This window comes from Amia ocellicauda, chromosome 9 (assembly GCF_036373705.1).
Source record: "Amia ocellicauda isolate fAmiCal2 chromosome 9, fAmiCal2.hap1, whole genome shotgun sequence".
Lineage (NCBI taxonomy): Eukaryota > Metazoa > Chordata > Actinopteri > Amiiformes > Amiidae > Amia > Amia ocellicauda.
Genome location: NC_089858.1, coordinates 14,733,480 through 14,958,330, shown reverse-complemented (window position 1 = coordinate 14,958,330; position 224,851 = coordinate 14,733,480). Strand labels below are relative to the sequence as shown.

Here is a 224,851-nt window from a genome sequence, read left to right as displayed (position 1 = left end):
CCCTACTGCAAAGTTTTCCATCCAGAGTACCACATTAACCACTCAAATATACAAAGGAAAATCTTTTCCTGGCCTCTCTTGATATGCTAGGGTACTAGCTTTCCATAAAGAGAGAAGTAAAATATTTTCAACAACTGGAAAATAAACTAAAGCCCTGCTTTCTAGGAACTCTGGTGTGTGTGTGTGTGTGTGTGTGTGAAAGGAAACAAGAGAAAGACAGTGGAAAGCAGTGTAATTTGGCTCAATTGAGAGCAATGGTTCAGATCATATGGCATTAAAATGAAACACAACCGTCAGACATTTATCCACATAAAGAAAAACATTAGGTCTTAAGCACATTGTTATGGAAGAGTTCCTATAAAAGCTACATGGGCCTGGCCACCGAGGCCTGAAGATGACCCTCCCTCTGATTTACAGCTCAGATGAGACATTTATAGCTTCATTACTGCCTGAGCAACCAAGGGCCACAGTGAAAAAATACATTTTACAAACAAACAGAAGAGTTGTTTCCTGCCCCGGACAAAACCTTTTGGGGTTCATAACTCTAATTATAACAGGGGGAACTTTACTGCTACACAAACATGGCTTCAGTTACAGCTCTCAACAATAACACTGTCCAAGGGGATGCTTCTGGCACTGAGGCACAGAGGTGGTGGTTTAATGGCATGGGACAGAGTGGCAGAGACAAGCCCGGACACAGAGGGGCTGTGGGGGTGGGAGCTGCCTGCCAGCCACCCAACAGGGATGTGTCAGTCTGTGTCGCTCCCTGCTTTCTCAGTCCTGACACTTTCATAAACACAACACATACTTTGACAGCTAACCAGTGCATGTTCTCATAACTGGGCACACCACAGATATTCAGCAACAGTTAATTTGTCGCTCTCTGGAAAAAGCAATGCTGTAATGTCCCACAGCATTCACATTCTGTGAAGATGTTTTTCATTGGCTTGATTTTGTTTTGTTTATGTTCTTTTTCATCAGTATAATTATTTTTGTTGTTGTTATTGATTACATCTTTCAGAACTGCTTAATTTCTTCCCCGGCTCATGCAGACATGGTCTCATATGTCAACAAGATAATCATGAATTCACCTATTTAATTCACAATCTGGATGTGTTTTCTATGCCACACTGTTGCTGAACACTCCAAGCACAAGAGCTTCCTTCCTTCCCAAACCCCCAGCCTCTCCTCTAGTTCTCCGGCCGGCTGCCGAGCTGCTCCAGGATTGAGAGCAGCAGCCGTCTGCTTTCTGTGCCACTAGGGCTTCGAGGCAATTTGGTGTGACACAGGAAATGTGATGGTGAAATTATATTCTAATTAGAATCTGGCTGATCTAACGGGATCTCTCGTAAACAGGAAGTGTGCTTGCGTATTTGTTAATCGTCTATCTTCAAGGGGGAAGAAAAAATGTCATTGAATAAATAAAAACATATAAAATGGATCTGACAATGTAAGAAAATTGCAGGATTGTTTTTCCAAACCAACCAAAATCCCATCATAGTTTTTTGCTTTTATACCAATCCATGGTTTCTTACATATTAAGACTGACTTTTTAAATCAGCCAACATTCCTTTTTAGGCAGTTTATGGTTGAGTATTTTCTGAATGCACCTCAGTCCTGGTGTCCAGCTCATCATTTTGTTCTTGCCTTGGTTACTCATTTCTGTGTTTGCAGCACTCTCCCCTCCCTCACTGTATTGGGATTCCAGAGCCAGGTTTAAAACCCAAACAAAGAAAAACCAATACATCTGCTTTGATTTCTGTCTGAGAATATTAGCTATCAAACATTGATAATTATACACAATGGCAACACCAGCCAAATCTGCTGGAAAGAGCTGATCTCTCCTCCAGTGACATTAGAATAGGGGGATCTTGATAATCTCCCTTGATACAGAAGGGAGTCACATGGCATCTTCTGATCGTTTTGTAAGATGACAAACGGCTTTTAAAACTGTGGAATGTAAAGACATGTATGTAGATAATCATTGATATACAACCTTAAATCACCCTGAGAAGGTGTTCAAGCTAAACTATACTAAAAGCAACACTTGGTGTCTGTCTTCGTTGAAGATGCAATGGGAACCCAAACCCCATTGAGTCTGTTTGACACTCTATTGACCTTAACAACATCAGCACACTTCTCTTTCCACATTAATGGAGCTGAGCCATTATACGCTACAACATGATGCCAATGAAAACCAAACATTTGGTGAAGCACAGCAGGAAAGCACTGGTCTCTAGTGACTATGATTATTAGAAATAATAATTAATAGTGAGAAACTTCAGGGACTCACGCTGTCCAAATCAAACTGAGTATGTTAAATAATAGAACTCTGGGTTTATTTGTGAAGTAGGATAATTAATTAACGATTGTATTAAGAAGGCCACACCACAACACGCTGAGTTCCAGTTAAGACATAAACAAGAAGAAGAGCCTGGCCATTGATCTTCTCACCCTGTGGTGGCCTTCATTAGTCTGACAGGTCAAAGTGATTGACATAATTTAGCTGATGCCTACAGAGCATTCAGAGTGACTGGTACAGTCGCAGGGCTCCAGGTAACAGAACCTTTTGCTTTTACTGAAGGAGGGGGGGAAAAGATGTTGGATACAGACATTCACCTGGCCCAAGGAACAGTTATGGGAGCATCCTGCATTTCACAGTGCTCTGTAAACCCCCTGAGGCCTGGGGCAAGCTGCCTGGGCTGTGAATGGGCTGGGGTCCCTGATGTACTGTGCTGTGTCTCTCCAGGACCAGGGCTGGGGACCCTGCTGTACTGTTGTGTAGCTCTCCAGAACCAGGTCATCTTCACATGGTGAGGCTAGGTTTTTAGAAAAAAGGAACTGAATATCCTCCTGTTTCTTATGCAGGTTTCTTCTCTTGTTGCCATGCTATAACAATCTCATATGTGTAGTAATGGCTCTGGCAGCAATTGGATCTGGAGTAGCTGTAGCAGTAGTAATAGCAGTGTAATATCAGTAGGAGTTGTGAGTAATAACATGGTATAAACCAGTTATTACTTGCTCTTGCATTACTATTACACTTCATGTGACTACGTGTGTCTGAAGGAGTTAACCCTGTATGTATTATATGTTTCTTAAAGTAATAATGCAGTTTTCAAATTATTTTATAATCCAGATGTTAAAAGTACAATTTGATGGATGAAACAAAATATGTTTGATTGGTAAAGAATTGTTCTCAAAATATGTTGTTTTTACGTGGGATTTAAAGTCACAATGAACTGATATTATCTTCTAAGAAACCAAATGGAAAAGTGTGCTCTAATAGAATCATTATTTTTAGTTTGTTGTTGTTTGCTCTGATTAAGCTGCTGGCTGTGCTGATTTTAATCGGGCATGTTGTTAATCATTTCATATTTTATTTAATTAAATGTCATACAGGAGCACAAATACAAAACAATGCATAAATAAATAAATATTTCTAAATAAGCATTTCTCCCGCTGTTCTAAATGTTTCCCACATTTAGAACTATATTAGTATCCAAGATAAAGTAATAATCATAAAAAAATTAATGGTCTGGAAATCCACTTGGGTTGTTTTTGATGTATTGAACACGATACCAATCTTGTCTTCCCTTTACTAACCAGAAGGAAAACAAACAGGGCTCCGTCTCAGCCTTGCCCCTCCTGCAGGACTGCGTATCTTCTTCTTTCGCCCCGTTTAGCCTGATTCATAGTCTCCTGTGCTGTGTCAGATGGTGGAGTGTAATTGATGTTATCCCTTCCATCTGCAGTGTATTTCCTGAGAGGGCAGTTATTTTGTGACTCTTTTCTCCTCACTAGCTTCCCCTCACTTACCTGTCACTTCCAGCCATTGGCAATGACAAACACCATCTCCATGCATCCAGCCAGAGTCTCAACAACAATGTCAATAATAATAATAATAAATGATTATGTTTCTTGGACTGGACCAAAAAAAAAAAATCTATCTATGTTACTTCACCTTCACCTGCCCCTAGCACTGTAATAATCAGGAATAATCACAGAGATGTTAGATCAATTCAACCTGTAACAACAGTTTGTGTTTTTCTGTTTATGTCCAGCTACACAGAAGTGATTTCTGTGCCTGATCATTTGTGCTTTTCTGTATCCTCATGTGCTCCTGTTCCAGCAAAGTCTTGTTTGTTGAAATTCCCGATAGATATACTTTTTTTATTTTTTCAATATCTCTGCATTTATCTTTATTGGGTACAAAAATGTAAACTCCTTCCCGGACTGTTTGGATGTTGAACAGAATAAGCTTTTCTCTTGATTGTTCCAAAAGATAACTGCGTATCAGTGCTTGGTATGCAGATTCCTTCTGATCATGTCATCCGTCTGTGTAACTCCAAACAACGAGAGCTTTCATTTTGTCAGATTTAGGCACATTATGAAGAGTTGAATGAAACAGATACCTTCAATTTAAAATATCCGCATCGTCATTTTCGTTCATGGTACATTGAATGAGCGTGTGCCGTACTTCCTGGAAAAAACAAACAAACAATCTGTTAAAAAATAACATATAATACCAATATAATACAACTCATTTACAACTGTTTTAAACATTGCAGTTTTGGGCATGAAAAAACATACAAGAAAATAAAAATAACATTTTCACACTGGTTTGTTTTGTTTTGTTTTTTACTACAAACCACGAGCACTGTGAGACCTTGATTTCATTAGGGATCCAGGAATAGAAAGATAACCTCTGAGTGGCCCCTCATTGATTGAGTAAGGCCTTGTTTTCAGGGGCTGCGTTGGACTGCATCACTCTTCTGAAATTGTGTTCTTCTGAGAATTTGTAAATGTGATTAAATACGCTGATACACTGAAACTCCACTCATTCAATTAAAGATGATACTTGAGTAGCAATAAATAAAATACTATGAATTAAAATAGATTGACAAACAAGCCAGTAATCTGCCCTAACATCAAGGCATTTGTATACCTGCCCTTTTTGCCTTTTTCAGATTAAATACAATTCTCTCTTCTTTAAAAAGATTCAGTATCTCCTAAACTCAGTTACATGACAAGAGAGGTTATTATAATATGACAGAAAAACAAATTACCTAATAAGCAGAGTTCCAAGGTCCTGTATCTGAGAGATTTACTGGTGGCGGTGGGCCATCTGGTCACTTGGCACGGTTGGTAGGAACCATGTATGTAGTTTATACACACTGCAGGAGTTCAACTAAAGCAACTGATTAGAAAAAAACAGCCATTAACTTTGCATGCATAATGTTAGCAACCTTAATTGGGACTCTGGCAGCTTTTTTCAATATTGTCAAGGGTTTCAACCTAACTTTTATTTTCAGTAAGGTCTTCCCAGCTCATTCAATCACCGCACAGATGAGACTGCGTGTCAGTTTTACACTTGTTTTGTTTTTTTCTTTCTCTGTGTGAACAAAGACATATTGAAGTGAGTTGGCCAGGCTGTAGGTATTGAGTGCTTCATTTCCCCCTGTCTCTGCAGTCCCTTCTTCTTCATTTCATAGATATTCTCGTTCAGTAGTGGGTGTGATACACTTGGTTGTTGCAATTACGTGTCGGAAAAAGTCATGATTTGTTTGCGTTTCTCATTCATGTGAGAGACCGCTCTGATGCTCTTCACTGTGTTCGTACAGGTAGGTGTACATTACTCACACAGATAATGACTCAACGGTTGCCATTTCACACAGCAGAACTCAAGTGTGTGCATGTAAAGCGGAAGACACCTTTTTTCATGATGATAGTGGTTAATGGCTATAACTGATACTGAGGTTGAACAAACTTTCATTGTATTTAAACTTAAGAAAAACCCTCACATTTGGAGGGGGGGGTGATATGTCTAGATTTGCACGTAAAACAGTCCGTGGCTTAATTAGACACACTTATTCTGTGCATAATTGTTCTCCTGATATAGAGGAAGAGAAAAGGGCATTGGTAGTGAATGGACAGATCAATGAAATCGATGCTGACGTGCAGCAGGTGTGCATTGCCAGGCCTGTGCCATGGTGGATGTGTGTGTGTGTGTGTGTGTGTGTGTGTGTGTGTGTGTGTGTGTGTGTAGGGTGGGGGGGTGAAACAGTGCAGCACACACAGCGTGAAAGACTGGGCGTGCAGGGTGAGGGTTCCCAGGCTGCATGTCAGGGCGCTGAGACCAAGCATCCCCTCAGGAGCCGGGGGGTCCCTCCCAGGCTGAGCTGGAGCTCATGGCAATCAATGCATAGAATTTTAATACCACTTTAACAGGGGGATTAGCAGCCTGTGTCCATTCTCATTAGAAGATCGGGAGCTGCATGTCAAATATCTTCATGGCTTAGCGCAGTCTTTTCTCAAGGCAGTGAAAAGAAACACAATCAAAAAGCTCAGTACTGTCCATCTAATAATGGCAACAATTTATTTTTTTTGTAAAGCTAAAAAACACAGCTTTTGTTAAGCATTTTCCTAGCTTCAGTTCCCAAATGTGTAATCAATTCAGTTATTAAACTGGAGACCTATTCATTCCCTTTGAATGGATGCTTAGTTTTCTAGAATCTAATCTGCTAATAAGGGGTCTCTTTGAACTCTGGTACATTTTTCCTCATTAAATTGAACGAACAAATCCTTTATATAACTCCAGCAAGGTGGGCAAAGCAATGAACCGGGCTGTACCACTTCTGAAGCCACCACAACTGCAGAGAGAGAGAGGGAGGGAGGGGGGAGATTACTTTACTCATTCTGCACAAACCCCCAAATTATTCCATCACCTAGAGCATCACTGTGAAGCCTTTATAACTAAATCACAACACAACATCAAAAACACCACAGACTTATATTCTGTAATTTTCTGTGAAGGTTTCTTTTCTTTTTTATAATTAATATTAAAGCCGTCATTAAACATGAACTTTTTTTTCTTTTTTGTATTATTTTGTATGTCCCTGAAAATAAAGCTAAGCTTGGTTGTCTACTGGCCTCTTGTGGTGTACTGCTTAGTTGCAGATATTGCTTATTTCACACTGATCAAAGAACAGAAACAGTGTCTCTTCGGGGAAATTCTCTCGTCCAGAGGAGTCACACTTATCAGCAACTGCCTGGGACCAAAGAGCCTTCCTAACTGAGTCACTGGCCCTGAAAACAACCCGAGTACCTTACTGTGCAACACTTGTGAAATACAAGACATGCAGCTTGAGCCCTGTGTGCCTTTCTATCAGTTTAACAAGTAGCTGTTGATACGACTCATTGCCAGGCTAAACTGGACACTGAACAGTCATTTATTGTAAGCTAGTAGAAAGGCTTAAGGAGTTTTAACGTGTTCCCAAGTGCCACCTAGTGCTAATACGGTATAATGAAATACATGCCTGGTTCGCAGTGCAAAACGTACTGAGCGCTACTCTGTAGATTGACTTTTTTCCATACTAGCACCAAACCATATGGATATATGCATATAGAAAAACTATTGCAACAGAGAGCTCTGGTGGAATGGAATACAGTATCAGTACATGTTATTTTCAAGAACCGATTCTACCAAGCAAATTAATGTTCTCTTGTAAGCTCTGTATTGTATTAAAACACAGTAGTACATAAGAACATAAGAACATAAGAAAGTTTACAAACAAGAGGAGGCCATTCGACCCATCGTGCTCGTTTGGTGTCCATTAATATCTAAGTGATCCAAGGATCCTATCCAGTCTATTGTTAAATGTTCCCAAACTTTCAGCTTCTACCACATCGCTGGGGAGTTTATTCCAGATTGTGACGACTCTCTGTGTAAAGAAGTGTCTCCGGTTTTCTGTTTTAAATGCCTTGAAGCCCAATTTCCTTTTGTGTCCCCGGGTGCGTGTGTCCCTGCTGATCTGGAAAAGCTCCTCTGGTTTGCTGTGGTCGATGCCTTTCATGATTTTGAAGACTTGGATCAAGTCCCCACGTAGTCTCCTCTGTTCCAGGGTGAAAAGGTTCAGTTCCTCAGTCTCTCTGTATGACATTCCCTTCAGACCTGGAATAAGTCTGGTTGCTCTCCTCTGAACTGCCTCTAGAGCAGCGATATCTTTCTTGAAGTGTGGAGCCCAGAACTGTCCACAGTATCCAGATGAGCTCTAACTAGCGCATTGTACAGTCTGAACATCACTGCCCTTGTTCTCAATTCTACACTTTTGACAATATACCCGAACATCCTGTTTGCCTTTTTATTGCTTCCCCACATTGTTTGGATGGAGAAAGTGAGGAGTCCACGTAGACTCCTAGATCTTTCTCATTCATTACTTCATCTAGTTCTATTCCTCCCATAGTGTAATTATAGTGGACATTTTTGTTACCTGCATGTAATACCTTGCACGTGTCCACATTGAATTTCATTTGCCAGGTGTCGGCCCACAACTGAATATTATCCAAGTCCCTTTGAATAACCTGTGCTGCCGAGATTGTATCTGCTGAGGCACCTATTTTAGTATCATCTGCAAATTTGACAAGTTTGCTAACTATCCCAGAGTACCCAGAGCAAAGGCCCTAGTACTGATCCCTGTGGATCTCCACTAACAACCTCACTCCAGTTAGAAGCGACTCCTCTAATCGACACCCTCTGTTTCCTGTACATCAACCAGTTCATAATCCATCTACTTACATTACCCTGAATGCCTACAGCTTCCAATTTGAGGATCAGTCTTTGGTGTGGAACCTTATCAAAAGCTTTTTGGAAATCTAAGTATATCATATCATATGCTTTCATGTGATCTACAGCTGCAGTTGCATGTTCAAATTTTTTTAATAAATTAGTAAGACATGATCTGCCTTGTCTAAACCCATGTTGATTATCTCCAAGAATATGGTTTTCATTGAGATGCTCCTCTATTTTCTGTCTAATCATTTTTTCCAACATTTTACAGGTGATGCAGGTGAGACTGGTCTGTAATTTCCTGGCTCAATTTTGTCCCCTTTGTTGTGGATTGGTATGACATTTGCTGTCTTCCAGTCAGTTGGCACATCCAAACAGGCAAACAGGATGTTTGGGTATATTGTCAAAAGTGTAGAATTGAGAACAAGGGCAGTGATGTTCAGACTGTACAATGCGCTAGTTAGAGCTCATCTGGATACTGTGGACAGTTCTGGGCTCCACACTTCAAGAAAGATATCGCTGCTCTAGAGGCAGTTCAGAGGAGAGCAACCAGACTTATTCCAGGTCTGAAGGGAATGTCCTACTGAGAGATTGAGGGAACTGAACCTTTTCACCCTGGAACAGAGGAGACTACGTGGGGACTTGATCCAAGTCTTCAAAATCATGAAAGGCATCGACCACAGCAAACCAGAGGAGCTTTTCCAGATCAGCAGGGACACACGCACCCGGGGACACAAATGGAAATTGGGCTTCAAGGCATTTAAAACAGAAAACAGGAGACACTTCTTCACACAGAGAGGCGTCACAATCTGAACAAACTCCCCAGCGATGTGGTTGAAGCTGAAAATTTGGGAACATTCAAGAATAGACTGGATAGGATCCTTGGATCACTCAGTTATTAATGGACACCAAACGAGCACGATGGGTCGAATGGCCTCCTCTCGTTTGTAAACTTTCTTATGTTCTGATGTTCTAAACTTATAAGGATGGGGAGTCGATCACACAATAAACACATTTCAAAGAGTTTCAAATTTAAGAATCGATTATATTTTTGTAATCATATGGAGTCGACTCTAGCACTAGGTGAGATTTAATTCAACTCTTGGACTCGATCTTGATTAATTTTTAACTTTGGCAAAGAAAACACCACACACTTTCTCTCTCTCTGCAATCAACTGCAAGGTAGAGGAAACAGGAAGCTGAACTGAACTCTGGGAGTTGTAGTTTCTCAACTCCCACCTACACACCTCCTCCGGTTGGTGGGTAATTTGAATACAACTGCAGAGGTCAATTAGGGTTAAAAGTGTTTAGTTCGTATATATCTAAATTAATACAAGTTTAAATTTAAAAATCCCTACCAGGTCTCCCGAGTTAGATAGACAAACATTATCTATTATTTGTCATTTTATTTGATCTGATTTTGTTTTAGCTGTAGCTATATGAGATCCTAACGAAATTAATCTGCTTATTGTTATTTATTCTATGTGTAATGAACTACGCTTTATTCAATGAATTTTCCATTTGTTTGCAGTCAATCATTCAATCAGATAGTCTAACAATGTTGCGCCTTTGGAATATAGCCCCAGAAAAGTTATTTTGATATTACCCTGATTTATATATATATATATATATATATATATATATTTAAATTTTCTTAACATTGTTGAAATTAACACCAGCTGAAGTCGCAACAGTGCGCCAGGTGTTCACCCACTCAATACTGCAGCTGCCCAGAGCGCCGGAGAGCTCATTGTCAACACAGCTCATTACAACATGTGCTCGTAGTTTTCATGCAACATTGTGGCAGAGATGCAGGTCGTTTGATGGTTTAAAGCAGTTTTTGTTTTTGTGTGGATCGGCCAACCGAGATGCCTGCTAGTCCAGGGCAACAACTCTACCCAGATCGGGTAAGATCACGCTGTCGACTGTCCTTTACGCTTTTGTTGTTCTTGGTTATGTATCCTGACGGATGGTGTGTCATTCTTCCACACTGAGGGGCCCTTGCGTGCAAAGCTCATGTTGTCTTATCTTCGGCCTTAGAGCTCTCAAACATCTAAAGCACGACTTAGTGCAGACGTGCAGGTTAATAGCATTATGGAAATGCATTATAATGTTCCAGATTATATAGCCTGCATTGCAAAACCCCAGTTCTAAAAAAACTGTACAAAGCTGAATGCATGTTAAGTAAGAAAAGTGTTTGCATGTGGTTCTGAGAGAGAATACGATGCCTCTGTCGATGTGAACAGCGCTCCTTGTCGTTTGCTAAAGCAGGCAGCCTGTAGGTTTGTGGTGCTGAGGACGACTGGCCAACATGAGGCAGTAGAGCCCCCACCTCCAGCAGGTGAGCAGAGCAGCTGCAGACAGACGACTGCCGCACAGAGATAAGTGTGCCTCCTCAACACACTGACCTGTCCCACACTGCAAAAGTAATGTAGACCCTGTGAAGTCAGTCATTCATTCATTCATTCATGCAGGCATACATTAATTCACAAAATGTGGTGTCCCTCCTCTGCCTCTGGTGTCTATATTTGGATACACAAGCTGCTTACTAAACACAGTGAAATGCCCTGCAGCGCAGTGCTGTATGACTTTCCACTGAGCTTCATCTCTTAAGCTTCCTTATTTATAAATATATATTTATTTATTTATTCATTTTAATCATCCACCATAGCTGACTTCATGAATAGCTCAGTTCTGATTACAGGTCTTTTGTAACCTGTGGCTACAAAGCGTTTGATCTTTCGCTGGTCTGGAAGCCATAATTACTGTTATTCACTGGCAGTGAAATCTTCCGTTCTGTAGAGTAAGCTATTGCTACGGTGACAAACAGACGGTAATTCTATGTGCAGCTCTGGATGCGCTAAACAGCCGCTTGTTATTGTGTCAGGTCGGAAAGTGCTGCCTGTTTATATGAGGTCTAAAGGGAGGGCCACAGTCATCAGTGGGCAGGCTTTTTGTGCCCAAAGGCAGCCATATTTAGCTGCAAGGGCCAATTGGTGGGCTGGGCTCCAGTGGTTACAGTACTCGGAGGGAGAGAGAGGGACAGCACATGATTGGTCCTTGAGTTTATACTGGAATCAGATGCCCAGACTGGGGCTGAGCCACAGATACAGTTGGTGGAGTTAGCGGTTTCAAACTGCACCTACAGATTTTATTTCAAGTGATGGCTTAAGGAAATTAAAGCAACTAGCACAGAAGTGTTTCTAGGGAATTGGAAAAACAACAACACTTAAACACAGACCACACCAGGTGTGGGTGTGTGGTTTTATTGTAGATGCTGCTTGTGCACCGTTTGAACACATTGTACACTGCATTAGGGCACAGTGTAAAGGTAATGAAAAGTCAATAATCTAACATCAAGGCTGTGCACAAAGTTCAAATAGATTATGGCTGTACACAGGGAGAACAAGAGAATATGCAGGCAGCCCAGTGTTATATCTACTTTTAAATATGATGCTTACCACATCTCGCAGGAAATGGTGGGCAAGTGTTTGGATTTCTGATTAACTAATTTGTTCCATGTCGTGTGTTGAGCTTTAGGTTTGACCTTACCTTACCCGCCATTTCAGTTTACACCGAGACTGAGTGATTTTCACAGCTGTCAAGTGTTAGTTTAGAATAGTTTATTTGCTTGGTCTTTTTAATGTAGTTTAGTTTAGTAATTTAATTTGGAGATTTAAGAAAGAGAAAAAGACAAATAGGGAAGAAGCTCTCCTGCAGAAAAAACAAAACAAACCTTTTTAAAAGCCGTGGGTCTGGGTACGGTGTGTTCCACTTGCTTCACTAACTCTGGAAACGCAGGGACTTAAGCAGCTCTGGCTTCCTTATTGTCTGCTCTCCTTTGTGGAGAGGAGAGTGGCAGCTGGGGCTCTGGGGAGGAGACTGTAACCAGTGTGGTGTTAATGCAGCCCTGTTTAGCACTGGCTATGGGTGGAGCTGTGGACTATGGTAATTTCCTCTGGAGGAAGTGAGCAAACTGTACTGGAATGCAGGGAGTTCAGCTGCTGTGGCAGGGATTGTGAGCCGAGCTGAAGCAAGGGATAGCGGAGACGGACTCCCGTTAGCTGAGTGAAAATGCCCCATTTTACAGTGGTCCCGGTGGAGGACAGTGCGCAGTCCAACTACGACAGCTTGGAAGGGATCAACTGGGTTGACTACAGAGACACTGGGCAAGGCTATCCAGGCCACACTGACACTGTGAGTTCTGATGGTAAGTTTTCAGAAGTTTTCATTAACTCTGTCTAAAAGTAGAACTACACCCCCCCCCCCCCTTGTCATTCTCACAATCCAAGGGAGAGAAGTACAGGAGTTTGATGAATAGGATTTCTCAGACTGTTTTAAAAATTTCTACTTTCCTTTTACTTTCCTTTTGTTTTCGGTCACAATGATTAGAAGGGCATCCGACACATTCTTTGTCTTTCTTTCTTATCGTTACCTTGGCGACTGCGAACTGATCATATTGTGGCGTATTGAAGTTCTTGTGTCTCAGGGTGTGTATCCTAGGGGCAGTTTGGCATTTTGTTCTCTGGAGTGGGATCTTGATCGCTGTGTGGGCTGGACTGGCTTCAGGGGAGCTGGAGCAGACAATGACGGCACGATTCCTTTCTAATGCAAACAGATGGCAAAGTGCTCTGTTGTTACAAAGCGAAGTCTTTTTTGGGGGGGGGGGCTGGGGTGAGGAGGGAGGTGGGGGTGGCAGACTGTCAGTGCTGCTCTTCCACAAGACTCCTATGAAGGGGAGAGAATTTCTGGAGCAAGGCAGAGACTTCCCACAAGTGTTCTCTTAAACCGCTCTCATCTTGACACCAAAACCGCTTATTTCAAGTTACATTTTTTTCCACAAATAACGTTGTTATGGGTGGCTTTTGTTGTAAGGCAACTGTCCTCTTGTTAAAGTGTCTGAAGGAATCAAGCCAAATCTGAAGCCACTCCTTTACTGAATGGAGGGAAAAAAGGGAAAGGAGGAGTGATAGAGAGAGAGTTTTTAGCTACAGGGCAGGATTACGTGGTACCAGCAGAGCGTCATAACTGCGGGATGCCGTCTCGGCCTGAGGGGATCCTGCTGGGGGCAAAATGGAGACACCAGTTCAGAGGACAAATAAAGCGGCTACATCAGTGCACTCGCCCATATCCCCCCCCCCCCCCCCCCACTGCCTCTGTGCGGCTGAAGAATGAATCACTGCTGCTTGTTCCACTAAGGATGGACGTGAGAATTATGTAAGCAAAGTGGATGTGGAAAGTTCCAGTCTGAGAAAGAAGCTGGTTGGGCCCTGACCCCATTTGCTACCATGAGGCGTCTGGGCCCAGTGCCTGCTTGCATGTGTTACTGCCTTCCTCTGAGCTGCTGCTCTCTGATGTTAGATGCTCGAGGGGCTAAAACTAAGAGAATGTGAAGCCCCTTGTTGTAGGAACATGTCCTTATAGAAGCCATTAAACCAGGAGCAGATGTGGCACTGAATTATAAACGTTTACCATACTGGCAAAGCAAAGCAAACCAGGTAAAGGAAGATGCAGGGCCTTCCTTGCACAGAAAATCAAATCACAACAGAACAACAACTTTATTCTCTTCATCAGTGCACAGTTGTTGTCATTCCAGAAGTTTGCATTGCTAACTAACAGTATACCTTTTTATTCTTCTTTTCCTGGTGCAGATGCATCCTGTGCATTTGTGGTGTTCTGGGTGTTTCTGAAACTTTCACATGTCACATTTAATTTTTATTTTATTTTATTGGCAATAGAACTTCATGGACGTAAGCAGAACCCTTAGAACCCTGCCCCCCCCCTTTGCACGTCCCTGCTAATATCCTTGGGGGATTCCCAGCTGGGACACTGTTCCCGACTCCAGGTGTTGTAATGGAATATGAGGCACAGCTGACAAACATACGCTCGGTTCCTGTTCTCTGACATGCTGTTTCAAGGCCCCATAGGCCATGGCAGTGCCATAACCAAGTGGGAGCTCTCCTTCCTTCCCTCGAGCTCTGCTGCCAATGCCTCCGGTGGGCCTTTTTCCAAGCAAAGGTGGTGTTTTCTGTGGAAGTCTCTGCTCCGTGGGTGGGTGTTAGTGAAGGGAAGGGGGCTAGGGGAGGACAGACTGAAGCCCTGTTTGTGATCCAAGTTCTGCGTGCAGTGAGAGGTATAAGCCTTGGTCTGGGGGTGGCATGGTGGGGGTGGGGGCGTTGGGCTGGTATGGTCACAGTGCTAACTTTGTTTTAGTCTTGGAAATCGTTTCTCTGTGTAACACACTGGTGATTGTGTGCCTTCAGCAGTGCAGCACAACATTTGCTGGAGCAATCGCCCAGTCCGGAAACACTCCCATATAGACTGCACTAAACTGTATGAAGGATACTATCTGTTTGTGTGTTTGTGTGGTTGTATGTGCATATATACACTCACCTAAAGGATTATTAGGAACACCATACTAATACTGTGTTTGACCCCCTTTCGCCTTCAGAACTGCCTTAATTCATTGATTAATTCACCCTCAGGACCACACCCCTAAATGCATTGAAGTAACTGCCATGTGATTGGTTGGTTAGATAATTGCATTAATGAGAAATTGAACAGGTGTTCCTAATAATCCTTTAGGTGAGTGTATATGCACAGTTTCAACCAAAACCACAGTTGCAGCCCCTGAAAATGTGTGTGGCATAACATTTTGAGTGTCCTTTTCTGAGTAGAAGCACAAACGTCATGTACTCGGGCGTGGTGGACATGTCTAATTCAAGTTAAAATGCAGTTGCTATGGGGACTCCTACTGAGAGATTAATTTAATTCAGGACAGCCCACTGACTTTTTGTTCCTGTGTTATATAATATGGTGGCGTTTTGCTTCTAAGTTTAAAAGAAAAAACAACAACCCTCCAATTTCACAGCAGTTTGAGACATTTCAGGTTTTACAAACTGTAGGTCTTTGATTACAAGCCAACAACAGGTGCTCAAAGTTGCACACGAGTGTATATACTGAGGCACACATTTCAACGGACAGATACACACATAGTTCGGAGTGATGTGCTTTCATCAAGTCAGACAGGAGGGTGCTGCGCCAGCACTGCCGGTCTCTGCTCGACTCATGTGACATCCCGCTCCAGGCATAGCGGTTTGTTATCCCTAGCTGAGTCACTGGTGTCTGCACAATAAACGGGGATATGAAGGGGGGGTCAAATGCCAATGTTATTGGTGTAATTTATGTGTAGTAGACAGCTGCTATGTTGGACTGTAAAACACCACGAGTAGCTGACAAGTAAAACTAGCCTAGAGACGATTAACAGAGAGCAGCTGTGGTGCTGCGTACTGGTTAGGTTGTCATGCTTAATGAGGCAGGCCGTGACAGGCTGGCAAACTTAAGTTATCTTCTCTCTGTGCAAACTATGTATAGCTGGCATACTTGTGGTTTTCTAGCTCAATTACTGTACATAGAAAGGGTCTAAGTTCTGCGTTCGCTTATGTTAGACAGGCTTCAAGAGAATGACTGATTATTTCGTATCCTTTGCCTTGAAATTAAGACATCTTATGCGGGGAGGGTTAAGAGTAACATCCCTCTAAATATCAATCAAGATTTAACCACATTGAAGTCAAAATACATTAATGACACAAATGGTGTGCCTCTTGCATTCGTTGCATTACGTTACAACTCCTGAACATCGTTATAATCAAACTGTCTGTGTTTTAAGTGGGGTGGTGAGGTTTTCCTGTTCTGTTCGTAAACAAGCAATGTCATGCGTCCACCAAATCCATCTCAAGGGAGGGTAAAACACCGGCCATAGCAATACCTCCATAATTAAGAGCAGCATCCAGTAACGAGGATGTGTAACAGTCTGCTCATGTCAGACCTACATCTGTTTACTGGAGGCATGAATTTCAAGTTTAACAGCTGTGCAGAAATAGAGCCAGTCTCCCCTACCCTTTGAACCCAAATCAAGTCATCCACAACAGCCCAGAATCAGTGGGATTCACAGAGCACCAAATAAAAATATAAAAACAGCCTGCAGCTCTGAACAGCTCAGGCTGAAGTGGGGATTCCTTTTGAGCCTTCATCCCTGGAACATAATAATATAAGCATAATATAAGAGAGGGTAAATGTTATAGCATATTGACAAGTTAGAAAGTAAAAGGGTGAGATCTGCAGTGCCAGTCTACAGAGACGCTCCTATTATGTGGCCTGTAAGGGTTCTCCAGTGGTAAGACCCTTATCTGTCTCAGATAGTGTGGGCAGCAGCTAGTCTGTCTGACCTCAGCAGGTAAAGAACCAGTCTGACTAGTTTGTTTATGGTGGTCTTGATTTTGTGGAAGCATTAAGAGCAGGTATGGGTCAGGCACCAGTAAAAGATAGGATCACACTGATGAGTGTATCTTATTTTTAAATGCATTTATTTATTACGTATTTTCAATATAGAATGATCGATTCCGAGTTTACTTTGCTGAGATTGTTGAATGTCATTCTGTGACATTTGTGCTGTTGTTCTTTTAATGTTTGCAGCTCATTAACAAGAGTATCTAGACCAAGCAGCTCTCCTGACCTGGGCTCTGAAGAAAGCCACTGTGAGAGCAGTGAACCCTGTGCCCAGCTAATTGCACTGTGTTCATCACCTCTGAGACATTTAATTACATGATCAAATGTAATAAAATGAAAACAGTTGCAGGGGAGACACGATGAGAATTGCTCCATAAACATGCTGGGTTAAGTGCAGAGGCCTACAATTTAAAAATCAAATTACACCTCATAAGCCTCTAGTTTAAACACTGGGTGACAACCTGATATGATGGCCACCATTGCTTCTCAAGAAAAAAATTACAAAATGAGACCTAAAACACATTCATTCATTCAGTCCCTACAGTTATACAGCTACAGTTATAATTTAAAAAGAGAATTTTACCTGAGTGGTCTGAACGTGTGCTTCTCTGTACTCACTGTAGTTGTTGGTGCTTGAATGAAATGAAAGGTTCGCTGCCCAAGGCCTCTTTATGCGATCTTTAAGATGAATGGCTTTTCTTAATATAACGTTTAAATCAAAGGCTTAAGAATGAAGCCCCCTCCTCTCACCCTGCAAAAAAGCATAATCCAAATAATAATAATAATATCTTGTTTCTAAGTGGGTCCCCTGCAAGCTTCTTTAACAGAGATTAGAAGGTGGGAGATTGCTGCATGCCAAGAGGCAGCAAGATGTGAAACAGGCTTAGCAAGAATTATTTCTACTTAGTCTTAATTAATTCCATCTTAAATGTTCATTAAAACAAAAATGAAAGACCTAACATTTAGGACTTAATAGGCTTTGTACTTAAGGAGCCAATAGAGTGGTAAATTGTCACCGCTAATCAGCTTTTCTAAATTAAGATGTGCTCAGCTTTCTCAGGCATAATCATAAATGGATGCCTGCTTTCTTGCAATGTTTAAATAAAATAGTTAAATACTCAGAAATCACCTCTTCAGTCCCGTTGACCCTTCGATCCACCTCTCTATCCTTTAAACTGTTATCAGCAGCACAACACTGCCCCACATGCCACAGCTCACCGGAGAGGATCATGGTACAATCCGCACCTGTTAGTTCCTGTTTCTTCTATGTTTGTTTGTTCTCACCTCTCGTTCCTGTCAGATGCTCCCTAATCAATCAAGTGTGTTGCATTGTAAACGATCACGGGCAGTTTCTTTAAAACAGGGGTGTCAGACTCCAGTGCTGGGGGGCCGCAGTCTCTGCTGTTTTTGTTCCAACAGGAGGTGCCAATGACTTAATTAATGTCATTATTTACTCAGGTAGGCTCATCTAAAACATTTTATTTTCATGGCCGATACGTTACAATTTGTTGATAATGAAACATTTCAGAGTCTGAAGAGGAGTGTTAAATTTATCCATTGAATTGTTTAATTACACCAATTAAGTAGCCGGGAGCTGAACTGGAATGAAACCCAGCAGACACTGTGGCTCAACAGGACTGGAGTATGACACCCCTTCTTTAAATGGTTATTCTTTGCATTCGTGAAATTTTGCACAGAGAAGCATTTTAAGCAGTTAATTTGTAAAATGAGTCACCTGTTATTAAGACATTTAGCCAAATTTAAATGACAAGAATAATAATCAGTATATCTACCACCCTCACCCATGCAAAGATGTTGTGTATAAAAAGTTTGTTGAATATCGGGAGAGCAGTTTACCTGATATTTCACTCAGGACTTCTGCTCAGTGAGTAGCTTGGTGTCTCTAAACCTGGTGGTGCTGATCTGTTGTTTGAAATAATACTGTGACATCATCGGTGGAATGAATGTCATACTGGCAGTTGTGGCACTTTACCTCTTTAGTGTCTGTGTCATACACAGGAAGGGAGTCGCCTGGGGGTGCCCAGCGAGAGTGCTGTTGCAGAGCACCTCTGGGTCAGTGCAGAAAATCTGTATGTGGAGACCAGCGTCTGTCCACCTGCAGAGTGTACCCAGCCTGCTTCTATATGTGTGATTGTGTGTGTGTGTGTGTGTGTATATATATATATACAGTGAGGGGAAAAAAGTATTTGATCCCCTGCTGATTTTGTACATTTGCCCACTGACAAAGAAATGATCAGTCTATAATTTTAATGGTAGGTGTATTTTAACAGTGAGAGACAGAGTAACAACAAAAAAATCCAGAAAAACGCATTTCAAAAAAGTTATACATTGATTTGCATGTTAATGAGGGAAATAAGTATTTGATCCCCTATCAATCAGCACGATTTCTGGCTCCCAGGTGTCTTTTATACAGGTAACGAGCTGCGATTAGGAGAACTCTCTTAAAGGGAGTGCTCCTAATCTCAGCTCGTTACCTGTATAAAAGACAACTGTCCACAGAAGCAATCAATCAATCAGATTCCAAACTCTCCACCATGGCCAAGACCAAAGAGCTGCCCAAGGATGTCAGGGACAAGATTGTAGACCTACACAAGACTGAAATGGGCTACAAGACCATCGCCAAGCAGCTTGGTGAGAAGGTGACAACAGTTGGTGCGATTATTCGCAAATGGAAGAAACACAAAATAACTGTCAGTCTCCCTCGGTCTGGGGCTCCATGCAAGATCTCACCTCGTGGAGTTTCAATGATCATGAGAACGGTGAGGAATCAGCCCAGAACTACACAGGAGGATCTTGTTAATGATCTCAAGGCAGCTGGGACCATAGTCACCAAGAAAACAATTGGTAACACACTACGCCGTGAAGGACTGAAATCCTGCAGCGCCCGCAAGGTCCCCCTGCTCAAGAAAGCACATGTACAGGCCTGTCTGAAGTTTGCCAATGAACATCTGAATGATTCAGAGGAGAACTGGGTGAAAGTGTTGTGGTCAGATGAGACCAAAATCGAGCTCTTTGGCATCAACTCAACTCGCTGTGTTTGGAGGAGGAGGAATGACCCCAAGAACACCATCCCCACCGTCAAACATGGAGGTGGAAACATTATGCTTTGGGGGTGTTTTTCTACTAACGGGACAGGACAACTGCACCGCATCAAAGGGACGATGGACAGGGCCATGTAGTGTCAAATCTTGGGTGAGAACCTCCTTCCCTCAGCCAGGGCATTGAAAATGGGTCGTGGATGAGTATTCCAGCATGACAATGACCCAAAACACACAGCCAAGGCAACAAAGGAGTGGCTCAAGAAGAAGCACATTAAGGTCCTGGAGTGGCCTAGCCAGTCTCCAGACCTTTATCCCATAGAAAATCTGTGGAGGGAGCTGAAGGTTCGAGTTGCCAAACGTCAGCCTCGAAACCTTAATGACTTGGAAAGGATCTGCAAAGAGGAGTGGGACAAAATCCCTCCTGAGATGTGTGCAAACCTGGTGGCCAACTACAAGAAACGTCTGACCTCTTTGATTGCCAGCAAGGGTTTTGCCACCAAGTACTAAGTCGAAGGGGTCAAATTCTTATTTCCCTCATTAACATGCAAATCAATGTATAACTTTTTTGAAATGCGTTTTTCTGGATTTTTTTGTTGTTATTCTGTCTCTCACTGTTAAAATACACCTACCATTAAAATTATAGACTGATCATTTCTTTGTCAGTGGGCAAACGTACAAAATCAGCAGGGGATCAAATACTTTTTTCCCTCGCTGTGTGTGTGTATGTATATGTGTGTGTGTGTGTGTGTGTGTGTGTATATAATATATATATATATATATATATGTGTGTATGTGTATATATATATATGTGTATATGTATATGTCTATGTATATAGAAGCAGGCTGGATACCGAGGACCACTGCAGGAAACCGGCTCCTGTTACAAACGCAGGAATACAAATTTATTCCTGTCTATGCTTGTGCCAACTCATCTGAGACCTGTAGCCTTCCCTCCATAATAAAACTAAAGCAAAACATGAACTTAAGACTTGTAAGGAATTTTTGCTGAAAGATGTATAGTGCTTAGATGCGTGTTAGTGGTAAATCACTAGAGTAGAGAAGAAGAATTAAAATATAAATATAAAAGTGTAAGTGGACAAAACATAAAAAAGAAGAGAGATGAATTAATGCCTTTAATGACAGTATGGCCATTAAATCCCAGAGAGGTTTCCAGGAATCTAAAACTCGTCCTACTCTTCATGTTGGACTGCAGAGGCTTGGGCTAGTCTCTTCCTCAGTCAACCATTAACCCAGTAAGGGTTGTTGTGTTTAAATGCAAAAGTGCCTGGGATTATTTATGCATAACTGTTTGAAATGATTTGGCATTCGGCACTTAAATACACCCCCCTGATTTCTTTCTGCCAGGTAGCATGATTTGATAGATCTGGCAGCATAATTCTGCTGACTTTCTTTGATCTGGGAACTGAAAGGCATTCTTTTTGACTTGTTCAGACTTGTCATTTAAACCCTTGTCCCCTTCCTGCACACAGCTGAGCAGCGGGCCTCCAGCAGGTTGTTTTTAATATCCCTCTAATATGCACCCCGCTGTTTAATTAGAAACCCGAATTCGGTCACAGTGAGGCCTGGGTGCAGGGGGCTCTGGGTCAATGAAAGTGACGTGCTCCGACAGACTGACTCCACACACCTGAGCCCAGATACTGCAGGGAAGGAATGAAATGCTCACCTGAAGAAATTCACCATGAACACTAAATTCAATGAGGGGGAAAAAGACCCTTGAACATTGCATTCCAGGAGTTATGGAGGTTTGCAGTTATTCCCTGAGTGCATCCATCCTAGGCAGTGAGGATGCAACTGTGTTCCCGTTGCTGTCTGTTAGCAGGAGCCTTTGTGTGCACCTCTGTTTTTGATAGGACTGCTCTGAGCTCCAGTCAGTGCTGTTTTGTTTATACTGCCAAGTTTGGTGGTGTAGTTCTGGATAGAAAACAGCAGAGGGCAGCATTAACTAGTCATATTTCTTTTAACTTTATATTTAATTATTTATTAATCTTCATGTTATTTTCCCCCCATGAATCACATCCTCATTCTTCAGACAGCTGGAGCAGGGCAGTGGGTTGCACTGGCCAGCTGTCTGTCTGTCTTATTTCAGTTCGTTGAACCCCAGATCTGTGTCGTTAATAACTATATCAAAAATAAATTCAGAAAGACGCATCAAGAGTAGACCCTGCAACCCATAATGTTAAAGGCACGGGCTTGTGCACAGACATCTCCCACGGTGTCTATCTTGCAAGTGCCCTGGGCTGTTTTGTCGTTACCAAACATGAATACACTCCTCACGGGAGTTGAGGTTATTAATAATAATAATAATAATATTATTATTATTTTTTTTTTCTTGGCAGAATTTAGTTCATTTGAGTTATGTACTTACATAGATAGTTACACTGCTGTTTCCTGCTATATAAAAAAAGTCTGCTTCATAACTATATTTTCACATTTTCATATCAGCATAGCATGTGTGCAGGGAGCAGAATTCACACAGTCTTCACAAAAGCTCCCTTTGATGGATGCCCCCTGTAACAATGAAAAACATCAGCCAGTTTAATGAGTTTTCTGTTGAGATTGTCCCTTGTATCTGTAGGTTGCTGCTATAGCATGTACTTACGTGCCGGGATGCTTTAGAAAATAGATGTCCGACTATGTACATGCTGTGAAAGTGTGCCCTACTTTCATGTGTGCTGCGCATCCCATCAGTTCGCAGTGCGGAGTCGGAGCACAGAGACCGGGTCGGTGCCAAACTGCTCTGACAGGAATTCCACTGCCACCCACTCTGTCCTCCCTAGAGAAGCCCTATTGGTCTCCACAGCAGTTAATCCCTCTGGGAACGGAGGGCTGCAGTGTGAGCACAGTGCCGCGGCAGCAGGGCAGTTGAGTAGCAGGGCAGGTTCGACCCGCCAGACTATGAACTGAACCTCTTCTGGGAGTGGGACGGAAAGGATGGTCAGCCACAACAGCAGTGCTAACGGGAAAGTGGTGCTGGAGACAGGTGAGCCCCCCACTTCGGTTCCTCCTGGTCTCTGTGTGCATCTATGATTTTTTTCCCTTGGTCTCTGTCTGTGTCTCGCTCTCTGGGCCGGTCACCCTGCAGGCAGACCAGCACCACGGCAGCCTCTCTGGACTGGAATCCCGTCCCGGGCTGCTCTGGGCCAGTGGCAGAGATTCTTGCCTTGTTGCATCCCTTTTCGTGATGCCAAGATAAGAGATGTCAAAATCTTTGGGGTTATTTATATTTCCATATCAAGTTAATTACTATTGGAGGGGTGTAGGAATGGTTAGTCTAGTGTTATTGGTACTTTTACATGTTTACATTATTTTAAGAACACATTTTTTAAGACGCCTCTATGGAGGTTCAGTGTCCAGAACCAGAGGTCAGCACAGGCAGCCATCAATCTGCCAGAGGCATGAATAATTGGTGGCTGGTATCTTTAATTAGTCAGCTCTTAATTGTGGAGGAGGGGAAAAAGGCAGGTTATTGACATAAATTATGACAAAAAATTAGTACAACACAGGAGGTGGTGAACTCACAAATGAGTATATGCGCTCTGAGCAGCAGGAGAGAGGGGCGACTCTCTAAAGTTTGACATGAAGCTGCCTCCTCTGCTTTGCAACTGTGAAGATAGAGGCGAGGTTTGCTGGGTGCTTTGGAATAGTCCTGTGTCTTGCAGTAAATCCATTTGTTTAACTCGGGTTTATTTAGAAATGATCAATAGTGCTGGTCTGCTGGAGAGGCGTGTATCATGTCCTGTAGCAGGAAAGGTCATTATGTCTAAGTCTGCAAAAGCAGAGAGAAGGAAATGGTTACAATATATTATGTTTACACTTCTTTCTACAGAGAGCATTTATTCTGACAAGCTTGTGGTGATTAACTGCTATACAAACACATTTTGAAAATAGATATTTTGAATAATATTAAATTATTACTTTATTACATATAAATCTGTTTTTTGTATTGTTATTGTTTATTAACTGCTGGTTTTGGCTTGATGTGTTTCTTAAGAATTTAAGAAGACGGACACTAGATTGTATAATTTTGCAATTCAGTAAATACAAATAATTGGATTAGTTTGGAGTTTGAAATGGTTTGTGGTACTAAATTATTTAAATGAATTACACTGTGGTAAGAATCTGAATTTGATAACCTTAACTAAGCAGTTTACTATGTATGACTGTGGACAAATTACAGATGTAAAAATGCTTTCTATTGTAGCCCCTTTAGAGATATTTTACCCAGTTATTTGCTTTAACTAAATATGTACACAATGTCAGGTGATTTGAACTCATCTCAAAGGGTGCACTGTTTCTCTTCTTCAGCAAGTCATGAAAACATAATTAAGAAATTCCTTGAACAGACCCTTCCAGCTTGAAGAGTAGAGACCTTTCATTAGATCCACCTTGGCCCTGAGCTCTGGGCGTGAGGTAGGGATACACTGAGCAGCCGAACGCAGCTCCCAAACACAGGAGGACCCAGAGCCCTGGCTCCGCTCGTTTCAATAAAGGGATTATTCTGTGGTCTGAGCTGCTAACAGACTGACATGTGAGCTAATTAGCTGTGCCAGCCACACAGAGAGCACTGGGTTTGATTTGAATTTGGGGAAGCGAAATCATTTCTAAAAATAAAAAAAAAATGAGTTTTAAAACTGATGATTGATTGCCTACTTTTGGCAGTACGTATATCCAGTCCAGGCGCAATAGCAAAGAGTATTGATCCCATATTGTCTCTCGCGGATGCAGTCCGAAACCATTTGCTGAAGCTGTCTGTTCTGGGGAGGCCCAGCTTCTCTGGCTGCCAGTGCAGGAGAGATCAGGGGACCTGTGAAGACCCAACAGCCATGCAAACGACTGTACCTTTCCATTAGAATATCAATTCACGTCCTCCATAGTTTTCGAGTACTGTGTGTTCATGTTTTCCAGCTGGGAGCCTGATTTGACATTGGTCGCTTTTTAACCCAGATCCGGACATGCACACTTATCACGGTTTGTGTTTGAAAGAGAGGTTAGATCTTTTCAGCGATGGGCATTCCCTGAGAACGTGCTGTTAAAGCCTTAGTTAGGCTAAGCTCAGAATTATATCATTTCCTGCGAAAGGTAAATGTATTAATGTAAAGAAATAGTCAAACGTCTGGGAGGATTTCACTTACTTCTTCCCATAACTGAAACAGAATCCAGCCACAAACAGAGAGAAAAGTTACATCAGTGCTTGTCCTTTCCCCCTGTCCTGAAGTCAGCATTTTAACAATATTACATTTTTAATAAAAAAAATCCAGTTGCTGCCTTGCTTTGTATTTTGAAGGCAATCTTGTATTTCCAGTTCCCAGTGAGCAGAGTTCATAATAATTCAATACTTTTGCCAGAGCCATTTAAGTGAGATTAGCAGAGACTAATCTCACAGTGTTAGGATTACTTCTTCCTAAATGGAAAATTAAGTTAATGCCCCAGAAATAATCACAGTAATCAAATTAGTTTGGGTGCTTCCCTTTTCTTGATATTTTACTGTAAATTCACTCAAGGCTGCAACCACTTAGGAGAGTATGAACTGAACATCGAGAGAGAGATGCCAAAATGCTTTTGTCACTTTAATAGCGGCCATCTACGGGCTAGGAAGTCATTGTGCAAAACACAATTATGTGCATATATCTTAAACTGCTGATCTAATAATTTATGGTGGATAAATAAATAATTGCACGAGTACCATTCTCCTCAACCTCTGTCCTTCATTCAGAATGTTTTCCCTCCCTTGGTGTACTTTTCTATTACTTTTGTTTCCCCCCATCTGCTAGTAAACCCTGTTTTACCATTTTGAAGCCTATGTGGAGCATGCGTGTTTATACATTCAAATGACCTGTGTGAGAAGCTGTTTCCTGGTCTGTCTGCTGAAGCTCTGGTCCCCAGCATGTGTGTGAGATACATCAGCCTTTCTTCAGACGCAGCTGTGATCCTATGTGTGCTTTTCTCTCTCTCCGTTTCCCAGGTCACGGAAACCACAAAGAAAACAGTCCTTTCCTGAATAACACAGACACTGCCAAAAGAAATGACTACTATGACAGGAACCTGGCCCTATTCGAGGTACAGACCCTCACTGCCCACCCTCCCCATGTGTGACTCCATTGTGGTCTCGAATGCCATTGCTCCTTGGGTTTGCTTTAACAAACCAATTGGAATGTTTGTCTTATCCTGATACTCAGAAATATGGTTGTAACCCAAAACAACAAATGAGTCAACCCTGATGCTGATGATGGCATGTCTTTATTGTTTTTTTTTTTATTATTCTCCATGATTTGCTCAGGAAGAGCTGGACATCCGGCCCAAAGTGTCGTCTCTCCTCAGCCGGCTGGTCAGCTACACCAACATCACACAGGGAGCCAAGGAGCATGAGGAGGCGGAGAGCGCAGAGGCCTCCAGGAAGAAGATGCCAAAGGTTTGCCCTTGTTTGTCCCCTCTCCCGATGCCTGCTCTGAAGTGCAGCCTGTATTCCCTTCCAAACCATGATCATACTCCTGTATTGTCTTCCCTGCAGGTGTCGTGCTGTTCCTATTAATGACTCCAAAAGCAAAGAAAGCATGTGCTGTTTAGCGGAGGGGGGTTAGCAATGTGCGTGTCATGTGACATAGCCCATGAATAAAGCTAGAAATAAGAGTCTATTCAGCATGCTTGCACAGCAATTGCCTTTTCATAGTGCAACCGAAATGTCCCCTTTTAAAAGCATCATCTGAAGCCTGTCTGGGGTAACTTCAGGACTATGGACGGCCAGTTCTGTCAATAAAAACGCCATTCAAGTGTCCACTCGGCTATATAAACACATTATCTAAACGGAGCACAACCAGTTTGTCTGCATGCGACAGGACTTCTTGTATAATATGATATTAAATCTGTATTTTGTTTTGTAGTGTCCAGGTTAGTGTAAATGGTAGTGTAGGATAGTCTAAGCAATAGTATTATTTAGGTTAGGAGTAGTAGAGAAGTGCATACATGATAGTATGTGATAGCTACACAATTAAAAGCTGGTGCTTTTCACAACACATCTATAAAAGAGCTGGGATTGCAGAATTAAACTTAATCATAATCAGGATCGTTTGTAGGGTGGTAGAGGTAGCAGTGTATGTAAATTACACTCTGGTTGGAAGTCGCCCTGCGTTGATGCCTGTGTCTGCTGTTCCCTCACTGTGGGAGTGTGAGCGGCCTGCAGTCCACAGCCCCCTACCCAGAGCAGGGTGTAAAACAGGGTCCGGCCTCCAGGGCTTCCCCATGATGCCAGCAGTCCCCTGAATAGCGGCCCGAAAGCGCTAACAGCCCCAGTTCCTCCCCCGGCGGGGCTGCGTCTCCTGCACTTCGAGAGCAGGGGTGACCTTCACATTCCCGCTCAATAGCTGTGATCGATAGGCTGTTCCTGCGCCCCACGCCATCTGCACAGCCACTTCCATGTGCAAAGACAGTGCATAACAGCAGCAAGCTGAGAGTACAGCAGTGTCATCATAAGTCTCCTGGTTTTTGTTTGTTTATTTGACTTTGGTTCAGTGAAATAACAGGAAAGAAGGAGGACAGGCCCTGACATCAGAGCTGCCCCTCAATGACGTGGGTATCTTTTACCATAACCTAAAATGGAAAAAGTGAGAGTCATATATATTTCAATCTGTGTAAGAGTAATAAGCAGTACACTACCGGAAGATAGCATGGCAGACACGGCTAACAGATGCATGAGGGACCTGGAGCAGTCTGACCAGCTGCTGCCAACAACCCCTTTGAGTCGGTCAGAATGAGCTTCATGTGTGAATCAAACTCAACAGGGCAGGGGTTGATTTTGGCCACAGATGTGTATATTGTGAGCTGGCATCCAGGAGGCAGAAACATAATTAATGAAAATGAAGGACTTTTATAAAAATCACATTGACCTGAAAAAGCAAAACTCCAATGAACTGAAATGGCTCCCCCAGTGACGGTCAGACCTCTCCCAGGGTCTCTCTCAGTGGGGTGCAAAGGGCATATATAGGAGCAGAAGAAAACCAGGACTACTTGAAAGCAAAACTGCAGGCAGAGAATATCGAGAGAGCTCACTTGAACCATTGTGCTTCCTTCCACAGCAGTTTGCAATCAGATGGTTGGTGTTAATTGCACTTTGTGAAATAATTAAAGATACCCCCAGGGGCTGGCTCAGAGGGCAGTCTGTACCCACGACCGAATAATAATCCACAGCACATGGCAAATAAAGAGAACCTGCTGCAGGTTTCACAAAGTGTTGTCACTAAAAGAGTGTGCAGTTTGTTTTGTTGTTTTTTGTTGTTGTTGTTCTTGATATCTTAGTTGGTTTTTTTTTTTTTCTGCTTCTTATGATTTATGGAATGTAGTTGTTTACTTGTCTATGATATAATTCCAGCTTTTTTCCTTCCACATTTAATTTTGTGTTCTGTCCTAAAATGAAAAACGAATAAAAAGATATTCAAGATATAAAAGTTAATAACCTCACGTTAATGAAATACAATTTAAACAATTAATTAATGGACAGATGGATAGATTAAAATAATTTAGGTTTAAACTGTGAGAAATTCAGAATGAAGTCTTGGTGACCCGCCTCTCTTCTCCTGTGCCCACAGTCTCCCAGCATGGGCACGCTGATGGGCGTGTACCTGCCCTGTCTGCAGAACATCTTCGGGGTCATTCTGTTCTTGCGTCTCACATGGATGGTGGGCACAGCAGGCATTCTGCAGTCCTTTTTCATCGTACTTATGTGCTGCTCCTGTGTAAGTGACCACAGACACCCCACCAACAGCACCTAACATGCCCCACAGGCTCATCCCAGCACCTCCTCTCATTCTACCTCAGGCATTAATTACTAAGTTGATTCATTATCAGGGGATACAATCTCTATGGTACCTAAAGGAATGACTGTTGAATGATTGTGTACTGTGTAATGAAAATGTGCTGGGAACATTACACTGAAGGACCACAAGTGGGTGCTGTAAACTGTCCGCCTGTCCTCAACCTCTCGGTCTCTTTACAATTTTTTTCTGGTATTTTGAGGCTTCCCTGTTTGATTTGTTAATAATAATAATAATAATAATAATAGTAATAATAATAATTATTATTATTATTATTATTTATTAGCAGCTGCCCTTGTCCAGGGCGACTTACAAAATATAATATGATTTGACCGCTCCTGGGCCTGATCAGGCTAGGGTGATGTAAGCTGGCACTATTCATGTGAAAATGTCATCAGATGACAAAGTGCAGATTACAGTTGCAATCTCTTACCCTTGATATTCAGATCAGACCAAGACGAAGCTGGTTGCTAATTGATTAACTATTTTCAGTTTCTGAACACTGTAACCTCCAGTCTATGTGAAGCACTTTGGATAAAAGCATCTGCTAATTGAACAATGAGTCAGACTCCCTCAGTTGGATATTAAAGACACTGTCTCACTCTCCTCTCATTTTCTCTTTTTACAGACGTTGCTTACAGCCATATCTATGAGTGCTATTGCCACTAATGGTGTTGTTCCAGGTAATACCTCTAAATTGTTAATGAATGCAAAAAAACAGTGTATGCACGTGCACACACACACATAGACACACACATGTACACATTGCACACACTCACACAGGATGATGTCTATAGCAAATTATTATATTAAAAGCCTACTAAAGTGCTTTAACTTTTGTTTTTCAATCTTTGATTTGCCCCAGATGTGACTGGTCCAGCTCCTACCCCCAGGACACATAATGGTATTAATTAAGATGGTGTTAAAGTTATTTTCAGTTGGTTTAAAGCACAAAACACAATTTAGTCAATTTAAAAGCTATAAACCAAATGTCCTGCTGGAAAGTGTTTTCAGTGTTTTCAATGTTCTCCAGTTGTTTCAGAGCGGCCCCAGACACGGGTCAGTGTGTTGTGTTTGAGTGTTGGTCCCCAGTGATGGTCAGGCTGTAATGATTTCCTGCTTGCCTTTACAGCGGGCGGCTCATACTTCATGATCTCACGCTCTCTGGGGCCGGAGTTTGGGGGGGCCGTGGGGCTGTGCTTCTACCTGGGTACCACCTTCGCAGCGGCCATGTACATACTGGGAGCCATTGAGATCCTCCTGGTGAGTCCCGCTGCTCAGGAAAGAGCCTGGTAGATAGTGTCCACATGCCTGGGGAGGATGGGGGGAATTTGGGGGGGGATCTTCTGCAGTGGTTCTGGTATCCATATGGAATATGGTGGGGGGTCACTTTCACAGTCATTCTTTTGTTGTGCTTAAAACCCTTATCAGGAATCCCTCAGTGCTGCAGAGGCAGGGAGTGGCTGTGTCAGAGTCCAGATGCACTGAGAAAAGTCCTATGTCTGATTTTTTTTCATTCTTTCTTTTTTTGGACAGAAATACATTGTCCCGCAGGCGGCCGTTTTCCATGGGGGGGAAAGCGCCCTGTTGAACAACATGAGGGTGTATGGCACCATCTTCCTCAGCCTCATGGCACTGGTGGTTTTCGTTGGGGTCAAATATGTCAACAAGTTCGCCTCTCTCTTCCTGGCCTGCGTCATCATCTCCATCGTGTCCATCTACGCTGGAGCAGTCAAGTCCATTTTTGACCCTCCTGAATTCCCGTGCGTGTTGAGCCGCATTTTTGTGTTTTTATGTCTTAAGGGTGAAACTGAAGGGGTTTGGTTGTTTTATACAGCAGACCACTGACCCACTGCGGGGGCAGGCGCCAGAGTTACTTTTTGTTTTTAGACAAACTGTTAATTACTCTGTAGATTCAAGTGCTGAGCTACTGTGTGTTCAACATATTTAATGTTTAGTTGAGTTAGAGGGACCTGTAAAAAATACTGGATCATAACTGTCCGGGAAGGGGGCCATCACTACAGCCAACTCGCCTGATCCCTCACCTCAGAGTTCCCCTCATTTCAGAATTCCTCTGAAGTTTGACTTGTGATTTCTTCCTCAGTTGTTCTTACTATACTGGGACCGAGGAGCATGCAGTTCTTTTGAAATGTGCTAACACTGTAGCTCCTGTCCCTTCTTTAGGATCTGCATGCTGGGCAACAGGACTCTGGTCAGGGACCTGTTCGACATCTGTGGGAAGACGGTGACAGTGGGCAATGAGACTATGGCCAGCCAGCTGTGGGAGAACTTCTGCAGCTCTGGGAACATGACAACCCACCAGTGTGACGCGTTCTTTGCACACAACAATGTGACAGAGATCCGGGGAATCCCCGGGTTGGCCAGCGGTATCATCAGAGGTATGGCGCATTCTTGAGCTCATCCTCGCATTCAGGTTTTCATGCCAACTGCACAGTTTGTCTCTCTATTCAAGGATACTTACTTGCTGCTTTTATTTAAGTCCAGGTCTTAATGGAAGTTGGTCTCTGAGTATGGTGGGGTTGGGTGCAGTGTCCATGTGTTAACACTAATGATTCCTCTGCTGTGTTTTAACCCCCTGTCCTCCGTGGTCATTGGTGTGATGGTGGGGCCGCGCTGCTCTGCAGAGAACATGTGGAGTTTCTACTTGCAGAAGGGTCAGATCCTGGAGAAGGCCAGCCTGCCTTCCACGGATGTCCACGGCTCGGCAGAGAATTCCCACCTGTACGTCTCGGCCGACATCGCCACCTCGTTCACCGTGCTCGTGGGCATCTTCTTCCCATCAGTCACAGGTGAGCCCTGCCAGCAACTGAGCTCCTTAACTGATCCGAATGTACTTAACTACAACCTGCAGCTGAAGTTCACTCAAATAATTAAGGATTATCAGCACAAACGAAGGCTTACACTGCAGTGCAGTGGAACAGAGGAGTCCTGCCCCTCACAGGGAAGAGAAGCTGTGGCAATGGGATGAGATTTTGTAGGTTCAGGCTGCTGCCATGTCTAAAGCTGATGGATTTCTTTGCTGTCCCCTAGGTATCATGGCTGGGTCCAACAGGTCTGGAGATCTGAAGGATGCACAGAAGTCCATCCCTGTGGGAACAATCCTGGCCATCATCACAACATCTCTAGTTTGTATCCTTTCCTGGTCCTGAAGGAAGTGCAGGATTGTTTCCTTAGCCCTGTCAGCATGGTTACTGCCTCTAGGACAGGGCACTCCTATGTTGTTTTGGATAGTCTCCATTTTAATGTTTTTATCAGTTTGTGAACAATTTCAATGTTTCATTTATGTTTACGTACTGCTATTGAATAAGTTAAGTCCTTATTTTAACCTGGTAGGAAGGGATTTGCATTTTAATGTGGACTATAGCAATGAGGTCAGCACGTGGCAGACCATGTGATGCATAAAACTGTCACAATCCATTTCCTGGGTGTATACATTACTGTAAATGGTTTCTCTTTTAATCTGCTCAGAACTGCTCCTACTTGAACATTACTTTTGAATATATAATACATCCAGATCAGGGTGAGGGCAGATCCATCACTCACCTGGACTCTAGGTGTGACTAACATGCAAATTTGCAAATGTGTACTTGGCCTGCTTTAGTAGTCTGTTGACAATGCCATGTGTCAGAAGAGCAGTGTGCCACAGAATAGAGTAAATAAGTTACATAAACTTTTAGATTAAATCTATATTTGCCTTTGGGTATTCATAGACTGTAATAGAGCGTGGCCAGTGGACAGGTGTTATGAGACAGCGAGAGGCAGTGCTAAGCACTGTTCTAGTCCTTGACTCTGCGCCTCAGACCTGAGCTCTGTGGTGCTGTTTGGGGCATGCGTCGAAGGAGCAGTGCTGAGAGACAAGTAAGTATTTCAGTAGGCTGTGGGTGGCACTCCCATTAGATTCTGCCTGGACCAACCGATCTGCCCTGGGGCCGGAGCACACCACACCACACTGGCAGCTTGGTGACTTCACTTGCATGTTGTGAGAAATCGCACATGGGCAGATGTGCTATATTTTTTATATTTTTTAATGATTTGTTTCCTGCTGCACTGTTGTCTTCATGGTGGGAGGGTTTCCACTTCCACTTGCAGTTTCTCAGAACTTTTCACCATTTTCCACTGAGACAAATAGTGCAGGTTTTCTTTATGAATTACCACATATGAGTGATTATGTTGTGTATAAGTGCTAAGTCCTTTAGTGTTTTGTTGTGATGGAGAAATCTGTCTCTGTGGCCACTAGTCATCCAGCAGGGCGCAATCCAAGAGGTTTTATAGATCACACTGAAAGTGGTACATTTTCTCACAGCGTTTCATCCTGCACAATTAAGCAATGAGTGTTTCAGTAAATACCTCAATTTAGAGATCATTCAGAAGATCAGCCCTTTTTTTTTTTTTTTTTTTACTGCCATTTCCAAAATATTGTAGCAAATATTCCTAATGAGATCGTTACCCGCTTCTCGTTGACATTTTGATCCTATAAGTTGTTTGTATGTATTTATTTTACCGTAATTATCTCCTCACACAATCTGCTGTGTATTTTGGTCTGTAACTACCAAGAAACCGCTCACAGATGCTGCTACCCAACAACCCTCTATTCTGATTGGCCATCACTTGGAATTATCCAATCATAAGCGAGAACTGATTATCAAAGGAGATTATCAAGTTTCCAAAACAGTCTGTCACAGTCTCACAGGTAATTTATGAGATTGTGTGCTTCATTGTGCATAAAATTGTTACGTTAATCGCATTACTTATTCGCATATTATTTCAACCAAAAAACAATCAAGGAAATAGTTAAAATACATGAATAAACATAATTTTAATTATTTAGAATTGAGAAACATGGGATTGAAAAATTGGTGCTCTGCCAAGATCCGGCTCCACTACACCCATGCATGCATGCATGCATGCATAAATAAATGGTCATCTAGGGCTGATCTATGAGATCTCTTTGCATGAGGGTAGGAAACTCACTGGCCTGAAGTGTTTTGACCGCTCCGCCTGCGCTCAGTAGCACATGAGTTGACACTCCTGAGGTGCTTCTGCCGCTTCCTCATTGTGCTCTGTCTGTGCTCTGCCCACACTGTGCCGTGTTCCTGCAGGTTCGGGGACGCAGTGAGTAAGAACCTGGTAGTGGGCATACTGTCCTGGCCATCGCCCTGGGTCATTGTGATTGGCTCCTTCTTCTCCACGGTGGGCGCTGGACTGCAGAGCCTGACGGGAGCCCCTCGCCTGCTGCAGGCCATCGCCAAGGACAACATCATCCCCTTCCTCAGGGTGCGACCCCCTACACCCACCAGCACACACACTCATTCATACCCTCCAATGAGGGTTAATGGAGAGGGCTCCTCTCCCTCTGTCTGGGGCTGAATCTCGGCAGGAGGGCTGTGACACTCACAGGCAGGGTTGCTGTAGTGTGAATCAGAGTTCACCCTGGAGATGCACTTCAGTTTCAACTCCCTGTGAGACATTGAGGCCATACTGCTATTGCACAACCATGGACCTCTGTTTAATGGCTGAGCCATAACAGGCATTTTGGTTCTTCTGGATAAGAAGGATAAGTGTTTGTTGCTTTTCCTGTTTTGTTTGTTTGCATTCTTTTTCACTTTGAGTTTAAGGACCTTTCTTTCAATGTTTGAGTAGAAAGGAATCTTGCTGAAAGCATCCCTGTGACAGAGCAACTGTTGAGAGTCAGTCAAGCTGTAAATAAAGCCATGAGGTGTGGAATTCACAGCACATTGTGGTTTAGCTCCACGTCTAACTGTCGAGTAAGCGATGACAGATTGAATTTTATTGACTGTGCTCTCACGTCCAAAACAGGCAATTCATATAAGATGATATAAAAAGCTATTTAGAAAGCTGTTTTGGATTAAGAATGGGACTTGGTGTGGGCTGGTTTGCATTGTTTTGCTTTTTGCAGATACACTTCTTGTCCTTAAAGCAAAGTGTTCATATGTGTGTGATGTATGTTTTTTCCACTGCAATATACTGTCTGATATTCAGGTGGTGTGTTATACAAATTATATTGTTGTTGATGAGCAGCATGTGTGACGTGTGTGTTTGATTGGCAGGTGTTTGGGCATGGCAAGGCCAACGGGGAACCCACCTGGGCACTGCTGCTGACCGGCCTGATCGCGGAGCTGGGCATCCTCATCGCCTCGCTGGACATGGTAGCTCCCATCCTCTCCATGTAAGCCCTCCTCCGACAAGGACTTGCCCGCATGGGAGTAGGAGCAACTGTAGTCATGGCAGCGGTGGTGGTAGTGGTTCATTTTGTAGCACCAGCTTACAGCTGTGTTTGAAAGCTTGCCTGTTTGTATGTAAAACGTTAATAGCATTACTTATTCTCATCATATTATTTCAACAAAACAAACAAACAAATATTTAAAATACATGTGTTCATAATGTTAAATATTTAGAATTGAGAAACATGGATTGAAAAAGTGTCGCCCAAGATCCAGCTCCACTACACCCCTGCGTGGGTCTTGGAACTTTTGAGAATCTCCAAAAGGAAAGTCTGTTGGTGCAAATCCATCTTAGAGACACCAATCTAATATGGCCATCAGATGCATTGGAGCAGTTTTGGGGTCAGTGTGTAGAGGGGGTATGGTCCAAGTGAGCTGGGCTGGGGAGCTGTGGCAGTGCTTCACTGTGCTGTACTCTGTGGTCTGGGATCCAGAAAATGGAATTCAGCCAAGATTGTAATTCATTTTCCTTTGGTTTTCCCCTGGGTGTCATTGCTCTTTACCAATAAAGCCATTGAGAATATTCCTGGAATGCATTGTTGTACTAACTGGTTACATATTCCAATTTAAATCAAATGTGATCCTACAGTCTCTGAGGGTCGCAAAGTATAGGTCACGACCCAGTCTGTGTCGCAGAAGATAAGGCACTGGGTCGTTTGCAAATTAAAAATATAAAATGTTTTTTGGTAGTTTTAAAATAACATTGCACACTTATTTTAAAGTCAGGCCAGTTACTTGTATCAAGCAAGACTTATTTGTTTGGAGTGAGTTCCCTTACGCACAAGGCACTACATGTGATCAAAACGTAGCAGCTTCAAATGTAACTAATTGCACCTAACATAATGTCAACTGTATTCTGAATCTGAACAGTCTATTTATTGTTGCTGGTTAAGACTAACATTTTAAAAGTTTACAATGGATTGTTTTGTTATACGAAAAATAAGTTCCGAATCAAATCCATCTATGTCCCATGCCAATGTAAGTACGCCACCCGCATCAGTTAGTTCTACTGCCAAATCGGCCACCTTAAAAGAAAAATAAATCATGGATGCGGCAGTATAATGACTCCTTTTTTAAATTTTGGTTTTATAAATTGTGGTACGGTAAATGAGGAACCTAAGCCCTAGTGTGTTGTTTGCAGTGAGGTGCTTGCAAACGAAAGTTTGAAACCTTCAAAACGTAAGAGACATTTAGAAACCAAACACTGTAAATCGTGGATAAGCCTATGGAGTTTTTTTCAACGAAAGCAACTCAGTTGAATTTATCGGCTGAAGTTCTGAATCGCTACCTTGAATGACAAGGCACAACTGGCTTCTATTTGGTTGCCGCGTGGCAAAAGAAGAAATTCTGCGTGCAATTTTTGGATCAGTATTGTCAAAGAATATCCACTGTTAAGTAAGATTAGTGTTCTGTTGTTGCTGCCTTTCACAACAAACTACATGTGCGAACTGGGATTTTCGACTTTGACAAGGTTAAAAACAAAAGAAAGAAACCGACTCAATAGTGCACTTGACATGCGAGTAGCGCTTTCATCCTGTGACCTGGATAGGAGTGAGGATCATGAACAGAAAAGTTAGAAAATCACTGCTCTAAGGCACACCCTCTGTTGTGCTGGTTTAGCTGGTCCATTAACCACAGGGCTCAGCTGTAGCACCAGGGGAGCTCAATGAAAACTCACAGCCACTTCCTGTCTGTAAGAGTGGCTTTTATGTGTAACTGTATGAGTTTAGAGTATTCTTTTCTATAATCTAGAGTCACAGTTCATATTGGTGTGTGTGTGTATGTGTATGTATTTATATATATATATATATATATAATATATGTGTGTAAATCTGTTGAAGGTAGAGCTGTTTGCTTTGTGCCATATCATTTTTTTTAAAACAATAATTCTGTTGTGTTTTTAAGGGGAAAAGATTTGAATTTCCAGCTACAAGGTAGTGTTAAGTTTTTTCTCTATCAATAGTAGCTTACTTGTGCCAAGAGTTAAACAGTGTCATTTCAACACTTCACACCAGTAATATGTTGCGTCATGAAGATTTCTTGGCAGGGGTTCTAGACCTTTTCAAACTCAATCATGCAGTTATAAAAACACCACAATATTTGTTTTGCTTGGCTGGGAGGCAGTTTTCTATGAATCCTCTAGGTGATCCTCTAAATTAGGGGTTCCCAACACTGCTAATGGACGACCCCTACCCTGCTGGTTTTTGTTCCAACCGTGCTCTTAATTACTTAATTGAACTAATGACAGGCGCATGTTAAAGCCCTGTTTGTGTCTGTGCCTTGCTACAGGTTCTTCCTGATGTGCTACCTGTTTGTGAACCTGGCCTGTGCCGTGCAGACCCTCCTCAGGACCCCTAACTGGAGGCCGCGGTTCAAGTACTATCACTGGTAAGGCAGCCAGTGGCCCACTGAGCGCACTGCAGCATGCAGTTTACTGGGCCTTGTTCTGCAAGGCAGTTTTCAGGCAGTGATTCAGTGGCATACAGTGGGGGGAAAAAGTATTTGATCCCCTGCTGATTTTGTACGTTTGCCCACTGACAAAGAAATGATCAGTCTATAATTTTAATGGTAGGTGTATTTTAACAGTGAGAGACAGAATAACAACAAAAAAATCCAGAAAAACGCATTTCAAAAAAGTTATACACATCTCAGGAGGGATTTTGTCCCACTCCTCTTTGCAAATCCTCTCCAAGTCATTAAGGTTTCGAGGCTGACGTTTGGCAACTCGAACCTTCAGCTCCCTCCACAGATTTTCTATGGGATTAAGGTCTGGAGACTGGCTAGACCACTCCAGGACCTTAATGTGCTTCTTCTTGAGCCACTCCTTTGTTGCCTTGGCTGTGTGTCTTGGGTCATTGTCATGCTGGAATACCCATCCACAACCCATTTTCAATGCCCTGGCTGAGGGCTGGCTCACCCACTATTTGATGGTACATGGCCCCGTCCATCGTCCCTTTGATGCGGTGCAGTTGTCCTGTCCCCTTAGCAGAAAAACACCCCCAAAGCATAATGTTTCCACCTCCATGTTTGACGGTGGGGATGGTGTTCTTGGGGTCATTCCTCCTCCTCCAAACCCAGCGAGTTGAGATGATGCCAAAGAGCTTGATTTTGATCTGACCACAAAACTTTCACCCAGTTCTACTCTGAATCATTCAGATGTTCATTGGCAAACTTCAGACGGGCCTGTACATGTGCTTTCTTGAGCAGGGGGACCTTGCGGGTGCTGCAGGATTTCAGTCCTTCACGGCGTAGTGTGTTACTATGGTCCCAGCTGCCTTGAGATCATTAACAAGATCCTCCCGTGTAGTTCTGTGCCGATTCCTCACCGTTCTCATGATCATTGAAACTCCACGAGGTGAGATCTTGCATGGAGCCCCAGACCGAGGGAGACTGACAGTTATTTTGTGTTTCTTCCATTTGCGAATAATCGCACCAACTGTTGTCACCTTCTCACCAAGCTGCTTGGCGATGGTCTTGTAGCCCATTCCAGCCTTGTGTAGGTCTACAATCTTGTCCCTGACATCCTTGAACAGCTCTTTGGTCTTGGCCATGGTGGAGAGTTTGGAATCTGATTGATTGATTGCTTCTGTGGACAGGTGTCTTTTATACAGGTAACGAGCTGAGATTAGGAGCACTCCCTTTAAGAGAGTGCTCCTAATCTCAGCTCGTTACCTGTATAAAAGACACCTGGGAGCCAGAAATCTTGCTGATTGATAGGGGATCAATTTTTGTTGTTATTCTGTCTCTCACTGTTAAAATACACCTACCATTAAAATTATAGAATGATCATTTCTTTGTCAGTGGGCAAACGTACAAAATCAGCAGGGGATCAAATAATTTTTTCCCTCACTGTATATTGCAGGGTGGTTTTTGTGGCAGCTTTTAAACTGTCCTCTCTTTTTCATGAATGGCAATGTTGCTATTAGTGTTTTGAATAAACTGAAAAGTGTTGTACGATTATTATTTTTGCAACGGTTTGCTACTTATGTAAATAAGTAGGTTTTACTTTTATGTAGTCATGCACTCCACAATTACTCCTTTTCATAATCTGTGCACTGGCAAGTAAAAACCTATTTCCTATCACTTAATCTAAAATGTATATGTTTTCCAGTTACTGAAGCATGCTCTCCCAGGCAGTGCCTGTGTGGACTTGCTGCTCATAATAAACCCTGTGCGGAGCCCCTGCCGTAGGCGGCCTGTTAGCCGTCTGCGCTGTTCACAGCTGTGTGTCTTCCTGACAGGGCTCTGTCCTTCCTGGGTATGAGTATGTGCCTGGCTCTGATGTTCATCTCCTCCTGGTATTACGCAATCGTGGCTATGGTTATTGCAGGCATGATCTACAAGTACATCGAGTATCAGGGGTATGTGCCTGTTTCACCATAGAAAAAAGATAAATGAGTGAATGACTGAAGATGCTGATGCCATAAACCATTGTTTCCATAGAGACATGGTCAGTTAGAAGATGTTGTTGGGGTATCTTGTTTCTTTTTAAGAGCCGGTGAGGGTGAGGGTGCCAGTGTGGCATACCTGTGTGTGGTGTGTGAGTGAGGGGGAGAGCACCACGGTGACGTACATGTTTGTGCATTTATTCTGGCAGCGCAGAGAAGGAGTGGGGAGATGGGATCCGGGGCCTGTCTTTGAGTGCCGCCCGCTACGCCCTGCTGAGGCTAGAGGCAGGGCCACCCCATACCAAGAACTGGAGGTGAGCAGCTGAGCAACCTGTACACACTTGACACACAGACAGACTTGGTCACCCGGGCTGCTGGTGCAGAGCAGTTGTGTGAGAACCAGAGCACACAAGGAAAACAGGATTCATTGCCCTGTACAGCACTCAGACCTGGCAAAACACACTGTGCTAGGCACACCAGACAGAGAGAGCACAGACTAATTGTGTGTGTGTGTGTGTGTGTGTGTGTGCACGTGTATGCTGGGTGAGTAACCTTCCCTGTGTGTGCGTTGCCTTGCAGGCCGCAGCTGCTGGTCCTGCTGAAGCTGGATGAAGATCTGCATGTGAAGTACCCGCGGCTGCTCACCTTTGCCTCGCAGCTCAAGGCTGGCAAGGGGCTGACCATCGTGGGCTCCGTCATTCAGGGCAACTTCCTGGACAACTATGGGGAGGCCCAGGCCGCTGAACAGGTATACTGCCCCTTAGGTGAACTACACTGCAATCTATAGAGTTGCTATTCAGTACTGCTTTGTATTGATCTAAACTGAACAAAAATGTGCTGAACCCTGTCTGTGAGAGTGCTGACACCCCGCACCTGTGATCAACCATATGGTCTGTCTGACTGTTTATCTGTGAGTTGGCAAAGATGCAATCACTTTGTGCGTGTGTGTGTGTGTGTGTGTGCGTGCGCAAGAGAATACTGTTCCCTCTTTACCTCACCTTACAGGCAGTTTCGCTGTATTTGTTAGTTTTGGTTTCATCCCACCAGGCCATTAAGAACATGATGGAGATTGAGAAGGTGAAGGGGTTCTGCCAGGTGGTGATTGGTGCCAAGGTGCGAGAGGGCATTGCTCACCTGATCCAGTCATGTGGCCTGGGGGGCATGAAGCACAACACGGTGGTGATGGGCTGGCCCTACGGCTGGAGGCAGAGCGAGGACCCCCGCGCTTGGAAAACCTTCATCAGTAAGAGCCTGGAGTCCCCTTTAACATCAGCCTATATATATACACCGATCAGCCATAACATTATGACCACCTGCCTAATATTGTGTAGGTCCCCCTTTTGCCACCAAAACAGCCCTGACCCGTCGAGGCATGGACTCCACTAGACCTCTGAAGGTGTGCTGTGGTATCTGGCACCAAGACGTTAGCAGCAGATCCTTTAAGTCCTGTAAGTTGTGAGGTGGTGCCTCTATGGATCGGAATTGTTTGTCCAGCACATCCCACAGATGCTCGATTGGATTGAGATCTGGGGAATTTGGAGGCCAAGTCAACACCTTGAACTTGTGATTCATCAGACCAGGCCACCTTCTTCCATTGCTCCGTGGTCCAGTTCTGATGCTCACGTGCCCATTGTAGGCACTTTCGGCAGTGGACAGAGGTCTGCATGGCCACCCTGACTGGTCTGCGGCTACGCAGCCCCATACACAACAAACTGCGATGCACTGTGTGTTCTGACACCTTTCTATCAGAACCAGCATGAACTTTTTCAGCAATTTGAGCTACAGTAGCTCGTCCGTTGGATCGGACCACACGGGCCAGCCTTCGTTCCCCACGTGCATCAATGAGTCTTGGCCGCCCATGACCCTGTCGCCGGTTCACCGCTTTTCCTTCCTTGGACCACTTTTGATAGGTACTGACCACTGCAGACCGGGAACACCCCACAAGAGCTGCAGTTTTGAAGATGCTCTGACCCAGTCATCTAGCCATCACAATTTGGCCCTTGTCAAAGTCGCTCTAATCCTTACGCTTGCCCATTTTTCCTGCTTCAAACACATCAACTTTGAAGACAAAATGTTCACTTGCTGCCTAATATATCCCATCCGCTGACAGGTGCGAGATTATCAGTGTTATTCACTTCACCTGTCAGTGGTCATAATGTTATGGCTGATCGGTGTATAATTTAATCATCATCAATATCAGTCCATATCGATCCACTGCTGAGTGAAGGCCTCCCCAAGATGTTTCCATTTGCTTCAATCTATAGCTTCTCTTTTACATGCAAAGTTTATTATTTAATCTTCCCATCTTTTATGTGGTCTTCTAAGAAAGAAAGAAAAAACATTTAGATGCACACAACACCACAAAATGTGAAAACATCAAAAAGAGAGATGATTTCCTCCTAAAGGCACTGTGTGCACATGTGTACTACCACACCCATGAAACTACTTCTGTGTGAAATACTTGAGGCCACTATGATTTGACATCAGTGTTCCTCAGAACAATTTTTTTGTCTGTAGATAAGCTTCCTGTGGGGGGTAATGTTTTAATTCTCTGTAAATGGTCTTATCTTTAGCACTCCAGTTACTCTGTGGATCTCCTTGCTAAGGACACGCCCTCTGTGCTGTGGGGCCCTGTACATCCATATGAAGCATTATGCTCTGCCAGAGTCACACTAGTCACTTGCTTGTAGCAATCCATACAGTAAACACACAGACATAGAGGTCAGAACAAACAAGCAGGCTCTCATTTACAACAAGACAAGATTAGCATGAAGTCCCCTGTTTACTGGGATGTTATAAATATTTAAGCAAGGAGGGTGCAGTTAGACTTTACCTAACTTGTCATTGACCTCTCTCTCCGAGTCACTTTTTCTTGGGTGACCAACTTGGCAGTGTGTGTTTTTGTGGGGCGTTGGTGTTTGGCCGGTTCCAGGAGTCTCGGTGATGTCACAGCAGTCTCTGTCCCTCTCTATCCCCAGACACAGTGCGCTGCACAACCGCTGGGCACCTGGCACTCATGGTGCCCAAGAATGTTTCCTTCTACCCTGGCAACCACGAGCGATTCAGTGACGGGCACATCGATGTGTGGTGGATCGTCCACGACGGGGGCATGCTGATGCTGCTGCCCTTCCTGCTAAAACAGCACAAGGTGACGGGCACTCAGGCACTTGGGGTGTAGCATTTTTTTGCTTAGGAAATAACATGACTGGTCCATTAGATTATATGGAACTTTTCCTCAGTCTGTCTGCTATGCAGTTGGTGTCTGCACTATGAATTTACAGCCCATAGCATTGCAGTGTGTTAGTTTCCTAGAACGTAGTGATGTTTGCAAGGTTTTTATTTTTTCCTGAACTTGTTTCGTTGTGAATTTGAAGGTGTGGAGGAAATGCAAGATGCGCATCTTCACTGTGGCCCAGATGGACGACAACAGTATTCAGATGAAGAAGGACCTGGCTACCTTCCTGTACCAACTCCGCATTGAGGCAGAGGTGGAGGTGGTGGAAATGGTAAATACAGGGCACTTACAATTAAACTGCCATCACTGTACAGACTTTCATACTGTGAGGAACAATTCACAAATGCATGCCAGTGGAAGGCATCATCCCGCAATATTTCACTTCCTTGTCCACCATACAATTAAAAAGAGCCCCCTTCTAAGGGTGTCTAGGGTGTTGTGCTGCCTGTTGGCATTGTGTTTCTGTGGTAACTAGTAACACCTATGTCTGTGTTTCAGCACAACAGCGATATCTCGGCCTACACCTACGAGCGCACTCTGATGATGGAGCAGAGATCTCAGATGCTGAGACAGATGCGACTGTCCAGCACCGAGAGGGACAGGGAGGTGAGTGTGCACGGCTGAGTACAGTCAGGCCGGGACAGGGGCCATTTTGCCGTTTGTTTTTGTGACAGTTTTTTCATTTGTGTTGAAAATGCACAACCAATGATGTCCCCACCTCAAAGCAGTGGAGCAGCAGAGTGCAGCAGCAATGGGAAGCACTTGGCAACAGCTGACAGGCTGACGGACTGACCGTTTGCACGTGTGCTTGCCCCTGCAGGCTCAGCTGGTGAAAGACAGGAACTCGGTGATCCGCATGGGCAGCCTGTACTCTGATGAGGAGGAGGAGGTGGTGGAGCCGGTGTCTGAGAAGATCCAGATGACCTGGACCAAGGAGAAGTACGACGCTGAAAGGAGGAACCGTAACAACGCGCCCGAGAACTTCCGGGAGCTGATCGCCATCAAGCCGTGAGTCACCCACAGCTCGCACCTGGGCCCAAGGACTGGTGGGTGGTGGGGAAGGCAGACATGCTTTCTCATTTGGCTCGTGTTCACGCAGGGCTGAAGGAGGTGAGGGGTGGGTGACCTGTATAAGCAGAGTGGAAAACAACACTGATCCACACGACCAATCAGCACTGTTATTCCTACAATATTAATGCTATAGAACAGGGGTTTTCAAACCGGTCCTGGAGTACCCCCTGCCCTGCTGGTTTTTGTTCCAACCTAAGTCTCAATTACTTAATTGAATTCTATATTTGCTTTGTTAGGTTAATTAAGGATTCAATTAAGCAATTAAGACCTCAGTTGGAACAAAAAACAGCAGGGCAGGGGGTACTCCAGGACCGGTTTGAAAATCACTGCTATAGAAGTCAAGATACAACAAATGACACAGCTGGTGTTAAAGGGATACTTCAGTATTTTGGCATTTTAGATTGCTTACTCACCCAGAGTCGTATGAATCCATGGAAACCTTTTTTTAATTCTTTACATTCAGTTTGAAGGAATTTAAATTGATCAATTTGTTAGCTTAGCACAATTTTTAGATGTGAAATTGTTAAATCACCTTCAGATTGTGCAGAATAAAGGCTGACGACCATTGAACTCTCATTAATAATGGAGTCCTGTAGAGATCATAGATAACAAATTATAGTGCTGCACACTTACCATTTGTTTTCCATTGCCTTGCCACAGTGTGTTACATTTGCATTACAGCTTTTTGGATGCACTTATTAGTGTTCAATGTGCTGTTACTTGATACATATTTTCCACTGTTCAAAACTAATGTATGCATCAGCGGAAGCATTTTGTTTGTAACAAACTAATGCAATTTCCTCAAGCCGATTGCTAGTGCGGTTCCGACTAAATCACACAACAGGGTTCAAGGTCTCAATTAAATGGTTTTTGTTTCTGTAAACGCCCAGGAGTCTCAGACTCTCTGACTCTGCTCTCTCTCTACATGCTCATGCTGGCAGGGAATGGGAGTGCCTGTAAGTTTCCTCTTCTGTGTGTGCGCACAGTTTGTTTCAGTATTCTGCTGTACAGGCATAGTTTATTTGAGGAACCTGGCAAGAGGGGTGGCCCCCCACCCCAGTAACTCACCAGGGGGTGGGGGTCAAATGGCTTGTGTGCCCACCCATGAGTCTGAGCCTTTCGTCAAGACTGGACCCCCTGGCTGGATGGCATGTCTGCTCTGCCCTCCCCTAGTGCCCCTGCAGTGCTGTGCTGGGCTTGCCTGGGGGCTGTGCATCTTGCTGACTGCAGGCTACCCGTGTGTTTGCAGGGACCAGTCGAACGTGCGCAGGATGCACACCGCAGTGAAGCTGAATGAGGTCATCGTGAACCGTTCCCATGATGCCAGGCTGGTGCTGCTCAACATGCCCGGCCCCCCCCGGAACTCCGACGGAGACGAGAACTGTATCCTTCAGAGCTCGGAATAGTGCATATAGAAAAGAGGCTAAACTTAGGGGTTTGTTAAACTGTGTTTGTTTAAAAAAAAAAAAAAAAAAATTTAGAGAAATTGAAATTTGGGCTTTACCAAGTTGTATTGCATTGTGTTGTATTCCCTAACTCCTGCACAGACATGGAGTTCCTGGAGGTGCTGACAGAAGGCCTGGAGCGCGTGCTGCTAGTACGGGGGGGCGGGAGGGAGGTTATCACCATCTACTCCTGAGAGCAGCCGAGGCGCAGCGCGACAGAGCGCACGGGACCCTTCACCTGTCTGCTCCACCGGACACCCATTCCAGTGAGAACTGTATCCCATTGAGGGGCATACATATACATAGACTATTTTTTCTATATTTGAAATCAAGGAGTTAGAATATGCAGTATCAGAGTTTAAATGGTATTCTGAAAACAACATGGGATTTGCATTTGAATTTGCATTGGATTTCAACAGACTTCATTGCCTTCCTCTAGGATACATATCTGTACAAGACAAAAACCCTTTGTGGTTCTGCAGTCACTGTAAAAGAATCAATCCATCAATCTTGGAAATGTTATGATGTCACTTCCTCTCCACGCGGCCGATGACCAGACCCTGCTCATGCTCTCGATCCCACTTTAACAGCAGAAGCCGAATTGTTTATTGAAACGTAAATAGGAAGTTTTAAACTGAGGGGCTTGTAAAGACATCTCATGTATTTGTTTGCAACTTGAAGAGATGCTTGACATCAAAGGCCGAAAGAAGTTCAGATTAATCATTCTGGCATTCTGTGGAAGTCCACCGTAGTAAAGGGTCAACAGCAGCTTGTGACAACCTTTGCTGGTTTCTATTTTTTAATTTGATTTTTTTATTCTACACAATCTAGATGAGTTTGCTCAGCACAGGTGAAATTGTTTGGCTGGGTCTCCTGGTATTTGTATTACACAAGATGATCCTATTTATTTTCTTATTTATTCGCCAAATCTTCCCAAATAGTATAAAAGACTGTGTGTGGGTAAAACACAGAGGAGCTCTGTGGAAAATCTGTATGTGTGTATAAGAGTGCGGATGTGTGTTTGTATATAGGAGTATGGATGTGTGTGTTGGAAGTAATGCACCTTGAAGTGAACAACCCTGGCTCCAGGGCGGTGAAATGTATTGTCCTGCTTTCCACAACCGAGCTCAAGAGAACTTTTATATCTGTAAATTCTAAACAGCAAATTGTTGACTTGTATGAGGCTTCTGCTTACACTGTACCAAATATGAAAAACAGACCCAATAAAGTAAAATATACATTCTTGAGTTTCCTCCCAGGGAGAATGTCCAAGAAAAGACAGTGAAGGGAGAGCGGAGCATCATTCCTCCCTTGTAATGAAGTGAGTTTTATTAAAGTGCATTCAGGCATTACAGCACTCTCACACTGGTCTGACAGGTTTAACACATTTCGGCTGGACTCAGGCTGCCGTTTGTTTTCCTTCCTTTCTGATACACAGACACTGGCCTGAGAAGAGGGGGGGTGTCTTTAAGCAGAAGCACCATTGCACATTGTAGAGGAAGGAGGAATAGGAAGTTACCAAGGCTACAATTTAATTTACATATTAGGGTAACTATTGACTCTATACGGCTGAAAAGACAAACATGGTCACAGATATGCAAAATACATTGTAGAGGGGGGTGGGGACTCTCAACATGGACTCCGAGCGGGCTGGAATCTGTGACTTAAAAAGGCCACAAATGCAAGGCAGCTCTCAGATTTCAATAATATGAGACTATTAGAAGCAGAAGCAAACTTCTATTACTGATTAATAACATTATTTTTAGTTTAATGCATTGTTTCCATACAAATCCACAGGCACTGCACCAGAATGTGAGAGTAAAGGCCTTCGATTTATGTAGCGACTCTTATAACTGGACTATATTCACATTTGTAAGGATTTGTAATGCTGTCAGGTAAAGTGCTACAGTAGGCTACATGCAAAACTAATTTCAGACGTGCAATAATGTTACATTGTGCTATTGCTGTACAGATATGTATAACATTTCAAGCACACTAGCCATACACAGGTCAGGAGCCAAGCCCAGGAGAGGTTATATAGTACTGCCACCAGAGAGGAAGGAGTGAAGGGTGGCGCACACAGCAGAGACGGTGAAGAGCCAGGGCACAGCGGGGTGGGCAGCGTGATTCCGGGGGTTGATGGGTGGTGGGCGCAGGACCAGCCGACACGGGTTCGCAGCCTCTGACTGCGGGATCTGTGATTCGCTGGGAAGCTGCCGTTTACTTTTATCGCGTACCTGAAAACGGAGAGACGTTTAGAATGGCCTGCTAGAAAGCCAAGTGAGTCTTGCTCAAATATGATGATGATTGGATTTGTGGAATATTTTGTACAGGAAGATAACATACATATACAGTGAGGGGAAAAAAGTATTTGATCCCCTGCTGATTTTGTACATTTGCCCACTGACAAAGAAATTATCAGTCTATAATTTTAATGGTAGGTGTATTTTAACAGTGAGAGACAGAATAACAACAAAACTCTCTTATAGGGAGTGCTCCTAATCTCAGCTCGTTACCTGTATAAAAGACAACTGTCCACAGATGCAATCAATCAATCAGATTCCAAACTCTCCACCATGGCCAAGACCAAAGAGCTGCCCAAGGATGTCAGGGACAAGATTGTAGACCTACACAAGGCTGGAATGGGCTACAAGACCATCGCCAAGCAGCTTGGTGAGAAGGTGACAACAGTTGGTGCGATTATTCGCAAATGGAAGAAACGCAAAATAACTGTCAGTCTCCCTCGGTCTGGGGCTCCATGCAAGATCTCACCTCGTGGAGTTTCAATGATCATGAGAACGGTGAGGAATCAGCCCAGAACTACACGGGAGGATCTTGTTAATGATCTCAGGGCAGCTGGGACCATAGTCACAAAGAAAACAATTGGTACCACACGACGCCGTGAAGGACTGAAATCCTGCAGCGCCCGCAAGGTCCCCCTGCTCAAGAAAGCACATGTACAGGCCCGTCTGAAGTTTGCCAATGAACATCTGAATGATTCAGAGGAGAACTGGGTGAAAGTGTTGTGGTCAGATGAGACCAAAATCAAGCTCTTTGGCATCAACTCAACTCGCCGTGTTTGGAGGAGGAGGAATGACCCCAAGAACACCATCCCCACCGTCAAACATGGAGGTGGAAACATTATGCTTTGGGGGTGTTTTTCTGCTAAGGGGACAGGACAACTGCACCGCATCAAAGGGACGATGGACAGGGCCATGTACCGTCAAATCTTGGGTGAGAACCTCCTTCCCTCAGCCAGGGCATTGAAAATGGGTCGTGGATGGTATTCCAGCATGACAATGACCCAAAACACACAGCCAAGGCAACAAAGGAGTGGCTCAAGAAGAAACACATTAAGGTCCTGGAGTGGCCTAGCCAGTCTCCAGACCTTAATCCCATAGAAAATCTGTGGAGGGAGCTGAAGGTTCGAGTTGCCAAACGTCAGCCTCGAAACCTTAATGACTTGGAGAGGATTTGCAAAGAGGAGTGGGACAAAATCCCTCCTGAGATGTGTGCAAACCTGGTGGCCAACTACAAGAAACGTCTGACCTCTGTGATTGCCAACAAGGGTTTTGCCACCAAGTACTAAGTCGAAGGGGTCAAATACTTATTTATCATCATTAACATGCAAATCAATTTATAACTTTTTTGAAATGCGTTTGTCTGGATTTTTTTGTTGTTATTCTGTCTCTCACTGTTAAAATACACCTACCATTAAAATTATAGACTGATCATTTCTTTGTCAGTGGGCAAACGTACAAAATCAGCAGGGGATCAAATACTTTTTCCCCTCACTGTATGAGTCCATGGATCTATTTCAGTCAGCACATTGTGATGGGCAGCTGACATTGTGGTGTTCAGTGTGTGTTAGTCTGGCTCTGCCCAGCGCTGCGGCCACCGCTACTCACCTGCTCCACCTCCTCGAACACCCGCAGGAAGTTGTTGCGCAGGACCCCTGCCAGCTCGTTCTCGCTCCAGCCTCGGCTCAGCAACTCCTGGATAAGGGCCGGGTACTTGGACACGTCCTCCAGGCCGTCGGGGAACCTGGCCACACACGCGACACACGTTCTGACTTAATGCCTCCTGTACGATGTGTGATATCCTCTCTAACAGGGCAGCCCACAATACAACTTATTTAATCATCTACATTTTACGATTAGGAGATATTCTGACCCTAGCATCATTCATGGTACGATAAGGGATCACTGTGGCACAGCTGAGAAAGAAGCCAGTTCGTACCCAGAGGCTCCGTCGTAGTCTCCCCCGATCCCGATGGACTCTGCACCGGCCACCTTCTTGATGTGATCGAAATGGTCTGTGAAAGACAAGCAGGGGTAACAAGGGCTTCAGGTGAGCACTGTTATTACTTGAAGTTGAAAGGGGATGCTATTCATTGTTCCAAAATATCTTCTTAACCTGATGACTTTCTACATACATTAACAATCAACCTTATGATTATGATTTTTTTTGTATTATTATTATGGAAATGATACACATTTCTATAACCTATTGTAGAAAAACTAATTCCAGTAGGAAAATATTAAAAAAGAGCACAGTCCCATTGGTTAGACCTCTAAGGAGATGGAGTTCATAACAGGTTCTAACAAATGATATAACTCTGACGGTGTTTCTCACCTGCTACAATGGAGATGTTGCCCTTCTGTCCGCAGGCCACAAAGTCACTGTACAGGTTCACCATGATCAGGCCACGTGTTTCTTTCTGGCAGGAAAGTGCAACAGAAACATAAAGTGCAGGTGTGTGTGTTGGAGTGTGAATTGTGGCTGTGTGGGAGGGTGTGATTTAGGCGAGTTAGTGTCTCTCTCACTCGCGGGTGGCTGTGTTCACGCCTCACCATTCTGAGCAGCAGGTCATCGGGCACGTTGCGGATGTGGGGACAGACCGCATCGGCAGAGGAGTGGCTGAAGATGACGGGGGCGCGGGACACATTCAGCACCGCCCAGGCCGTCCCCTTTGAGCTGTGCGACAGGTCAATCAGCATGCCCAGTCGGTTCATCTCCAGCACCACCTCCTACAGAGTGACACACACATAAAAACCAACACACAAATTATACACACAGCGGGCAAGTCAGCTTAATTAGGTCTGTATCTCCCATTACTTACTGCTTGTTTATTGCTCAATTATTATTATTCAATTTCTTAGCAGACACCCTTATCAATTACAATTGTTACGATACATCACATTATTTTTACATTTTACCCATTTATACAGCTGGGCATTGTACTGGAGCAATCTAGGTACAGTGTCTTGCTCATGGGTACAACAGCAGTGTCCCCCATCTGGGACTGACCCCACAACCCTCCGCACCAGAGTCCAGAGCCCTGACTGCTACTCAACACTGCTGCATTTGTGTTGTGTTTATTGTGTTCTACATCTATGTGCTTCGTTCGGGTAAACCTGGCGCAGCTCAACATGGTAACTGAGAGTGTGAGCTCTGAGGTGGTCGGCTGAATGCAGGCCTGACTGGCTGACTCAGCAGTGAGGGATGTAATGCAATGTGGAGGAGCTGCACTGAAGCGGCTAACTAAACCATAAGTCCTATGGAGTAATGTGTGGGGCTGGCGCTTTATTACAGCGCCCCCTCGATTCATGAAAATAAACAAATTACAAATTGAAGCACGATCACCTCACCTTCCCAAAATCAGTCAGGCTGTTGTTTCCTCTTTTGTAAAATGGGTAGATCTTGGAGGATGATTCTGCCCTACACCAAGCAGAAATAAAAAGATTGAGAACGCAGCGGCTTTGAAAACTATAAATGTAAGGCGTGCCACAGCTCTGCCGCTCTCTCTGCATTTTTTCTCTGTCCTGCCGTGTTCCTCACTAGCTCAGACCATCAGACTGTGGCTGCAGCTTTGAGGGGAGGAGGGAGGGCTTACCAGGGTGTGTTACAAGTGTGCGTGAGTGCCAGGGAGCGCACACCCAGCTGGTAGAACATCCGCAAGGTGGGCAGGCTGCTGTCGATGGAGTGCCCTCCCTCAATGCTGATCAAGCAGGCGATCTTCTTCGTGTTCCTCATGCCTGCAACAGCACCATTGGAGAGGCAGTGATGAGCAAGTAAACACGGCAAAACAAATACTGCTCTGTGGTGTGTGCTGGGAAAGGAACCAGACCCGTATTAGAACAGTCTGAGCCTTTCCAGCTCCTGCAGTCTGCAGGCTCCTGCGTGTCGTGTAATGCCAGGCACTGGACACTCTCTGCTGGTTGGCCTATTCTGAGATGTATCACACAGGCATACAACTTGAGATCCAATTAGATGACTTTACAATGTGTTTCTGTTTCACCTGTGTGATTCTCAAAGGAGCTTCAGCAGGTCCTAAAGCCAGGAAGGCATCGAACTGCTCTACACGGGGAAATCAGGCTCATCTCCCTCCCTTTGTGTTTTTTTCTGGAACTCTAATGGGGGGGTTTCATTCTGAGGAAGCATTCTGATGATGGGGGAGTTGCCAGGGGAGGGTTGAGGGAGATGTCAGTGGGTGGGGAGGGGTCAGGGGATGGGCAGCAGTCTCATGTGCGTGTGTGTGTGTGTGGTGCCCCGCCCACCCTGCTGCCCTGTACCTGCAGCGGTGGTGACCAGCTCCAGCTCCTCGTACTCATTGCACATGCGGAGGATCAAGTCCACCTGCTCCAGGGTGAGCCGCACCGCGTCCTTCTCCTGCGCCGTGCACATCACATAGGCCGAAAACACCTGCCAACCGCAACGCACAGTTACCCCAGCGCAGCACACGTAACAGCCAGGAGACCAGTACCTTTACCCACCTCACCACACTGCATAGCCTGAAGAAAGGACATTACTCACTACAGGACTTTAGCGGGTGGGTCAGTTTCCCTCTGCAGAGTATAGCAAACTGATAGGAGACTTGTCTACTGCAGGGTGTTGCAAAGAGACGGGAGAGAGATAGAGATGCAGCTGAAGGCTGCAAAGATGCTTATCTGCAGATAAAGCACATTCAGTTGTTTCCCAGTGAAGTGTTCGAGCACCCAGCAGCCATGGAGCACAGGGGACGTGTTCACCTGCTTTACTGGACAGCTATGGTGAACAGACAGCCCCAGCAGGGAGGCCGTTCTCTTCATTACAGAGCAAGTCTCTGCCTCGTTCACTGCAAACTAAGTGCATGAATCCACCAGCCCTGTTTGTGTATGGGAGAACAAAGAATGCTCCACAGGCAGTGCATACTGTGATGTAAAGGGAAATGGGATCACCAAGGGTTGTGAAATGATGGTTGTGGTGTTATTTTCCACCCACTATATTCCTGATGTTGTCAACTGATATAAGGATTTAATAGCGCCTGCCTGTGGGTCTCCATGTTGAATGACTTTCTGCTGTAGATCTGTATCTCACACTATCTGCTATTATATCTGCTGTTGGATTGCTGATGCCAGTAGGTCTCGGTGCAGAACACAAGCAGTCAGCCACATGCGGTTACTGTATGCTATCTACCCTGTGCATCACCTCAGTTTCCTTCTTACTTTACATTGCATGTCAAAAACTGGAAGGGAATAAGAACATTTTGCACCCATTGAAAATCTGCCAGTGACCCCCCTCTACAAATAAACAAAACAGATGGAGGCAGCTGGGAACAATTTATTGTTTTGGAAAGTCTTCAAAAACATAAAGCAAGCATAGAGATTATCATTGTTACATTGCAGATTGTGTTCTGCAAGAACTGGCATAAACTGGCACCATGATTGATGTAAATACTTATAACGATCAAAACTGCAAGAATGACTGCCATTGTCAATCAGCTCCACACAGAGACTCTCCTGCCAAGGGAGAGGCAATCTTCACCGATGAAGAATTGCCATGTCAGCACTCATTCGTACAGTCCCAATCAGCCGTGAACTACTGCTATTGGTTAAAATTGTAATTTATCCTAGATTGCAATGCTGGAATACCTTGACAGCATATGGCACATGAACTCACCAGCTCAATCTGAACAGTGCCTCTGTCTGTCTGTGCTCTGTATGTTTTTACCTGCGCTCCAATGTGTCCAGCCTGCATGCGAGAGATGTCCGTGGCAGTTTGGGGGATTTTCCGCAGGTCCACCTTGCTCAGCTGGTTATCGTATATGATTCTCATCTTCAGCGCCAGATCGTTGTGCCTTGTGTGAATGGAGGAGAGAAATATCATCCCGATTCTGAAGGGAACGCAGCAAAGCCACTCCCTCCCGCGCTAAAATATCAAACCCACCTGAGAGGTCACACCCACACACAGCTGGTACACATGCTCTGTGCCAAAGTTAAGTAGCGTGTAAAGCACGCCAAATCTTAAAGTAAACTAGCTGCATCTCAGGCAAGGACCATTCAGAAAGCACCTGTCTGTCTGCCATGAGAGACAGGTGATCGTTTACAAAGAGGCAGTTTTCCAGAGATAATCCTTGAGAAGCAGATGTATAGGAGCCTGCACCTCCAGCCACCTTCCTCCCGCCCAGCCCACCCTGCTCAAACAAACACTCTCACTCTCATACTCAAAAGCAAACTCAAGACCAAAATCAAAATGGTCAAATAGATCCTCAGCACAAGTTTTCAAAAACCCTCTCACTTTATTGACAATTAGCAGAGCACCCATTGAGGGCGAAACCCGGGGCAGAAAACACTGTGTATTTGAACCCTGCCCATACCCGTCGATCAGGCGTTCTCGTGACAGAAGGTTCAAAGTCCTCTCCTCCAGACTGGTGGCCACGGACCCTGTGCACAGCAGACTGAGAAATAGCAGCTCCACAGGCCGGAACCAGAAACCTGAGCACTGGGATGGGGGGCAGCTCCACACAGCCATGTCCTGCAGTGAACACACACAGAGCCAGCAGTTAGACTGGGGACATGGGTTAACCTAATAGTAGTAGTGGAAACAGCAGTTGATTCGCTTCTGTGAGATAAAATATGATAAGAAAGCAAAGTCTGTACATGCTTGGGGTCACAACTGGGGCTAAAAACAACTCCTCGTTCGGCTGAGAGAGAAGAAAAAGAAGAAGAATCCCTGCTAACACACAACGTTGCCACTACATAATATAATATAATTACGTTGTATTACATTGCTACAATGTTGTTGGAACAGTGTGTGTTAGCAGGGATAACAATATTTAACATAACGAGATTGTTACTCTAACGTGATGAACCTGCTTGGGGTGACTGTCAGTGTCACGCCACTGTGCAGTGGATGGTTTGGACTGAGGGGCTGGTCGGGAGTCGGTGTGAATCGCAGGTCGCGTCCTTGTAGCGCAGATGTCCGCAGTTCTGCACATGTCTGCGCTGCTCCACCAATGGGGTCGGTGTGATTCTGCAGCTCTGTGCGCAACCGCGGAAATCTGCGCTACAATAGCTCTCTCCCACTCGCCGTCCACACAAAAGATGATAAATATAGCTTACATTGCGTCATCCTTATTGAATACAAACCGCAAAACATGTAAAACCCCTGCATTCTGCACACTGTTTTGTGTGTTGTTGTTATTCTAATTGTATTTTGTAGGGTGTGGAGCAGTTTACAAAATTCTTGAAGTGTAAAAAGGACTTTAATATTCACATCTTATGTTGTATTAGTACCTCCACACTAAAAACATGTGATGGCAATGTGTTAAGTTGGGCGCAGTGTCAATGTTTAATCGGGTGAGCCTGAGACCCGTGGTGTGCGCTATGTAGTTTAATTCTGTAGTTTAATAAATCAGCTATTTTAACTGATTAACTATTTTCAGTTGTGGTTCTCACCCGTGGACGACGACTGTCTTCCAGGTGGGCAAATTATGCAAGTGCAGGTTGATCCACAAAATAATGAAAATATCTTTGTTTCGGACATGAAGATTTTACTTATGCCATTTCATTTTAACTAGGCTACTCTGATGCATTGCAGCACGCAAATGGGGTAATGTGGTGCAAAGCAGACCCGTGATCATCTACAGAAGTGAAGACCAATTCCACTTTCCATCATTCCAGCTATACAAATATACTGCTTAGCTTTAAGCATAGATAAATAGATCTCAATTTTCATTTACCACAAGTAATTATCAGGATTTCCACTGAATACCAATTCAATGTACTCTTACTGAAATATTTGTTGAAGTTCATAGTTACCAACTCCTGCCCCCTGGTCGATCCCCTGTTCATTTCTTCTGCACGGTTCGGGTTACCAATGTATTTTTAATTGTTTGCATCATGAACATACATTTAAAAGTTTCAACTTTAAAAAAAGCCAGAGAATGTCTTGCCACCAACACGCAGATGCGGTTTATAGCATTGAAGTCGTTATAATGGAAAGATTGAACTTACAGTCCCGTTGGATCCAGTCAATACGTTGTGTGTACTGGTATGGCAGAAAACACAGCCGCCACAGAGAGCAGATGCATTGTCCCCACCCAGAATATGATCCCTCTCTTATACCGATCCACTCTGCGCTGTGCAGGATATGTAACAGTTATGAACCGCAGCACTAGACCTAAACTTTTCTGTAGAGACTGCCCCCTTGAGAACTAGGGTAAAACCTTCACATCCCTGGACTTGCATGACGCAGACGCCGTGTTAGGGGCGCAGTTTAAACTAGTACCTCCTTGGCGTTGAACGCTATTAAACATGTTTATTTCTATTTCTATGTAAAAAGTATGCAGACACGTCTGAAGCCCCTGCATGTCTCGCTGCATCAGCCTCTGGTTCAGCTCTAGTCCAGCAGCTGTTTGCATCCACTCGGGATATGTCCTTATAAGCCTAGAGAAAACGCACATTTCCAAGAATGAAATAAGCCTTGGTTAAAAAAAAAATCAAACAAATCCGCCAATTGTCGTAAGGGACAGCTTTAAAATAACGCTATGCATATAAAAGCATCAAAACCCAACTGCTTAGTAATAGTGATACTAATGATGTGCAGTTTTGTATTATTATTATCATTATACTGTGACGTTGCTGTGGTGTGTCAGTGTCTCAGTTGTCTGTGGTCTCCAGTGAGCTGCTACTCTCTTTGACCATCACCGGAGTCACCAGTAGAAGTAAATAAGCTGTACCTAATTCAATTACCGGAGTTCACAGTGTTTTATAAATCAATTGGAGAAAGTGATGTTTGAAAGGGCAGACCTGCCACATCGGCTGCCCAAGTTCACGTCAGGTTCATGAAGGACAGCGTGTGCTCAGCTGTGTCCCACCGCCCCCTGACGCACGACACGCACGGCGGCCGGACTGCACTGAGGCGCAATGGCAGAAGTGCAGCCATAGAGGGAAGTGCGTGCCCTGGTCGAGGACAGCATAGCGAAAGGATTTTTAGTGGGGGGGATATATTCTACTAAGGTATGGACTATACATCACGATGCATGCATTCATTTAAATAAAATTACCATTAGTGGACTCGCTCACGACAATATCAGGACACTAAAAAATATTTCACAAAATACTTCAATATAATGATTACATTTAAGGACCAAGGTATCCCAACTTCCACAAGCCTTAGTAACATCTGGCCCACCTTTGCACGTTTTTAACGAAAAATTACTCTCAGTAAGAAACAAATGTGTATTATTATTGTAAGTGATGACACACTGGTTGTAAACCGTGAAAAAAAGAAATCCACACAAGTCAGAGTTGGTTAATAGCTTATATAGTAGCACTGAACATTTATTTCGTTTGTTTGCTGGGTGGGTTAAACATTTATACATTTTTCCTCATTACAAAATTATTTACAAAATCTATGTTTCGTCAGCCCACTGTTAAATTGAGGCACAAATGCTTTCATGTATAAAAAGCAATGCACTAATTTGGTTAGTGGTTGAGTTCTGTTTAATTGGGGTCTTTGCTGTGGAGAGGACAGTGCATCGATCAATAAACAGACACCCCTGCAGATGAAGACCATGGGGCAATGGGGTGTGATGACAGTCTTGATAGAAGCACACATTTTCACAATGCCAGATATATATACTGTACTGTCCTTTGAAGGTGCAAATATACATGTAACCAAACAGGTTGGAGGTCCTTAATACAGTTTTGTTTGCAAAACCAGTCTGATAATTTTTTTGTTTAATTTTTATTTTTATCATCACTATGTTAAACATGGGTATGCAGAGCTGCTCAGGACAAGCTATGCTGTAGGAGAGATTGAGAAAACGGAAGGATTTTCCAACTTGACCAGCCAGGAAGGGGATGCAGGAGATGGGAGCCCATCCAGAGCAGAGTCTGGAGCTGCCCCACAAGAGGAGTCATGGGTAAGGCAAAGCCTCGACTTCACCAAACTGACCAGAAAGGAAAAGGGGGCTTCCTAAAGTCCACTGTGCGCTTTTCTCAAAGGGGGGATTAACAGTGATCGCGCATCAGTAAAAACAGGCACGCCTTTCAGGAAAATATTTATTATTTTACAGTCAGCTTATATTGAAAATGAGGAAAAGCTCTTTGGGTGAAACCCTTTTCAGATGGTGTTCCGTGTTCCCTGTGGCTCTTCCAGCAGCAGCGAGCACTGCCTCTGAATGTGGAAAGTCCGTCAGTACAGCAGGCCAGCAACTCATCCCTGACTGTGTTTGGACTGGTTGTGCTGAACACAAGCACAGGGGAGACTGGGGGGAGCACGGGGCTTGAGATTCAGTGAAGGCAATTAATATTGAAACAGGGCCATGCACAAAGCTAGTGCACAGAGCCCTCCTACACGTTTGCAAGACAAATGCTTAAATAGACAAATAACGATTCCACCTGCAATAATTTCCTTATGAAGACGATTTTGTCCAATACAAAGGGGACTTGTTACCGACAGAACTTGCAACTCTCGCTAGGCAAATCAAATGGGTACCATCACACATTTGCAAAGCAGCGTGGGTAATGTTTTCCAGAGAAACGCGGGACTACAGGCCTCGAGTGGTGGCAAGAATACACCTTTCGCTAGCGTCGTGCATTCGCCACCGCAAGGAAATGGATACTTGACACTTTTCTGTAACAGAATTGTGTGTGGAATGGTGTCAATAGATTTCATTTGCTAATCAATAAAGTGCCATTTTGTACAAGACAGGTTTAAATGTACAAAGGAGCCAGAAGAAACTAAAGATGAGGTGCACTTTTCTTCCATTTCCATAGTACCTTCCTCTAACACACAGGAAGACATTTATATGTTCAATTTATAGACCAGGGAAAATAAACTTTACACTTATGTGATAATGACTCAATACACAAAGAAAAAAAAAAAATATGAGAAAACTTAAAAAGCTATAAATTTACTTCCAGCTTCCCCAGGAATTGCAGCCAAAATCCTGTCTCATATATACGTTTCGGGGTTCCCTCCAAGACATGAATCATTACTCCTCATATTACGTACAAAAACAAACTAAAAAACAGCTACTTATCAAATCCTGTTAAAGTAAACACCAAGCTGGCCAATGCTGTGGCCAAACAAATCTCCACTGCGCTGAACGTGAAACCAGTCGTCAGCCGTGCACTGAAACCTCCCTCTATTCTTCTCTCTACACTCGAAGGAGACTAGTGTGTGTCCACTGAATGACGGTTTGTCTCTGAAAGTGGTACAGCTGTGTGCACAACGTCCAAACCCCACTCATATTATTACTGCGTCAGTCTGTTGCAGTTCAGGACTCTCTGTGCGTCACTGGCTGACACTAAGCCCTGGATGCAGAATGTTTCTGGGGTGAAATTTAAAGCTTTAATATGCGCGAGTCTGAGATGAGCATCTCAGAGGTCTATATGTTTCTCCTTCTTCTCTAAGGCAACCTAAAACAGCAAGGCAATTTCAAAGACAGTTCAGCCAAATGCCATGCATTGGGGAAAAAAAAAAAAAAAAAAGTGTTTAAAACAATTCATATTCATTTGTAAAACTGTGGGGAAATTAAATGAATGAATCTGCTCCCCCCGCTTTTAAATCTTCAATAATTCAAAAAAAATATATATAGATTAATAATAATAATAATAATAATAATAATAATAATTAGGCCTTTTAGAGATCATTTGACTGTGCCGACAACGACGTTCATAGACGCTGCTGGCGTGACGGAGTCCGTGTGACGTTTCAGGCGTTCTTCACTGCGGCCGGTCCTGCTGCCTCTGGATCCTGCGCTCCGCCGCGGCCGCCAGCATCCTGCGCCGCAGCGTGAGGGAGTCCGAGCCGGGCACGTCGCTCTCCGAGGATGTCAGGCTCTCGTCCTCGTCCTCGTCTTCCGGGCTCTTGCTGAGGTACCGTCTGCAAGGTGGCGAGAGAGGAAACGCACTCAGCACCTGGCTGTCCATGACAACAAACACACAAACCACCTCACAAAAATTGATAGCATAGGCACTCCAAAGCCTTACACAGAGGTGCCAAGTATGTGGCTCGCACTTACTATCGGACTGGATTTGGTGAATGAATATATTTGTGCAGTATATGCAGTATGTCAGTATATCTGTGTGCATTTGTCTGCATCACCCCGCAAATACAGAGGAACTGAAAACTCGTCTTTGTGAACTGGCTGCAGCGAGACCCGAGACCGAACAGCTCACTCCTGACTGAGAAGTGAGAGTGACACTGTTGACACACAGCAGATTTATTTCCTGTTTGTAGCTCCAAGAGAACAGACCAAAGCCTTTTCTGTAGGATGCGACAGAAATAAATCCATAGGACCTTTGTCATGGTCAGGTGGCATACAGCCTCCCAGTTAGCACCCTGAGAGCCAAAACACACACAAGCAGAGCACACGAGTGGAGATCAGCACCAGCTAGTCTGAAACCCAGACAAGAGGGTCTCTCAGTGCACAGACATGAAGGCAGAGAGGGGTGTACCTGCGCGCCTGCTGCAACAGCTCATCCTTCCTCTGCAGCAGCATCCTTTGTCTCTCCTCTGCCGATTTAGAGAAGCGGCTGCCCCGGGCCTCGAAGTCCTCTACCTCGCTGGGCACCGCCTCGTTGCCTCCGCTGGCCCCCGCCTCCTCGGACACAGGGCCGGCTTGCAGGGCACTACGCTCACTGGGCTGAAACACACAGGCAGGGGGTAGAATCAGGGCAGGGCTGTCAAGAGCTCTACAGTCACATATACCAATACATTTTACAGTGCTGGGAAAAGCTTGCAGGCCGGCACCGAGGCTTACCTGTGTGGGGAAGGGCACCTGTATGCGCCCCTCCAGGATGTTGTCAGTGGTAATCTCCACAGAGCGCGTCAGCTGCAGGTCCTGCAGTACTAGGTGGTACGGCACCTGAGGGAACATCTCCTGAATCTGATGGGCCTGCAGGGGGAGGAGGGGACAGCGTCACCTGCCATTCCACACTGAGTTATTACAGGGCCCTCCGTTCCCGGGGGCATTTTTTTCCTAGCACACTTTTTTTATAATATAAAGATCTTTATATATGGCATTTCATATTTCTTTGTCCCTCAAAGATGTACAACCAGCTGTGTGTGTGACGGGAGGGACTGTGCACCGTGCTGTTCGTCGCCGTGACTCACCATGGCGTTGAGCTGGGAGTTGTTGGCCTGTGTTATTCCCAGGATGTTGGTGGTGTGCATCACCTCCACTGAGAAACTGGGCAGCCAGCTGGCGATGCGGGAACCTGCGCACAGCAGAACAGCGCCATCGTGATCACACAGGTAATTCATAAGCATTCGTTAATGTAAGGAGCTCAACAAGACAGAGAAACTGGCCATACATCCTTCACTTTTCAATAATTAATTAACAGGGTTACGGTCATCTGGGCCACTCAATGAATTCCAAAGCAAAATAAATAAATAAACTTGTGGGAGGGGCTCACCATCAAAGTGAAAGAAGTGGTTGTGCTGGTTGAGGTGTGGACGAGCGTCAGGCCCCGGCACCGCGCCGATGCCGTCCTCCAGCGGCTCTCTCTGCCGCTCGTCGCGTGCGCGGTTCACCTCACTGATGTTCAGGGACATGCGGCAGGTGGGGCACGAGGTGTCCTGCTCCAGCCAGGAGCGCAGGCAGGAGCTGAGGGACGCCGAGCAGCAATGAGATGGGCCAGTTCCCACCCATACAACATATTTATTTAATTTAAGATTTACTACTTTATTTCTCCGTGCAGGAAACTCACACAAACAAACAGATGAGTCCATCCATATTGTTCCATTTTTGGTTTGTGGTTTTGATTTTTGTTTCCGCACAGGTTAAGAACTGTTGGGTAGCCTCCTCGACAATGGGGAATCACTAAGCGTCTTCACAGGCAGATAAAGAACCATCTCCTGTGGGCACTCACCCCCTAAAGTGAAGATATCACTGATCAGCTACTTACTTGTGGAAGAGATGTCCGCAGGGCAGTTTGCGCGCAGCCTGCATGGAGTCCCAGCAGATGGCACAGTCATCGTTGTTCGCTGCCAGCTCTTCCGGAGTGGCCACTGCAAACCTGAGAACCCAAGACACGCAACACATAACACGCCAGGATCCACTGCTAGCACAATGCATGTGTACGCAATGTATGTGTAAGCAATCTACATCAAGAATAAAAGGACATCACGATGCAGAGAAAGGAGAAGCAGAGAAAACTGACTAAATTCAGGAAATAAAGAAATAAAGACACACAAGCCTCCCCCAACCTGTGTTCAGCACTGAGTGAGGTCCTGGCCTCGGAAGCACACAAGACCCACCCCCGCTGCTGCCCACCTGGCTTCCATGTTGCCAATGACACGGAGGTAGTTCTTGTGGCGCCGGATCCTACGTTGCACCTCGTGGAACAGGTAGCGCAGCTGCATGAAAATCACCAGGCTGGCCATCGACAGCCAGATGTTGCCGAAGAGCTGGAGAGAGTGAGAGATCAGGGTCAGGGCCACGCAATAGAGGTTTTACAATGATGACGACAAGAGCAGTGAACCTGAGAACTATTTAAAAGCAACTTTCAAAATTCCTGGAGGAGACAGTGAGATTACAGTGATTTGAAATGCACGGGTCATCTGTCTGAACAAGTATCAGATTCACCACAGCTTTACTGTGCTTCAGTTTTCAATTAAAAACAGTTACATGAACAGAATTGGCTCAGCTTGGACAGCTAGAGCAGATAACCGTGCTGTCGGTGAACTCCAGTCCAGCTGCCTGACACTGACCAGCATGTGAATGTGATGCATGAGGTCCAGGGACAGCAGGGCCAGCTCCATGGTGAAGTCAGTGTAGTACACATAGGTGCCCTTGTTCTCCCAGGTCCCTTCATGGTTGAGGTCCCACAGATGGATGGTGTATCTGGAGCAGAATCAAAATCTGCCGTCAGCAGTCACAGTGGGCAAAACATGTCTGTGGTCTGATCAAACTTTCACCCGACTCAAAGAACCAAGAACTGAGCAAGTTTTTCCTCAAGTCGCTGGTGGTTTTGGTTTGTGATACTCAGTCTGTACTTACCCATCCTTACTATTAGTGTACCCCCCCCACCCCTCCCTGTTTCTATATAATTACTTCTCCTCAATCGTGTTGTGTTACTGAAGATCTGGAGAAAGAACCTACAAGGACCTGAAGTCCGCGGTGCTAACCCAAGATGTTTCTAGTTGCACAGCCTAGTACAGGCAACCAGCTGCACAGGACACTTACCTCAAGATGACATGGCCTGTACGAACAGTGACCAGCAGACACTGGAGGGGGGGGGGAAAACAGGAGAAGAAATTAAGTGAGGTGACCAAATTCAAGTGGCTTAAATGTTTTGTACTGTATTTCATGCTTGTAATTTGTTTTTCATGCTACAATACTAACACTTCTCACTCCAGTGTATATTTTAAGCATGTGCTCAGTAGGTAATTGAGAATATCTTCCTACCTCAGCAGCCATGAAGGCTACAGTGTGCATGCTGTGTGAATATCCCACCAGGCCGCACACCACGGCCAGGCCGCAGCAGGACAGAAGCATGGACACCAGCAGGGACAGCACACGCACATGGCTGCTCATCGGAGTGGTTGGAGAGAATGACAACTGGGAGGGAGAAGCACCAGTCAAGGTTCTCGCCTCCTCTTCCTTAGGCTCAAATACACCCTTTACAGTGTTAACTGTATGATAATAAGACCACCCTGTGGACAAAATCATGAACTTCTCCCAGGTCTGAAGGGCAAAGCAAATTCTAAATGTTAAGGACCAAGTGATAGGCTACATGAAGAGCCACCTAGTCACTGACATTATAATGCTGTATGAACCGTTTACTCATTATTGAGATACTAGGACAGTCTGAAATAAACTCTGTTTTGAAGATGATTTCCACAGTGTAAAACACGGCTCTACTGCCATCACACAGGGACACAGAGCCCCGCTGGCATGCATCTCGCTCTGTGTGTCTGCGCCACTCACATATTCGAACCGATCCTTGCAGAGCTGGACCATGAGGTGCAGGAAGACCAGCACTGCAAACCACAGGCACCACATAACCACCTCCTCCACGGTCTGCACGTTCAGCACCCCAAAGATGAAGATGAACTTGTAGAAGATGAAGTTCCAGAACTTGTCCTTCAAGTGCTGCAGAAGGAATGCGTTAGACAGCATTAGTTAGGCTTGCAATGTGTCACGCTCAAGATGCACATTTAGCTGCCACTTTTCTATTTTTGCTGCTGAAGCCAAAATTGCTCAGAGCTGGTGAGATCTCAGGAGGTTTTAGATAAAGTAATATAGCCAAAGCAAAGAATTTAAACCCATGTTTAAACAATCTTTCAATCCATAAATGCAATTTTTTTAATTACGACATTCCGACTGTGTAGAGGAGCACCCCGGGAGACCACAACAGACACACCAATTCCCAAGAGACCACCACACACATGCACACAAACACGCACACCCCAATGCCCAGGAGACAAGATGTCAATGACAAATAATTTGGATTTTTTGTTTAGTGTTAAAGACTGAAAGTGGGAAAAACCTGACTTGGATGAATGTTACAACAATATTTAATCACATTTATAAAACCTGATGATTCCCCCCCTCTCATTTAAAACTGATGCAACAATGCAGCACTCTGCTGTAACTGTGTACACACAGTTGTTTTGTTTGTTCTTTTACCAAGAGAATTGGAAAACCCACAATATTTGCAATTTGCACGGCACAAAATTGTTCATGCTAAATTCGTGTATGTACTGTTAAAGCATTAATAGCTCTGTTAATTGAGGTTTTGTAAAGTGACTATTCTTCTTAAATCTGCGTCACCTTTCGAGGTGGTACCAGGGTGAGGAAAAAAGTTTCTCACCTGCCTCTCGCTGACTCTCAGGGGGCCGAAGACCATGCACTGAATCGTTTTTGCAATGAGCATCAGGAAACAGCAAGCGGTGTTCACAAGCACCTGCATGGGGGGCAGAAACAGAAAAAACAAAGATGAACACAGGACTGGAATCTGACTTGTCAATATTGAATAAATAACTCATCCATGCAGGGATCATGTTTGAAATCAAAGCCAATGCTTATTTGCAGATTACCAAAGATGAATGGAGGTGCTGGGCAGATAAACTGCAGATAGTCTTAAAGCAGTAGAACGATCTCAATACTTCATAAATTCTCATTTTAATACTGTGTGGCCATTTGTGGCCTTCATGCAGTGGTTTAGTTGGCAGGTAAGACTAACTCTCCTGCAGGGATTTTAATGCGTGTATTTAACTTCCACAACAAGCAAGCTGTAGCAACCACCTAATAAATACATAAAAACAGCGTTTATCACAAACATACCCAAACGAATAAACTGTCCGAAACCAGATGTCGCATCACTTTAGAGGCGACTCCATCCTCTGGGTTGAACACTTCAGGGTCCTGATCGGAAACGGTTCTGAAAGGGGTGTCTTCGGCCTCCGCGGTGTCGTAGGCCGGGTCGGTCACTGTGCTGTAGGCGCTGAGGAAGCTGCCCGCCAGCAGCAGCGCACTGAGGGCCGTGTAGGTCTTCAGACTGGGCCAGGGAAAGCGCTCCAGGAAGAGCAGAGGCATCCTTGCGGCAACCTAGTGTACAACTCGTAATGCGGGTTTAAATAACTATACTATTCTTGTTTTTTTAAACTTTGCAAATGTCCCAGTAAGAGACCGACAGTCTCGTCTTCTTTACTCGGCTGAAATGTCAATGGGAGATTATAGGAGCATTTAATGTACAGATTAGGGTGCAGGAGCTGCCTCACACACGGCCTCCATGGGAAACCGGATCAGATCACGGTGTAAAGCTGTCCTGCGCCATGCGTGTGCTGTGGACTATGTATCAAGTTGTGGTAAATAGGGTTTTAAAGATTCCTAGGTAAAGGGAGGGACAAACTCCGTCTCCTTCTCCAGTCCAGCTCCTCACAGGACAGCGCTCAGACGCGTTTCTTTACGGTTTACTCGGCGAGCACCGCCAGCCCTTTGCCCCGCACTAATCAGTCCGCTTGTACAGGAGCTGTGGACCACAACAGTACACACGGCTCCGCCCGCGGCTGCTGACAGGCCGGGCCTAACTTACTCTCGCAGGCTTGTCGCCGTCGCCTCTAGTATCGTGAGCACTGTTAAAAAGCACACACACATAACACACCCCGTTTCGCCCACGTATCTAGAATATTACAGAATCCTACGCGGCAGTGTTTATTTTTATTCTTCACTAGGTAGGTCTCCGATTTCTATTTCTCGGAGTTTCTATCCGCATCCATCTCTTCCGGTTAGTTTTGACGTCTCGCGAGTCCCACTTCCGCTCCGTTTAGGTACCATAGAGTTCGAGTGGCTTTTGTGTTTATTGTCTTATGATTTTTGTTCAGTTGTTGTAAACGCGTCAGAGACAGAATTGTACCAGGGCATATAACGTAATCAAAGTGGTTCATTAGCTGATACTTTTAAATGGTTAAATGCTATTCCATTGTCCAGTAAGTCTCCAGCCACTTTAGTATTATGAGACCTTGCAGGGTAAAATTTTAGATTCTAATGTCATAGATTAATTTAATCTATAAGTATTCTTTTTATTGCTTTTTTACATTGTTTTTCCCCAGTGAATGTACGCTAAATGTTGGGCTAAAACAGATTGAGTAGCAGATAGCTTAAATTTTTGATATTGACTAAGTTAAAGGTTCTGGCTACTGGCTGACTTAAAATGTCAAAATCGTGAAGGACTATGTTTTATCAGAAAAAATAGAAATCTTTGAGACACATTTTTTTTTTTTAAATGCAGACAAAAACAGAAAATGTGCTTTACAACATTGCAATCTCATTTGAAGCTTTCAGCATGAATTTTCTTTTTTTACGTTTCAATAGTTTTCTTGCTACAGCTCCGGGCAAAAACATGCTGTTCCACTGCTCCAAAGCCCTGTATTTAAGAACATTATCATCACACAAATACTAATACTAGAACTAAGGTATTAAAATGTTATTGTGAAAGAAGATAAAACACATATTTCATATTTGAACTGTTCCACTTCCATACATGTAATCTTGAAAGGGAAATTGTTTGTTTTGAAATTACACTTTTGTTCTATTATGATATGATATATATTTTTTTGTTTGTTTGTTTGAGTGAGGAAGTGTTATTATTATTAAAGAAACAAAAACAGTTAAGGAGTTTTGAACTTAAAACTCCCCAAAAAGGACAACCAAAAAACTGAATGCATATATAACTAGATGATCTCAGTTTTCTGGAAAATGCCTTTTTTGTTCTTCCTTTAAATGGTACTGTATCTGTGGCTTCATCTCTTGTTATGATTTGTCTGTCTGTTACTCATCAAGTTTCAAGATTTAAGTTTAGGGAAGCAAAACTGACTTAATTTTGCTTACACAGAAGAAATAGTCATGATCTGAGAATTGTGTTTTGTTTTCCTCTCAGTCACACGGGGCATGAAGATGAACGGCTCGTTTAGCTCTGATGGCAACGTTACTGAGCCCGGGGAGTGGGCTGCAGGCCGAACAGTGGCCTCTGTGATCCTGGGCCTGTCTTTCTTGGTTGGCACTCCAGGGAACCTGCTGGTGATCTGGACCATCCTGCGACATGTCCAGCCACGCTCCCACACCGTGCTGCTCATCCTCAACCTGGCAGTCGCTGACCTTCTGGTCCTCATCACACTGCCCCTGTGGATCTATTCCCTGGCGGATGCCTGGGTGTTCGGGGAAGCCGCCTGCAAAGCCATGGTCTATGTCATCTACGCCTGCATGTACAGCAGCGTGTTCCTCATCTCCACCATGAGCGTGGAGCGCTGTGTGGCCATCCTGTACCCCTTCGCCCTGCACGGCTGGAGGAAGGAGGGGGTGATGGCCAAGGTGCTGGTTGTCATTTTGGTCCTGGCCTTCATCTTCAGCATCCCTGTCATCCTCACACAAAGGGTGGATGTGACAGCAGGGAAAGAAGAATGCACGTACCGGAACTACACTTCGGACAGCCAGGAGATTTCTTGCCTGGTGCTCGAGACCTCGGTGGGCTTTATCTTTCCCTTCAGCATCCTGTTGGTGTGTTATAGCCAGGTGGGGAGGCGGCTGAAGCAGATGACCCTCAGGAACAAGCACAGATCCATAGCTCTAATCACCAGTGTGGTGGTGGCCTTCGCCGTGCTCTGGTTTCCTCATCACGTGCTCAATGTGCTCAGTGTGGTCTCGCTGCTGCTAGAGGATTCGGAGGCCCTGGATGATTTCCTGGGTAGTGCATTCTTCTTATCTGGGGCACTGGCCTTCATCAGTAGCTGCATCAACCCCCTGCTGTACTCCTTTGCTGCCCGCCGGTTTCAGAGCAGCTTGAAGGAGACCAAGCTGTCCCGGCTTTTCCAGGACATTGCCACCAACACCTCCCAGTTCAAGGGGACGGCCAGCAGCCTGACTTCAGAAAGGCAGAATGCTGCTGAACTCGCTCTTGACACTGTAGTGTAGTACAGCAGCCAAACCCTGTTCTCCAGGAGAGCAAGCTCTGGTTCTACAAGGAAGCACCAGAAAAGACAATGAAGTGCTGGAGCTGTGGAGGTCATGGAGAAAAGAAGTCCAGGTCTTCTTTGTATTGCTGGCACAAGCCTTGCATAGAGATCTGCTTCATTTTATGTCATGCAATGTGGAGATTACTGTGTTGCAATGTTATATGACCTGATCACTTTTTTCATTCACCATCTGAAAAGAAAAATAAAGACATTTCTTAATTGGTAATTGTGGCTGAATGTTCATTAGTTTAAGTATGTTGTTCTAGTGGAAGCAATAGCACTAGCTGGTGAAATATCAAATAAGTCGGGATCTTTCATCTTGTGGATTCAAGGCAAACAAAGCTGTGTGTGTTGGGGGTATATATGCATACCTTTCGATTAGGGAACACAAATTGAATTCAATCATTCTGTATAAGATGGGTGATATTAAAAGCGTATTTGTTAAGTCAACAAATGGGTAATAACTGGGGAACTGTTTTAAAAAAAACATTCCATTGTTCTCATACACAATTTAAAATTACATTCTATAAATACTTGATTTACAAATCTATTAAAACACAATTATACATTTATTTAGGGTTGACAAATGGGAACAATGTGTGCTTTTGCAATAACCTGGAAATAAACACTATTGGATGCTAATCAGTGGCAGGATAATCAAAATCCATGAATGCTTTATTAGGACATTCCAGAAGACAAGGCATGTACACACCACCTGCATGCCTCAAGCATTGCCATCTGAATTGCTACCTCATTCCTCAGGCATCTCTCGCCATACATCTCTTATTGCAGTGTGAGACAGACCCCTGTTTGTTGCATTCCAGAGCAAAAGGGGATGGTGACGGGTGACTCTCTGCACAGTTTATCTTTCCATCATCTTGGAACAAAAAGTGCAGACCTGTGACACGCACCGTTCATTTGAATAAGTAACCAAATATGAATGTACTTCAAAATACGATCGAGAATGTAGGCAGATCGTGAGTCTCTGAACACAATGAGACATTGAAAAGGGCTGTCTGGACAGTGGGCAGCTTTGTTTTCATGTACTACCTATGGACACAGGTCGTTCTGGAAAGATCAGAGCTTAACAATGCAGCAAGGCCAGAGTGAGATGTTTTAAATTGAATTTGTACTTTAACGTTTAGAGATTTATTAATCCATAAATGCTTGTACGATTGTGGGATTTACAGAGATGATACTTTTGTGTCATAAATCCTTTATGACGTTTAGCAGGTGTTGGAACAGAAATAGCAAATTAAAAATAAATGTGTTTGTTTCCAAAGCATCTTAGTGAAGCTATATATTTCCCACAGCTTTCCCTGAAATGGCAGTTCCTCACTCTTCGTTGGCATTGGTTACCTGTCACTGTCTGTTTCTGTCTGACTTAGACCTGTTTACGTCCTTAAAGCCTGAATCATCATCATCATCATCATCATCATCACCTCTCTCTCTCACATACACACAGTCCGTTCTCTCTCTCTCTCTCTTTGTGGCTACGTGTTAAAATCAGACCTTTTCCTCTGTGGTGCTCAGTCCGGCTAAAGGGAAGTGAGTAAGAGCTGTGTGTGCTGAGCTCTCCCCGATTAGAGCCGCACGACTACCAGCAGACGGCTTCGGCACTCTCTCAGGGGCCAGAAATCACAACAAAAAGACAACCAAACTAAGGCACTGACAATGGATTCAGAAGATTCTCCCTGGCAGACATGGGTGGCTTGTGTAATTCTGGGACTGTCTTTCCTGGTGGGCACTCCAGGGAACCTGCTGGTGATCTGGACCATCTTGCGGCACATCCGGCCGCGCTCCCACACTGTGCTGCTCATCCTCAACCTGGCTGCCGCTGACCTGCTAGTCCTCATAACGCTGCCCCTGTGGATCTACTCCCTGGCGGATGCCTGGGTATTCGGCCAGGCCGCCTGCAAAGCCATGGTGTACGTCATCTATGCTTGCATGTACAGCAGCGTGTTCCTCATCTCCACTATGAGCGTGGAGCGCTGCGTGGCTGTCCTGCACCCCTTCGCCCTGCACGGCTGGAGGAAGGAGGGGGTGATGGCAAAGGTGCTGGCTGTCATTTGGGTCCTGGCCTTCGTCTTCAGCATCCCCGTCATCCTCACACACACCGTGGATGAAGAAGACGGGAGGATGCAGTGCACGTTCAGGCAGTATGCTTCCAATGCCCAGGAGATTGTTTGCCTGGTGCTCGAGACCTTGCTGGGATTTATCTTGCCCTTCTTCATACTGTCAGTGTGCTACAGCTGTGTGTGGAAGAGGATAAAGCAGATGACTTTCAAGTCCAAGCAGAAATCCACAGCCTTGATTGTCAGTGTGGTGATCGCTTTTGCCTTGTGCTGGTTGCCGCACCATGTGTGTAACGTCCTGTCTTTAGTGTCTCTGCTACTCCATGGAAATAACAAGAAAGTTGCTGATAATCTAGAAGACACCAGACTAATGCTGCACTATATCTCCGCAGCTTTAACATTCGTGAGCAGCTCTGTTAACCCCGTGTTGTACGCCTTCGCCGCTCGCAAGTTACGAAGCAGCTTCCGAGACTCTGGGATCAGAAAGCTTCTTCGCCACATCTCTAGCTCCAGCATGAACGAGGGGACCAACGAGCTAACGTTCGTGTCGAGAAGACTGAGCTCTCAGACTGACCAAGTCAACTGCAACACTGCTTCATCAATCCACCTGGCTGTTTGATCACTGTGTGCTTCTGGTGGTATGTCAAAGATTCTCACTTAACATTCATGTGAAGCAAGACTGAAATGCAAATATCAAAGGCTTGTTTATACACATTTTTCTTTGTCTTACAGAACTTTATATTTCTGTGCCTTTCCTACGGTTGCCTACACGACCACTTGATGTTTAGTGTATTACCTTTCATGTAATATTTTAATTTTAATGTAAATAGCTTTTTATGATGTTTTTATTTTTGCAATTAGTTTTAACTGTTCAAAAATGTCCAGTCAGCTTGGTGTGGTGAGTCGATGAGTCAGTGCCAGTATGCAAGATTGTATGCCTGTCAGTAACTGTACAAATATCAGTTTCATGTAAGGATAATTTAATGATTTGTTAACAAATGTTTTTAAAAAGGAATGTGTTATTTTGAATGTTTTCTTTTTTCTTTTTCTTTATAGTTTTCTTTAACATATAGTCTGTTCTAGAACCATAAATATGATTATGCCTGTAAGCTGTAAAGTATAAATCACAGTAAGGAAACCAAGTCTCAAGTTCAGTGTTATTATGAAAGTAGTCTGTTGCTCAACTCCTTGGGTTTATTTTTGATCCTGCTTACATGGTAAGATAGAGTTTCACATTGTGCTCTGTGCTGAAATGATGCTGACAAAGAGCTTTATGTTGTCTGTAAGCTTTAGCACAATTAGCATTGGAGTCTTTCACACCTGTTTCATAGTGGTTAATCTGAGAGAAGCCCTGGTCCCATTTCTCAGTACAATATAAGACCAGCAACTGCCAGTGTGTCATTTCTGGGGTTTTTACTCTATTTGTGTTCTGCTTGTCATATTCAACATGTTCCTTTTGTTACGTTTCTATCCGCACAGACTCCAAGGGACATGTTTAAGTTCAATGAGGTTTAGTTTGTTATTTAGTCTCTGTGCAGTTCCTGACAGAACACAGCAGGGAGTATGGGCACATCCTTTCATCTATGGCAGGGGATTATGCTGTTAATGTATCTTGGGCAAGGTCCCATTAAAAGTGATTAAACTATCATTAAAGATGTGTATCACCATATTGCAACACTAATAAGAGTTACTTTATGGTGAGGTATTTTGTGTTGTTATTTTTCTGATATAAAATATATATAATGCAAACATCAACCTTGTTGTTGTCCAGCTTGTTTATTTTTTCCATCTCTCTTCTTATCTGTATTCCTGGCTAAATTGGTGCCAGAATCAAGTCAACTCTGTGTTATATCTATTAAGAACTTCACTCGGCTATAGATTGGTCACCGATAAAGTAATAGACAACTCACTGGTACAATATGAAATAGAAAGAGCTTTTCTTCTCCAGTGGTGCTCAGGGTTAATGCCACTTTCAATATTGAGGAAGTTTACAGACAGAAACAAATTTGTACTAGAAAGTCAGCCGGGAGAGCTGCAAATCCAGGGAACTTCTCCTTTCCAATTCCTGTTTGTGTACTGTGGCAAACTCTTCTGACAGATGTTTTCAGTTATAAAGGTTAATGATATTATGAGTGAATATCTGAAAATGTGATTCCCTCTCTGTTGATTACTAAGAAACACATTTTAAAAACAATAAAAAAGAAAACAACAAACACTTTTTACATTTAAAAAAAATTGTGTATGAACATACTGATTTGCAATGGAAATATTATGAACCTGATTAAAATATGGAAGATAACACCCCTATAATTCTGAAAGTACAATCATGCACACAGCAACAGTTGCATCACAGTGATTTCTGTGAGTGGCTGTTACTGTACATTCCACCTGACAGTGACATGCCAAGCCATGGCCAGCGGGGGGCACCAGCTCATTTCTATTACACTGCAGTACACCTCAGAGCTCATGCAGGTACATAATGCTTTGTGTTGCACTGAGGTCATTTCAGCTGGGGAAGTGTGGTAAGAGGAAGGCTGTGAACGGTGTGTTATTTGTCACTCTGCATGCGATGGGAACTGCAGTGTGTTGCGCCAGGAGGTGCGGTATAAGGCCTGGATTACACAGTACTCAGCTGTCATTTAGAGAGGGATGAGATTTTCCTGTATGAGGACCAAGAGAGGGACCAGTGCAAGAGCACCAATTGAGCCCACCCACAACGGCTCTGCCCTTCTCCCTTACAGACAAACCATTTTATCTATAAACTGAGTTGTTGGAAGTTGATGTTTCATCTCATATGCCTGTCCCCAAACCAATTTACAGCTGTCACAAAACATATGTCTCACTTGAAATAAGTGCAAGAAGCCCTCACTGTGCATATACACAGCTCCTCCACCCGTAGTGACAATGAGGGAGCGCTTCGGCATCGGGAACCGGACTTTCCAGTTTAGCTTGAACTGCAACAACAGATTCTCCTGGAATTGGAGGGCAGACAGTACAGTTCCACACCTCTGGTTCACTGCTGTGGTTTGAGCTGGGCTCCAAGGGCCCCGCATGAGCTTCACTGCCTCCTCTAGCACAGTGCCCTGCCATTCCTCTCCTCTCGCTGCTGAGCGTTTGGTGAATACAGACACTGACTTTAGGAGACGCATGGCAGAGCCTCAGGCAGTCTCTGTGTTTGTTTTTGTTTGTTGTATTATTTGAAATGCGTGAGAATATACCTGGATGGCTTAATATTTCCCTTAGAAGTGTAAGGTAACAGGTGTGTGTGTGTACCTTTTTGTGTTTTACTAGGTTTAGTAGGCAGGAGTGTGCATTTGCATACATTCGATGTTTATATACTTCTGTGTGGGTGTTTGCGTTAATGTGTGTGTTTGTGTATGTGTGTGTGTTGTTGTACGTGTGTGTATATAAATGTGTGTGTTAATGCATGTGTGTTTTGTGTATGTGTGTATGTGCTTGTGTGCGTGTGCGTGTATGTGAATGTGTGTGTGTGTGTGTGTGTGTATGTTTGCGAGTGTCTACATGTTTGTTCCTTCAGGGAAGCTCTGCATCTGTGGAGAAACTGTGTTGGCAGTTATTCTCTGCGCTTCACTAGAAGAGCTGAGCGGCTGCAGCCAGGCTGAGAGAGATGGGCAGGGTCTGGCACCGAGCCAAGCTCCGCACACAGGAGAGGCCCCTGGTTCCCACAGTCCCCCTGACTGCAGAGCAGGGACCGCGTAAGAGGAAGGTGTACTTCAGTTTCCTCTTAGCTTTCCCTTGAATGTAAAACTGAGTTGCTCATTAGCTTACTTCACTAGAACCAAGTTCGCTGCTGCAATAAAGAAGAAGCTCCTGTTTTAATATTCAGGTTGTTGGACATTACTTACGTGTGTGTTAGCAGCTGGGGCACGGGTGTGAAATATGCAACATCAGAATACATTGTAATGCACTGCACCAGGCTTTAAAAAAAATTATTAAGTAAAACATCACTGCATTATATTGACAGGTTTAATGGCAAATATTGGCAGAAATATTCTTTATTTGATTTTTTAAAGCTGATCTATCATCCCTCGCTCAGCTGGTGAAATCTGCACAGCTCCAGACAGCTGTTCCCAGATCAGAAAGTAAGGAGACCCCTCTGAAGGTTTCTGACTTTTTTACACCATTTCAAAGTGAGCATTTGCTTTGTCTGTACAATCGTTTCCCACAGGCTTTACCGCACCGCTTTACCACTCTGTTTTACTACACTTCACTGTGGCCTCCTGCGGCTCCAGCTCTTTTTACCGCACCTTATTTGTAAAGAGTGCTTGCTCATTAAGTCTGATCTGACCAAAATATCAAAAAGTGTTTATCGAAGAGGATTTTACCCATGACTCATGTGGGGCTGGGTTCCCTGTGCAGCTGGGTGTACCTGGGAACTCTCTGGCTCATGGTGGCTCCACCTCCATCGCGGCCCACACACCGCCTGTCTGCATGCACCGGCATGCCTGGCTCAGCCGAGGGGGGGCGACTGCGTTGTGGGAGTGGCTGCAGTGATATAAGGCACAGAACAGGTTAAACCCGAACGAGTACAGAGCCGTTGACATTGACATTCACAATTCCTCAGAAGACCAGCTTCTCCGCCTCTGAGCTGTGGGAGATAGAATGGAGTCTGTCAGTAAGTCCTGGTTCCTTTCACACTCCGGAAAACAGAAAGACAGGGAGCCTCCAGGAACAAAAGCCCTTTGGAGGCCCATAACTGTGTTTCCCCTTGTGTTGCTTTTCTGCATTCATACCAAGGGTTCTGTGATTCCAAGTAATATGTCTTTACATTTGTGTTTGACCTCGGGCCAAACTCCTAACTCTGATTTGTAACATGGCTTTTGAATGCTTTTGTGATTATTTATTTATGGTTGTGGCTTCAAGCACGTCAATGGTTTGAAATGTTGAATAAAGAGCAAAAAAAATAATAATGTGTCCCTAATCTTTCTATCAGTTGGCACAACCTCAAACACTGCTGCCCCAAGCATCTCCTTAATGCAACCTTCAGATATGCTGATATCAATGAATACTGGCCTAACTTTAGTTCTGCAGAAAGAGTGGCTTTCAAAAAACTGGACAGCTCAGACAGAAATGTTGCAAGACTGGCCTTTACCGAATTTAAGGAATGACTATAAAGAAATATTGCTGTGAATTGCAATATTGATTTACACCAGCAATAAACCCCACATCGAGCTGTTTGGAGCCCCCCACCTGCTCTCTGTGTCATTAATATTTCAAGATGTGGAAACCTCTTACAGGTAGTGTGAAACAGTTTTAAATTACACGATCAGGTGGTGATTGGATCAAAAGTACGGAGCTGGTGAATAATGAGTGAGGAGGAGGTGGGCTGGATGCAGAGGAGGCACAGAGGTTATCACACTCTGAATTAGAGAACCTGCTTATTTACTCAGTTCTCTCCCCAGTTAAGGACTCCAGGGTTCGAGAAGTGTGGAGTTTAAAAACGACCTGTGAGCAGAGAGAGAGGGAGGGAGGGATAGTTGAGTGAGTGGGGAGGTAAGTTATCAATTTCATATCTGAGTGACAGCCTCAGCCCAGGGCTCCCTGCTGCCTGCCTGCCCCTGCCTGACAGACAGTAGGTGAGCTGCTTGAACAGGAAAAGGAGATTTTGTGAGAGTATAAATCCTGGCTGCTTGCCTGTCACTGGGAGCAGAGAAGCACAAAGATACACAGAGTGGGCTCCTCTGTGTAGCCTGAACGCTGGTTCCTGAGCATAGCACTGTTCCTGCTTACTGTAACAGTCCAGACCATCCTTCCACATCTTCCTCAATGTAGTTCTGTGAAAGGATTGATCCTAAACACTTAGATCACTTTAATGTTAAAAAAATATATCTGAGCGAAGTCAAGTACAAATTGACAGCACTCCAAAAACATGGCAGATCCCAGGAAAAAAAAAATGAAGCCATGGGTCAATACATGAACTTCCTGATTTGACCGACGCGCAGAAACATAGTGCGTGCCAGTAACTGTGGCATATCTCCCTGTAGCAATCAGGTTCGAAGCTGCCGAGCAGGTCGGCCTATGCAAATGCCGAGTGAAAGACTGCCCTTGTTGTTTTAGTATGACCCTGCGTTCCATCTGTGATCTGTCCTTCCCTGCTGTGTAGAGTGAAAAGAAAAGGCTGAGAATGTAAAGCAACTGAAACGCTGTTTCCAGAGTGTGCTGCTGCTGCCCAGGGCTGTCTCTCTCAGGCCTTGCGTGCCTCTAGTCTGTTGGGAGCCTTCGTGTCTCGACTCGACCAGCTTTCGCTTTTCCTTCTCTTTGTCTCCTGCTGTGTTCCTCTCCCATGCTGCTGAGAGCACACCCTGCATACCAGTGCTGTGGCCTTGGGGCCATGTGGAGCTGCGGGGGGAGCTCTCAGGCCTGGCTGGCAGTGCAGGAGTCCAGCTCTCTTGTCCCGGCACTCTGTACCAGCTTTCTGCACGATCCCTCGCTCTCCTGAGTCTTACAGTCTAGAGGCTCCAGATATCTTGACACACAAGGCCCAAGACCTAAACTGCCCCCCCTCCTAAGCCCATACTGAAAACTTATCTAAATCCTAACCCTAACCTTATAAAGTAGTATTTTGAAGCCTGTAGGAACTGACAATATCCTGATTATCTTGCACAGTATGGGAGGGGGATGCACTGCCATAGTGCTCACCGAGGAAAGGCACTATATAACACAGAGGAAGTACTGAAGCCCCACTCCTGCAGAATTGCTAACATTTGGGTGCAGTTCTACAGCAAAAACTGTAGAAGCACAAGTGAGGGCCAGCAGAATCATATTTGTGCTTTTGTTGCATGTGATTTGATATCAAGGGGTGTGGGTTAAAGGAGAGCAGTTCAGTAGTGTGAGAGGATCACAGACAGCCGGCCCTCCCCATAACACCCTGTGAAGTTCCAGGACGCCCTCCGCCTGCCGGCCTGACTGTCCTGAGGCAGGGTGGGGCTGATGTCTCTGCTTTTCATCTGCCCTTAATGGCCTTGAAGACCACAGCCCTAGTTTTTCTGTGTTGCCTGAGCTCAGAGCACCTGAGGAATTCGCAGGGATGTTTTGATTATTTTTTTTCAGGGCTCAACAACAAAGGTGGTTGTGGGGGGGGGGCAGCAGACAGAGACAATAGCCCTGTCTCTGGCGTGGTCCCCCTGGGGGCAAGGCCACTCCCACCTGCAGCCAGTGGTTGGGGAGTGGGGGTGCTCAGAGGGGGGCAACAGGGCAGGCTGTGCATGTGTATGACACTGAAACTCAGACACGGGGGGAATCCTCACAGTCAGGGTGTCACACAGTGGAGCCTTGGGATGGGTACGTTATTGTGGGGTATGTTAGGATGGTCAGCCACCCTCACTGCATGGGAGAACTGAGAAGGAGGATTTCACTGTGGTATTCCTTTTTCAACAGCTCTCGGGCTGCTGACATCCTTTCTCTCTTTCTATCCCTCTCACAGTGCAGTGCTCAGAGGTGTCATTGTGTCCTGGCTCTCTTAGCTCATCATTAATGCACAGGGTGTGAGTCCACAGTAACAGCAGCTCATTTGTTAACATTGTCGTCTGCTGTGTAATTGTGTTCGGTCTGTTCACTAATGCATGTCTCTTGTTAAAGGCACATTGCATTATTGATAGAGGACAGCCCACGCCCCCCCACGCCCCGCCACACAGCACTTTCACACACTGCTTTTCCTCTCCAGTTATTTAAAGATCAAGTTTCTTCAAAATATTTTTTCATGCCTTTATTTCTGCATGAATAATAATAACAACAAATAAAAAATTATATATAGCAACTTGACACTTGAATGTGCAGAACAAGGACAACATCTGATGGGTTGTCTGTGCTTGAGGGAATTCATGCAAATTAACTGAAGTAGAAAGATACAATAAAACACAAGTAACTGTATTCTACCTTTGGTTTTATGGAAACAACACAAAGCTTAAGAAAAGAATAGTAGCCCAGCCAGAACACTCCTGTATAAAAGAGTACTGCCCCAAACAATGGGAAAAGCACGGTAAAGTGCAGGAAAGCAAAGTGAAACCTGGGAAGACTGGGAAGAGCTATAGTATAGTAAACCAGGATACTCGTTTATTTCTTAGCCCTTACCCAGGGCAACTTACTAATTTCACAAGGCGAAGCATGGCAGAAGACATGTCCACATGCTGTAAAGCTTTGAGGAACTTATACTGTGTGTAAACCTCCAGAAGGGACTATCTCACCTGTGGAGCGAACACCTGCAGCAGGCAAGGTCAGTGTGTCTGTGTTCTCACTGTTGAGCATATGCGCTCCTGGGCAGGACTCTTATCAGCGCAGTGGCGCCCAGGGGAAACTTTGCCCAGCCGTGCGGGGTGGTGGTGGGGTCTGTTTGATCTGGCTGTGAACACACAGGCCTTTGGTTACACGTTAACCCCAGAGGAGGTGGCTGCCTGCGGGAAATGGCATCAGAATGTGGCGTCACTTCCTAGAAAGCTCTGTCCGAGACAGAAGTGTTTTTGGCACTCTCTCTCTCGCCCATGCACTCCCCATTCTGGCGCCCACATATTGCATGCTGTTTACATCACAGCCATGAACCCATCCCCCTGGCAAATAATATGATAGACCCCGCATTGTCCAGCTCAAGAGCACAGGCCTGGAGACAGACAGAAGCCATATGCACAAACTATATCAGCTTTCCCTTCAAGGTCCTGGGGAAGTGAGGCAGGCATGCGGTGCTCAGACGCAGCAGAACACTCTCAGGTTATTATACTTGAGTTCATCTTTCCTTTAAGCATGATTGCCCCCAGACTGTCACAGACTCAGGCTGGCACGGGGGTGACATGAACTCTGTTTGCCACAAGTATAAATCTGACCCAGTGCGTCCCTCTGCACATGCTCTGTGAGTTTTACATCAGGTGTGCAGGTGACATCATCGTTTGAAACGCAGGGCAGTGGCTGCAGCAAACTCAGAAAATACAAAACAGAGCAGGTATTTCTGTAAGATTGTGATCACTGGTCTTCATTATACTTAGGCAACCGTGACCACTTGCAGTCATTTAGGCCTGCGAGATGCCACTTTACATGTATTTTCATGCGACTGAGTCACAATAATCCCAGGCTGCTGGATCATGTATTAGACTGTCCACAGGCAGAGCAGGTCAGGATCTGCGGCAAGAGTTACTGTGATGTAGGTGTCTCAGTCTGGCTCATCTTACCACTTAACCCTCATGCCTAGTAATGACAACCAACGCCAAACCAGTTCTGTGTGTTTCATTCTCCGAAGCTGAAAACTTGGTATGTTGATGGGAAGCTTTCGTTCCTTTCTTGTTGTTGTTTTGACAAGAGTTATTCAATCATTTGAGGCTTCGTGTCTGTAAAGCCAATCCAGATTGATGCCGTGGCAGCACCCATAAGCCTGTAAGCCTCTCCCACCCAGTAATGAAGCAACTTCGCTCCCTGCAACTGCTGAATGCACCCCAAAGGTGACACAATTCTGCGGTGTGAAGACCTGACTTAAATTACATGTGAATGTCACTATGGTCACATACATTGTTGTCACATTCCACTGACACATCAAAGGATTTTAGAGGTGTACTGTAACCACTGAGAGAATGTTTTCAACCCCGTGACTCCAGACCCCGCTTTACAAAGCCTGCTTTTCAACACTTGTGAACGCTTTGGGGCCAAACTATAAGTTAAACAAAAGTCATCCTCCATAATATTATTATTATAAGACAGGCAAGTACATAGGAAATAAAAAAAAAGTATGGGAATTGTTCAATAATAATATATAAGGTTCCAATAATGTCTGCATGGAAAGTAAGTAGATCTTTAAGATTGGCATCCACGAAAAAAGTTAACCTTCCAAAGTTTGTTTTCTAAACGACGCAAAAGAAATCAGTGTTGACAAAGCAAACAACGGCCAGGCTGCAGTGCAGTAGGCTTCAGAGTGGGGGTGGCGGTTTGAAAGGTCGGTAAGGGAATGGCAGTGTAACAAAAACAAAACCATGGGGGGGGCAGGAGAGAGGGGGGAAAGAACAGAGCGCCGTGTTTTCCGGAGAGACACACCTCACTGGTAAAGGTGAGTCCGAAAAGAAAGGAAGAAAGACACATTGAAACCACCTCCAACCACTTCCTGGGCCCGAAAACCAACAGGTGGCCAATCACGTTGGGCTGCATAGACGTTCCAATGGCCAGGTCCCGCCCTCACCTTTCCGAATCAGCCAATGGCCTCTTCCGTACGGAGATTGACTTGTACCTCAGGGCTGAGCCAGGCGCAGGTAACTCTGGAGGAAGGGGGGAAGAAGTCGAGAAAACTCCTCCGGCTCTTGTTATGGTGTAAGCGTGTAAGAAACCCGGATTTTTTTCCTCCTTGCCGACCAGTTAGACCAGTAACTCTGGAAAGAGCGCACACTCATTTTGGATCAGGTACAGTCCGCGGTCGAGCGCTCTTTAAAACAACACCTATCTGCTTCCTATTCTGTTGTATTTTTTTTTCTTCAGTTTAATTTCTAGGTCCTTTTTGGTTTGTTTCTCTTTATCACTTGGAAAAAGGTGGACCCTCGTGTTATTTGTGTTTGATCTGTGCTTTAATTGTAGTTTTTCCCTTGTGGTCCCTGATGGCTTCGCACAGTGATACTCTGGTGGTGTTCTTTGGGGCAACAGCTGGTGCGAATGGGGGTAAACTGGGGTCGGATGAAAGGGAATTAATTCTCTTGGTGTGGCAAATTGTGGATCTGCAGGACAAAAAGGTACGGACCATCTGACTCGATTCACCTTTCTCCCGATATATATACTTATATATATATGTATATATATATATGTATTTATTCAGGTGTTATCCGTATGTGCTCCCAGAGGAGTCATCTGTAATCTCCATTTTTTTTAAAGGCTTGACAGCAAACGTCTTTATCAAAAAGGTGCCCTTTGGGGGAAAAAAAAAAAACCCCAAACTTCTCAATAGGACAGTTTTCACAAATAAGTGAACTACTTAAAGATAGTGTTAGTGAACTAAAACATAAATGTGAATTTTATCTATTCGTTATTTATTTTTGCAATCTATAAAAACAAGAGTATTGTAAAGTACGAAACGAAGACCCTTTAGTGTCGTGTCGTTTCCTTCGTGTATATAATAATAGTAATATTTAAATAAATAATAATTCTATAAATACTAATAAGGCACCTTTTTGGTTGTATGACTCAATCGGTATGGACGCCGCGGAAGGTTAGCAACCTGGCGGATACAATTAACTGCTTTGCTAGCAACTGTCTTACCTAGTATTTATTGTATTCCCTGTGACTGACGGGCATCTTTCTGTTGTGGTGCTTTATTTGTCTCTCTGTGTGTGTTAAATATATATATGATTAGTGATTGGAGGGGTATTGAGGAAGGCGATGTCTGTCTTGCCCTGGCGGTATTACATTTGTTCAGCAACGGCTAAGTAGTGCAACGCGTGTTTGTGCTCCGCAGGTGGGGAAGGTTCACCGGTGTCTGGTAAAGCCCGACAGCCTGGAGCTGACCGAGCAGTGTAAAGAGGAGACCGGGCTGACGGCGGAGGAGATCTGCAAGGCCGAGCCCCTGGACCGAGCTCTGATACAGGTGAGTGCGTGTGGTCGGGAAGGGCCTCTCTCTCTTCTCTCTCCTCTCTCTCCTCTCTCTCACACGCACACACCTTCTGTGATGCCATTGTGTTCACTGTGAAAATAACAAGTAGCGAGGGGAGAGCTGTGGCTGTCAGACACCTGGATCCTGGGCGTAGGAGATGTGTGCTGCTGTGACTGGCATACAGGCTGTGTGTTTGACATTGACAGCTTCGAGTTAAGTCTGATGCCTCATGTCGAGTTTGGGTGTGATGTGTAGATGTGTTCCATATGGAATGATGTTTTTTTTGGTAAACTGAATGAGGAACCTGAGCTGAACATGACGGCACTCTTTCTTTAGAGAGGGAGAAATAAGCTTCCACCTTTTGTGGTCTGCCCTGCTCCACCGGTGTGTCAGACTGGTTTGACAGACCAAGCCCAGGGATCACTGCTGACACACCTGCAGGTGAAGCGTCGGCACCTCCGGTGTTCTGGTCAGAACGAGACAACCGTACCACATTCCAGAATCCTACCCGAGGGGGGGGGTGCGGTTCTGTTTTCAGAGTGCTCTGTTCTGTGAAATGCACTGCGTGACCGCAAGGTAGAGTGGGACTGACTTGAAGCCGTGTGTGGTGGGGTGGGGGATCTAGGAGGCCAGCAGTAATGTAGACTTTATTTCTTAAGAGATGGTAGCAGAGAGTACAGCATATTGGGACATTCAATGACATATTTAATACAATACACTTACAATTTCTATTAAATATTTTAAACGGTTTTGATATAATCAATTATTATGGGTGTGTAGTCTGTAGTGTCATAGCTTGGTATTTGAAGAGACAAGAATGTGAAGCATATTTTGGGAAGCAGAACAATCTCAGACACAATCTCTCTTAAAGAAGGGGCAGAGAGGTGGCCAGGGAAGAGAGTGAGGTCTTTGTGAGAGGAGAGTCTGGGGGCGGAGGTGGAGGTGAGGGGCTGACTTCTGCCCTGCCCTTGCCCTGCCCTGCCACTAACAATGCCAGGCCTGGCCACGGGAGCAACAGCCCTGCCTGAAAAGAGACTTTACCTTCCCTTCCTTAATTAGCACTTGTATGTAACAAGCTTGTTTGTCAATTAACAGGTAATTATGGAGTTAGTACTGGTTGAGCAGTATGTTTGCACAGAAGCTGAGGAGTTCAGCCCCCACCCCTCCTCTCCATCTCCCCCTGCCCCCCTGGCAGTTGTGATTTAGTGGGTTTGAACTGGGGCCGTGCGGTTAGGCAGAGTGGATGATGGCAGCAGATAAGTGTGTTGCAGGCCTGGTCTTGTCACAGGTTCTTGTGCTGTGCAGACATCTGGAAGCCGGAATGTTTACTCGGTAACACGCCCTACTGTTAATTACAGCCCAGGCCGTGGGGAGCGGGGGCCGGTTCTGTTGCTATACAGTTTTTAAGCAGTTTACTTGCGTTGCTTAATAACCAGGATGTGAGGTGGTGTTCCTGCTGCAGGACTGTTCCTCATCTGTCAGGCAGCCTTGGGATGGAGGCGAGGTTACCTGCTGCGTCTGCCTGCTGCTGGCATAGTAAAAGTGTTTACTGTTTACTTATGCTTGGTTTATGTGCCCAACAAATAAGTGTGTTTTGGTAAGGAGGGAAAGAAGCAGTATACTGAGGGGCAGGTGCAGTCTCCAAAACAACAAAACGAAACAAAAACACAGCCTCTTCTCAGAAAACCTTCCTCTGAGTTCGGACAGGCTCGATGGCGTCGCAAGCTCTCCCTCATCAAGAAGAGAACAAATATCTCCTTCTTGGAGCATTTCAGATGCTTTTTACACCCTATGAAACATAGCAAAGCATCCACATGAGTACAGTGCCTGTCCTCAGGAAGCAGAACCACTTTCAGGTGTGGGAGTCTCTCTACTCAGTGAACTGTATTGTTGAGAATGCAGCATGGTGAGCCCCCCCCAACAGATCGGATATTACACTCCTGCAGAAGACCACTGTTTCTATGGCTACGTCATTAAAATGGAAGTACAGAATTGTGACACTTTTAGGAAATGATTAGTCATTGGTTAATTCATAAAAGTTTTTGCGAATTGTCTCCACAAATTCATTCCAATGAAGCAGTTCGAAGGAGTGCCCCGTAGCTGTGGTGACAGATGTCGAACTGCCCCACAGAGCAGGGAGCCGTGACTGTGCTACAGTCACGTATTGTCCACTGTGACACCAGGAGGACACTGCCTGGGACGAGCTCCAGCAGGACGCATGGTTTTGGAAGCAGACTTCGCTGCTGTGGTTGATGCTCTCCTTCCCTCACTCTGGAGCTTGGCGCTGTCTTGTAGACATTTGCAATGAGCGTTCACAGTCATTTATGAAGCAGACATAATTTGACTGTTCGAACGGGAAGTGCAATGATGGTATTTGTGTTTCCATTTAGATGGTACTGGTAGCAAATGCTGGTTTTCCTGTGAGAATATCAGCAGAGACTGATTCACTGGGAACTTTTCTCTCAGCAGAGTGACTGACAGGAACTTGTTCTCTGGTCACTGCTGGATTCTAAGAACTGAACCTTCTTTCAATTCATTCCACATCTGTTTATGAAGTCCCTGTTCTAGACTGAGAAATTATTTTCGGTTTCTCTCTCTCCCTGTGGTCCTACTATATATTCCAGATGTCTGGTCAAATTCCCCAAGTCATTGTTTCCAGGCTAATTCTTTGAAAGCCTCTGAACATTGATACACAGAATACATTTAGCAAAAATACTAACCTGGTTTTAGTTGTTAATGCTTTCTTCTTCTTGATTAGATTAGTTTGCCATTACCTTCGATTTACTTAAATGCATTCACTCATTTAATAAACTGTCAGTAGCGAAGGTCTTTTAATGGTTTACTATGCATAGTAATGAACCAATGGTGTCAGAAGATGAGTAACAGGACTGAGTTTTTTGACTGCCTGCAGGAGTCATTTGTGTTTGTGAGGCCTGTGCCTGTTATTTTCAGTAAAAGATGATTGTTGCTGTGAGAAATGAATCGGTCCCATAGATGTGTTCGTTGCTGTGTTTACTTTGTGACATTACTGGAAGACTTTGGAACACAGTAGTGTTTCCCGGTCTGCATGGGATCTACTCATTCCTGCGCTGCCATGCAGACCTGTTTCTGCCAAGATGGGTTCAAGTTTGGGAATTCAAGGGATGCCATGCCTTCACAAATATGCTTAGCTCTTAAAATGGTTCTCCCCAACTATCTCCTAATAAAGCTCCAGCCTGTTTTAACAGATGGGTTCGTAATTTGGCATTTTTTTTCCACTGTGCAATTACCCACTGGCTGCAGTGAATTTCCACAGTGCCGTTGCACAGGGAGTGGGTCTCTATACTGTTCGCAAGAGGTTCACACTTTAAGCAAATCATCTCTGTCAGGTGTTGCACAAGACTCGCACAAGCAAGTTGAGGCCTGCAGCACAACCAGAACAACCTGAACACAAAACAGCTGCTGTTAGTGAGCAGGGAGCAGCCTATACGAAAGCTGCATCAGTACACATTTCTGACAAACACTGGATCTCACTGCCTCTGAATGCAACTCCAGGTTTCTGTTAAATTTATTATGGTTATTAATAAAAATGTGCCTGACCTTTGTCCATGAAGGAAATGTATTGTTCCACTGTGTTGAGGGCAAAACCCTAACTCTTACTTGCTCTTCAAGCAGTAAAAAGACAAATTACACAAGTTTTGCCAACTTATCAACTGGTCAATTTATATGTAACTATAGATAATGCCAGAAACCCACAGCAAACACCAAGGGATTCTGATGAACACCAGTTGGTCTTCTGCACACTCTGGGCCACAGTGAACACATGTGTGAAGAAATATTGATTTATACCTCAGTCTGTCACCAAAGATGGTTGTAATGCAACAGGAAGGTACTGTGCGGTGCTGTGCGGTGCATAGTGTTATCTCCCACAGACATTGCCCCTCCCTTGCCTGACGTTGCAGGCTCACAGAGCAAACAGCGCAGCACTACTGGGTAAACAGTCATGGTCCTGTTGGCCCAGGAGCCAATCAGTAGCTCGCACTCTGCCCCCGAGTGCTCGTCCTTGCTGGGTGCGTAGCACAGAGCACCACTTCTCACAGACCTGCACATCCCCAGCATGCCAGCCAGGCCAGGCCACACTGTGCCACAGCACATCATTGGCACTGTCACTCTTGCAGTTGCTCTGTGTTGTATTGTATGTGCTCCATCTCTGCTCTCAAGTCCATTTGAAGTTGTCCATTTCAGACACAGTAGGATGTGAAAAGCCAAGGCTGGATTTAGGGTTGCTTTTGTGTTTTCCCAAAGTTTTCCCAGTCTGTGGTGTTTATGTGCTCGTCAGTCATTCTGGCGGTTGTGATGAATGACTCCCGGACACTGCCACCAAGCAAGAAGTAGGTTCCTCGGCAGGATGATGGGACTTCTGTTCTAGTAGATGCCACTTCTCGGTGCAGGGAACAATGTTTGTTTTCTTATTGACTCTTCTGCGCCCTTGCAGGGGCAGCCTAATCTCTGAGGTGTTTGTACAGGGCTGGTCGCTGGGTGTGTGTTAGCATAGGGTGTGACCCATGTGCAAACAAGGAGGCCAGGCATTACTCAGCTGTGCGCAGGATGACGCACAGGTGTGTGTGTGTGTGTGTTTGGGGGGGGGGGGGGTCGTGTCTTACCCATGTTCCAATTAATAGTATTATTTTTAATTATTTAAAAAATGCATCCTTATTGTGATTTACTGGAGATCTAGCCTAATCTGTAAGGAGCAACCAGGTTGCGGACTAGCAGACCTGAATCGAGCCTTAACTGGTAGTTATGCAAGAAACAAACCACAGGCTGTTGTTTTACTCAGTGTTTGACTTTGACTGTAGTGTTTTCCAAATCCTTTGAATGTCATTCTTCACTAATCATTCATCTGCAGCAGGACAGCCAGCAGGCTTTCACTTGAGTTATTTTGTCAAGAGGCGGTTTAATATTTAGTATGTTTGTACCACTTACCATGGACAGACAGTGACAGAGCAGGCAGGGCATGCTATTCTCTCCCCAGCAGACTGAGAACAGAGTTGTGTGTGGCACGCCATATGCAGTATTTTGAGCGCCATCTACACATCTCTGTAAGAGCCCCTGAGGTGTTTGGATAGAGTATCAAAGAAAGACTCTTACTCCGTTTAGCATTGCCTGTGACTGGTCAATTAGTAACTACACCTCCAGATACCCGGGGTCTGAACTCTGCTGAACCTCCCTTCTCATTCCCTCAATACCAGCTCTGTCCAGCTGCAATGTGGCACAGCAGAGGTTTTCTAGGTCACCCTAAAAATATCAAGCAAGCAAGATTTAGTTAATTGTCTATCAGAACTCTCTATATTCATCATAACTCATGTTTTTGTTTGTTTTAATAGCCAATAAGTCTAGGTACATTGCAACAAAGCAAAGTGTAAAACATTAGGAGGTGAGTAGCTTTACTCAGGATCAACTCAGAGATGTGTTTTATACATATATGTATTTTCTATAATACATATACACACAAACGCATAGAGAGGATTTGACCGCCTTGTCTCAGACATTGTCTACCAAACTGCAAATGAAACGTAGCGTTATGGAAGGGAACAGTTCTGGCTAAATTAATTCGCTTTAATGCATCAGATAACCCCGTCACCCCGAGCCAAAGAGCGCAGGGTGTGGTGTTGTCAGGTGGATGTTTACTGGGAGTGGAGCAGCTAAGGCCCTGCAGTCCTTGGTGTCTTTGCTGTGAGGTGTGGGTGTAAACTGAGCTGGCCTGCATATCTTGCATGCCTCCCGAGGGCCATCCCTGATCTCAGACTCGTCCGCCTGCATCGCTGATCCCTGGCAAACAGGAACCAGTCCGACCGGTTCGGCCCTGCTCTTACTGCGCACACACACACACAGTCAGAGCCAGGAAGCTGGTTGTTTTCCTTGCTCTTCATGGCGGTTGTTGGGTTGGGTTATGTAAATTATGCAAATGCATCAAAAATAAATGTCTGCTTTTGAGAGCTGGCTCTGGTGGAATGCTGTGGTGCCACACAGGTGTGAGACTTAAGGTCGTGGGCTCTAGTATGGGCTCTGACGGCTGTGCACTGCCCAGCCTGCAGACAGTCTGCTCATCAAAGCACTAATCCACAAGCACAAAATAGATTTAAAATGTAAATGCTGGACACCAGATCCAAACTGAAGGGATGTGCAGCCTTTCCTATGAGAAAATGAAAGTGAGCATCGGTAGGCTCGAGTGCAGGCCATTCTCTTACTGCGTAGGAGGCGGCCGAAGGGTGCCATTGACTGACTCCCTCTCTCCCCACAGTTCCAGCAGTTGGTGTCCAGTGAGCTGAAGGCTCTGGGCCGGAGCTCTTACACACTCTGCACCAACGGGCCGCTGCTCGTGCGACAGGTCTTCCACCCAGAGGCCTCCAAGAAGGTAAGAGCAGCCTGGCTGGGCTCCCTACCATTCCCCCACCCACTCGACTGGCCTCACAGAGCCACACTTCCCACAGTCCCTAGTCTGGCCCAAATCCTGGCCAATTCAATGTAAGGACTCCAGTCTCCTGGTTTCTGATGTTTAGACTGTGGTCACTGGGCTGGGCTGGGCTGGCCTCTGCATTGACTGTCATGTTTCACTGGTTTGAACCCCAGTGCCCCACATTTATGGGTGTCCTTACCATCTTTAAATTGTTTGGTTTAGTAAATCACTTTCATTTTGTGAAACCACAGCTTGTGGGGCCTTACTTAACCATGTTCCTTTTCTCATGTCCCCTCTCTCCTGGCAGAACTTGGTCCTCTCGGACTGTTTTTATTCCTTCGTTGATCTGAGGAAAGAGTTCCACGAATGCTGTCCAAACGCCGGACCTGTCAAGGACTTGACAGTGTCCTCCATGTCCGACTGTATCCTGCCATAATTCAGGCTACCCTGCGGACTGCTAGAGTGGGTATTAAATGAATCGCAAAGTGCTGCCAAATCCATTCATGTGGGCTGTGAGTGTGCAGCGTGTAGAAGCAGGGGCATAGATGGGCAGATATGGAGACCCCTCCTGGACTGCAGCAGAGGCTGTTTTTTTGTTGTGTGGTGTGGGACAGGCAAATGCTGGGCTGGGGTTTAATTCAGCTGTTGTTGGGAAGATTGTTTTTTTTGTTTTGTTGCGTTTGTCTGTGGGTTTGTTTTGTCCTTGACACGCCGCTCAGATCTGTGCATCCCAGAGCCCGCGGAGGAGGCAGCTGGTCTGCGGGAGGTGAAATCCATGGTGCTGGTGGTTTTGAGCCTCCTCTCTGAGCCCTACAGTGAGTACCCTCTCACACGAACACTACAGCTAGGCATTGGCAACTGTGCTTCTCTCTGACACTCCCTGACACACAGACTGACTGTTGGGCCACTGTGCCCGTCCCTGTTCTGCATGTAATAACTGTATTTGGCATGCCTCCAGATTCCACAACATTAAGTTTTGAGTCTTCGATATTTTTATGTATTTATTTATTCCAAAAATCTGTCAGTGTAGCCCATTTTGAGTGTTTCCTCTGTAGATGAGCTCTTGGTGCGCACTGACAGGTGAGGACTGTGGCTTGATTTCTACAGTTGTCCTGTTGATCACACAAGCCCAAAAACAACATTCACGCTGGTCTTCCTGGAGTGTAATCTCTGTGTAGCCATCGTGCCGGTGTTTAATCACAGGTGGTGGGTGTCCCTGGCTTTCTCGCTGTGTTTTATTGGTTTATGGCCCTGTTACTGCTGTTGTAGGGGGTTTGATGCTGTGGTTAACCAGCCTAACTGAAGACAGGAGCTGCGATAAGCCAGGAGGGGGACGTCTGCATATTTGTTTTTGAATCTAGTATATATGTAAATTTAAACCCTAAAAAAATATTGTAAATGCTCTCGGTACTATAATATAATAATGCTTACATTTTATTTATTTCACAGATCACAAGTTCAGCAGCTGTGAAACTGTCAAGTACAAATTTGAAACAGGTGCCTGGTAAGTGTCCAAAAGCAGTGAGGCGTTGAAGGGTTTAAGGGGTCTGTAAAATGCCCGCTCATGATGCCCTCACAACCTTTCCCCTAGCGATCCCTCTCTTGCTCTGTACCAAGAAATGTCATGCAAATAGTACACAATTCTTACACACGAACTGTAATACTTTAACCTCTCCAAACCACTTGAATTGTGATATTGCTCAACACAAATTACAGCCCAGTGTGTGTTGCCGGGGGGTTGAGGCTTTCTGGCGAGTGCTCGGGGTTCACTGTGTGCGTCTCCTCCTGCAGCAGCAAGTCTGAAGCAGTGGACAGTGAGACCATCATCCGCGCCCGTGGCCTGCCATGGCAATCATCTGACCAGGACATCGCCCGATTCTTTAAAGGCCTCAACATCGCCAAGTAAGGATGGATTTGAATCGGGCAGAGCAGCAGATCTGAAGTGACCTTGCCCTAGTTTGTTTTGTCTGTCGTCACTCTGCTCCTACTTCCTGTGCAATATTCAGTAATCTCCATCTCCTGCCTTCACTTGTGCCACTTGAGGCTTGAAATCTATTATTTGGGATGCCTCTTGCAACTTCTAACTGTTGTCCTGTGGAGTCTGAGTGTCATGCAATGTGCTCTTTGTGTGTGTGGGAGTGACTCGCTGTGTGTGCTGGCAGGGGCGGTGTAGCGCTGTGTCTGAACGCTCAGGGCCGACGGAACGGGGAGGCGCTGGTCCGGTTCGTGAGCCCGGAGCACCGGGATCTGGCGCTGGATAGACACAAACACCACATGGGCAGCCGCTACATCGAGGTGAGCCGAGACACTGGCACACACTACATACCCACTGACAGGGCACCACGCCTATGCAGGTGCACGGTACCCTACACCAACACTGACCCCCGCCCAGTGCTCTAACGCTGCAGGGCTTACTGAGCGCTCCTCTGCTCTCTGCTGGAGGAGGATCATTCTGTTCAAGGGTGAAGACAGACAGAATCCCACCGCATGAATTAACTTGTCTCTACTCAGGGTCTCTTCAGGTTTCAGGAGAAACACTGAAGCCACTGCCTCAGGAGAGGCAGGCAGTGAGGGGGGGTTGGGGGCAGGCAGGGTCTCTGTATTAGTGCAGCCAAGATTTTAGACAGATTTCACTTGACAGGAGACACCTTTGGGAGAGGTTGGGAATAGTGTGGTTTTAAGCTGTTCTGAAATCCACTTTGCAGGTCTACAAAGCCACTGGGGAGGAGTTCCTAAAGATAGCTGGTGGTGAGTTTTTTTGTTTTTATTTTTAATTTGTATTTCTACAATTGTGGTCTTTGAGCCTCAGCACTGTGGCAGGGGTGTGACAAACGGCCTGTTTGCTGGTGCATGTGCCCTGTGTGCCCAGTGTGACCCTGCAGAAGGGCAATAGTGTGGGGCACTAGGGGAATGGGGTGGGGCATAGGAGGGGCGGCCTCACGCTGTGTGGTTCAGCCCTGACAGTGAACAAGAGCCAGATGTTTGTACTGTTGCAAACTGCTAGTCACATTCACCCCAGTGGATCTAGTGGTTTTGGTAAAGGGGTCAAAAGTAAAAGTAAACATGCAGAAAACAACCAGCTAAACTAGCGAGTGGGAGTGCTTTCCATAAGTGTCCTAACTTGCCCCCCACCTCCCTCATTGTGTCAGGTACGTCGAATGAGGTGGCACAGTTCCTGTCAAAGGAGAACCAGGTGATCATCCGGATGCGTGGGCTGCCCTTCACGGCTACAGTGGAGGATGTGCTGGGGTTCCTGGGGCCCGACTGCCCTGTGACAGACGGGCGGGAGGGCCTTCTCTTCGTCAAGTACCCCGACGGCCGGCCGACCGGGGACGCCTTCGTTCTGTTTGCCTGTGAGGAGTACGCACAGAACGCCGTCAGGAAGCACAAGGAGATCCTGGGCAAGAGATACATCGAGCTGTTTCGCAGCACGGCCGCGGAGGTGCAGCAGGTAGGCACCCAGCGAGAGCCTTGCGTGTGTTGCTGTGCTCTGTAGTTGATGTTGCTGATCTATAATTACTGTTGTTGCCCATGTACCTGAGCTCTTCATGCTGTTAAATAATGGTGGTTGTTGTTATATGATTATTGTTCTTGAATTGTTGATGTGTTGGCCCAGTTCCTGCTGGAATGCTGTGCCATACACCATGTCCCTTACAGTTCAATATTCAACACAGAAACTTACATTTGCAGATGAAAGTATTTGCACCCTTCATTTGACCCAGTGATTCGCTTGTTGATTTAGGTTAATAAGTGTTCTTTATCCTGGCTAGCAGCAGCAGTAATAAATGTTCCAGTAGATTGAACTGCTTTAAGACAGGGGGTGCTAGTACTTATGCCTGCCCTTTCAGTGGAGCATTGCAAAGCCACAGGTCCCTGCACAGGAGGTCATATTGTGCTGTAGCGAGTAGGGCAGTCACACACGCATTTCCTCTATCAATACATCGGTCACCAATTTTATCTTTGCTTCTCCTCCACCTCTCTGGGTCTGTCAGGACGTGGCTTGCTGCTTAATCTCTCCCAGCCCTTTGCTTCCTGTTCCTGCACTCTTTATATGTACATCTCCCTTGTCTGAAGCCCTGCTGTAATTCACTCCTGTTTCTCTTTGCACTGTGTTCCCGTTTAGTGCAGTGCTAAGCAGGGAATAGCAGAGGACAAGTAAAAGATTAAGTGAAATTAAAACTGGGGATATATTTATTTATAATTGATGTCTTGGCTCGTATGTTTAATGATTTCATACAAGTATAGAGTGGTGGTGAGCGTGGTAACAATCTCTGCCCTTCTCTCCCTCCTGTGCTTGTCCCTCTGTCCTCCTGTGTCTCCATTCCTGTCCCCCTGCCTTTCACCCCGTCCATGTATCCAGGTTCTGAACCGCTACATGTCGGCGCCGCTGATCTCCACACTGCCTCCACCGCCCATCCTGCCTGTGATCCCACAGCCCTTCATCGCCACAGGCAATGCGCGGGACTGCGTGCGCCTCCGCGGGCTGCCCTATACTGCCGCCATCGAGGACATCCTAGAGTTCATGGGCGAGTTCACTGTTGACATCAAGCCTCACGGAGTCCATATGGTGCTCAACCAGCAGGTGAGTGTGCGGAGAAGCGGTGTGGGATAGCACATGAGAAACTGCAGGCACTGCAGTTTAGCACATTTCTGGATTTAATTAAAATAATCATAATACAAACTTAACAAAACACCATAAATGTATTAAAACATAAATTAATAAATACTGAAAAGAGAGGGAAGCCAGTTGTCAATATCCTGCAGCCTGTTGTAAAGTAATGCCTCGCCTCCCCTGGCTCCCTACTGACCCCTCTCTGTGCTGGGTGTGCAGGGCCGGCCCTCTGGGGATGCGTTTATCCAGATGAAGTCTGCGGAGCGGGCATTCCTGGTGGCGCAGAAGTGCCACAAGAAGATGATGAAGGACCGCTATGTGGAGGTGTTCCAGTGCTCGGGGGAGGAGATGAGTTTTGTGTTGATGGGGGGCACTTTGAACCGGAGTGGTCTGTCCCCGCCGCCATGTAAGTTACCATGTAAGTGTGACAGTATGCTGCTCTCTGGCTCACCTGCATGGGATTGTGGTAGGTGTGGGACCTCTGAACTTTGACCTTTGGAACTTTCTTCACTTTTTATTTTAAGAAAAATGTATACGTCAATCACTTTCTCTTGAGGAGTTGGAGATAATTTTTATTAGATTTAATTCTCGTTTTAAAGTAATTTTTAAATGTATGAATTTAGTCTGTGATTTGTGTGGGTGTAGGAGGCTTTCCCGGTGTCAGTGATGCGCACATTGGGGGGAATCGGGGCTTTCTGTCTTCCTGTAGTTCTGCAGCTGAGTAGCGGTGCTCTGTGCGCTTAGCGGGTACAGGGGGAGGAATGTGCCAATTATTAGTATACCAATCCTCCACCACCCCCCCCCACACACACACACACACACTGCTCTTGTGTTCAGGGTTTCCTGTCTCAGGGCAGGGTGGCCGCACAGTGCCAGCGGGACCCGGCCACTCTTGCGGCTGAGTGTTCGGTGCAGTAGGGGCTGTAGTCCGCTGGGCAGTGCACTGCACTGGTGGTGTGACCTCGGGATGCCTGCTTGGTAATTTCTACATGTGACTCGTATTGCAGTCTGCTGCCCTTGTGACTCTTATTGATTAGTCACTGTTTTCCGCTGAGCTTTTAAAATAAATAGGAACTCTCCTTTTTTGTGTTTTTGGAACACAAATTGCATTCAATATTTTTGTACTTTTCATGTGTTTGTATGTATATTGTTTTTTCTTTGGCTCATTGTGGTGCAGTGTTTTTTCCAGTGGTGGGGAAGTAGACTTGTCAGACCTGATAATTACAACCATAAAAAGCATGGATGGTAAAGATGAACTCAAAATGAGTTGTGCTGGACTTTATGGATAAGGTGTGTGTGGGAGGGGAGCTGACGTTGACTCCCCTCTCGCTCTCTCCTGGCTCTGTGCTCGGTCATTGGATCATGCGAGCGCAGCCTGGCTCATCAAATTGGTCAGAACCCAGCATTCCCCACTGGAACACCCTGGTAACCCTTGTTCCACGATTCTGACCCATTCATTTAGTTGCTGGCAGCTGAGCTCATGAAGGTTGCACTCTGCTATCCCACCATGCACTGCTCCAGAGTGTCCAAGGTTGAGGGTCATAGGAAGAGCTTCCTGATCTCTGCTTTTATTCTGCAGGACTGTGAATGAAAAGTTAAATCTTCTTTTTAACACTAGGTAGTGCATGGAGTCATTTTATTAGCAAACATTTAGAATTTATTTGTCCTTAAAATGATAAATGTAATATGACATGACATGTTATTGGGGGGTTTAGGGCTTTTTACAGGAGCGAACTCTTAGTTTAAGTATGTCGCTGTGTGACACTGACGCGGTGGGCGGTGCGGGTCAGTGTGCTGATTGGCTGCTCCCAGCCTGGCTCCAGGGAGCTCTGTTCTCACCATTTCTGTCGCCCCCGTAGGTCTGTCTCCTCCGGCCTACACCGCCTTCTCCGCGCCTGGTGCTATGATCCCTGCTGAGGCTGCGCTGTACCAGACCCCCGCGTTGCTGGCCACACCCCGCACCCCCCAGCCCCCCACCCACACTGCGCCCACCGCCCTCGCCTACTACCCCCCCCAGCCCCACGCACAGCTCTACATGAACATGAACATGAACTATACTGCCTATTATCCCAGGTGAGCTCCCCGCGACATGCAATCCTGCTTTTCACACTATACCACCAGCCCCAGTAACTGTCCACTCAGCCTGACTGCAGATGTTAAAGGTAGATGTGTGTGGGTCTGAAGCAAAATTAGTTATTTTCTGTAGACCAATATTGATATGTGTCTACAGGTGACAGGCAGTCATTACATATTCAAAAGAAATGTATTGAAAGTCCTAATCTAATTAAACGCAATTCTTATAAATGTAGGAAACCACAAAACCAGAATATTGTGTCACACACGAATGTGATTGAAACACTAATATAGGCCTATATCCACTCGGTTGTATTCCAGATCCCACAGTTGTAGTGTGTTGTTCTGCATTGTGCCGGTGGCTTCGCAATAAGAGCATAAGAACATCAGAAAGTTAACAATCGAGAGGAGGCCATTCGACCCATCGGCACTGTGGAGTAGTGATTAGGGCTCTGGACTCATGACTGGAAGGTTGTGGGTTCAAATGCCGGGTGGGACAGTGCTGTTGTACCCTTGAGCAAGGTGCTTCACTTAGATTGCTCCAGTAAAATACCCAGCTGTACAAATGTAAGTCACCCTGGATAAGAGCGTCCGCTAAATGACAAAAATAAGAATGATAATAATCGTGCTCGTTTGGTGTCCATTAATAACCAAGTGATCCAAGGAGCCTATCCAGCTTATTTTTAAATGTTCCCAAATTTTTTGCATCTACCACATCGTTGGGGAGTTTGTTCCAGATTGTGATGACTCTCTGTGTGAAGAAGTGTCTCCTGTTTTCCATTTTGAATGCCCAATTTCCATTTGTGTCCCTGCTGATCTGGAAAAGCTCCTCTGGTTTGATGTGGTCGATGCCCTTCATGATTTTTAAGACTTGGTTCCCACGTAGTCTCTAAAGCCTGTATCTGTTCCTCCCCAGCCCCCCCGTCTCCCCCACCACAGTTGGCTACTTCGCGGCCCCCCCTGGGACCCTGGCTGCTGCCGTAAGCCAACCACCCCCCGCCTCCATGCTGTCCCAGCCTGGTGCCCTGGTCAGGATGCAGGGACTGCCCTACAACACTGGAGTCAAAGACATCCTTGGCTTCTTCCAGGGGTACCAGGTCAGTACTTTTCGCCATGCCTGTCCTGCACAGTGAGTCGAAGCCTGGGGTCAGCCAGTCCCTTGCTGCCAAGGACTCGGATGCCTCGAAAATGAGCGTGCGTTTCATTACAATTTGATGAGCCTCTTCCACCTCAGGGAATGCAAAGCCGTTAAGCCAAGGAGAGAGAGAGAGAGAGAGAGAGAGAGAGAGAGAGAGAGAGAGAGAGAGAGAGAGAGAGAGAGAGAGAGAGAGAGAGAGAGAGAGAGAGAGAGAGAGAGAGAGAGAGAGAGAGAGAGAGAGAGAGAGAGAGAGAGAGAGAGAGAGAGAGAGAGAGAGAGAGAGAGAGAGAGAGACCATGTTGAAATAGTGCTCACACTATAGTTAGGATGCTGAAAAATCACGGTTTAAGGTATATTAAATAACTGACGTCAGAGCGCAGCCCCTGATTTCTGCTGCCTCTGTCGCCCATCCTGCATATTCAACTGAGTTGCTCATACCCAATGAATAACTCGGTATATACTCCAATTATGATCCGGGTACGACTGGTTAGGGCTCTGGAATCTGGAGCAGACAGTTGTGGGTTCAGTCCCAGGTGTGGGTCACTGCTGCTGTACCCTTGAGCAAGGTACTGTACCTAGATTGCTCCAGTAAATATAAAAAATAATTTCATATTGTGACAATTGTCAGTTGTCTGGATAAGGTCATCTCCTAAGAAATATAACCATATTAATGAAGGTGGTGAAGAGCAGTGGGGGTGGACTGTGCCTTAAGGCCGGGCCAGCTGTACAAGGGCTAAAGACTGACCTCCGACTGAAGGTCACAGAGCTCTAGCTCAACTATAGGAACTGTAGGCCTGCGCTGGGTCCCTCCACACAACAGGGCAATCCTGCTGGAGTGGTGAGCACTGCTGCCCCCTGCTGTCTGCCCTGTGGTCACACAAGGAGGCAGGAGTACTGTAATCTCTCACAGACCGCAGACTGTCCCCCTGTTGACGTGTGTGCTGGACAGGGCTCCTGTCTAAAGCAGTCCCCAGCTCTGGTGGTGGTGTGGGGGTGCTGGGGGAAGCACACTTCTGTTTTCTGATTAGAACTGGCTTTCTCATGTTTCTTTCTGGGTGTTTTTTGTGTTTGTTTTTGTTTTGTTGCGCCTTGTTTTGCGAACAGATGTCAGACCTGCACATTTTCTCTATGCACTCATATTTGAGTTGCTCACAAAATGTAGCATTTCATTTATTTGTATTTATTTAGATTCAATTAATGGTCTGCCTGCAAAACCATTGTTTTTAAGTTATTATAATGTAATGATGAATTTGTTAGTTCCATTCCCTTTTGGGTGTTTACACAGTGCACTGTGTCAAAGGTATGCAGGGTGTTTAACTGTATCCGCCTGCCTTGTTCAGCACCTGGTTTGCAGCCAGCTGTATGCAAATGCTGCTGATGGCAGAGGAGTCCTCTATGCTTACCCCACTGGGCAGTTTCTGAGCTTTGCCGTCACAACATCACTGACACTATTCTGTGGAGGGGGTGAGGTGAGGTCACCCCCTGCTACATCTTGCCGGTCATGGCAGAGTGTCTGAAGGCCCAGAGCAATCCAGCAGAACAACACTGGAGAGAAATTGACATGTTTTTCCATGTTTCTTCCACTGTCCAGGCCTGAGGGACATGGGTCCCTGTTACTCATTCTGCAGTGAGAATTTGTAGTGCTTTTTAAGATTCATAGTGCATTTTTAATTTCTCAATTTGTAATATCCATTGATTTATACAAAACTTTTTTTTAGTGTGTGTGTGTGTGTGTTCACAGAAAGACAATCAACACATGTGGAGAATAAATTGCTGAAGAGAGAATGGGTTTAGTAAAATGCATAAAAATGTGTATTTGAAGGTAGGGGTTAATGCGTGTGTGTGTGTGTGAACTGTCTGGGGACGCCTGTCCCAGCCCTGATGCTGACTGTGTGTCACACTTGTACTGTAGTACGCACCTGATGACTACAGCAGCCTTATTCAGATGAGTGATCAGGCGAGGAGCTTGATTCAGCCTCCCAAAGAATGGCTCTGTTTGTAAATGCCCCACCTTTCCAAAATCGGAGAAGGTAAGACTCCTAGCATGGCTTCCATTGGCCATAACGGCATAATGATAACATGGGCTTTTGGGTGGTGCTTTACTAAAACAAAATTAATCCTAAAAACAATCATCATTGCATCAAAATTTACTTTATTTTTATAATTGTCTCTTTCCGTTTTGTTCCTTTGGGAATGGTTCTCTTTCCTTCTCTCTGAATGTGCTGATGTGGTTGTGGTTGTGGCCGCCGTCCTGATTAACACTTGACTGATTTGTCCTTCTGCAGTGTCTGATCCTGTGGGCAGTGGGCAGGCTGCTGTTTTAAAGTACTGCACTGCTGCTCTGTCACTTGCAATCCCTGTAATGAGCCCATGAGATCAATCTCAGCCGGCGATTTTGTTTAGGTCCTGAAACATACATATGGTGCCTCCCCCTGATGATACTGTACCTGTGAGATTTCCCTGTCGATTCCCTTACCTCCTGTGTGGCTGCAGCCTTTCCTACACTGCTTTAATGATCTGTTTTTGCCGCCGTTGCTCTGATCCACGTGAGGAAGGAGTGCTGGTGTGTTTCCCTCCAGGCTGTGCAGCTGGAGTCCCCGGCTCTGTGGGAGCCACGATCGCTTGGTCACACTCTGCAGTCGGGGCTCGCTGAGCTTCTCGGAGGGGTGTTGGTCCTTCCTGTCACGGTCTAAACGGAGAGAGGAAGGACCACACCCTTGCCCCCCTCTCCTGTGTGTGGTTACGCTGTGCAGGGCCTCATGGCCTGGGTGGGAAGTCGAGGGCTGTTGCTTAACCAATCAAACTAACTTGCTGTTTGGAGTTTCCGTTCACTGGATCAGTTCAATTCTGTGTTTTAAAAGAAATGTTTATTAGCAGTTTATTATGCATTCTGTTGTAGCTCGCCTGTAGGGTCTCCTTTCCCTCTACATCACACTCCCTGTTGTGAGAGCAGGCTTACGGTGATGCTGTGCATTTCTCCCTCCCGGGGGGTCTGTGTGCGGGGAGAGTGACGCTGTGCTGTGCTGTGTTGTGTTGCAGCTCCAGGCCGACGCGGTTCTTGTGTTGTATAACTTCAACGGGCAGCGCAGTGGGGAGGCGCTGGTGACCTTCCCCAGCGTGGAGCTGGCCAATCAGGCCGTGACGGAGCGCGCCGGCCGCCCCCTCTCCGGACACAGCGTCCATCTTTGTGTGCTGTGAACAACCCCCAGCCAGGGGAGGGCAGACTCTGTAAAGCAACACTACTACTACTACTACACAAACCACTGCAGCCACAACCTCCCGAACCACAGCACTGTGCCTTTTGCCCTTTGCTGAGGAGCACTTCCGAACCCCCTTCCCTCCCCGGAGCCCATCCTGTTCCTGTCCCGCAGATGCCTCCCAGCGCAGAGGCTGCTGTCCACGTCTCAGTTTCCAGTATTTCAGCAGCGTTCCTGAGGACCAGTGCAGAGCGCCGCTGACCGGGGCTGTCTGTCATCCTGCAAGCCTCACTGGGGCTTCTATAATCCTTTAGTCTTGCCACTGAGCTGACCAATGCAAAAACAATATTGTGCCAGATTCACCCCCCACCCACCCTAGAGACACCACAAACTGGGCATCCCTGTTAATCACCCAGGCTTGACCACAGAGAGCAGCAGCCGTCTGACCCTGCCCAGCCGGGGATGATTGTTGTCCCCAACACAAACCAGACTCCCAAACCGGATCCTCCTTCACCACAATCCCTTACTGACTGACCTGGTATGTAGAAGACTGTGCGATCCACAGAGCAGTGCACTACATCCATTTAAAGCCATTTATTCGCTTCTACCTTCAACTGCCAACTGGACTGTATAGGAATTGTACTACTGATCTGCAACATGGCACATAAAAAAATAAAAAAAAATAAAAAAAAATTGTAAGTTATATTTTATTTAACTTTCAAAACAATACTAAGTGATGTTAGTTGGGGCCACATAAAATAAATGCTTTGCTTAATAAAAATAAAAAAAGATTTCTGTAGATCTTAACATGAAGTGTTGGATCTGATTATTTTATTCACTCTGCATGCAGGGAGGGCGCAGTCTTCTCTGGTCAGAGAGGAGGTGTGCAAGACGGGCTTCCTCTCCAAGGCTTGCTATCTCACAAACCTTTAATGATTCAGGATAAAAATATGCCTCTTTACCTCTGGACTTGCATGCTTTTTTTTTTTATAAATAGAGGGGAAAAAAAAGATTTTCTGAAACACATTTACAGATACTGTGAAATTCAATCCTTTTCCTCCCTAAGAGGTGAACAAAACTGCTGGCTGTAGCTTTTAATGAGTTTACTTTATGTGGCCTTATCTGCATGCAAAATTGTTTACACTGTTAAACAGAATTAAATATTGTACTATAAAACTAAGATACTTGTTTTTGTTTCTCTCTAATTACTGTGCTTGCTAGAGCATGCTGTTTTTTGTAGATTTTTTTTTTTTTTTTTTGTATATGCATATAAGCTATATAGATTTGTTTTTATGTGATAGTTACAGGAGTGAATCGACTCTGCGGTGGGGGTCAGTGTGCTCACTCCTTGCACGTCAATCCAGCAGAATCGAGTGTGAACGGCCTCGTCAGAGGGACAGCTGTTTTGTTTCTTTTCAGTTTTTGATTGTTTTATTTTAAACAAGTTTGAGACTTGTCTGAATCTAGATTTCTATGTAATGCCTCTTGTATTGAAAAAATAAATGGAAAGCGATACTGCAATCGGCCACTGTTGTCATTGGTCAGCATTGCTCTTCACTAAAAGTTTTTTTGTACACATATATACACACACACACACCATATTATATTGGATTTAAAAAATATATGACTTCAGCAATGAAGAGGGAAATTAATGTTGATATTCCAGTGTGCCTTCAGGGGGATGTCAGTGATGTCATTTTCTGATCCAGTAAACCGGCTATAGCTTAGTTACCTGTAATCCAGAATTGAATCCAGGTTTGTATTCCAATATGGTAATATAATAAAAATGCACATTTTAGGTTCATGGGGAAAAATGTCCTCTGAGATTGATTACATCACAGGTTTTAGCTGCTTGATAAATATTTGATGCTTCAGCTTCACAGCCTGATTTGCATTATAACTTCTTATTCCTTTGATATGTGATGCCTTTTCGCTCTGCTCTGCTCACCATCACTGCAGGGCTGTTCAGACACTGATGTGATTTCACCATTCAACAGCCTTGACTTGATTCACTGTGTTACAGAAATCTGCTCTGAACTATGGCTATACACTCACCTAAAGGATTATTAGGAACACCTGTTCAATTTCTCATTAATGCAATTATCTAACCAACCAATCACATGGCAGTTGCTTCAATGCATTTAGGGGTGTGGTCCTGGTCAAGACAATCTCCTGAACTCCAAACTGAATGTCTGAATGGGAAAGAAAGGTGATTTAAGCAATTTTGAGCGTGGCATGGTTGTTGGTGCCAGACGGGCCGGTCTGAGTATTTCACAATCTGCTCAGTTACTGGGATTTTCACGCACAACCATTTCTAGGGTTTACAAAGAATGGTGTGAAAAGGGAAAAACATCCAGTATGCGGCCGTCCTGTGGGCGAAAATGCCTTGTTGATGCTAGAGGTCAGAGGAGAATGGGCCGACTGATTCAAGCTGATAGAAGAGCAACTTTGACTGAAATAACCACTCGTTACAACCGAGGTATGCAGCAAAGCATTTGTGAAGCCACAACACGTACAACCTTGAGGCGGATGGGCTACAACAGCAGAAGACCCCACCGGGTACCACTCATCTCCACTACAAATAGGAAAAAGAGGCTACAATTTGCACAAGCTCACCAAAATTGGACAGTTGAAGACTGGAAAAATGTTGCCTGGTCTGATGAGTCTCGATTTCTGTTGAGACATTCAGATGGTAGAGTCAGAATTTGGCGTAAACAGAATGAGAACATGGATCCATCATGCCTTGTTACCACTGTGCAGGCTGGTGGTGGTGGTGTAATGGTGTGGGGGATGTTTTCTTGGCACACTTTAGGCCCCTTAGTGCCAATTGGGCATCGTTTAAATGCCACGGCCTACCTGAGCATTGTTTCTGACCATGTCCATCCCTTTATGACCACCATGTACCCATCCTCTGATGGCTACTTCCAGCAGGATAATGCACCATGTCACAAAGGTCGAATCATTTCAAATTGGTTTCTTGAACATGACAATGAGTTCACTGTACTAAACTGGCCCCCACAGTCACCAGATCTCAACCCAATAGAGCATCTTTGGGATGTGGTGGAACGGGAGCTTCGTGCCCTGGATGTGCATCCCACAAATCTCCATCAACTGCAAGATGCTATCCTATCAATATGGGCCAACATTTCTAAAGAATGCTTTCAGCACCTTGTTGAATCAATGCCACGTAGAATTAAGGCAGTTCTGAAGGCGAAAGGGGATCAAACACAGTATTAGTATGGTGTTCCTAATAATCCTTTAGGTGAGTGTATATTTTCTTAAGACTTGGATGTACTTTAGAAAATATAGGAGAGTGATATGAATAGGGTTTTAAGGATTATTTTATTGGGAATATCACTTTCTGCCTATTTGAATGACAAGTATCAAAATACATTAATTTTGTGTAACTATTACCTTGCCTGTGTGTGTGTATGTGTGTGTATACACACCGATCAGCCATAACATTATGACCACCTGCCTAATATTGTGTAGTCCCCCTTTTGCTGCCAAAACAGCCCTGACCCATCGAAGCATGGACTCCACTAGACCTCTGAAGGTGTGCTGTGGTATCTGGCACCAAGACATTAGCAGCAGATCCTTTAAGTCCTGTAAGTTGCGAGGTGGGGCCTCTATGGATCAGACTTGTTTGTCCAGCACATCCCACAGATGCTCGATTGGATTGAGATCTGGGCAATTTGGAGGCCAAGTCAACACCTTGAACTCGTGATTCATCAGACCAGGCCACCTTCTTCCATTGCTCCGTGGTCCAGTTCTGATGCTCACGTGTCCATTGTAGGTGCTTTCGGCAGTGGACAGGGGTCAGCATGGGCACCCTGAGTGGTCTGTGGCTACGCAGCCCCATACGCGACAAACTGCGATGCACTGTGTGTTCTGACACCTTTCTATCAGAACCAGCATTAAGGTTTTCAGCAATTTGAGCTACAGTAGCTCGTCTGTTGGATCGGACCACACAGACCAGCCTTCCCTCCCCATGTGCATCAATGAGCCTTGGCCGCCCATGACCCTGTCGCTGGTTCAGCGCTTTTCCTTCCTTGGACCACTTTTGATAGGTACTGACCACTGCAGACCGGGAACACCCCACAAGAGCTGCAGTTTTGGAGATGCTCTGACCCAGTCGTCTAGTCATCACAATGTGGCCCTTGTCAAAGTCGCTCAGATCCTTACGCTGCCCATTTTTCCTGCTTCTAACACATGAACTTTGAGGACAAAATGTTCACTTGCTGCCTAATATATCCCACCCACTGACAGGTGCCATGATAATGAGATTATCAGTGTTATTCACTTCACCTGTCAGTGGTCATAATGTTATGGCTGATTGGTGTGTATATATATATGAGACAGAGAGGGAGATCATGCGTGAACAGGAGTCACTACAGTTCCCTGCAAATGAGACTTTGGAAATGTATTATACATTTCTAAATGCCCTTGCGATAGCATGTTTAATGTATAATAAATTACCAAGTTCTCATTTGCAGGGAACTGTAGTGACTCCTATTCACGCATGATCTCTCTCTGTCTCATATATATATATATATATATATATATATACACACACACACACATTAAGTTCAGATGTATTCAACACGTCAATAAAGTGCAATTTAAAGTTTAAAAAGCTTTAACAGTTTGTTTTGGCATTGAACAAATATCGAAGATTGTCTTGATTTTTTACTTTCGCTGCTAAATCAACCAAAAGGTTAAAGAACATTAAAGAAATTAAGTAAAGATTGCTTACAGCGCTTCCGGAAGATGGTTAATTATCACCCAAGATGGCGGATTTAACTCTTGCGCGGCTGTGCAGCGGCAGTCCAGTGCGGAGGCCGGGTTTGCGTCCACGGCGGACAGAGCAAATACTGCATGACTGCCGCACAACACGATTTTCACATTTTAAAAGGTTTTAATTCCTCAAGACGCCACACGGGGGAGCTCTAGTTCTTCACTCGGTGTTCCAGTCCGGCAGTCTTTACTCTTTACTCTTATTACCGAGGCGATGGTGTTCAGTTCACACCGTGTTTTAAAATACAAACACTTTAATGATCATATAAGATGAAGAATGTAATATGGTTTTAGAATTACACATAGCAAGCAGCCCTACGGACACATTTACTATTAAAGTCCCGGTGTATTGTGTCCTGTAGGTGGCACTGCTCAACTATTTTCTAGCTGGATTTGAAACTACCTTATGAGAGTGGCGACGAAAACCTTCCAAAAGATTCTCTAGTATTTTAAAATATGTCACAGTTTTGTTTATGTTACAGTTTTCTCGATTGCTAAGACACTTTTAATAAAACGGGAGTCAACTTGATCTCCATCATAATCTATTGAGCACAACTGTACAATGCAAATGCTTAGCATATTTTGCAAAACACTGCAAAACAGTAAACACAACTTCAAAAGACACAAAACTCAGTTGAATTTTGTCAAACAAAATTAAAACATTTGGTCACATCTACTACAAAACTTTGCACAATAGTTAATTAATTCACTCCTTATTCATGCATAATGGAGGTCACCTCTGAGCTGCTGTTTTTTGCAAGAATGGACCAAGTAAGAGTCTGATGGGGAGGGCAAGTAAGGAGACGAGGGAGGAACCTCTTTGGTAAGAGGGTCACCATAAAAGTGCCAGGGCAAAGGGACACCAACATCCGCATGTGTGCCGCTCTCTCCAGCGATGGTGGTCTTTGCCACATCTCTACAATTGAGCAATGCAATACAGAACCTCTCCTCACAATCATTGATGCATTGCACCAGAGAGCAGTTCCACCAGAAGAGACAGGGCTGGTGAGGCCTGGCATGTCCTGCTTCACCTTCATATGGGACGTTGCTTTCCACCACTCCCGTCTCGGTACTGAATGGTTTGCAGTCCACCCACAAATGGTGATGCAATTTCTCCCTCTGTACGCTCCTTTTCTTCTCTTCTTCTTTCTCAGTGCATGGCAGTGGAAAGGGGGATTATGAGTACTGTCCACATGCCCAGATGTCCCTTTTAGATGCAATGAACGCTGTTTATCAGGCATTCGCTGCATTGCGAGGGAAAACATCCAGTGTGATGTTATTGAAAACTTATGGCCTGATCATCAAGAACGAATGGACTGTATTTATGTTTGTTTTGTTTTTGTAGGCAGTGATTTGTTTGCTTGGAGTATTTTATTTGTATTCTCTCTATATACAATAAAATTAAAAAAGTCAAATATAGGTTTTTGTTTCTGGATATTCATGCTCTTGAGTGACTTTCTTTCCACATTGATCATCTGTAGTAAAACCATTTTAGGAAAAAAGAATACATCCCATGCTGTGATAATGTTCACTTGCCTTTAATGGTACATATACTATAATTATAGTATCAACAAATGGCACATAAAAATGGGTTAACCATGGTAGGGTATATTGATAGTTGTAGTTAGTATGTATTGGGCTATTAGATAAGTTGTGTGTTGATGGAGGTAGTTGATTTTGTCATGTATTTAATGTTTTGAGAGTCTTGCAAATTAAATGTGTCATTTTGGCCAATGTGTTTCAGTTTAGGGCTGTGTTAATGGTTTTGAAAAGGGGACTCTTGAGTGTAGGGCTGTGGGTTGAGTCCTGGGTGGGGGGCACTGCTGCTGTACCCTTGAGTAAGGGCACTGTACCTGGATTGCTCCAGTAAAAACCCAGCTCTATTAATAGGTAATTGTATGTACAAAAATGTGATAAATTGTAGGTTGACCTGGCTAAGGGTGCTACTATGCAATGTAATATTGTTAATATTACCCCCTCCCCCCTCTGAATACATGCATGTGTGTGTAGGGCCCCGTGGATAATCATACATGAGACGGAAATATTTCTGCATTTTCAGTTTTATTTTACACTACCAATTAAGAGCCTAAAATGCAAGGGATTCCCTTTGAATATCTCCAAAAGCACTGCAATCTTAAAAATTACAAAATGTTAAAATACAAAATGTACATGAAATTACAATACAAGGCTCTGTAAACATCAGCTAAAGAATTTACCTGTATTTCCCTTCTTTTAATTTACAAAACCTTTTTGTTTATCTCTTATATTTTCCCCCCCAACCTTTAGGAATGACATCCACCATAGAGTATCAAAAATAGAGTCTCAAAGCAAGTGATTTACCAGGAAGTAAAACGTGTACATTTTACATTTTTCTTTCTTTTATCTTTGGTAGTAAAGGCCGGGCGCTGCGGTGCCGGGCGCAGGGGAGCGCGTGTTGTGGCTCTTGCCCGTGTTTAGAGGTGCAGAACTAGCATTTCAAACCACACAGCTTCCATCCTTTTCTTCTCTAACTTGTGTTTTATGTTTACTTTCCTAAAACAATGCAAAACTGCTTATATACCATTTATTCAGTAATTAGAAGTTTTAAAACTTTACAATTGTTAAGGCTTTCCTACATTTTTTTTAAATTATATATATATATATATTTTTTTTTTTTTTTTAAGTTCATCAGAAAGTCAGAGATCAAAAGAATCAGACATACAGCGGCACTTTTCTGTATATTAAAATGTGTATATAAATATATAAGTACACAAATGTATGTGTGTATGTTTTTGTGTGTGTATATATACATACACACACATAAATCTACACCAACTGGATGCTAACAATGCACCTGAATTTACAATACACCATTGTGGTCTTATTTTGCATAGCCCAGTGCGTTCCTGTGCTTCTTCACCATTGAAATTCAAAGAGGATTTTAACAGTCTTATCTACAAATGATCTGGAACACACACACACAAACACACGCACGCACACACAAAAGAAAAAGCTCTATTAAGACCCTTGTACTGAATCCTTTACAAGGCAGATACACACAAACAAATATTTTACTTCTCAAAGACTACAAATGTAAGAAGTATTTATATAGTAATATATTAAAGCATCTCTACAGCTTCTACGTCTACAGGCATCAAGGTTTATTCTTTCTTTATTTTTTAAAGGCATCAGACAGGTTTTAGTGCATAGCAATATTTTATAGATTTCTTTTAAAACTGTTTTTCCCCTGGTGATTGTAGGGCACCCATACCTCTAATATCGTACTGCGTCAGCACTACTCAGTTTCAGAGGATTTGCAAAAAGAACTCAGGAGTGGTTGCACCATTTTTTAATATAAAAAATATACATGCAACAGTATCATTTTAAATAAAAAAAAGGTTAAGGCAGTGAAGCAACCCCGTCCTGCATAGCTCTGTTCCTGCAGTACGCCCTGGACTAATCCATCACAAATCAGCTGCGACAGGGAAATCAAATACAGTACCAAGCAAATTGAATTGTGTTAAATTGTGTGCTGAAGCCAAATTGCATTCAAGGCTATCAGTTTTACATGTACAGACATTTTAGCCTTTTAAAAAAATAAATACGTAATCCCAAATTATTTTCTGAACACCCCGGACTGAAACTGGGAGTGGGAGGCTTGTTCTATGTGCTTGATGCATATTGTTCTTGGGATTAAATGCCCAATGCTTTGCTTCCAGTGCCGTGTCTGCATTGTGTTCCCTGCTCTTTATACACATGGCTGTCCATCTTTAGTCACCTGCAGTTAAATTCATGCACACAACTGTTTAGGTTTTTAAACTGAAAGGCACACTGAAAAGTTCCTGCACACCAGGATTACTATTGCATGGCTGAGACGTAAAGAGCAGTATTCACCAGGACTGAGCAATCTCACGGCCGGTCAGCCAATGGCAAAACCTCCTTCGCAATTCTCACTTCTCAATTCATTCCTTCTCGTTATTATGTTTTTTAACCATTTTCCAGGCTCTCTAGATGTTAGTAAATTAACTGCATTGTGAAATAAAGGTTTTGACAGTTTATGGCTGTTTGTCACCAGGAAATGAAGGGTATTGGTGAAGAGCATCAACGCATTCTTTGTGGGAGTAACAGTGATCAACACACTTCATAGGAATCTCTGCAGACTAGTAAGTCATCTAAAAAATAGCTTAACTGTGTTTTTTTTTTTTGCAAGTTTAAAATTCAGCTCAAAGTTCTATATAAAAAAAATGTAACATTTCTATGAAAAGCTTTTGACATTTTTCTTCAAAGCTACTATGCGTTTATAAGGCATTTGTGCTACCTGAAATACAGAAGGAAAACAAATGTATCTACAAAGTTTAAAAACACCTAAAGTGTGGAATGTTGCAATTCTCAAATCCCAACAGGAATGATGCGATTCAGTCAGTGGAAACGCATGGCTGCATTGCGCACACTCTCACACACACCACATGCACACACGTATGTTTGAGTTGTTTTGATTTTGTCTCTTTAAAGAAGAGCAGCTCTAGGTTTGGCTATGCTGTCTGCTCAAGCTACAACTCCATACAACGTTGGCGGGATATGAAGAGTCAGGAGATCCTCTCGACTTCTGTCCTCTACAGCAGCAACAGGACAGAAGCTCTGGGGGGGGGGGGGGGTTGCAGAATAAAAGGAAAAATTATGAAAATAAAATAAAATACTAAGTGTAGTAATTAAAAAAACAGCTGGCAGGCTGTGCAGACACCCTGCACTACACAAGCTGTGTGTGTGTGTGTGTGTGTATGCGTGTGTGTGTGTGTGTGCGCGCACAGGCACAGGCCCAGCCCTTTCCTGACTCGCGTCACCCTTCCGCAGCACAGCACGATCAGCTCTCAGTGCGTCTATCACCACAAACACGCCCACAATAGCACTGTAAGCACTTCAGCGCCACATCGGTATTCTTGTATAAACTGTTGAAATGTTACCAAAAGAGCCCCTCAGTCAACTTCAGTGTGTGTTTTGAGGGGTACAAGAACACAGCTCTATTGTAATAATACAGACTGTAATCTTTGCTATATTATATTGACATAGCGTAGAGTAGTGTAGCAGCCCTAAATACACAGAGCGCTGTTACCCGGAGGGGGCCATCAGGGGCCTTTCTTATACAGCCACAGTCTGCAAACAGACAGTAGGGTTGGGATGACAAGTTATTTAGCACTTTCCTTATTTTACTGGCAGATGCCCATAATATCGAACAAGATATTAATGATAGCAAAAATAATGTGCTTGGTGGCTTGGGCAACAGACCCCTTGCTGTGGGGCCAGGGATTACTGATGGGAGCTGTGTAACGGAGCAACAAGGGCTAAGTAAAGACCACTGAGGGAGCTCTGTGCTTAGTGCACACCATGGTTATAGTACGCATGTGGTTGTGGGAGTATACAGTCAACACGCACACACAGGCACCCACACACAAGCGTGCACAGTGTACTGCTCGGTTGCGTTGAGTGCAGAGTGCAGTCCGAGGGTGGAGCAGGGCTGTACAGCTCCATCGGGTAGAAGCCCCAGTGCTGGAGGGTGTTGGCAAGACGGGGGACGGTGAGACAGTGGCGTCTTGCTGCGTCTCTGTGCTTGAGCTTCCTGTGGCGATGGGGTGGGAGGAGAGGCCTGTGGTGGTGAGCGGCAGCGGGGTTAGGACTGGGAGTGCGTCACCACAGCATCACGGGAGCCAGGGGACTGGGACATGTCTCTGCCAATAATCTCGTTGACTGCAAGACAAGAGGGGGGTTGAGAGAGAGAGAGAGAGAGAGAGAGAGAGAGAGGAGTAAGACAGTTGTTTATCACAGTGGTGTGATTTTGAGCCCAGATTTAAACTATAGGGAGAACATCGGCAACACAAACACTGGACAGAAGTGGCCCCGGACGTGTGACATGTGCCGACAGCCTTCGGTACAGCTTGTTTTCCAGCCACAGTGACCTCAGAAGAAAAAACACCAACTAGAAGCCCTTTCATCTAAGAAAGCAGTACCTGTTTCTCAGGCTGTGACAGGTGGTAGGAAATGTTGAGGGCAGGTGTGGGCAGGTGTGGGTTCCTGGAATCGGAGCGGGGTGTGGGGGCGGCATGCTACAACAACAGCACCCTCCCCCTCCACGATCTGTGGTCTACTGAGGTCAGCAATGGCCCTTGTGCTATTAAAGTGAGACAATGTGCTGTGACCTCTTGTCTTCTTTCAGTGTTGTTTATGTATAAGCAAAGCTTGGAGGTTTGCCAGATAGCAGTTTGAAGCAGTTTGGAAGCCAGGATGCCAAAGTTTGCTATCTGACTGATCTTCACATATACAGATGGATAAAAAAAAAAAAAAAAAAAAACATTGTTGGATCTAGAATTGACAGCTGCACCAAGGACACTGTTAAAGAGTAATGTGGCAGCACATTTGTGGACTGTAGTGGTGTACTTCCCCCGCTCAGCCGATTGTCAGCACCTCCCCACCCGCGCTTGACCGATTGCCAGGAGTGCCCCTTTTTGGATTTGCACCCCTGCCTTTTAGAAACTCGGTGTAAAGCAGCTTCCACTCAGTGCCTGCAGTAGTGCCCTGTCCACCCAGCAGAGGGCAGTGCTGCCCCAGCCTTTGCACAGCTCCTTGGCAACTGCTGGCTGCTCAATGCCTGCTTTCTCGGGACCCACGGCTCAGATGAAGGAGCTGCCGATGGCTGGTGAAGCGGGGATGCCAGGCACAGTGCTACACACTGCCAAAGGCAACATAAGAGGCTCCAGAGTTCAGTTCAAAATGCTCGATCAATTCTACACAAAAGTGATCTGCCCGTCACCTTGCTCAGCCGTGAACACCGAGGGCTGGGGTCACACAGACCTCACTACGCCCCGCCAACAGGGACTGGATAAGGACTGATAAGTGCAGGTAAGCCATCCTTTTTATTATCAAGCTAAGGCCACTCTATGGTACCTTACACACAATCAGTTACAATAATAAAAACTGAGCCGAGGACAACCGCACCAGAGTAGCACACCACAGCCAGCCTATATTGCATAAGACCGGTTTTAGTGCATCGCAGTATTTTATCGATTTGTTTTAAAACAGAATTGGTTTGTGGCTGTATGGGCACCCATATCCCTCATACTTTACACTACACTTCCAGTGTCCATCCATCGCAACGTGGCAAGCTGCCACACCCACCGAGCCCCGCACACTGTCACACATGTGCTCCTTTCCTCCCCAAATTCCAGCACAGAGCAGATTATGATGATGATGATGTAGTTTCACTCTTTGACAAGCTTTCCTGAAAACCACCACAAAGGAGCTCCATTGTGTCGGATCCAGCCCTGCCCCTGGAGCCAGCATGCCTCCTCCCGTAATTACAGTACCTGTATGGAAACCCCATATTAAACAAATAAAATACGGCCTTCGCTTCTCAAACAGACACTGGCATGAAAGGTACGTGTATGAATGTGCCTGTGAGGAGGACATTATAGCAGAGGTAGTGCAGTAGGTAAGTCATAGGCGCAGCGGGCAATCTGAGCTCCTGGTGCACAGCAGGGGTCCGGCAAAACCGCCAGTCATACAGCAAGACTGGAAATTAGCAACTGGCCCTATCCACAAGATACTGGAAAACAGAAAAAGTATCCAGAGCTTATATATTTATGCATACGTGTGTGTCTACTTCATATATTGTATGGGACCAACAGAAAACCAACTATCAACTAAAAGAAGAAAATAAAAATTGCTTTGAAAACTAAATTTATCTTTTGAAGGCCTTGAAATTCAGCATGCAGGTTGTACAGACACAGAACTGAGATGCTGGACTGACAGGGAGGAGGCTGAGAATATTGTTGAGCTGTGGCTTTACTCCGCTGGGCTGACAACCCACCTGCACAGCTGCACAGACCCACTCTCTTTGCTGTGCTGTTGCCGAGAAGTGTCTCATATTTGAAAATGCACATGACTGAACTGGAATTTTTTTGGCTGATTGTCAATGAGAAACTGTGTGATCCCCCCCACCCCAGCCCGAGTGGGGCACAATAGTGGGGTACATTACTCACTGCCTTCAGCACTGAGTAACCTCTCACACACAGCACAACACTGAGTTAAAGACAGATTTGAAAATCACCTCCCCCCGCCCCCCCCCCAAAAAAAAACTAAACTCTAGAAAAAAAACTTTAGTAACAGAAAATGCCCTTTGAGCACAACACCAGTGAGCAGACCGATGCCATGTGCGATGCTGGTTTATTAGTGCTCTCAGTGAATGGATATGAATCGCATGCAGTGCCCCTGCCAACAACCCGCCGTCACTTTTAGCTGCTACCATTATCGGCTGAGGGGCTGCTTGTTCCTACTTGGGTGCTCCAGTACCTGCCAGCGAGTGCATTCCTCCAAGGGCGCAATAGCTCCCTCTGAATTAGTGCTACAGCGCAAAAGCCAAGCTGTGCAATTCTGTGGCACAACAAACTCACTGGGCAACAGCATCAATCAAATGCAATAAAAGCACAATGTCTCTGCCTGTGGCACTAAGATACTATTGGTGATACTCAAGAGGGCATGGATGTGGTTAAAATACACTACGGAAATATTTTTATTTTTTTGTCCATCAACAAATGCACAATGCATCTACAGCTGCCTGCTTCAGTGTATTTAAGACCACTCATCGTACAGCAACTCGCACTCGCCTCGCCAGAAATAGCACAGTATTAAAAAGCTTCATCGCCCAAATAAAGACAGGATTATTCGGCATTGGGATTGGAAGCGGATCACCTGCAGATGGGAGTCAATTATAGAACAGGTAGACACAGCACCTGTTTGAGACGTGGCATTGTGTTGGCCTGAACGGCTTAATCAACAAGTACGCCTGGGCTTGGGTCACACTACGCTCTCATACAGCACCAGGGCTGCTGCTGACAAACTGCTGCCCACAACATGGTGCACCAAAGCAGGACATCCTGCAGCAATGCTTAGGCCATACACAGCATGGCCATGGGCAATCATCAACATCAACAACAACCACCACCACCACAAGAACACAGATCTCTCTCAAATGTAAATCTACCTGTAATTTATTATATTTTTTCTACCAAAACGTTTGCCTTCAAATATGTCTGCCATCTGCTGCCTGGAAAAGATGTGTGCTGGAATAATGGAGGTGCACAAGCAAGCCATCATGGGGCAGAATGGGGCAGCGCAGGGGAGGGAGATTGGGCTGAGGAGAATCTGCTTCACGTTTCTCTGCCCTAAACAGTAGGTCAGCGTTGCACACGCACACGCACACGCACACGCAGATGAGTAACTGGATGGGGATTTTCAGTGGTGGAATTTGGTTATTTGTTACTCATTATTTCAGAAACACCTCAGTCTTCTCACAAGCGTTGTGTAGCAATGTCACCCTCCAAACGGGAGACTTGCACTCATTTTCTGGGTTTAGAAACCGTGCGATCCACTAACACACTGACGCCCTCAGGCTCCCCCGCACATCAACCCCCCCCACAGCCTGTGTCCAGACTGCTGTGCTCTGTGGGCAGCACACTAAACGACTCCGGTCCTTCCTCAGTTTTACTGCCTCCAGCCTAAGTCCAGTTACAGCACCAGTCCCAGCACCAAGTGGGAAAGGAATTGCAAACTACTGGCAACTGACACAATATTCACATTATCATCCACTAAGGCCAAATGGATTCAAAGGTTTGTGCTTCAATTATTTATTTTTTGAGCACTGAATAGCAGCACTAATAGAATATTTATTGTTCTTACAATTGGTTTAAATTGCAGAACAGGAAGTCTCTGGTATTGCATGCTTTTTTCCCCCCTCTTCTCAAAACTTCATAATTAAGGAGGTGGGGGGGCGATGTTTAGGCTCATACTGTTTCTGTACTTCACTACGGCCACACAGACTAACTTTCTGGGGCTCAGGTCAGGCTTTTCTTCCCTGTCCGTTCATCAATCGCAGTCCTTGCAATAAAAGCAATTGCTGGGTTTCCCTGCCGATTACATTAGCTGTGTAATAACGTGTACCCCTCTGATTGAAATCTTGAATAACTTTAAAAATATATTAATAAATTATGTTTATCATGTTTTCATTAAGACCAGGACATAAAAAAAAAGACAAATTAAACTTTTTAAATCAAAACCATATTTGGTTGTTTTGAAATTCTGTCCTTGGGTATACAATAAAACATATGGCTGAAGAGTCACATGTTCCATTGCAGGACCAGTTTAAGAATCAATTCAAACCAGAGACATTGTGACCAGTGTCTGTGCTTTTAATATAGCGGCTTTACCTGCAGCACACTGGGAAGGAGCACAGCGGAAAGGCCGGCAGAGCAACTCCTACTCTCAGTGCCATCGTTTAACAGTAATGATCAGGGCAACCTGAAGCTCTATTACATAAACAGGTACATTAGATACGACAGATAGACAAACAGAGAATGGCTTGATGGCAAATTCTGAATAAGAGAAGTCAGGAGGGTTGAGAACACTTGAAAACACTCTGTTCCTCTTGTGTTTTCGGTCTTGTCGTGAGCGTGCCCTGAGTGGCTGCTCAGCCTGTGTATCAGATCATCCTGTTCATGTGGGTGGCTTCCTTTAGATCTACCAACTTATTTAGGCAGTGTGTGACACTGTGACCTTAAACAGCTTTACAATTTTTCCAAGTTTATTAACCACTGCATTTGTACAGAACAGACTTTACCACAACAGCTGTGCTAAGCAGTTTTTTTTTTTTTTTTTTAATAAATACATTTTCTTCACGCAACTGGAAACTAGACTACAAATCACTCTACAGGGTGTTTTAGTTAATCCACCTGTGTGTTGATTCTCTGAAAGCTAATGCTGAATTTTACTTACATAAAAAGACTCGCACACACTTCTAAAATTTTTGGGCACAATGATTCTAATGTTAAAATTACCGCTCAGTAGAAAACCTGTCTTCCAGTTCACTAGCTTTCACAAGATGCACATCGAAGACCACTGTGCTTGTGGGTAGCGCACCTTGCAGCACAATGAAGGGAGCTGCAGGCCTGTAACTGCAAATGTATTTCCAAGGAAATCTCTCTCATCTGCCAGTGACTTTGGATTGCTCTTCATTGTGAACAGAAGGTTCAAAGCACAATTACTGCAGGCAGATTCCCATTTAGGTTAGCTGACACACATGCACACACACTCTGAACACACGACAGATATTAATATTCACCAGTCACACGGTTTCAGATCTAAGAAAAAGAAATGTTCATTGTTCATTAGAAATACAGCACATTGGCAACTGGAAGACACTGTCCCTCCTGACAGACAAAACACAGAAGTAGGCCAATAGATGCCATTCTATGTGAATTAACAGCACCTATTTGCAGTTAAATGTTACTCAATGAAACCTCGTTCTCCCTGTTCTGTTGTATTGTATTCAGTTATTTTACGTTAAACTGTGAAAAACATCCTAAGAGCAACAGTGTTAGCAAAAAAAACCAAGAAGTGCAGGTATAACAATTGGATTTCCTCAGATTGTTTTTTGGGTTATTTCTAAAGCCAGTTTTCATGCTAATGTGGTACAATACTCACACAACAAATACATCGCACGCCTACAGATACACGCCTTCACAGCCCCGGCCGCATTCGGGCAAAATAAAAAGATAAATTGCATTCACCAATACCACAATAATTCACATCCATCTAATAAGAGAACAAAAATGTTTATGAACCCATTTATAAACTCATACAGATGAGTCTGAGGTTTGCTTCTGAAAGCAGCCAGAAATCTCACAGCTTTAATTTTAAAGAAGGTAAATTAAAGCATACAGCTGTATATTATAAAACAATTAAAAAATAATTGTATACTACCATTTTGTCTTCAGCCAGTTTTATATGTACTGCATGATGATGTTAAGTGGAAGGGCGTAGGATCATTCTGAGAAAATATACTCAAAATATCAATGCAGGAAACTGAAATCAAGAAATGTAATTGAAATAACAGGCAGCAGTTTTGAGTGTCATGTTTAACTAGCCCTTCTTCGTTTTTTACTAGTTCACAGATAATTTAAAAAACAAGTGTGGGGAGACTATGATTAACCCTTGCTGCACAGCACACTCATCTGTACCACTGCTGCTGTGCGACTCAGCCCATGGTTTTAAATAAGTAATTTCTTGAGAACGGGATCCCTGCAATAGCCGGGCGGGGAGATCCCGAGCCCACGTGTGGCAGCGTTCTTCAAAATTAATTTCCTCATCGAAAGAAACAGCCGAGAGAGATGAAAACAAACTTGAAAACACACCAGAGATAGCTGGAGCCACTCTACTCCCTTCGCGGCCACACTTGTTTGATGAAACCCAGCGATTTACATACAGCTGTGAAGCGCTCTACACAACTGACTCTCCCAAGGCTTTGGGCTCCCTCGGTCTGTTTGATGCCATTATGATGCGAGAGAGAGCGCGATCTGTGGCACACTGCTGCTGCATGTGTCAGCTCTTACAGCTTTGAAGGGGAAATCGGCACTTTATAGAAAACAGAGGAAAAGACAGCTTCTGATTACTCATCCCTTACTGTCGCCCGGCTCCATCGCAGCCAAAGACGTGAAAGTGTCATGGCAAAGTACTGGCAACAGCACAGAAAGCCACGTTCCATCATCACTGACGGTTCTGTCTGGGGGCTCTTTATACAAGGTGTCACATCTCGGGGGACATTTGTCAGAGGGCCCAGATACTTCACGCCAGCAGAACTGAGCAGACACCGTGAAGCTGCAACTCGCAGGCAGTGGAAAAGTACAACTTTTTCAACAGCCTGCAGATGCTCCATGCCCCCAACACTAGCCACTCAAACATCTCTGAAATCGAAGAGTTAAAAAAAAAAAAAAAAAAAAAAAAAAAAAAGAATGGAGAAACCCCCCCAGCTCTTCCAGTTCCCAGCCATGGACAGAGCTTGTAGTAAAGATTGAGAAATTTATAGTTCCAGGAAAACAGTAAAACAACAATAGGTTTCTCTAGATGAGATCACTCTGGGCTTCAAAACATAAAATGCTAATCTAGTACAGAGGTACACCATGGCACGCCACTGAGGTTCACCTGCTCTGCTTACCTTCGCTATTCCTGGCTGTGCTCGGCAGGTGAGCCGTTTCCAACTCAAATACAAAACAAATTGAGATTTAAATGAGAGCTATTTTTACGGCGTGTATTTGTTTTGAATATTCTACTTGACATACACTGTTAACAGCTACAATTTGAGATGCATATATATTTGTACACTAGTGGTCAAACGTTTTAGAACACCCCTATTTCTCCTGTTTTTATTGTAATTTAAGAAGTCCAGTGAATAACCTGAAATGGTACAAAGGTAAGCAGTAAACTGCCAGAGGTAAAGGAAAAAAAAAAAGTTTAGGGTACCAAAAACTGAAAAATAATGTACATTTCAGAGTTATATACTGTGTTACTACACCCTCTTAAGCATTATTTGGCAGTTACATGAAGCTCCTGTGCATAGAAGTTACACTGTAATCCTACAATGCGCACATAATGTGGAGCAGGGGCATAAATGCTGGGGGGTATGGGGGGATACCCCTGCCACCCCTGTCTCCGTCTCTGCTCAGTTTTCCATCTTTATTAACTGTAACTGATTAACTGCCCCTGAAGCCCCTCTCGATACAGGCCACGTGTGTGGTTAATCCACCCCTGAATAGAGCAGGAAACCTCTAACTGACCAGAATAGATGAACATCAAGAAATGGCAGCTTATGTTTAAGTTTTTCGGGTGTTTTTTATCTTTTTCAATTTGGCAAAGGACTGTGACACAAGAGCAGGGCAGTGACTCATTAACAGTTTTCCTTTCAGTCAGTGTTAACCCCTTCTTTATTAACTTTGTATTTTGGTTTAATTGCCGTGAAAACAGTTGAGCTGCTGTGTTCTTGAACTTTATGTCCTGCTTGTTATTCTTAAAGGAGCATAAATCATTGTGAAAGCGGTGTATAATACTTCTCAGTCAGCAACAAGCGGAGTCTGAACATAATGTGGCTCTCTGGGGCCGAATAATTTCACCAATCTCCAGTTTTGTGATGAATGATGCAAATGACGTGCAAGAATTACAAACCCTTAGAAATAAGTAAGCTACCACACCAGTATCCTGCAAAATAAAGTCTCAATATTCTAAATAAATACATAAATATGAACAAATAGGAAAGTTCTTGCCCACTAGAATTTAGTGTAAAATTCATTGCATCAGTGCTCTTCAGAATGTTTCAGATCGTGACTGAAAACAACAAGACAAACACTGGGACTTTTAACCGAAACTCAGGACAAGTTCCTGGAGGCCAGGAGAGAGGCCACCCTGAGCAGCCCAAAAGGTACAGGACTTAGCTGAGCCGGGAAGGAGCAACAAACGCCAACGCTGACAGAGAAGCCAGATCTCAACTCAGGACTGCATCACCCTGAGCAGCAACACCACTGGAATGGAGGGTCTCGGAGCATCTTTATTGCCATCTCGTTCCCACAAACACGTACTAGAACCATCCTGATCGTTACTCAACACAAAAGATCAGTACCTAACCACAGTCCACACTCTCCTGTGGGTCACTGGCTCCTCTGTGTGTGCATGTGTGCTTGTGCGTGCGTTTCTTAGCTTCAGTTCTTGAAAAAACCACAGAGGAAGGATAGTCATGACACCATTAGAGTTCTGCTCTCATGTGTAGCTGAGCACGGTTTTCTACACTCACAGCCACACTCTCTCTCACTTGAGCGCACACACTAGTATTTTAACTGTATGGAAATGTAATATACAATACAAGTTTCCCTGGTATTTTCCAGGACTGATAAATGTTTGCGATTCCCTCCGACCCCCCTCCCTCCTGATTTTAACAAGCCGCACTTGGTTGAAGCTATTATTTTCCAGCCCCAGACTTTTTTTCCTAAGATGAATTTCAAGTTCATGTTATTAATCTGACATGCTTCATTAAGTGCTGTAATAAACCGGGACAGCACTGGAAAGCATCAGGGAATTCTGCTTAGGAACTTCCGTTTCCAAGGCCATGAATGACAGATCAGATTTCAGCGTCGGCCCAAATGTTCTGCAGATGTGTCTCTTACTTCTTCCACCGTTGACTTGTTTTAAGAGTCACAAAAACCAGCAAGGTCACAAAACCAGACCAGAAAAACACCAGCACCAGGAACCTGCACCTATATGCTTCTCAGCCTTGGTCTGGAGCAGAAGGAAACCAAGGTTACCATGTTCTAGTTTCCTCGTTTTCCATCTGAACATCGTGAGGTGTGTGGAGAGGAGCTGCAGGTGGCCAGCAGGCTGGGAGGCTGGGCACGAGAGTGGTGTGTGGGCTAATGGCACAGGTGACAGCCCCCTAGGAATGGCAGGACCATTCCCCCCCCCCTCAAAGGGCCAGTGAAGTGTGGAGCCCAGCGTATGCTTCCACTGATAAGAGCTGGCAGGGCCGCCACGTACATGCAGGGCCGTAGCAGCTGTGCTGGTGTCGGGAGCCCCAGTAACTGCACCAGATTAGCTAGTGCGGTATATTTAGCCTTGTCTGTGACTGTGCACAACCTGCAAGTGGAACAGTGTCAACTTTCACCATAGCAGCAGGCCCTGCCTATTATTAACCCAGATCGGTCGGCTGTGCTGTGCAGCAGCTGCGCGTCCCTGCTGGAGCATAAACAAAGATAGGCATATGGCAGATATGGGGGCTTTGCTTACACAAACAGAGTAAACAGAACCCAGTGTAAGGTGATTAATTAAACACAAAGGGTTGACACAATGAGAATTTTATAGTTATCACCGTGACAATCGCATTCATTCTCGTGAGATCATCTGTGCGATTAGTCTTGGCATGTACGGTTTTGCTGCGGCCACACAGGGCAATACCTCGTGTGGAGTACATGGTACAGTGAGTAAGCCAGTGCCCTACGATGTCATGCGTGAGTGAATGTACAAGCGATCTCAGCCCCAGTGTCCTTGAAAAGCACACTGATCCATTGACCAGCAGAAAACCAAAGCACTGTGCGTTTGCCAAAGCCCAATACAGTGTATGGTCCCAGTCACTGTACCCACAACTCTCTGCATTTGGGGAGCCCTGTCATCCTGACTGGTCTCCTCAGGAGGAGAAGGACTGTGTGAAGATCACACAGTGATACAGGAACTATAACATGCTTTATATTTATTCCCAGCTAAAACTTTACTCACACAACCGAAAATACAAAACACAAAGTATAAACATAAACCCACATATTCACATGCATTCCCATTGTGCTGGCAACCATGACCATTCAAAGTAACCAAAAAAACCCAACTTTATTTAGACCAAACATTGCTGTTCACAGACAATAACTTTTAATTACTGGAGCTAAATGTAACTCCGGGACAAAAGACTAAATAACTAGTTAGTGGTAAGAGGGAAACTGCTTAGAAACAGGCAAGCACAAGGAGACAAGAGATGTCTGCATACAGCAGCCGGCACCCTCACCGATGCTTCCCATTGTATTCTCATTGGCCAAGAGTCCCACAGAGACCCAGAGATTGGCCACCAGGTGCCCTGTATGGCCAACACACTATGCGTTTCATATTATACAAACTAACAACAAAAGGAAATATAAATAACAATGCAGCAATATAAATTATAAATTGCTCTATTAATTATTTATGGGACTTCTTTTTGTGTGTCGTTACAAGCAAGTTTACTCTTTAAGGGGTAAAGTAAGGAGTAAGCAGTGAAGTAGAAACACATTGATTTTATTGTTCAGGGATTAGGGAAGGGGTCATGCATGTGGGCTGCCAAAAGTCAGAGTCACTGATGTGGCCGTCCCCCATGTTTTAGTGGAGAACTCTAACCTGAACTTAAGAGTCCTGGATTCAAAGAGCAATCCTACTGCTGTCCCCAGCCCAGTGAGCCCACGGATCTAATGAGACACGCTGACGTGCAGCCTGATGATCCGCATTCTAATTTTCAGCCCTACGTAATGAGGACAGGAAAAAACGGAAACCAAAGAGGATTAAGCAAAGGTCACTGGAATTTCATATGAGGAAAAAATAGGTTGATTAAAAAAAGCATGCTTTTTCAGCTGTGGGTTTGTACTTTCTCATGGCTAAAACAAGCATTGAAAATTACCAGATAACAACTTGCTGTAACTGGAGGTACAGTGTAGTGGAGGCTTTAGTTCACTATATACTGAGACACGAACAGCACGAGTGAGCATGAAAATATAGGAAATCCACCGGGTTAGATTGAGACAGAACTGTTCATGAAAGGCCGAAGATGCAGCACATGGATACTTTCCAACACAACACCAGCAGGCTGGCTTCCCTTTGCTCTTTTCTGTGACACAAACTTTTAATCTCTATCTGAAATGACACAACAAAAATAAACGCTTCTACAAACGTGCATTGTGGGTTTTATTTGTTGTTGTTTTTTTCTTGCCTTCCTACTCACATCTGTGAAAGATTAGGCGATACAATTTGAGTCAGACTGTGGGTGGAGCTGTTCACAGCATTGCGTTCAACACAATCTATAGTAGTCATGTATATGTTGTTTGTTTTTAATGTCTTATTGATTACTATCATCGAAGGTGTACTCAAATGTTAATTTATTTATCTGTTTTTTATTTTGTTGTGAAAGGTAACAGATTTAGGTAAATTCTTAATATAGTTTTTTATTATTATTATTTTTTTGCTTACTGGGAAGGGTCACCTGAGTTTTCCCTGGAGGGAGAGCTCCTTGTTTTAAAAGGGGAGCAGCTGGACACATTTGTGGAGAACAAGCACGAAGCGGGGGCTGAGAAGAGTGACCGGGCATCGATTGGGGTACTGGGGTGCTAGGGGGCCCATTGGGGCCCAGGAAATGGGCAGAGAAGGATGGCTTCTCTCCCAGATGCCACCACATGGCTGAATAACAAGAGTTTTTGGGGCTCTCTGGGCTCCTGCGTGGGGCCAGCATAACTGAACAGACTGTTAAGGGACATGCACAGCACTTCGAGTGGTTAATCAGATTTTGTTACTGCTCTTGCTTTAAACCGAGTTTCAAACAAAGGGGGCGTTATTTATGAGTACATTTTATTAAGGTTAGGCGTGTGACTGCGTTACATTACTTCTCAGGTTAAAAAGAAATATGAATGTTCCCTTAAATTACAATTAAATGACTGACCCGTTTGTCTTAACCTCCCCCCCACATCTCAAAAAAAAATTATTCACTTCAGTGAAATGCTTAATTAGATGTCCTACAGAGTCAGAATGTTAGTTTCTATTTTTAGCAGATGATTTAGGAGTTAATCCCAAACGTTACCTTCCTGCCAAGCAGAGTATATTTTTCAGGGGTTTTATTTCTCTAAATATGATCTCCAAAATATCACACGCTATATGTACTTGTTCAGACTTTAAACATGTTTAGTGGGTTTTCATGTTGATTAATGACCACCGAGACCAACCTCTTGGCATAATCTTCACACACGACTTACTTCAGTGTGTGCACTTTCACTAACATAACCCTCACTCATGCAAAAGAATTTCTATTATAGCCGAGCCTGGCTACTTATTAACGTGCTCTTAAACTCAACACTGGTTATTTTGTGGGACTTGTGATGTAGCTCAGATATAGAGCAATGTTACACTATGAAAACAAACCCAAGTGCCTCACTGAAAGTAAAATGTATTTGTGTAAGAGAGAGGGAGGGTAAGGGAAGGAGGGGTTGGAGAAGGCATAGTTTCTGCACTGTGACCACAGAAACTCACGCTGGACCCTAAAGAACTACAGTAAATTCAGGATGAATGCGAGAAGAGGCTATCCTTGGGACATTTCAGTCACTGAGCTGGGTCCACCACAGCATTATTTTTTGGCATCCAACTTGCTCTACATCACATGAAAGATTTAGCAAGGAGAAAGACTTGGCATCTAGATGTTGGCGTTTTCCATTTATAGCGACTTCTTGCTGAGGACATTGACATTACAATCGAAAGCAGTCTTTAAACAGTTGCGGTGTTGCTCAACTTACAACACACAGCACAGCTATTCAGCTAAAGGAACTGTCAAGGCCAACCAAGTCTTCAACTGACTTTAGGAATTTAGGTCCTAACTATGAGGAAGCTTAATAAGTTGTGTATTTAATCTTACAGTGATCGATGTGGATTAGACGATTGCGTGCTGAGGGATAACACATTAAATGCTTCATCGAGGTATTGCCTTGAAATGCAGTATTAACATCACTAGTATGAGTTCCAGTAATGGGCACATGCTAGGGGAAAGCCTTACCATCATCCAGCGTGATGTCTTGCAGGCCGATGGATCGGAAGGTCAGCTCAGCGTCCTCGGGTTCCTGCTTGATGTTCAGGTTCTCCTCCTTTGGGGGGAAGGGAAGCTGTGGGGCCTGGGGGTGTCCCAGGGGGCCAGGCCCAGACAGGCTGGCCAAGCTGGGACTGTGAGCCTGGGGGGAGGGCAGGTGAACCATGGGACTGCCAGAGGTGGGAGAAGGGGAGGAGGCTGGCCCCGGGGTGGGAGACTGGTATGGCAAAGGGTGCATCTGAGGGGAGGAGGGCCCAGAGTGTGGGGAGGGCACCATGGGCAGAGGGGTGGTAGGAGAGGGGGAGGATGCTGATCTCTGGCTGGGGGGGTGGTAGACCATGGACTGCATCTGTGAGGAGGGCTGGCCCATGGAATGGGCACCAGGTGGGGAGGACACCTGTGCAGGGGGGGGACAGTGGTAGCCCAGGGACTGCAGGTGAGGAGTGGGGTGGGTGAGTGGGTGGCTGGAGGCAGGTGGAGTAGTGGAGTTGGAGGCTGAGGAGGGAGAAGAGTGGTAGACCATGGACTGGCAGCCCAAACCCAGGGGGTGAGAGCTGGCAGGGTCAGGCTGGAACGACATCTGCTCATAGGCTTGTGGCGAGCCGGCACTCATGGGAAGACCTGCTTGACCATTATACGCCAAGGGGGGCTGCATAGACTGGTAGGATGGCCGGGCTGGCGGGGCCGGCGTGGAGTGGAAAGTCTGGTGCATCGGGGGAGGGCTGACCAGCTGGCAGTCGGCGCCGGGCCCTAGGTTCCGGCCCTGTAGGTGAGGCATGTGCTGCTGGGGCAGGTGAGGCAGCGCCGGAGGGCCCAGGGGGGTGTAGGTAGACTGTTGAGGGGCTGGCAGCGGGGTAGTGACCAGGCCCCGGGGAGAGCTGGAGAGCAGGGCGTCGTGAGGAAGGCCTTGATCGGGTGAAGGCAGCTGTGTCCTGACAGGGTGAAGGCCGGGCAGGCTGGCAGTGTGGACCAGGGGCTGCAGTGTGGGCAGGTCCATCTCATCACGGTGCTCCTGTTTAACCAGAACTACAGACAGACACAGAGAACAACAAGGCATCACACAAGGCATCACTTTTGAAAACCACTGCACTTACTGAGAACTGTGCAGTAGTAATGATGACTGATAAAATGTTTCAGGTATCTGTAGATTTAATACTGCAATGTGTGTATCTGACTAAAATCAGGCAAAAACTGAAATGTTGAAGACTACTAAGTCTTCCATGTGGTAAGAGTGAGCAACAGCAGGATGCATCATTATATTCATCAGCAAAGTACTTTGAGATGGGTGGAGATCTACACACAACAATTAAATTACACCCAGGCTCACCATTTCACATAATGGCCCATTTTATTTTAATTCCTGTGGCACAGTCTCTTCATTTAAAGCACAACAAAGCTTCTCAGTATTCACTGAAAATCGCTCTGAGGGGAAAATATAAATAACACACACAATAGCCTGCTGCACTTATGAGTACTCTGCTGATCTAAGGTTTAGATGGCACAGCCTATAATTGTACTGTAACTAAATAAATGTACTAGGTTGAAGCAAACCTAAATATGTCTGAATTAAGAAAAAAAAAAAAGTCTGTTTCTATGCAACAGGACATCTATTAACAGTGAAAGAAAATACAGCAAGCAGTAACCCATTTATCAATCTGGTGCTCACCAAACAAATGTTTTAAAAGATATTTTTATCCCGCTCTGACGCCAAAGGGGCAAAACTACAAAGCATATGTTGTTTGTCCTTGTGCCATGGACAGCACTTTGTGGGAAAAGCAGAACCCCCTGCAGCCAGTGCCGGCCTGCTACTAAACAGCAGGAACACAGTTTATCCCCCCTCTGGCACTGCTATTTGTCGGCCTTTTTATAAGAACACTTTCTAACAAAAGACACGTGTCAGCGGAGCAGAGAATGAGCTTGTTTGCGTTTCAGCGCAACCCCATTAAAGCATGAGGAAGGCGTGCGCGGCACAGTGACAATAACGTGTTTTATAACAATAGGGCTGAAAGTGGCTGTTTAGGAACAGGCAACAAGCTAATTAAAGAGAGAGCCTTTTTATTTCGAGCTGGCTGTGTTGCCATCCCCTGCCTACGCATTTCGCACCATTCCTGCGCTCGCTGTCAAGAGCCGCGGCCGCCCACACGCAGCCTGTTGTTAATAACAAACAGTTTGTCAAGCGCTCAGGGCCCCTTGTCTCTGCCACTCTCCCTGCACGGCGGCGCAGCCGTGGTTAGCAGATAATCAGTGGCTGCTGCTTTAAAGTACAAGCAGACACTTCCTGCAGACACCTGTACTTGTCACTCATTGGCTAAAGACGTGGCTGTTAGAGGGAAAACAGGAAACGCTCATCAAGTGGGTGCATCTTGAGCACAGAAGGTGGGTGTCAAGGTTTGGTACCATTAAGCTGCTTTTCTGAAATACAGTTTTTTTCTGAAACGTTTTTGTTCACTGTTGCTTCTCATCTCTGTCCAGTTAAACAATAATAATTACAAAGTTTTTGCTCACTGTTGCTTCTCATCTCTGTCCAGTTAAACAATAATAATTACAAAGTTTTTGCTCACTGTTGCTTCTCATCTCTGTCCAGTTAAACAATAATAATTACAATTACTCAGGGTGCTTTAGTTTTGGTCTTCAAAATACATACATTTATTACTGAATTATACAACAAAATTTCAATTTTTTATTTTTTATAATTGCTTCCACTGAAGAAGAAAATATATATTAAAATGCAATGCTTCAGTTTGTTCATGATCATTGTGCTGATTAACTAAAATGAAAAAAATGATTATTCATAAATTCATCAGCAGCCAGACCTGGATATATATATATATTTTATTTGTAATTATGGATTTATTCTTTTGTTTTACAGGATCGGGTCCTTTATTTCCTTTTAAGGATGTTGTACAAACAGGTGCAGCGAGCTCCGGTCTAGAAGTACATAGGCAGAGGTGCCACAAAAACCACATGCAAATAAAGCAAAAAATAGTTTTCTTCCACTCAGGAGTTCACGGACAGCAGCTGCTTCAAACATCTGAAACCTATGCAAAAGAGCGTCATCTCACAGCCCTGCTGTAACAGGCATGGATGGGTCTGAGGAATAGGTGCTTTTTGATCGTCCTCAACTGTGGAGTGGAGTGAATTAATTTAATTAATTGCTTTAATGAATTAAATTAACTCAAGTTACCGGACGAGTACGTGAAACGCTGGGACTGGCTCCTTTTCCGCTTTCCATTGCACACATAGAACTGCACCTGCACCGGAGACACCACCGTCTTGCTGTGGTAGGGAGGGATCTCAATGACCAGGGTAGACTATCAAGAGGAAAAAATAAATTAGAGTTGGTGTTTTTTTTTTTTTTTTAATAAATACATGTCAAATGGCACACATCATTTATGTAATTCTGCTCAACCAGATTTTTATTTATTATTAAACTAGTTTTATTACTTACTAATAGAAAATGTACCCTACGTGGTTTTGGAGAGACAACTTTCATTTCAGCAGTATGTTTACCATTAACCAACCATATCAATCTCTGAGAAGAACTGAAGAATCTCTTACAGCAGAAACATTCCATTAAAGACATGCTTTTTAAACAGTATTGTTGTTTACGTCTCAGAGTGTTCTTATCATGTGCTGTTCTAGATGTTGTCACAAAGTCATCTTTACATTTAATGCATTGTCATGAAATACAGTCTACTTACTCCTTGGCTTTTTTCCCGTATTATTTTACCATCAACTTCCCACTGAGGTCGCCCATCTAAGGAAAATAAATCAGGAAAAAGAGTATTAGTATTTAGTCTGCAGTTTGTGGTAGTGATCAGGTGTGAAGAAGTCAAAGAAGGAATTAAATAAAAAAAATAATAAATATATATACACACAAAATTTGCCCACAAATCACAATACAAGCATTACCGGATGTGTACAATTAATTGAATGACTGTTTCTAATGATGTGTCAATGTTTTAATTGTACTGTCCCTATTAAGCACATATAAAATGTGCCATGAACAAAAATAATAAGTTAAATCATTCAGTGGGACTCAAGCTGTCGCTTACAGTGCATTTTTGTCCAGCTAACATTATATTTCAGAATTTGCGAATTCCCATTGGAAGGGAACTCTTCTAGATGCCCCCTGGCCCGGTCCTGCTCGATAACCAAGTTAGCCCCTGAGCCACTGCAAATATTTTAGCAGCGGCCCATGATATAAAGCCACACTTGGTAAATTGCTTTCTGTTCTAGGCATCTTTCCGGAATTGATCAACAAGAAACCCCATTAAAAAGTATAATAATACACTGGGCTCGTATCTAGTTTTGTTCCAACAAAATCGTATGCTGTACTGTGATCACTTGAGCTACAAAATTTTAAACAGCCATTTCAGATGACTAAAGGAAATGGCCCTGGGGTAAACGACTACAGCAGAGGAGTTGCCTTCACAGGTGGTTGCTTCAAAGACCTAACGTCATAAGTGGGCCAGTAGATTAAATCTTTTGCACCTGCATGCCTCTTTACCAAAGGCTTCCCCCAAACTAAAGAGTAACCCTGCTACAGTTCAGGCTGCCAGTCTTACTTGTGTCGGGAAGCCCTGAAGTGTTATTGCAGTGTGCTAATCTAAGTTTTGGGAGAGCTGTCTTGTGTCAACAGGAAGATGTTTTACCAAAAGCCCCCAATCTCTGCTAGGCCTCTGTGGGTTTGTGCTCTACCTTTCCCAGAGCTACACACTGAACTGTGGCACATGCATATATAATATCCTTGTTGGGTGTTCCACCAGATAAAGGTCATGTCTCATGCTTCTTATGTTTCATTAGAAACACAGTACAAAGAAAGCAGCTTACAGACATCTCCATCCCACACATACATGTGTATGTAAAATAAAAGCAGCATATGACACAAGACATCACTGTGGTAATATCAAGGGTCAGTTCCATTCTACAACCATGGCAAGTAAATTAAGTATAAAAGCTTTTCTTATGATTTTTTTTCTTCTTCTTCAGGAGAACAACCTTGGATTCCACCAGTTTCTGAAGAAAATGAAGACGCATTCAAACATGATTTTTTTTTCCGTGAAAGTTAAAGACGCCATGAAACCACAGAAAAAAGTATTAGAACACTGCCTCCAAATACTATGGCTAAGGTAAATACAATGCCAAAATCTTAATGACTTTATATGGAAATCCCAGCCTGAGCTGATATGTTTATATGCGCTGACAATTTGCCCACTGACAAAGAAATGATCAGCCTATAATTTTAATGGTAGGTGTATTTTAACAGTGAGAGACAGAATAACAACAAAAAAATCCAGAAAAACGCATTTCAAAAAAGTTATAAATTGATTTGCATGTTAATGAGGGAAATAAGTATTTGACCCCTTCGACTTAGTACTTGGTGGCAAAACCCGTGTTGGCAATCACAGAGGTCACACGTTTCTTGTAGTTGGCCACCAGGTTTGCACACATCTCAGGAGGGATTTTGTCCCACTCCTCTTTGCAGATCCTCTCCAAGTCATTAAGGTTTCGAGGCTGACGTTTGGCAACTCGAACCTTCAGCTCCCTCCACAGATTTTCTATGGGATTAAGGTCTGGAGACTGGCTAGGCCACTCCAGGACCTTAATGTGTTTCTTCTTGAGCCACTCCTTTGTTGCCTTGGCTGTGTGTTTTGGGTCATTGTCATGCTGGAATACCCATCCACGACCCATTTTCAATGCCCTGGCTGAGGGAAGGAGGTTCTCACCCAAGATTTGACGCTACATGGCCCCGTCCATCGTCCCTTTGATGCGGTGCAGTTGTCCTGTCCCCTTAGCAGAAAAACACCCCCAAAGCATAATGTTTCCACCTCCATGTTTGATGGTGGGGATGGTGTTCTTGGGGTCATTCCTCCTCCTCCAAACACAGCGAGTTGAGTTGATGCCAAAGAGCTCGATTTTGGTCTCATCTGACCACAACACTTTCACCCAGTTCTCCTCTGAATCATTCAGATGTTGGCAAATTTCAGACGGGCCTGTACATGTGCTTTCTTGAGCAGGGGGACCTTGCGGGCGCTGCAGGATTTAAGTCCTTCACGGCGTAGTGTGTTACCAATTGTTTTCTTGGTGACTATGGTCCCAGCTGCCTTGAGATCATTAACAAGATCCTCCCGTGTAGTTCTGGGCTGATTCCTCACCGTTCTCATGATCATTGAAACTCCACGAGGTGAGATCTTGCATTGAGCCCCAGACCGAGGGAGACTGACAGTTATTTTGTGTTTCTTCCATTTGCGAATAATCGCACCAACTGTTGTCACCTTCTCACAAAGCTGCTTGGCGATGGTCTTGTAGCCCATTCCAGCCTTGTGTAGGTCTACAATCTTGTCCCTGACATCCTTGGACAGCTCTTTGGTCTTGGCCATGGTGGAGAGTTTGGAATCTGATTGATTGATAGCTTCTGTGGACAGGTGTCTTTTATACAGGTAACGAGCTGAGATTAGGAGCACTCCCTTTAAGAGAGTGCTCCTAATCTCAGCTCGTTACCTGTATAAAAGACACCTGGGAGCCAGAAATCTTGCTGATTGATAGGGGATCAAATACTTTTTTCCCTCATTAACATGCAAATCAATTTATAACTTTTTTGAAATGCGTTTTTCTGGATTTTTTTGTTGTTATTCTGTCTCTCAGTGTTAAAATACACCTACCATTAAAATTATAGACTGATCATTTCTTTGTCAGTGGGCAAACATACAAAATCAGCAGGGGATCAAATACTTTTTTCCCTCACTGTATATATATATATAAAAAAACTAACAATAAAAACTAATTTCTACACAATGCAGGAAAAGCCAGGAGACCTGGTTGCGAAGCAGAGGAAAGACTTCCTATCCGGGCAGGAAAGGCGAGGAAAGTGTAATCTTATCCAAGCTGACCTGGAGCCCCAGGCATCAGGCCTACCTCACCTCTGTGACAATCACCACGAGCCACAGGCTAGCCTTCCTCCACCACACGCCTGCCTTCCGACCCCGGGCCGCCCAGCACACGCACACAATGCCAGGGGTCGGGCCAACGGACCAGAGCGGCGGGCTACTGCCACTTAGTAATCGGAGAGATCATGCCATAGAGCAATTACCAAATGTCGGTGCGTCTATTCAGAAAGAAATCACTCAGCATCTCATGAATCATGGCTGTCGGCTCCACCTCCCCCATCACCAATTACCAAAGGGCTGTACAGAAAGGGGCCATGCTGCAGTCATGCTTTTCACTTCTGCTCAGCAAAAATTGTTTGGTATGTAGTTTAATAATGGCAATAATAACAAGGGATCTTTCAGCAGCTTGTCTGGTGCTGCTGCTGCATAACTCAGTCTGCTTCTACAGGAACAGTCACCTGTGAGATATGCTGAGGATGCAGTTCCCACACACTCTGAGAAATGGGCTCAGAGGGGAAAAGAAAACACACACACACAAGCACACACATATTATATATATATCATTTCTATAAATAATACCCCATGTATATAATTAACAATGATATATATATATATATATATATATAGATAGATATAGATATTCTACAATTAATACTGCATTTCTAACATTGTTTATTTGTGTGATTATTTGTTTATTTATTCTGGTTTATTTTACACAGGATATAGCCTATCCCTATAGAATGCAGGCAGCATTTACTATATGAATCCTGGTGTGCCATGCTCCACAGAAGATTCCCAGAATTCACTGTTCTGCAGTACAGGGGGAAATATCAGCTGGTTCGGCAGTGAGCCCGGGCTGAGCCTCGGCACCCAGGAGTTATTGCACATCTGTCCAGGGATCGGTACACAGGGGCTCCAGCTCAAGAAAACAACGGACACAGCAGCACAGCAACAGTTGGGCAACACAAGGATCACATTGTGAACCACAGAGCTGAAGCTGCCCGATTCCTCAACACAGGGTCAGCAATACTGATCATAAACGATCACCATGAAGTCCCAGCATTGGTTTGCATCAACTTCACCTCTGGGGCAGTTAAGAGCGAAGTCGTCCTAAACTGAGGCTGAACTGACAACAGCAACAGAGCAAGAGGCAACGCTCACACAGCAGAGCATACCCCAACAGCAGAAATGTTTTTAATACGTTTTCACAGAGCTACAGCTTTAAACAGCCACGAGGTGGTACCTTTTGAATGTTACAGGCACAATGAGCACGTGCATCGCTCTCAAAGCCTTTCACAAGCTAAAGGCTTTTCATGAAAATAAATGGCCGAAATACAAGCTAATGTGTATAGGTAACAAGTAGCATCGATTGTACAGTAACTAAACAAGATTAATCCAAGTGCAAGTTCTACCACAACTCACAGCTCAGTCTCTCACAAACACACACACACCAGAAAAGATCACTTTTATGATTCTCAATGTAATAAATAAATTAGTTGAAACATCAACAAAAATATTTATAGTGAGTCTGTGACTTTTTTTTTTCTCTCCCTCCTTTCCAAACACTTTGCCTTCCTTGTTTATGTAAATGAAACAGGTCTCGTTAACATGAGCACTACAGAAACATTCACAGTCTTCCTTAAGTGAGAAAGAGTAAGAGAGGGAAAGCACACCTAAATTACAAATGACATCAGGTTAAAGAAAGGCACACATCTCTATTCAACATATGAATGAATTGGGACTGAGTTCAGTACAAGTCCCTTAGGTTAACATTTTTACGCTTATGGCAGCACCCAAGCCTTCCTACTCTTAATGCTAGCAGTACTCCCGTAGTGTTGCCATACAGTTGTGCACCTTAGGGCTGTCGGTGCCGTAGATCCTTCATATTGTTTCTATTGCAAAAGGGGCATCGAGTGCTGGAATGAGCCGAGGAATGTGCCGTTCACCAGTCATACATCAATCCAGAGGAATTTTTCCTATTCGGGTGATGGGGAGTAACAGCAGCTGTGTGCTGTAGGTGCCTTTCCAAGTTTCCTACTTCCAAGTTTAAAGCAAAATTAAAGATTTCCCTCTGCTTGGCCAGTCAGAAAACCAGCATTCCTGTAGCTGCTGATTATAACATCAGCGTAGTTTTGTCAGCTGCGGGAGCCACACGGCTGCGTCACATGACCACTGGCGTTTTCTCTGTGTTTGTTTGTATTCTTGTTTTTTGTTTCGTTTTTTTACGGCAGGCATGGACATTGAACCGAATGCCACGCTGTCAAGGTTTCCAGTCTGGGCTCGCCTTCACTTGCGTTAATTATGGCAGCATTGGGGAATGATGTAAATCAGCGCTGCAGCAGCCCTCGGGGCAGGAGGTTTTCCAGAATACATTTTTTTCAATTCTCAGCATGCTTCTTGCTTTCAGGACAGGCTGGGAGGACAGATTCAGTTGCCAGTAAGCATGACAGGCAATCCAAAGTAAAACCAGAAAGGTGCACATACAAGAACACTATAGGCAGGAGCAGCTGCACATCTGTGTGTGTGAGAAGTGGGAGACAGGTGATGGGTCAAGCCTGTGAGGGCTTCAGGTGTTCTGGCCAGACGGCTCTTCGTTTCAAATCAAACTCACCAACTGAGAGGGGACAAGACACGCATACAGTCCAGAGTGTGGTTCTACAAATTGGGTTTAATGAACTGTATACATCAGCTCTAGAGCAGTAAAACAGCAACTCACCAGGCCCCTTCTCCAGGAATATGACTTTGGACTCGGGAAAGAAGTTTGACCCAGTGATGACCATCTCCTCTCCGCCATTAACAGAGCAGCTGCTCACGCTATACTTCTCCACCTGGGGCAGCTCCTGGGCCGATCGCTGGGCTGAAAAAGCACAGCACAGCACAGCACAGTGCACACCGTCAGGAACACAGCACTGTACACACAAAAAATACATATGAACACAGACACTACCAGCTACAGGAGCACAGCGCACGACGCTCTGAGCTGGACACTGATGTAAGGAAGCGGTAGAAACTCACAGCACTCCACAGGGATGGAAGCAGCCTGCAGGGACAGCACCTTGGCGCTGGGCTGAGGGATGTGCACGCGGAACACCACTCTTACACGTGTGTTCTTCCTGCCGATGTCTGTCTCGCCCTTGCGCAGCTCTATGTCAGAGTTGCGCAGCTTCAGGATGCCGGCGCAGTCAATGCTGCCAAAGATAGGAGGGAGAGGCACGTGACCAGCCAGCCGGGAATCCCTGCCACCACTACCACAGCTCCAGCATCCCAGCTGCGGCGCACAACCCACACACTCATCCCGGTCACAGACTTGGGGTGGGAGGAGAGGCTTTGTGTGTTAATGAATTATCACCTATAAAAATTGCATTATATTCACCTCTCTCTCTCTTGCTGGACCTTTATACTGTTCAATGATTTTACAGCTCTGGCGTATCTACTATGAATATGTTAAGGCTAACAAAGGCTATGTTTTTAGTAGTATCTGTGCTGCACCACGGTACAGCCTGATACGGTATCACATTAGAGCGAAGGTGAACTTCTAGACTTTAGTCGAACTGTAACTAATAAGGAATAATGAATTAGTGAATATTTCTCTACTTGCTGTAATTTCAGTAATTAATTGGGTTTATCGCAGATTAAACAAGCAGATTGTGCACGTGTTCAAAGCAACTCAGACTATCATGCAGTGGTGTAGTCGTGCTCCTTTCCTTATCTACACAAACTAAGAGGTGGTTATATTCAAGGCACATTAAGTTCAGGTGCAACAGCAATAAAAAATAATACATAAATGCAATAAAATGAAAGAATCTAGAGAAGAAGCAGGGCACGCTTCAGAAATAACAATAAAAATGAACAAAATGTATTTATGTTGCAGTTAAAAGTGTAATGATGCATTTCCCTGACTGAAAGATCAAGGTCAGCTTTCAGGTGAATGAGCAGAAGAGCAGCAGGTGCTGTGAGTCCTGGCTAGCACGCTCACAAATGGCTATGAAACACACTTACTTCTTCCACCATGCAATAAACCTGTGATACCATAGAAAAATATGCAAAATTTATGGACCATTTGTTGTATAAAAAAAAGAATGAAAATATGGAAAAACATAGCTTATTCTCTAGACTACCATGGTCTGCAATTCTCATATTTTCCTTTCAGACTTGCTCAACCTTTGGTTTCAATTAAGGATCTATAAAATTCTCAGTGGAAGACATTACAGTCCCAACTGCTATAAATTCCTTGGACAACAGTGCTATTTTTATGCTCATAAGGCTTCAACAGTGGCACGCTCGAGAGTGAATAATGTAATTCTGAAGTGGTTATGACAAGTACCTGGCTGACATATTGTTTTCGGGAAGGAGAGGAATTTCGAGAACCTTTGTACTGGCGATGATGATTTCCTGGCTAGCTGTAGCGACAGTCTTCCCTGTAATTCTGTGCACCTGGTAGAAGGCATGTGGTCTTAAGTAACGATCATCAGCTGTTCCAATGAACATCTGTAGGTTGACTGGCTTCTCATTATAGCCTATGAGCTGAAACAGAAAGAAGGAAAAAGAAGAATTATAAACCTATATACATAGACGCACATTTACTAAATGCAGTGTAATCCTTCACATGTTTAGTTTATTTAAAAGTCATGTTGAAACATTTAAGGATAAATCCCAAGATCATTCTGGCAAAGTATATGGAGATTCGTCTGGCGTTCTGGCTGTAACCCAGGTCAACTCCAATGTTCTAATGTAATATCTTTATCATACTTTCCCCTTACTGTTTTTACCAAGGATTCAGTATGCATCTAATTGTTTTAAAGAGAACTCCCTTCTGTGATTCATAATATTTGACAGTTTTAAAAAATATACAACAAATACCTGTGGGAAGAAAAAATGAATTATGACTGATCGTGAAGCCAGAGCAGGATTTTATTTTTTTGTCTTTAAAAAAAATTATAAGAAATAAAAACCATGTTTGGAGAGAGAGCAAGAGAGGAATGAGAAGAAAAACAAAGAAGGAAGGTGCTGCCTTGTGCAAATAAACACAAACAGTAACTTCTAGTTCAAGATGAGATATCTGAAGCTAAGACAAAAGTCATTTTGTTGGTCCCCGAAAAAGGGCTTCAGCTTCTAAAACCTCTCCATCATTCTGTGAGATCCACGACACATCCATGCAGCAAACACACAAACAAAAGCAAAAAAAGAGTCACCGATAACAAAAACCACAAAGGCCGCCAGGTAGCAGCCCCACCCAGAGGAGTCAACCAGCCTGCCAGCTACCCCTCCCTCCAGCTGCTGCCCTGAGGAAAGACCTGCCCAGCGTAGCCCACATGCTAACCTGGCCCGGGAGCAGGCAAGGAGCTCAGCAAGGGCGGAGGGTGTCCAGAGGGAGCCCTGCCACTGCGGCTGCTGCCAGAAAGAGGAAACGGAGCCCTAACAATCCAGCTCCTGTTCAACTGTTGTGGTTGGCATGGGCTGAACCTACAGGATGGCACGGCTGACCTCAGAGTGCGTCTGAGTGTTGTGTACACAGGAAGCCCTTCAACACTGCGGCCCAGGGGACCCGCAGGCCTAGCCACAGCTGAACAGTGACCGATCTACGTTCACTCTTCTCTTTGCGTCACGGCGCAAATGTTTGGAGTGATGTACTGGTCATGCACTGAGGGTCTACATTGTCTATTGGCTTCCCCCCGGGCCAAGACCAAGTTTTACTTCTCCTGGAGACAAGGTTCCCAGACAGAAACCAAGAATTGGATTTGGCTGGTTTGTAAAAGGATGTCTTGCCAAACACCTCTCATTGTCTGACTGAGGCCTGCTGGGGTGTCTGGCTTTAACTCAGAGAGACTCCCTCTGTAACTCACAGCAGTCGTGATGCTGATCAATCTCAACTAGTGGGTAAGAACCTCTTTTGGACAGGCCGGTTATGGTTAGAAAGGTCGTCCACCATGTTTACAGTGTTAGGAGGACACATGGGACACACGTGGGATGGAGTTTTGTCTCTCAGCAATGTTTTTAAGGCGTCACTCGGTTCCCGTTGTTTGCACTAAAAACTCTCATTGCCCCGCAGGTGCAGAGTGAGTTACCAGGCTGTGGAGGACCCTGCTGTGTTTGGATGACCTCCCTGGCCTGACCCCTGGCTCATAAAGGGTGGTTTTCAAAATAACTTGAGGAAAGCGCTGCTGCTGCATGGTGATTTATTTCAAAAGAGAGGCCCAGAGCAGCCGGGTCCAGCTCTCTTAGCTAATTAATCTACAGGGTGTGCAGGGAAAAATAAACACACACCACACCACACCGGCCTGAAAGTCAGAATGTACTGCCAGCTTCAGACAGGTCACAGCAAAGCAAATTTATTTTTCTAGGCGCCCTTGATATGAAAATGGTCGATTTAAACTGTATACCTGTACATGGACGGGTAATGTTCCATGCAATCATGTTTTTACTGCCACGCGAAGACCAATAATTAATAGTAAGTATACACAGTCAGGTCTAATCTTACACGCAGACAGGGTGTCAGTGCTGCTGGAGCAGTGGTGTTTTGCACATTCCCTTTCTTGCTTTAGTGCGCTGACTAAAATGTTGTCGTCGAGGAAACAAAAGGGCACTATCAGGCACCACAGCACTGTGCGGCGCCACAGTGGGGTTACATCAAAGATCAGAGACCAGGCCGCGCAGTCTGACCACAGGAGACCATGTGGTTCCATCACCGAGGGACCGCGGAATAGCCACAGCGATTCAATTATTTTATATACCGATGAGTTTTTAAAACTGCTTAAAATAATCCAATTCAACCTCTTCCACAAAGGTAGCTTGCAGTTAGTTTGTGGCTTCCAAATCATTGTCTGTCTGCACTAGTGCAATCGGACACCATAAAAAACATTTCATTACACCTACTTGAGTTTTTTTTTTTTTTTTTTTACATGCGAGTTTAATATCTTCATCATCATGCAAGCCTGTATTTGAAATCGCTGCTTAATCATGACAACCAAACAAATTACAAGATCTTTTTTTTTTTTTCTGTGACTGTCGAGGAGTTGTGACCATGATGATGGGGATGGCAGTAGGAGTGAGGGAAGGCGATGGTGGCAGCAATGGGATATTCATAAACAAACTCAAGGCCATTCGAGGGATCTTAACCGCAGGTTTTCCCTCTGCACCACACGTGGCCCCATACTGGCTTCACTGCTTTAATGAAAATCACTGCAAGGGTGATGAAGGATTAGACTTTTTTTTTTTTTTTTTTAATGCTCTAAAAAACAGCTTAATGGCTTCATAGAGCAACGGGGTATTTAGTGCTCTCCACTACCTAAAACACCTCAGGGGATTAAAGACTGCTGTACTTCCAGCTCCAAAGAGGCAGCCTCATTCGCAGAGTGGTTTAGAAAATAACTGGCTGCTAAATGCGTCTGTATGTAATGTGGGACCTGGAGGGTGGGGGCAGCTATTCATATCAGATCCAGTGAAACGGTGCTTTTGAATAAAAGAGGCCTGTGTGCCTGCATGTTACTGTCATGTAGTAATGCATAGAGAACATGCTCCACAAGTTCCAGGTCACTAACAAAATGGCAAAATGTTGAAACAAAACCGTACCCAGCAATTCACTTTCATACTAATGACAATATTCTTATTGTTGAACTAACCTGATATAACATCAATAGACATAGATATTTTGAAAACTTGGGCAGGACTGAGATGGAGACGAATGGCAAGCGCTCTCTCTCTGTGAGGTGGCAGGACACCACATGGTGGCTGTGCAGTTAGAGCAGGCCAGCAAAGTGTGTGTGTCAGACTGGGCATATGGCACGCTCTCCAAGACCCAGCACTATGCCATACTGCACAGACACACACAGACACACACAGACACACACAGACACACACAGACACACACAGACACACACAGACACACACAGACACACACAGACACACACTACAGCACCCTGCACACCTCAGTTACTGGACACAAACGGAACTAATAGAATAGAAGCAAAACAATAAGGCATTTCTCAATACAACACATGCCCTGCGCTGAGTTTGTCTTGCTGTTTTGAAATGCAAGAGCTGAGAGTTTGTGCTGAGAAGCAGGCGAGTAAGGCCAAGACGACCCAACCCCAGAGCTGGCCCAGGAGCATCTGCTGAGACCAGGCCGACGAGGAGAGGCAGATTTCTGCCGCAGCCACTGGGGACTGTGGACAGCGATCTCAAACCTCCCCCTGGGCTACAGCACCAAAATGCACCTGAATGTCCACCCTCATGCCGAACCACACCGAATCACAGAAAGATGCCACAGCGGTGGGATTTTAAAGGGATTCATTTTAGATGAATGAATAACAAATTATACACATATCTACACAGATACGATATATGAACACAGGTTTCAAATGGGAACAATGGGGAAAACTAAACCTGTGTTGCGATTCAAAGGTTCTTGGTGCAGTAAGGTCTTCAAACCAAGGTCAGACACTGTCTCACCACATCACGATCCTCGCCCAGCTCAGCTTCAATGCATTTGACTTTCCTAGGCAACAGCCTTCACCAAATACAAGATTAGTGGCAAATGTGAGGTACCAGAGTCATGGCTGGTCTTTAATCTAACAAAACCCTCTCAGACCAGCTGGTTAATACAGCATGCAGCCGGGGCAGATATATTAAACTGGTGACATTAATACCGGTCAGATCAGGGAAAGCAGTCGCATGCCCTTTATGCTGGAGTAGTAAAGTCTAACTAAAATAAAAACGCTGTATAATATTACATACGATCTTCTAAATTAAGCTTGTTTATTTTGGTCTGCATCTGTTCCACGGCTCCAGTAATAGCAAAAAGAAAAACACAAAAAAACAGCAAGCCCCAATGGGAGCAGCTCGACCAAGACCATACAGGCAAATCAACCCGTAGAAGAAAAAAAAAATAAAAAAAAATCCTTAACAAACACAAGATAGTGGCGGCAATATAGGCGTGTTCTCCCACTACAAACAGTCCAGCGTGCATGTCACAGACTCCCTGTGATTCACTGTATGTAAACCTGCTCTGCCGTAACTCTACACTTTCTCACAGAGGAGCCCGCTGCCTCACACAGAGCGGCTGCCAAGTTGTTTCCCTGTGTTTCTGTATGGTTGCCATGGACAGGGTCAGTGTGTGCGCAAGTAAAGCTGCAGCCAGGAGGCCAAAGACTGAAGGTCACTACAAGCAACCGTGACAGCCCCCTGTGACATTGTTTCTGAAACAGGCAATAGCTGTGTGTATATAACTGCAAAAAGAAGGAAAAATGTTGTATATATATTTTTTGTTTGTTTGTTTACCTTCAAGGCTCTGTCGAACATAAATAATGAATGATATATAAGGGCTTCTTATTTGTATATATATTATAGAATATTAAATCAGATAAAAACAATGTACATACTTCAAAAATACCAATTTTCTTCCCAATTTGTCATTTATTTACGTAGGCTAAGTATGTATTTCGGACCTTGTCTCCAGCACTGATCATTCACTCAGATGATGAGAGTCTAAACAATGAGAGAGGGAAGAAAAAAAAAAAAAAAAAAAAAAACACGCATCAAAAGTCAACAGCAGGGTAATCGCAGCGTAGAAAAGGCTCTAAACAAACATTGCACTGTACCTGCAGATCTTGTCTGGGGAAAAAAGAAAACCATGAATCCAAGAAATCCCCTTACGTTCATGATAACACCATTATGTAAGAGGATCTTATTTATTTTCCTTCTCCCTCTAAAACACCTATTTCACGTAACAAGCATACTTCCTTTCACCCATTAAATAAAAATGATTTTCATTACTTCAAGGTTATGACTGTATTCATGCAGTAATGTTAAACTAACAAAGGACTAGTGTATGTAATGTGATACCGTCAGGAGATAAGGCAAAGTTGAAAGTCACACATGATTTTTTTCTTTTGTTAAGTTACTGATAGAGTAACTGTTCCTCTCACAACACTGGAATGGGATACTGTTAAAAGGGACAAACTGTTATAGAAACGATTAGTCATAAAATAAGACAGACATAAAATGCGTCTCCTCTTCTATCTCTCTTGGAAATCTCTGCAAACTGAGCTGGAAACCATGGCCTCCATTAAATAAAAAATAAACAACATAGCCTACACATGGCTAATGTCTGGCACGTCTCATTACTAATCGAATGCTTTATCACAAGTCCTCATGGGGAGCAATTCCTGGCCTGACTTACACCTCACAGGGGACGGGCAATGCGCAGGATGACAGCCTTCAGCGCTGGGGCATCTCAAACATCTGCCTCACTTGCTGGTTCCTTAAACTGGGGAACTATTTACACGTTCGGCTTTATAAAGGCTTCCAGGACTGAGTAATGGAGGCCTTATTTTTTTCAGCGTGCGTGCTTTCCCTTTTAAAGGAAGCACCGACTGCCCTGAGAGCGTACACTGCCCAAGGAGGGAGGGCTAAACAGGGAGCCCCAGTCTGTTCCAAGCAGTGCTACCCTGGCCACGCTGTAGGATCCCTGTGTGAGGTAGCATGCCTACTCCTCTGTGTGTCAGAAGACGCAGTAAGCCGATTAAACACACACAGGGATTCCGTTGCCAAACTGGCTATGGGCTTACAGGTCTCCTAGCAACATGCATGACGAAATGGTCTACCCTGAGAAATGAGAATCAACCCGAAGGAGCACACTGCACAGCCAAAGGTGAGCTGCCTGCCACAGGAGTTTTCAAAGCCACAGCAAAGGAGCAGGCCACAGAGAAGGAATACGTCTGAATGCACAGACTTCAGTGGCGAGGGAGCCTATGTCATTGTACCGTCACAAAGCTCAATACCCATTCTGCGACTCCTGCGCGCTACTCCACACTCTGAAAGACATTTACCGAGAAAACTGCCCTTTTTTGTGGGTTAAATTCTGAAAGCCCAAGTCCCGGGGATCCAGGTCACAAGTGTAAACAGCCGGATTGAGCTCTCTGTGAGGCATAGCTGATTCCATAAGTGCTGCACCACTCCCAGGAAAGGAGGTAACCCTTGACCTTTAACACAACACAGTTTATATTGATTACCCCCTACGTCTATAAAGGAGCACACTTTTATTATTTATTTATTGGCAGACCTTATCCAGGGCGACTTACAAAATATACACACTATACGCTGAACCACAGAATCAAACAAGTAAAGAGAGGAAGAGCTGAAAACCACTGGATTTATGAGCAACCTTAATACAGGAGGCGAGAAGACAAATACAAACAGACAGTGCCAAGCCAGACAATGACACTGTAGTCACACTCCTCCTCCTCAGAGCAGATACACAGTAATGCTGCGAGGGACAAGACCTTTTCTTTCTTCTTTGCTTTCTTTTTCTTGGCTCTGAAGCAAGCCAGAACAAAGCTGCTGGAGAATGCAAAATGATCACTCTGAAGACACTGTTTATCTTTACACCATGACAGCTCTGGAAACCTTGCAAGTTCATACGAGATTGTGTCTAGCGGGTGCTTAGACACAGATCCTGAATATGCAGCACCAATAGGGATTTTAAAGGAGAGAGAGAAGGGGAGGGGGTGTGCAGCCTGGGCTATCCAATGTGACAGGGTGCTGTACTCTGGATGACTTGTGGGAGATACTGCTTTAAGAAGCTGCAACGATGAACAGGAGAATATAAAAGGGAGCTGCTCGAGTCATTAATAATGCATTTCATCACCCCAGGGTATCAAACACAAATAACAAAATGGCTTCTTTCCCAGTTTCAGGGTCTGTGCATTGTGTGGACTTTGTGTCACAGATATCTCTATGATACTCACACACATGGAACTTTTACTGGACTGTTACAGTGACCCATGGCCAAGATAGGAGTAGTGGTGGTGGTGGGTATTCTAGAATTCAGATGTTTCCAGACCTCCGTTTAAAACTCCATTTGCCTGGGTCTTGGCTAACAACACCGACATTTAAAGCAAATACATGATTCTACCTAATTCTAGATAGACCTCAAATGACGGCTAAAAAATAAATCAGTAGCTGGGCTGAGGCAAGACCTGGACTGGCCCTTGGACCCACAGACTGGAGCCGATACAAACCAGCCCCTGTCCAGTGCCACGAGCATTATCAAATGCAATTCTTGTTTGAGAAACCCCTCCATTGCCAACAATGTACCAGTAGACACACTCTGCAAGTCTTGTACTTGATAATCACAGGTCCAAAATATGTTCTCACACAAAAGCCAAAGCAACTGTTAGCCACCAAGTAAATCATTCCTACTATAGTTCCAGGGCACCAAAAGTGACAGGTGGTTAGAGCGATTGATTTTAATTATTAGCGCTGGTAATGGTAACTTAAGACCAGCCTGGAATTCAGCAGTGAAATCTTGACGGGCTGATGTTACAGGAGGCACAGAAGTCTGGTATGTTGCTAACAGACCAACAGGTTCCCTGCAATGGGGGGGGGGGAAGAGAGGTAATGATGTGTTTCCCTGTTGAATGTTTCACACAAAAGGTGGGGAAAACGAGTTCAGAAGCAATTCTATATGATATCTAAATTATGCATCTTCACACCCCAGCTAACTGGAACCAGGTGCTAAAGTAATGCATTTTCTTTTTTCCCTCTTTTTAAAGAGGGTAAATTATTAACCTCGAGTTATTTCTGGATAACGATCTGTCCGCAGTCCGATTCAATAGGATTGGGAGCACTGAGAGGTTCCTGCAGGATCAATAACTAAGCATAAAGGCATCAGAAAGTCACTTTTAAAAACAGTCCCACTGACCGATAGGAAAACATTTTAAATGAAAAATAAAAACTTAAAGAAAATAAAAAATGTCAGGAGAATGGTGAGAAGGCTGTGGGAAACTTCCATATGGAAACAGCAACTGAGGAGCAAGTACGGACTTCTGTCTGTGGGCACACTGCTGACGGCAGGAGACCCCCCACACCAAATACCTGCCTGAACCCCTCTGGCTCGCACGAGGACTTGGAGGCGCAGCACCACTACCGGGCTGGTGGGAATGTAACGATACCGTCACCTAACAGGCATCCCAAGTCCCTGGGGCTATTAAATATTCAGTGCCTGGCTGCAAGGATATCCCAGACTCCTCTTTGAAAGACATAAGTACAGCGGACGGCTTACCTGGGCCCTGGGATGGCATGACAGGCGGGCAGTTCATTCATAATTAATAATAATAATAATAATTGTCAATAATAATAGTCAATAATAATAATTATAATATTATTGACAATTATTATTATTATTATTATTGACAATTATTATTATTATTATTATTATTATTGACAATCACCAGTCTAAAGCAGGGAGTGGTTTCCTCACCTTGACCACAGGATGCCCTCCAGAAGATGCCTTGACTGCCCCCCGGCTGCCCTCTGTCTCATAGTGGGCTCTGTGATGGGCCTTGGGGTGGACCTCAATCTTCAGCTCATACTGTCCAAACTGGCTGGGCAGGGGCCAGTCCAGCGGAGGCAGGGAGGATGTTCTGTAAGACAGACACATACTGTCAGGAACACTGTGACACATAGTGAATTACTAAGAATGAGCTTCTGCGTAAATGTACTTTATCTTACTACAGTTATTGCGTACCATACTCAGAATCTACACCTGAGCAGGTACATCAGCTGTGAAAATACATAAAATCCATGAAATATAGTGGGTGGGGGAAATATCCATATATCCATAAGGCAAAGTATGCATTTTCAACAGCTTTGAGGAGACAGAGTAGCAGATTGTAGTACAATGTAGGCAAAGAAAGTTACATTTCATAGCAATTGTTTACCCAGTTCTTATTTAAATGCAAACAGGCAAGTGTGAGGTTTCAAATGTAGCACAATCCCTGTGTAACTATTTATTATGATACTCTTCCGTGTATCATTTGAAAATCACGGGGGTCTTGCTGGGACAATGAAGTAACATTTTGTAGCAACAGCAGAAAGCATAAAAATGTCTACCTAAAAAAAGTGCAGAGAAACAAAACACAGCACAATTTCTGGAAAGCTGTGAGTTTGCCTACAGACACACTGCAAGCTTTGTATTTTTCTGTCAATACCTGCCTCCGGCCAGGCTGTATTTATTGAGACTGCAGTCGTATTTGAACAGCTGCATTTAAAAAAAAAAAAAAACTTGAAACAATCTCACTGCCAATCACAGGGCACATTCTGTTCAGTGTCTCCTTGATATAAAACACCACAGATTATTTTATATTAAGCAAATGAGTATGGTTTTGTAGGATGTACCAAAAAAAAAAAAAAAAAAAGTTGAGCCAATTTTCCTACAACACTTGGCATGCACGTAGTACAGGTGTTTCAGGTCTATTTACAGATACAGGATGACAACGTTTCCTCCCCACTGTAGCAGCAATATGTTGTAGGAAAATAATGTCTTAATGAATGTTCCTACTTACCAACTTACCAAGACAAGACTGTGTCCATTCAAAACCAATCAACCCACTAAACACAGGCAATCTTCTTAGGATTTGAAATCTAACAGAGCAATGCACATGCATATGGTTGAATAGAGGAGATCGCTAAATATCTCCTATAGAATTTAATTAAGCAAAGTGTCACAATAATAATAACTGCAGCTTCATTATCATTATTCTCAGTCGTCTGTAAGGGCAGTAGGTCCACAATACAGCAGGACAGCCTCAGGGTGGATGATCATCGGTATAGACGATTACATTTCTCTGGATCGTGAAAGGGACTGACATTTTTAGTGCTGATGTTAACGAGCTACTGCATTCCTTTCAGCTTACTGCTGTGGGTCATTTGTTTACTTAAACATATGGTGGCATAGTATCAAATACACAGGCTACATTTTAATGCTGCTGATGACTTGTGTAGGGAGAACAGGTCCCAAACTCACGTGTGCATGGAAATGCAGGCAGGTTCGTTCTTGAACAAAAAACTGAGAATTCACAGCAAACACGTATGCAGAACCAGACGCCACACTAAGACACTAGGACTATTAAGTCCATTCTGGTTCCCTCTCGACCAAGTTAATACTCAGTTTCCTAAATGCGTGAGGCAAAGGGTTATTTAGTTGGAAGGTATTCAAATCACACAGTTTATGCCTAAAAGAAGCTGTGAAAGATTTTTGGTTTAAATCAAATACATACATACATAAATCATAATAATTATCAAAATAAATCAAAAGCCAGTATCTCAGAACATTTAGTTTCCCAGATATATTGGGCTATGTTTGGCAGCGACTCCCTTATAATAATGTGGAAACCAAACATCCACAGTTCATTCTGTACAAACAACAGCCATCTCAGGACTGGAGGTCAAGGTAAAGATGGCTAGCAGAGAAGCGCTGGGTTATTCCAGCGAGTGTGGGAGTGTGCACAGAATCACACATGCCTGTGTTTAAAGTAGGAAATGCGAGTCTGTTAGCAGTATTCCTGCTAACCGGCTACACAGTAACCATTCTTCAGGGACCCTGCTCGGTCTCATAGCAGCTGGGAGTCGCATTAAGTCCAACACCGATTATACTTCACTTCAAAAAAGTTTGCTACTTCCCTGGAGCAGAAACTCAGCTGACCCGAGCCCAGTCTACTATATAGTGGCAGAAGGCATGGCAAGGAATCACAACTGCCATCTCAGCTACATATCTCAAGAAGAAACGCTTCCTTCTGCAGACAGGGGACACCATGCCAGTGACTCAAACAGGGCTTTGCGTTTGTGATTGAGCTGCCCTACACCCACATGTCGGGGTCTGTCATTCTGCTCCGTGGGTTTCTCATTAAGTGGTTTAGGCAACGCAGGGCCAGCAGGCTCTCGTGGCAGTAAATATCATTGTGAAAATAAAAAGTTTTTAAATGAAACACGGATGTAATTAGTGCGGAATGCAGAGGGCATTAATCAATCTGCACACTAATTAAGGGGCCACAGTCACTAGAAAAGCACAGTTACTGTAGCTCTCTGAACACAGATTTTAAAGCGCTACCACTCCCAATCTGCTCTCTCATAATTCATCCACACACGTGTATATATTTGTATGTATGTTTGTGTGTGTGCGTGAATAAATTCACACCAAAACAGTCACCCAAGACCACAGCCCTGTGCATTGTGCTTGCTGGTGAAACAAGGGGGTATTTTAATTCTGCAGTGCCGCCTGTGCTTTCCAGCCTTTGCAATATCTGGATTCACAATGTCAAGGGCCAGTGCACATTAACAAGGCCAGCACTAAAAAGGGGGATTCTTGAACAGAGATTTAATTGAGTATAGTTCCCTTTTGTGGGCTTTTAGCTTTACAGTTCAACTGTCTTTATTAGAGCACGCACACGTATCGTTTTTACACTCGATTAAGGTTCATGATGAGAAAATATTTATAAAAAAGTAACTTGATGCATCCCTTTGATATGGACATTGTAAATCTTCAAAATGCATTTCTCTCACATAAAGAAAGTGTCTTGAATAGTGCCACCCTGTCAAAGCTAGGTTTCTGAGATGACTAATTTATGTGCTGACTAATAAAGCTTTCTTTCGAACACTTTGTTTTTTTCCACGCTACTTGTTGAAAAAAGGACAGTGTAAATTGTTTGTTAGATAAAGGATTTTATAGATGTTGGGCAGGTTGGTGGTATAGACCATCTGTTATAGTGTTCTACAAATGCTGAAACTCAGCTTACTATATAAAAAAAAAGTTTACCATTTTGTGATTTTCATGGAAGATGTTGCTTCAGCAACTATTTTGGGACAAACATTGTTCAGGTTCCTCAAACTGTACTATGTGTACAGTGGAAATATTCCATTTTTTCCTTGAGCAAGAAGCTAGCATGTGAGATTTATTCCATGCATTCAGCCACCAAAGGATGAACATGATTTACAAGGTGGTTATAAAGTCAGAAAAGCTGTTTGAGTGCACAGAAACAAAAGAAAAAAAACACATGCTTTTGAGTAAGCATTTAGAAACCATCCCAGCCCCCCCAGTCCCCCGCCTCCTCCCCCCCTCTAACGAAAACTAATTTACTGGGGTACTCGCCACATGGTGACACAAACCTGCCTTCTGGGTTCTCCGCAGGAGCTTTAAAGCGGCCACGGAACAGCAGACAGTCATGAGTCATGGAAAGCAGCAGGTCTGCACCCCAACAGTCACCCTGGACCGAATTACCAGTAACATTTACAGATATTTTCTTTAGATTGTTTTAAAGAAATAAAACTGAGAGAGTTTCCTACCGGAAGATGGGTGTGTGTCCTGGCTTGGGCTTGTTCCAGGTGAAATGTGAGGGAACAGACAGGAACTGCTCCCCAGGGCCATCCTTCTTCAGCCCATGCGAGCCATCGTCCACGGGGGACTCAAGGGCAGGGGAGCCACTGCCCCCCTCCTCCAGGAAGTGCTCACTCTTGCCTGGCTGCATGGCTGTGTGATCCTGAGAGGTCTTCCTGGTTTTAGAGGGAATGTCGGCCTCGGAGGGGCAGCACTGGAAGGCAGAGAGGCCAGAGGCCAGCCCCTGCACGTTGTGCAGGCCGGGGCTGTTGATCCAGGTGTCCTCCGTCACACTGCCGCGGGGGGAGTGGCCGGGAGAGGGGCTGGGCGAGTGGTGGGGCGACAGGGACCCTGCGTAGCAGATGTCGGCACTAGAGTGGCGCCTCTTTCCGCAGGGTGATGTTGGGCGAGAGGAGGGCCTGGAGGCTGGCCGTGGGCTCAGCCAGTTCTCGTCTGTGATGCTGGTACGGGGAGAGTGGCAGGGAGACTGGCGAGGCGACAGCGAGTGGGTGAACGCGTAGTGCGGCTGCCAGGGCTCGTCTCCGGGACAGCCCCGCGGGGAGCCTCCGGGAGAGGCCAACGGAGAGCCCAGCGTGAAGCGGGCAGCTGCCTCATTGAGCTCAGAGTCGACGTCGTCGTACACGTGGGAGAAGGACTCGCACGAAGAAGCGTCAGAGAACCAGCTCCTGGAAGAAATGCTGCTGGCTGGGCTGGGGCTCAGGGAGGAGTCCCTGTACGAGTGGTCAAGCGGAAGGTAAAGGTGGTCCCTGGATAAAGGTCTATCGTGGTAGTCATTGTCCGGCCCATTGGTTTGCAGACCGTCCTCACTGGCCTCCATGCCCTGGGGGCAGTTTGGGGAGATGGAGGTTATCTGGATGCTGGGGCACTCGAAGGCTTTGTGCCCACCCATAGGGCTGTACTTGCTGCCCTGGGCATCGCAGGTGGAGTCATAGCTCTTGTGCGCCTGTAGCCGGGGCGGTGGTGGCTGCAGGCCATGGCGAGGGATCCCGATGGGCTGGTTGACTGCGGACTGGTTCTGATCAACATTGAAGATGTAAAAGGACGTACTGTCATCTGGCTCTAGATCTGAGAGAAAGGAAAAGAACAAAAGAAAGGTAAAAAATAAATATTCAAAAAGAGCAGAGATACTGATTTCTTAAACATATTGAGGGGAATACACCACACATCACTTAGCAATTAGTAAAACCACCGATTAGTCATCATTATAATGAATATGAAAGTGCAAAGTGAATCACAAATAAGCCTTGAGTGGAATGCAAATTAACAAGAGGCACTGGGCATAACTGACAACGAGACGCTGGGAGAAGCTGTGACACCGAGAAGCACTCTGTGAGCCTTTGACAAATATTAGGCAGACACCTTTCCTTGATAACTGCTAAAATAAAATACATTAAAAACCAAGAAGGGGTTCAGAGAGATTCATATTCAAAAAAGGGAAAACTGATGAGACAAGATCCAATTAAACAATTTCAAAAGATGAATCCTGTATGCATTACACAATGTCAAAAATAAATACACAAGTATTTATATAAAGGGAATACAAGCAAAACATTAAAAAATAAATCCATTGCAGTAGGAACCGGACAAATCTTTTTAATTATGATTATTTATTTTTAAGTTTTGCTTTTGCTGCAGTGCCAGCAAGGTGATAAGAAGGAAGAAAGTAAACAAAGCACCACTACCTCATTGATCTTGTTCTCGTATTAGTGAATTATTAAGTTAGTATAAAACAGATAAAGGTCGCTATTTGCAAACAAGCCACAACTATCTGATGAACTGTGACCAAAATAACAGCCGCATTAACATAAAATTAAGAGATCTCGGCTAGGGATATATGAGAGAGTCACTGGGACGGGAACTGATGAACAATGGTGCTCAGAAAACCAATTCACACAACTGTGTGTTCTCGTGGCTGTCAACACAGCAGTGGTGCTGTACTATTAATAACACACAGCTCTCAGACGGCCGCCCACAAAGTGTCCTGCACAACCGCCCCATGGGGGTGAAAACACAAGCATGCCGTCTGTGAACTTCACTGCCGCGGTGCCTGGCCAGTGCCAACTTTGAGAAAAGTCGAGATCTGGAACAGTCCAGATGAGTCAGCCAGCCCCCTGCCCTGTGACACGGTGTCTGTGTACAGGAGCTCTGGGCCTTCTCAGACGGGTCTGTCTAGTGTCAGTGACTGATCATTTCCACCAGCCCAAGGGGTCTTCAGGAGTGCTCTAACTGCTCACCCTTGTTTATTTAGAGATAGATCTTTTACATTTATTTTTTAAAAAGGGAAGAAAACCATGACATTTACATGTGTTTAATCTGCCAACTACAGACATAAAAGGCAAGTGGCAGGCACTGCATGCCAGGCCCACAGGTGCCATTGTATGGGAAAAAAAAATAGAAAAAAAAAATAAATAAATAAATAAATAAATAAAAAAATCGGGAATTACTACACACAAAGCAACATGTTTGTAGCTTATACTTAAACTTGCAGTCATCTCGCGCCTTGTTACCTCACAGATTTCAACAGAGCAAAAATGCCAGTTCTCCCACCGTTGGAATTACCTACTGTCACTATTCAAAACATTTCCAGCTACCAGCTTCTATTATTTAGATTGACTGGACAACCTATAAAATGATGTGGAGTCCAGAAAATCAAATGCACAAAATAATAATTTAACTTATTGCACTACATTAGCGTGACGTTTCCTAAAAGGAGGATGATTTCATCTCGAAAATAAACTTGCATGAATTTTACTTGTTACACAGTAATGTACAAACATCTTCAAGATCAGAGAAAATATTCATTCATAATTACGTGCTAATGTGGTTCATTGTCTGTATAATGTAAATGCGACTTTGAAAAGAAAATGCTTCAGACTTCATCTTTTCATGTAGCTCAGGATCAATTTCAACAAGACAAACTGAATTAAAATAACCAAAAGGCAAAGGAATGAGGTAAATGAAATGCTAAAGCAAAACCAACAGCCTATTTAATGGCAATAGAAAACTTAAATATCCCTACAAGCTTCCTGAATTACAGATCAATTCATAACTGCAGAAATCAAATGTGTTCCCTTTATTAATTATCCCCTTTAATTAAATAAGCAAACAAACAAAAATCTGTCTGTTGTTTCTCAGCTATTTATTTTTCCCCCCTTTCCAGAGACACAGGCTCGTTATTTAATTTCACATCACAGGCTACAGTTCATTTGCATGGTTTGGCAAAGTAAATGAAGGGGGGGAAGGGGAAAGTGGAGAGGTGACCACAGCCCCCTCTTTAGTTGCTCAGGGTCTCTGCAGTTTCAGAGGAGGGTCACTCCCCAGGCGAGAAGAGAACCTGTGAAGGAGACAGACATAGCATGGGGACCCACAGGGTGCAGCAGGCAGTAACAGTTTAAAATGAGAAGGATCAGTAACTTGACTGCTCTCATTGAAACATACAGTATGTTTGTGTAGCTTCTGGTCCTCCTTAACAAGAGGGATAGTATAGGGCCAGGAAGCAGGAGGTGAGCTAGAACCCAAAGGTGGAAGCCATTAACCATAACATATTCTCAACCAGCAGAATATGAAACTGAACATGGACTGCAGTTTAAAATATATATAAATATCTATTATTTTTTAATATAATTTTAAATTAACTGAAGACTGTCTTCCCACAGCTCAGGCAGCATCCCACATCTTAAGGGATTCCAGCACCCCCACCCCAACCTCCTTCACCATTACCCCCTTCCCAGATTAGACAGCCATCTGACTGCGGGTTTGAATTTCGACTACTGGGCCAAGTGGGAAAACACCCTGGCGTGGCCTAAAGGACACCTGTTGTTGGTGGGGGGGTGGACTGGGTTCAAGCACGTCTTCCCCAAGAGGAGAGAGCACCCCTGGCTGCAAACACAGTCAGCAAGGTCAGTGAGAACTTCAGACTCATATCTGTGTCTTTCCATAGACATAACAGAGATGGTGTGTTGAAACAAAGCAAAGGGACAGCGGCTATTGGAAACGTACTGGGAAAACATTTAAAATTACAATACTACTTCTACTACTGCGGACCATAATTATAATAAAATGGCATGGGTGAGCCTTTTAAGCACCTGTGCAATATAGCACCAAGCAATATTAGTCATGCCCACTTAAGCAAGCTCAGTATGTGGAGTCCCACAGCTTGTCAGAAGAAGCCTCTTTGGCCGCTGAAGACTTATCCAGAAGCGTCATTCATTACTAAACCAGCCTCACAGCAGACAACACACCCTGTTAAATAAAGAACTTTAATAGGCTTTGGTGTTCTTACGCTAATAATAGCAGGAAATCGCTAACTGGGTAGCACGTCTTCAATGGCCTAGGCCCGTTAATGACACACCCGAGTGAAAATAAGGGCAGGGATCCTCTGTGACAGGAGTGGCAGGGTGATTCGGCCCGGGCTGACAACACAGGCAGTTGCGTTGCTCTCAGGGCCCACGTCAGCAGCGGCTCTCTCAGCCGGATAAAGCACTGTCAAGCACTAAGGGGTCAGGCTGCTACTACAGCTTTCTAAAACTCCTCGAGCAGGAAACCTGTGTCAGGACTCTCTACCTGTTATGTAAACCAAGGAGCTGACACCCCTGGCCACATTTGGAGCACCCAGCTCATACAGCACTTTGATCCCTGCTCACACTGTCACAGGCATGCTCACCCAGGCCTTCTGCCATCTTAAATAACAACTCATTTAACTCTCTGGAAGATAAAAAAAACTTGTAGCAGCAAGCTCTCTTAAGGTCTAGTTAAGTTCTGACTCTATACTATGTACACTACCAGGCAAACAGTATGACTGCATGACTGTGAGTGTGTGTGAATGTGTGTATGTAAAAGTGTGTGCAAGTGTGTAAATGTAAATCCCCCCCCTCTGTATCGTTTGCGTTGTGCCAACAGAGGCAGGGAACAAACTCAATATCCTTTTTTGAAAAAGCCAAGGTAACCTTACCCAGGTTTTCTTGAGAGCTGGTAGATTAAAAAGAGCTCTGCTTACACTTCCCATGTAACAGCTTTTGTGCTGCAGCCGTTTCTCCTTTCGGTTTCATCTGGCAGCCCTGGCTTAAGAAATCATCACAGGGCTGCCTCAGGATGTGGCAATACCCTGACCCTGAGGCAAGAGTCTCCTGTTCCTCTTCCTGCATAAGGAAACACTGGCCAGACAACACATGGCTGTCAATGTCCCTCCTGAGGAACTTTCAATAATGTAAAAGTATTTGGCTAATATTTAGGGAAACTAAGGGGGGAGTTGGGGATGGAAAAAGGCTTTTCTAGTTTGGAAAGAACAAATCTAAAACTGATAATACGACCAAAAATACAGGCCATGGAAAAAGCATTGCAGTTTTCTGCCTGAGTTGAAGTAACCTGCATCATACAGCAGATTTGCTTTACTCCTTTCCAAGAACTGTTGGCAATCTGCCCTCTGCTTTCTAAACACACAACCTTGCCTGGTTAACAGACGTTTCAGCGCAAGTCTTCAGCGGCGTCAAAAAAACACCGGTGGGGAATCCTGCCGACACGTGTGGCAGGGTTTTGATCCTAACTGACACTCAACAAAACATCTCATCTGTGATTCAAGCTTCCTTTGGGGGGGGGGGGGGGATTTTTACTGTTGGAAGAGAACTGACATTTTGAAAAGCAAGCACAGCATAAAACTGTGAAAAAAATGATTCCTCCCTGTATCTGATCGTGGGTTGTTGTTTTTTCTCTGTGAATTTATTTTCTGTAGATGTGGGTAGGAATACTGAAAACAAATGCCTCAAAATGCCTCCCATACTTGACCGAGTTAAGTTTGGGTGCAGAGATGAGGTGAGCAAAGCAGAGATTAATCAGTACTTCCTGCAGCAATATAGGTTGTGTTATATCACAAATCACCTGCTGACGTCTTTCACTGAAGCACCACCTAAGCCATCATTAGCATATGTTGAGCTTCTAAAAAAAGATGCCCAATTAGCGACTTCATGCTGTGATGACATTATGGGATAAATAAGCCAGACAGTGACCCCCTGAACTTTGTTTCTCCCCTGACAACAATGCAATTGGGACTTTTTTTTTTTTTATTTGTGGTTGGTTGTTTGTCTGGTTACTTTCTATACCTTATTCTATGCATTTTTAAAATATATATATATTTTTTTATAAAATAATAAATAAAGGAATGAGTGCGTACACCATTCGATTACCGCAAAAACTATCCTGTAACATGCAAAGCAGAAAACATGTTCAGCCCTACTTTGTCTTCTGAGGGTTTAAGGACTGTTTTTAGGCTGCTTCTGTACAGATTTCCAGGCAAGCAGAACCAAGCTCTGCCAGGAAAGGAGTTAAAAGTATCCAGAGCCATGTTGTCCAAGAATAATCTTTACCATTATTGTCACAACTGTTCATTATAGTGTCAGTATCTGTATTCATGTTGTGGCGAACCATGCCCTACAGTGAGAGAAGGTGAACTGTTGCCAAGTAAACTTCTACACCAAGCGAATGGGACGTGCAAGAGCCGAGCAACTGGAATGCGTTCGGCTCCCAAAGATGCACAGACAGATGTTTCCCCACAAAAAAAAACTACAGTTTTGTTTATCTGCCTCCAATCCCAATTATCCTTAAATACCAAGAGCCCTGTTCTGTGCCATGCCCAGGGGAGGCAGCAAACTGCCTGCAATAACCTCAAGGTGTAGATAACATCCGGGGTTATGGTGCTAGCATGCCGAGTGACATTTAAACAATCTGTCATGGTTTACTGTACATCTGCCTAAACCAAACACGAGAGAGAAAGGGGGGGGGGGAGAGAAAGAGAGAGAAAGAAGTGTTGAGAGAAGGAGACATAGCTCTTTAGATGAGAAAGAAGAGATACGAGACTGAATTGGCGAACAAATTCAGAGTAACCTTTACAAATGTTGAAGTACAAAAATAGCATGAAGCTGACATGTACAAACAGAGGGTCTGGGCAAGTGCAGAGAGACAGGGAGGGAGAGAGTCTGCTTGCTCTCCAATGCCAAACACAACACAGCTACCAGCACTGCATTGCAAAGGCCTTAGCTAACGGCCCGAAAGAGTTGCACTTCGTTGTTTATAGTGGATTTCCACAACACAAAGGACACAAATCACATAACTTAAAGTTACTTGGCAATAATAACAGCTGGTATTAACATTTTCCCCACTTCAAGCCACACTGGCAAGGAGTGGAGAATTTAGTTACATGCCCAGGGGCACAATATTGACAAATGCTTTACCATCAGAGCTGGAAGGTACTTCTTCACCAAAACAGTAAGCCAACAGATAGGGGATAATCAAATCTCTGATATAATCAAAGGATTATTAGATTCTGATTTAGTTTTGTATGCTGAACCAAGTTTAATTAAGAAGAAAAACACCTGCTTCCTAACTCTCCCGCACTCTGAACTTCACAAAGCTCAACTTATCACCAAAAGGGGAAAAACAAATTAAAGGTTAATGTTTGTGTCTTCAGAGCACTGCTCTAAGAAATACCAACAGGCTGAACTGTAGTATAAAAAACACACCTACAAAACAGTTCGCACAATTGTTTTTATGTAAATTTGAATCAATGGTGTAGAGCTTTAAAAATAACAGAAAACAGCAATACAGTAAAATATCTATAAGAAAGAGAGGAACAGCTTTCTGCACAATCATTCACTCTTGGGCCCAGTCGCCAACAGCAGTCTCCTGCCACCGAAATCGCTCACTTACACAACAGCAGCAAAGAATTGCTTGGTTTCCAAATTGTGCAAGTGGGACCTTTGCACAGCAGGAAGCACGGGCAAGGTGAAAGGTCAGCCCTGGGGACGCTGCGAGGCAGCCGCTGTTCCTGTAACTGACAGCAAAGGTTTAGCCACTAACATCTGGGAGGAGGGCCAACAAACTGCACTTCCCCCATACGGTATTCATTCGGCACAGACACGGAGAGCAGTCTTCCGCATCATTGTAATCCATCCAACGCACCTTGGGTCAGAAGGTCACTAATGTGTTTTTCAGCTTTTCCTATGCCCTGAAAGGTATATCAGCAGAGTGAGGCCACAGTCCAGGAACACATGTGCATCCTCAGCAATGCTACATCTGGGTGGGCTCACAATGCCATACATTATATTAGTTACCAACTTAATTAATAAATCTGAATGACAACAAAAACAAAGTGGCTTGATTGAAGTAGGTCATTTATCCAGCCAGGCAGAAAACTAATTTACAAAGCCATTCCTAAAGTAAAGAACACAAATGCATTTGAAAAGAGATGTTTGCTGGACACCACCACAGTTACTGTCCCTTGAGACAGAGCAAACAACCGAACAGACAAACATAAAAACTGCCCCAAAGTCTGGCAGGAGCAGGAAGCCAGGCTGTTTGCTTGCCACAGAGGAAGGAGAAAGCAGAAGGCGAAGTCGGCTGCCACTCCTCGTCTCCCCATTCAAACACACAGGCAGCAGGCGCACAATGTGTGGGTCCGCACAGAAGAATACTGGTGAAATCCAATACAGGGGCTTGATTATGAAAAGAACAGCCTAGCGATGCTGCCTCATGCGAGAGAATACTCTCTCCTTTCATTTGACATGCAGTACTGTGTGTCAGTATCGTCAGGCCCTTAAGTTAGGATGTGACAGAGTGTAATACCTCCAGGCTTACTACAATGACCCGTAATACACATTTAAAACACTCACTCTCTCACTCTCTCTCAGGCAATTCAACTTGTCCCGCTAAAAAGAGCGAGTCACACAGAATATGAAAAAAAGCATCTGTGCGATTTATGTATTAGTCTATTATTTTTAACAAAAAACAAATTACAATAATTTGAGGGTGCAGTTAAATATAGGGTAAACATTCATAAGCGTATTTAGTATACAGTTAATGTATACTAAAGTTTAAAAAATATATATATGTTTAACCTTTAAATAAAAAAAAGTTTAAATTATATTAAAAGTAAATATATAGGCATGCATCTGAGACTCTGATGACTTTTTTTTTACTGTGTAACCCATCCTTGTCATGTTGATACAGTCCCGCCAACAGTAGCTTCAGTTACACTAAATTTAAACCAGACAAATGCCACACATAGCTGCTCATGCTTAACTCTATGGAAACAAATGCTTCTTTCATCACTTCTCTGTACCGGGGCGGCAGCATTGGTCTACGGAGAGAGCTGGAGAGGACAGGGCTGCAGAGCCACACCGTGAGGATAGTGCACAGCTACAGTACTGCCAGGGCTGGGGCCGCACTACGCTCTCTCCCTGCCACCAGAAAACAGTGCCGACGAAAACAGTCACCTTTCTGATGGAAGGAAGAGTGTGGCGGCAGTCAGCACCCTTCTACACCTGCATTCATTAACATCCTCCTGCAGCTCAATCAGACTACATGTTCACAAGATGGCATAGAACGCCCTGCAACACTGTCATGCTCAGATCACCTCCCTGTGAACTTTTAATCCAAAAGCTCAGAGGGAATGTGCAAATTATTAACAAAAACAATGCATTACGTAAGTAAGTAGGTAAGTAAAAAAGTAAGTAAATACAATGTCATACAATAAACAGCTTTGTATATGGGTCACTCCACTATCATTAAAAAAAAAAAAAAAAAAAAAAAAAAAAAAACACACAATAAAATAAAAGTAGCACTCAGTTTTGAAATTTGGGGCAGTAGGCATTCTTTACAAATAAGTTTCAAAGCACTGATCAGCGTTACTCAGGCTGTAACATGTATAATAATTCTGTACTTCACCCAGCCGGCTCCACAGCCTGAAACAGCGATGTTGCTGTTGCTCTGCACTGCCAGCCCGCCCGAGACTCCCAGACCCACAGAGACACAGCTGCAGGGGGCTCACCTGGTGATGTGGCACACAGCATTCTTCCTCCTCCTCCTGCACGGCGGAGACTCTGTTCAGAAACCACTTTGAGCAGACCTTCTTATTCTTTTTTTAATAAAATTCAAAACCCTGCCGTCTCCCTTCTGGCAGTCCCACTGAGAGCCCAAAATAGTCAACCATGAGAGCGATGTAATTTCAGTCTTTCCCACGACTGGCAACAGCATGAAAAAGCCAGTCAGATGTCTGCCGTTAGACGCATATATATATATATATATATATATATATATATATATATATTAAAAAAATGAACGTATCTATAAGCACATTCTTAATTATACAGACTGATATTCAGAATGGTATTTGACCACTCCATTGCTTGTTCATTTAAAGATTCAGTTTTTGAAGAAAAAAGAAAAAAAAAATTACTCTTCAAGCTTCCTGCCAAACCTGGCTCATGTGAAAAGATACAGAAGTCGTTAAAAAGTATTAAAAGTCATACAGATGGAAACAGCATTGCAGTTGTACTAATAAAGGGAGGAAACAAAGCCCAGAGACAGAGAGGAAGAGAGGAGCTACAGGAAAAGAGAAGTGCAGCCACCGTACTCCTGCCTGCTCCCTAACTGCTGGGAGCGGAGCACTCCTCTCGCCTTAAATTCCACTGCCATCTGAACAGCACATGGCGTGCCTGGGCGAATTTGATGACTTGGATGTTGTTTAAGAGGCTGGGCCTGCTGCCAAGTCCCTCTGTCTACTCCTCTCTGACCCAATGAGGGCAGTTTCAGACAACACCTCTCTTTATGCTTTCTCACTCAAACCATCTGACCTGTTGTTTCCTCCACTACTCCTTCAGCATGCATCGGTAGAGGGCAGGATTCTACTGGGCTGCGTCGCAAAGCCAGCACTGTGAGGCCCAGAGTGCACCGTTCCACACAATGGCACCTGGGAATGCACAGCTCCCAGTTTTTAAAGTAACCAGTCTCACACACACAAAGGGCAAACTAGATTGGTGGGGCATCCGTCAACAAAAGCAAAGGCAACTACGTGGGCCACCAACAGCAGAGTTTAACACTCACCAGTAGTCAGTCCAATGTGTCTAAAACATTTTTATTTTGTTATTATTTTGCTTAATCCTCTGTGTTACCAAGTCTTTCACATTGCCATAACTTTCATCTCTCTTGAAAAAAAAAAAAGAGTTTGGTTTAAAGCCTGAATGAAGAAATGAAACCACACCAGTGCAGTACAAACTAGTAAAAATACAAACCGATTTCAATGTATATTTAACTTGTAGTTTAAAGTAAATCGCTAACATCCAAAGCAGGGTAACTTGATGTTAATGAATGAAAAAGGATGAAATAAAAACCATGCGTGTCCGGTCTTCAGACATAAACAATGACGTGGTAATCCAAGCAAAACCAGTGCCATGTTACAGGATCCTTCAGGTGCTGCCTCAGTATTAACAGTTAATTTATCTGTTGAAAGAGCTCCCAGTGCATAAGCCCTGAGTAATAGAGGTTTATGTAGCAGACACAGTCTGAGCTCGGATTCACACCACCCTCATCAGCACACCTCCCCGTCCACAGAGCCCACAACCCCAACAGACCTGCAAGACCAGGTGCCCAGGCATGGGGGGGTTGTAATCCCAAAGCTGAGGGGAGTCACATCACTGCAAGGCTCCGGAGCACAGGAGCACTGCTGGAGCTTTGACTGATGTGGATTATTTTAGTAAAATGCCAGGCACAAACACAGACAGGGACTGAACCAGACAAGATGAGGGGAGCCCGCCTTGAACTGCCAACACCAGCCGTGATTACCACGGAGTTGCCTGCACTGCCTCGCCTTTCCCCACACTCTGCACAGGGAATTACCAGCAGATGACTAACGTTGCCTCTGGGTTGAAATTCTTCACCAGGCTGACACCCAACACAGTGTTTCAGTGCTCTTCTGAGTGTGGCAGCAGCGTGATCCAGTGCCAGGCATCTCGTCAGCACAGCCTGCTCTTACAGTAAACTAGCAGCAATTGCAAGCTTACACACACACACACACACACACACACACTGCAGAGTGGCACTCCTCCACTTCCAGGAGCCACAGGGCAGCTCCCAACAGGTAGGCAATTAATGACCTCCCATCTCAGGTGAGGTCGCACTCTGCTCTGGCGCTCCTGCGGTAGGTGTGAGCCCTGCCGAGCGCACTGGGGAGCAGGCCTGTCTGCTCGTGCTGCTGCCACCTGGACTGTTTAATTAATACCCCCCCCGCCAGGGAAAGCTGCAGCGCGCACACAGAGAGCCCCAGCTGACTCGCTGCGCAGTGCAGTAGCGTGCAGCAACTGCACCAGCAACCAGAACTCAAATAGCTGCTGCTACTACAGCCACCATTACTACCATTACTATTATTGATGATGCACACGGCTGAATTCCCTCACTCCCCACCTTAACACATTCACCGTCACTCGTAATGAATCTTCAGGCTCTTGGGCACAGAAGAGATGCAAAACAAAGTGCACATACTACTGCCGATGAAATACTAAAGTTGTTCACCACACCCTGTTTGAATCATTATAAAAACAAAAAATACTGCCTTTTTTTTTTTCCTCTGTGTCCCAGTTTCATGTTTTATTTGTTTAAAAACTTAAAAAGCAGGCATTCCTTTAAAGTGCCATAATTTTCCCCATCACTTCTGAGGACAGAAGGAAAATTTCTACTCCTACCAACTCAGATACAGCCCAACACAAATAGTCAGATGTTACATAAAACAATTCCACAACCTTCACCTTCTATAGGGTCTTTTCAGGGCATGGCTTCTCAAAGGCTCTGCCTCTAAACAGTAAAAACTATTTTGAAAACATGGGGAAACATTGAAAACAAAGATTTCCAACTCTCCATCAGCTCAAGTGGGGTTTGAGTCGAATATTCCACAGTGTTGCAGAGAATGGGAGCAGAAGGAGGGACAGCTCCACTGCCGGGATCCGACACTGTCTCGTCTATGGAGAGAACTTTGTTTGCCATGCTGCTATGCAGGTAAGCTGAATTATATGTATGGGAAAACAAAGGGGAAGAGTTCACACCACCCCTCGATATCACAAACAGACAGGGCAGGTCTCAACAGTTATCCACAGTCAAAGAACTGGGGAATCAAATGTTTTGATTAAAAAACGGTCACACTAACTGCCTTGAGTCAAGATGTAAATGCATATGTTCATTTCTGAACATTTATTACTGCCCAACTGTAACAAAAAAAAACCTTCTTCTTTACCAGAATACGCTCGTCATTGTACTGTAAATACGTGCTGCAGAAGACACCTTTGGAATATCACTGTCTGGACTTGTTCTGGAACACCCGTGTGGGCGTTCTAATCCAGGGGAAAGTTCTGTCATTCTGTCACACCTGCACTACACCCTCCACCTCCCCCTAGCCCCCTGGCCCTCCTCCTTTCCCCCAAGGCAGAAGAGAGAAATTATGAGCTAAAGATTCCATCTGAAAAGTACAAGGAAAATCCTCAAATGTAGGGAAACAGAAAGCCGGCTGTATTTTGGAATTCATCTGAACTGGAGAGAAACAGATTCTTCCAGATCGACTGCTATCCTTTCAGTGGCGTCAGTCATTAATAAGGACTGGCCTGTGAGAATGAGCCAGGACCCATAGCCCACTGGGGTGAAACCACTGCACACTGGTGTTATTATTCCAACGCTTAATCCAAGTCCAGTTTTTCCTTCCTTTCTCATCCAAGTCATTCTTTCTTCTTCTTCATGAGATTTAATTTAGGAAAACTGATTCAGGAAGACAGATATTCTGAACTACACCACATGTATTGTTGTTGTGCACAACTCCAAACCCAGCAGTGCATCTGCAGAAGACCCAACACTGACAAAACACCATTAAAAGAAGCAGCTACATTTCCTGATATATTTGTGGTATAAAATATTGCATTGCATGTCATCAACCGAGATCGAGCAATGCAGTTTTGTAATACATGTGTTGCTTTAATAAACGGCCATTTTATATGTGCACAAAAATGTATGTGCTGTATGACTCGTTTGGACTGAACCAGCTAAAGAACAATAAAAATACCCTAAACAAATTCAAGTAGGTTTGTTCCCACTCCCTCCCAATCAGTCAGTGTAGTCAACGCTCTCAGGTTGAGTGATGGGAATTTTCTTCAGCGAGGCAATGCTCCTATACTGTATTGGTATGTTGTGATTCAGAGCTCAGTAGCTTGTGACCAACGCTGGGAGAGAAGAAAAAAAAAAAAAAAGTGCGAGAAGAACAAAGCTTTAGGATAATTATGAATTAAACTTCATATTACACCAAAATCTCCTTTTCATTCAAATACACTAAATTTCACAGCGCTGTCATAAAACATACATAGACTGATCAAACTGTATACCATATTTGGTAATCAATAGCAACTGAAACCTTGATATACAATGTGAAAAAGGAGAAGGGAGAACCAGCCTATAGAAGAATCATGGCATTGTCTTGTAAATGTACGAACATACATTTATCTGATGAATGTATACATCTATGAATTTTTTTTTTTTTTTTTTAAAAGGTAAATACCACAACAAAATATCAAAAACGTACAGACAATAACGTCTTTCATTTCCTCCTGTCTTTTCCAAGCAAAATGGTTTAATTGACAAGGGGATATTTAATTGACAACCTTGAGGAAATGTATACATTGAGGTACTTATTATTAAAAAATAATTTTCAGCACTTGTATTTTCAGTAATGATAAAAACTAAAATAAGATATCAGAACTGCAAGTAAAGTTTAAGAAAAACTCAATGAATCCTAAACAAGTGCTGAAAAACCCATATTTTAGTCTAAATTTTAGTTTTATCATTCTAACTAAGCAAAATTAAGATGTGTGCGCTATTTATTTTTTTTATTTTAAGATTCAAATTTGACTTTATAGTTTCAAAATCATAATTTACACATTAGATATTAATGTAATTATGGCTAGCTGTGGAGCAAAATTGTCATACGCTGATCAGAACTTTCTTAAGCAATAATGCTAATTTGATCAATTAAAGTATGTTGCTTTGAAGAAGACTGGAGACGCTATTCCTCAACTGTGAATAAAAGCATAAAATTGTTCGCAATGATTTCCTCATGGGGAAAGAAAAAAAGGTCTGCCCACACCTGCTCTTTTAGTGGAGTACACACTACAGTACAACCAGATAAACCTGTACTTTCTTAATCACTGTATTTATTATCATTATAAATAATATAATTGCATCTTTCAAAAACATTTCTATGTAGTACCACTATAAGAGGGGTTTCTGGGGAAGGATTGCAAACATGAATGATAAGGACACCCTACATATAGTGACAGTTTTGCCTGTACTTTATGCGGGAGGATTAACAGACGCTTGGGGAAAGCCCTACATGTTTTGTTTTGTGTTTATTTGGGTGTTTTTTGCCTGCCAGCAAAGGTAGCCCTCGATTAACCTTTAAAACTAGATCAGTCCAAAACAAAGCTTACATTTCTCTTTCCTGCCGACACCAGAACACAAAAATGTCTCCCATCTAGAAATAGCAGTGACAATAGTTAATGTTTCCACAGCATCACTAGACTTTCAAAGTATAGGATCCATTCCAAGTAGAGACACATATTTACTTTTTTAAGTCTATATTTGTATTTGTTGCACTGCACAATATGTAACCTCTGCAATCTGTAACTTTGCATAGTTCTTTGAGTACTAGTCTCATTGGATGAAAATAATAATAATAATAATATTATTATTATGATTGAAGTTAATAATAATAATAATAATAACTATTATTTAATAATAAATGCATGTATTCTTCTCCTAAATCCTATACTGCAGCATATTTGAGCAAAGTTAATACTTTCATTTCCATAAAAAACTAAAAAATATGCAAATGTGTCAAACAAGCAATGAGCACAATGCCTTCACTTGATCAGCAGTCAAATTTGCAGAAAGATCAGGGGGAGTAAAAAGTACTTGAAGAAAGGAGGCCTGTAATTGACTCAATAACTGCAGCAAGTCTCCTGAACATTGTACAGTTAACGGACTATACTGTTGTGATCCGCGCAAGATCTCAACTCTACCAAATCATAATGATGGATCTTTCAAACCATACCCTCTTTTTTCCCTCTCCTGCCAGCAATCTGCATGGGCTGACATGATCATGCTAAGGTGTTACAAAGACAGCATACTCGCATCCCAGGACACTGCTCTGTGTAAACAGAGGGAAATTTTGTGACTGCACAGGGGGATCTGTGGGTACCCTGTTTCAGCTGCACTAGGGCTTGCGTGTGTTGCAGTAGTTGTTAATTGAATAGTAAAACATAGAAGAAGACTTCCAGCAGCACATTCGGCTCAGCACCTCCCTTTCAGGACATGAAGCAGGTTATGCAGGTACGCAAGTCCCCCAGAAAAATCAAAGGAGCTTGTTATTTCCACAGAGTCCAACAACACAGCGACAATACACTTGGTGGCTGTAAGAACTGAGAACAAACAAGACCTCCACTGGAACGCCAGCTGGCTTCAAGAACGTCTTGCCACATTTTCACATATCCCTACAGAGCCCCACAGATGACACAGCCCAAAAGACAAATAAAATAGGATTCTATTTTAATTTTTCCCTCAACCCATACTTTTGCCAGAAAATCTGAAATGTCATTTTCTTTTCTTTTTTTTATATATATACACACACAAGCATACATTCTCACACTCATAGTTTAAGTTTCTTTCAGTTGCTTCCATTCTATATACATTAGTGAACCTCATTAGTCCTCACACTTGCACAGAACATGTACTTGACACCTAAACACCATTAGAATCAGCACCTGGCAGGAAACCCTTGGACAAGAGAGGACGACAGACCCCAAGATGCTCATTACTGAATGATACAATGCATCTTTCAATATAAATTACTTATTTATATATTTATTACTCACTAAAACTGGGTAAAAACAATCAACTACATTTTACTAAACTTAACTAAATTAAAAATACACAAATAAATGAATAAAAGTCTCCAGAAACAGGTGTGTGTGGCTGGGTGAATTCAATATTAACCACAGCAACATTCAAATTCACGCATGTTTAAATTGCTCATGCACAAGTAGGATTCACCTGTTCACTTGTGTTTTGCACCAAAAATGATGACATCGTTACCCATATGTTTGTTTCTTTATTTATCCACATGCCACAAGCCATGGTGGGGGGGGGGATAAAACAGACTGCCATTCCACTGTCTTACAGTTGTATCAAAATGATGATCAATGTTAATGTTACAGTGAGATGATTTAAAAATGCTTAGTGAAGGCAATTCAGCACCATCAAGCCCCAGACATTTTTTGATGACCTACAAACTAAATCTGCTGGGATTTGATGTCACTGGGGCACAGCTTTATTATGTAGTTATTCAGTTATTTTAAATTAAATTCAAACACCTGTACAGCTCTCCTCTCAAGCCAGTGACTTTCACAACACACACACACACCTGTGTAAGCGTTGGCTCCTCAGCCCCGACATTCCTCACACTGTGCCCGTCCTGCTCACACCGCAGGCTGGTGGGCACTGCAAGCCTCAAACAGCTGTCCATCACTCTGCTGCGACGCCACAGTACTTTCCTTCCTACCACTGGTGCCAACATAACTGCTACATGCAACCAGACGGAGCTACGCCCACTCCTTCAACTGAACCAGAACCACTTACAACTTAATAAAGAGGTTTTACACACATTGAAGGTGTTCATTTTGTTCTTATGCTTTTATGTATAATATCAAACGGAAGAATCACAATATCAAAGGGAAAGAGAAGTGCTTTTTCAATGTTAAAGGAAACCTGGACACTCTCTGTAGTGACAAGATTATTGATTTTATAGTTTATGAATAGTAACCACATAATATTTGATACCCTAAGCAGCTCCCCCTCATATAAAGATATCAGTAGGGGCATCCAGAAAGGGCACACAGCGAGACCCTATATCCACAGAGCAGTGTGGGATCTGTTACATTAACACTTTCATGATTTACTTTGTTAGTGTTTGAGCATTAACATTATTTACCAGAACAACTGTTTAAAGCTTAGTTTCACTAAACAATGGTAACCTTCGGGGTTTAATTTACTTTTACTGTATTTCCTTGGCATCTATTAAAATATAATAAGTTATAACATCACCTTCGACAGATGCTAAAGAACAGTTATTTGTACACTTGTAAACTTAATGCGGCAAGGGATGCAGTCCACATTGTAAACGCTTTTTAATTGTACTACTGCACTTTTTTTTCTTTTTTAAGTGGGGATTTTTTTTTGTGTTGAGATAATCCTTATTCTGATTTAGTAAAATCACTACATAAATACATAATAACAGCAGCATTTGCATTTAAAGAAAATACATCTAAATAAGGGTTAAAATAAAATAATAATGTGCATCTTGTTGTAGAGTCCAGTACATTAAAATTCCAGTTGTAAATCTGAGATAATTTATCAGGCAGCAATAATGGGTAATAACGGGACTTGTAATTCTGGTTAAAAGGTTACAATTTTGCTACACCTGAGCTTTGGCACACCGACAAAGAAAATAATTCCTCAGCAAGTGAGTACAATGCACAGACCACAAACATAAAAACAGGTACAGATAAAACTGATCACAAATAGGGGCTTCTTATTTTAATCTAAGACGTTTAATAATAATAATAATAATAATAAAGTTATTTATATATATATTTGTATTTAAACAGAAGAACATTTATAACTGGCTCTACAGAATTGTACAATTATTATTACATTATTTATTGTGTAAACTTACAAAAGAAAACCCATGTGCTTTGAAACTTTGCTAATTACCCTTCAAAACTATACAAAGACTGACAAATATGCAAAAGTAGTTCAGTGTAAAACACAAAATAAAAAATACGGATTTTTTCTATATCAATTACTATAGAATAATTAGTAGGTACGTAAGGTAATACACATTTAGAGACAGATTTACCCGCAAACCTGTCTTCAAGGTGAGTTTAGACAAAATACATAAACAGTCAGAACCTGTTCTTCTGGATCTTCTGTAATCTCAATTTTGCAGAGCAGAAAAAAAAATGGGCTTCACCAAATATTTCAGACTATTTTTTACAAAACGCTCAGTCTCCTATTTAGCCAGGGAACGAAAGCAAAAGAAGATTTTCTAAATAACGTTAATTATTTCGAATTAAAACCGGACCTAAAGGGTTACTGTTACTTGAGTTCGGATATTAAAAAGAAAACATTCCTGACACCGATACAGACTGATTATAGACACTGCTAATCGGTCACATTACATTTAACAAACCTCTGGGGAAGTTTATTATTGGTTTTGTTATTATTAACGACACTGGTGTTAAAATACTTGATCATTTTTGTAATATACAGAAATATTTGTTGTTATTATTATTATTATTATTATTTGCAAGAGAGTCCAAAACTCAAACGCAGGAGCAGAGCGTTAAATCTGAACTGCATCCATGCATGCAAATCCACAGCAGGTCACAGACGACGATATAAAACAACAACAAAGTGACATATTCAGCTACTAAACTTCACCGAGTTCAGCGATATAAAACAGCAACAAACCGACATGTCTACAACTAAACTTCAGCAAGTTGAGCAATATGAAAACAAAGCGACACATTCAGCCTCCTAAACTTCACCAAGTTCAGACCACGGCATCAGCGAAATTAAACGAGAGACGGGGAACTTGCGGTGCAGTTAGCAACGGTGGGATCAAATTAAACGCTTTAACATCTAAAACAGACATTACAACACCGCGATTATTTTTGGAAACTAACCGATAGCTGAAATCATATGCACACGACTGCATGCCACACTAGCGGGGACCGGCTGTGCGTGCTGTCAACAGACCCGGCGGAGAGGAGGGGCGCACTCGGGCCGGGAGGTACCGACCTGCAGGGCCTAGCGGCGGCGGCGGTCCGTCCTCCCCGAACATCAGTCGGAAGTCCAGCTCCTCGTTCCCGCTGCAGTTTGCAGTCGTCATCGGGTCGGACACCTCGGGCTGGCTGAGCCGTCTCTCTCTACGCCGGCGCTGGGAAACCCTGCTCCACTCCTCACAACATTTACACGCAAACTTTTTGTGTTGTTGTCGTTCGTCCTCAACTGTCTAGTAACACTAACAGGCAGTCTCGAAGACCCGGAGTCGGCATTAAAGATCCTCCACTCCCACCGCCCCCCGCTCCAGTCATGCGAAAGTGCTGCTGTTTCCAGAGTTTGGTCTGCTGTGGTCGCGGCGGGTGCCGGGGCCGGTGCGGGAGCGGCCGGTAACGGGGGCCGGTAACGGGCCGGTCGGGTCGGGCGCTTCGGTCTCCGCGGCTCCGGCTCGCGCTTCTATCCCAACTTTTACTAGCAGCGCGTGACAGGGCAGCTCCAGCGGTGACGTCAGCAGACTCGCAGACAGCTCTCTCTCTCTCTCTCTCTCTCTCTCTCTCTCTCTCACACCCATTTACACACAAACACGTACCGAGCCTGCCTCGCCACACAGAGGGATTGTGGGAATTGCAGTGCTTTGCCCCCATAGTACAATACTGTGTTTGTTTCTGTTTCCTTGATTATTGGGTTGAAAGCGCCGCTATGCCGGCTCCTCCTATAGTTCGGAAATATTAGATTCAAAAAATGCATTCTCAGTTCTGTGTACAGCCTTCCGCATAAATTCATTTATACCTCATTTATAATGAATTAAATATCTATGTGTGTTAATATAAAAAAAGCATACATTATACAGTATCCTGAAACAAAGTATATATGCAGTGAGGGTTCAGTATGGATAAAGCGACCTTTGGATTCACGAATTGTGAAGAGGAAATATTTGTATTGTTGTAAATTACATTTACATAAATAATAATAATAACTACAATTTTAAGTATCTGAAGATACTTTGTCTGCATATGATTACTTTTGCATAATATATTAGTGGATGTATATTATTTTTGTGGTAGTATGCAGGTCAATAAAATTAATAGTTTATAATCGAAGTAGTCATAGTATAGGTGAGGAGTAGTATGCATCAGTACTAGAATGTAAAAGTAATTACGTTATAAGCTGTAGAATAATAGTAGGTATGTTCATAATAGTATTTAAGTTGCTATACATATATGTATTATTATTAGTATTACTTATCATACAATTGAAAGAGCAATTAAGCTGTTTTTACATCATAACCCCTTTGTAAAATGCAAATATGAGCCCAATAAGGAAGAGACAAAGTGTGGTAGAAAGCAGTCTGAAACAATCATAAGGGAACAATAAATGTGGGCCAAATATGAGGCTGTGACACTTTTTTCCCCTACAAGATTGAAGTGTGGTGTACTGTGGTACAAATACAGTAAGGCATTGTGTAGTGTAGCGTGGTGAAGTGTAATAAAAAATATGGTAATATATGGTTGTGTGTAGTATTGAAGCACCTCTCCTTGATCTTGGTCTGTGTCCAACCACAGCAAATAGTTGTACCAGATCATCCAAAGCAACATTCTTCAACTGGTGCCAATGCGCTTCTGATACTGGGAGTGATGTGCGATGATCAGTGCTCTCCAACGCAGGTGTGCCCAAACCCATGCAGTGTGAGATCCTGTCCTGCAGTGGGTTTGATATATCCGATAGGTAAAGAAGACATTTTGCAAGATATTGTGTAAGTCCCAAAATATGCTGAACACCTAGCACAAAATTGTAGGCAGTGACACCTTGATGATGGCTTTGACATTCGCAGGATCAACACCCAAACCAGCGCCATATGTTCGACAAAAGTTCTTATCAGTAGTTTGTCTTTATTAAGCACTACATCATGTTCTTTGAGTGCTGCAAGAAAGCATTCAAATTCTGATCAAGATCACCAATTGAATCTCCAAAACCGAATACAGTAAAGTCATCTGTGATGACCTCTGTTCCCTGCAGACCTTTGACCAGTTCATGCATTTTGTCCTGCAACACGTCTGGTCTGGGACTCATTATAAATGGCATACACTTCCAGTAATGAGGTTGTAAGATTTGCAAATTGCCATTTATTTGTGTGGTGTGCTATAGTGTGGTGACTATCACTATAATGTCTTGTTGGACCAAACTGTCCAACATTGCCTTGACCCAGCTTCCAATGTCCCTTGTCTCACTGAAGATGATTCATCACTTTCAATGTAGCACCAGAACGCAGTGAGGATAAGGGAAAGGAAAAGGTTCAATGTTTCATCTGTCTGGCGCAAATCTGTGAGAGGAGTTATTGATTGTTGGAACAGAAAAAGAATAAGAAGACCTACTACTACTACTACTACTACTAATAATAATAATAATAATAATAATAATAATAATAATAATAATGACCTGCCCTCATACACACTTGCTCCTTAACCCCCCACCGATCCAGCAGCCACCCCTCCCCCCCACACTGCCAGTTTGTCCAGGGCACTTGTGTTCAGTGGAGCCCAGGAGCCGGTCACCACTCGGACATACTTTACACATGCAAATGTGCTAATCTGACCTAAACACAGCTCTGCTTCAATGGTTTGGAAAGTAATATGAATAGAAAACTTGTGAACAGGAGTTAATGAATGATAGGCTTATAGACACTCAGAAATAAATCTCAATGGAAATTCTCACAACCACAGGGCTATTATTAGAGCTCAATGAATGTGAAAGTTGCTTTTTTTAGCAATACCAAACCTACCTGATAAAGTGCTGTGTTGTCAATTTAGCCTTCAGGAGAAAGTGTTCTTGTTAGGTATTTCAGTGGCAGTCTTCACTACTGTCTCTGTGTGCCGAGAGCAGGGGAATCAGGCTGTCTCAGTATCTTTAAGTCACAGTTTCATGCACATATTCGAGTGGCGGGACCTGCACACACCACATTAGAATGCAGTCATACTGTACTTTGGGCAGGACACGGCTGGACTGTGCTACAGAGATATACAGGGTGGAGGCATACTCACACAGGCCAGGCAGACAGATTTGACCTACAGTTTGAAAACTCTGCACAAAATTGAAGAGCTGTGGCATGAAGCTGACAGATGCACTATGCGCCTTGCAAGACAGTGAGCTCTGGTGGAGGCCACAGCAGGGGCGCAAGTCACAGGGAGGTGTCCAGCCAGGGAGTCTAGTACCAGGTATCCAATTCAGAGGGAGTATCCAGGAGAGTGTGTGGCCACTCATGTCCCCAGCCCCCTGGGACTCTCTCTAGTCTTCAGTTCAACAGGCTGGGATCACGATGCTGTCTCTGTCTGCTGTGTCACCAGCACAGATGTCAACAGGAGCCACAGACGTGTATTTCTTACACTAGCAAAAATTGATTTTTTTTCTAATAAAAAAAGGCTTAATAACTAATAATATCACTGTGTGTTAAGCTGGGGTTTAAGATGCACGATTTCAAAATTTTGGGTTCTCAAGCAAACGTAACATGTAAATATTTGTATGAACATAAAAAGATTCACCAACTAAGACATAAACTGAACAGAAATGGAATAATGTGTCCCTGAACAAAGGGGGGTCAAAATCAAAACCAGATTTGCCACTTGCAAGTTCCCAGACATTCATCCTCCAATCCAACAGGTCCCAGACGTGCTCAGATCTGGGCTCTCTCAGCCTATTGCAGACACTGATGGAGGGATCGTGCGTTCCTGGAGTCCCACAGGTGTGATATTCGGATGTACCGATCCTGTGCAGGTGTTGTTACACATGGTCTGCCACTGCAAGGATGATCAGCTGTCCTTCCTGTCTCCCTGTATTATTATTATTATCAGTAGTATTTTTTTTTTTTTGTCATTTGTACAGCTGGGCATTTTACTGGAGCAATCTAAGTGAAGTACCTTGCTCAGGTGTACAACAGCACTGCCCCACCCAGGCTTTGAAACCACAACCTTCCAGTCATGAGTCCAGAGCCCTCTCCACTACTGTCTTAGGCATCTCACAGTACAGATATTGCAATTTATTGCCCTGGCCACATCTGCAGTCCTCATGCCTCCTTGCAGCCTGCCTAAGGCACGTTCACACAGATGAGCAGGGACCCTGGGCATCTTTCTTCTGGTGTTTTTCAGAGTCAGAGTACATTTTTATAACTGTGACCTTAATTGCCTACCGTCTGTAAACTTTTAGTGTCTTAACGACCGTTCCAAAGGTGCATGTTCATTAATTGTTTATGGTTCATTGAACAAGCATGGAAAACATTTTTTAAACCCTTTACAATAAAGATCTGTAAAGTTATTTGGATTTTTACAAAAATAAAAAAAATACATATTTTTTATTCTGAAATCTGATTTTCGAGGTACACCAAAATCATTCATCCTTGTCACAGAGGAGTGTATTGAAAAAAAACAAAAAAAAACATGACCATTTACCGATGAGGCTGCTGATAGTTTGTTACAGTCGGTCAGGGGATGCAGAAAAATATGTGTCAGCTGTTACACATGGCCCTGAGTGGATACAGCAGCAGGAAACTTTCACAATCACTTCCCTTTTTAATTACAATTACGCAACTCTGCGCCAGATTAGCTCAGATTAAGTCTGTGGACCTGTCCTTGAGCCCTTCTTCTTAACTCTATATCTGTACAGCTGGAATAAAGACCTTTTCCTGCCTGGTCATTAATGACATCATCCCCCCCGACTCCATTCCATGGTCACTTATCTCAAGTTACAGAAACAGGCTGTGGCCTTCTAAAATAGCTGGATTGGTGAACTACAGGGCTTGCTGAAATCAGGTCCTCCAGTCAGCTCTGATACGCCTGCACGTGCTCTCCTGCTGGGGGGCGGCTGCTGGCCTGCCCCGTGGGAGGAGAAGTGGAAATCTGTGTTCAGCTTCTCTGCCTTCGACTCTCTGATCCGCTGACACGCTGTGCCCAACGAGGTGTGATGGGTATAGATGTGATTCACAGTGTTCCAGCTCACAGAAGGTGACATGGGTTGACCAAGGGCTACTCACACCACACACGGCCAACTCAGCTCTGCAGGGCATGGAAACACAAGCCAACACGGGGCTGAAATGGAGAAGAAGATTGTTTGATTTAGTATTTGAAACTAAAATAGCTATGGAAAGAGATTGGGCAACACCACTGCCTACACTTGCTTGACTTTAATCCTTCTAATTCTTTCCTTTAAAAACAAAATCCACTTTCCCCCAGGCAGTGGTGTGTGTGGCTGCATGGAGCCCAGGCCTATCCCAGGGCAATCCCCAGCATGCACCCCCTCCTTGCCATTGCACAATAGGTGCACTCAGCGAAGGCATTCACTGTGGCCTCCCCCACACTGCGCTGTTATTCCAGTCAAGTATTTTGAGTATGGCAGCAATGGGCGTGATGACGCCCTGTCAGCCCACACCTGGGCTCCTCAACATTTACAGGGGTGTTTCTCACACTGCTGCAGCTGCTCTCGGGCAGGGCCTGAAGGGGAGGGGAGACGAGACAAGAGAAGCAATCAATCTGACACCCAGGGAAGGATGCAGCTGGACTAATAGAAAATACATTGTATTTCAAATATAAATTAAACTACTGCAGTGGAACAGCAGCCAGCAAACAGTTTATTCAAAGACTGTCTGCACTGTCTGTGCTGCCTGCAATCTGCTGACTGCACTGCCTGGGCTCTGCTGTCTGTACTGCTTGCGCTCTTACTACCTGTGCCGCCTGCACTCTATTTAATGCCTATAGTGCATGTGCTCTGTTTACTGACTGTGCTGACTACTGCATACATTTTTTTTAAATGAATGCAATCTGAATTTTCCACAATAAGGAAATATCCTCACCATAGTGGAATAAAAAATAACAATTGACACTGCTGAGAAACCGTTTACAGGAGAATATTTAACCAAGCTCAGTGTGGGGCTGCAGCTCAGGATGCGGGTGGAGTCAGGGCTCCGAGCCCAGTGCAGCAGACACACTGAGGGGCTCCCAGGGTCAGTGGTGGGGGGCTCTGTGGTCACGATCATCCAGGCTGGGAGGCTGCTCTCAGCAGGTCAGACGAGAGCAGTAGACTGGGCTCCAATTACACTCACAGCAACTTACGGAAACCCGGAAAGGGAGCAGTGCTTTTCAGGAAGGCTGTCAAACTTGTCTCAGTAAAACAGCTCATAGCAGATTCTTATCAAAATTGTGTGTCTGGAAACAACAGAACCAAAAAAAAAAAAAAGTAATGATGTTTTAAATTTGAGACGTGGGCGGTGAGGTGTTATCGGTCACGTCTGCAATTGCAATAATTTCCTGTGCACATAATTTCCTTTAAAATACATACACCTAAATAAATTAATGCAATTTTTAAAGCACACACACTACTGCTTACGCACAGATCTGCACCCTGTGCTGGACCCTCATTACCCTGGGTCTCACAGATCCCCTCCAGAGGCAACAGATATACCTGGAGTCTGTAACCTGATTGGCTCTGAAACGTAAAAGACAGCTTGGCTCAGTTTCTGCTCTGCCACATTAAAGAGTAACTGTTTTAAGATTATAGAAGTGAAAACCACTATTTCTAGAAGAAAAAAACATTTTATATATATATATATATATATATATATATATATATATATATAAATCTGGTGTGTGTGATTTTCTTTTACAAATATTAACAGGCAACTGGAAAAAAGTAGAATAATTGAGGCTTTAAAGTCAGTGAGGAAAGAACGGCTGCTGCAGTGCTGTACTCCATGCACTCACTTCACTTCACCAGCAGTACGGCACACTCACTAGCCCACTGCTGTCTGAAGCACCAAACTCAAGATCCTGCAACTGACACAACACACAAGACTCAAAAGACAGAAGTGCAACAGTCCTCTGCAGATCCCTCAAAAATAAAAAGACTAATAAGCACTTTTCTTTACTTGTCTTCTACAGCAGCTCTATTCTCATTTTGTTTACAATTCAGATTACCTTTGTCTTATCTCCTCTGATGACCTTTAAAAGAAGGAGATAAAGATTGCGATATCCGCAGATTGTGTAGGCGGTTGTAGATGTGGTTTGTGATATAATGTTCTCGTAAGAAATTGTATGAAAAAAAAAAATAATAATCCCCGCACAAGCACTGCTCCCATTTAAGTGCTCTTTCAAGGAGAAGTATACAATATATAAAGGACATTATATATAGGGGTACCGTAAATTATACTTAAATCAGTAAGAACTGTTGAGTTTCCCTTCCCCTTCTGATTCATTTGCACAGATCAATGTATCATATGAGTTGAAAACAGTCATCACTTAAAAGACCGCTAATGACTATCAATGCGTCCTTCGTCTGATATCTGATTCAATATTTTAAACATGATAACATGATTCACCCTGCTGCTGTGACCTGTCATCTAAGACGTGGCTTTCTTATCCAGTTAATTTTGCTTTCAAACATGACTTTTATAATAAATTATAAAAAGCCTCTTTCTCCGTTGCTGCTCAGTGCACCACAGCAGCTCATGGAAAGAGCAGGGCGTCGCAGGGTGAGAGCAGACAATAATACGGAAAGCTCCATGTCAAAGAAAAGTAAGTGTTTATTTGCAATTGTAAAACTTTTACAGCTCTTCACCCTACCCAAAGCTGAAGTAAAGACACATGGATATCTTACTGCTGAATGCCAACCTATTGTGAGTTTCCTTTTCAACTGCCAGTGTCAGACTGAGTCACACATACTCTCATTTCACAATGTTTTAATCTCGTCCATAGGAAGGCCTAGGAGTTCACCCCCAATATAGAAAGGGTGTCCCGCATTTGGGCCTAGCTGATCCACATGTCACTCACTGGGCAGCATTGTGTCCCACGGTATCCCGGTCCATCCAGAACGCACCGCCCTGGCACTTAAAGTTCAGGCATTCATATAAACACAGCACAAACACTGCAGGAGAAAATAACTATTGTGCCATTGGGATGAACGACAGAAAAAACAGAACTAGTATTGCCTCGGATCAATATAATGGGTTTTAATAATAATAAACTGTACAAATCTGGAGTTATAAATTACATAAACAGGACAGAGGCTTTGTAGTGAGGTGACTAGATGGTCTACTGGTTACAATTTGAGGCAGGGTCTCTGTACATTGCTGTGGATAAAAATGATTCCTAAATCACCGATTCTAATTACTCTGTGAATTTATAAAAACTCCTGGCGATTTGTCATCTGATAAATCAGTGAGGGATGTGTCTGCACTGCCACCTGGTGTTCACATGTAGAAATAAACTAATTCTAACCCTACCTAACTCTGGTAGTCTTATATCAGCAGCACTCCACACACAGCAATACAGAAAATCAGCAAGAGAGCGCGACATCCCTGGGTAAAGTCAACCAATCAATCCATTTTTATTTGGTATAGCACCCTTTGCAATGTTGTCAAAAAACGCTTCACTAATCAAAGCACCTACACAACATTGCGATCACATATAATCTCAAAATAAACCATCAGGTAGAGAAGAGAGGAAAACAAACTTCTATAGGATGATAGACTGTTAAGAGGTGAAAATAAATATCTGGTTTATTTATAATCATTAATAAAGTAGCTTCTTATAAGTAGTTCCCCACCAGTAAAGGTTTCCTTCTCCTTTTAAAAACACACGATGCAGATGAAACCTCAGGGACGATACTCTTTTAATGCTGAACATGCTGTTAAAAGACCTCAGTAGCTGTACGCTTGACAAAGCAGGCCCCTGACAGTACGGCTCATATCTTTAATAATGTAAAGGTCATGCACACCGTTCAGAAACTGAGAGTGTATAACGTTCCAGAGAGAGACCAGGAATAATGGCATTGTAGGCCACTGGATCTGACCCGCCCCGCCCAGTATAAACTCCCTTCTTTAAATACTACAACCCCAGTCTACCGTCCTTAGAAGAAAAAGTGTCAAATGTTTAATTTATCTAAAATAGAGAGTCTTTATTAAATCAGGAAGCGATCAGAAACCCAGCTGTGGATGAGAGGCTGCTGGAGTGGCAGGGGCAGCGAGAAAAGGGGAGGTCATCCCAGGTGTGTGTGACCTGGCGCCCCCACCCTGCAGACAGCCCACCGCCACAACAGCATTGAGTTTAATAATGGCAATTAAAAAAAATAAAAGTATAGAATCATGAAGAGGGTACAGAGCAGGACAGAGCGCCCCCTGCAGTCTGGCGTCCTGCATGAAGGTAGCAGCGAGAGTGAGGGGTGGTTGGGGTTCCTGTCCTGCAGTCCATTGGTTCAGCTCTCCCCGGGGGTGTCGGGGTGCTATGTTTCCCTGGTGGCATCTGCTGGATCGTTGCCACCATTGCACTCGCCCTCCTCCTCCCTCCTCCTCTTCTTGACCAAGCCGCTCTCCTGCTCCCCCAGCCGCCCCTCCGGCAGGCCCAGACTGCGCAGACACACAATGGCCGCTGCCTGCTCTGCCAGCTTCTTGGACTTGTCCCTGGAGAGGAGAGGGAGAGGGAGAGACAGTGCTTAGTGTTGGGGAGGAGAATAGACACTGCCCCTTTGTCTGATCTTCTGTATAAGTGTGAGTCAGCGTGTGTGTTGTGTTTGTGTGAGTGAATATATGTGTGTGTGTGTGTGTGTGTGTGTGTGTGAGAGAATATGTGGCATGTGAGTGATAGATTGTGCGAGTGTGAGTGTGTGTTTGTCTGAGAGTATGTATGTGAGTGAGAGAATGTGTGTGTGTGTGTGTGTGTGAGAGGAAGGGTGTATTGTGTGTGTGCATGTGCTTGTCCTGTAAACTCACCACACAGAAGATCTGTACTTCAATCCGGCCACGGTCACCGTGGAGCAGAAGAACCTGTCCAGGGGCCTCTGCACCTGCACACAGAGAGCCCACATCAGCACAACATCACACGTGCGGAGACAATTACAGAGAGGCAACAGTAGAGGTAATGAGGTCATCTATTGCTGTCATGGTCCTCAGTGCACCAAGTCCCCCCTTATTTTATTGATTTATTCATTAGCAGAATCCCTAACCCAGGGTGACTAAAAGATTTTACATTTTCAAAGCATTTGAAGTTCCGTAAATACAATCAATGCAATAAGCATACACCCTAGTACAAATGAACTAAAACTTAGGCATGAGTAGAAGATCAGTTACAGTTATAGTCTATTACAGTGGTTCCCAAACTGTGGGGTGCGCACCACTTGGGGGGCACAAGTCCCTTTATGGGGGGGGTGCAGTGAAATAACTGAATGTGTAAAAAGACGATACACAAGAAATCCACGAGGGGATCTGACAACTGTCGATTGCTGCGCCTCTGAAATCGCATTGGATAAACTGGTATCTTTTGCATCGACCTATCTCTGTGAAATGACTTTTTCTACACTTACACACATTAAACACACTATACTGTCGACTCACAGGAGAGGAAATATGGTCTCGGTTATTGGATTCTTCCATATCCAGTCCTGGCCAATCAGAAGAGAGGACTGTCAGGCAGTGTCTGTGAGCCGCTGATTGGTAGTTTCAGATCACAATACACAGCAGTTTATATGAGCTGATAATTACGGTAAAATAAATACATAAGAATATTACTTGCAGCTCCAAAATGTCACCGAGTGGGAAACGAGCTCGGCAGGACTCTCTGCTGCAATATTTTGGAAACGCATTAACAAAAAATACATTAAATGCGAAATAATGCAATGTGACAATTTTTGCAATTGCAAGAAGTTCCGAACTTTATTTTAAAATACTAATCTAACACAACAACTTTATTAAATAAATTCAGAAACATACCTGTGCGTTCAAGTTCCAGTGAAAACAAAATATCTAGCAATAGCTGTCTGTGTGTGTTTCCTTTTCTGTCATTGCTAGTTTCGCAGAAGGGTGTTTGGGTTTTAGGTGGGTTAACATACCAGCTGTAGATTTGTGGTATATTAATTGCACTGCACATATTAAACACTTAACAGTGTTTTAATTTACTTTGTTAAAGTATTTACAAGCAGAAATGAACTGAGAGGAAGCCATTGGTCGCGTTCTTGTAGCGCCGCAGATCTGCGCAGATCTGCAGAATTCCACCGATCTGTCATTGTCAGCCAATCACAGGCAAGAAATAACAAAACCCAGCTACATTACATTACATTACATTACAGCTACATAGGCTTTAAAATAAAATCAATTAATTTAAATTAAAATACAGCTACAGGCTTTAAAATAAAATCTATATTATTTTATTATTATTATTATTATTAACTACTGAATGTTAAATTCACTTGTCGATAGTGGCCATCTGTAACGAATAGTTGAATTTTGGACTATTCGGCCTCATCCTTAAAGGTGGGGTATGCAATCTTTTCCAGAAACATTTTTTGTTATACTGGTTGAAAGTCTCTTCACATCCTGATAGCAATCAATCATTTAAGTGATCTAAATGTAATATACACTCACCTAAAGGATTATTAGGAACACCATACTAATACTGTGTTTGACCCCCTTTCGCCTTCAGAACTGCCTTAATTCTACGTGGCATTGATTCAACAAGGTGCTGAAAGCATTCTTTAGAAATGTTGGCCCATATTGATAGGATAGCATCTTGCAGTTGATGGAGATTTGTGGGATGCACATCCAGGGCACGAAGCTCCCGTTCCACCACATCCCAAAGATGCTCTATTGGGTTGAGATCTGGTGACTGTGGGGGCCAGTTTAGTACAGTGAACTCATTGTCATGTTCAAGAAACCAATTTGAAATGATTCGACCTTTGTGACATGGTGCATGGTGGTCTTCTGCTGTTGTAGCCCATCCGCCTCAAGGTTGTACGTGTTGTGGCTTCACAAATGCTTTGCTGCATACCTCGGTTGTAACGAGTGGTTATTTCAGTCAAAGTTGCTCTTCTATCAGCTTGAATCAGTCGGCGCATTCTCCTCTGACCTCTAGCATCAACAAGGCATTTTCGCCCACAGGACTGCCGCATACTGGATGTTTTTCCCTTTTCACACCATTCTTTGTAAACCCTAGAAATGGAAAATCCCAGTAACTGAGCAGATTGTGAAATACTCAGACCGGCCCGTCTGGCACCAACAACCATGCCACGCTCAAAATTGCTTAAATCACCTTTCTTTCCCATTCAGACATTCAGTTTGGAGTTCAGGAGATTGTCTTGACCAGGACCACACCCCTAAATGCATTGAAGCAACTGCCATGTGATTGGTTGGTTAGATAATTTCATTAATGAGAAATTGAACAGGTGTTCCTAATAATCCTTTAGATGAGTGTATATCTTCTGTGGAAGGCACAGTACTAAAAAAGGGTCGACCAATCATTCGGTCCGAATGTAATGATAGGCTGTCCTTCCTGTCTGTCAATCTATATTTGCATACCGCCGCGCAACTTGTTCGCGCAGACAATCACACGTCATCAGCGCGGGAACCTTGACGCTGTGCAGAGCGAGCGCGAGAATGGAAAGCGAGCCGCAGCTACTATTTTTAAAAACATAATAACCGTAAATAAGATGTTTACGTTCGTTATTATTGTGATGTCTAACCTGTGAATGAAACAGGCGGTCATCTGTTGCGATCGATTCCACCCACACGTCTCTCCTCCTGGCGCTGAGACTCTGCTCTGTGTGTGTGTGCGCGTATGTGTGATAGAGGGGGCGTGGCTTTGGAGACGCTTTTATTAATATATATATATATATATATATATATATATATATATATATATATATATAAAATAACTAGTAACATTGTATAAAATGGAAAGAGAGCATTACTGTATCTTCTGTAATTATGTTGATTCAGGCTCATCCCTACTAGATTGAGTAAAAATAGGTTCATGCATAGAGAGATTCCAATGTAAATGGCCAAATAAAATTGTGAAAAGTGAAATGCAAACAAGTATATTCATCCTTGGTAAACATTAGGGCTTATAAAATGGTAATATAAATATGAACGTGTGGGACATATGGGAGGCACAAGGTGTGACCCAAATGTTTTTGGAGGGGTGCCACCCAGAAAGTTTGGGAACCACTGGTCTATTAGACTATGTAATATAGTCCAGAATGCCAGCCCACATTCCCAGTACAGCCCAGTCCCCCAGTCTCACCGTGTGGTACAGCGGCTGGGCCAGCTTCTCCCTGCGGCTCCACTCCAACAGGAACATCTTGGGTGTGATCTGGGGGGTGTAGTCTCTCCTGCAACACAACTGCAGCTTGTAGTCACCTCAGGCCAGGAGACCTTCACTTTCCACCACAACACCACCAGTCCATCACACAGACATTGCACTTTGACAGTCTCCCACTGGGTGGCACAGTTTAATTAGCTATTATAATGCCAATCCTATGTCTTTCCCAGTATTGTCATACACAGAGACACACACACACACTCACACATACAGACACACTGACATGCTGACACACACACTAAACCTGCAGTTTGGGGTTTCTGCCCAGAGCCCCTGGACACAGCACACAGGACACGTGTGAAGGGGACGCTGCTGTGTTTCACACTGAGCTGCTCAGTAGCTCAGCTAGTCAATGCAGCTGGCCCTGACCTTAGAGCGACTACAGTATCACCACACTTCTGTGATCAGTGGTACGGCCCGCCCGGTGCATTTCATAACAGCGATACTGATTAGAAGAGCTCTCTCACCTGTCAAACTTGATAGCCATTTTGATGACGTCAGTGTCGTCACAGAGGTCGTCAGGGTCCTGGCTCCTGGACTGGGTGGCTGAGCGCCTGGCCTCCATCCTGGCCTGGGTCTCCCTGCAGAACTGCCCCTGGCCGAACACATCACTGCACATAGGGGGCACAGCATCAGCACCCACCGCCGCCACACACGGCTCCTATTACTGTCCCATCCCATTTCTTCATTTATTTAGTCAATTATACATGTCTAGCCAGTAACAGGCTCTTCTTCACCAATCCAACTATTACATTCTTGTTGTACCCTTGTTTTAGTTAAATTGAATTTGTAATGATTGATGCCTTATACTTAACTGTATTTTTGCACTTTGTTTTGCACTTATGTTGTAAGTCGCCCTGGATAAGGGCGTCTGCCAAGAAATTAAAATAATAATAATAATAATAATAATAACACCATCCTGCTGAATTAGAATCAATCAGAATGTACAGTCAACTGCAATTCTGCAAAGCCACCAGCAGAGGGAAGCATTACCATTCCTTTCAAGAATAATGAAAAAATACATAAAAAGTAGCTCTGCGCTGACTGCAGAGATACTGCCCCTCCCTGCCCCTCTCCACCTGTCCCCCTTCCACCCCTTCCCTAGTGGGGGTGCAGTGTACCAGATTTCTGTGCAAGTCTGGGCGGCATGTAGCTGTCTGCCAAGTGGAGACTCCAGCCGGTCTCGCAGCATCTGGCACAGGCAGTACTTGGTGTTGGAGGCGTGGTTCTCATAGCGCACCGCCTGCACAGACACATGCAGACACAAAACAAACCCATCAGCATGATCAAGGCAGTGATCTAATAGAATAACACTACAGCAACTGGCCTTACTCTGCACATAGACCAGGCCATTCCTTAACAGCACTAAACTGAATAAAGATAAATTACTAAAAGTAAAATTACTCAGCTACATGTGACAAAATGAGGAGCAGGGAAATCGTGGGTAAAGAACCTCAGTAGGAGACAGAAAGGCTGATGGGACAGGGAGACTGGGAGGCCGTGCCATCACTATGCGGCTAAAGGACATTCACCCAGGCCTCTCACACGTCTGTCAGTAGAGAGCGTGGGTGACTGGAGTGACCGAAGGCAGCACTCACGTATTGGAGGTACTGCTCCATGACCTGCTCCAGGGGCAGGGCACCCTCCTGCCGGAAGATGGAGGGGTTCCACATGGCAGCGCGTGCCAGCATGACCGAGGAGGTGCCCGTGGCTGTGCAGAACGCCGTGATGTCAGCGTGAGTCTTCACACAGTCTAGAGAGCCGCCGCTACAAAAACACATGCAGACACAGACAACACGTTTTACAGCAGCAGCCAAACTCACATCGCAGCTGTCAGGAGCAGGTACCAGCCCTGTTGTGCAGTGACAACAAAACATCTCAGGGTGACATTCACAGGGCCGGCAAAGTTCCTTGGGCCAGAGGCTGGGTAGGTGAGGGGTAGAATGGAGTGAGTGATGGGGTGAGGTGGGGTGGGCAGTGTGTCTGCAGACTCACTTGGAGATGACAGGGATGGTCAGCGCCTCGGACACAGCCCTGATGACGTCGCAGTGGACAGGGTGCTGCGGCCTCTCCTCCTTCCTCCTGCCAGGAGAGAGAGTCGTGAGAGACACAGGCATCCCACCTACTGCAGGACAGAGCAGGAACACAGACCCCCTCACACCCCTCTCTGCACACTGGCACCATGGGGGCCTCTGGAACAGCTCACCAGCACATGTGCACACAGGAGCTGCAGGAGGGGCGGCCCCCGCAGAGCGCACCGCTTAGGATTCATTAAGGGCTCGGCTGATGAGAAGGGACGCAGTCAGGGGTCTGGTTTTCATTTCTCACAAACGCAAGGCAGCTGCCACACCAGGCATCACGAGTCCATTTATTCCCCTGAAGCTCTCTGATCAAACACCTCGAGTCACCCTCCCCTCAGCCAATGAAGTAATGAGCTCTCGCTCTCCTCGGTTTCTCAGTCCTGTTGCTGGCAGTCCAGCGGGACCTCGTCGACCGCCAGCTCCATCAGCCTCCTCTCTCTCGCTCAATTGGGAGCGGGCAGGGAAACACTGTGGAGAGCATGAGCATCACACAGCTCTCAGCTCAGCTCTTAACTGCACCCAGCCCTGCCATGATTAAATAAGCACCTAGTACCCCTCAAAAACAAGAGCGGGTGACGATAAAACAGTCTGAATGTCTGAAGAGGGCATTTGTGGCCATTTCATGAGTATCTGGCACTAGAATTATACAAAATAAGCAGTGAACCTAATCAATTATCAGGTACTAGAATAAAACAACATTTTCAAATTCGTTTTCAAAGTTATTACATGTTACAGGAGAAATTACAAAGCCTGAAAGAGGACATTGGGCAATGGAAATACAAATACAACTTGTATTTTCTTTACAATAAATAAAACCTAGACATATTAAATATCACTCAATAGATGGCCTTGTTACAAAAAGTTCAAGCAAGAATAGAAATATGATGATTTTAGAGTTGCAATTATTTTATGTAGCCTGTCGAATGTCATTGTCAGAAACATTGCACCGAGCAGGAGCATGGGGGGCAGCCCCAGAGCGTCATTCTGCAGCTGTTGCTGTTAAGTTGCCGGCTCTCGGAACCAATGTCATGCACACATAAGATGGTCTCTGTCCTCATTGACCCCCCTCCCTAATTATTTTCAGCAAATTTACGTTTATCTCAGGAATGGTCCAAACGATTGCTTAAATGTCAGAATTCCGCCAAAAATCTGAAAACTCTCATGTCTGAAGAACAATGGAGAGGAGAGAGGGGAGGGGAGCACTTTTACCTGCCGTGCACTGCGATGGCCGCCACGCCCGTCTTCTCTATCCTCCGTGCCAGGCTCAACGTGTCGGCCAACTGGAGACAGAACGGGGTCAAAGGTCACCAAACACACAGTAATTTATTAAATGTTTTGGTGGAATCAGGAAAAAAACTATTCTTATTATAATTATCAGCAGCAGCAGCTGAACACCCCCCCGCCCCCCAACAGTCTCCTGAAGTGACACAACTGCACACAGCTCCCCTCAATGTAAAGATGAATGCACACTCATCCTGCGAGGCGCACCAGAGGAATGGCCGACACAATAACCAGAGTAACGAGAGAGTAATTGGTATCCTGAAGTGAGACGGCCGAGACAGATGATAAAAGGGTTACATATTCTGCCATAGGTTTAACTGCCCTTATTTATTGCTCCAATTCCTTTACAAACGACCCTCGGGGAAAGACTGACTCTCAGCAGAGGAAGACAAATATTACAGGGATTTGTGCCTGGGCTGTTATCGTCGCTCTGTTCGACTGCGTGACTCGCTTGTGTTTTAAATTGTGCCAGGGATGCAAATGGCTTCATTAGAAGTTTATCTTGGCTGGGGCGCATTCATCCATCTGCAGACGGTCAGACATGCAGAGCTGGGGGGGCTATGTCTCGGCTCAGAGGACCACAGGGCCTCGACATGCTGGGCAGAGCACAGTTTACAAAAATAGCCCAGTAACAGGAGTGACTGTTCAGAGAGCAGCGCCCCATCCTCTTCTCCCAACCCCCCTCAGGATGGGCACTCACCGAGGACAGGATGCGGATCTTGCAGGTGACAGGTTTGGACACGCCTCTGACCAGCGTGCTCAGGATCTGAGGGGAGGAAAACAAATACGTTGATGTTTAGAGAGGATTTTCTACATTACTACTACAGGAGTGATTGAGCTACATTTTGTATTAAAATTAAATTAGGGTTATACTTTGGTCTGGGTTAGGGTTCGAGTCTTTTGCAAAGGCTGGGGTTCCTTTTCTACTGAGGGTTGGGGTTCAGGCTGCTGTTTGGCCTTCAAATGGGGATACTGATGTAATCCAGTGGGTTACAGTGAAATCTCTATCCTATCGCACTCAAATGCAGGTTAGCATAAAGCTTCTGAAAAATATTGAGATGTTAGGTTAATTATCTGGCATTTAAAAAATGTGGACAGAAAAATAATCAATGGTAACTTTAATTTACAGACACAAATAAAGGTAGACATGGCCGGCCTGCTATAGTCAACAATTTCTGAGAATGTCGCTGAGGCTGCTGAAAGCCTGAGCCCTGAGGCCTACAGACAGGGTGCGTCAGAAAGAGGACAGGCCAGCTCTGCTCAAACTGACTGTGCCGCAGATTCCCAGCAGACATGCTTGTGCAACGACACCTGAAGCTCTTTTCTTGGTTTACAGACACCTGCTCCACTATCCTGACCCAGGCTGTGTACAGAATATTAAACTTGTCATGTCAGTTTGCTGTGTAATGTCAGATGCATGTCAGCTCTGCTGGGTGATAAACTGAATCTCACTGGGGCTTCTGAGAAGAATATTTCCAGCATCTGATGCTCCGAGGAGGCCCTCTACACAGCACTGACACAACTGAGACAAACACACAGAGTGTCAGGTCAGGTTTGTTCACTGTTTGTTCGATTTTCTCCAACTTGGGGGGGGGGGGGGAGGGAAAAGAAAAACTCTATGAATAACATCTGATGAGAAAGGCGTGTCCGGGTTTCTGTCTCTGAAGCTTTTCCCGCTACAGTGTGATTACAGCAATAAGAAAAGCACAACACGCCAACCGATCTAACCTCCAACGCAATTAGACTTCTAATTCTATACCCCTGGGTAAAGAATCATGCCTCTTTATCCTGTTAGGCTGTGAGTGAGTATTTACTGGGTGGATGCTGTTTCTCACTGTTTCGTCTGAGATCAAGTTTGTAAATAATTACATTTACCAGCAGCGCTGACGAACTGCTGGAAAGGAGAAAGACAAGTCATTTGTACATCTGAGGCACCCTAAGCGTTGCCATCAGGGAGGGCTGCTGCCATCCACAGTAGCCAAGAAGCTCCCACCACCTCTTCCTCACCTTCAAAACCCACTTTCAGTTTAAACTGCTATAAAGTAGTCTCCAAGTCACTCCAGGATGACGGACGTCACAAACCTACACTGATCAGACCCAATAAAGTAATTTCTTTATTAAACAAATAACTGTGCTGTGCTACTTACGGCCTCAATCTTGTCTGGGTCCGAGAGGAGAGCCGCCCCCATGCCGCCCTGCAGGAAACATTTTTTTTTTTTTCAGTTAACTGTATATCATATATATTTAAGAGCGTCAGTGAGGGTGCAGTGTACAGTCAGAATAACAGCCAGCACACAGATCACACAGGGCCAGGGGTCACTGGACTGGACAGCCCCACCAGGCCCCCCACACCTCATCACAGCAGCGCAGACCAGCTCTCACACAGCCAGACAGGCCCGCACTCCCGCGGACATAAACATGCTTTTACACAATGCTGAAAACATCGGAGAGGAACCAGGCATGGTACCAGGGGCTGGAGGGGAAGCCCTGGCCAGTAAAGGCTTTACCAAGAAAATCCTCTTTGCTCAAGAAAAGCTTGCTAAACAATTAGGAGAAAAGCCAGCCAGCTTTATTAATAGCCTGAGTGAAAGGGAATAAATGATTGTTGTCATTGCAAATCCTGCAACCTGAGCAAAGACAGACCTCCCGCTTACAGCACAGGTCCTCTTCACGAGAAAGGCGCTGAATGGAATCGATTTTTGCCAGAGTCACACATTAATGTGGGAGACCATAAAGAGCACAATCCCTGCTCAAGAGCAGCCCAGACACACACACGCCCCTCACACAGCAGGGTCAGACGCTGTGTGGTTCAATCCCAACAGCCGCTTTTGTTTTTGCTGGACTAGAAGTGGGATGTTTAATTGAAAGCTGAAACGAAAAGCAGCCTGGGGACTTTAAACAGAGCCACAGAGTTGTATGACAACGCCTGCTGGCTTCAATAATGAGGAAATCTTAGGGGGAGGAAAGCACACTGTCAATATTGTCAGTAGCAAAGCAGATGGAACAGGGGCAGTGGCCGGTGTGGGACAGTCACTGGGGCACTCTGGGTGTTTGAACAGCACACAGTGGTCCTTATCGTGTGCAAATTTACCTTACAGTCTCTGTGCTCTCTTGCTTTGTGTTTACCTGCTCAAATATTTATAAAGATAATGAGAAAAGCACACACATTTATTTTCAGGCTCAACACATTTGGGTGCTTGAACAGGGAAAGCCTGCATGAAAGGACGCCAGACTGCAGAGGAAATTAAAAAAATAAAATTACATAAAATAAATAAAACTGTGAAGGTAAATTAGGCAAATGCACAGCTAAGATATACATGTATTCTACAGAGAGAGACACTTCGCACACTCCCTGTCAGAGCTGACTAGACCAATTGAAGGGGAGCAACAGAGAGCAAGACAGTGTTGTACCCTTGTGCTCTGGGCTTTGTGCTGCTCACCTTGGTAGAGTACTCCTTGGGACAGCCCATGTTCACATCGATGGCAGCGACATCATTTTCACTATTTTATAAACAACAGAGATACGAATAGAATTGAAATATGTATATAAATAATTGTACTATTGATCTGATAATTACTATTTTCTCATATTAATTAACTGGCTGAAGATAGCGAGCAGGAGAGAGGACTCACATGAGCCGGGCCACGCTCAGTGCTCTCTGGGGGTCCGCGGTTCCCTGCAAGACACACACACACACTTTCAGTCACACAAACACTGTCGGAGAGAAGAGAGACAAACACAGTGTCAGACGCACACGAGCACACACCACACACAGACAAACACACATACTGTCAGACACAGACACTGTCAAAGAGACAGATACAGTGTCAGAATTGTAGGTCTTGTAGGTTGCAATTGATGAAGTATCAATAGTAATAATCAGCAGCATTAGCACAGATAGTCAGACAGCTGACTGAGACAGACAGTGAGTGCCGTGATTGGCAGGGAGAGTAGAGCTGCTCTGATCGACGCCCATTTAAAATGACATCAAGGGCTTAGAAACGCTCAAGATGATTGGCTGAGGAGCTATAGCACTGCAATCGGCCGGCTGTTACCATCACCTTGACAACCAGATGATGCTTTAGTCAATTCTATTTAAAGAATATCCTGCTATATGAGAGTGAGTTAGTGTGTGTGTGTGTGTGTGTGTGTGGAGGAAGAGGTTATTAGAACAACATATTCCCCAATTCTCTCTAAAACATCTGAGCACTCCTACTTTCTGTTGCTCCACTTGAGTCCCTGGAAGCTCAAGGTTGGGCTCTGAGTCACCTGCAAGTTAACCCACCATGTCTGAAGGACTCAGTTTATTGCAGGGCAAAAGCACAGTGCTGACCCCGAGAGGCCAGAACACAAATGCCAACCCATCAGGGTGTTTCTAACATCCTGTATAACCAGACCCAGCAGGGAAGCACTCATACACACACACACATTTACTCACTCACACACAGTGGGAAGAGTTTGAAATACTGACTGACTGCTCTGCCAGCTGTGCGGAGGGGCATTTGGTTTGTTTCTTACCATCTGGAAGACAACGCGCTCCTTCTCCTGCTGGCAGGTCCTGAACACCACCCTTTCATCCGGGGCCACAAAGTCCACTGTGTCCAGCACCTCTGTGAGCAGAGAGACAGTCAGCGCCAGCCCCTCTGCCCGGACACTGCCCACCCACAGGCCTGGGCCCACTGCAGTTTTACATCTTGGTATTGGAGGCAACCATTAGGCCTCAGATTACCAAGTGTTATTTTCTCCAAACTGGATTTGAGGTGTTTTTCTCTCCTCTGTGCCTGATGATTCTGTCATCACTGCGCTGGCCTCCATCATCTGGCACCTTCTCTGTCTGTCTGTACCTCTGTGTGTGTGTGTGTCTGTCTGTCTGTACCTCTGTGCATGTCTGTTTGTGGAATCTGTTCGCAAAGAGCATTATACTACACTAAATCCTACTTGCATTTAAATGATTATTCACACTAGGCCTTTTGGCATGGAAAAGGGCTGTGTGTTAGATGGACTGATGTCTCCCCGGCTACAGAGCTGCCGCTGATAATGAAGCAACCACAACAAAGCCAGGCGAGACAAATAAATGTTGTAATGAATAAAGCAGCATGGATAGACATTTCAAGCATTCAAATAATTAGAGCAATATTTCAAAAGCGGACTCAGTAGGATTCGAATCAAACCAAATTATAGCTCGCAGCACAAGAATGACACATTGCAGGTCTGTGGATGCTGAATAATGTGTGTTGTGGGGAGCTGGGTTTAAAGACACTGTTTGTGTTTCATTGTTGGGGGGCGGTGGGGGTGTGACAGCACCTAGATGAATAACAGAGAAACACGCTGTGCGGTGCCTTCCTGGCCTCTGTTGCAGTGATGGGTACTAGCTTATCCTGGGCCCTGGAGGAAGAAGACAGGAGTGGGATGGGGGGTTGTACGCACCATTCACTACCCTCCGGCATTGCAGCATCTTCATATCAATCAGCTCCTGAGGGGGGAGAAGCAGACACCGCGATGAGCCACTGGAGACTTGGCTGTCTGAGGAGATGCACATAGCCAGCATTCACACGTTGAGGGGGCAGGGCCCACTGACAGCACAGCGGCAGGGGGAGGTTGTGTCGCATAATGTGATGCATGTCCTACACTGCAATGTACTGCTCTGTCAGTAACACCTGGACAAGGGTGTCTGCTAAGAAATAAATAATAATAATAATAATAATAATAATAATAATAATAACACACTCACATCAGCGCCAACACAAAGGACAAACACCTCGATCACAACCAAACCTGCTGCCATGTGCAAAAAAGATGTTTAACACCTAACAACAATGACAACAACAAAAATGAGAGAAGACAGAGAACAGAGAGACATGAGGAAAAAAAAAAAAAAGAGTCCAGGTTTACTCATACACTTTTATAAAACTGAACCAGTGTGAACAGGACGTGTGTCTACAGAGCTGGCCTGCAGTCTCCGCAGATAAACCCCTCACTCAGAGCAGCTGTCTGGCTCTCACATACAGGAATGCCGGGCCTCTGGATCTGCTCTATCCATGTCTCTCAGTCATGTCTCTCAGTCAGAGTGAAGCAGGGGGCTGCGTCTGTGTTTCAATGTTGTCCTACTTGCTGTTCTGCTGTGACGACTAACCTCCTTCACACTCAGACATCCTGCTCCTCCCATTGCCATTTCAGCAGCAATTAGCTTCCCGAAAAAAACTCAGACCACAACAAGGTAATGGGTTCAGCTGTATTGAGCTCTTCTAATAACAAGGAGAACATGAAAAAGGACTCGCTAATGGCTTTTTAATGTCACTGTAACAATAATGTCAGTCAATCAGCACCATCCTCACTGTACGTGGAAATTAAAGAGCTCAGGCTCTCTGGATTTAAGGACTCGATCTCAGAAAACATACAGCTGGAAAAACAAACATATTGTTTTATTATGATTTTTAGCCTGGAAGTCTAAGACTAGGTTCAGATATTATATACCTGACACAAATTCATAAGGACAAGCACACACTCAGGATCATCACAATTAAGGAAATGCCAGTAAAAACAACAACAATACAAACAGGAACGCAGCAGCTCTGCATCCAATATCAAGACAGAAGCATTCCTTGTGCTTCTGCTCTGCCAGATAATGGAAAGGCTGCTTTCAGGCCTGCAGGAACTGTGCTAGATCAGTGGTCATAGCCTCAGCCAACCACAGCCTCCCTTAAGATGTCACTTGCAAAACACGACATTACAATATATTAAGAGAAAAAAGCAACCCCCTATCTGGCCTCAGTTTAGGAGAGAGCGACATAGCACAGGCTGAACAATTAGGACCACACGTGCCCACTATCACGTCTCCAAGATAAAACACTGAGATGTGTTTGTAGATCAACACCCCTAAACCCTCTCAAGGATGAAGCCGCGCAGAGAGGCTTTCTAATTACTGTGGTAATGGAGTTTACTGATAAGACTCCAGCGCTGTGAGGAGAGGCCATTATTTTCCGTCTTCTCTCCTCTCTCCCCTGTCCATGGTGAAACTCAGACATCATGACTCCTAACCTGCTGCTGGGAGCCCCACACAACCCACGACATGCACAACACAAATTAATAAGTAATTCTACGCAAGTGAAACAATGTTTCAAAATCAGTTAGGTTTCTACCACCAGAAACACAGCACTGCCAGTTCCTGGTAATAAGACACAAACACACATGAACAAATAAAACAAAAAGAAGCACAATCCTGTTATACCAGGCATCCTCTCCTGCCCCACCCCACATCCCCTCTCACCTCACAGTAGACGAGGTCAGCTCCATAGTCCAGTGCCAGCAGTCTCATGGGCAGCGTGCCCACCCGCACCATGGGTGCCAAAATGGTCTTATTGCGGAAGCACAGCCTGCCCACAGCCCCACGCATTGTGTCCTCCTTCATCACCTGTACCAATGACAAGCAGGACAACACTCAGCACACAGCACTCCAGTGTGCAATGCATTGTCTAGGTGTACCACAGTTCTGGCAAGGAGTATTTCTTTCTTTTATGTTTTATCATGTGCGTCTTCTCCAAAATTCAGTGGCACACATAAAATGTAAAAAAAATGACAACAGTAAGTTTAATAAGGGGAGGTAACCTACTGATGTAATACAATGGTGTATATGGTAAGGTCTCCCCTATTGACACTGCAGTGCAGTACCACACTTCAGTATAAACATTCTTCATTCTTAAAAACTTAATGTAGGTGCTAAATAATTCCCGTATCTGTATCAACTGAAGAATTGGATGTTTTGAAAATATTATGGACAAATACATTGAATTTTCCAAAGTTAAACAAAATTGGCCCAGATACCTAAAGAGATAAGGAGGTACACCAGCTATGTAGTCCCGCAAAAGGAATTTGGTGATGTGAACTATATAGTGTACTGTTCATGTTTACTTCCAATAAGTGTGTATGTAGTCGTCGTTTATCAAATTCCACACACTGCAAACAAATCTCTCTTAAGATTATCTGAATATACTAAAAGACTAAATAATAATAATATTTAAATTAACCACAACAACAGTAATAATAATGTAATTTATTATTATTCCATCCTGTTTAGTAAGTCCAGTAAAAGACGACTGAATTCAATGGACTGCGACTGAATGTACACGATGTTATTGAAGCCAGTGTGGTGATTAAAATAACAGCAATACATAATAATCATAACTATGAACAAAACAAGAGAAACTACACAGCCTTTTCCAATGGCAGGCGGCGCGATGCGAGGTATATTGTCCAGCACTGCAAACCTCTGTGACTAAGACTGTATTTGAAAAACTAACGCCTTTTCTGTCAGTGTCCCTGTGGTGAGGGCATTGAAGATTTACATTTTAAACAGACTGTCTTTTCGCTATTGCTTATTCATGTTTTATTTCTATTTACTTCATACCTAAACATGCTGCGTTCAAATCCGAGCAGTCACGAATTCTCCCGGACATGACTTACGATGGGAACTGGCTACACTTAATACAAAAATATAAGTGATATAGATTCAGTTGCTCATTTGCTGTGAATTAAGACCTAATGCGGAGACCTGTCTTGGAGAATACGGGATCTTACCGAGAGTTACACCGTGACAGGTTTCATAATATCCGCACACCGGCACACTGCACACTGCACAGCAGACTTCAGCTGGTGGAAACGAACACGTGGGCCCCCTCAAAACGCCCTTCCTGTGCGACGCACGGCTATCTACGTCATCAGACTGCGACGTGGTGATATTTACTTGCAGGGCACGGTACATGTGGGTTATTGAGGCTCTGTGAAGGGAGCAAGATTGAAAGAGAAAGGTTGGATGGGTCTGAAGTGATGCTGCTTCTGTGTTTCCCGCTGAATGCATATATAGGAATAGAACGTATTTTTGCTGATAACTGTCTACTGCTGAGGTTATTTTCTTTACTGTAAGTGCGTAGAAAACGTGCCCCATATTCGGTCAAACACTGGACTCCTGAAGGTGCCTCTTATTTCCTAATAACGAATATATACTGTATCTGTTCAAAATGTACTGTCTGGGCTTCAGGCGTAGTTTCTTGTCCTCTCTGAAACTTCTCACAAAGACAGACTCGTTCTCAGTGCCGAGTTACACCCGAAGTCCCGTCTCGGGTCTGGATGGCGGTCAGCGTGGCGTCCCGGCCAGCTGTGCGTGCGGAATGTCAACCGTGTCCGACAGCGGCAACCAGGAAGTGGTTATTCGGATACCCCGACAGATGCAAGAGCGCATGGACAATCTGAAGCAGGTGAAACGGAAAAAGTTTCAGAGAGTCATCACGTCCAGGCCAGGCAAGATGCTCATTACGAGCAAACGACCCCAGCTTAACCAGCCTGCTAGCTTTATCCTGGGGAAGTTCGACCCGCTTGTTCTGGCTTCAAAAGGGTGGAAGCATAACAAATCGTTTGGGGACTATTTCACTATCCACAACACGCAGGACACTCCCCCGTTTGTCACCGATGGCCAGAGAGATGAGAAGGAGAAAGGAGGCAGCAAAACTGTAACTTTTAAATCTCTGCACTTGTCCCCCGAGATAGTGGAAGCCCTGCAGGCGTGTGGCATTGAGCACCCCACCACTGTGCAGCTGCAGACCATTCCCAGGCTGCTGCGTGGACACAACTTGCTGTGTGCTGCTGAGACGGGGTGTGGTAAGACTCTGAGCTACCTGCTGCCCGTCGTCCAATTACTGAGAGGAGAGACGGAGGGGGTACTGGGTGGGCAGACACGCTGTTTGGTGCTGGTGCCATCCAGGGAGCTGGCAGAGCAGGTGTCCGGTGTGGCGCGCTCCCTATGCTCACGCCTTGGGCTGAGCGTGCGGGTGGTGGGTGGGGGTAGGGGTGTGGGCAGGATTAAGCAGGCCTTCTCCCACGGGCCTCCCAACGTGCTGGTTGCCACGCCTGGGGCTCTTTACAAGGCTCTGCGGCGGCGCTGTGTAGATCTGGGTGATCTGAGCTTCCTGGTGCTGGATGAGGCGGACACCCTGCTGGACCAGAGCTTTGCTGGGCTGGTGGAGAGCATCCTTCAGCGGGTGCAGGTGGCCTCCAGCCCAGCCCAGACTCGGGGCCCAATCCGCAGAGCCCAGCTGGTTCTAATTGGAGCCACATTCCCCAGCGGTGTGGGTGAGCTCCTGTCACAGGTGACGGACCTGGGCAGTATTGTCACGGTGACGAGCCGTGGGCTACACTGCCTGATGCCGCACGTGAGGCAGACCTTTGTAAAGGTGAGGGGTGCTGACAAGCTGGCAGAGCTTCTGCAGGCCCTGCAGGGAGAGGCGGCAGCACAGCCTGGGGGTGGGGTGCTGGTGTTCTGTAACAGTGCTGCCACCGTCAACTGGCTAGGCTTTGCGTTGGAGGAGCAGGGTGTGCGGCATGTGCGGCTGGAGGGCCAGATGCCAGCTGCCATGAGGGCTGGCATCTTCAGCTCCTTCCAGAGTGGTCGGGTGGACGTGCTGCTCTGCACTGACATCGCCTCACGCGGCCTGGACACACAGAGGGTGCGTCTGGTGGTCAATTACGACTTTCCGCACTCACACACGGACTACCTGCATAGGGCAGGAAGGGTAGGCCGTGCTGGGGCCAGAGGCGCAACAGCAGGCGGGGGGACTGTGCTGAACTTCGTCACACACCCCTGGGACGTGGAGCTGGTCCAGAAGATTGAGATGGCAGCACGCAGGAGGACAGCTCTGCCTGGGATGGAGTCTGCCATTCACACTCCTCCCCTCAAAACAGACCCTAAAAGTAACCAGGAATAACATTGATGTGTGTGTTTTGTTTAGCATTCTTCTATAAATTAATTACTCTAGTAATAAGATGATTTATATTTTAATGTATTTTAATAAACTTGAGTATTTCCAGTAAATCTTTAGGTACTAATCGCTCTGTGAGTCAGTCTGCTCAGTGTGTATAGGGACTATCCTTAGACTCCAGTGCAACAGCTGTGCAGTCATGCCTGTTACAAAGTCTGAGCGTAGCTTGATCCCTACTCTCTCTCAACACATGCACTTGCTCTCTTCATAACACACATTGTTAAATCCTTGAGTTGTGTCCCCTGACTGCTATGCTCCTTCTATGCAGATAATCAATACCAATTGAGAGCTATTAGATGGACACAAACAACCAGACTGCAAAGCTTAGAGATGGGTCCCTGTTGAAATCACTTCCTAGCCAAAAAAAAAACAGCTACTTTCGAGCACATTTCCAACAATTAGAGACGTCAATATGTGCTAACAATGTGCTTACAAAGTACCCTCATGTTTTACAGCATAATAAAGTGCACAGGGACAGCAGTCAAATCTTCAGTCTTTACTAAATGGTTTTAACTCATGTATTTTGGCTCTTCTATGGTATACCTGATGTAAACGGATAAAAGCTGATCTCAGCTGAGTCATTCAGCTCTGTGCTGCTTGAGCGAGACTGCACTGAACATTGTGTATAAGTGCACTAAACAAACATGATTTGGAACTGCTCTTGATTATACACTAATGTTGTTTAAAATGGTATTTATCACCCAGACAGCATTCACTGGTGATGTGGAGCGTGTTGGGCCTGGTTTATTTCTCCATGATTTAAGTGCATGTGCAGGGGTGGACTGGGACCAAAAAACAGCCATGGACTTTTACCCAGGGGGGCAATGGTTGGTGAAGTCTGGGTCCCAATAATGTGCGGTTCAGGGGAGGGGGGGTTGCCAAAGTGTTGTTCTGGGTGCCGATGAAGTGCAGTCCAGGGTCATTTTTGAATTTTTTGTGCATTAAATGCTATGCGGTGGTGACCTGGATAATCAGCTTAGAAGGATTAATGGGGTAAGAACTAAACAAATAATAATAAAAGTAAAATTCCTCAGTGTATTTCAAGACTTGCTCTGTGTCTCGGTGCAGCCAGTTGTTATGAAGTGAGTGCTGTCATTGTTATCCATTTGCCTGCTTTGTGTCTACCTCTGTGTGTGGCTGCCAGCGTATTGAATCTTAGCCAACCCCTTCAGTGAAGCTGAAGATGCATTTGAAGCAAAGCTCTTAGAAAAGGGAGTGTGAAGAAGGCATGGAAGGAAGGACACATTGAATCGAGATCAATAAATAATCCACACTCTTGGGTAGTTCTACTGTACTTATCAAATATTCACCACTGAGATGTTTTTATTTTCACAATGTTCATGACACTTTACTATTTTCCATGATTTGTTTTCTTCACAATACACCATCACTTACAGGGGTTATAGAGCTAACATTGACGGACACAAAACTGGAAAAACACGTACAATACAAAAAACACAGTAACTGGAGCCTTCTTGTTCACTGTTGTTCTTATTTTTCATCTAAAGCCCAACAGAATGTTGGTTTTTGTTCTGCTTGTTTTTGCTTGTTGGAGTGAGTTTTGCTTTTGCCACTAGTGTGTTAAAAATTGTCAACAGTGGGTCCTGGAAAGCCTGCAACTAAGAGAATGATCTAACGAATTCCTAAATGTGTAGCTGCACATGGAGACCTGCCATTAGCACGGACAGGCCGGGCTGTGGTGTGTGTGTGTGAGAGCTGGTGTTTTTCAGACAGGAGAGCTGTGTGTGTGTATGTGTATGTCTCTACAGGAACAGCAGAGCCACTCTAAAGCTTTGGCATGTATCCCCCCACCCCACCCCCACTGGCATACACTGCTGCACTGCCCAGTTTAAACATAATGAGAATCACAGTAAATTGTTAGAGATGAAACCTAGTGACCTTCTCAGCTGGGTTATATAAATGGAAAACATAGAGGGTGGGGGCAGGTCTGTGTGGGAGCCAGAGGAGTCCTGTCTGTCCTAATGTTTTTGATGCATGAAAAGTGAAACAAACAACGCAGTGGCCGGACTGCTGGACTTGTGTGCACCCATAACTTATTTATTTGCAGCTTTGTGTAAAAAACAGGTGTTGCTTTTAGAAACACTACACCCTCAATTGTATCTAGCTGGATGGAGATCAAATCGATTTATCTTGAATTTCCCTGGTGGAAACCCCTGCACAGCACACAGCACAGAATCTTATTCGGTTCCCTGTGCTCCAGGTTTTCTTTTCACAGCAGGAAAGAGCAGAACCTCGTCAAAGGGGCAGACTTGACGTGTGGAACTGCCCTGTGCAAAGGGCCTCAGTCCTGGTGCACACCCACTGCGGCCCCACACAGGAGTCCACTCAATACATACACCCACTATTTACAGGGACATGAAAAAAGTCTGGCAGCTGGTTCCAGACCCTCATTGTGTTGTGTAAGAGCTGTGGCATTCCCCACGCTTCAGTGCCGGCTCCAGCCTAGACGTTGGTGGTGGAGTGTGTGGTGGAGAAGTTGTCCATGCGGATGCGGACCACTTTCTCCTCGGGCGGCGGGGGGTACAGGAACCAGCAGGTGAACACTTGCTGGCAGGCCTTCCTGAAGTTCTCGGACAGGAAGGCGTACAGGATGGGGTTGATGCAGGAGTTGCCGTAGGCCAGGCAGTGGGAGAGGATGCGGAACGCGAAGGAGGCATCATTCAGCGGGAAGTCCCCGAACTCCGCCCACATGGCGATCACATGGTGCGGCATCCAGCATGTCAGGAACGCCGCCACCACCAGCAGCACTGTCTGTGCCGTCTGCAACACAGGGGTATGTGTCATGACACACACACATATGCAAATACGTACACACACATCCCAGTTCACATGTGCAAAAAAAGCTACATTATATTAAAACTGAAATGTAATTATTGGTACTATGCACACATGCTCGTTAACAGTGTCCTTACTCATGCATTCAGAGCACAACTGTAGATGCACAGTAATGTCAAATAACACAGCATTCGCTCATGATCAGTATTATTTGCCAAGCAAAAAACAACAGCTACTGACTGCTCAGATGCTGTTGTGTGCACATCCTGAGAAACACCTGCAGCTGGCTCAGTACCTATCATGGCTTATTCTGGCATGATTTACCCTGCCCAAAGGTGTGAATGTTCAAGTACACAATATTCAATACCTTACAGGAAAAAATATATATATTTGGTTTGATTCCTGGTTTTATTATAAACAGAACAGCAGTTCAAATTAAGGCATCCTATTTGCATCTGAGTCATTTAAAATGAATTGCGTGGCCACAGTGTTTACATGGCACAATACGTAAATGTTTGGGAGCATAAATCTTGCGTATTATGAAGGGCCTGGTATTTACACCACACTGCAGTGTACGTCCTGTTCAATAACAGGGCTTGCTAAGAATAGGGACTCCCGCTGTGGCCTGATACACAGAAACTGCAAAGCTTTTCCCAATATTTACATCATCCCTGTTGTAATAGGTTTCCAATCACAGTGTACTGCCATTCAATACCAAGAATTGGTGTAGAAAAGTGTAAAATTTGTAAATTTTTTCAGCAGTGTCCTACAGATTTGTAGAACAACTCGCATAATATTCAGCACATTTCTCCCTTCGTGCCACAGAGCGCAGAGGAAGGCAGTGGAGTTTAAGTGGATGAAATGGTGAGCATGTGCTTTCTTCTACAGCTGGTTGGAGAAAGGCAGAGATAGAGAGAGAGCGAGGGAGAGAGAGCAGGCAGGGGGCTGTAAAGGGCAGGGCAGACTGCAAGGAGGAATCAACAGGCCATGTCTGCCTGACCTGAAACTCAGCGCTGTCTATCGATTGACTGCCCACAGCACTGGGCTGCAGGTCCCTATGAGCGTGTAATAAGGTTAGCACTCACGCTCCCTGGAGCAGCCTCTCTGTGCCTGAGAACACCTTGCCTGGCGATGCTGCTGCACTCCTCTCACCAGTGGAGTAGCTTTGGGGGGGGGGATCTGAAAAATATATATCCTACTCACTGTTATTGTCCCTGTGCTGCATCTATCAATAGCTGAAATTGCCTCTTTGCACCACTACATTAAAAAAACACACACTATGCCACTGCCTCTCACTGAGAGCAGTCACAATAACAACAGGCACAACAGCACAACTACAAGTATTAAACATGCACTGTAACTGCAGTTTTCTTTGTATTTTTTAAAATATACGAAAGCCCTCAATGGCACCAGAAAAATAAATAAATAAGTAAATAAATAAACAATCATGAACATACTCTGACTCAGTGTGCTGTATGATGTGCTGAGCTCTGTCAGGAATCCTAAACCTCCCCTGACTCTAATTAGCTCCCAGTTCCTTATGAAGAGGGACACGGGCGACTGCAGGCTGTCAAACCGATTGTTACACGCCCCTCGGGAGAACGGCTTCAGTTGTACGGATTGTGACGGGCACTACATGTGCGTTTTCTGTTACTGATAGGCAAACACAAAACAAAGCTCATGAAGAAAGATTAACAATTTAATCTTCCACCTACTGCACCTGCTGCCTTATCAGGGCAGACGATACAGATACATCGGTAAATCCACTGATTTTACGGTATTGAAAGAAGCCACCATGAACAAGGGATTGGACACTCTTCAAACGTCTATGGCAGCAACGTCATGGTATATGGCTCATGTGCTCATTGAGCCCCCTTACACAATGAGATGCTGTGGCACGGATTACATAATTTGTTAATTATATATCAAATCTGAACAGCAGTGGTCCAGTGCAATGCTGCAGCAATGCCCCCCCACCCCAGGCAAGTGTCTCAGGCCCTGCTGGTAGACGCAAAGGCAAAAGATGGAGCTCCTGGGAAGTAGGATGAGAGTGCTGAGTGTGATGTGGGTGCTGGTCTCTGGAGACGAATACACAGCCTTGAACGCTGCCCACATTACCCTGTTTTTCCTTAGGACAAATTAAATGCAGGAGATGGTTGTTGCTGGTGGGTTCAGATAGCGAACAGGAATGAGAGAATTATGCTGCTGATGGTGTTTGTGTCTCAGAGTGCCCAGCTGCCAGCTAAAGGTTAACAGAACCAATCTCGCTCTACTGCAGCAGCAAGCAACAGCAATGCCCGTGGACCAACTCAGCTGCGTGCTGTGGTTTAATCACTTTGACCCCATACCAGTCACTGCAGCGCAGCATCAACACTTTAGAATCTTCTCTTACTTTCCCCAGTTTTTCTTTTCTTTTTTTATTGGTGCTGAGATTAAAGCCTGGGCTCCTCTCTGTGCTCCGTCACCAAGTCTAATTGTTTCCTGGAAAAGTTCCATCTTTTTTTTAAGAAAATGATATTTTCATATTTTATATATATATATATATATATAACACTTGGAAAAGGCAATATGAAGACCTCAGCTATACCTTATAAAGGCAATGGTCAGGGGAAGGAAACTGTGTGGGAGAGGAGGGGCTAAGGGAAAGTCTGAGCTCTCCATCATCCCCACCCCCAGCACTGGATTACACATCAGCACACACCTCGGCTTTATCGCGGACTACAATCCCACAGTCCTAATATTTATTTTAAAGGTTTCCTTCCAGCTTTCATTTACAGTAATGCCATCTCTGGCTTTGACTATTCACACATACAGATGATTCCCCTTGCATGCAGTGTGGATCTTTAAGAGTGCTGTGGAATTCTGTCATTCACAGGCCTGTTGACAGCAGGAGGGGTAGCCCTTGGAGCGCCTATGCAAGCGCAGTGCCATGCCAATGTTGACTGGCAACTAAAGCATGCGAGCACAGAAAGTCAGCACTATACACCACAACACAGCCAGGCATCAATTTGTGAGAATGCCTCCACAAGTCCACCACATGTGTTCGAGTCTCACAGGACTGCATAGCTCTGGTGCCTCCCCCTGTTACCTCTCCCTTCTCTCCTTCCATCTCTCCCTCTCACCCTCTCTCTCTCTCTTTGAGGAGCTACAGGGACAGCATTTTTTGCAAGAACAATGCTGGGAGGATGTGTCTGTGGGAGGAGGCTCTAGATTTAAGTCTACAGCAAAACCCACCACAGTCTGGGCAGAAGCACAATGACTGCTGCTTATTGCGCTCCCCCCAGCTGGGCACTCTGATGCACAAGAACACATTCCTGAGCTGCCCGGGACTCATTTCCAGCCTGTGACTTCTACACACAGCGCCAATGTAATGTACAGTGAGGGAAAAAAGTATTTGATCCCCTGCTGATTTTGTACGTTTGCCCACTGACAAAGAAATGATCAGTCTATAATTTTAATGGTAGGTGTATTTTAACAGTGAGAGACAGAATAACAACAAAAAAATCCAGACAAACGCATTTCAAAAAAAGTTATAAATTGATTTGCATGTTAATGAGTGAAATAAGTATTTGACCCCTTCGACTTAGTACTTGGTGGCAAAACCCTTGTTGGCAATCACAGAGGTCAGACGTTTCTTGTAGTTGGCCACCAGGTTTGCACACATCTCAGGAGGGATTTTGCCCCACTCCTCTTTGCAGATCCTCTCCAAGTCATTAAGGTTTCGAGGCTGATGTTTGGTAACTCGAACCTTCAGCTCCCTCCACAGATTTTCTATGGGATTAAGGTCTGGAGACTGGCTAGACCACTCCAGGACCTTAATGTGCTTCTTCTTGAGCCACTCCTTTGTTGCCTTGGCTGTGTGTTTTGGGTCATTGTCATGCTGGAATACCCATCCACGACCCATTTTCAATGCCCTGGCTGAGGGAAGGAGGTTCTCACCCAAGATTTGACGGTACATGGCCACGTCCATCGTCCCTTTGATGCGGTGCAGTTGTCCTGTCCCCTTAGCAGAAAAACACCGCCAAAGCATAATGTTTCCACCTCCATGTTTGACGGTGGGGATGGTGTTCTTGGGGTCATTCCTCCTCCTCCAAACACAGCGAGTTGAGTTGATGCCAAAGAGCTCGATTTTGGTCTCATCTGACCACAACACTTTCACCCAGTTCTCCTCTGAATCATTCAGATGTTGGCAAACTTCAGACGGGCCTGTACATGTGCTTTCTTGAGCAGGGGGACCTTGCGGGCGCTGCAGGATTTCAGTCCTTCACGGCGTAGTGTGTTACCAATTGTTTTCTTGGTGACTATGGTCCCAGCTGCCTTGAGATCATTAACAAGATCCTCCCGTGTAGTTCTGTGCCGATTCCTCACCGTTCTCATGATCATTGAAACTCCACAAGGCGAGATCTTGCATGGAGCCCCAGACCGAGGGAGACTGACAGTTATTTTGTGTTTCTTCCATTTGCGAATAATCGCACCAACTGTTGTCACCGTCTCACCAAGCTGCTTGGCGATGTTCTTGTAGCCCATTCCAGCCTTGTGTAGGTCTACAATCTTGTCCCTGACATCCTTGGACAGCTCTTTGGTCTTGGCCATGGTGGAGAGTTTGGAATCTGATTAATTGATTGCTTCTGTGGACAGGTGTCTTTTATACAGGTAACGAGCTGAGATTAGGAGCGCTCCCTTTAAGAGAGTGCTCCTAATCTCAGCTCGTCACCTGTATAAAAGACACCTGGGAGCCAGAAATCTTGCTGATTGATAGGGGATCAAATACTTATTTCACTCATTAACATGCAAATCAATTTATAACTTTTTTGAAATGTGTTTTTCTGGACTTTTTTGTTGTTATTCTGTCTCTCACTGTTAAAATACACCTACCATTAAAATTATAGACTGATCATTTCTTTGTCAGTGGGCAAACGTACAAAATCAGCAGGGGATCAAATACTTTTTTCCCTCACTGTATATATTCAGTAAAGGCTGAAAGTAAATGCTTCTGCATTATCATTAGGACTGGCAGAGGGGTAGCCAAGACAAACTGGCTCAGTGTGTGGTCCCAGGAGTTTTCAGCACTGCCCATGTATCAAAAACTTCACACTAAATGCATGGTAGTCTTGATCTCTTGCTTGTCAGCCTCAGTGCAGACTCTATACATGTCTGTGAAATGATCTGAACCCTCTTTTCACACCTGACAGTTGTCTCCTCTGCTTCCTGCCTGCTCCGCACACAGCTCCCATCTCACTGCCTCAGCTGTGACCAGAACTACAGCATCAAAACTAACACTCAGGGCACAAGCACAGAGGGAATGGTGGGCGGTGCCGCCAGAGTGAGAACCGTCCTCTCGCTAACAGTGAGCGCTCAACTGCGAGCATCCTCCGTGTCTCAGCGCTGAATCTCAGCCTGATTGCCATGGCGCACCCAGAGAGGGCTACTCAGCAGCACATATGGAGGCAGCCCTGTTTTCCTGACTGCCTTGTGGGACTAATTCACATTTAATTAAGAAAAAATAAGCCATGCACAAAATTCCTGTGATGTCATAGTAAATGTTTTCCACTGCCATGTTTCAGTAACACATTAACTCAATGGTCATAACTTCATGAAATATTAACTTGCATGCCCGGGGGCAGTCCTGAGAGTTCCTCCTGGACTCCAAAGTGAACACCTCCGGGCTGAGCTGACCTTTCTAGCAGCTATTGAAGTGATGTGCATAGAGTGCTTGTGATGTTAAACTCAGACCCAGAACTGGAGCCACCACACAGCCCCGAACCCACTACAAAACACCACAAGAAATACAACTCTGTTCTCACTACATCATAAGAAGTATAGCATTATTAATACAAACAGGTAAATTTCCAGATCTCCCCCCTCTCTCCGAGTCTTACTCTCCCTCTCCCTCCTTCTCCCCTGCTCTCTCCCTGCAGTAGTCGTGTTCCAGTAAAGGCAGAATTACTGTCAGCCCTGGCTAATGAGGGGGGCCTGTGGAGGTTCACAGGGCTGCAGCCGCAGAGCCGCTCCCGTGCTGTAACACGCCAGCCCTGGAGTCTGCTGCAATAACTCAATCCTGTGGAGGACCAGCCTGGTCCCTTGGGAGTCAGGCCGGCCGAGCTCCAAGGGTCTGAAGGGAAAGTCTCCAGATTGAGGGAATTTGATCTTCTTTGGCTAAAACAGGGTTGACGACATGGGGACTTGATCCAGGCCCCACCACTGACTGCAGCTCCGCCACCCCCTCCCTGCATTAGGATCCCTTGGGCAGTACGGGGAGGGAGGGACAGGGCATCGGGCATTTAATTTACCCCCCCAAAAAGAGCCAATTACAAAGACAACAGCTGGATATCTTACTAAATGCCCAATACAATACATTCCCCCTGTTCCTCGTTTGTATTCTTCATGCCTTAAATATAAACATGAGAACATTTTCACATTGGAAGGCAAAATGGTTTTCAAGTGCAGGATCTGTGTGGGTGCGCCTCCTTTCCCCCACTCTATTAGCTAGGCAAGTACTACAGGCCGAGAAGTAGGTACTTGAATCAAAATGAACAGGGAAAGAAATGAAAGGGCACACAAAGGAACGGAGCACCGCTGATAGTGTTTTTTTTCTTCCTCTAGATGAAAGTTATGTTATTCTTGTTCTATAAATAAACATATAGTGCATTCCAGATCCATCTCTTACCCTGTCCTGAATCAGATCCTCATTGTGTGAATTGTTACAACCACTAACCACGGCCAAGGGGCCTTCACAGTCCCTCATGCTCCACACGTCCCACACGGAGACAGGAAGCTAAGGCAGGCAGGAAGGCATGCCTGAGAGGGAAGTGCTTACCAACACAGCCCTACAGTAGCAGAACCGCTGCTCCCTCACCTTGAGCTGCAGCTTGTCTTAATGTCTGTCTCCCAAGTCACCTCAAATTTCCATTACAAAGCTTTTCATAATTTCATGCATACGAAATAATCATTGTTAATAAGCAAGATCCTCTCGAGCAGCTCTTTATCAGCTGGTGAATAGAGTTTTTATGATAATCGTCTAATGAAGGAGACACTGTATCCAGTTTCATTTCCAATTTTAAAGGCAGCAGATATTGCATTGTATTTTTCCCCCAATCCAAAACTGAAATTAAACTTAAAGCGATTAAAAACATTTTAATACAGTTGGAAAGAAATGTGCAGCAGCGAGCAAGGGCAGTGCGGAGGCAGTGGGAGGGGAACGGGTCAGAGCCGAGCCTCATTGCGGATGCACACCTCAGAGAACTCGGGCCAACCTTGCCACACAGCCAGCAAGGGCAGCTCCAGTCCCCTCTGGGACATCAGGCACAGACTAAGATGGGATAAAGAGATCAAACTCAAGTAAAACAGTGACAATCTTCACCTTCCTAAGAGCAAAAATACCCCCTTCTGATGTGCTACAGGAAACACTCACAGAAATAAAATAGACCCCTTCCCCACACTCATAATCTTCTCCTACCACCTCCCACAAGGGCTACCCTCCACCCACACACTGCCAGTCTCTCCTAGCACTATTGTTCTTGATATGTCCCACTCAGGGTAATTACTGCACGTGTCTTTCTCTCCATGGAAGCGTGTCCGCTTGATTGGTGCGATTCAAGTGTGTTTTCAAGTTTCTCATGCACCCCAGCCAGCGCAGTCCCCTGCCCTGTAAGAGCCCCATGAAAACTCTAATCTGCTGCCGTCAATAAATTGCCTCAAGAAAACTGGGCATTGGTATACACCTGGAATGCATGTCAGTTCTGTCCATTTCCAGTCAAGGAAGATGATGCACATGAGGATACAGCCCAGCTAAACAGGTGTCATGTGATCCACTCGATCAGGACATTTTCATTCACTTGTTTTCAATTAAGTACAAATGTGAATATGTGTGTGTGTGTGGGGGGAAGCATTAGGCCTCATTTCCTTGGCCACAGAGGTATTTATATCTCCTACTATAATAAAAACACAGCCACACTCGCAGATCCACAGACCTGGGGACCAGCTGTCCTTTGCATATGCATTGTATTTAATTTCCATTTTAAAGAGCTCATCACAGTGAAGAAGGCTGTTGTACTAAACGGAGAGGTTTAATTTATTGGCTTTGCTAAGATGGTGTGTTAAAGTCAAGGGCCCTCTTCGGTGTATCTGCGGTGGCTGCATGCCTGGGGACGTTAATGAAGGGTGCCTGGGAGGAGTCAGAGACCTGCTGTTGTCACCTATTGTGGTTCCCTAATGAGTGTCTCACTGCATAGATTGTTGTACTGTACCCTTGTAAACCTGTGTAGGCATCTGCCAAAGGAATAAACTATTGAAAAAGCAACAATGCCAGGAGGATGGAGACATACCACTCCAAAGCTAGACAGCACAGAGTCTCGCTGGGTGTCACAGTGAGGTCACTAGAATAGCTGATTTAAAGGAGGGAAACAGGGAAACACTTCACATCAAAGGTGCAGTAATGGGATGATTTCCTACTTGGCGCTCGCAGGCTGTGAATGATTTGATGAGATTTTAGAAACAAAAACAACTTAACAACTCTTAAGCACTAAAGGGGTACTTCATTGTTGCTGAACAGGCTATACTTGGTTCGTTTACATTTGTTGCTGCAGCCGAGAGTGCAGCCCATGAGTACTGAATGAGCCACCCCACTGCCCCGCAGCCCCCTGACGCGGTACTTCACAGTCCCGACCCTGCAGCGGACCCACGATGCCAGGCACTGTTTCTGAAGACAGCGGCCTGTTTGCAGACTGCTCTTGGAGTGTTATTTTATACTGTGTGGGGTGAGGAGGATGGGAAGGGAAGGATTAGACCAGGAAGAGACAACATCATTTTAAGCAACAGGCACATTTTCCCCTCTTCACGGGTGGAATGAGAAGCTGGCTGCCCCCTGTGCGCCCACCTTTCACAGGGCACTGTATAGAGGATTAGGACCCTGCACACTCCTTGTGTGGCTCAGAAGAGCAGGCTACACGGTGAGTTCTGGACCTGTCGTGATTTCTTGCAGTTAGTACTTTGATTTCAGACGTTTTGGTGATGCAGTGTATGCTATTGTATTTGGAAGCAGCTCTGGATAATGGCATCTCCAAGGCCACTGAGCCAGTGGAAGGCCCCCCCAGCCCTGCACACTCCTGCTCTTTGTTGTTTCCAGCTTCATTTACTCCTCTTACTGATTTCCCAGAGTGGTAAGCACAAGAAAGATTAAAGTGCATTTTCCATTCCCTGAGCTTTAAGGCACTGAAGTCCCCTCGGCCTGTGACAGTTACATTTCTGTCTGCTCTTCTTTGTTCTTTTAGTTTTTCTGGATGAATTGATGATGATGCAGCTTAATAAGGAAAAAAATCACTCAAGATGGCAATTCGATTTGTACAGATCCCGGGATATGAGCTGTGCTGTTACTACCCGAGACCTTGCCCGATGTTGTAGTTTTGAACGATTGAAATTAATATATCTTTCCATGTGTCTTCCCTCTGCTTTGTTATTTATTTTGTAAACTCTGGCCTCGGCTACCAAAGTGTGCCTGCTGTGAAGCACAACAATAACAGGTTACAATGTGTATGATGGATTTAACTCTGGATGGTAACATGTGTGAAAATGTCTTTGAGAAGTGTGACAAAACCATCTTGACATGGACTTGCTATTCATTTACAACATGCATTCCCCACGCCATAACCTCCTGTGGAGAAATCAAGACAATTGTGCAATATACCAGACAATCACTGTGGACCTTACGTCGGTTATATTTATATATTTATATGTATTTCAGTTTTAAACTAATTTCCTTCCTTTTGTTTTATTTTTTACTTTCATTAAAGACCCATTAAAGGTCAGGTGTACACTTCTGTTGTCAGAAATTGCGAAGTAGCTTTAATCAGGAGTACAGGATGCCATTTTCAACGCATAAAATGTAAATCTTTTTCAATTGTATACAACTCTTTGGGAGAGCTCTTTTGTTATACTTGTATTTGATATATATATATATAAACAAATCACTGTAAATATTACTAAAGAACTAAACAAATCTGAGTTTTCATTAAGCAGATCAAGGTGGTCTCCTCTCTGTGCAGAAAATCTAGCGTGAGCTCCCCTGCTCAGAAGGAAAAAGGACCGTGTGAAATACAGAGGCTTAATGAGAAGAAGAGTAATTACATTAATATTATGCTGTGAAGTAAAGCTCTTAACTAATTGACAGTCCACTATCTAAGTCTTGTGGTCAGCAATTTGTTGCTATGGCTACTGATTACAGCTTTTTATTAAGATGTGAAATTAAGCACATTTTCGGACAATGTTGCTCATTATTAAAATTACAGGCCTCACAAAATTAGCAGTCTTACTGTGCCCAGGGTCACCTACCATCTCCTGTTGTGTGCGGTCTCAGTCTAGTAAAATCCCCTGCCTTTATTTTCAAGGTAAACACACTGCCTCTGTAGTCATTGGCAACACAGTCACCTATCAGATGTACCAGCAGCAAAGAAGCAAATGTAACTCATTCAGACTTAATTCCAGGTTCTGAAATTGGTTCCGCGGAACCTGGGGGAGGTGGGGTCTATAATGCCCTTTCAATGCTAAGATTAGATTTAAAGGTGGAAACGCAACAATACAGAATATCTGCCCTGGGGTCAAAATAAATACTACTTTTGTAAAGCGATTTCCAATTTCATTTTGATGCTGTTGATTATTGAATCAGATTCTGGTGCTGTAGAGGAGCACTTTTGTGGGGCGACAGAGCTGGCAGCTCAGCTCCATTTGAATGCATGCTCCACGCTGCCACACATTAGGAAACTTTGACTCCAGGAATCTGACAAATAATCTGTGAGCCGTCGCATTAAAATGCTTCTGGTTATAGGATTGAACCCATGACCCTTCAATCCAGAGACCAGACTCAGACATAAACACATACATATACACATTCAAACATGCACATGCTTCTGTGTGTGTTTATAACATTTTCTTTCAGAATATTGATGTTTCCAGGAGAGGGACTTAGAAGTAAACATTCACATTAATTTCCAATTCATTACCACTGTCTCTTAATTGCATTGATAAGAGCACAGTGCAGGGAGCACCATTGCAGTGCTGTAAACCCAGTACTTCAGACCTCGACTGTAAGGATGTCCTGTCTGGCACAAGCAAAGTGAAAACTAACCAGGCCCAAGATTGGGCTGGGAGGTGCAGCCCCCGGCACTAAAGAGCCCAGGTAAGTAGGCTTTATATTTCACCCTTAAATTGGACATTTAGAAAGACTGAATCATTTACTTCTGATCAGTTATACAGGGTTGTGTTTATGTCAAACACACAACTGAAAACCCTTCAACCTCTCAAGGACCAGGGCTCCCTGGATTTAGGTAAGAGGCAGTACTATACTCCACTATACTGCATTTGCTCTGTCTTTGGAAACGGGGTTAAGAGGAGAGCAGTTAAAATGACTGCATGGCTGCTGGCAGGGACTGGGGAGAGCTTCGCGCAGACCTACCTTCTTCTTTGAGCGTTCAGATTTCTTGGACATGTTCTTCACTTTTTTATGAAGGTGGTACAAAACCTAAAAGAAGAAAATAATAATGTTAATAATAATGTTAATAATAATAATAATAATAATAATAATAAAAAAAATCAAACAAGAGGTTTCAAAATGGAATAGATACAGAAGCATTACCTCTCAAGAATGGCACAGCTGAAGATTATTATTATTATTTTTTTTTATAATTTCATCACACAACCTTTAATTGAGTGGGAATGCTGATCCCGGCCCTGGGGATGCAGTGGAAGCTCCAGTTATTGTATCATTGCCTGTCTACGTGAATATGATCCATCCTGGTGCCATTAAAATACTGGTGTTGCAGTGCTGACATTGTGCATGACCGTAAGCAACATCGAGCACTCAGGCCACTCTGGGTTGCGGCACTGAGCAGAAGTTCCGGGTCTGTATAATCTGTGCATGACAAGAATTGGCCCAACAATCAGGGCATCAAGTCTGTGGCATTAAACATCACTCACTGGATTGTTTCACTTACTGAACACACTGAAAACCAGGAGGGAGAGAGAGAGCAAGCAAGAAGAGGGGGGTCTGTGAAGGGCCTGGACCTTTTCACACCTGCAGTCAGAGGAAAACATGGTGCTATATAATATTATTAAGATTAGGTAAAGCCCCAGATCTCATAAATACTACACTATGGCTGTCACTAGCCATAACTCAGCCACCACAATACCACTAACGTTATGACATTAAAACCACACATTTTGGTAAGTTCTTGATACCTTCTGTATTTCTGTGTATCTGAATGTAGTATGTATATTTGTATGCTGTGAAAAATCTGAAGACAATTATTAGGAGCACAATATGTAGAAAACCTCCATCTTGGCGTCTGAACGGGTTCATTCGAGGTCATGGCGTGAACATTATCAGGTTGTTGCTCCGACCAAGTACACTCCCCTAAAGGATTATTAGGAACACCATACTAATACTGTGTTTGACCCCCTTTCGCCTTCAGAACTGCCTTAATTCTACGTGGCATTGATTCAACAAGGTGCTGAAAGCATTCTTTAGAAATGTTGGCCCATATTGATAGGATAGCATCTTGCAGTTGATGGAGATTTGTGGGATGCACATCCAGGGCACGAAGCTCCCGTTGCACCACATCCCAAAGATGCTCTATTGGGTTGAGATCTGGTGACTGTGGGGGCCAGTTTAGTACAGTGAACTCATTGTCATGTTCAAGAAACCAATTTGAAATGATTCGACCTTTGTGACATGGTGCATGGTGGTCTTCTGCTGTTGTAGCCCATCCGCCTCAAGGTTGTACGTATTGTGGCTTCACAAATGCTTTGCTGCATACCTCGGTTGTAACGAGTGGTTATTTCAGTCAAAGTTGCTCTTCTATCAGCTTGAATCAGTCGGCCCATTCTCCTCTGACCTCTAGCATCAACAAGGCATTTTCGCCCACAGGACTGCCGCATACTGGATGTTTTTCCCTTTTCACACCATTCTTTGTAAACCCTAGAAATGGTTGTGCGTGAAAATCCCAGTAACTGAGCAGATTGTGAAATACTCAGACCGGCCCGTCTGGCACCAACAACCATGCCACGCTCACAATTGCTTAAATCACCTTTCTTTCCCATTCAGACATTCAGTTTGGAGTTCAGGAGATTGTCTTGACCAGGACCACACCCCTAAATGCATTGAAGCAACTGCCATGTGATTGGTTGGTTAGATAATTGCATTAATGAGAAATTGAACAGGTGTTCCTAATAATCCTTTAGGTGAGTGTATGTGGTTTCTACCGTAATTTCCACATGACGTGAACGCAGGGCTAGAGCGCAAAGGGGAAGGTGTGCAGCTGAAGCTAATTTCAATGTGAATACAATATTGCAGGTCGCCGCTGTGCAATGACCTTGTGTTTCCAGGTGTCTTATGCCTTGTGTGCATTGGGAAATAGCCGAACCGAACCGGAATCAAATAGTGTCCGTCTAGCCCTGCAGCATATCTGAACTTGACTCGGAGTTGAATCGGACGGTGAGTGCGGCTACGAAATACGTCATAGTTTTCCCCCCTGCTGACTTGATAGCTGTGCACAGATATATGTATTTATATAGTTATGCATGTGCTGAACTGCTTCTGTAATTCAAAGTGTAAAAAGTCTGTGAGTATTCCTTCTACAACTGGATGTATCATACAGTTGAATACATACATCCAAAGTTTAAATACAAGACAGATAAGGAAGGGAAAGCCAGAGTGTTGCAGGAATAGCCAAAGTGTCGATGGCACGCGTGTGAATATGAGTTACCGGCTTTAGACTAATGCATTTCAAACTATGCAAACATTAAAACAAGAGCACTAATCCTGCCACAAGTGAGTTGGATATGCACGTTGCATTCTAAAAAATATTAAATTGAAACAAGGCATTATTGGTCTCGGGTACTACACTGACTACATTCAAAAAGGTATATACAAATCTGTATAGCAGGCCAAGTACAGGGCAGCCTCTTAATTCTCAACACATGTCAGTGGGTTATAAAGTACCAATGACGGAATTTAGGAGCTACTTGAATGGTGGTTAATAATTGCCCTAATGAGTGCCCGTGCGCGCCTGGGTCATGCGTAATTGGCATCTTCAAAACAAATGGAACACTGCCGTGCGTCTGGACTGCGCACACTGGGGCAGGTTGCACTTTGGTTATGTTCTGCAATTTAATGAAAATAATCAACGTGTTCATCAAGGTTTATGAGACTGCAGGGGCTCCAAAGGTCTTTAGTGGGCGAGGATCAAATGTATCAGCGGCTCTTCAAACTATTGTTTTTAGATCACTATTTCCGACTCAGTCAGGAAGAAAATTAGAAGCTCTTAAGCACACAATCGGCACACACCACTAATCCCAGCCTGCGCGTCGGCACCCCCACAGGCTGTGCGCTGCGCTCTCCGGCAAGCCCGTCCGAGTGAGACAGGCAGGCAGGCGTGCGTAAAGCCAACCAGTGCGCCTCGCCTCCCCCACTAGCACGGCTTCACACCTTTCCCCACCACAACCAGTAACAGAAACAAACCCCCAGACAATGCAAATGGTAGAAGGTTCACTTTCTTTCCTTACCTTTGCATAACAGCATGTGATTAACACCAGGGGCAGCAGGTACCCAATGATCAAAATAGTCACTTTATACGTGTGTTTGGTGGCGCTGTCAGCCCACTCCTCCCAGCAGAACGAGCTGTTGGGGGCTTCCTGGTGGCTGGTGATGGTCTGGTGTTGTGCCACCGGGATGGCGAAGACGAAGGAGAGCACCCAGATCACTGCCACACCGATCGAGGCGTTCTTCTTGTTTCGGATGCAGGGCGAGCGCTTGGAGTGAACCACGGCGATGTATCTGTCCACCGACATCGCCACCAGCGTGAAGATGCTCACCAGCATGCTGACCATCACGAAGTAGTGCACGAATTTGCACAGGAAGGCGCCGAAGATCCACTCGGGCAGCGAGTAGATGGTGGCTTGGAACGGCACGCAGAACAGCAGGAAGGACAGGTCCGCGATGCTGAGGTTCAGGATGAACGTGTTGGTGATGCTCCTGGAGCGCCGGGACTTGATCCTCCCGATCACGATCATCACCAGAGTGTTCCCGATGATGCCCAGGAGGAAAATGACCCCGAACACGATGGGCACTATCACCACCTCCGGGCCCCCGTCCTTGTCGCCGGTGTGGTTCAGGTGTCCCGCACTGTCGCCCCAGATGTAGGTATCGTTGCTGGAGAACAGTGAGCCCCCGTCCATGCTGGCAGTTGGCAGAGAGTGTTAAAACACTTGCGGTGTGAGTTGAAAGGGAGAAGCAGAGGAACTTCGCATATCACAGCTGCTTTCTCCTCATCTCCTGCCTGCACGCCATGCGCTCTGCACTGTGCTCCAGCCCGGTACTCGCAGAGCCCTGTGCGGCGCCAGGACCGGGAGTTAGGAGGTAGACCCACTGCTTGACTCAGAGGCGTACTCGGGTGCCTGCTTTCTAACACATGCCTCTCACCAGCACTCCTTAAAGTGGCAGTAACGCGTATTGCAGGCGTGGAGAGTTGAAGATATATTGTTTTAGACAAGGTTTATGTTACTGTAGAATCATACCTTCTTTTATATAGTTTGGCATTTATTTTATTTTAGCTCTGTTTTTGTTTTTTGTTTTGTTAGTTTGTTCTCTGTAAGGCAGACTAACGGGTCGACTGCATGAGTGTCCAGTTCACATACTCGGTTTGGGATTATTTATGTAGGTCTGTAACAATCCATCCATCCATTTTCGAAACCGCTTATCCTGGTGAGGGTCGCGGGGAAGGCCTATATCAAGAGATGTAAATATTCCAGTCACTTTTAATGTTGTCTTGGCATTTGTTATCTGCACTCTGTGATTGAGGTCACACACCTGAACTGTGTGGAAAGAGAAAGACATCTATAGAGCCACTTCCATTTGAGAAGGTCTGCCAATGACCCATCTGTATGTAGTGGTGCTGTAGCGAGAGGCCTGGGCCACTGTAATCTCTGTGCAGCCAAGAAAATGGTTTATTAAAAAGTTCTCGGGATGGAGTCAAAGCAGCAGGCTAGTTTTCAATCTGTCTCTCTGGTGGAGGCAGGTAAAGGGCACAGCAGCCTGGACATGCGTGCAAAAGGAAATTAAACTTCAAATCTCAGTTTCATCATGAGAAATGATGTGACAGCCTGTCTGATAAGCCCAGGGTGCCAGTGAAGACATGGGGAGGTGTGTGTGTGTGGTGTGTATTGTGTGGAGAATCCAGGGCACCTTACAATACACCACATCATTCTGCAGATACCAATTTATACAGCTGGGTTTTTACAGGAGCAATCTAGGTAAAGTATCCTGCATAAGGGTACAGCAACAGTGTCGCCCACCTGGAACTGAATCCTTCACGTAGAAGTCCAGAGTCCTGTCCACTACTCTGGGTATCAGGATGATAACCCAGCATAGCACAGGAAAATGCAGGCTGCATGTTCAACGAGTAGTGCAATCAGAGGATCTGTAATTATATATACATGTCTATGTGTGAAATACCCTAATAAAATAGTGCTGCATGTATAGCGGATGGGGCTAAGAGAGAGTTTACTGTGGGAACAAAATTGTTGTTGCATATTTGTAGGTTAGTGACTGACCGAGACCGGAGACCTAGGTGAGGGAAACAAGCGACAGATCTCACTGCTGCCCCATGGATTTGGGTCTCATATTGAGCCCCCCAACCTTTTGCAGTTCTCCACCCCCCAATGCCTTTCACGGCACAGCTGACACACCTCCCTCAATGCTCCAAGGCAGGTGATTAGGGCCCCAGAGTAGGGCTGGCTGTGCACCGGCTCCAGAGCCTGGACAGTTTTTGTTAGTTGTGCTCCGGAGCCAGAGTGGAGCTGGAGCTGGCATTGCTGGAGCCGTAATCAGTTCTCACACCAGCTATTAGTACATAATACTTTATTTTCCATTAATTTTAATTCTGTGACACCGTACATTCTCACTCAGTTCAACAATTGATTAGATAATCACAGGACACATCTCTTGTGAACCACTTGCAAAATAAGTAAGTGGGGGGGGGGGGGAACCAAAACGCCAACTTGGGGGTTTGATGAGGACGGGGGTATGATGACTAATCGTACAGTGATTATAACAGATTTTTAACAACATAGCCAATAGATTACAGTGCTTAAAATTACCGGACATTTTCCAAAAAACTCGTTTAACAGTTATTTACACAAAAGTTTAAAAAAAAAAAGTAAATAAAAGCTTAAAAACCAGATTTCTATATTCATATGGCTTTTATATTCTTAGATGTATAGCAAAACAAGACAATAAAAAACAATAAAAATAAAAATAACGATCCCATCCTAGTTTGCACTGTTTTTTGTGGTTCCAGAGCTGGAGCTGGATGAAAGCAGCCGGAGCTGGAGCAGGAGGTCTCCATCAGCCCAAGAGCCAGCCTGGAGCTGGAGCTGGAGGTGAACCTCTGGCGCTACTCCGGAGCGGGAGCCAGCAAACCCTGAGCATTGCTGAGGCCAACCCTACCCCAGAGACAGACCTACGTTTAAAAAGTCAGTGTAGGAGAGAGATCAAGAATGTCTAATTTCAAACTTAATTGGCACGACAAAAGCACACAAGCGCTGCTGAAGCTGACGGGTGTACGTGGCTGCAGGCACAGATAAATCAGATGCATCTTTTATTGGCGCACGTTGAGCAGTGCCGCGCTGCGTGCAGACGGGTTACCAGTTTCCCTGCTGTCACACACTAAAACATGAATTATATAGATAATTTATTTTAAATAATTATTTAGCGAACACGTATAATAGCAAAGTACTAAAACCGCCACTCTTGACTCTTAACTGTGCACGTTTAGAACTAATAATGTGTTAAATCTAACACATTCTGTATCTGTTCAAGGACAACACAACTTTGTATTACAATTTACCAAATTACAATAATGTGTATTTTTAACACAATAATGTGGTTTCCCCGATTATTGTGTTGGGCTTTGGTTAATTTTAACAATTGTGTTGTCCCTGAACAAACACAGAATATGTTAAATTTAACACATTAGTTCTAGGAGTGTGGATTAGACTTTTTTGGTAGCATCCCCAGGCCCCACTATCCTAAACATTATAATATAATCGGTTCAATAATAATGTACCACTTCACTACACTAACATTGCTTTTACATTGTGGTTGCATTTATTGGAGGGTGCATCACGTCATGTTTTGGAACATGCACAATGGTTCATGTTATTATTAGTGCAAAACGAACTGGCCATGATTCACAGATGTAATAGCTGTGTGTGATCTTCCACCTGCTGCAGCGATAAAAGCGAGCATGTTTTTTTTTTTTTTTTTTTTTAGAATTACCAGTGTATTTTACTGCCTTTTATCTATAGTCTATTATTAATAACAACCAATATATTATTATAAGAATCAGGCTCATAAACGGAGGCATCATAAAAAATAAAAATGCATGACATTTATGACAAACCCTTACTCTTTATGCTCCAGCGTTTGTTTCGTAGGTACACAATAGGTCTATACAGTACCTGCTTAAGACAAAACCTCTTTGTGAAAATCGGTATTGCCCTCTCTAATCAGCAGGCTGTCTGTCACGCCCAGGGAGGCACTGCAGTTCACAGGACCATATCCAATCCTGTAGCTGGGAAAGATTTTATTGCCAGCTGGTACCTAGCATGCCTCCCAATAGAAAACCAAATCCTGATTAATATATATTTAATAACAACAATGTTCAAACAAAATGAATTGCTGTATATCTTAGTCCCAGTGCACCTGACCTATGTGTGCTGGTTAACACAAGAAGGGAGCTGGAGAGCTTGTATTGAAGGGAGATCCTTCATTGGACTGCAGGTCCCCACCCCCGTGCAGCGAGCACTGTTCCTCCATCCTGCCATGTCCGTCTCAGGTACACTTACAACACACCCATCTCCGGATTACCCAAATACAGTCTACATTATAGTGCTTCAATACATCTGTACAGTGCGGTGGATTTCCTTCTGTCGGTCTGATCATCTACTTCCACTCCACTGTGCAACCTTCTGCTGGTTTCATCCCCCTACCCCGGCTGAGATATGTATTTAATAATGTATTTCTTAACTGATTTAACGCGACTTCTTTAGTTATTCATATTATTTTGAACTGAAAACAATTGGACTGAGAGGGTAGACACTGTGGGTCAATTGCAGGGAACTTGGTAAGTACGCAGCTCCGTACTAACTCTGCTAATTGACACTATTGCGTCAACATTGTATTTGAAGTATCTGCTTGAAAAGGTAGCATTTAAACCGCATTTTAAAGTTGGATCGCTTCTCACGATACGCGTAAAAAGATTAATCCATTCAACCGGCGTTTCTTGACGCTCACTCGATATAAAACTGTCTTTTTTTTCCATTTTATTTGGGGACGAGAAACCTATCGATTTAACGGTGTGATTTGATCTGTTGGAACGGGTTCCATGATCCATGAACATCAATATTTTTAGATAATTTCAGTTTTACAAGAACAAGCAACTTAATGGGAATGGGACAGAATCACTGTACATAGTTACATATGTATAGCACAAAGCTGGAGTTAGAGTTAGTGATTGGGGTATTAGTCACCTGAGTGCTCAGATATGCAAACCAGAAGACAGGGTGTCCTCCTGGCCAGGGTCAGAACACAGTGACAGATTTGACAGCACACTGAAAAACAAGGACACAACTTTAGTATCGAATTAAAATAGTAAGACAAATCACCAAAAGCACACATGACTTGGTGTATTTCTTTAACCTGAAGAAAGGGGCCTTTAAATGAAGTCTGACTCTGAAACAATTGAAAGGGAATGTAATCAGTAAATAAATATAAACGTTATAAATAAATAAATCAAACCGTCAGGATCTGTAAGGACAGTTCTATTTCACGGGAAACTACATTACATTAAAATAAGCGCACATAATCCAACAGGCCTTATTGGAATGATTAAAGGTCCCAGATAAAATTACACACTGTACAGGTATAATATAATAACAATACAATTCTGTTAGTCATTCGCAGAGCTACATGATTAATTTTACAGTCCGCTGGTTAAACTGTCTTGTGCTATAAAGGCTCTGATGCTGATGTGTTCTTGGTACTTTTGGGATCAAACCCATCTGTCACGTTTGTCAGATTTCTCAAGCAAGGCAATCTCAGATGAGACCGGTGACAAGGCAGGTGTAAAGTCCCACCTGCACAAAGCCACTGCCCTGTCCTGATAATAAGTTATTTCCTGATTTCCTGACACAAAGATTGATTTGGAGACAAGTGTGTGAAGAAAAATAACTACAATCGAAAATTGAAACAAATCGAAAATGTATGGAATCGTTACACCCCTATTAGAGCTTCGTGGCAAAACGTGATAATTAAGCCAATTCCACACATAACTTCTTGCTATGAATATACTCTTAGAGGGTACCTTTTTCACGTAGTATACACAGTTTAAAACGAGTTATGTCTTGTAATCCCAATGCTAAAACTGTTTTTTTCCCCCCAAAACGTGACATTTGACACGCTTGATTTATATCAAAACGCAATACATCCATTTCCAAAACAGCACTGATCTTTGAAACGGTAAACGTACATACGATCACAATGAATACATCATTCAGCAATGTTGACGAAATATCAGACAATATCACAAATTTCAAACCCGTACTTAATAGCAATTTGCTTTTTGGAAAGAGATTTTCTGTGAAATAAAGGGACAGACTAAAATGAATGGCAAAACATAATGCCCATTGACTATAATTGGGGAGTGGAATGCCCATTGACTACAATGGGGAAAATAGAAGGACGGCCTATATCTCCAAATCCCACACAGGAATCCTAAAATCCTGAATACACTTTCTTTAAAATAACCTCATATAAAACATAAAAGTGGAATGACATGGAATGACAGCTGCTTTCTATGGAATGACAGGCCTGGAATATCGAAAACGCACTGAAAACAGTACAAATAGGTTTGACTGCCTGTATCTCCAAATCCTAGACTGGGATTCTAAAATCCTGAATACACTTTCTTTAAAATATCCTAATATAAAACATAAAAGTGGAATGGCAGCTGATTTCCATGGAATGAAAGGCCTGGAATAATGAAAACACATGACAAACATAATAGGATTGTTTCACACACACACCTATTGATTTACAAGCAGGTCTCACAGATGAAATACTTTGGAAGTTGTATGGTTTGTTGAGAGGCAAGCTCGATGATACCACTTCCTGCATTGACAACAAAGAACCATGCCCTCTCTCATTTGATTGGTTCATTTACTTTCTAAACTAAACAAACCTTATCTACCGCAATAAAATGCACAATACTTAATATTTGATTTAATAAAACCTATTGCTTTAATATTAAAATGGAATAAAATATAAATTACTTATTGAATGTCAATTACTGTGAAGAAATGGATTAACAATATAATTTTCTGAAGTATGCAAAGCGAATAAAAATAGTTAATTATCATAATGCTGTCTGTCTTTTCTGCTTTTAATTGCATATTAAAAATCTTTATTAATATTTTTATGCAGACACTTTATTAAGGGTTATTTACAATTGTTTCAATATATCACATTATTTTACATACAGTTGCCATCCATCCATCTTCAAAACCACTTATCCTGGTGAGGGTTGGAGGGAAGCCGGAGCCGATCTGGAGGAATACACCCAGGATGTGACGCCAGGCCATCGGTGGGCAACACACACACACACACACAAACAGGACATTTTAGAGTGACCAGACAGGCCCCCCAAACTGGGACTCAGGACCGGACCACTGGAGCCACTGGAGCTGTGAGGCAGCAGTACTTGCCACCATGCCACCCCATACAGTTGCCAATTTAGTTTATTTTTTCAGATAAGGTTGAACTTGCAGTGTACATAACTGTAGATGACAGAATGTATATATAGGCAGTCAAACCTATTTGCGCTATGCTATGTTATCAGTGCGTTTTCGATATTCCCGGCCTGTAATTCCATGGAAAGTGGCTGTCATTCCATGTCATTCCACTTTTATGTTTTATATGAGGTTATTTTAAAGAAAGCGTAATCAGGAGATATAGACCGTCGTTCTGTTTTCCCCATGGTAGTCAATGGGCATTCCGTTTTGTCATTCATTTTAGTCTGTCCCAGATACGTCCTCCTGTCCTGACCTGTGATGTTCCCCACAATAAACTAACAATAAAGTTATATCAGCATTTCTTTGTGTTCTAGGTAAGTTGGTATTGTGATTTTATTTATTTTATTTATTTATTTAAATATCAGCTACAGCCTATTAGAAATAATAATAACACAAACTTTTAAATCAATAGAACCGTTATTTTATTGTTACACATCTCTACACTATGGCCATGATTGAGAAAAAAAAACAACAACATATATATATATATACTGTGGCAACACTGAAACGGGTGCTATACTAGATAAAGATTGACTGATTTAAATAAATTAATTGCTGTCTCCTACAGGATAGAAGTGTTCCTAACTGGAGTGGCAGTCAAGAGAGGAGAGTGACGCAGTGAAAGCACCAGGTAAACTCTAGTTCAGATTGTGAAAATGCTCGTGAGGGATGTCGCTCTGTTTCCCTTTTTTACATGTGCTGATCCTTGTCCAGTGCAGGCATCAGTGTGACACCAGTCTTCGCCCCATCTTCAATCTGTGCAAATGGCAGGTGCCAGTCAGATCACCAGGCACACAGCAGAGTTCACGGGGTCATGAGATTAATTCACTTAGCTGAAACAGACACCAGGCACATTAGAAACAGCCTTTTGAACAGCCACAGCACTGTCACAGCAGCAGAAGGCAGTGTGGACAGGTGCTCAAAGTTTGATCCAGTGCTCAGGGTTAGAGATAGGCTTGGGGTTAAGGCAACAGTTTGCTCCAGGGTTTGTGAGGAGAGGCAGCAGATGCCTGCACTAGATATCTGACTGCAGAAGGGAACATTTTTACCCAGAGCTCAGGCTTTGCTGACACCAGGCTCCCCGTTGCCTTATCCAGCTCCTGTACACTCCAGTGCCTCCCCTTATTACCGGTGGCCTGAGCTTCAGCACACGTGAGCTGCGTAAACATGAACAGAGTTTTCTGGAAGAAGTGCAAACACACAGACACACTCACACACAGACACACACACATACTGTACATATGTTTATGTGACTAAGTGTGGTCTATAATTATCTACTAGTTAAGTGGAAAACAGACATTTTCATAAAACAAAACATTTTAGTTTTAAACCACTACTAATAATATGTGTTCAATGCAAATCTCTTTGATAGCTGAATGCAACTCTGACATTAATTCAGTTATCACGATGTAGAACGGTGTGCCAGCTAAAATAAGTTAATTAATTAATTTGAACAAGATTCCGTATTTTTCAAGTATTCTGTGCAGGTGTGTAGGGATCTGTGTCTGGTTGTTGTCTGCCAAACTGTTCAGTCAGTAAAACATTTTAAAATTATGTTTATACTGAATGCTGTAAAGAATGCTGTTTTTATATATTATTGTCACAGAAATACAAATATTTGATACATTTTTTAAACAAATATATTTTACAACTATTTATATTACTACTAATACTTCTGCAGGTGCTGCTGCTACTACTACTACTACTACTACTACTACTAATTATATAATAATAATAATAATAATAATAATAATAATAATAATAATAATACTAAGAAGAAGAAGAAGAAGAAGATGAAGGAGTCCTCTTCATCTGCATCGTGTCTGGAGAGTGTCTGCCAGGAGTCGTTTGAAACTTTTTTATCCAGAGCAATAAAAATGCATCTCACAGGCCAGCAGGCAGCTCTCAGTGTTTTTACAATACATTTCCTAAATGAATGTGCAAGTGAATTAATTAAGTGATAAGAGTTCTGAATAATTGATCTCTGTCAGCCTCTAGTCTCCTCAGTCGCAGTTTATCAAGTGCAGCAGCAGCACAGCCTCCCCTCCCTCCCCTGTGCCCGTGTCATTTCTTCCTACAGTGATGAGTGTTCGCCCTCAGACAGGCTAGATAGGATGCTAAACACACACACACACAATTACACTTACAAACACACACTGCACCAAGGAGCAGAATGCAGAAGAATGATGAAAGTGTGTCCTCTTTGAGTGTGATCTCTGAATGAATTAATCTCTGGGTGAAAAGATATTTAATTGGAATTGAGACATCCATCAACTACTAAACATACTAAACTTTCTGTATCCATCAAACAAATGTATCTAGACTGTGATTTATCATCTGGATTAACTGTGGCTTTAATATGACCCTGGGCCACGATGAAGAGATGTCTGCAGGGACAAAATAAAGGATTTAATAATAATTCTGCATTTAAGTGAATGCATCTAATCTACCCAATAAAACAGCTCATATAGCAATCACAACTGTGATCACCCAGCCCCTGGAACAGCAAACACCAGGACAGGGCCAGCAGCCAGCAGCCCAGATCCCTTGCACACCGAGAGTGACCCAGTGGATCAGCTGCTTCACACTGATATTCTCAGCATTCATTCAAATGTTGTTGACTGGAAGATCTTGCTTATCTGGGCTTCTGAAAAACAACAACATCAACAGCTGTGAACTGTGAACCCAGGACTGTAAAAACAGCGAGTACATAAAGAGCTTTCTTGGCAGAGGTCGATTCCAATAAAGAACGAAAGTACGAACAAAATCAATAAATAAACTAATAAACAAACAAATAAAATAATACTTACATAATACAAATAGAAGGATCTATGTTAATGCTTTGCACTACTGGGGATAATGATAAACACTGTGTTTTCACGTCCTGCAGCTCTCAGCATTGCTGACTATTATTGCAACACCACTGACAATATTCAGTGCGAATTAACTGCAGATGACACATAATACACACGTGAAACATCTCGGCACAGACCTGCTGAGCTCCCGGGGGTTTCAGAAGCCATCAAAATCTTCCCTTTTACACCGAGCAGCTCTGATAAGGCCATGATTGGCAGGTTTCAATATCTAGCAATTTCACAAGGATGGAAATAATAATAATAATAATCATCACTGTCATCATAAACTATCCTTATGAGATTAGATATGCAGTTAGCTGCTTAATGTAATGTTCTACATTGACAGTTCCTATAACACAGGATTCTGAGGATCACATTTCACATGGGAATTATCTGCTAGAGACCTTTCAAAGCACGCCGCTGGAGCCCAGTGTGTACACATGGATTAACCAACTAACTTGGTGTTATGGAGCTCTATCAGATAGACAGATGTATGCGGCCTGATTTATGATAAGTGGGATAATGTATCTCAGCCAGTCTTGTTAGTCTTCCCTTCCTTGGGGCTAACTGAATTCTGCCCAACTTCTGCCAACCTGAGAGATACTGAGCACAGCCTGAGATACTGAGAGCTCCTGCACAATCCCAGCTCCTCCCTGGGCAACTGGGTGTAGGGGGAGGGCCCACTGGGCTGTCACTCAGGGGCAAGGAGGTGGTTGGGTTTCTTTAATCCGATCCAAAAAAAAAAGAAACAAAATAATTGCAAGACGCGGAGCAAACATCAAAAGGCTCTGTTCTGACCCCTCTCGTTGGACACACTGCCTGACACCCATCCCGTCTGCAACACACACATGTCAAAAGCTGTGCAAAGAGCAGAACTTTCTTCTCTGCTTTTCTATGATGAACAACATCCAAAGACATTTATAATTTGCTTTATTTATTTTATAGTTTAACTTAATCATTTAGTTGAACCAGGATGAAAAGCACACTGATCCTGTTTGTTCGTCTCAGCGGAGATTCAGTAATTCCATCCTGTAACTGCTGTCCACTCTTATCTGTGGCAGCGTTAATCCATTCTCTGTCTGCACGGTCTCCTCTCCCTGTGTGGCTCTCTTTCTCGTTACTCTGTGTTGCTGATAGCTATTCCCTGACTCGTGCTCCTGGCGTCTGTTGGAGGAGGAGACCACCTATACTGTCGGGCCTAAGCCCCTGAAACCTAATCTTAATTATGACAAGTATAATTGCAATGCTAGTTCTATGCTAGAACGTGATGCACAACACAGAGGAGATACAGTAAGCTAATTAACAGGCAGGCATGGAAGAATTAAAGTGTGACTGTATTCAGAAGAGGCGCGAGGGGGGACTCAGATCTGTAAAACACTCAGGGCACACAACAGCAGAAACACAACCACCAACACCATGTGCTGCACTGCCTGTACTAGTGTCTCTGTACATGAAAGGGGGAGATAAATGTATGGTGTCTCAAATGCTTCATTTTTTAGCTGTTCACGGCCCAGTAATTTCATCTAACAACCTGTTCCACATAAAGCCTCGGTCCCCCCTGGCCAGGCTGAGTAGGACTGTCCTCTCACAGCCCAGACCAACGGAACTCGACACGGCTGGGTTCCTGAGTTCTAGATTGCAATGTTCTCTGTGTACTGAGATGTCCTAGTCCTCACTCTTAGAATCCTTATAAGAAGTGAGAGACAGACACACTGCTGTGCACCTTTCAAAATATGATTTTGTATCAAACAAACAAGTAAACTAATAAATAAATCAAATACAATGGTGGTTTGGTTTTCCTTCACACCTTCGAGGGATTGTAACAGATACCAGAAGCAGTCCTTTCTTACCATTGTTGTGGTTGTATACTGTAATGGTTGTGTACTGTGAATGTCCAGACAGGACATTGCAACAGCCCTCTTGTGAAAATGCCAATCGCATTGCATGCATGATTGCCTGTGGTGGGAACAGAAGCAGTTTGGTGGCTCAGTGTAGAAGGATCAGCATCATCGGGAAGGAGGCAAATGAAGGGGACGCCGCTCTATCAATATCAGCCAGAGATCTCTGCTGAAACAAAGACACTCAAGCCACAAGAGTGCGGACAAGAGCAGGCGGATGTGACAGGAATAATTTCAGGCTCCACAGTCCGGCTAGAGCAGAAGCATCTTCTTTTAGCACTCTCTAAGAGGGCCTGCAGGGGGTGACGGGGCAGCAGGGATAAACACTTGGTCAGGTACTGAAGACACAAGGCCGCAGCTCTGGGGCCGCAGATGCACATTGACTCATCTGTCCCCTTGACTCTTTTTTACACAGGGCTGCGAAACAAGCTTTCCGGCTGTAAACTGCTTTTTTCTCAGAGTACGATTTTAATAAGAGAGCAGCATCAATTTTTAGAGACTCTTATGTCAAGTGCTCCCCATGTTGCCTTCAAAAGTAAACCATTACAGCTGGTCTACTATGAAGTTTGCAGATGAGATCACTACTAGAGGGACAGCCGTGTGTACAGCCTGTACAGCCCACTCAGATCAGAGGAGCTAGAAGTGGCTCTACCTGCAGCTTTGGAAAGAATACTGTATGGTACTGCACACTGCACACTGAAACATCTCACTTGTGATCTGAAGGAAATGCATTACAGAAAACCCTGCATTATCAATCAAATAAAGCAATAAAACAAATCAAATTAAAAACAAAAATATATGTCATCACACTTGGAACCTCTTTCACAGCTTGGCTTCTCATTTTCTCTGATTAAAATATATTAATCCTTGCTTGGGAAGATGTATTTGTTGGAGCGTGTGCGTTAAATTTGAAGGTCCACAGAGAAACATTGCTCTTGCATGTAATCGTTCTCTTTATAAACAAATCTAAATGGCATTATGTGTGAAAAGACAGCCTGATTAGACTTAGTGAATCTGAAAACAAATGCTTGTGATGCGGAAAAGCACACAGAGGGCCAGTGTCTGGCAGAGTGACAGGGAGAGCGAGTCTCGGCCATATTCTACTGTTAATGATTTAACACCAACACCCAATGCTTTTTCCTCAGTCAATTTAGTACATTGTCTAAAACAAAGTTCTGTGTTCTCAAAGCACTAAACCCAACCATCGAAACGGACTGATTGCAATATTGCTTTAATTTCCAATAAACCCCCAAATCTCAAAATCAAATATTGCCAAAGTTATATACACTTGTCATCTATTGATACGATCATTCCTTTAGCTTTTTCCCTGAAGGTGTAGTAAATGTTAAATAGCAGTATCAGAATAACAATCCACACTTAAC

General features: G+C 44.3%; 10 protein-coding genes across 17 annotated transcripts; 5 read left to right on the top strand and 5 right to left on the bottom strand.

The window, feature by feature from the left end:
• Positions 1-10,317: 10,317 nt before the first annotated feature.
• slc12a4 (solute carrier family 12 member 4) lies at positions 10,318-46,386 on the top strand. Of its 2 annotated transcripts, XM_066713394.1 has the most exons (26): positions 10,318-10,473; positions 10,838-10,907; positions 12,657-12,776; positions 25,901-25,995; positions 26,216-26,347; positions 28,518-28,664; positions 29,371-29,425; positions 29,875-30,005; positions 30,279-30,505; positions 30,927-31,141; positions 31,388-31,552; positions 31,794-31,892; positions 32,564-32,621; positions 33,863-34,037; positions 34,832-34,950; positions 37,295-37,393; positions 39,247-39,366; positions 39,603-39,707; positions 39,973-40,141; positions 40,441-40,636; positions 42,372-42,541; positions 42,768-42,899; positions 43,127-43,234; positions 43,449-43,636; positions 44,949-45,082; positions 45,247-46,386. In XM_066713394.1, exons 1-26 carry the CDS (start codon positions 10,435-10,437, stop codon positions 45,336-45,338), a joined length of 3,360 nt encoding a protein of 1,119 aa, XP_066569491.1. In that variant the 5' UTR covers positions 10,318-10,434; the 3' UTR covers positions 45,339-46,386. The 2 variants fall into 2 exon arrangements, with proteins under 2 accessions (XP_066569491.1, XP_066569492.1); XM_066713395.1 differs by lacking the exons at positions 10,318-10,473; positions 10,838-10,907; positions 12,657-12,776 and adding an exon at positions 22,806-22,918.
• A 56-nt stretch (positions 46,387-46,442) lies between these two features.
• On the bottom strand, positions 46,443-55,712 carry dpep2 (dipeptidase 2). The gene is made up of 11 exons (XM_066713398.1): positions 55,422-55,712; positions 53,783-53,940; positions 53,137-53,263; positions 51,720-51,849; positions 51,041-51,182; positions 50,796-50,865; positions 49,998-50,174; positions 49,780-49,864; positions 49,384-49,459; positions 49,053-49,188; positions 46,443-47,381 (listed from the first exon to the last, which is right to left on the bottom strand). The coding sequence occupies exons 2-11, from the start codon at positions 53,935-53,937 to the stop codon at positions 47,178-47,180; spliced, it is 1,302 nt and encodes a 433-aa protein (XP_066569495.1). The 5' UTR covers positions 53,938-53,940; positions 55,422-55,712; the 3' UTR covers positions 46,443-47,177.
• Positions 55,713-56,717: 1,005 nt separating this feature from the next.
• LOC136758763 (E3 ubiquitin-protein ligase AMFR) lies at positions 56,718-65,659 on the bottom strand. 2 transcript variants are annotated; one of them, XM_066713397.1, is made up of 13 exons: positions 64,712-65,657; positions 64,239-64,331; positions 63,353-63,517; positions 62,831-62,983; positions 62,609-62,649; positions 62,134-62,266; positions 61,697-61,830; positions 61,329-61,439; positions 60,837-61,027; positions 60,535-60,638; positions 60,182-60,316; positions 59,877-60,064; positions 56,718-59,301 (listed from the first exon to the last, which is right to left on the bottom strand). In XM_066713397.1, exons 1-13 carry the CDS (start codon positions 64,961-64,963, stop codon positions 59,142-59,144), a joined length of 1,860 nt encoding a protein of 619 aa, XP_066569494.1. In that variant the 5' UTR covers positions 64,964-65,657; the 3' UTR covers positions 56,718-59,141. The 2 variants fall into 2 exon arrangements, with proteins under 2 accessions (XP_066569494.1, XP_066569493.1); XM_066713396.1 differs by having other exon boundaries at positions 59,877-60,316; positions 64,712-65,659.
• Positions 65,660-65,730: 71 nt separating this feature from the next.
• LOC136758765 (leukotriene B4 receptor 1) lies at positions 65,731-68,337 on the top strand. 2 transcript variants are annotated; one of them, XM_066713400.1, is made up of 2 exons: positions 65,731-65,856; positions 66,807-68,337. In XM_066713400.1, the coding sequence occupies exon 2, from the start codon at positions 66,818-66,820 to the stop codon at positions 67,835-67,837; it is 1,020 nt and encodes a 339-aa protein (XP_066569497.1). In that variant the 5' UTR covers positions 65,731-65,856; positions 66,807-66,817; the 3' UTR covers positions 67,838-68,337. The 2 variants fall into 2 exon arrangements, with proteins under 2 accessions (XP_066569497.1, XP_066569496.1); XM_066713399.1 differs by lacking the exon at positions 65,731-65,856 and adding an exon at positions 66,232-66,342.
• Positions 68,338-69,383: 1,046 nt separating this feature from the next.
• LOC136758761 (leukotriene B4 receptor 1) lies at positions 69,384-71,708 on the top strand. Its single transcript, XM_066713393.1, has one exon. The coding sequence runs from the start codon at positions 69,553-69,555 to the stop codon at positions 70,570-70,572; it is 1,020 nt and encodes a 339-aa protein (XP_066569490.1). The 5' UTR covers positions 69,384-69,552; the 3' UTR covers positions 70,573-71,708.
• Positions 71,709-80,188: 8,480 nt separating this feature from the next.
• Positions 80,189-100,499, top strand: esrp2 (epithelial splicing regulatory protein 2). 3 transcript variants are annotated; one of them, XM_066713390.1, is made up of 17 exons: positions 80,189-80,342; positions 80,514-80,665; positions 81,385-81,513; positions 87,803-87,916; positions 88,266-88,380; positions 88,678-88,773; positions 89,408-89,462; positions 89,750-89,860; positions 90,121-90,253; positions 90,664-90,706; positions 91,108-91,409; positions 92,319-92,540; positions 92,790-92,976; positions 94,430-94,643; positions 95,560-95,740; positions 97,694-97,811; positions 98,821-100,499. In XM_066713390.1, exons 2-16 carry the CDS (start codon positions 80,534-80,536, stop codon positions 97,781-97,783), a joined length of 2,124 nt encoding a protein of 707 aa, XP_066569487.1. In that variant the 5' UTR covers positions 80,189-80,342; positions 80,514-80,533; the 3' UTR covers positions 97,784-97,811; positions 98,821-100,499. The 3 variants fall into 3 exon arrangements, with proteins under 3 accessions (XP_066569487.1, XP_066569486.1, XP_066569489.1); XM_066713389.1 differs by having other exon boundaries at positions 80,191-80,342; positions 92,790-92,988; XM_066713392.1 differs by having other exon boundaries at positions 80,191-80,665; positions 92,790-92,988.
• Positions 100,500-105,817: 5,318 nt separating this feature from the next.
• Positions 105,818-167,223, bottom strand: nfatc3a (nuclear factor of activated T cells 3a). Of its 2 annotated transcripts, none has more exons than XM_066713387.1 (10): positions 166,747-167,223; positions 146,982-148,098; positions 143,122-143,284; positions 134,188-134,387; positions 132,879-133,051; positions 132,580-132,720; positions 126,675-126,730; positions 126,158-126,284; positions 122,944-123,999; positions 105,818-109,496 (listed from the first exon to the last, which is right to left on the bottom strand). In XM_066713387.1, exons 1-10 carry the CDS (start codon positions 166,835-166,837, stop codon positions 109,420-109,422), a joined length of 3,201 nt encoding a protein of 1,066 aa, XP_066569484.1. In that variant the 5' UTR covers positions 166,838-167,223; the 3' UTR covers positions 105,818-109,419. The 2 variants fall into 2 exon arrangements, with proteins under 2 accessions (XP_066569484.1, XP_066569485.1); XM_066713388.1 differs by lacking the exon at positions 166,747-167,223 and adding an exon at positions 156,851-157,094.
• Positions 167,224-175,068: 7,845 nt separating this feature from the next.
• dus2 (dihydrouridine synthase 2) lies at positions 175,069-191,910 on the bottom strand. Of its 2 annotated transcripts, XM_066713384.1 has the most exons (16): positions 191,790-191,910; positions 190,483-190,626; positions 188,643-188,688; positions 187,734-187,825; positions 186,848-186,891; positions 186,655-186,715; positions 185,362-185,409; positions 183,915-183,980; positions 183,143-183,213; positions 181,848-181,934; positions 181,451-181,619; positions 180,974-181,095; positions 180,320-180,463; positions 179,775-179,862; positions 176,474-176,547; positions 175,069-176,164 (listed from the first exon to the last, which is right to left on the bottom strand). In XM_066713384.1, the coding sequence occupies exons 2-16, from the start codon at positions 190,621-190,623 to the stop codon at positions 175,987-175,989; spliced, it is 1,431 nt and encodes a 476-aa protein (XP_066569481.1). In that variant the 5' UTR covers positions 190,624-190,626; positions 191,790-191,910; the 3' UTR covers positions 175,069-175,986. The 2 variants fall into 2 exon arrangements, with proteins under 2 accessions (XP_066569481.1, XP_066569482.1); XM_066713385.1 differs by lacking the exons at positions 186,655-186,715; positions 186,848-186,891.
• A 47-nt stretch (positions 191,911-191,957) lies between these two features.
• ddx28 (DEAD (Asp-Glu-Ala-Asp) box polypeptide 28) lies at positions 191,958-195,061 on the top strand. The gene has a single exon (XM_066713383.1). The coding sequence runs from the start codon at positions 192,230-192,232 to the stop codon at positions 193,967-193,969; it is 1,740 nt and encodes a 579-aa protein (XP_066569480.1). The 5' UTR covers positions 191,958-192,229; the 3' UTR covers positions 193,970-195,061.
• Positions 195,062-195,310: 249 nt separating this feature from the next.
• galr1b (galanin receptor 1b) lies at positions 195,311-212,234 on the bottom strand. The gene is made up of 3 exons (XM_066713386.1): positions 211,373-212,234; positions 208,266-208,331; positions 195,311-196,804 (listed from the first exon to the last, which is right to left on the bottom strand). Exons 1-3 carry the CDS (start codon positions 212,042-212,044, stop codon positions 196,487-196,489), a joined length of 1,056 nt encoding a protein of 351 aa, XP_066569483.1. The 5' UTR covers positions 212,045-212,234; the 3' UTR covers positions 195,311-196,486.
• Between the last annotated feature and the right edge of the window lie 12,617 nt (positions 212,235-224,851).

Bases quoted from the DNA above. Each gene is read 5' to 3' on its own strand.
- slc12a4 (XM_066713394.1), top strand. From the start codon at position 10,435: ATGCCTGCTAGTCCAGGGCAACAACTCTACCCAGATCGG. The intron at 10,474-10,837 runs GTAAGATCACGC...TTGCTAAAGCAG, and splicing joins AACAACTCTACCCAGATCGG to GCAGCCTGTAGGTTTGTGGT. The intron at 39,367-39,602 runs GTATGTGCCTGT...TTATTCTGGCAG, and splicing joins AAGTACATCGAGTATCAGGG to CGCAGAGAAGGAGTGGGGAG.
- dpep2 (XM_066713398.1), bottom strand. From the start codon at position 53,937: ATGGCTGTGTGGAGCTGCCCCCCATCCCAGTGCTCAGGTTTCTGGTTC. The intron at 50,866-51,040 runs GTAAGCCCTCCC...TGCTTGGTGTAG, and splicing joins CACACTTGTAACACACCCTG to GGCAGAATCATCCTCCAAGA. The intron at 49,189-49,383 runs GTACGAACTGGC...GTGTGTGGCCAG, and splicing joins GACTACGACGGAGCCTCTGG to GTTCCCCGACGGCCTGGAGG.
- LOC136758763 (XM_066713396.1), bottom strand. From the start codon at position 64,963: ATGCCTCTGCTCTTCCTGGAGCGCTTTCCCTGGCCCAGTCTGAAGACC. The intron at 64,332-64,711 runs GTATGTTTGTGA...CCCCCCATGCAG, and splicing joins CGGACAGTTTATTCGTTTGG to GTGCTTGTGAACACCGCTTG. The intron at 59,302-59,876 runs GTACACCCCTCT...GCCACCTTGCAG, and splicing joins CTGTTGCAGCAGGCGCGCAG to ACGGTACCTCAGCAAGAGCC.
- LOC136758765 (XM_066713400.1), top strand. From the start codon at position 66,818: ATGAAGATGAACGGCTCGTTTAGCTCTGATGGCAACGTTACTGAGCCC.
- LOC136758761 (XM_066713393.1), top strand. From the start codon at position 69,553: ATGGATTCAGAAGATTCTCCCTGGCAGACATGGGTGGCTTGTGTAATT.
- esrp2 (XM_066713389.1), top strand. From the start codon at position 80,534: ATGGCTTCGCACAGTGATACTCTGGTGGTGTTCTTTGGGGCAACAGCT. The intron at 88,774-89,407 runs GTGAGTACCCTC...TTTATTTCACAG, and splicing joins CCTCCTCTCTGAGCCCTACA to ATCACAAGTTCAGCAGCTGT. The intron at 90,254-90,663 runs GTGAGCCGAGAC...TCCACTTTGCAG, and splicing joins TGGGCAGCCGCTACATCGAG to GTCTACAAAGCCACTGGGGA.
- nfatc3a (XM_066713387.1), bottom strand. From the start codon at position 166,837: ATGACGACTGCAAACTGCAGCGGGAACGAGGAGCTGGACTTCCGACTG. The intron at 124,000-126,157 runs GTAACTTGAGTT...GTCTGTCTGTAG, and splicing joins GCGTTTCACGTACTCGTCCG to TTCTGGTTAAACAGGAGCAC. The intron at 109,497-122,943 runs GTAAGGCTTTCC...CTTGTCTTGCAG, and splicing joins AGACATCACGCTGGATGATG to TCAACGAGATTATTGGCAGA.
- dus2 (XM_066713384.1), bottom strand. From the start codon at position 190,623: ATGAAGGAGGACACAATGCGTGGGGCTGTGGGCAGGCTGTGCTTCCGC. The intron at 187,826-188,642 runs GTGCGTACAACC...CTCTGCTCACAG, and splicing joins ATGCCGGAGGGTAGTGAATG to AGGTGCTGGACACAGTGGAC. The intron at 186,892-187,733 runs GTAAGAAACAAA...TGTGTCTTGCAG, and splicing joins AGCGCGTTGTCTTCCAGATG to GGAACCGCGGACCCCCAGAG.
- ddx28 (XM_066713383.1), top strand. From the start codon at position 192,230: ATGTACTGTCTGGGCTTCAGGCGTAGTTTCTTGTCCTCTCTGAAACTT.
- galr1b (XM_066713386.1), bottom strand. From the start codon at position 212,044: ATGGACGGGGGCTCACTGTTCTCCAGCAACGATACCTACATCTGGGGC. The intron at 208,332-211,372 runs GTAAGGAAAGAA...TTCTTCTTTTAG, and splicing joins TCACATGCTGTTATGCAAAG to GTTTTGTACCACCTTCATAA. The intron at 196,805-208,265 runs GTAGGTCTGCGC...CCTGTGTTGCAG, and splicing joins CTGAACGCTCAAAGAAGAAG to ACGGCACAGACAGTGCTGCT.